Below are 288,358 nucleotides of genomic sequence, written 5' to 3'. Positions count from 1 at the left end.
TTTTATATTTAGACAGATCAGCATTTTTCTGTACTTCCTAATTGTATTATGAACAAGTGGAATTGTAAATTTAACCAAAATCTGCAGCACTGACCGATCTGAAGTTCTTTAAATTACAACTTAGTTGCAGTAAAGATTTGAGCCTCATTCTTGCCATATGATAGATCATAGAGATAATTCTGGTCCACAGTACGTATGTTGGTGCTCCCAAGAATGACAGAACAGATAGAGGAAAAAGGGGTTGCAGAGTTGCCATCATTTGACAGGCACTTTTGTGCCTCTCTAAAAAGGACTTCAGAATATTGCTTATTCGTGTTTAAGGTTTCTATCTCACCTTTGAGAAAAAAAACTCAAACTTGCAAAAAGTGATTTACAAGCAACAGAAGCACATGAAATACAATGATTTTTTTTAAAAGTAATTGCACACACAAACTAGGAAGAGCAAAAACCATCTAGTACGCAAAAAGATTACAGACTAATTTTTTAAAACAACTATGCAACAGTCCTCCTCGCATGATTCCTCCCTGTTTCTTATGGATTGAGAACATTTCCCATTTTCTTATGGACTGAGAACATTTCCGGCTATGTCTTTCCTTCAGGTGTCTCACCCTGCCCTAAAACCAAATTCTAGATTTCCAGAATATTCAGATGAAAATACCTGGAGTATTGTGTCCAGTTCTGGTCGCTGCGTCTCAAAAAAGACATAGTGGAAATGCCCCTGAATTTCCACCTAAGTAATACATTTGGTCAACAAACAAAGTATCTGACCTTCTTGGAGTGCCCCTTCGCAAGGAGGGCTTTTACATTAGCTCTCTGCAATGTGTTGCCTTCTAAAGACCTACTTGGCAGGTTTAGAAATGCCCCGAAGGAAGAACGAGTCTGTAACTGTGGCCTTAGAGAGGCAGACTCTCTTTTACACATTGTTCTGCACTGTGTTAGCAATCAAGTGCCCAGAGACCAGTACCTTCTCCCATTATTAAGAACTAAAAAAGGTCTTCCTGAGAATGTTTGCCTACAATTTTTGTTGGCGGGAGATTCTGAACTCGTGACCCTTCCAGTTGCGAAATTTTTACACCTGAGTAACTTGAAGAGGGCTAATCTGTTGGTCCTAAGCAACCTGGAGTTACTGCGCAAGTAAATTGTTGTGTTTTAACCTTTATCTTTATTCGCTTTTTAACATATATTTATATATTGGATTGTTTAGAGATATTATGTGTTAATTTTTTATGCCTAATAAAGGTTTGATTGATTGATTGACATAGTGGAAATGGAAAAGGTGCAAAAGAGAGTGACTAAGATGATCACTGGGTTGGGGCACCTTCCTTATGAGGAAAGGCTACGGCGTTTGGGCCTCTTCAGCCTAGAAAAGAGGCGCCTCAGGGGGGACATGATTGAGACATACAAGGTTATGCAGGGAATGGACAAAGTGGATAGAGAGATGCTCTTTACACTCTCACATAACACCAGAACCAGGGGACATCCACTAAAATTGAGTGTTGGGCGGGTTAGGACAGACAAAAGAAAATATTCCTTTACTCAGCGTGTGGTCGGTCTGTGGAACTCCTTGCCATAGGATGCAGTGATGGCATCTGGCCTGGACGCCTTTAAAAGGGGATTGGACAAGTTTCTGGAAGAAAAATCCATTATGGGTTACAAGCCTTGATATGTATGTTGAACCTCCTGATTTTAGAAATGGGCTATGTCAGAATGCCAGATGCAAGGGAGGGCACCAGGATGCAGGTCTCTTGTTATGTGGTGCTCTCCCTGGGGCATTTGGTGGGCCGCTGTGAGATACAGGAAGCTGGACTAGATGGGCCTATGGCCTGATCAAGTGGGGCTGTTCTTATGTTATGTTCTTATGAAAATAAATAGCATTAGCTTTATTAGGGACTGGAATGATGAATCACAGTACAAGAAAGCAGCTCTTTCAATAATTAACAAAAGTAGATCAAAAGATCAATACCACAAATACAATTATGCTGATCAACCTTCATTGTGATTCCCTATATAAGTTTCCCTTAAACAAAAAACACACATGCAACAAATTGCTTACAAGTAGTCAGAAAGCTGGAGAATAAGACTACAAAAATTCTATAATGTTTGCTCAAAGGAAAGGGAGCATGCAGGGATATCCCCACTTCAGCCAAACCACTCATGTGGTGGAATGACACAATCTTCTCAACATGGTAGAGGTGATAGCTATGGTGTGATGCTCCTTCTAATTGCGAAATCTGCTGTGGTTTCATCACAAAGTACACTGAGACAATCCGGGCTAGGCTCTTTGTGCTGTCAGAGATTTTTTCCCCCCCAAGGAGAGTCTAGGTCTGATCCAGAAACTGCCAGAGCAGCTCTTGGTCTTTGGTCACAAGGCAGCATCATATTTGTGCTTGTGATGGACATGCTGGCAACCTTCAGTCTCGAAAGACTATGGTATCGCGCTCTGAAAGGTGGTTCTGGAACAGCGTCTAGTGTGGCTGAAAAGGCCAATTCGAGAGTGACAATCCCTTCCACACTGGGAGCAAGTGCAGTCTGTCCCTGGTCTGTCTCCCTGGCTATGGGCCTTCCTTCTTTGCCTCAGTCTGTTGACCAAGTGTCTCTTCAAACTGGGAAAGGCCATGCTGCACAGCCTGCCTCCAAGCGGGCCGCTCAGAGGCCAGGGTTTCCCACTTGTTGAGGTCCACTCCTAAGGCCTTCAGATCCCTCTTGCAGATGTCCTTGTATCGCAGCTGTGGTCTACCTGTAGGGCGCTTTCCTTGCACGAGTTCTCCATAGAGGAGATTCTTTGGGATCCGGCCATCATCCATTCTCATGACATGTCCGAGCCAATGCAGGCGTCTCTTTTTCAGCAGTGCATACATGCTAGGGATTCCAGCACGTTCCAGGACTGTGTTGTTTGGAACTTTGTCCTGCCAGGTGATGCCGAGAATGCGTCAGAGGCAGCACAAGTGGAAAGCGTTCAGTTTCCTCTCCTGTTCTGAGTGAAGAATCCATGACTCGCTGCAGTACAGAAGTGTACTTAGGACTCAAGCTCTGTAGACCTGGATCTTGGTATGTTCCGTCAGCTTCTTGTTGGACCATACTCTCTTTGTGAGTCTGGAAAACATGGTAGCTGCTTTACAGTATGCCCTGCGTAAGTGGGATCAATTATATTCTGCAATTATTTCTCATAACCATAAGGCCTTCTGGTCTTCAGTTTCCAGATCAACCCGCTCAATCTCAAATCTGTTTCCATCTATTTCTGCAGCTACTTGGGTTAATTTTTTTTTTTTTTAATTTTCATCTCTGACTCCAATTTATTCCTCTAATAATGTTCCACAGGATCTTTTGGAATGGCCTCCAGTTTCCCCTGATGAAATACATGAGTTAATTCTTTCTTTAAAACCCGGTAAAGCTCCTGGGCCCGATAACATTTTGAATGAGACTTTGACTAATAATCCCAAATGGTGGGCTGAACCACTTGCATCTTTTTTTACTTTGGTTAATTCCACCGGTCGTTTTCCCGATGCCTGGTTGTCATCCATTCTTATTCCAGTTTATAAAAAAGGTGACCCTTCATTACCTTCAAATTTTCGCCCAATAAGTTTGTTAACTAATATTGGGAAATTGTATTCAAAGTACCTTTTAGCAAAACTCTCTTCCTGGGCAATCTCTAAAAACCTCCCTGGAAAGGAACAGATTGGTTTTCTGGCAGGAGCTTCTACCCTTGATCATCTTTTTACATTGACTCATTTAGCTGAGAAGTATTTCATTTATAATAAAGCTAACCTTTTTGTTGCCTTTGTTGATCTCCAAGGTGCTTTTGATTCCGTGAACAGAGACCTTTTATGGTCCAAACTACTCAAATGGGGAATAGATCTGCGCTTATTATTTTTGTTACGCCAATTACATTCCCAGAATTTTTGTCAGGTTCGAATTCCAAATTCTAATACTCTCACTGACAGATTCCCTATTCACAATGGTGTTCACCAGGGTTGTATTCTTGCTCCTTTATTATTTAATTTATTTTTATCCGATTTACCTTCTTTTCTTTCTTCTTCTATTCATTCTACTCCGGTTTTAAACGGGGTCCCTGTCTTTACTCTTTTATATGCAGATGATGCAGTACTATTATCCTTAACTAAATCGAGACTTCGCTGCATCTTGGCTACATTTCAGAAGTACTGTAAACTAAATGACCTAACAATTCGAACAAAACTCAAATTATGGTGTTTTCCCGTTCTTGGTCCCCTATAACATGGACAATAGGTCCAAACATATATAAACAAGTCCAGTCGTATAAATATTTAGGTCTTAATTTTCATTACAAACTTTCTTGGTCTCTTCATAAGAAAGCTATCATTTCGTTTCTTTCCCCTCAACTTAAAGCAATATTAAATTTTTTTTACAATGAAGGTAATCAATATGTTCCTGCTGCTATCCAGATCTTTCAAGTCCAAAATTCTCTCTCATTTGTTTTATGGTGTTCCAATTTGGATTAAAGCAATTAATAAGGATATTGACCAAATTGCAACATCTTTTTTTCGCAGAATTCTAGGGATCCCAAATTTAATTCATGTATCCACAATTATCCTAGAATTAGGTATTCATTTACCAACAACTACAGCCTGGTTACTCACCTTTAAATATTGGCTTAAATTGTTTTTAAACTCTCATTCAGGTTCCTTTTTATATGATTTGTTAAGTGATTCTTATTCTTCTCCTTGGTTTCTGTTGATAGAAAATAAACTTGTTTCTCTTGATCTCTCTTTAGAATCCTTGGCAGATTTGAGTCTTACAAGGACATATTCATTGATAAAAGACAAGCTCTTAGCATTTGAATTTAATTATTTAAGTATTAATCTTAACCCTATTTGTTCCCCTCTTTCTTTTGGCTTGGCCCCATCTTTTAATCATGTATCAAATTTTTATACATTAATCAACCCGTTACATAGGCGAGCCTTTATGTTAGCTCGTTTTAACATTTTCCCCTCAGCAGTTCATTCTGGCCGTTTTTTTAACATTCCAAGGGAGAAAAGGCTCTGTCTCTTTTGTCATGAGTCGCCTGATTTTTTGTTTCATATACTCTTTTTTTGTCCAGTTCACCCTGACATTCGTAATCATTATTTAAATTCTTGGATTTCTCCTGACCTAACCCCTTCTGATATTACCCTCTCTAGGTTCATGAGTGATGTTTGTGACTCTTTAACTGCAGCTGTTGCTGGTTATTTATACGAGATTCTTAAAATAACGTCAGAATTTAAATAATTCTGGTATTTTGTTTTAAATTGTTGGGTCGGTATGCAAGTTGTTGCGACAATTGTAAAGTCTAAGTCTTAATTATGTTGTGTTGATATGCCAATAAAGGTTTCAGACAGAACAGAGTGTCGGAGATCGTTGAGCCAAGGTACACAAAGTCATGGACAACCTCCAGTTCATGCGCAGAGATTGTAATGCAGGGAGGTGAGTCCACATCCTGAACCATGACCTGTGTTTTCTTCAGGCTGATCGTCAGTCCAAAATCTTGGCAGGCCTTGCTAAAACGATCCATGAGCTGCTGGAGATCTTTGGCAGAGTGGGTAGTGGTAGCTGTATCGTCTGCAAAGAGGAGGTCACGCAGACATTTCAGCTGGGCTTTGGACTTTGCTCTCAGTCTGCTTACAAATCCTCATAAAAGTATATTAAAATGAATGCAATCATAAATAGCTCACAAAGCCCCTCTACTATCATGGGTACTGGTAAAATTAGGATGCAATGTCTAGTAGTTAATTGCTTATGATGAGCATCCAAAAGACATACCCTTTTAAATAAGAATACCCCTTTAAACTGGAGAACCCCAATAGGCCCATTTTGCCCCTTACTTTGTTCTTCAAATTTCACATCCAGCTGTATATTCTTAAGAGCAACTGTATGAATAGAGTTACATCCAGTACACAGCCAGTCTGCCCACTCTAGGTTCTGTAAGAATACTTTTCCAGATGAAGTGAAAGAAAGCAGCATTTGTGTATAATACTTAGCTCCTTTTATTTCTCAAAGTCATTAAAGAAAAAATACCACACAAGATACAGTAACTGAGGAGCGGCAAATGGGAATAGCTGTTCTTGTTTGAGAGTGTGGATGGAAATTGGAGTGGAGTTTGGCTCCTGAACAGAACACTCACTCATCAGAGGTAGTTTACAATGGCCAAAGAAAGAGTAACAATGGGAGGCATGTAGTAAATGAAGAGGTGGTGTTATGACAGCCAACTATTCTGCAGAATGAATTTTAAACAAGGACACATAAACAAAAGAGTATTCCAAACAATTTTCCTACGTATCTAAACTTTGTATAGATACGTATCTACGTATCTATACAACAATTCTACGTATCTATACGTATCAAACAATTTTCCTACGTATCTAAACTAGGTATAGTTAAAAGCACATAGATACTTTTAATATGGAGATTTGGATAAGTTTCTTACCTGTAAATCTCCATTTTCCTTTCAAAGCAAAAATACAACTTGGACCATCACTCCCTCTAAGACAACACGAGGAAGTTGCAAAGCTGATGAGTTTCTCGCTAGGGAGAGTTTCCCTTGAAAGGCCATACTATGGAAAACTCTTCATAGAATCAGTGAAAAAACTTGACATTCACATCAGAACAAACAAAAATGAAGACGAGGGAACTTGCAAGAGGGATAGCAGGAAAAAACAAAACTTACATTAGATAATTCTTACAACATCTGAGAATATTCTACTGTAGTCAATCCACAGCACATATGGCCAGACAAGACAGAGAGATGCTGTCCTTCTGCTTTCTTGAGACATATAAAGTTACAAATAAGATACGAACAAAGTTTTGTGAGGCAGCCCAGGGTGTCCAAGAGGAACTGTAGCTTCATTTATGCCACCTCTTGTAGTTATGGAAATCATGGTGTTGCCCAACACATTAGCCATATACGTGAATGTGGTGCTAGGTGCTTGCCAGACAAGCATGACCCAGGTCAGCCTTGTGGCATTTTGAATTTGACTTATCACAGGGAAGCCTCAGGTCCCACAAGCTTTAGGGACAATGCAAAACTGGATTCATCAGAGAACCACCAACTCCTAAGCTGGTTGACTTAGGGGAAGATCTGACTTCCATTTGCATTTTGGAAAATTCCATAACCACCCACACTTTGCCTTGTCAGCAGATTTCAACCTGTAAGCAAGGCACTTCCTAAGAGCTCTCTAAGATGGCAATAAAAACGAAGTTGTTAGCTACACAAATGAGGTGCCTTCAACCTTAGCTTCCCTCACCATCCTTGACACCCAAATAAGTGTTGGACCACTGAGAAATGAAAGAATCTTCCTTGATTAGTGCACCTTACAAATAGCCTCTGAGCTTCCCTATGGCAATTTTAGATACAGAACTAGGTTCCCAGGCTCTTGTTGCTGACCATCTTTTTCCTGTTCTTGTTGTTCATGAATTGCTCCAAGACTGAATGGGGGTGCATCAAGCACCCCTATTCATTCCACTACCCAAACAATACTGTGTCAGCCACCACCCTGGACAGGGATCAGACTGCCATCTGCTCTTTCCCATCTGTCTCTCTTCCTGCCCGTACCTTTTCAACAACCACTATCCACAAACCATTGCTCCAGTGCCCATTGAGTTGCCTCAAAACTCACCCAGCCCCCAAGAGAGTAATCTGGGCTCCTTTGTTTTGCTTCCATCCCTTCACCAGCCAAAGCTACTGGCTAGCTCACCTGAGTTTGCTTTCCAAATTCTTTTTGGAAAGGAGGTACCATCTTTGTACCAGGAGGTCACTGTGACTTCACACTCTAGCCCCACAACCACTGCAACACTACAAGCTCACCTCACCAGATATGGATAGACAGCCTTGGCCTCTGGCAAACCTGACCATTGGCCCAGAACACTCTATTTTGTCCTGTGTACAATCAAATTGATAATACACTTAGGGCATCTATCTTTCTGTGTGCATGGTTCCCCACCCACCCCCAACAGTTTTGGGTGAGACCTGGAGATGAACACCAGACCTCCAATGAACAATTCCTCTTAAGAAATCCATCACATACTCCAAGAAAATCCATTTGACGATAAATAGAAATAAAATATTGAAATGAATGGGGACTCACCTGAAATTGGCTCACGACCACCTAGTGGGTCCCGACCCAGTTTGAGAAACACTGTCCTAGAGAGTACAACTCCCTGTCAATCCAGACAGTCATTTGGCTCCTGAAGGGAACAGGAGCATCTCATTATCTTTCTTTACTTCGTTTTAAGGATGAGAACCAATTTCAGGGAAATATTTACTATCTTATATCATGATATACAACAGGTGCACTTTAAGTGAGGGAGAATTTACAAAATATACAATTGCTTAAAAAGGCAGTGTTTCAAAAATGCACTGCAATCTGTCTTGAGCAACAAAATCTGAAGTAAAATTATAATATTGTACTGGTCTGTCTTGATGAGGGGTCATCCTGTATACAAGTTTCCTTGTGGGATAAGTAATAAAGCACAAAGCAAGGTGGAAGGCAGAAGCAGAGGCGGAGAAAGGTAAAATGACTTGTTAAGATGAGCAAGCTAATGCCTGCTAGAAGATTACATTCTTGATGACTGATCTCCTAAATGACACAGAAAGTTGAAGGCTGGGCACAAACTAGAATATATTGTTTATGTTTGGGTATTAATTTCTGGGTTCTATGACAGCTGGTATAAGACAGACCTATTTGTTAAAAGCAGTTTCACTGCACTCAATATAAATAACCCAAGCAATAAATTATTCTGCTCACAGCAAGTATCTGCATGACATAGGCCATCATTCATTTGAAGGCTTGACATTATTTTATTCAAAGTGCACATCCAGTTCTACCTCCCTCTAGTCATCGGATCTTAAATAATCTTTCTTGCTGTCCAATTGTCTGACAGTCAATATTTCCACAGGAGAACACATTCTAAAGTTAGCACAAGGTGCCTCCAAAATAATAAATATCAGGATTACTGAAGCAGTGCTCAAGAGAATTCTGAAGAGATCAACTGCAAGCGTTTGTTTTTTTTTAACAACACACACAAACATACAAACATATAACATACATTTAGGAGTGCTAAATACCATATACCATTACTAATTAATCATACTATATCTCCTAATCTACTTATTCATCTATTTCTACCTCTTATTGATTTATCCATTTATTTATATAATATACAATAACTTTTCCCTAACGACCTATACCATATTTTCCAAATATTCACTTTCTACCAAGAGTAACTAACTTCAATTGCTCATTAATATTAAAACAAAATAATCTAATTACCAAAATTATCACCTCAGCTATATCAACTCCAATCTAATTCTCCAATCTAATTACACTTTTTTTTCTTTGACATAACCACATATAAAACAATTCTTCCACACGTTTACATTTCCAGCTATATTTTTAAAATACATTCTAATACATATCTATCAATTTCATACATATTCTTTTTCTTCTTCAAATAAATTTGGGCCATTGTTATTAATGAATAAATCCATTGCTGAATAAATCCTCCAGTTTTCTTTAACCCTCAGATTACCCCTCAGGGTTCTTTTTCTTTCTTACTTTCCATTTTTTCTCCCGTAATATCTTTAATAATTTATCTCTATAACAGAATCTGATAGATCCACACTTTCTTATATAAGGTGTGTTCATTCTTCCAGTTAACGGGGATATATTTTCTCCTTGTTCCAACAAATTTTGTGATTTGTGCACTCCTGTTACTCTGTCCATCTTATCTTTCTTGATCTCCATCAGCGCCTCTTCTTCGTCCTGTTGATCATCCTGCTGATTTTCCTCCTTGTTTGCTTTTTCACTCCCTTGTTTATCTTCTGCTTGTTTCTTCACATCTTCAATTATTCCTTACACACATCTGTTGGGAAAGTCTCCAGACTAGCTTGAATCTGCTAGGACCAACTCAGCTGTTGTCGCTCCATAACAAGCAATCTCACCATATTAATCAAGATTTTCTGTATCCACATTTCTGGAACAGAATCCATTTTGCAATTTCTCTCTAGTCCACTAGATGTCCACAACTATTGTCCACAATTATGTGGACAATTAGAGGTCCACAATTATTCTCCTTACTTCCACCACGTCATTACTACTCTGCCATCCGCATTCCTTACATACCTCTTGCAGATAACAGTCCAGTGCGGTTAACGGAGGGAGAAACAAAGCAAAATAAAACAGTCTAACCGTCTCTGGTGCAGAAAAACAAAGCTCTTTCAAATCTAATGAGAATTATATTTATATCCAATTATGTCCAAAAATAATTCTGGATTTCAGTTCATACCCAAGTTATAGTTGTAATTATAATCCACCACCAATTTATTCCACGACAGAGAAAAAGAGCACTTTCAACCTCCTTAAAAAGTCTCTCGTTAACACCTCCAATATATCCAGTTATTAACTGGGACAATATTAACGCTTATCTTGAATTTCCAGCTTATACTTTACACTTCACACTTTTTTTTTCTCTGCGTACGGCATCTTAGCACAGAGCCAGCAGCTTGATTGCATATCACTGCACCTCCCCCAATACTATCACAAATGGTTAGATTCCTCTGAGAAGAAAGCTCCCCCCCCAAGTCGGGATTTCAGTTTCCCAGATACCTACACCGATGAAGATCTTGAAGATGTCTCCTAACCAAGATCTTCAGGTCCTCTTCAGACCTGAAGTATTTGGGGGAAAACAAACTGTCTCCCAGGAGCTCCTGGGGACATGTCTGTTCATCCACTGTTGGCTCCTCCTCCTCCAACTGCAAGCATATTAAAGGCTGCTATGCGTGAAATAGCAAGATGGCAATTTAAGAAAAGTCAGCAGCTTTAAACAAATATTTTATCTTCTTCCCCCACCCCCCAACAAACAAAAATCCCAGACCCAATCTTGCTTGGGGTCAGACAATGAGTCACAAAAACATTGGAGACAAAGTTACTTTAGGGACAGTTTATTGTTTCCTAAACAATCAATTCAGATAATATTTGCATATTCACATGAATATGCATACATGGACATACCCAAATGGAAGTTATCCTAGGTATCCTAGTTCTTCATAGAAAGAATACACCAAAAGTATTCAAGCTCTTCTCCAGATAAATCTATTTTCTTCCTGTTTGTGGGAATATCCAGCTGTTATACTGGAAGAAACCATTTAGGACATTTTGGCTTTATTCTTATGGACAGAAGTGCAATATTCTTGGAAAGTACAAAAAAGGGTGGATTGCAACAATGGAGTTACAGATTACATTATTCCCGTAATGGCCAAAAGGAGTTTTGCTTCTTATTTGAAAAGTTCATTCACTCTAAAGATTTATTGCTGGTTTCTCAGAATTTGGGACACTGCTACAGTATTGAAATTAAGCAACTATGTCTTTTTTTCCTCTATACAGAAAACTCATAATAAATTTATTGGAGAAAAATGCTCCTTACTGGATACTGAAAAGCACAACTTTAATACTTTTGTGCTCATTAATTTTACTGTACCAAACAGATATGCATGTTAGGAGCAGCAGAAGCAAAAAAAAAAAAAAAAAGAGGCTGGGGACAGGAACATCTTTCACAAACCTTCACGGGTCTTCAGTCTGCAAGCTAGAACAGAATACTACAGTACACCACCAAAACCAGCTCTTACGTAATTTATTGCAGGACCCCTTACTTCCTACTACAAGAGTTTAGCCTTAAGAGGTTAGCAGAATAGCTATGAAACCAAGCGAGGCTGCTCTGAGTGTTGCACATCAAACAAAATCACATTCTTAATATTGAGTAAATTCACTCCTACGCACACACTCCTACAAGCACAGAGGAAAGGAGCACAGTTTCCTTTCAGTGGCAGCTCCCAAATCAGAGGGGAGGTGTGTTTTTCAAGGGAATAGGTGACTTAAAAGCTTAAGGAGCCTTAAAAGCTCCTGTGCATGAGCAGAATTTGCACATGAACGCACACACACTGAACTCTTATGACAAGAGACACAGAAAGAGAGAACTTGGATGGGGTTCTACCATCCATGTAGGAAGCTCTGACAAAGAATGGAATACAAGCAAAAATGAATACTGTCCTAGCATTACTCAACAGATACTTATTCTCTGCATTCTTCTATCCAGATTCTAGACTGACTGCTAAATGTAGGGTAAAACACCAAAAATGTCAAATATTTTCCCCTGAAGTGATTCAACAAAAACTTGTAGCCAAGTCCATTGTTTTGCATATGGCAGCTTCCAGCCAAACTTGCAAACCCTTCTACTCTTGTTGCTGAGTGTTGTTTGATGAATACAAGAGTAATTGTCAAGGAAACACTTTGAGTAGATTGAGTAGAGAAAGGAGAATTCAGAATGGGGAAATGACAGAACATTCCAACTTAAAAAATCATTATAAACATCTTACAACTATAAAATTAAGAATGGGAAAATGGGATCTAATATATTTTAAGATTCTATCTGCAGTGACTGTTCTAAAATAACTAGCTATGCTTTAAGCCAGGGGTGTCAAACATAAGGCTCAGGCTCTCAGCTGCTGAGGTGTTATAGCTGAAATGGCAGCTCACATGAAAATTAGGCTTTTCAAAATCTTGAAATATTCTTGATCAAGATTTGCTTACTTCTGTCATTTGCAGTTAATGAGTTTCTATATGAGAACAGGGTCTGATTTCTGGCCATTAGCTGCTTAATGATGTCACTTTCCGCTTAATGACATCACTTCCAGCCCTCATCCGGAGCCCTGAATGCTAACTTCTTCACTCTGTTTGAAACAAGTTTGATACCCCTGCTTTAAGCCTTAAAGATTAAGGCAGTGATAAACTTTTCCAGCCAGTGGCTCCCTTGACCCCCGTGGCTGTTGGCCAGGACTCCCCATCATGTTCCTGAGGGCTGGAAGTGACATCATTAAACAGGAAGTGGTCAGAAATATTAACTATATTAAATATATTAAATATAATATCATAATATTATATATAATATAATATTAAATATATATTAACTATATTAATATTAATTATATTAATCATATCATTAATTAAATGCAGTTCTTAAAAATATATTATTAATACATAGCAATATAATGATCAGCTGCTGATCACTATTGGAGACAGGATGCTGGAGTAGATAGATTTTGTCTGGTCCAGGAGGACTCTTTTTTGAACTTTGTAAGCATACCAATAGAATTGTTTAATCAAATGAACTTGGTGAACAACCAGTCTGACCAACATTACACACACACACCCCTGTGGACCCCAATCCAACTAGTCATCTCTCCCATTCTCCTTGGATAGGATTGAACCCTTTATTAATTTAATGAAATTAAATTTTTCCAGCAGCTGGTGGGGAAAACAAAAATAGACCATGAAAATATATCAGAGCTGATAAGGGTTTGGTTAAGAAGCTGATTTGTCTCCTATACTAGGAGATGCACAGCTCAAGCCTATGCATGTCTACTCAGAAGCAAGTCCCATTAGAGTCAATGGGGCTTACTCCCAGGAAAGTGTGGATAGGATTGGGCTGGCAATCACTTCATCAATGGCTGATAAGTATTCCCTTCAAATAGCAAGATTCATCACTTTAAAAATACAGCCTCTCCCCTTCAGTCAAACTACAAGATTAATAAATCACTTTAGAAACAGCACCCTTTTCCTGCTTCTGGCCAAGTAAAGTGTGTGCTTGTCTCTCCCCGCCCCCTTTGCCAACTGCATGGAAGCAACTTTAAGAGTCCTGATGACTGGTAAAATAGGAAGCGTTTTATTTTGGGAGGGGGAGGAAAGCGGGAAGGTTTGAAGATCGAAAGAGGGGAGTGGAAGAGGGAGGGGGTTGAAAAGAGCGATTTCACTTTGGTGAGAAGCGATCCCAGGCTGGGAACTAGGAACCAACCAGACAAGGATCAGCGAGGGTTAAGGACTGCAAGCTGAGCATGCTTGGTACTTGCCAGATGGGGGTTGAAGAGCTTTGGAAACAACATGCAGCGAACACAGAAGGTGGCAGCCTCGGAGTGGAGGGAGAAGAGGGTGGGGCGGCAGCAGCCACTCTCGCAGCTGAGCAATTCCCATTTCTTTTCCTTTAAAAAGAAGCACAGACCGGCAGAATATTCTGCCCAGGGGTGTGACTGTATTGCTGCAAGAGGACATCCCGCTCCTCCCCTTTGAGTTCCTGGAGCCTCCCTAAAAAGCCACGCCTCACAGTTTGAATAACACTGGTTTAAGGAGAAAGGTATTACTTTGCCATAAGACATGTCTAATAGTTGCAAACACACTGATTAAAAATGAAAAGTTCAGAGTTAATTTACCTTAGGGCTTGCAGTATAGGCAGGTTAAAGCGGTATGGAGCCTGCTGGCTAAATCTTTTCAGGTAAGCTTATGCTAGTTGTAATCACATGTGACAGAGTTGCAGAAATGCAGGGATGAACTGATGAATAATCCTTTCCTTCATGAATGGTACTGGAGTGCGATCATATTAAAAGATATTTAAAACTATGTGCTGCATAAAAAACGGAATACAGGAATTCGTCACTACTACTTGTTCTTAAATCAAATTTTGACTGCAAAACTGAGAGAGAACTGAAATGCAGGGTACTAATATTTCTTGGAAACCCCCACCACACATTTGAAATCACATAAGCAGTAGACACACTAAACCTTCTAAACAGCGGACACCAATGCTGAGGCTGTATGTGAACTGGTCATCAGGAACATAGAAGATTGTTTATATTTATGCAGTAGCTAATGGGTACTTTACATATCTTAAACAGAATGTGAGCATAGTTCAAATGCTGTGTGTTATGCCAGAAAACTCCAGAAACTACAGTTTTGTGATGCTGTTAAAATATCCATGTTAAGAGACCCTTAGCCTCTTCCTAAGGTTACAGCTGAACAGGTTTTAAACCTGTTTGACTGCAGAATGTAGATATATGCCTAACCTGTACACATTCCACACATTTGCCAGGATTTATTTTCAGAATATCTTATAATACTAGAACACATTTATATAGAAAAAATAAAGTTTATTTTAAAGCACTGACCTTTAGAACAATTTTTAATTGTCCTACGGTTATTCTACTAGTCTTTACTAAAGAAAGTAATTATTTGAATTACTGAATGGTGTGACCCAATCTGTATCTCAGATGTGTGGAATACTGAGTGGCCAATAGTGTAAGCTCACATTAGCCCTTGTCATTTATGTGACAGCTGCAGAATGCACAGGTAACTCTGCTGGTACCAACACAAAACCATCAACTTAGACAGGACCTAGATTCAGTATATCTGATAGCAATGCACCTTTTGAATGAACACCACATTGCTTTCAGTTTTAAATATAGTGCCATTTTCTTCAGAATTAGTTTGATTTTTTAAAAGTATCCACATACAAATATACACACCACCACCCATGAATTTTTTCCTTAACAGTCAAAAACTCAGGCAGCCCAATCCCACACCATACCATACCAGAATAGTCTCTACCGTATCTAGCAGAGAAGGAGCAGCTGCTGGAGGTCTTCCCCAGGAAAGGAAATGTTTGTCCCCTTCCCCTACTGTAAGTCAGTCAACAGTCAACAAAACCTTTATTTGGCATAAACATTTGATAGGTGAGAACTCTGTACAGAAATCGTAGACCCCTACTGTAAATCCCAGCAGCAGCTATAGGACTGCTCCAACTTGTGCCTGCAAAATCACTGGAGCAAACCTCAGAAGTTTGCTTAGAAGCATATGTTAAGATCTGTGTCATCTTCATTCCCAAGGGCTTCCCAAGAGACAGAATGCAGCTCATGTAATATTAAGGTTGCAATCCTATGCAAATTTACCTTAAAGTAAGTTCTACTGGACACATTGTGACTTACACCTGGGTAACCATGAGTAGGTTAGCATCTTATGTGTCTTTTATATTTATCTCAAATATTTTTAAATCCCATTTTTCAATAAATATTTGTTTCAAACCATTGAAATCCACTCCAAGAATGGGGGATAAAATGAGTTAGATCAGCAATTCTCAAAATTCTCAAACTGGGATCCACCAGTGGATTGAGACCCAATTTTTGGTGGTTTGCAAAACTGACAAAGCAGGTAAGGCTATGCACATCAAGCGTTAAAACAAGCTGCTACTTATGGGGGGCACTGCTACCCATTCTCCATTTATAAATTAGGCAGCAGCCTCTAAGGACTCTAAAAAGTTTGAGCACCAGTGCATTAGATATTTAGATGAAGTATAACAAGTTTCAAAGAAAGTTAACTGGTAGGGTAAGAAAACAAGCTGATTTTTGTTGTTGTTGTCTTAGTGGGGCTTGGCTATGGGGTGTGTGTAATGACAAGATCCCTCATTTCAACATTTGCCACTACCCTGCATGTAAATTTGCCACTAAAAAGGCCAAGACTAGCTCCCTGAACTATGTTTAGAAGGCAAAAAGGAAGACAGTGGAGATCTTGGAGCATTGCTCCAGTATACAGACATGTGTCACTTAACCTTCTGCTTAACAACAAACTGCATATACAGTAGTCAAACCACAAGGAACAGGTACTTAATTAGGTAGTCAGGTCTCCCATAGCCTGTAGCAGAGTGTCTATTTACATAACAAAGAGGCTTTAAAGGCAAAGAAGAGGCAATCAGTCTCCAGTAGCAGCCAGTGAGTGTCTGGCAAGGAATATCTGTTTATACAATAAAGGCACTAAATTGGGCTGAATGTTCGCTTAACAACCTAATCCCATAATGGGGATAGAAGAACATATCCAGTCCTTGTCATTAAGTGACGCACACACCTGTACTTTCAGTGAATTCTCTCATGTCAGGAGGGCCACCATATTCTTTACCAACTGACACTTTTGGATAGTTTAAGAAAAATCATTCTTGATATCTTGATAAAGATATGAACAATTATAAACAACCTGATCAAAAAGATAACCTTATTTCTTTTTGTTTTTCTTAATAAGTGACTTAATTTTCTAGCTTAGAAAAACAAACAACATAAATCAAACTCACACACGTGGATTTAACAATTGTCTTTTATTATTTCTGGAGTCACTCCTTCCTCATACAGAAACAGAAATCAAAATTTAGATCCTAATGAGACAGAGTATGATTTGCCAACAAAGTCTAATCTAAAGGCAATGGAAAAGGCAAGACCTTGAATCCCTTAACTCCAATGAATTTTCTACAATGCAGATTCACAATTGTTCACCCTCCAACTTCTTTAGCATACTTCCTGCTGAAGGGCATTCATCATTCTCCATCTACCACCACACACACAAAACCAGGGCCCAGCTATATCTCCACCACATGTTCTCTTCAAGTTCATAAACCATTTGCTCCATTTCCTCCCAAGTTCCACAGCAAGTCTTGTATATCTCTTTAGTTTCTGTGAAGGAAAACACCACCACAAGCAAAAAAAAGTCCCTCCAGGTATAACTTCTGAAACAGACATTTAAATACTACAGTATCAGTGAATGTAAAGTAAGTTCTCATTACAGTATATTCAAATGTAAGTAAAGTTTGCTTGTTGGTTAGGATCTGATTTGGATTGCATCTGACCTGAAATTACATCCATTGTTATTTGTGACTGCAGAAACCAAACAAAGGGGAGTTTAAACAGAGGAGAGAACTAAGTTGAACCTGAAATTAATTGCTGCTGCCATCACGGTATTAGTATTACTCACTTGGCACTAATTCACACACTGACAGTGCAGCTATTGTTAGTCTACAAAATCTGGGCCAGCTCATTTACAATAGGCCAGAAGGTATAAAAATATCAACAAGAAGAAATATTGGTTGTAGCTAAGACTGAAGAAAAAGTGTGAGGAACTACCAATTCCGAAAAGTTACTGGTTTCCAATAGGCAAATAGGGAGAAATCTATAAATAGCTGGAGGAAAAGTGAGCAATATTCAGTAATATAGAAAGATTTTGTGAACTGAAATGCAATGCATAATTTACTGGCATACAAGGCATAATTGAGATTGGACCAAAAAAAGAAAAGTATCTTTATCCACTTGGCAAAGGACAGCTAATGCAATGCTAATGCTTAGCAATATACTCAGGTGTATACTATTATCATTTTTAGGGTTCTATCTGGAGCAACGGAATAAAGGAGTCAGACCTAGGGAGCTATCCTGAGGGTCATATAATCAATTTCTAAGGCAGTGTTTCTCAAACTGTGGGCCAGGACCCACTAGGTGGGTTGTGAACCCATTTCAGGTGGGTCCCCATTTGTTTCAATAGTTTATTTTTAATTTGTTGTACTTGATGTTACCATGGTATGTGACTGCATTTGGGAACATGTTACAGATCTTTACTTTGAACAGGCTACTATGTACCGTAATTTTCGCTCCATAAGACGCACCTGACCATAAGACGCACCTAGTTTTTAGAGGAGGAAAACAAGGAAAAAAATATTCTGAACCAAATAGTGTAATAAAATATTTAATAAACTATAACAGAACAACATTTGAACCATGTAAAGTGAACAGCAGTCAACAGTGGCATTAAGAACCATTATCACTGTCATTAACAAATGGAGAGACTTAAAGGTTTGAGTACTCTAGTTTTCTGGATCCCCAAGAACTCATCATCGCTAGAGTCAGAATTTATGAAGCTCACAAAAGCAGGTGCACACAAATAGGGGATCACATTATCTTTCTGCTACAATGATGTTCTGCCAAATTCCAATCCACTGGGCCTCGTGACCGCTTAAGGCTGATCAGTCCCCCTTGTGCAACTCACCAGTGCAGCAAGCAAAAGTGAGTCCAGTTCCAGTCCACAGATGCCAAGTAAATCAGTCCCATCAATCAGAGTTACCAAATCAGAGTCCAGAGCCAATAAGCCAAATTACAGTCCAAGGTCAGGTTCCAGGTAGGTCAGTCAAATCCATCAGGGTATCCAAGTCCAGTCACAATCCACAGTCAGATTCCAAATTCAATAAACCCAGTCAGTCTCCTCTCCTACCTTCAACCTGCACTACTTCAAAACCCATAAACCCTTTCTGCCTCTGGTACTCCTTATATCCCTGAGGGCCCTATTGCCTTCCAGTGGCTGCAGCTGTGCAGCACACTCTGCTGGATGCCCAGGCCTTACCCTTAAAGGGGCCACTGCTGACACCACAGCCTACCTCCTCACCAGATCTTCCTGGATTCCAATACAAGGTGGGGGGGGGGGAAGCAGATCTCTATACAGACCAGTGCAAAAACAGGGGAAAGGTGTGGGGAAGGGAAGATCTCTGTATAGACATCACAGCAAGACCAGTGCAAAACCCCTTGCACACAGAACCAACAGATGGAAGTGGGGGGGGGCAGAGCTCCATACATACCAGTGCAAAAGCAGGGGAAAGGTGTGGGGGAGGGAAGATCTCTGTATAGACATCACAGCAAGACCAGTGCAAAACCCCTTGCACACAGAACCAACAGATGGAAGTTGAGGGGGGGGGAGATCTCCATACATATCAGTGCAAAAGCAGGGGAAAGGTGTGGGGGAGGAAAGATCTCTGTATAGACATCACAGCAAGACCAGTGCAAAACCCCTTGCACACAGAACCGTCAGGTGCTCACTCCCTGGACTCACTCCCTAGGCTCCCTCCCTGGGCTCACAAGCCTGTCAGGGGCTCACTCCTAGGGATGCTTGGAGGGGAGAGAAGACTGCGATTGACTCATTTCGCCTGGAGATTGACTGGTAGCTCTCAATCGACATAATGAGCACCCCTGCTCTAGGGGCTTGCTCAGCAAGACTGCCACCCCACCCACACTTTCCTGGGAGTGAGCCCCAGTGACTCTGAGACTTACTTCTGAGTAGACAGGAGGGCTTGCTCAGCAAGACTGCCACCCCACCCACACTTTCCTGGGAAGGCGAGCAGAGCAGAGCGGGCAGGGCCGGGGGCGGAGTTTTTTTTTTTTTTTTTTTTTGCAGTATTCGCTCCATAAGACGCACACACTTTTCCCCCCACTTTTTTGGTGGGAAAAAGTGCGTCTTATGGAGCGAAAAATACGGTATATGCTTTTAACAATGATAGTCAACGGGACTTACTCTTGGGTAAGTGCGGGTTGGATTGCAGCCTAGGATTGTTAAAAATTTTTTCTGCTTGATGATGTCACTTCCAGTCATGACATCACTTCTGGTGAGTCCTGACAGATTCTCATTCTAAAAAGTGGGTCCCAGTGCTAAAAGTTTAGAACCACTGCATTAGTATTTACAGACATGCTCTCCAATGGTTGCTTCTGTCCCAGCAAGGAGTATTAAAAATCAGCTTCACCAGACAATCTATTCCATTGTCCAAGCATTCTCATGGTTATAGTGATTTTCCTTGATATATCACTGGATATGAAGCGACAGTATTACTTTTGTCAGTGATACTCCTTAAGTAAGGTAGTACTCCTCAAGGTAGTGTCCTTCCTTGAGGACACTACCCCCAACACAATACATTTACAATTTATGTTTCTTGCCCATTGCAAAATATATTATACACACATGCACACACAGTTGGCCTGCATCTTACGTGCCACATCAAAGTCAGCACATAAAGCCAAAATTATATTAGGGCTTTACAGGTCAGCCCTAATTATCCACAGGTTTGGAACCCGCAGATTTGATTCAAAGTCAGTCCCCGGTCCGTGTCTGGAGGGTTGACCTGTACTTTCTGAATACAACAGGAGGCGCACTCTGGTCATGTTCAGAGGTGCTCTGAGGTACAAGAAGGCTATGTGTGGCCTCCCTGCGCCTCAGGAAGCCTGTAAGAGTTCTCTAAGATGCACTTCCAGTTTTTTTTGAAAAACTGAAACTGTGTCTTAAAGGCCTCCAACAGGCCTTCTGAAGCATGGGGAGGCCACGCGCAGCTTCCCCTGTGCCTCAGAACACCTCCGGACGTGTCCAGAAGTTCTCTATGGGCTGCCCATGGATTCCATTATCCACTGATTTTGACATCCTCAGAGGTTCCTGGAATCCCCGCGAATGCCAAGGACTGACTGTATAGTCAAAATTCCCTTAAATCCAAATACATACTATCTCTTTAAGAACTAAAATGACTGTATGAGACATATGCAAGAACTGAGACAAATGAGAGAACAGCAGTTTCATCCTCTCATTTCAGACTAGTTCTGGGGCATTAAAAGAATAAGTCAAGTGGCAAGCAGAACTGCCTGTCCTATTTAAGCTGTTAGTGAGCACATATACTTGAATTAATACAAGTCAATCCTGTGTAAGTTGTGGGTAACTGTATATATGGATCTTATCAAATCAAGCTCAACTACATGCCATAAAATACAATACAAAAAACCACACCACAACAGAAACAAAAATACAACCTCATGAACCATATGGCACTTTATAAAAGGAAGGAATGGTTTTGCTATGAATCTTACTGTATTTCTTGTTATGTCTCTGGGTTTGTTAAACTATCAGTTGCTCAAGGCAAGCAGGCAAAGAAAAGAAATGCAACACCAGACAGTACTTTTTTCTGTGTGTGCCATCTACTGACTGACAAGTCAAATTAGAGGGTCATATTATGTAGAGAACTACTAGCATTTTAAAAACTACTTTCTTGAAAAAAATGTAATTAGTTCAGCAGTGGGATTAGATGTCTTGCTGTTCTACAACAGAGTTTTGAGGTTTCAACATTAGATAGCATATTTGAAAAATCTCTTTAGGATTTTGTTTCCATAAATTTTGTTTGTTTCAGCAAATCTAAGGTTTGGCTGCATTTCCTCCAACAGAATTACTCCTCTTTTGCAAATTAGTTAGCTTCCTACTTTAAATTTTTAGTCAAATAATGACCACCAAACAATCCATGATCCTGGGATTTCATAACTTTTTATTTTTTCAACTGCTATTTTTATTTTTCAACTGCTTACACATTCAAGATCACCCTAGAGAGTCTTCAGCATCCTGAAGGGAACTGCTGAGTCATCCAGATGCAGCAACCTCCTCCTCTTCCCAATGGAGGTATAACAAAGAAGCAGGCACTGAGCCAGCTCACTGGACCATGAAGTTCACTTGATTCCCAAGAGTAGGAATGTCAAGAGCTCAGGTGACCCAAGCATGCAATCCTACAATAACTCAATTGTAACGCCACAGGTTAGAAAAAGTAGTCTCTCTCTGACACAGATCCCTCCCTACCTTTAGGCATCTACTGTGGTTCACCTGCTTAGATATGGGGAGAAGCAGGGCAAGCCCATCCAGGAGGCTGACTGAGACAGTCACCTCAGACAGCAGATTGGCAGTGGATGCCTACCTCTGTCCACCCATTCACTCTACATTCTATCCCGCTACTCTTCCTTCCTCCACACTTCCTCTTCTGCTTCATTCTCTTCCTTTTACCTGGTGATGTGTTAGTCTCTGCTTCTCCCAATCCCTTGATTGTAAGAGGGGGTAACATTTGGCACAGTGCCTGAGTGCCAGCTTTGGTCTTACTCCTGGGCCAGTCTTGGGTGCAAGGAACAAAATTCTGGGCATTGAAAGTATCTTAACCTCTGTCAATGTTTTGCTTTGACTTCCCTGCCAACATTTTCTTTCCCCAATTTTTTCCACCTTGCTGCCTATGCCACTGCCTCCTTGTTGAATTTGCTTTGTTCCTCCCTTTCCAATTTTTGTACAACCATTGTGTGCAACTTTAATACCTTTTTTCCTGCATTAACTTTTAATTTTTTTTAACAAATTGCTTCTAGACAGTGTTTTTTGACCAATGTGCATCAATTTAAGAATTTAAAATTTAAGAATTTTATAAACTTTAATACCTTTTATGAACTTTTTATTTTACTGTTTACTTGCTTGGTCTCAGTTCACTTGGGAGGGACCTAGTATGCCTTCTCTCTCCAGACCATTTTCACTGTTGTACAGCTTTTAAGGGGATCCTCAGGAATTTGGGGGTTCTCTATTATACTAGAAGGGTTTCCCTCTCCAAGACAGTTTCTTTCTATGGTTGGATAGTGGTAGCAAGAATCATCATTCTAGTTTAAGCGCAATTTCAGGATGAAATGGGCTAGAAGTAGATGCTGGTTGCTGATGCTACACCTGTTAGTGTCTGAACAGGAAGGACCAAGAGTTTGCAGAAGAATTCATTCATCAATTAAAAAAAAAAAAAGCAAACACGAGGAATAAGAGAAGTGTTCCCACTCTGAACAATATGACCAAAATATCTTGGCTGTCTAGCTTTGATTTGGAGATACTGTACACAGATGTAATACTATACACGCATTGAGGAGCAAGACCTATGGATTGCACATTTAGTTACTCCCAGGTAAATGTTCATAAAATTGTGCTGACATTGTAGCAAGAGTTTTGATTCCACAGAAGGGAAATGAACAAGATCTTATATGCAAAGAGAGTAAGCACTACAACAATTTCATTCTAACATCAGAGGATAATTCACCACTTATAGCACTCTACCCTGTCAATGTAATAGAAAGCCCATGTGTATGAAAGGCAGCGATCACCTCTTTTATTGGTAATTTAAGAATATGGTCTAAAATTAATACACACAAAATATGATTTATTTAAAAATGTCTTCCCAGTAACATAAACCAGAGGTCAAATACCTGGGCTTAATCTATTTTCAGATTTAGCCGAGGATTTAAGACCTATAAAAAATACTAACATGTGTGTTAAAGAGTCGAGCCAACTGACCCATAGTAACACTTCCAGGAAAAGTGAGATTGTGATAATCCTATGTAATTTTGGATCATATATAATTATTAGAGGAAAGATTTGACATGTAGTACGAAATTTAGTTAAAACTGCTCTCTAAGGTGGCTTCCAACATATTATCTATATATAATATTTACAACTAAGAATATCAACATTGGCTGCCTTCAAGTAGACCTTGAAAATGTCTTTTAACTGAGTTTTAGTGGTTTTTATCCCAGCTGTTTTATGTCTTAAATTATTGTTAGATTTTTTTATGCTTCTGTCTTTGTTTCTTTTTTATCACTATTTCTTTTTGTGTGCATTTTTATACTGTTCACCACTTTGCACAGGATGTTCCAGAAAATGGCATATAAATATACTGTATTTAATAAACAGTAGCACTTACTTAAATACCTATAATACAGGATCACAACAGCCACTCAGCAACCAGCCTTTCAAAAGAGCATCCTTTCCAGAAAGCTGAAAGACGACAGCAGCTGCTAACCACATTGGAAAGACTATTTCACAGCTTCCAAACAACTGAAGTGAAAGAAGGCCCTGCTCCTTACGGATGGTATTCAAATGTAAGTAGTGGCTGGGTTTGCAAAGGGAAAGTCAATTTCTTTAGTCCAAGCAAGTTAGCAGTTGTGAGACTGTTACTTTGCATTATTTATTTAAAGAATGTATATCCTGCCTTTCTAATGCCAAAGCAAAGGCCCAAAACATTAATTGGACTTTCCAGTTTTCAAAGGAAACCCAAATACAAGTCAAGTTCAACTGTGAAATTAAAATATGGATAACAATGGCCCTCTCTGTTTAGTTGGGGTCAGCTGATCTACTAACCTCAAATGGTAAAGCACTTCATGCCAGTGATGCCTCCGGGGCCCCTGGTGACAAAGATGTCTCTATGAGCACTCGAAGACTGCAAGCTTGATCATCCAGGAAGATTGGCCACCATCTTCCTAAGTCACCTATGAAGTGTTTGTGGTGGAGGGGGTGGCAATGCAATTGCCAAGATCACACCACCACTGAGTGTTTTCCAATAGTGTTTGCTGTGGAGTGTGGCAATGCAGTTGCCATGATCAAACCACCACTGCGGAGGAATACTTAAAAAATTGTCTGGGGGTTGCTATGGCTCTCCTGAGGGTCTAAGGAGCTCACAACCCTCTCTGCAGGCCTCCCCGTTCTTCCAAACAGATGTAAAATGCTAAAAAACCACTTCCAGTTTTCATCACAAAAACTGCCTACATGTCACTGAAGTTTACTGGCCCAGCACATAGGTAACACTTCATTTCAAAACCCCAAATGTAGAGGTTATTTGCATTTGCAACCAACCTGGATTCTTAAGCACAGAATTATTTCTTTCAACACAGATCAGTAACATATCACCTGGCTGCCAATGAACAGCAAGGCAAAAATCTTGCTCTGGTTATCCCCTCTATTTAGACCATGATTTATTTTTACATAAGTAAAAACATGTAGAGGTCATTCAAGGTCAGGAGGGAATCTCCTCCTTCCCAGTAGCACTTCAATATTGCAATGTAAAGATACTTCTGAGCCATTTAAAAGCATTACCAAGGTGCTTAGCGTGCAATATAAATGCACAAGTTGGCAGTGACTTCTAAGCACTTCTCAAGCACACTGTTTTACTAGGATTACCACATGGTTGTACTTCAAAGCAAAACTTGCCCATTAAAGCAGAAGTCTAAAGAACGTAACTCATGGTCCTTTTTCTAACATATCACCTGACTACTCAATGTGGCTCTGTCTTGCAAAGGGTAAGGGAGAACTAACTGCAATCAGGTTACTCTGGAGACTATTCTCCCTTCTAGTTTGTATTTTTTTTTTTGGGGGGGGGGGTCATCTTCACATCATGGAGAAGTTATTTCCTGCAGAGTCAGAACTTCTAGCGATAAGGCAGCAGGATGTACAAATCTGTTTGGATGGATCATACCAAGTGAGGGAGGCATCTAACTGGGGAATGAGACTGAGGTATAATCAGAAAGCCCAGCCAAACTCAGTTCCAAGATAGCAATTCAAGCAGGCATGGTGGTTCAGAGGAGCTGGGAAGATAAACAGGGCTGACCCAAATGAGGAGCAGCAAGGTTCAGCAAGACTAAGGAGTTAGGCAGGAAGAAGGGAAGTATTAAGACTGAGTTATATAGACAAGGCAGGATTCTTCGCCCAGTGGATCTATCTGGACCAGTGAGATCTATGGTTTTTTCCTAGGGAAAAGCGGTGGCTCCGGAAACAAATCTCTACCCCCCCCCAAAGCACTCTTGCTTTTTGACATTTTGGGGGGTGCAAGAGGGTAAAGTTATTTACAGGTGAGAAGAATAAAAGAGGGAATGCATTGCCCACTGCCAACCATCAGCCTGGCCATGCTGTATAACACACTAGTGAGCAGTAAGAGACCAGAACAGAGCAGCAAATCAGGTGTCCCCATCTAGCTAAGGGTATCAGTGTATGACAGAAGACATCCTCACCTCTGCCATTTGCTGAATGAGAAACTGCGGCTTAAACAGGATACAGATGCTGTCTATCATCACAGCATTGCTTTCAATAAGATGCATATTTGGAAGCATATTCGAATATTCATTCTTAGAACATGGATAAGAATGTGCATCCTATTAAAAGCAACACAATGCAAAGGAATTACATCTGCATTCAGCTGCACATGTGCATTCAACTTGAGCCACAGTTCCTCATCCAGTAAGCAATAGCCAAACAGAAGTCACTTTTGTGTACTACTTTCTGTTGTTGGATAGGTACATCTGTCTTGTTATGCTCCACTTACAGTTTAGTAGCCCACTGTACAATGCAACAACTCAAAGAATCAGCCTGGTGAGAAAGGTGCTAATGCATTCCTTTCAATTCAGAGCAATGGATTTCGTGTGCTCTCCCAGACACTTCACTGTGCAGTTTGTTTCCAGTGAGTTTGAACCACAGCCTAATGCAGCCATTTTCAACCACTGTGCCGTGGCACACTGGTGTGCCGTGAATGGTCCCCAGGTGTGCTGCAGGAGTTGGGTGGAGGGCCATTTATTAATTGGACCATTGGGGGATATAAGCCCCCCACCAACAGCACAGTGTGCCTTGTCAAATGTCTTAATTTTAATTTTAATAAAAACTGATGGTGTGCCTTGACAATTTTAGTGCCTTGTCAGTGTGCCACAAGATGAAAAAGGTTGAAAATCACTGGCCTAATGTCTTACTATACACAATGGGCTTACTTCTGAGTAATATAACATCATTTTCAAACACCTCTAGCTATATGGTGTCATGACATCACCACTAGTCGGCCAGTAATTACAGGAGGGGCCTCCAAACTACAACCCACAGTGCACCAGCATAACCATCTCAGGCACAGCATGGCAGTGGCATGCTGTAGCCTTACTGTTCCATACCGCAGCTTCGTGTGGCAGAAGCAGTTGCCCTGTGCATCATCCCAGAAGACTCTGTGCCCCAATTGCTGTGGGGGGGGGGGAAGCAGCTGCCTGGTACGACTCTCTGCAAAGATAGGAGACTGCAGCACAGAATATTACGGCTTCTTCACCTCCACAGATCATGATGCTGCTGCACTGGATCCAGCCTGCAGGCCCGAGATGGGAGGCCCCTGATCTACAGGAAGAGTCACAATTTCCTGGAATGATTGGGGGCATTCTGGAGGTGGAAAAGACAGCCAGCAAAGAGGTAGACAAATATTTTCAAAAGGTCCCCCCAAGGACAAGCATCAGCAATAGGTCCGGCCATAGTTCTAACATTCCAGCAATTGCCCCTGGGTTCCAAGTGCCAACACCAGAACAAATTTCCTGCATCAGAACCTGAGCTGTGGCACCCCCCCCCCAAAAAAAAAATCACTGTGTGACTGAGAGTTCATTTTATTGCCATCCTTTGTGCAACTGTGTCAGGAGCAGGGATTGGAAAACCCAGCGTGGCTTGACTCGAGTTGCTGAGTCACCACTCCCCATGATTAGACTCAAAAGAGCCCTAACAGGGGCACTTTCTCAGTCTCCAAGTCACCCTTTAGTGACTAATGGACTTGAGTTGCAACCCCCCCTCTAAAAAGCCCCCCTTTAAAAAGTGGGACAACGGGGCTGCTGCCAGGGAGTGTGTGCATGCGTTGAAGTTCTCAATGAACACTCCCTGCTGACCCTGCCCATCTGTAAAGAGGGCAGGAGGGGTGGGAGGAACTGAGTGAGAGCCAGGACAGAAGCAGCAAGAGGGAGGAGGGTCATGAGCAGCAGCTGGGAGTCTTACCAGGACAACCCGATCCTTTGCAGCCCTACTCAGAAGTAGTCTCTTTTGCACCGGTCATTCAATGAGGGTTTCCCCTCCCCTGCTTTCCTGCCCTCCCTCAGCCAATGAAAATATTAGAATACCCATCCTCCCACCTCCCCCTCCTGCTCACATTAACCCTTTCCTGCCTCCTGCCTGGAACTCCCTGCTGCTTCCATCAGAATGCTTGCCCCACAAGGTTTTCCACATGACAAAAACAGTTAGCAAGCACCTCCAGACACAGGCAGACACGTGGGGACGAGTGCCAAGTCAAGGCGGCCCTGAATTGAGTCTTCTACGTGTGTGAGTCACGAGTTGCTGAGTCAGCAAAAATCATGCATTTTCACCATTCGAGTCCGAGTCACCTGACTCAAGTTCCCACCTCTAGTCAGGAGCAACACTACTGAATCAGAACATAAATGTTGGAGTGTCTTGAGTGAAAGGAATTTACAAAACTTGGCATTTTTATCCCCCGAGGCCTACAAGAAGGTAAAATTCCTTTGTGAGTGTTAGGCTAGTAATCGAAATGTGAAAATTGCAGTAAGAAGGGCAGCTGAATGAAGAACTGAGTAAAGCTGGTTCAAGAAACTTCAGAGGAAAGAAGCCACTGTTCAGCCCATTCTTTAACTTTATTCTTCAGGCTTGCACCCCTTTTCCATGGCCTGAGCTTTTTTCATTCTCCAAACTATTCTACAGTGGGGAGAGAGTCATTTTGTGCCAAGTAGATTCAAATAAATAGTTGGAACAATGGTCAGTCTTTCAAAGCTTGTATACAAAGTCCTCAAAACTCATTGGCTAATTTGATTCCCCCCCCCCAATTTTGGTTAGAGACCAATTTAACCCCACAGGGGCTATTATAATGTTTTTCTAGTTTTCTAGCTTAGTAGAAGAAATTTGAAGGCTTTTGTTTGGCTTTTGGAACTGATGTCTGGTTTATTTCATTGCATAAGAAAATGAAAGCTTTTCCCAATTACAAATGAAGTCAGAAGTGTGTGTTAGTTGAGGGGTGACATAAAACCATTAAAAAAGAAAACACATACACACACACACCCTGCATAAAGAAAGACTGACCATTAAAAAATGGTCATACGTACACACACTTTTCTAAAATAAATTCCATGTATATTTCTTTTTCACATTTTTATACCACCCTTCCTGCAAGGAACTCAGGGTGGTAAGCATAGTTCTTCCTCTTTGACCTCACAACAACCCTGTGAGGAAGGCAAGGTCAATAGTGACTGGCCCAAGGTCACCCAGGAAGCTTCATGGCTGAACAGGGATTTGAACCTTTATCTTCCAAGTCTTAGTCCAACTTCCAAACCAATACACCATCCTGGATCTCAGTTTCCCAGCTCCACCCATATAGTTTTTACATGCAGATTGAGGCCATATGAACTCACAGCAAAGGACAGCAGGACCCACAAGGCTGTTGTTTAATTGAATTTCTCACTTAAGAAATATGATTTCTACAAACAAATCAAAAGTTAGATATTTCCATTACCTATGAAAGGAAGTAGAATTTTGATATACCTAGGGCATAATCCTAACCCCTTAAGTCAGTGCTTTCCAGCACTGACTTAAGGGCAATGCAGCTCCAAGGTAAGGGAACAAACATTCCCTTACTTTAAGGAGGCCTCCCTGAATGACACCCAACTGCAGTGTGCAGCACACATCTCACTGGCACCTCTATGCCAGTGCTGGAAAGCACTGACATAAGGGATTAGGATTGTGCCCTTAGTGTGAATACAGCAAATAGTATGCTTGCTTGCAGGTAGCTGAACTCTGTATTTTTTAACACAGTGATGATAACTGAAGCAAGTGTCCTGGCAGTGGCCGGAGTCAAGTGGAACCACTCACTGTCAGTCAACATCTGTTTCTTATAAACTCACTTGAACAGGTTGCCAACTAACAGGTGTTCTTAATCTTGCATTACAAAACCACAGTGACAGCTGTCAATAATGAAGTTTTCTTCTTGCTTGTGGAAGAAAAGACAGATGTTAGACTATAAGGAAGATATGTTTCTATTAAGCCATGTCAATTTAAATGTGGTCAAAAAGTATTTTTTAAGCAAATTTTATTGGCTGAAGTCTGCAAAAATATTGGTAACAAGCATACCATCCACTATTATTTACTATGAAATCATCCTAGCATGAAGGGCTTGAATAAATAGGCTGCTAATGATTAAACAAAGACAACTTAATTCTTTTCATCTGCTTCAAGTACTCCTTGTAATTGCTATTTATAGAACTAACTAGTAATGAAACAAGGAATTAGCTGACAACAGGTCTTTCATCTTAAACAGAGCATTGCTGAATAATCAGTTTTAAGAGGTTGCCTTTGGGGCCAGTGCCTTTGGCCTAAATTCCACCACACAATTGTGTACACAAGGACATGAGTGCATTTCTTTAGCAACATAAAATAGGTCTTCCAAAGTTATTTAGCTTATGTTGAGCAAGTAAAATACCCCCTTGTTTCAGTTCTGCATTCAGATATATGAACTGATACAAATATAAAAGCAGGTCTTTACAACAGTCCAAGTGCACAAAGAACTGGGCTAACCATTAAGCATTATCTGGGTAGCTGATTAGGAGCAGCATTTTGCAAAGAGTGACATCGGCAAGTGAAGGTAAAAAGAACAGAAGAACATATCAGGGGCCAAAGCTATTAGCAGACTAAAGTAAAGAGGTGCCAGTAGAAGGAAGTAAGCCTAAGTGAGACTGTTCTAGAACAGTTTGGCTAGAACTCTCAAATTACTAAAATGCAACCTTTCCCATTGACACAGAGAGTTGAACTATGGATTACAAGGCAAACCATGGGATCCCAAATCCCATGTTTACCTCACATAACTTAATGAATCAGGAACGAAACATTTGCAAGGGGAAAATCAAATAGAAGATATATAATCCTTCCCCGGTTTGCCAATTCCCCCTCCCCCTAAGAAAAGGTCTTTCTGGCTGTTTAGAAACTGCTTTACCCTCCCCACCTACAATACTGAACGTAAGCCCACACAGCTTACATCTCTCTTGCAAAGGAGCACTGGAGGTATGGAAGAGAGCAGGAACTTGCCTTTCTTGCTCATTTTCCTCTGCAAAAAGATCCCCACCTTTGAAAATGCAAGTTTGGCAATACTCAACTTTTGCTGTTAATTGTCCTCCCTCTTATTACAATTTCAGTGTTTGGCACTGACAATCACCAATATTGTTCAGGAGGTTTAGAATTCCACATGGATGACCTCCTGTAGTCAAACTGGACTTTGCTTATCTATTCTTTTCACTGTTCTGAAAAGCTGGATCATACAGTAGACTCTTTTTGCCTTGTAATCCTATCACAACGAGCAAGATTAGCTGAGTGCCATCGCCAGGGTACATCTGTCATCCACACCATGTACAAAGAAAGGTCATGATGTTATATAATATTTCAAAATCTAGAGTCCCATCAGATCTACTACCCAAGTACAGGAACCAGTCAATTTTTAAAAGGGTTTTTAGCAAGCTGCATAGTCATCCACATTGCATTCCCAGTGGTTCCAAAAATGTTGACTTTACAACACATCGTTGATTGTTGTGTTGGTCAGGGAGAGCTAGGCTGTGAATAAATAGAACATGCACAGATGTAGAGTATCTTTTAAACTGACTAATGGACTGTTGCTTTGTTGCACTCAAGAGAACATAAATTCAAACACAGTACTCAATTTCCCCTTTATATTTCAGATATTATGATTACCCTTTTAAAGTTCAAGGACCTACTTCTATTCTAAATGCTCACAGAAGAATAAAATCTAGCTCAATATGGAAACTTTCCTTGTCTCATTTCCCTGCCCTCCCCCCAATTAAGCTTTGCACAGAATTTGGGTATTTTGTAAGCCACTACACAGTGCTTAGAAGAGGGACAAATTACCATCTCACTGAACTTGTTAGTTTAAGTCCTGTGGAAATTTGTCCACATTGTATTCATGCCTTAGAAAATGGCCCATACCAATTAGCTTGGTACGTGCTATTGACACCACCACCAAGGCAGTGGGCATTAGCAGCAGCTACATTAGCCCTACCCCTCTTCTCCCCCCCACCCCGATTTTTAAAATCCCAAGAAAAACCCTGTGACCTTTTGCAAGCTGTCATTTCCAATCATATGAAAGTGCAATACAATCATATGGAAGTGCAATTTATTGCTTTTTAAGCATATTAATATTAAAAAACTACTGATGTGGCAACTTTAGCTTTTATATCTTTTAATCTGAACCATGCTTTGGTGGTTGGGGCTATGGTGCTGGTGGGTTTACACGCACTTTCCCCGTTTGATTTCATTTTATTATATGTTTTGCTGTACTGTAAGCTACTTCACAATTGGGTGAACCAGAAATCTATACACATACAAATGCTAAATCCCTCATAATATATGTGTCATAATATACTTAAAATTCACCTATACCACATGCATTTCACATGCAATAAACATGACAAAAACATAATTTCATATACAATTATATTCTCATTTCTATAAATTATAACTGCCAGGGGGGAAGAGCCTCCCGCAAGAAGGCAGGCTGATAAGGGGAGAGTAATGTCATGATTATTGCACATGCACTCATTCCTGCCCCTTCCCTGGCCTGGTAGCTGAACAGGGAAGACAATTTGGTAGTTTACATCTGCTGCCAACATCTTGGGCTAGATTCCAGACAGCATGTCATAATGTCCCATGTGGAGAAAAATGAGAGCACTGAACCCCTGTAGTTTTTATTTAAAAAAATAAATTAAACCCACAGAAGCATCTACAGTACAGAGAAGACAGGAAATCCACTGAATTACCCATGAACATGGACTAGATAAAAAAGGATCAAAACGTTAACTAGTTTATTAAAAGTCTAAACAAAAAAGGAATTAAACAATATGGAGAAAGATAGGTGGATAGAAAGAAGCTGAAGGAAGTTGCCCAAGTTTGGCTGGAAACCATCAAGTTTTTCCTAAACTGATGCAATAACCACTACTGCCCAGCAGATGAAGTTGCTACACAAAACACTCAACCCATAAGTCCCTGACAAGGAGTCCTTGCCATAAACCCAGGGAGGTTTGTACACTGGCTGGAGTCACTTAGCAGACAGAGCAACAAAAGACCGCTGATGTCAATCCGGCTAAACCAGGGGTGTTAAACAAAAGGTTCGCAAGTTGGATGCGGCCCATGGAAGCCATTTCACCAGCCCCCATAATAATTGGGGTCTCATTGAAATTATGAACAAGATTTGCACATTTTCTCTTCTGTCACTTGCAGCTAATGAGTTTCTACGTGAGAACAACACTTACTTCTGGTCATCAACTGCTTAATGATGTCACTTCTGGACCTCAGCATGCACTATGAATACTATTCTGCTCATTAGATAAAATGACTTTGACACCCCTGAGCGAGACGGTCCCTAACTTAAGCTATTTCTGCCCAACGTTGCATATACACAACAGGGACCAAATGTGTACATCTGTGGGCTGGGCAAAAATGGGTTAAACTTTTTACATTGCTCAAGGAATCCCCAGTCACTGGTCAGTTAGTGCTCTTCTCTGAGCTCCCCAATGAATGAGTCACTCAAGTCTGGTAGAGAACAACCTCCAGTTCCTTTGGGCTGGTAAATATATACCATATTTTTCGCTCCATAAGACGCACCTGACCATAAGACGCACATAGTTTTTAGAGGAGGAAAACAGGAAAAAAAATATTCTGAACCAAATAGTATAATAAAATATTTAATAAACTATAACAGAATAACATTTGAACCATGTAAAGTGAATAGCAGTCAACAGTGGCATTAAGAACCATTATCACTGTCATTAACAAATGGAGAGACTTAAAGGTTTGAGTACTCTAGTTTATGGATCCCCAAGAACTCATCATCCTAGAGTCAGAATTTATGAAGCTCACAAAAGCAGGTGCACGCAAATAGGAGATCACATTATCTTTCTGCTACAATGATGTTCTGCCAAATTCCAATCCACTGGGCCTCGTGCCCGCTTAAGGCTGATCAGTCCCCCTTGTGTAACTCACCAGTGCAGCAAGCAAAAGTTAGAGTCCACTTCCAGTCCACAGATGCCAAGTAAATCAGTCCCATCAATCAGAGTTACCAAATCAGAGTCCAGAGCCAATAAGCCAAATTACAGTCCAAGGTCAGGTTCCAGGTAGGTCAGTCAAATCCATCAGGGTATCCAAGTCCAGTCACAATCCACAGTCAGATTCCAAATTCAATAAAGTCAGTCAGTCAGTCTCCTCTCCTACCTGCACTCCTTCAAGACCCACAAATCCTTTCTGCCTCAGGTACTCCTTATATCCCTGAGGGCCCTATTGCCTTCCAGTGGCTGCAGCTGTGCAGCACACTCTGCTGGATGCCCAGGCCTTACTCTTAAAGGGGCCACTGCTGACACCACATCTACCTCCTCGCCAGTTCTTCCGTGATTCCAATACAAATGAACAAGTGGAAAGTCCAACCACAACTTGAATTCTCAAGACACAACAAACCTCTGGATTTATGGTGAGAATCGAGCCTTACCTGGGGCTTGTGCAATAAGCAAACACTGGCATTCTGACCAAGGAGACAGTTTTTTCTTTGTGATGGCAGGTTGGGGGGGGTTTGCATTCAGATGCTGGATGAGGTGAGTGAAGGCGCCCCTCCCCTGCTGTGTGAGTGTGTGTGTGGGGGGGGTAGAGCATCTGTGTGTGTAAGAGAGGGGGAAAAGTGTGTGTTGCAGAGAAGTTGTGATGCTCTAGGCTTGGGGGGGGAGCAAGAGTCTGTGATGCTTCAGGCTTGGGGGGGAAAGAGAGGCTGTGATGCTCCAGGCTTGGGGGTGGGAAGAGTCTGTGATGCTCCAGGCTTGGGGGGGGGAGCAAGAGTCTGTGATGCTCCAGGCTTGGGGGGGAGCAAGAGTCTGTGATGCTCCAGGCTTGGGGGGGAGCAAGAGTCTGTGATGCTCCAGGCTTGGGGGGGAGCAAGAGTCTGTGATGCTCCAGGCTTGGGGGGGAGCAAGAGTCTGTGATGCTCCAGGCTTGGGGGGGAGCAAGAGTCTGTGATGCTCCAGGCTTGGGGGGGGGAGAGAGAGTCTGTGATGCTCCAGGCTTGGGGGGGGAGCAAGAGTCTGTGATGCTCCAGGCTTGGGGGGGGGGTAGAGTCTGTGATGCTCCAGGCTTGGGGGGGGGTAGAGTCTGTGATGCTCCAGGCTTGGGGGGGGGGAGAGAGAGTCTGTGATGCTCCAGGCTTGGGGAGGGGAGAGAGAGTCTGTGATGCTCCAGGCTTGGGGGGGGAGAGAGAGGCTGTGATGCTCCAGGCTTGGGGGGGAGAGAGAGAGGCTGTGATGCTCCAGGCTTGGGGGGGAGAGAGAGAGGCTGTGATGCTCCAGGCTTGGGGGGGAGAGAGAGAGGCTGTGATGCTCCAGGCTTGGGGGAGAGAGGATGTGATGCTCCAAGCTTGGGGTGGGGGGGAAAGAGAGGCTTTCCTGGGAGTAAGCCCCCTGACTCTAATGGGACTTACTTCAGAGTAGGCATGCACAGGATTGGGCAGCGAGACTGCCACCCCACCCACGCTTTCCTGGGAGTGAGCCCCACTGACTCTGAGACACAGTCCGCGCGGGTGCTGAAGGAAGGCAGGAGCCCCCCAGCCAGCTCAGCCTCTGACTGCCCAGGGAAGCCGTGGAGAGCAGAGCAAGAGGGCAGGGGGTAGGGCAGGGGGCGGAGAAGGGGCGGCTGGGCCGTTTCCAACCTACAGTTTTCACTCCATAAGATGCACACACTTCCCCCCCCCACTTTTTTTGGGGGGGAAAGTGCGTCTTATGGAGCGAAAAATACGGTAACTATGCTTTGATGTCATCAAGGAGCAGTGGGAATCCACCTGGTCACTCTATCCCTCCTGCTTGACCTAGACCAGTGGTTCTTAAATTGTGGGCCCATGGTCCACCAATAGGTCATGACCCAATTTTTGGTTGACTGCAGAACTGACATGGCAAATTAGTCCATGTGCATCAAGGGTTAAACAACCAGCTATGGGGGGAGCACTGCTGCCCAATCACCATTATAGCCACAGAGGCTTGTGCAGCTGGTAAAGTGAATCTTTTAAGCTGGGTCGCAATGCTAAAAGTTTCAGATCCACTGACCTACATGGACATGTTTGGCTTCCCACCGTCCAATCCTATCTATCACTGGTGGCTCTGCTGAGTGTAGCAGTACTAAAATGGCTACCGTTGCATCCAAAGGCCCCACTGTTGCTGCCAGAGGCCTCCTTGGAGGAAGGGGACTTTCATCCTCTTCCCCCGAGTAAGGGCGCAGAGGCCACATTAGGGCTCCTCTGTACTGGCTATTTTGCTGGCGAGGACTGCAGGAGCTCCATGTTTCAGTCCACCACAGAGCATAGGATCCAGTGGAGCAGGGCATGCTGCCATGGGGGACAGCCATGGAGACTTCCTCAAGGTAAGGGAACATTTGTTCACTTACCTCAATGATGCATTGTGGATGTATTGGTGCTACAAAGTTGGATATGCCTTAGGCTGTAACCCAATCTTACTCACTGGAAACACACACATCTCGTTTTAATGCAGTGGTTCCCAACCTGTGGTCCGGGGACCACAGGTGCTCGAGCCCTTCAGAAGTGGTCCACGAAGTCTCAGGAAAAAAAGATGATCACCCTTGATCACTTACAGTGTCTCGCCAAGTGAGCGCTCCCTCATGGACCACTGAAGTGTTGGCTGTGGCTATACAGTCCATTCTCTGCCCTCACTGGTGGTCCAATGCTTTAAGTGCCAGCAGTGGGAAGTGCCAGCAGTGGGAAGGTCCATTCCCCACTCTCTCCAGTAGTCTGCAGAGGAGCCCTCACTTGCCAACATGCTTCCCCAGAGAGCACCAGTGGGAGAGAGAATGGCAGAGAGTGGACCCCCTGCAGCTGGCATTTCCAGTATCTCACCGAGCCTTCCCCCATGGGCTACCAAACTGAATTGTGTTTTTTGTCTAGTGGGGATGCAGGGGGTTGCATGTGGTCCATGACAATTCCAATGTTTGTCTCAGTAGTCCGTGGGCTCCTAAAGGTTGGGAACCACTGTTTTTATGCATATGTGGCACTACATGTCCCAATTTTGTTTTTTTAAATACAAAGTTGTAGCAGGTGTAAGTGGGGTCCCAACCTTATTTTTAACTTCCACTGAAGTGCTCTCTCTTTTTGCTCTTGGTGCAGCAGATAGTTCTGCTGCCCTTATCTGTGATATAGTTACTCTGTTCTAACCTGGACACTTCCATTTTGTTCTTACAAATTCTCTCCTCTTGTCCCAACTCCTGATCTCTCATCTGCGGAAAATGCAACTGAAAGGCCGAAACTTTACCGTGCAGATAATTTAACAATAGGGAAGGGGAAATCAAAACAAAGCAAAGCAATCTGAAAGCAGTTACTATAGAGTGGAGAAAGTAAAGAGAAGAATGTTACATAATATTTTATTTCTGTTTAAAGTATGCAGGAGACATGCATTTATACGCAAGTACTTGTTGCTAGGTGCCAGGCCAGTAGCATGGCTGGTGAAGAGCAAAGGGCCAGGCCAGTAACATGGCTCTTTTCAGGACTGCTGGAAAGAGGCCACAAATCCATAAACCAAGAAACCCACACTTTTCACTGATCTATGTAATCAAATCAAACTGAACTATGTAATCCCCAATGACCCATCAAATCCCAATGCTTTTCTTGTCTTTATCTCATGTGAAGTCACATCGACTGCATTCCTGGCGTTTATTACCTTCCTTCCCCAGATATCCTAAGCATTTCTGTGACTGGTTTGAAAATGAGAATGGTACTAGTACAAACAAGACCACAAAGTCCATAAATTTATATACATTTTATGCAAACTGTATGAGAATTACTAAAATGTTATCTGCAATCATATGACTTAAGATGCTTCTAATGTGGTCCATGGTGCTGAATATATTCTTCCACAGCAGAAACAAAATCTGTTGCTTAGCTAAATCTGGGATACACCTTATATTTAAGCAACTAAAGTACCATTACATTTAACAGAGCTTACATCCAAGTAGACAGTGTATTACATTACACTGTGAATAATATTTGCATGAGGCAGCCAGATAATAGGTCTAATTCTGACATATTTATCCATATGCCACAGTGAAAGGCATAGGCACCCAATTTAACAGCAGCCAGGTTACACATGACAAGGAAGGCCAGTCTTCTATAGGAAAACATAAGCAGCTCAGAGAAACTAATTAGAATTCAGCTTTTGGCAGACAAGTTTATGCATAGTTTTAAAAAAATTCTGTTTGGTCCTCTGTATGAGTTTCAACTCCATCAACTCTAAACTGATTGGGCCTGGGCCAGCCCTACATACTACATTCCAAAACAAGGATGCTTACTAAAGACTAATGGTACCCCTGGAATGCAGCAATGCCTTGGAAACTCTATTATCAAAAGGCTATGTTTTAAATGAACCACCTGTATGAATGAAGTCTCTCTCTCTCTCTCCCTCCCTACCTCCCCTCTTTCTAATTTGGGAAAAGCAATGGAGTTGCATTAAGCACACTTATCTCTAGCTAAATGGAATTGCTTGTATACTGATGTTAAGAGAAAAGCATTCACAACTGTAACGGATTGTGTTATAAAAAGCAAGAAAGATGTTCCACTACCAACTTAGAGAATATTTGATTGGCTATTAAAATAAAAGGGAGGACAGAACTAGGAAAAAGAGTGCCTAGAACATAAGAATTAAAAAATGACAATGGGTAGGGGGGCAGGGTCAGAGGCAACTGAATGGCTATGCTTTTCTGAGCTCTTGAAAGCTCTTGGGAAAGCATGCTATTTTCTTCCCAAAAAACCGTGAGTCTGAGGAGGGTCTGCTTTTAACATCAAGGCGCAGAATTTTAACTGCTGACTCATAGCGCACCTGTGTAGTGCTGTGGCACTGGAAGAATATGAAAGGGAATGCATAACACTGAAATGCATGCCATTGAGAGACTGATGGCCCAATCCTAACAGGCCTTATGTTGCTGGAACTAGCATTTCAACAACGCATGTCTTTATGGTTATTACAAAAACGTGACGTGCTGTTTTGCTTAGCTGGGTCACCGCCGCCGCAAGTGGTTTGCCCATGTCTTTTGGTGCTGGTGTGTCAGAGTGGGGAGCATGGGGGCAGGATGGAGATGGGGGGTGGGTGGAACAGGTAGGGAGTGTTCAAAATGGCTAAGAACAGGGTGTAACTGAGGGGGATTCAGGGGGAACCCAGCTTTGGGACTTCTACAGCAGGAGCTGTGATGTCATCACAGACACATTCAGGTGCTGCCTTTCATGCTTTTTCCAGAGGATCTGAGCTGGAAAGAAGCATTTGGCTCAGGGGGGCATGGCCAGAGGCAAATGAATGGCTGTGCTTTTCTGAGCTCTTGAAAGCTCTTGGAAAGCATGCTATTTCCTCCCAAGAAAACCGTGGGTCTCAGGAGATCCAAGGATCTGTGATCAGGAGAGATTTGATCCTACAGATAGTGTACAGTTTTGGAGAGCAAGGGTTCAGCCAGAGGCTGTTTTTTCTCCAAAGGAACCCAGTCATCAGTGGTGTTGGTGAGGTTTCATGCTGAAACCAAGCTGAAGGCCCCATGAAGGGAAGGAGTTGGAAGAACTAAGTGAGTGTTCTGTTGTGTGTGTCTGGCATTGATTGATTAATTGACTGCATGATTAAGCTTTTGCCTGAGGGAAGAAGGAGGGGCAGGTTTCCCCCCCTCTGGGAAGAGGAGGGAGATTCTCACTCATTAGTTTGCTTGTGTGAGAAGAAGCTTTGGAGGAGACCTGCCGAGCTTGTTATGGAAATATGAGAGCATAACTCTAACTTTACAAATCTAAAACTTGTTGGATTACAAATTAATCATTTTGGAATATAAACCTTGCTTTGAAATACTCAGTTTCGTTTTCCTGTGGAGATCTTGGAGAGGGCTGGAGATCTGCATTTCTTTGTTTTGCAAAAGTGGCTTATTGTTTTGAATTCCTCTCACTATTGACTGGAATAGAATGCGGTTGATATAGCAACAGACATAAGCAATAGAATCAAGGTAACAGAATAAGAAAAATAGAACATCTAGTGGATTTAAAAAGACATTGCAAGGATAAGAACAGGACTTGACAAGTGAAGTAAGGAGGATGATACGCTGAGGACACCTAGTAGCGTAAAAAAATATTGCAAGGCACAGGTTTATTTGACTTAAAATTTCCATGTGTTGGTTTTTATGGGATGAATAGTTGATTTTAAGATGATGTGATGTGAGGGTAACTGATAGTGATATATGTGATAACAGATATTTGAGTTTTACAGGAAATAAGATATAAGAAGGAAGAAAACGGATGACAGGAATGGAGCGAAAGTTAAGGGCTCTCCCGCCCCAGAGTCAAACTTGGGAAAACTAACACAAGAGGAACTGAAAGGGAAAGATTGGAAGCAGACAATACAAGATAATATAGAAAAATTAGTGGTGATGGGACAGCAGCACACAACTCAATTTCTGCAGGTTCAAGCTAGTCTGGATGTTTTAACTACACAACTAAATGATCTTAGTGTGCAACTGAAAGCTGTTAAAGGCCAAGCAGATGAGAATACACAAAATATTAGAAAATTAGAAAAAAAAACAAAAGATCAATCTAGAATACTGGAGATAGAACAAAACCAATATGATGGAGAGGCAACTTTAATGGAAATTCAGATGGAAAGTGCAGCTCGAGTGGTGAGAATACAAAATGTACCAGAACAGAAAGGGGAAGATACACGACGTCTGATTGGTGATTTAATATCAGAGTGGATCAACACACCAACAGAGGAGATATTCACGGATCTGGATTCAGCGAGAAGAGTGAGCACTTTTTATCTAAGAAAACATGAACTACCAAGAGAAATCCATGTGAAATTCATCAGAACTTTTTACAGAGATAAAATATTGAAGATCTCACAGGAAAAGAAATGGATGGTGGAAGGTAGCAAAGTGAAAATTCTGAGACATGTTTCATGGAGAGTGAGAAAGAAGAAGAGAATATGAATAGCTAGCAAAATTTTTAAGAGGAAAGCAAATACCATATAGATGGCTTCTCCCGGAAGATATGTTTTTTTTTCAATTCCAGTCACAGAGATATAATATAAATTCAACAATGAAAGCAGAAAACTTCTTGAGTACAGTGATGAAAGGTGAGACGAGAAATGAGGAAAGTGTGGAAATGGAACTGGAAGAAGAATCAGATGATTCAGACACAACTGAGGAATCAGAGAAGGAAGAAACTAGAGGGGCAAGGAGGCATTCACTGATAGCATTTAGTAGAGACAACAAAAATGCTTAGATATGAAAGTTTACTGAAGAAAGATGGGCAATTAAAGACAAAAGGAGAACTGTTAAGACAGGGTGTGGCGATGGACTGGTGGACTCGCTTACAACTTGATTCAAAATTTGGGAAAGATAAACAAGAAGGATTCTATTCAGAACAGATGCCATTTGATAGTGTTATGCAGGATTGAAAGAGACCACTGACACCACACTAAGTTTAAGGATTTTATTAGGAGGAATGGAACCTGAACCAAACAAAACAAAATGACCTTGTTCCAAATTCCCCCAACTGAGAGAGGAGCTGATGCAGGCAGGCACTAGGCAGGCAGGATGCAGCAGGACTTGAGGCAGGCCAAGGGCTGGAGACTTAATGGAAGTTCCCCTCTGGTTCTCAGCTCCGGCAAAGGGCACTCTCTCCCAGGGCTCCTTCCAGCAGCTCTCTCAGCTCTCCTGCAGAGCTCAGGGTTCAGCTCCTCTCTGCAGCTCTATCCCTGGTGGTCTCTCCAGCTTGCTCTTCTACCTCCTCTTCTGAGCTTCCCTGGTGGTCCCCCCAGCTCTTTGCTGGTGCAGCCCCTTTTACAGCCTCGGTTCCTCTGCACACAGCAGCCTCTACCTTTCCTCCACTGGTACTACAGCCTTCTCTCCTGTAGCAGTTTTCCATTTGGTCTTCCTCAGACAAACTCAGACTGACTGTCTATTGGCTCACGAAAGGCACAGGCTACGATCCCCTCAGGCCAATTTACAGCAGTCAACTGAGCCCAAGTTCTGCACATATCAATAGAATACTCTTAGAGACAAAGGAAAATTATATCAAAAGAATGTATATGTTCCTATTGAATTTTGAGATGCATGAAGAAACAATGAAAGAATGTATGACAAAATTGGCGCAAAATATAGGCCATAACATTAAGAACATAAGAACAGCCCCACTGGATCAGGCCACAGCTTAAAAAGTGAAAGCACAGGGCACTTCTGGTTTTGTGGAAGTGCAGCGTGATCACTCCACCTCCACTTTTTAAGCTGCGGGGAGTTCTGCATACACTTGCACAGAGCTCTCTGCACCCCTGGCGGGCTGCTGCAGGGACTGGTAAGTGAATCCCAGTGCCTGCAGCCCCCTTAGCAACACAATCCTGGGGATTGCATCACTGCCTCCCCCCACCCCTGCAAGAACTTACTGCGGTTCAAACTCTCCCCAAGAGTTTGAAAATCACTTCTGTAAGGTAAAGCACAAGCATGATGTTGTTCAGGTTATTGTGAGTATAAAATGGCAATGAAGAAACATGAGCCCTGCTCTGAACTCCTTGAATGAAAGCAGAGGTGGTTCTGGGCTTTTCCCCGCCCAGGGCCACCTTTGTCTTTGCCGTCCCTTTTGGAAAAAGAGGAAGAAAGAAGGCAGCCCAGGCTCTGATGGAGCCTTTTCGCACCACCTCTAAGCAGTACGGAAGGCTCCATATAAGCATTTTGGTGCTGTGCCCAGAAAGCGTGTGCTGCCAGCCCCCTGGAAGTGGCACTTGTCTCCGAGTTGAGCACCACTTCCTTCAGTGTTAAACTGCTCCAATGGAGACTTTTGACGTTGTTTAGAAGCAGCGCAAAAAAGCTTCATTGGGAGCCACGCTGATACTGGCTGCGAGAGTGCAACCACTGACAGTACAGTTGCTCAAAAGCCAGTGGTGGCAGGGGGCAAGTTGCAATGCCATGCTCTCCGGTGCCTAAATTCCTGCTGTCTGGGGCATTTGCATCCCCTGCCCCCCTAGGTCCTCCACTGAAAAAAAAAAGTGTAATATTCATGTCATCACTATAGCCGCTGCTAACTGAGCTAAGGAGCAACTTTTTAAAAGTGGTGTTCTCCTTACAATTAATAGGGGGAGAGCAACCATTCCTATTCATTCCGACATGGTGCCTTTTCCAGCTCTCTCTCTTCTGTCTCTTCTTTAGGCTGTGAGCCACTCTGGGAAAGCACATCATTTTTTCCCTATTTTGCTATGTATACCATTTTGTGAACCTTGTTGGAAAGTAGTACATATGCATTTTGATTAATTATTAATATTGAAAGTGGGAGAGGCTGCATAAAGATAGAAATTGCTTGCTTAAGTACACTGAATGAGTTCAAAGACTTGAACTAGAAACTTTCCAATTCAAAGGAGTCATTCACCATTCAACAGCCGCTTGTTCGCGCTCTCACTCACACTCCATGTGAAACAGAACTTAGGTCCATCCTGGATATTTGCCCAATCTGTTTCACTGAATGGCACCTGGTTCTAGTGCTGTAAGGGAGAAAAAACTATCCTCTGTTTAGAACTGGGGAAGCCATCTAAATGGTTGAATTGTTCTGCGTCCAAATTTTTAAAACCTTAAATTGCATCTGATAGCCAAGCACACATTGAAAATGACTGACTTCTAATACCATGCAACTGAATGTTCTGTTCAACAATTTTGCTCCAGAAGACTCTAGTGAAAAAACTACATACATACAAGCTACTGCAATGTACTCCAAGGATTTGGGATGAAATGCACTAGATCTTTAAATGAAGTGCATTACAATAAGTTTCAAAGTAGAAATAAGTGGCAGAAGGAAAAAAATTTCCAATGAAGAAATTTAAATAATATCAGTAGTAGTTGTGGATCCTTGTCTGGTTGGTTCCTAGTTCCCAGCCTGGAATCGTTTCTCATCAAAGTGAAATCTCTCTTTTCAACCCCCTCCCTCTTCCACTCCCCCCTTTCAATCTCCAAACCTTCCTGCTTTCCTCCCCCTCCCCTTAAAGTTGTTTCCATGCAGTTGGCAAAGGGGGAGGGGGAGACATGCACACACTTTACTTGGCCAGGAGCAGGAAAAGGGTACTGTTTTGAAAGTGATTTATTAATCTTGTTGTTTGACTGAAGAGGAGAGGCTGTATTTTTAAAGTGATGAATCTTGCTATTTGAAGGGAGTACTTATCAGCCATTGATGAAGTGATTGCCTGCCCAACCCTATCCACACTTTCCTGGGAGTAAGCCCCATTGACTCTAATGGGACTTCTGAGTAGACATGCACAGGCTTGAGCTGTGCATCCCCTAGTATAGAAGACAAATCAGCTTCCTAACCAAACCTTTATCAGCTCTGATATATTTTCATTGTCTATTTTTGTTTTCCTCACCAGCTGCTGGAAACATTTAATTTCATTAAATTAATAAAGGGAGATTTATATAAATCAATCCTATCCAAGGAGAATGGGAGAAATGACTAGTTGGATTGGGGTTCACAGGGGTATGTGTGTGTAATGTTGGTCAGACTGGTTGTTCACCAAGTTCATTTGATAAAACAATTCTATTGGTATGCTTACAAAGTTTAAAAAAATGAGTCCTCCTGGACCAGACAAAATCTACCTACTCCAGCATCCTGTCTCCAACAGTGATCAGCAGCTGATCATTTATAAAGCATGTATATTGCTGTGTATTTATATTTTTAAGATCTGCATTTAATTAATGATATGATTAATATAATTGATATTAATATTATATTTATTATAATACAATATTAAATATTAAATATATTATATTATATTTAATATAGTTAATATTTCTGGCCACTTCCTGTTTAATGATGTCACTTCCAGCCCTCAGGATCATGATGGGGAGTCCTGGCCAACAGCCACGGGGGTCAAGGGAGCCACTGGCCAGAAAAGTTTGAGTACCGCTGCACTACAACCTTGTCCAGAAATGACTAGATTAGAGATGATGACCATTTTTTGGAAACATGCAATTGTTAATTACAGAATATGTACATACATTTTTAAATCTTGGGAAAATATGAATGCTACAAGCTACTGCTAGAAAAAACTGTGTTACATTTGTGCGTACAAATGGCCACCCTATATGGAATCAGGCTATTGGTTCATGACTTCCATATTGTTTATTCCAGAAAACTTCAATGAGTCAGGACCCAGAAGCAGTTTGTAATCCAGTGGTTCCAATACTGTGAGCTGTTGCTCCCGAGGAAATCACAGAAATCAGCCAGGGAAGACATGGAATCCTCACAAAAAGCCTGTCTCCCTGTACAATGTATAGGATTGTTGCCCTAATGGGGAGCTGCAGCCAATGCCCCAGTAAGTCAAGGGAGCCAACAGTTGAAAAAGTTTGGGAACCACTGGGGTTGGTCATGGCAGTGCTGTTATTGCCGTTTCGTTTTCAGATCCTCTTAGACCTTGGTCAAGCCAGCCCCTCCCCCCATGAATCTTCAGTGGGTTCTTCTTCCACCCACCTGCCTGTTCTCCCTTACTGCAGCACACCCTATGCACTGTGCCTTGCATTACTTCACTTCCTCTTTTTTTTACCTCCCCATTCACAATTAAGGTTATACTGTTGCCATACCACTCTGAGCCCCATCTTCTTCCAAGTGGCCTGGAAAAGAGGACAGAACACTACAACAGCAGCATATGCCAATGGGTTGTATTTGGGTAGGAGAAGGGGGATCATGGCCACTCACTTGCCCATTCCTGATATCCACTGGGCTTGAGGAAAGTGGATCTCATGTTGAAGATCACTTGTCTGTTCCCAACTAACAGTAGCTTTTTAAGGTATCAGACAGGGCTCTTTCCCAGTCTGACCTGGAGATGCCAGGGCTTGTGCCTGGGACCCTCTTATGCAAAGTATGTGCTCTACCACTAGGTTATGGCTCTTCTCCTATCTCTAATCCAGGGTTTTCCAAAGTGTGGGTCATGAGCCCATGCCAGGTATGTCACGACCTGAGCCCTCCCAAATGCCCTTGCCTCCGCTTGACTCCAAAGTTCCCTGAAAACTTATTTTGTGAAAAGCAAATACTGTATACTAAAACACAAAACAAGTATCAGGTTTTCCTGGACTAACAAGACAACCTTTGGAAGCCAGTCACTTTTAATTATCATACAGCCACCTTTCTATTTGCCTTGTCCCTCCTTATATGCCAGTGCTATTGCTTTTAAGGTACACAGAATTATACATCATTGCTAGATAATGCTGCTATTCAAATAGTAATGCAGCATATTATTGTTCTCATTACAAAGATCCTGTAATTTACAGGGGAGCAACTTAAGCCTTGCTGAGGCAGATACCAACTTGGAAACATTAGTCATTTTTGAATGGAACAGCACAGTAAGAAATTGTGAGCAATAAGCAACTAATAAAACTCTTATTCTTGGCCTGCACCTGCCAATTCATTGTAAATAATAATTTATAGTAGCATATGGTTTCCAACACAAAAATACAAAGTAGATTAATTTCAATAATTAACACCAGCCTTCTCAAAAAAAATCAGCAACAACTAATTGGTAATGGTGAAGTTAACATTTCACTGTTTCCAAACAAGGGTCTATGAAGACACAGAACACACCAGTTCTCCACCTGGAAATCTCTAAATGATTAGATCACAAAGCCCTAAAAATGATCACAAGGGACTATTTTGAATGCAGATCTGTTTCCAACTCCCACTGACTTGGTTTTCATGGTTAAACAGCAGGATCAGGTTTATCGAATTACACCACTGATATTTGAATCCCAGGAGGGAAGAGAAAAGTGGTCAATAAAGCTTCCAAAAGCTGCAAAGCAAAACCAGAACTTTTGAAAAGAAAAACTGAATTAAGAGCAGATTGTTCAGAGAATTCAGCAGTGGGAAATCATGTAGTCATTAGGGCTCCTTTCCTGGTTTCCCAGGAGAAATAAACTATTCTAGACTGGGCAGTTAAGGACGACACTGAAGTTCAGTGAGCACTGGAGACAAGAACATAAGATCAGATCAGAAACCTTTGTCATCACAGACAACAAACAAAAACAAGCAGAAAACAGCTAACAAAACAGCCTAAAAAAAATCACACACCTTCCAATTCACAGAGCTGCCCAAGACACACACAGTTCCCCCTACAGTTCTCATGTTCTCAATGAGAACATGAACCCTGCTAGATCAGGCCAAAGGCCCATCTAGTCCAGCTTCCTGTATCTCACAAGCAAAATGTTCATCCACTACATTATATTCCTATTTGTATATACATATATTACATTAAAAAAATCTGTAGCCCCACTCATAAACATAAAGCTTATGGCTCACCTAGCCCAATGTGCTGTCTGTCACTACCATGTTTATAAACAAATCCTGCTGTTTCTCCAAGGCGCTCAGAACTGCATATGTTTCACTCACTCCTCATTTTAGCCTCTTCATTATTTATCCTTTAATAAAATCTTTAACTACCTTTGCTCCATACCAAGCAAGTAATCTCCTGCTAAACAATACACCCCAAAGCACCCAGACTGCTCTGTTTCCTTCTATTCATTCCAATAGTGTAGAAAGCAAGGGGGCGATCCTTCCTGGCTGACACACCTGGGGGTGTGACAGGTATGCCACCTGAGCCCCCACAAAGCAGGGGCCCATGCCGCATTTGGCAGTGGATTGGCCCGCCCGCCCTGTCAAGTTCCAAACAGCCAGAAATGGCCACCCCCCCCCCACCGCCGAACCATTTCCATGCATCACATATCACTTTCAGTGAGTATGGAATGTTGCACAGCACAGGGGGGTGACACCCACCCCAGATAGCACCCGTACTGGCGACACCACCCGATTTACTCACACTTCTTAATTTGAGATATCAAAGCACCAAGTTACATTAAATTATGCATTAAAATTGATAGAAATCATACCTACACTATTAGCTAATGAATCATTAAGATTAAGCAATTGAAAAACCTTTCATTGTTCATTAAAAAGCTACCCCAATTAAAACCCATTTCTACTCAGCCCATAGGTATACACATTTGATCCCCGTTGTGTATATGCAACGTTAGGCAGAAATGACTTAATGAGGCACCAGGTTTATCTCTCTTTTTTTTTTTAAAAGGTTTATTTTAATATCAGAACTTACAAAACCTGTGAGCGCTAGGCACAATAACTGAAAAGGCATTCTCTCACACATACAAAGGAATGATTATTCCAAAAGGCCAAACATCACAATACATTAACATACTTGGCCCCGATGTTTTAAATGTGTCTTTACTATATAACTGCAGCAGGGCGTCCCAATCCAGAAGGAGCACAGCATGTGGTGGCAGACGGACTTTAACCTTTAATTCCTACCATGGTCCCTATTCAAACTGGGGCCCAGGGCAGCCTTCTCTCTGGAATAGCCTCCTAGTGATCAAGGTCTAAGATACTCCTTTCCCTTTCCCATGTCATGTTCTCAATCCAGATTTCCCTCCACTGAATAAAGAAAAAACTAAGCACATCAAGGTATTTTCCTTCAAATCCCTATAAAAACAGAAAATTAAACCAATGCTCCAAGACATTCACAAGACTAAGGAAAAGCAAACCTAACAGCCCTTTGTTTTTTCAGATTCACTTATTTTAACAGACAGCATTTGGAAACATTTTAAATATTCTACATACATATCCTCAAAAAGTCTTAAAAGAGCACATCAAGGTAGGACAGTGTATGTGTCCCTTCCCCATACTCAGATGGGTCTGAAACGGAATTTATTCATTGACGTGAGATTTGAATTAGAGACTTCCTAGCTCACACTATTAGCCATACCAGTACTCTTTAGCAAAATCTCTAGCAGGTTTACACTTTCCTTTGAGGTCTCCTCAACCATGGCAATGTTGTCACATGTTTGCATCTGTGTGGTCTTTGCTAGATACATTTGTCAAACAGACAAGTTAAATAATGGGTCAACTTTTCTCACCTGGCACTAGACACTGCAAGCCTATTGTGCAATATCTTTTGCAGTGCCATGCTAGGAATAAGAATTGTAGATCCTGCGTTTACTAGAATAGTAGTGGGAGGGGAACAGCAGACACATCAATTGAAGGTACTCCATCTGTCTCTGTCAAGAATCCAACATCTGCTCCAAGTTTAAAATGTTAAAATAGCAAATGACCCATCACCCTATGATTGGCTGATGGATTTTCTCGTCAGGCAGCACCATGGTTCAGTTCCATTCCACCCTCAACAAATACTGGAAAGGAATGCACATCAATATTCATTTACAGGGCTATTGACAGTACTCTATCACCCCCAAACGTTCTTAATATGTATTTCCTTGGGGACCTGTCTAGATAGTCTCCATCTGTGACTTGCTCTCCATTACTTCAGCCTCCAAGGTCCAAATATAAACGCCATATGTTCCTCCTGGACCAACAGTTCCTCTGCGATTCATCATATCTGTCATACTAAACTTTGCTTCAAGTATGAAGGATCAATAACAGCTCTTTCAACTGCCACATGTGTGATAGGCATTCACAAGGTTGACCTCATTCTTGGAACCAAACACACAGCACCCATTTTGTATGAAGATTTCAAAAATCTGAACTGTTCTGTTAAGTAATTGAGCAGCTCCCCTTTCACCTACCTTAAAGGCTTGTTTACATGGTCAGTAACCCTGAGACACCAGAACTTCTACACTTTTGACCAGCCAGTCAAAAAGGCTCCAAAGAAGCCAAGAGTCTTCTTGCATGAACTGCTCAGAAAACAGCTTCCCAAAGCATCACAAACAAAAGCAAAAGCCCCATGGTCAAGATCAATTTTTTTTTTTTAAGAAGCATAAATTGTCATTCAGAATGGACCAACATGCTGGATTTTCCTCCTGTACGATGCTTCAAGGAGACATGTTGCCCCAGATTTCTTTTCAGATACCTTTCTAGCAACTGGTGAAGTCTTCAACATCCTCCATGCCAGAAAGCACTTTCCCATCTAGATCAGGGGTGTCAAACTCATTTCAAATAGAGGGCCGAATTGCATTCATGATGCCTGAGAGGGCCAAAAGTGATGTCATTAGGCAGGAAGTGATGTCATTAAACAGCTCATGACCAAAAATAAGCACTTTTTCACTTAGGAACTCATTGGCTTCAATTGATAGAAGAGAAAATATACATATCTTGATCATATTCAAGATATGGGAGAGCTCAATTTTCAAGTGGGCTGCCCCTTCAGCAGTAACACCTTAACATGACTCAGTAGCCGAGAGCCTGAGGGACGGATAAAAAGCTTCCACGGGCCACATCCGGCCCCTGGGCCTTATGTTTGACACCCCTGATCTAGCTAATCATGCCATGTACTTCCATTTCCTTCTCAGTGAGAGATATGAGAAGGCTGGATGGAAAAAGTTTGAATAGTGCATATAAATATAAGTTTCAGATGTTTAAAAGATTTTCAAGTTGCTTAAACCCTACAGGCAGCACCTATATGTTGTGTATGTAAACCAACAAGCAGATGGGTTTTAATTGAACTAGCATTGAACAGGAGACACACAAAAAGCACCAAGGAAAAGAGGTTCTCTCAAACAAGCAGAAGTTTTCATACTGTACTCCAAAACAGTAGTTCCCTGGTATCTGTGGTAGATGCCATCAGATACTGAGATCTCAGTTTAAATGTCCTTAAAAAACACAACAAAAGAAAGAAGTACAAAAATCAGAGTTTCTACGTTGTCCCTGCCAAATCATGCCATTTCCAAGGCTAAGGAGGTTTTTTTAAAGTGCTTGAAGACTAAGTTCTGGGCTGTACAGAGGTTCTTTGCTCCTTCCAGGTTTGCCCCAGCAGGGCCTAGGAGAGGGGGGTAAAGGGGGTAATTTGTACCCGGGCCCAGGTCAGAAAGGGGGCCCAGGAGACAAAAGAGGGGGTCCAGAAATTTCCTGGGATCTCACATTTTCCAAACTTACCCAGACTTACTGTCCGTGCAGGAAGCTGGGGGAATTATCAAGGGCACACGGAGATGACTACTGCCATAAGCCATACACAGCAGGCCCAGGAATGCATACATTCCTTAACAGTCTCACATCTGGGAGGAAAGTGACTTGCTACAATAGCTCTTTGGCTTGTGGATTTGCTTACCATGAAGGAGTGTATAGGAGCTCAGCAACATAGCTGCGGGACCGCAAGTGCTGCAGAAGTCAGTTTTGGTGTACACAGGACACTTTCCATTCTAGTGTGAGCCTAAATACAATGATACTAATCTCCTGCAATTTTCTATTATTGAAATATTTTAGAGAGACTTAGGAGTATGTTTTCTGTATTACTGTGTCTAGCTGCCAACACCAGGCAGATAGGTAGACCTGAGCTCTGCATTGGGAAGACTTGAGCTCCAAAGACTATTCTGGCTGTTGCCACTTTCCCCTATTCTGTCCACCTCCACTGCCACCTCCCTCTCTGTTTCACCCCTTCCCTCTTTGGGAAGGGACCCAAAATAAACTTTGTAACCCCTGATAAAATTCCTCTCAAAGGCCCTGTGCCGCAGTACGCACTGTGAAGTGGTTCGTTCAGCGCTAAAAAGAGTCTTGGAAATGGTGCCGTTTGGTAGGGACAGGGTAGAAACCCCAATTTTTGTGCTGTTTTTCAGGACATACCCCAGTATCCGTAGATTCCGGTACCCACAGGGGTTTTTATTCTGGAACCCCCAGAGGTAATAAGGTCTCATCTGTATGTACACTCTACCCATAGATGTGCATTCCTACCAATATATAGACCACACAAACAAAACCTACATACATATCTTCGTTCTCAAGTATGGTTTGTAAAACCATTCCATCCTATACTCTTTACTGGCAGATGTACTGGAGGACAGAGCATACTTGACATATGTAGGCATCCCATCACATAATGCATTCTACTTGTGGAAGGAAGAGGGCACAAATGAGCTAAAATTCAGTTCCACGTTCTGCAGTATAGCAAACTACTATGTGAACTAACCCATGGAAGAAGAGAAAAGGCCAGCAGGAAAACAAAATGAGTAAGTACTTCATTTACATGAGACTGTGTTCCAATATATTATATATAATGCTTTATAAGATCATGTTTAGAAAAGGTAATGGGAGTTGCTAGTAAGAATACAGAAGAATAGTATCCTTCCTGAAATAGCGTTAGCTACAGACAACCCAAAGTCTATTTTACAAATCCACACATCAATATTTTATCTATTTGAGATTAAAGCTTAAAATAATTTGATAATTTATGTATGGGCAAAGTTTTAAGTGGCAGACAAGACCAGTAAATAACTTTTCAGATGATGAATACTAACATATCAGCCCCTCTCAAAGACTGGTTGCTCATTAATGAAGCTTCACCAAATTATCATCATCAGATGAAGTTGCTACCAAAGTAATCACCACAGCACAAGATAAAAGAACAGAAGACTGCAAAGTAGTGGAGGAGATGCTTCTGTGACTGGTTTATTTAATAACATCAGCTAGCCCAAGTCCGCCATCTGCTCTCTCCCTAGATTATCATAAACAGCCCTACCTAGTATTTTGTACATTTTTATTATAATGTAAATTTTGGGAACCTATACTAGCTGAAGAGTGAAGTATGAATAAGTAGTGCCTCCCAATGGAACACTTGAAGGTCTATACCTGTTGCATGATGCCATCATATTCGTTATAGCCAAACAACCAATGATATTAAAGGCTGCAGAAAGGTCTCTTCAGTCATTCCATTTATTTTCATCGAGGATCTCTCAAACAATAGTGGGGACCGGTTTTTAAGGGTTGACAAACACTTTCCTTGTTCAGTCTGAGACCCTTGATAGGGTCGCTGCCTTTTTATCTGGGGTAATTGCCAGGCAGAGCTCTGGAACTCTGGGCAGTATGTGAGGAAAAGACTGATGTCTATGTTGTGGTGTCTTTGTATATTTTTGTTTTGTTTTGTTCTTTCTCTGTATTTTATGCCAATAAAGGTCTACTGAACTGAACTGAACTGAACTTGTTCAGTTTTGCAGATCTTGTCACCACTACTTAGTGCAGTCTGTATTAAACTACTTCAGGAGGTCATATGAAAGCATGGCATTTAGTGCCTTCAGCATTAAAGCTTTCATTTATCCAACTACAGCCCTGAAGTCGCTACTTACTTAGTGTCTATAACAGGGGTGCCCAAACCCTGGCCCTGGGGCCACATGCGGCCCTCAAGGCCTCTCAATGCGGCCCTCAGGGAGCTCCCAGTCTCCAATGAGCCTCTGACCCTCTGGAGATTTGCTCTGCACTGACCTGATGCAACTGCTCTCAGCATGAGGGAGACCTCACTGTTTGACCTTTTGCGTGAGCTGTGGGATGAGGGCTTCCTCCACTGCTTGCTGTTTCATGTCTGTGATGCAGTAGCGGCAACAAAGGAAAGGCCAGCCTTACTTTGTGCAAGGCCTTTTATAGGCCTTGAGCTATTGCAAGACCTTCATTCATTCATATAAGTTCACTTGAATATATTCATTTATGTATACTTATGTAAGTGTATTCACATTTTAAAAGTAAATTAATTCTTTTTTTTCCCCTGGCCCCCGACACAGTGTCAGAGAGATAATGTGGCCCTCCTGCCAAAAACTATGGACACCCCTGGTCTAGAACAAACTACTTTCAGCACAATCCAAATCCGATGCATGTCTACTCAGAAGTAAGTCCCATTGTGTTCAGTGGGGCTTACTAACAGGACAGTATATCTAGGAGTGCAGCCTTAGTTTCACAAATAGAGATAGTTATTTGTATAAGCGCAAATGCACACACATGTCTTTGTCAGACTTGAATTGACCATGCAATGCTAAACTCAGAAATACTGAGGTTGAGAAAAAAAAACCCAATACCCTCCACCTACCTTGCACACAGAAAACTATTCCACCAATAGAAGGCTGCATACATATTTGGGTCAAAATAGAGATATTCTTCATGATCAGGTAGCATGACCCAGCTGTGCACCACCTGTTCCTTCACCATCTGACACAGCCTGGAACTAGACTGGATCTCACCCATCCTTTCTGAAAAGTTGTTCAAAACTCTATGCATGCCCTAAAACACTAAAAATTTGCTATCTTCACAGAGAGGGCTACAAGTTTTTGGAGTGGTTCAAATGACACTGAACAGCACTCCTAATAATAAGGCAAAGGAATACAAGCCTTTCCCCTCTATCTAGGGTATCACTGCCCCCACAGGATCATGCTGGGAACATGACCACGAAGCATGTAGGGAACATGATAATCTGAAACACCCCTCTATGCATACAGAGGGATAAGCCAGGATGGTGCAGTGATTTGCAAGTTGGACTTTGACCTGAAAATCCAGGTTCAAATCCCCATGCAGCCATGACGCTTCATGGGTGACCTTGGGCCTGTCACTATCTCACCACCTCACAGGGTTGTTGTGAGGACAAAAGGAAGGCAAGAACTACATACACCACCCTAAACTCCTTGGAGGAAGGATGCTATAAAAATGTGAAAAATTAAAATAAAATACATACAGGTGGGCACACTCACACACATGCGCAGATTAAATACTAAATAGGCAGATGGGGAAGAAAAAAAAATCTTACTTCCAGAAGAGCACTAAGAGTGTGAAGTTCCATCCTCACTGATCAAAGTTTGCCTCCGCCCACACACCAAACTAGAGTTGTCATGGTCTGTACATTAGCATGCTCACAGGCTAGCAAGAGCACTTGTAGTAAATACTTTAGAGAAAAAAAATGAACTAACATTTTGATGATGCAGTTAGCAACCAGGCAATGTGGATCATTTTACTATCTTTACACATCTATTCCTTAAGATGTGGCATGCTGCCCATTTCCCATGCAATCTAACAATATTCTTAAGCAGTATACATTTACCCTTAGTTTAAAAACATAGTCAGGCCTGATCTTTTTGATAGAGCTTTTAAAGGCTCTTCAAACCAGCTCCAAAACTGCAGAATAAATAATGGTAACCAGGAGGAGCAGATTCTCACACTAGCTTTACTTGCAGTTTTAAGAAAACAGCATTAAAGTAAATTAAATTCTTGTTTGTCCCATTGCATCTGCAGGATATTCTATCGTTCCTTCCCCCAAAGCTAAACTATGATCAATTTCGCTAAAACAACATCTGGGCATGGAGATTCCATGACTAAGCAAAGGGAACTACCTTGTAGAGAATACTAAAATGACATCAAGTAGGTGTAAATTATACTCATGGGAAACACACTGACACAACCCAGCTCAACATTCTGCTTTCAAGAAATGAAAAACTCATTTGAAAACAAAACAGGAGACTACAGGACTACTTGATACCTTGGAAAATATTTCTTCCCCCCCAAGAGGATAACTATGAACCTCAGTCCATAATATTTACTGCAATCTGTAGTTTATAATAAATACCATGCAACATTTCCTTCCCTGGGGTTATAAAACTAACTTCATTTGGATGTCCAGTGTGTTTTACTGGGAAAGTTAACAATACATCCCAACAGCCCCTATTTGGAATCACAATTCCCTTCCAGCTTGAAAACCAGAGCATCCAGAGCCTATAGAAAGAACAGAGAGAATTTCTGAGACCTATCTGCCGAGGACAGACTAGTCAGCCAGCTAAGGTAGTCTTACTGTGTATCCTTGTTGTGCATTCCTCTCCCCTACTAAGCAAGGCTGTTTTGGCAGGCTGAAATCAATTTCGATATTCTCTTCCCTTCTTCAAAAGCCAACTGATGAGGGAAAGGTGGGAAAAGTCATGATCCAGCAGGCAGAAGCTCCTGTGAGAGAAGGGGATACACCTCCCTTTCCTGCAAGAAACAGGGGAAGGACTAGCAAAACCAAGAGATTGTTGTTAGGACTCTGGTGAGGGAATGTAAAATTTATTCCTCACCCATTATAACAGGTGTTCTAGCAACAGCCCTTCTTGTGTTTTGGCAGAGAAGGAAAGGAGGTAGTCATCACAACTAGAGGCCAACTTGAACAGAAAAATCACAGACGTGAGAACATTACACATGCAGCACATCAGCAGAAATGAACCAACCTTATGAAGCAAGCTAAGAAAAGTCCTGCTACATCAGGCCAAATGACCATTTAGTTATCCACAGCAGCCCACCAGCTACATCTAGGAACACAGCAAGCAAGAGAAAAAGTCATGTTCTGCCATTGCTCCCCTGTAACTGGTATTCATAGCAGAGCTGGCCCATCCATTAGGTGGCGTAATGCAAGTCGCATCAGCAGAAGAATGCAAGAGGGAGAGGGCAGTGGATACAGGATGCCCTTCACCTAAGGCTGCTGCTGCTGATTCCATCCAACCTACCACAGGTACGCCTCTCATTGATCTGTTCTCTACCCACAAAAAGCGAGGAGGAAAGTGGATCATTCACATCCTTAGCCTGAACACACAAGTGCAGCACTTCTGATTCACTCAGACTGCACAAAAAGAGCTCCTTCATTCAATGGTCCCAGTAAACCAATTGTCCTGCATTTCCACAGTTCAGGAACAAAGGGACTTGTGTGCAAGTGTGAGTGTACCGTGACTGAACCTGGAAGTAGCACATAGGCTGAAATTTGTTTAATTCCCATTTAAAGTCATCCAAACTACTGACCATCAGCACATTGTATGGCAACGAATTCCACATAGTAATTATGCATTGTATAAAGTACTTCTTTTTGTCCACTCTAACAGCCCGATCCTTCGCCCAGGCAGCGCCACTTGCTCATGCACTGCCCAGGCAACAGCTGTCACAACATGCTGTAAGGTACATTGCAGCATCCAGGAGAGGAGAGCAGGGAACACTTGGCATCGAGCCTCACCATCACTGCTACACTGGCCTCCACACTGGCCGCATGAGCAGCTGGAGCCATGAACAGTAAGCACCCCACTAGGAACCAGGGAGGCATTTCCAGGTGGGGGAAGGTGGAGGGAAGGTGGGGAGGAGGCAAAACTGGGCAGGGTGAAGGAGGAACGAGAGACAGATTGGGTCTGGGAGGGGACTCGGGATGGTGGTAAAGGCTGCTGCCAGATCCTACCCCTCCTCCCGAACCTTGGAGCCCAACATGAGTCTCCTTGGTTCTGCACCAGTGATTGAGCTGGCACAGATACTAGTATACCCACTGGGGCTGCAGGGGTGCTACATGGGTAAGGGAACCACCCTGAGAACTCCAGCTGCTTCTCCTGCCCTGCAAGATACAGGGGTGGCCATTTCTGAGCGGCTGTACTGCAGGGCAGGTGAGCAGCATTGGTCTGGGCCCTGTTCAGTTTGTCACCCCCAAATGTGGTGGTGGCCACTAGCTCCACAAACTTCTCTCTACCATGCACAATATTATAAGTGTTAATCATGTTTCTTCCTTAATTGCCTTTCTCCAAGGAAAGATGTCCCAAATATTGTAGCCTTTCCCCCATACAAAAGGTGACGCAATCTTCTGATCATTTTGGTTGTCCTCTTTTGCACCTTTTCCAGCTCTACAATACCCGTCTTGAGGTATAGTGAACAGAACTGTACACAAACATGATGACACCACAGACTTGCACATGGGCATATATAAAGTTCTGTTTTCTAGCCCTTTCCCAATATATTAGCAATTACATGTCCATCAGTGCCTTTGATAACCCAGATTTCCACAACTTTTCTCTATTTCAAAGCAAAGACCAGGTATGTTTAAACTGATATGGCAGAAAGTTGCGTTTATGTTGGTTTATGTTCTTTCTAAAAACACATTTTAAAAGGAACACATGCAATAAAGAACACCATCACTCCATTCATCTTGTCCATCTTCATTAGCCTGTATACATTACAGCTGTGGTTCCCAAACTCTCCTGGAGTTTGGGAGTCGCTGTAAGTCATTACAGAGGAGGGGGGAATGCAGTGACACAATCTCCATGAACATGCCTCTGCCAGGGGCTTTTATTTACTTACAGCAGGGGTGCCCAAACCCTGGCCCTGGCCCTGGCCCTGGGGCCACTTGTGGCCCTCGAGGCCTCTCAATGCGGCCCTCAGGGAGCCCCCAGTCTCCAATGAGCCTCTGACCCTCTGGAGATTTGTTAGAGCCCACACTGGCCTGATGCAACTGCTCTCAGCATGAGGGCGATTGTTTGACCTCTTGCGTGAGCTGTGGGATGAGGTCTTTCTCCACCCCTTGCTGTTTCGCATCTCTGATGCAGTAGCAGCAACAAAGGAAAGGCCAGCCTTGCTTTGTGCAAGGCCTTTTATAGGCCTTAAGCTATTTCAAGACTTTCATGCATTCATATAAATTCATCTTTATTACATTCATTTATGCAAATGTACGTAAATTTATTCAAATTTAAAACATAAATTAATTCTTTTTTTCCCTACCCCCGACACAGTGTCAAAGAGATGATGTGGCCCTCTTGCCAAAAACTTTGGACACCCCTGACTTTCAGGAAGGAGCAGCAGCCTCCCCAGGGTGCAGGGAGCCCCACGGAAGCCTCCACAGGGCTCCCCAAGCCTCAGAGAATGTCATAGTAATGATCACAACCCACTTTCAGTTTGCAATCACAAACTCTGTTTGGTTCCATTCCTTCCAAAAACAAATGCACACCCCTGATAACACTAAATGCATTTTCAACAGCAGAAGCGGTTCCTATCTATCTGACAGTGATATCTAGCCACACTGACTCTCCATTGATTTTCTACTCAAGGTCCCAGTTATTTCTCAAAGCCCAGTACCACAGGAAGCATTTTCCCCCTTACATAAGCCTGTCTGATCTCAAAACATTTCTCAGGAGATTCTGCTCAAGGATTACAGTTATGCAAGATTATATAGTGCCAATGGACCCAAAGATCTATGTCAAAGTTACAAAGTGCCACAACAGAGAAAGTTGTCCTCTAACTGTAGAATTCACTCTTTAAAAGAGACTGCCAGGATGCAACACCTTACAACTATCAAGTACAATCTTTTGCATGTTTACTTGGTAGTAAATCCCACTGTGCTCAATAGGACTTACTTCCAAATATGCATATTGTACATAAAATGGCAATACAGACAGACAGCTGGGCCCAAAATTAAGACAGAATCCTTCTAGAGGTAGAAGCCTACTGTCATAACATGAACAGTTCAAACTTTAATTCAGCAAGCGAATAATTTCGCTAGCTACACAAGATGACACTCTTGTTAAACATAATATTAACCCTGCCAACTCCCTTTACCTTTACTTCTACTACCAACCTATATACCATCATAGTACACTGTTAAGTGTGAGCAATGCATCATTTGCTAGTATGCCTGGTCCCAGTACAAGAAGTATCAGCCAAAGGTACAAAACAATATTCTTTAGGTAACATAACAGATTCAGCAGTGCCTTGGTGTAGTCCTAGCAAGAGGATGTGATCTATATTTAAAACAATGGACAAAAATAGAATCTGGCAGGATACACATTATGGACTTTATTCTGGCACTCTATGGACCAGAATATGCCAAATTTATGGCTCTTGTGGTACAGGCAGAGAATCTCCATTTACACAGTGGCATTTGCAGGGAATGTATTTCAAACTCTGGATGCTGGCACAATTCACACAAGAGATATGGATTATTTTGGCACTTTGAATAATAAATGAATTCAAAAACATTGATGGGGATTGAAATCTAAGTGGATATACTTTCTTAAATCTATTGTTCAGAAGAAAACCAACCAACTTTGGCAACCATGTTTTCCAAGCCAGTTTTGAGTTTTAGTGTCAGACATTCCTTAAGTATTTCTTACAAAAAGTATACTGTTTCCTCCTTCCAATTCCTTGCCCTCAGTCTTCAAGCCTGTGGTACTCCAGCAGCTTTTGCAGACACACACACAGGCAGAAAAGGCAAAAGGCAAGTTACCTGCTTCTGCAGGTGATACAGGGACCCAACTATCTCAGAAGCAACTTGCTAGCAATACTTTGCAAGTCTCTGCCCCAGCACCCACAAGTCTGCAGAGTTCTGGTTCTTCTTACAGAACATGACCTTTCCTATGTTCAGGTACTGAAACATGTAGCCCAAGTTGTTTGTTTGCTCCCCTCCTCCCCACTGCAGGACTGCCTCTTATATACATACAGGAATCAAGCTGGAGGAACTGAACTTGTTCTCCCATAGCTTCTCCAAGCATCTGAAAGAGAGACAGACACTGCACAGCATGGCAGAAATTAACCCCTGATTAGCATCCCTGCAAGAAACCAGACAGCCTACAATCCACTCCGCCCTAAAGTTGCAAAATAGTAATTTTTTTAAGAACTTACACAAGAGATGGCACTTTTCAAGTTTGTGACTGCCATACTAAAAAGTCAGTTCCCTTCCATGCCCCGGAACAGATCAACTTTGAAAAACTCCTCCTAAAGCAAGTGACACCTGCCAGCTTGGGGCCAGCACACACAGCAAAGCCTGCAGCTCTGAAGGAACCAGAAGGAGCAGGTCACTTTGCAAACCCCGGTTAACCCCATCCTCCAGGTTCCCATAACACCCTGCTGTCAAGTCTGCCACCATCACCACATTGCATCACATGGAACCAATTGGATGCCCCCTACCCACCTTCAAAAGAGGGGGGGCATCTGAGTAGGTCAGGAAGCACACAGAAGCAGAATTTAAAAGCCACATTTCTTTTTCCACACACATCCTGATACACCTCAGAGAAAAGGAGATGTTGTAGGGGGGCCCTGAGGAGGTGTCTACCTGCTCCTTGCCCAACAGGGGGCTCACTCACCCCCGAGGCTGTGAGGGAAGGAGGAGAAAAGGGGGGCGTCGCTTCTCTTACCTGGGGAGCTGAGTAAAGGAGCCACAAGGTGACTGAGAAGAGAAGGGCAACAGCCCTGCTGAAGTGCCCCACTGGCGCAGCCATGGTCCTGGCCCTGCTTCTCAGCTCCAAGGGCGGGAACAGAGGGAGGCGCGCTAGTTCTGCCCTGGCCCCCCACCAAAGACACCTCCTGCTTTAATTAATCCCTCCTGAAGCAGCTGCTGCGCTCGCAGTCGCTGGTTGCGGGAAACTCCCCTCTTGATGAGTGCAGCTGAGCGTCGCAGAGGAGAGCAGCGTCCTTATGGGCAAGGCTGGCGCTGCAGGGCGGATGGGCACGCGCTGCCTTGAGTGGTACATGGGGGGGAGCGAGCTTCTGCTGAGCTCGGGTGTTGCTGCTGCTGCTGCTCCTCCTTCCTTTCCCCCCCCCTTCCCCTCTTCGGTGTCAGGCGTTAGTTAGGAGAAGGCGGAGAGCAACCAGCACCAAGTCGCTGCAGGGCTGTTTTCTCCTCCGGCTTTCCTGGTGTGAATTTCAGGAGCTGGGCGTGCAAGCTGCAGGGATGCTAAATTTGTAAGGCGGCTGAGTGGGAGAGTCCTCGCCCAAAGAGAGGCGCTTCTCCCCCCCCCCGTGTGTGTGTGTGTGTGAGAGAGGGGGGGCACCAGCGCTCCTGCAAAGGGCTGTGGGTCTCACACTCGTTCCCACGCGCGCAGCGGTTCAGGTGCGTCGCCCGTGCCCTCCAACCACTGAGCACCGTCAGGGCAGGGATAAGATCCACTGGTGACCGAGAGCCCAATCCTGTGCGTGTCCGCTTGCACATTGTAGCCAGTGGGGATTTACTCCCAGGTGCAAGGACTTACTTGCCAGATGATCAGCTGACAAGGAACTTGGAGCCCAAGCCCATCCCTGTCTACTCAGAAGTAAGTCCCATATTAGTCAATGGATCTTACTTCCAAATAAGTGTGGATAGGATTGCAGCCTCAGAACCCAAGGCAGTGCATGTCTACTCAGAAGTAAGTCCCATTAGAGTCAGTGGAACTTACACCCAGGAAAGTGTGGCTAGGATGGCAGCCTTACTTGCCAGATGTAAGGAAGGGCACCAGGATGCACTTCTCTTGTTGTCCTGTGTGCTCCCTGGGGCATTTGGTGGGCCACTGTGAGATGCAGGAAGCTGGACTAGTTGAGCCTTTGGTGTGAAACAGCAGAGCTCTTCTTATGTTCTGTAAGCGTGGATAGGATTGTTGCAGCCTGAGGAACTTAAGTTACTTCTGTGTAAACTACACAGGATCAGAATGTACCTTGACTGCATTTACCTGTCTGTCACCTGTGCCTTGGTCAAGTCTACACCTAAAGCTGCAACCCCATGCAATGGACGCTTACTTGGGAGAAACCCCAGTGAAACTCAAGCATGTATTGGACTGTGAACCCAATCCTGTGCATGCCTACTCAGAAGTAAGTCCCATTATAGTCAATGGGGCTTACTCCCAAGTAAGTGCGGATAGGATTGCAGCCTGTGGTGCATGATGCTTGTGCTCACTTAGAAGACATAGCACTTGACCTATAGGTCACTTTGCAAAGAACTGGAGCCTGAACTGGCTGCAGCTCCATGTTGCACAGTTGTTTTGCACCCACTAGTGCAGGAGTGTTCCATGACAAACTCGTTAGTGTGCCCCCTTGCCAAACCACACCTTACTTGACCATGACCCTCCCTGTCCAAAGAGTGTCCCCTGACATTGTCTGAAATCCTGGCCATCACATATAGGCTAATGGGTTCTGAGCTGTCTGTGACAGATCAGGAGAGAGATCTTGGGTGGTGGTGGACAGGTTGATGAAAGTGTCGACCCAATGTGCGGCAGCAGTGAAGAAGGCCAATTCTATGCTTGGGATCATTAGAAAAGGTATTGAGAACAAAACAGCTAATATTATAATGCCGTTGTACAAATCTATGGTAAGGCCACACCTGGAGTATTGTGTCCAGTTCTGCTTACCACATCTCAAAAAGGACACAGTGGAAATGGAAAAGGTGCAAAAGAGAGCGACTAAGATGATTACTCGGCTGGGGCACCTTCCTTATGAGGAAAGGCTACAGCGTTTAGGGCCTCTTCAGCCTAGAAAAGAGATGCCTGAGAGGGGACATGATTAAGACATACAGAATTATGCATGGGAAGGATAAAGTGGATAGAGAAATGCTCTTTACACTCTCACATAACATCAGAACCAGGGGACATCCACTAAAATTGAGTGTTGGGAGGGTTAGGACAAACAAAAGAAAATATTACTTTACTCAGCGTGATGTTGGTCTGTGGAACTCCTTGCCGCAGGATGTGGTGATGGCATCTGGTCTGCATGCCTTTAAAAGGGAATTGGACAAGTTTCTGGAGGAAAAATCCATTATGGGTTACAAGCCATGATATGGATGTGCAACCTCCTGATTTTAGAAATGGGCTGTGTCAGAATGCCAGTGCAAGGGAGGGCACCAGGATGAGGTCTCTTGTTATCTGATGTGCTCCCTGGGGCATTTGGTGGGCCGCTGTGAGATGCAGGAAGCTGGATTAGATGGGTCTATGGCCTGATCCAGTGGGGCTGTTCTTATGTTCTTAAGCATAAATTTACAAAAAAAAAAAAAAAAGTATTTAGGGGCAGAATGCTACCCAGACAATTGCCGGGGGGGGGGGGGGGGGTCTTGGATTTGCCTGGGGTGAGATGAAGAGCATAATATGCATTTCATTTTAATTTTCAAATAAAAAGAAGGGGGAGGAGAAAGCATTTTGACATAAGAGGCTTGGGCTGAACAGAATAATGTGCATTTCATTTTAACCTCTCAGGTTCACCCTGGTCCCAAAATGTTATATGAGTTTTGGAGGGAGAAAAGTCCCAATTGTTACCACATTCTCAGGATGCTAATTTAAAAGCCCTTTCTGCCCAGTGTTGCATATAGGCAACAGGGATCAAATGTGTACACCCATGGGCTGGGCAGAAATGGGTTAAATCAGGACAATCTAAACTCAGGGTGCAATCCTAACCCCTTATGTCAGTGCTTTCCAGCACTGGCATAGCGGGGCCAATGGGACATGTGCTGCATCCTGCAGTTGGGCGTCACTCACGGAGGCCTCCTCAAAGTAAGGGAATGTTTGTTCCCTTATCTTGGAGCTTCATTGCCCTTATGTCAGTGCTAGGCTAGGCAGTGCAGTGCTAGGCTATGTCAGTGCTAGGCTAGGTATGTCAGAGGCTAGGATTGCACCCTCATTGTTTTTAGTAAGGGCAGGAAAGATCAAGTTGGGGGAAATCTCAACCTGCGTGCAAATGGGAACACCCTCTGCCACTGGCTCCTTTGTGTGTGTGTGTGTGGAGGGGGACCACTATTGAATGGGCCCAGCATTTCATGCCAGTTTTGGGCTGCAATTGCTTCTCCTTCAGTGGCTGGGCAGCTCAGTTGCTCATGCTCCCTTGTGCTGTGCTCTGAGCAGCAAAGTTCAAGCAACAAGTGTGAAACAGCCCTGATTTTGAAGTATCTGTGATCATATTTTGACACGTAATTAATTTCTACCTTAACATGCACCAGCCTCCTCCCCTCTATCAGGAACTACATTCCAAAGTAGATACCAGAAATTGGAACAGGTTTGACTCACATCCTAAGTCCAGGTACGTTTGCTCAGATGTAACAGGATGTGGTCTGAGGGTACATGCTACAGCCACCTGGCCGAAGCTAATCAGGGCTATTTCTAGTACTGGCGTTGCTAGGGGGTGCAGGCTGCACCGGGTGACGTGCCGGGGGGTGACGCACCCTGGGGAGGACGCACTAACTTCGCAGCTTTCAGAGATACCCCGTTGTGCCATACACCGTTGGATGCGGAATGTCCAGCGGAACACAATGCAAAAAAACAGAATGGAAATAGCTCCTTTCGTTCAAAAGTTATGGCCAAAAAACCGGAAGGAAAAAAATGCATGGATCCCTATGGAAAGTGAAAGTGAGCTGTATTGCATGTTTACGTGTGAGTAGGCGTACTTGCCATAGTCCGTTGGAAAGGGCAGGCTGAGAGGAATCCAAGGACATGAGAATGGTCCTGATCCAATGAATGCAGCCCCCAAAACACCTGAGAAGGAAGTCCCTCCCTCCCTCCTGCAGTCTGTTGAGCTCTATGGAAAGCAAACTCAGCCACATAGTCGCTTTTACTTGAAAGTATTCTCCAGAAGGCAGCCTCCCCCCCCCCCCACTAAAAAGGACAAAAAAAGAGGCTTCAACTGGTAGGGGAAAGTTTTCTATTTTGCACTTGCAAAGCCAGGTGGGTCTTTATATTGATATGCCTGAAATAGAAGAACTTCAAACTGGGCACTGGGGAGGGCTGGAAATCTCACTGATTCTTTTTGGGGGGTTGTTATTGCAGGCAGACTACAGAGTAAGCTCCATTGACCACTATGGGACTTACTTCTGAGTAGACATGCATAGGTTTGAGCTCACAGGCTGCAATTCTACCCACACTTTCCTAAGCCCCATTGACCACTATGGGACTTACTTCAGAGTAGACATGCATAGGATTGGGCTCACAGGCTGCAATACTACCCACACTTTCCTGAGAGTAAGCCCCATTGACCACTATGGGACTTACTTCAGAGTAGACATGCATAGGATTGGGCTCACAGGCTGCAATACTACCCACACTTTCCTGAGAGTAAGCCCCATTGACCACTATGGGACTTACTTCAGAGTAGACATGCATAGGATTGGGCTCACAGCCTGCAATCCTACCCACACTTTCCTGAGAGTAAGCCCCATTGACCACAATAGGACTTACTTCAGAGTAGGTTCACTTGGTGGGACAGGACTGGCTCCCCCTTATTTAATTATTTATTTTATTTTAATTTGCTTGATGATGTCACTTCCGGCCATGACATCACTTCTAATGGGTCCTGGACAGATTGTCATTTTAAAAACTGGGTCCCGGTGCTAAAAGTTGAGAACTGCTGCAATAAGGTGTTAGTAAGTTGACACGGGGTGTGTGTGTATGACTACAAGTTTTCACAATCACTAAAATCAGAGTTTCTAGAAATAATCCCATCATGTTAAATATCAATCAATGCGTAATTTCATGCAGAATGCAATGAAACAAACCACATTGAAATATCTGTGTTGTATCAAAAGGTACAGCCAAAAAACCAGTGGGGGCGGGGCGATGGTACATCACCACGCCCACCACCTGGGGCGTTTCCCTGCCCACTGCATGGGGTGACATGCAGGCCTCCCGCACCAGATAACAGGAATCCTAGTGACGCCACTGATTTCTAGTCAGTGCCTGGATATTCCATATAAGCTGCCTTGAGCTCCATCATGGAAGAAAGGCAGGATACAAATATAGTAAATAAATAATTCCCACTTATTCAGTGGCGCAATCTCTGAATTCTCATTCTCATTGCAATATTCTCATGCAATCTTAGGAGTACAGTCTTGTAACCTGAGTTATACCTATGTTTATTCAGATATAAACCCCACTGTTTTAAATGGGACTTTCTCCCAGATGCATACAGTATCTCTATGCGACAGTGTTCGTACCAGGTTGCCAAGGACAAAGTTCTTTACTTCCCCCCCCCCCACACACACAGATGAATACTACCACTACCATCAGTACAGTACTAAGAATTCAGGGGTCAGGCTAACCAGATGTCATTCTGATGATTCAGAGCCCACAGCCATGACCTAAGTGATGCATAACACCATCCCTGCTCAACCAAGAAAGCATCACTGATAAATTTCTGTCTGGCTGCTGTGAAATGGCATAGCAGTAGAAAGTGTTGTGTGTGTGTTCTTTTTAAATGGTGGAAACGTTAGTATTAACACTGTGCTGCTTTTGGTAAATGATATTTTCCAGAAAATATTTTGCATGAAAGAGGTGAACTCTTCCTCCAAGTTGTCAGGATCCTTGCAATGTACAGACCCACCCTCATAATGATGTACAGTAGTACATATGCAGGAAAATATATAGGCCAGAGTGGTTATATTGTATTAAATTCTACAAGCACTTATAATTTTCAGCAGGTGTTACAAGCACTGAAGTAAAGTGAGGTCTCATTTAGCTGACATTTCTTTTGGAGTGTTGATATTTTATAGCAGTGGTTTTCAAACTGGGGCGTTGCGATGCCCCAGCCTGAAGGCCCTGGCCTCTGCCCCCTTAAGGGGTGGGGGCAGGAAGGAGGGCTAATGGGGCTGCAGGGACTGGGATGCACTCACCAGTCCCTGCAGCAGCGTCCAGGGGGTGTGGGGAGCCATACGCAAGCGTCTGCAGTGAAAGTGAAAGTGGAGTGATCTTGCTCCATGCAAAACTGGAAGTGGAGCGTGATCGCTCCACTTTCACTTTTGATGACCTGGGGAGCCCTGCAGATGCTCGCGGAGGGCTCCCAGCACCCCCAGGACACTGCTGCACCCTGAGAATTTGAAAACCACTGCTTTATAGTAATCAGGAATTCAGAGAACAGAGAAACATACCACAAATTAAGGTTATTAGATTTTTTTCAGATATGAACAGTAGGATTTGTCATAGCTGTCATAGCTCTGTATTTGGTATCAGACACCAGATACTGTGTTTGGTATCAGGCGGGACAGGGTGGGACTGGCGGAGCTCTGCTGTGCTGGATCCAAAACCCCTCTGTTGGGCTCCTGGCCTGACGCAGGGCCTCTCAACTATGCACCAGCAGTCAGCACAGACTTGAGTTGCCCCACTGTGGGTCCTGCTCCCTTACCCTTACGAACGTCCCCTTTCTCTGAGGAGCTGCCGGCAGCTGCCTGGTGTGCTCAGGATGCAGCGGTCACCATTTTGGCACCAGGCAGCTCAGGATTGGGCTGTTATTCCACAATACGTAAACTAAATAGGGGCTAATTTTTTATTTATAAAATGCATGTGATTATTATATTCACACCCAAGTCACAATATATATTGCACAATCCTGTTTAGATATTACACTGACAACTCGTGTTGGGTTAAAGACATCCAGATTTATCAGCTGGATTGCCCATTATCTCCTGGATACCGATACCAGCCAGCTCAAACTTCATCAAGTGATCCATGCTAGGCACTCAGTTTGGTCAATCTTACTGTCTCTCACCATTTCTCCAACCATTCATGGCCTTATAGAATTAAACATTTTAATATCAAGAGTACAATTCTAAGAACATTTCCTTGGAAGTAAGTCTCATTGCTCTCATACGGACTTACTTCTGAGTAATCATGCAGAGAAACAGGCTGCACAGGTGCTGATTATCCACAAAATGCTAGAGTTCCCAATTTTTTTTACTGCTTCGCTCCTCTGCCTTTAACAACTCAGAATTAAACTCTTAGAACTCTTCTTTGCCTAGAGGTGGGAAATGTTTCACCTGCTTAAATTGTGTGTGAGGACCAGTTGAAAAAAAAAGCTGGTAACTCTACAAAGCTTGTGGAACTCAAGCTGTAAAAATTGAAGATGCTGGAAAATCTGGACACCCCTTATTTAGGAACAAGATCATCTAAAAAAACGTTCTGTTCCCAGCTTTGAAAACTTTGGCACGCATGTAAGGCCAGACATCTGTTAATGAGAAAGTTGCAAGACGCATTTCTAACAATCAAAAAGGAATATCAACCTGGACACGTTTGTGTTGGCAACCTGTGAAAGTTTCGGCTGGATTCCCTAAAGTCTCTTTCAAAACCACAAGAAAATGTATTATTATTATTACTACACACATTCTCAGCTCCCATCATGAGTATATATGAACACTCCCTTTGCATCTGGGCATATAGTATTTACATACTTGGATTATCCGTGGAAAATACACACCTCACTGAGGAGCCAAATACATCATATGGGAACCCTAAATAAAACTGTATGGTGATTAAGCAGCATGTATACAGGTTGAAGACAACCACAGCTCTCTTCATCTTTCGTGCATTATGTAACTATTACGGAGACATTTTTGTCGTCGTCGTCCCCCCACAGAGAGCGTAAGGTGGTTTCTAATGTTTAAATTCCAACATAAACTTCTAGAAGCTATCCAGGAGTAGGGAGGGGGTTTATGGAATTTGTACCCCATTTAATCTAATAAATCTTCAACTTCTGTTGCGCATATGATTATATTATTTTTTTTAAATAGCAAGTGCATTCTGATACACCCACCAGCTATGTGTTCAGCCAATACATTGCTACACCCACCACACTCCGCCCCCCCAAGCAAACAAACTGGCTGACTGCAGCTATAAACATTCTGCCTTACGGTTCCCAACTTTTTTTTCACTTACGGTTCCCAACTTTTTTTTTCATTCTACAGCTGAAAATGGCTATAGCCACGGAATTATGCATTTTGGAATGCCATTGAAATATCAGGAGAGGAGGCTTTTGCCCCGTGCAATGTCCCATTTGGCAACAACAAACGTGTTAATCAATCAAAACAGCATGTAGTGTTGTCATCTACTGCCTAGATGTACAACAGTTCAAGGCACACACAAGCTGGATATGTGCAGTCTTAAGTCCTAAGTCAAACTAAGGATGCTTATGCCAAGTAAGCATGTTATAGGATTGCTGAATTCCTAGTACACAATTCCCTGTTGATTCTGTGTAGCGCTGCAAATTAGGCTGGCACTTGATCTTATGCATGAGTAAGTCCCACTGTATTCCACAGGGAAAGTGTATTTCTATATGTTTGCATTCTTAGGTCGCAGCACCCCGATCTACAGGAGGACTGTTTGCCAAAGTGCCTTAGTGGGCCCACCCCCTCCTCACCATGCCCATTCAATCACCCTCTTCCTCCCACTTACAGTCTTAGACACAATTATGTAAATGCATTAGAACTCAGTGGGACATATTCATGATAAGTAAACAGCAACATGTTTTTGCTGGTACCACTGCAGTTTCTAAGCATTCTTACCTGTAACAAGTCCCACTGAACTCAGTAAATATATTTAAGATCTGAGTAAATATATTTATGAAGGACCCAATCCTAAGCCAGGGAAGCATGGGGAAAGCTGTCCTGTTACACCACTGTGCACCGGGCTGATATGGAAAGGGAAGACTGGAAAAAAAATAACCCAGTGAATGATACTGCTTTTGGGTAGTGAACTGAACTACATGACTTTTCATCTCTTGCACTTCTTATTCTATAACAAGGGTGCCCAAACCCTGGCCCTGGGGCCACTTGCAGCCCTCAAGGACTCCAATTCAGCCTTCAGGAAGCCCCCAGTCTCCAATGAGCCTCTCGCCCTCTGGAGACTTGCTGGAGCCCGCACTGGCCTGATGCAACTGCTCTCAGTGTGACAGCCAAATGTTTGACTTCTCGCGTGGGCTGTGGGATGACGGCTCCCTCCACTTCTTGCTGTTTCACATCTGGGATGCGACAGTGGCAGCAAAGGAAAGGCTGGCCTTGCTTTGTGCAAGGCCTTTTATAGGACTTGAGCTATTGCAAGACCTTCTTTAATTCATATGCCCCATCTCTAATATAATCATTTATGTAAATTTATTCAGATTTGAAGTTGTTTACATACCTTTACGGAGCTGATACACAGCTGATACACAGTCAACAGTACCACATGGCACACCATCCATGTATGCCTTGCATTGGTGAGTAAGCAATGCACAAGTGTCTTTGATCCTCTTTAAAGAAGATAGATGACAGTGCAGTACTTTGAAAACCAGTAGATGAGGGTAAAATTGCAAATATTTTAAAGCAGGGGTCTCCAATCATTTTGGCCAGAGGGCCACATGAGAGAGGCTTGCTGTGGGCCGCATCTGGCCCCCGGGCCAGGGTTTGGAGACCCCTGTTTTAAAGTAAATTTCAAATATTTATTTAATTAAAAGATTTTTACCCTGCCTTTCCTCTGCTGGAGCAGATGCCCAAGGCGGCTTACAATTTCCAGCTAAAACATACAATATATAAAAACAATACATAAAATCACAAAAAATAAGTAAAACCACTTCAGAGGAGGGCAAACTATTTATAACCAAGGTACTGCTACAGAGGCACAGGAGGCAGACAACCCATCACCCAAATGCCTGATGGAACAAAAATGTTTTGAGCCCTCGTTGAAATGCCATGAGAGAGGGGTTAGGTCTTAGTTCCCCCTGTTGGGAGTTCCATAATTGTGGAATTCCATATTCCACAATTACATATAGCTCTTGAAGTCAATGGGCTGGGTTTCAATGTATTTAACCCTCAAAACTCAACACACATGTTTACAAGTAAGACTGCCCCCTTAATCCTACTTACCAGGGACTAAGGGCCCAATCCTATCCAATTTTCCCATGCCAATGCAGCTATGCCAATGGGACATGCGCTACATCTTGTGGCAAAGAGACAGTCACAGAGGCCTCCTCAAGGTATGGGAACATTTGTTCCCTTACCTTGGGTCTGCATTGCGGCTGCACCAGCGCTGAAAAGTTAGATAAGATTGAGCCCAAAGTCCTAGTGAAGTTGGACTTGCTTCCAAATAAATACATCTAGAAACAGGGTGTTAAGCTGAGGCGTAAGCATTCCTTTATCACTGCAGGACATGTTGAGTTTAATACAGCTGATGCCAGCAAAGCAATTTGCAGATCAGCTCTTACCCATGCTTCTTCTTTTACCAGAGTCGTTATAATGTTCTGGCCAGAATGTTAAGTATCATTGGGACTTGCAAATATACATGTCCAAGTTATGATGAGTAGTTTCATGTTATCCAACTTGTGCCAGGAATTCATAACCCTTCCAGAGCCTCCAATACAATTGATTATATAATGTTCTTTAGGAATAAATCTGTAGCACTTGAAAGCTGTCCCTACTTTTTCCCCCTCAATTAGTCATATATTTGAAGAGAAAAAACTCTTGTTTGTTACATGGAGTTTCTTAATTACTCATTCTTCTTCTGCGTTTGCCATGTACAAAGCTTTCGACTAAGACTGTGTCTGCCCCATGTGTGGCAGAGGGGCTTGGCTAGGACCCACTGCTCAGGTTGCCAGTTGCTCAATAGGTGTGAGATTCTGAGTCAGGTCCTCTTCATGAGGCTTGTGTCCTAAAGGCTTCAGACACATGGGGGGGGAGGAGGTTAATACACCCCTGGCCTTGGTTCTTTAGACAGGTTAGTGACAGCTACCCTGCTCAGACCAGTGTCTACCCAGGACTGAGCCTCCTCATCAGCCAGCATGCATTTACAGGCATCCCTCTTACATGTCCTGCCCCTTCCTTCCTCTTCCCCAGCCCAAATGGTACCCTGCCCTGGCTTCCCGAACCATCTCCCTCTTCCCTGTCCTTGCCATTGGCCCCAGTTCTGTCCAACCCAAGGGGGAGGTTCCATGAAGTACAAGATGCTGCCTTTTGACTTTGAAAACCATAAGTGACTTGGGACTGGAGTACTTGACAGACTACCTTCCCCTGTATGAAACTATATTTCCCTTGAGATCAACAGAAAGGGTCTTCTTACATATCCCACTATTGGAATTGCATTTAGCACACACATGTGAAAGGGCCTTCTCTGTAGTGGCACCCAGGCTGTATAAACCCTTCCCCTAGATGTAAGGCAGGCTCCATTACTTTCAGTGCTCTGAATGTGACTGAAAATGTTTCCATTCTGTTTAGCCTTTGGGAACAAACATATGCATACTTACTGGGGAGTAAATTCCATTGGACTCAGTGGGATTACTTCTGACATGAATAGATATGCACTGTACATTTATGGTAATCTGCTATATATCCTTTTAGTTATCTAAACTAACATATAGCTCAACAGTAAGTGTGTCTATTCAGACGTCCCACTGTGTCCAGGAAAGTGTGTATAAGATTGTAGCCTTACAGTCCAATCCTAATGTAGTGCTGCAATGCTGCTAGCATCACAAATGTGTTGTAATGCACATTTGCAGCAACTTATAAGTAGGCAGTGCCAGGGGGACGGTCTGTGCCAGACCACTGGTGCCAAGTTCACATCAACGGCCATGGCACTGATAAGTCCAGCACCAAAGGGCACAGGGGTGGGGGGAGGGCAGAATGGAGGTAAAGAGGGGATCTTTTGTGGCAGGGAGGGAGATTCAAGCCCTGGAGGGAGCAGAATCGGCAGAGGAGGCCTCCAGCATATTCTAATCACCACCCTGGGCCTGAAAGCCCTACACGGGCCTTTTCTAACTTGCACCAACTATTTTGCTGGTGCAGATCTGACTAGCCCCATTGGGCAGGCTGGGACTCAACACAGGATAAGGGGACAAATGTTCCCTTACCACAGAGAGAGCCCTGATCTGCTCAAATTCAGCCCTCGATATGGCACCAGCTCTTAATAGAATTGGGCTGCCTTATCTAAACTTTCAGCTATCAGTTTTCTGGTGTTATAGACTATTTAATGTGTTTTTGTTATTGCTTGAATGTATTTTTTTAGCATATTTTATACTTTTAATATGCTGTGAGATGCCCAAACGTCTCCCTTGCAAGAGGGCAAAAACAGAACACAAACACTGTAATGAAATAAATAAATGATCAGGCACAACATAAAATTATTTAAAGGTTTGTTTCATGGTGTTAGCAGATTACTAAGCCTGAGGAAGTGTACTTATTTGAAGTGAATGTGGCAGTTTTGCTCCTGATTTCTCTTATGTTAATCAGAGTCAGATCACCTATCTGCCATCTGACTGGTCCATTTGTCTTTGTTAGCTGGTTTTCTAAAAATAGGGTTTAGAATCTCATTTGGGGCATTTTTAAAATTTTTGAAATACCAGACCTTAGGATCTTGAAAGAGATTTATCCCTTTGTAACTTCTTTCATGAAACTGAAAAAAAAAATCCTTTAACAGACACTCCACAATCCTAATTCAATACCTCAAATATCCTCACAGTTCTTTTAACTAAATCCAGATGAAACTTGGAGCAAAACATAATATTATTTTGCATGACTTCTTGGTTATTACTGCTATTGGTTACCTGTTTCCAGGTAGAGAATAGCAGTTCTCTATTTTCTGCCTTTACTATTTACTATCCTGTACTGCCTTTACTATTTCCTAATTCTAACTGATCTTGCCTTTACCATATACTACCAGTAGAAAACAATACTTCCAACTATGAAGTGGAATCCTATACATGTTTACTCAGAAGTAAGTGCAACTTAAGTAACGGGCAGCCCAATCCTAAGCTGCGGTGACTTAGCCAGACCACAGGGTCTGGCTGGAGGTCTCCTCAGGATAAGAGGATATATTTTCCCTTACCCCAAGTAAAGCCTCAGCCACTTCTATCCGCATCAGCTATATAGCTAGCACAAATCTGGAAGCCTGTGTACGTCCACCTGACCCAGGAGCAGGGGTAAAGGATATAGAGGAAGTGTCCACCATTCTCATCCCTCTCCCAGGCCTGATCCACTCCCCATTCTGCCCTCCCCAGCCCAAATATGCCACCTCTCCACCTCCAAACCACCCTCCCGCAACATTCCCCACACCCCTATGCTGCCCAGCATGAACGTTCCTGTGCCAGCTGGAGCAGGGTCGGGATCCAGTGTTGTCGGGCCATTGTGGGCCTTTGCACCAGCCCAACTGGCTCCTGAGTAGCTACAAACATGCCTTATGGCATATTTGCAATACTGAGCAGACTGGGGGATGGCCACACTGGCTCAGCTCTGGGTTACAATAGCACTGTTAAGTGTGCAGTCTTGCAGACACAGATTCAGCTAAATGGCTTCAGGATTTGGATTTGAATTTTGCATTTTGTGGTACTGTGTGTTTTGCTGTCCAGTCTTGCATTTTTCAAGATCTAGGACATTCCAGATCATGAGTATTCCAAGGCTGAAGGAGTTATAACCTTTAGAATTACGAGCCAGTAAATCTGAAGAAACAAAGCAGGATGTTTACATCTTCACCCAACCAGCTATTTATTGGCTGTACTCACATCCCCTGGGAATATGTGGATATGCATGCATTTTCAAATGTTCATTTGCTATTTTCCCCTTATAGCCACCAAACACCAATTGAAATGAAATTGGACTCTTTCCATTTGTTTCAGTGGGCGTTGGATCAAATCTCTTGTTAGTAATGAAATATGCAGGATTTGTAGATGAAATGGCACAAAAGTAGCTGAAAATAGCAGCTGGAAATTTGTATTTGGCTTACATGTAAAATATATTTTGTTTCCACAAGGAAAAGGAAAATCAGCCCACTGAAATAACACATTTAAAGGGTTATTTCTCTGTTTGCAAACTTGAAGCTTTTTTGGTGACTTTTACATGAAGGTTCATGACAGAGAAATATGTTAAAATGAATAAAATGAATAACTGGTATTCACAAATAATTAGACAAAATGTCAGCATGTATCTGGATCATACACACTTTTACTCTACAAATGGCTTGCCAAAATCTCAAGACTGAAAATGTGACAATTTTTTTCCCCATAACACATGATAATGACTTCACACTCTTTTAAGAGTTTAAACAATACAGTATACCACAGATTTGGAGTTTTAAAAGAGTAAATCCTTATTTGCTCTTTTATAGATGACCTAAGCAAAGAAAGTAGATCTAAAACATTTAATATTCCAAAAAGTACTGTAACAACGTCTATAAACTGCTTTTGGGTGAGGCTTTCTGGGAGAGATTCAACTACCCACAGAACTTTTAATATACTGTAGTAAATACTAAGCAGTTGAAATTGCCACAACCCTCTGTTTGTAAAACATAGTCTTGGAGCATGAAATACAGTGAATGCATATGGTATGTAAGGTATTAAGGGATGGAGATTTTTCAGAAATAGAAGCACATTATTTTATATTGATGAAATATAAAGTATTTCACTAATATTTTATGAGTATTTCGGAGGACTATTTCAAATGAATATTTTCCAGACAATGGGAAAGGGTAAGGTAAATTATGTTTTAAGGAATATATACTACATTCAGCATGACCAGATGCAATGATGGACACAGTGCCTATACCTTTAACCATTATATAGAAGAGGGGAATTTTGGCAGGTGCAGCTTTCTAAACCCTTCCATGCTAAGCTGCACCTGCCGAAATTCCCTTCTCTATACAATGGTTAAAGGTATAAGCACTCTGTCCTCCATTGTATCTGGTCACCCTGACTACATTCTACTACACCTAGGCTGCCAGGCAACAACTCAAAGATCTGCCCTTCACCTTTAGATCCCTCAGAGCACCACAAAGAAAGTTCCACCCACATCCCACCCACTTCTCCTCTAGTCCTATCAGCTACTCTTCTCCACTACCTACTGTATGAAATGCTTCAAGGCCTGCTCATAATAGCAAGTGGGATGCAAGTGCAATGGACCAAAGAGGAATAAAGAGGCAGTTTCATCTATTGATGCATCAAGGGAATTTAAAGATACTGAACAGATTTTTGGGCTGTAACCTGGCACAGCTCTGCACCCTGGGTTCTCAAAGTGTGGATGGGCCTTTCTGAGTGCACATCCAAGTCCACAGACATTGTGAAGAATCTATGCAAGAAAACAAGCAAGTGACTTGTTTTCCCTTCCCCACACTTGAATAATGAAGTAAACGTGGGGGGGGGGGTTTCTTAATTCCACAATTTTGAATTCTATAATTAAGTCTCCAGTCTGACTTCCCCCAAATCATGCCCTTTGTGCAGCCTTCTAAGAACAGTAGCTAAAGGGCTTTTACAAAAGGTAAGGGAGCCAGGCACTCCTCTGTCCACCTACAATTCAAGTACTGTCATTCTCTCTCCAGCCTGTCTCTCTTAGAGCCCGATCCTGTGGTCTGCGAAGCGGCTCCGTGCCGCGGACCACAGTCACAAACGTTCCATAAGGCACGTTTGCGGGGCTTACTGCCGGGCTCCTGCCAGAGCTAGCTCAGCACCAGCTCAATCTCCCAGACTGCTGGGCTATGGAACGGTAGGTGGGGGCATGGCCGGGGGCGTGGGGGAGGCGTGCCGGGGCAGGGGAGAGGCAGATCCACAGAGCCAAGCTCCGCAGGATCCAAGGCGTTCAGGCAGGGCTGCTTGCCCTACACAAGCACCTTTACTTTAGCAGCGACCTTTTGGTTGCCGCTAAAGTGAGTAGCCCCATTGCGAGGCTGCTTCCCTTACTTGGGGGAAGGGGACGAACATCCCCTTCTCCCGAGGAGCCTCCCACAGTAGCGTGGGAGGCGCAGGATCTGGCAGGAGGCTGCCATGGAGTCGCTGGACCTGGGTGCCACGGGCAGCTCAGGATTAGGCTGTTTGTTATGCAACTAAAACATTTTGCAGAAAAACAATGAAAAAACTGAAGTGTTTCATCAAAAGGTTAAAGTAGAAGTCAAAAGAGAAATACAATCACACAGTGGCTTCCCATACAAATGACAAAGAAATGAAAACTAGCAGAAATTGTGGCTACCCTAACAATCTCTCCTACATCATCAATTAGTCCTATAGTAACTGAAAGAATAAATAGTGCACTGTGATTTGAGCATTCTCAGTCTAACATTTAATAGTCTGGAGGATATATGAGTGGAATAGGAGAGTTCTTTTACATTTGTGTCCCAAAACAATCAAAGTAATCATAGCACCCCAGTTCTGTAGAATTCAAGAGGACATAATTGTATGAATTATATAAAATATTCATATGCAATAACATGTCTCTATATTCATATTATATTATATATCTCTATATTGTATTCATATAATAACAAGACTCTTCCCCAAATTGCTTACAAGCTACATTTAGAAGGGGAGCAAAGACTATCAGGGATGCTTTAATAATTATTAATACAGTGCATGGATAAAGTCAGTTCATAGTTAGGTGTGTCCTATTCTCACCATGGCCAGAGGGCACAGAGTGCTGCAACCTCATTCTTTAAAGACAAAAACAGCCTCTGGGTTTCTGATTTTGCAACTCTGTTCAGAACACAGCATTTCCTTTCCCTAGTCTTCGGCTTTTTACCAAACGTTTTATTTTCATTCATCATTCTCATTTAGCCCTGAAAGCATAATCAACTTCCTTCCTTTTCAGTAGATTATCAAATGTAGTTTCCTCTTGCTGAACGAAAATTAAAATTTGCTGTTTTGGCTCTTCCTAAAATAATATCCAGTTGTCTGTGGCATGTAATCTTAAACTGATTGTAAGTCAGTAAACATAGCTTGATCAGAAACAGAAACAGATTTTTTAAAAAACACAATTTACATGCAATTCATATTTGAGAAAAGAATTGAACTGTTACTTAGCCTTAGAAAAATTTGTTTTTCTCCCTGAAATACCCACGGAAAAGACTCTTCCTTAGCCAAGCAATATATGATTGAGGGCCCAATCCTATCCAACTTTCCAGTGCTGGTGCTGCAGCAATGCAACCCCAAAGAAAGGGAATAAGTATTCCCTTACCTGGAGGAGGCCCTCCAGTAATTGCCCTCCTATCACAGGATGCAGTGCATGCCCCATTGGCATGGCTGCACCAGCACTGGAAAGATGGATAGGATTTGGCCCTTAATTCACAAACACTACCTAGATCAGGGGTCGGGAACCTTAAACACTCAAAGAGCCATTTGGACCCATTTTCTGGAAAAAAGAAAACCTCGGGAGCCACAAAACCCTTTTGACATCTAAAATGAAGATAACACTGCATATATAGTTTGCGCTCCCCTCTTATAGGTCCCAGTTATATAATACACTCCCCTCTTTTAGGTCCCACTAAAAATCAGGTCCAGACCCACAGTTGGAGAACTGTTTTAGATTGTGCACAAGTGAACTGCTTGTGAAGGATACTGTCATTTACTTCTGTACTTCTGTAAATGCCTTTCCACACAATACTACCTCTGAACAAGACCACTTAGTACTACTTAACACTGTTCACAAAGGTGCTCCTGAACAAACAAGCTAAGAGTTCAAAACTGCATAAAATAAAAGGCATACTAACAGTGATTACTTCCCAACCATGAAATGTGCTTTGGTGCTACATATACAGTATGTTACACATACAGTATACAAACATAAACAGAATACCATCTGGTGCAGGGGTCTCCAAACCCCTTTCAAGTTTCCAAGTGAAGGAAATGGGGCAGTGAGAGTGTGAGTGAGTGACGGGGGGGGGATGCTGAGTGGGGAGCTTGAAGGCTGTAATCCTGTGCACACTTTCCTGGGAGTAAGCACAATGGGACTTACTTCTGAGGAGACATGCACAGGATTGTGCTCTAAGCTTGGGAGGAGGATAGAGCAGCTGCACTCAATTGCTTGCTTTTGCCTTGATCATGGGGGGGGGGAACAAGTGAAGGAAATGGGGCAGTGGGAGGGTGATTGAGCAATGGGGGGAATGCTGAATGGGGAGCTTGAAGGCTGTAATCCTGTACACACTTTCCTGGGAGTAAGAACAATGGGACTTACTTCTGAGGAGACATGCACAGGATTGTGCTCTAAGCTTGGGAGGAGGACAGAGCAGCTGCACTCAATGGCTTGCTTTTGCCTTGGCTCCATAGGGTCAGGGCTGCTTGTGGGAAGGGGGGGTCATCAGGGTGTTCAAACCCCTTCGTCTACGCGCCCTCCCCTACACGGGCAGGCAGCTGGCGCTGCGGCTCGGGTGGGAGGGAATGTGCGGCTGCAGCGGTGGTGCGGGCTTTTTGGGCAGAAGCTGCTCCTGATCCCTCCTCTTCCTCCTGCCCACGCCATCCCTCTCTGATCTGGCCTTACCTTTGTTGGCTGGAAGCTCAGCACTTGAAGTGTGGGGTGGGCAGCTGGGCTACTTCTCAGCACAGCTGCATGTGCGGGCGCGCCAGCCCTCTCCTATGGGGCGCAGCCGCAGGAGGTGTGGGAGCTGCGCGCGTGCTCTCGGGCTGGTGAGCAGCAGCTGCCCCCCCCGGGATGGGTGAGCCCCTCCCCCCGGAACGGGTTGGCCCCGCAGGGAGCCGCAGCAGGCGGCTGAAAGAGCTGCTTGCGGCTCCAAAGTGGCAGGTTGCCGACCCCAGACCTAGATAATGTATGTGCCAATCCTAGCCATATTTACTCATAGTTAATTCCTGTACATTTCAACCAGATTTGCTTCAAAGTAAGTATGGTCATAATTGTACAGTCCTATTTATCAGACAATACAGTACTTCATATTCAGTGGATGTCAGCGCTGGTTAACCTGTACTGTACATGAACAGGCTTAAGAAAAAGTTTTGCTTTTTCAAGTGACTGTAACGTAGGATAAATAATATCAGTCTAGCTAGTTGCATGTACATTGAAATGTACCCATGTACAAGAGGTACCTCTTGATTTATGCTAAAGAAAATATAAAGGTGTGTATTTGTGACCTCCCCAGAATGCACTTAGTGCTATGAGTGCTATAACTGTATTTGCTATAACTATGTGTGTGTGTGTGTGTGTGTGTGTGTGTGTGAGAGAGAGAGAGAGAGAGAGAGAGAGAGAGAAAAGGCTGGACAAAATGTGCATATGGACTTAAGTAAATAGATAGTCCTGTGAAAAATAGCCCGGGAGAAACAGCATCTGGGGAGTCCAAGCTAGACTTGGACTACAGCATAGCAAGGAAAAGAGTTAAAACCCCTACCTCCATGCCAAGGCCCCATCATATTGCACTCCTTCCCTTGCAACTTACAGGGCAAAAACAAATCACAAAGGAGCGAATCGTGCTTCTGATTCCCAGGCTGCAATTCGCTGGTATCTTGCTGATATGCTTGATATGTTTTGGTGCATGCATACTTAAAATCCAGTGTTAAGAAAAATACGTTTCACCTTCCTGTTCCTGCCCCATGAGCAATTAACAGGTGGTACTAACACGCTGCTATGAAGAGTTTCACCTGCTGATTTCTACACATCAAAACTCAAGGAATAGGTCAGGCTGTGCGTTTTTCTGATTAGCAATCCTAACTACTCCCAAGTAATCATGCATGGGATTTTAGCCTTCATCTAACCCTGTTGGGATCAATGTGTAGCTCCTAGTTCATTAATTACTTCATTTGCTCACTAATATATGAATAATAATTGGCTGAAAGACTCACACCCTAAAACCCTTTGAGTTTGTTCTTGCTGATTTGTATATGAACATTTGCAAACACAAGAGCTAGAATACTCCATGTTAAAGTTGTTAAGCAGAGACCCAACGTGATTTTCAAAAAGCCCTGTATGTCCAAAACCATTGTATAAATAGTTATATACATATTAATTGCTTCTTTGCGAAGGAAATGCCATAATCACATTCTTTGAATTTGCTCCGAACTTTCTTCTGTGTGCTCTGCAGAAAACGACAAAAGAGATCGACTAAGATGATTACTGGCCTTTGGGCCTCTTCAGCCTAGAAAAGAGACGCCTGAGGGGGGACATGATTGAGACATACAAAATTATGCATGGGAAGGATAAAGTGGATAGAGAGATGCTCTTTACTCTCTCGCATAACACCAGAACCAGGGGACATCCACTAAAATTGAGTGTTGGGAGGGTTAGGATAGACAAAAGAAAATATTTCTTTACTCGGCATGTGGTTGGTCTGTGGAACTCCTTGTCACAGGATGTGGTGATGGCATCTGGCCTGGATGCCTTTAAAGGGAGATTGGACAAATTTCTAGAGGAAAAATTCATTACAGGTTACAAGCCGTGATGTGTATGTGCAACCTCCTGATTTTAGAAATGGGCTATGTCAGATGCAAGGGAGGGCACCAGGATGCAGGTCTCTTGTTATCTGGTGTGCTCCCTGGGGCATTTGGTGGGCCGCTGTGAGATACAGGAAGCTGAACTAGAAGGGCCTATGGCCTGATCCAGTGGGGCTGTTCTTATGTTCTTATGACAAGCATTTAAACTGTAATCAACTGTTTCAATAAAATACTTCAGGCAATATACAGCCACTGATAACTCTGCATATACTTTACTGTCCCAGTGCCTATTTTATGTAATTGGCACCTGATTCTGAAACACATTTATTGAAAGTTTGTCCCACCATTTTCAGTGGAATTTACTTCCAAATAAGTGTGCTTAGGATCCCAGCCAAAGTGGAAGAAATCCTTGTTTGTAACTGTAATTCATTATAGATGACACTTTACCAACCCCAATGCCAAATTTCTTATTTAATTCTTTCTGCATTAGACAGTGGTCTTTTCTGTATGGTGCTGGAATTTTAGACATAAGCAATATTTTTCCCCTTTGGTGAATATACTTTTGTGCTATAAAAAGAACAGTACTAGACAACACCTCTATTGATGTTTCTGTTGTTTAGGTTAGGGACAACACAGATGTGATGCAAGAGATCTGATCTTAGTTGAGTTTTTTATATTTTAAAGAAGCTGTGAGAGCCAGTAGCATAGCTAGAGCAGGACAAAATGGTAAATACCACAGGCACCACAACACCATGCTCTCAAAGCCATTGTAGGCAACGACGGAAACATGTAGATGCTTGCTGAACCAAATGGCGTCTCTTGCACATTGTCGCAGGTGCCTGGAATGGTTCTGACAGCGAGTGGAAGGGGCCGCTTACACTGCGCATTGCAGCACCTGCAGTACTTACCACTTTGCACTCCTCTAGCTATGCAACTGGTGAGGGACTCTGACTTTATTCAGAATGACTGTATGGGCTGTTTAACTTGTCTTCCCCCCCAAAAAAACTTGTTTTCCTGAGCTAAATTGCCTAACCCTGAAGTTGCTTCTAGACTCACAGGAGGAAAAACCCTGTATCATGCATGTCCTTTTCCTCAAAGGACCAACAGTAAACACCTAGCGTCAGCACAGTGGCCACCAGTGATAGAGCTACAGTGCGTTACAAGTGCTCCTGAGCAGCACAGCTGAGGGTGTGGTGGCAGACCCAGCAATGCTGTTCCTTGGGCTGTCTGCACCTGCTGTCTCCCAGTTCAGAGGCACTCTGAGGGTCAGAGAGGCCATGCTTGGAAGACTTTTGAAGGCCCCTGGAGGGTCTTAAAATGTCATTTCCAGTTTTTCAAAGAAAACCGAATGTGACATTTTAAGCCCTCTGGAGACCTTAGAAGGGCCGGGCGCAGCACTTCCATGCTTACCTCGGGCGGCAGAGTGGCCAGAAATGCCACTGGCAGCCATTGCGCCAGTGCTCCATGCACATAGGATTGGGCCATTAGTTGCTGGCATACATAATAAGAGAAGGAACTGTCCAAGCCACTTTCACTGTTCGTCCATCAGAAATAGGTCTTGGGCAGCCCAATCCTGATCTCCTGTGGCATGTTGCTGCGATGGCACAGAAAACGGCTGCCACCGCATCCTGCACACCAAAGGCAGCCACAAGCGGCACCTCAGGAGAAGGGGACTTTTGTTCCCTTCTCCCAGGTAAGGTAACTCGAGTCACCGCTGACCAAAAGGTCAGCAGTGAAGCAAGGGTGTTCATGTCGGGCGCCAAGCCCCAACAAACACTCTGGATCTGGTGAAGCTCTACTCCACCGGACCCACCTCCCTCCCTCCCCACTCCCTCCCCCCACCATGCCTCCCTCCCACCCTCACCCCACCTCCAGTCTCCCCATCACGCCTCCTCCCCACGCCCCCACTTTCCTCTCTGTGGCTCAGCGGTCCGTGCGACCACTGAGTGGTGGAGGTCGGACGCCCGCCCAGCGCTAGCCCAGTGCCGGCCAGCGCTGGGCTAGCACAGGTGCTCAGCCAGTGGTAAGTCGGCGCGTCAAGCCCAGGATTGGGCTCTGAACCTTTTGTCTGTGTCTAAGTGTGGCAGACGCACATAATGGTGGGGTGATCCTTGGGGGGATCAGGAGGCTATCAGGAATCCTTGGGGGCATTCGTCTGGCAAGGAGCCAGATGAAAATCTTTTAGGAAGGGGTGCAATATGGTCCTCAAGCAGATTTCGTGTTATTTATGAATTTCTTTAATTTACCTCTGATTTTTTTTTTCTCATAAGTGATCGTATGAGATCATTCTTGGATATATTTCCAAAGCTTTAAAAAGACTCTTATCACAGGTTTCACCACTACATTGGTACTACCAGTCCTTTAAAGTGTTTTTGTATTACATATAGGCCTAGAATTAGTGATAGAGGGTCTTTACAAATATGTTCATCTGTACAGCATTCCACTCTCCTTCTTTGTAGCAAGCCTGCATATGGTGTGAGAAGTACAGAGCTCCCTTATGAAGTAATCCCTTCAGGCCTACGTCCAAATCAGTACTCAAGACTGAGTGAATAACAAAAGACATGTTTAATTATATTGCCAGGCAATATTAATTTCAAAATTCGTTTAAATGACTGCACTCCATCAATCTAAATGAAGACAACATTAATAAGGTTCAATTGTCCTTTTCTTTATAGACTTAACTGCTTACAGTGTAATTTTTGCATGCCAGAAACAATTACATTATTAGGTCAATGGAACAAAAAAAAAGGGGGGGGGCTTTTAACTCTGTAATTCTGTAATGGTTTGAAACACAAGGAGATTTACAGGTATATTCCTGTATTTTTCTGAGATATTCTTCTGTTGTGTCCTGCTTTATAAAAAAAAAGAGTGATAGTTGCCAACTAATTTCTGAAAACCCCATCTTAGAATACAATCCTATACACATTTGCCCACTGTTGTCAATAGGGCTTACTCCCTAGTGATTGAGTTTAGGATATTAGCCTTAGGGCCCAATCCTATGCAACTTTCCAGTGCTGATGCAGTCACAATGCAGTCTTGAGGTAAGGGAACAAACATTTCCTTACCTTGAGGAGACCTCCGTGACTGCCCTCCCACGACAGGATGCAGCACATGCCCATTGGCACAGCTGAATCTGGACTGGAAAGTTGCATAGGATTGGGCCCTTAGAGAAATTTCCCCCTCAACTAGTCAGGAGCCTGTATCACAAAAATTACAAGGATATTTTACATTGCAGTCATGTTGAGATATTTGTTTCTAGGCTAAAAAATTTTCAGCGATTTGAAAGGATATGAAGGAGCATTGCTGCCATGGTATACGCACTCATATCACTGTCTCTCTGTTTGACTAGAGGTTAAAAAACATGTGCACGCCATGTCAATGCTCTAAAAAATATTGTCTATTTTAGACCTTAATAACCTATTGCAGTGTAAGGTCATCCATGGTCTTTGAAGTAGAAACTGAATTGCTCCAGAATACATATATGAATTTCAGGTTTAATCCTTTAAAATAATATATTGATTCTGGATCACATAAAAGTGTAATAGGCTTAATGGTTATTGGACAGATGTTTTAAGACAACTAAGGCCAAACTAGGTAGGCACCTAAACGTGCAAAATGATTTAACGTTTATAAGCAGAATGGAGGAGGCACAAAACATGGCAAAATCACAATGCGGGGTAGAGGGTTTTAGTTCTTTGCCTCCACTATGAGTTTGATCTTAGTCCTGCCCCCCCCTTGCATACTATTATTAGTTTTTAAAAATCTTGCATTGAAAACCATTTCTTTCCAACTAGGGGGTTGCACTCAGGATCAAAATCATAATGGGGGCAAAGTACCAAACCCTGCTATCCTTTCATGGTGGGTCCTCCTCATAGTAGCTCCAGCACATTTCACTGCCTGCCCCCAACAAGCAATCTATAAAAATACCCCCACCCCCCAGTTGGGTTATGTTGTACATTGACACACACATCTCATTTGGCTCTCAGTGTCCATACTCTGGACTGGATGAATTTCAAAGATGAGTCGAAGAATGAGTCAAAAAACAAGCTGGATCCAGGAGGGCAGATTACATTGCTAATCCAATTAAAAGGAATCACATACTGTGGGAATCTTTCCTACCTACATTTTATTTTTAGGGCACAATCCTATGCATGTCTACTCAGAAGTAAGCACTATTGTGTTCAATGAGGCTTACTCCCAGGAAAGTGTGAATAGGATTGTAACCTTAGGACCCGATCCTATCATGGGCCAGCAACTGTGCTGGGTGTTGTAAACATGCCGTAAAGCACATTTACCGCACCCTCTGCTGCAGTAGGGACTGCTGGTGCTGGCCCAGCGCCAGTCAGCAGAGAGCCCAGTGCCAGACGGATGCCACTCAGAGCATGGTAAGAGCTCCAGGTGACGGTGAGGGCCTTGGGGGTGGGAGGAGGTGTTCTGGGGCAGTGGAGGAACTGGCCTGGGAGGGGGGTGGGCCTGATGAAGCCCTGCTTTGCCATTCCTTTCTACTGTGTCAGGCTGCAAAGTCTGCCATGGAGGTTCTCAAGTCTGCACTGGCAAATAGCCAGTGGACACCATTTGGATTTGGTGTTTTCCCAAACACCATTGTGGATTTGGTGTTTTCCCTGGTGGAAGGGGACGAAAGTCTCCTTCCCCTGAAGAGACCTCCAGCAGCCCTGGCGGTGCTGCTGGATGCAGCAATAGCTATTTTAGCACTACTCCACTCAGCAGCATCGCTGGAGATAGGGTTCGGCTGCCCATCTTTTTCAGCCTGACCTTCTTCCAAGCAGCTCAGGATGGAGAACATTGTCTCTCCATTTCACAGCAACCCTATGAAGTAGGCTAGACTGAGACAGTTCAACTGTTGATAGGACATGTAGTCCCAACAAGTTAATGGCTGACTGGGAATCAGAAGCGGAACTGGAGGGGCGGGCAGCATGGTAAGTATGGCACACTTCACAATGCGCCATGTAAGTGGCCCCTCCCCCGTGGCATTGGAGCCATTTGGGGCAGCAACAGCAATGTACCATTGCTGCCCTGAATGGCTCCGACACCGAGGGGGAGGGCTGCTTAAACAGCATTTTGCGGAGCCTGCTGTCCTTCCAGTGCTGCCCCTCCCAGTTCTGCTTCTGCTGGGAATTTGAACTCTGATCTAAATGCAACAACTACATAACATTGCAACCACATGTATAAGAATTAATGGTTTTTTCTCTGCACAGCTTTTCATGCATGCTCACCCAAATTCATCCTTTGATTATACTGCTCTAAGGGCCAATTCTCATGAGATACTAGGCATGTAATAAATCTTTGCCCATGCAACATTCCACATGGCTTCTCAGCTTCTGTACATTCACTGTTAAATGTACCAGTACGGTACCTGTCAGTCTCATGGATTTCTGACATTTTAAGCCATTTTTGCCCAACATTATTATTATTATTATTATTATTATTATTATTATTATTATTATTATTATTATTATTATTATTAACAGTATTTATATACCGCTTTTCAACTCAAAGTTCACAAAGCGGTTTACAGAGAAAAATCAAATAACTAAATGGCTCCCTGTCCCAAAAGGGCTCACAATCTAAAAAGACGCAAAGGAATACCAGCAGACAGCCACCAGAACAGACACTGCTGGGGTGAGATGGGCCAGTTACTCTCCCCCTGCTAAAAAAAGGAGCACCCACTTGAAAAAGTGCAACAGGTACCCAATGTGTGCACCTGTGGACTGGGCAAAAATGGGTTAATGTTATATGCATAGGCAAGACACAGCTGTGTGGAATGCCACATGGGCATGTTCTTCTAATGTGCACCCCTGGCATCTTGTTGAACTTAAAAGACGAGGAAAAACTCAAATGAAAATGTGACGCAAGAGAAGTCAGATGTATCCTTGTGATAGATGGTGCTGATAACTTTATAGGAGACAAACTTTATGTAAGATATAAAATTCATGTACATCAAGCAGTCCACTGGGATAGAACTGAGCTGAGCGCAGACAGAAATCTAACATTAAACCAACTCTGTCTATAATTAATTGATTCTATTATTGACAAATTTATAGCCATTTGGGGGCACTATGACAAACTTACAGTTTTTTATAAATGACATTTTATCAGATAAGACCATCAACCTTCAGGATATTAAATTGTCTGTGAGGAATAAAAGGTGTTTTGGTAAACAAATATTTTCATGCTCAACTCTCCTGTGGCAGAATTATAATGTTATGGTTTGCTGCTGTGCTTTTCACAGCCCACCGAAAACTCATTTGTTCTCTTCCTCTGTCAGTGTCATCCTAACAGTGTGTTTTTGGAAGCTACTCCCATTTAATTCAATTTCCATCCAATCTCTCCATTTTGTTCCAAATAGACCTACGATTGAAAGATAGTATGCCCAAATAAGGACTCACAAAGGTGTAAGGCTCCAGGCAGCTCAAGATGTATTCTGCCACTCCCCTGTAAGACTGGGTGATTCTGTTCCATTTTTGTTTTGAGAATGAGCAAATGATCCCAATGAGACTGAATGCTACCAATACAACTGAACACAAGGCAGAATTACCCATAAATACTCTCTGCGGAGAGAGGCATATGGATAGAGGTCATTCATTATAAACTTCAGCTTTAAAAAAAGCTTTTTCCAGGCAGCCCAATCACAGCAGCAGATGTCCTGATCTGCCACCATAAGTGCCAGTGTGGCACCACAAATGGTTCCTTGGCACCTTGCACCACGGGATTGATAGTGCACATGGCTAGAGGCCTTGTGCCAACAGCCCACCCAGGCCATGCCAGAGCAGATAAAGTGGTGGCGAGGGAGGATTGTAGCCAGTTGGGGAAGAATCAGGCAGGGGGGAGGGCTGGGCAGGGGCAGGAGAGGGTAGATCTCAGCTACAGCAACTCATACCAGGATCCTATCCCTTTTTCCTAATGCAGACCTAGTGTAGTAGGATGTAGTGTTAACTCCATTGGCACCGATGCACCATGTAAACTGGTGGGGGATAGGATTAGGGTCAAAGTTCCTTACAAAAGAGTAAATTTAGCAGTTATGGAATAAGAGGACAGGTCTTTTTATGGACTGGAAGCTGGTTAATAAACAAGAAACTAAGGCTGCAATCCTATCCACACTTTCCTGAGAGTAAGCCCCATCAAACACATGCAGTGCAATCCTAACTTGCGCTGGAACAGGCAGGCCAGTGGGCCTGCACTGTATCCAGTGCAAGGTTTGGGCACTTAGTGGCTCAGCCCACAGCAAGAGGAATCGCTTCCCCTTACCCTGGGGAGACCCACTGCAGCCCCACTCGGAACTGTGCCATTGAAATAGGTGGCACAAATCCAAGCAACAGGGTTAGAATCTGGCATAACTGCTGTATCCCAGCCCCACTGCTCCCCACCCGCCTACCACAGGGATGCTTGCCGCCCACCCTCCTCCCCACTCCCTCCTCCCTGCCCTCCCCAGACCAGCCGAAGACGTAAACTCATCTTCCTTGGGGCCTGCAATGGCACAGGAAGGCTGGCACCAGCCGAACTGCCTCCAGAATGGCGCGAAAGTGCTTTATGGCACTTTTGCAACACTCCTGGGCCGGCGCAAGGGACCTGACTGCCAGTTTGGGTTGCGCCCTAAAGGACTTACTTCTGAGTCGACCTGCTTGGATGGCTTTAAGAGGGGATTGGACAAATTCATGGAGAACTGGTCTGTAAAGGGTTACCAGTCCAGATGGCTATGCACTACTTCCAAATTCAGGGCAGCGTGCCTCTGCATACCACTTGCAGAGGAACAGTGGCAGAAAAGAAGTATGCCTTTCTCTCCTACTCATGGGCTTCCTAGAAGTAGACTGTGGGCAGTCCCCTGTCCTTATGTAGGTATCTGATTGGAGTAAGACTTGACTAGAGCAGTGAGTGAGCCTCTTCTGTGAGTGGGGACTTTGGGCCTACAGAAGTTTTGGAATCAGGTGTAATGTTGCGGCGAAAACTCTGAGCTACAGATCCGAAGTTTTCTGGTTTAAATCAGAGTTCCGTCATGAGCTCACTGGGTGGCCTTAGGCAAGTCCTCTCAGCCACAGCTGCAAATGTGGAGATAATGATACTCACATTGTAGTCGGAATTACAGCAAGATAATATCTATGAAGTAATTTGCACATTCGAAAGCGCTACATAAATTCTAAGCTATTATTCAGTTTATTTTTCATGACACACTAGCAATTGTTTCTTGGTAAGTTTGCAGGCGCCTGCATGACATTTGGGAATTAACTACTCTAACAACTTTGTGACTATGCCAGACCAGAGCGGTTAAAGCATAACTAAATTAAGGGATCTGGAATATGAGTCTTTGATCTTTTGGGGCATTAGCTGGATGAGTTATTCTGGATTAACTCTGGATAAATTATTCCCCAAAACAGAGGGGTGTGTGTGTGTGTGTGTGTGTGTGTGTGTGTGTGTGTGTGTGTGCGCGCATTTAATTCAATACTGATCTCACAGATAGATACAACAACCTTTTTAAAAATACTATTTCTCACTGAAACAGCTCTGAAGTGGTTGGCAATGTCAACCATAGTCCTTTCCCATTTACTTAACTTTATAAACATTTGAGAAGATTTAAGCTATTTCCTGTGCTTCATGGTATGGCCTCCCACACCCGAAGTACTTTACATCATCCAGCTAGAATGCACCAAAGGGAATAGTCAATGCTATTCAGCAAGGAACAGCTTTATTTAAACACAACTGCATGGTTTTTAGGGAGGCTTTCCCCTGCATTCATTCCGCCGAGAGACAGAAGCAGCTTACTTTTGACAGAAATCACTTGCCAGTGCATTTATGTGAAGGTGCTCAAAGGGTCAAAAACATTGTTCCCCAATTATTACAATGGAAGTGGGAATGGTGCACCATCTCTGGGGGTCAAAACCACTAATCCATTTACAAACATTTGGCATTCTACGTTAATTTTATTACAACTCCAGCAGTTCAGGAATTAAGTGCAATGTGTACAGTTCAGAACATGAGGCTAATAACAGACTAGTTCAAGTGTTCTGTTCCCGCTTCCTGCCTCTACCTGAAGTCACCACATGCATTTCTGTGTGGTGGTAGATCTTTGCATAGGCTGCAAAGTTCATAAGCTGCTTAGCATTGAGATGTCTAATAACACATACCCCTTGAACAGACTCACACAACAGAGGTGTTTGGGGTAAGGGTGTCACAAATCAAAAGTATCAACAGAACAGAAAAGGCAGGCTCATCAGTGATCTGAAGCCAAGAATTCACATTCAGTGTGAGAATCATAAGAGAGAGCCAGAGTTTCTCTCCAAGCTTAAAAAAAAAATCTCTTTTTTTGGAAGTAGCAATTTTGAAGTACCACCTATTGTAAGTACCACCACTGCCACCAGAGATGGTGTGGGCTTTGGTGTGGGCTGCTTGCCCAACAGTGGGGGCTACAGTTGGCATCCTCCTTCCCCAAACATGCCTCTTTTGAAGGTCCTGGCAGCTGCAACCATGTCTTGCACACTGGTGCACCACTACTCCAGACATCTCAACTTCCAAATGGATTGGGCCAGGTGGAGCAGTGCCCTATAGTCATCAAGAATGGGTTCAAGAATCATTTGCCATATAGTGAAATATCACAAGCTGGAAAGCACTGCCCTAATAAGCCACTTGTTAATTGTTTATACTATGTCCTACTGCAGGTATCAATATTTATTATTTATATGGTGAATAATAATTAAACAGAATTACAATCGAGAGGATTAGAGTTGAAGGTGTTGACATGGAAAACATGGCAACACAAGATGGACAGCCCTATCCTATGGTTTCTGGTGCCCATGGCTCCAGCAGCGCCAAAAGGGCAACCACCAGATCCTTTGGGGGCTGAGATACCGCCAGAGGTCTCCTTGAGGGAAGGGAGCAATTGTTCTCTTACCCCGGGTAGATAGCAGCTGACTGCAATGGGTCTGCTTGACTCTGTACTCATATTTGAGCAGGTGCAGAGCCAAGCAGACCTGTGTCTGGCTGTATGGGCTGGAGGGGGAGGGGAGGATAGAATATGGTGGCAGAGTCTGCCGCCCACTTCGCCACCCTCCTGGGCCCAGTCCTCCCTCTGCCTCATTCCACCCCCTGCCCCCAAAATACTCACCACTGGCTGGTGCTGCAGGAGTACTGGCCAGTTATCCACATGGCATTAAGGCTCAGCACTAACTGGTACTGGCCCAGTGCCAAGGCTCCCTCCCCCATGCCATAAGCATGACTTACAGCATGTTTACGACACCTAGTGCCAATGCCGAAGGACCATAGGATTGGCCCCTGAGAAGTAGAAATTCGAGGTCAAAAGCTCAGAAGAGAGATGTTTTCAAGCATGTTTAATACTTGCAAGGAGGTGAGCAATGTGGATAGCGGGAGGCAGTAAGCTGCAGAGAAAGGAGACAGCAAGAGAAAAGTATTGGCTGACTGGAGGTGATGAGAAGGCAACTAAAGAGAAAGAAGGCGCCAAAAACGGAAGAGATTTAAAAGCAAAAAGCAGTAACTTCAAATGCATTCGATAAGGAAATGGAAGCCAGGGAAGCGTAATAAAGGAGAAACAGGAAACAATGAATTATAAAAATAAAAAAAATGAGTAGCAAAATTAAAAACAGAAGTGTAAGGATAAAGTTGAGAATGCAGCCCAGAAGTAAGAGAATTAAACTAATCAAATGAGGAAAGAATGAGAAAGAGAGAGAGAGAACAAACTGATGTCTTTGCAGCAGAGGCAGAATTTTTAACCAATATTTAAATGTTAGAAATGGCAAATTTGAGGTAGTTTAAATAAAAAGAAGGAAAAAGTCAAAGAGGACTCTAATAGCCCAATCCTACTGATGAGTAGCGCTAGCGCAGTGGCCACTGCACAGGCACTGGGTGTCCTAAAAGTCCGGTAAAGCACTTTTCAACACCTGGAAAGTAAGCAGTGCTGGCAGGAAGGTCCTGTGCCATCCCATGGGTGCCATATCCAGCCTGATGGCCGCTAGAGCAGATAAGTGCTGTATTAGGCAGTGGAGGGACAGGGAGAGAGTGAAAAAGAGTCGAGGAGGGGGTGTTTCGGGATGGGGGAGGGCAGGAAGGGTGGTTCAGGCCTGGGAAGGAGACAGGGGCAACAGAGGAGGCCTCTGCCATATGCTAACCCCCATCTTGGGCCTGAAAGCTCTTACATAGGACCACTTGGTTCTGACTCAGTGCTTCAGCTGGCACAGATCCGAATAGCCCCATTGAGCAGGCTGGGACTGTACATGGGGTAAGGGCAGAAATGTTCCTTACCCCAAGGAGACCTCCAGCCTGCTCAGTTTCAGCACTGGATACAATGTGGTCCCAGCAACCCAGCTGTGCCAGCACTGAATAGAATTGGTCTTCCCAATTCTGTACTGGGGAGAACGTAAGATTACCCAATGCCAGGAAAGAGGAGGCCAGCTGCTCATTTTTAGATAACTTAAGCTTAAACTAGTGAGGAGGCATCCAATCATAAACAGAAACAAGAAGAGCTATGGTATCTGAGGGAGGAGGTAAAGCAGAAGAAAAGTAGAACTGCAGTTCATTGGCATAGAAGCCAGTGATAATAAAAGACAGGAGAAAAAGGTGAAAAACGACAAATTAGATTGGTAACCAACTTCAACTCAAAGAGGAAAATAGGGTGAATTACTATACAGGTTGAGTCTCATTATTCACAAGGGTTCCGTTCCCAGAACTCACGTGAATGGCAAAATCGAATTAAAGCAAATCCATTTAAAAAACAATGTCCTTTTGCTAGGTGATATAAAAACAGCCTTGCTGAACTTTATGATGTAAGATGAGTCATTAAGAAGACAATCCATCAATCAGTCTCTCTCCAGGAGCTTAGAAAGGCATCACTCCCTTCACCCGGAGCAAAGTGATTCTTTCACTGTTCAGAGCGAATGGAGGGGTCCCTTGCCTAAGTGCCTGGAGAGAGAATGACTGATGGATTGTCAGCTGGCTGCCCTCTCTCGCATTAACTATTGTTAAATGACTTTAATTTGGCACTTCTCATCATATTGAGGTAGAAAAATCTGTGGAATCTGTGGATAATGAGGTTATACCTGTAATCACTTGCACGACTGTCTCTTTACAATAGTAAGAAATGCAGTTTTTTAAACTGTGATTTTTAAGGAATGCATTTTTCCCCTTCTCCAGGGATCAGCACATTCCTTCTCATTTGCAGTGGCCATTTGTGTTGAGTCAAAACCATGTATAAAAAGTCCATGTATAACAAGGTTGGACCTATATTAATTCAGAATATAGAAAAAGAACAGATACAGATATCTAAAAAAGAATATGCAGAAAGATAACAAAACCAGGAAATCACATGTCCATCAAAACTGAACAAATATAATGCAGAGAGATGAGGGTGATTCATGATATAAAAATCTGGAAATGTGACATAAATGAACAGAACATTGACCATGTGATTAGAATCAGCAAAATGGCAAGACTAGATTGAAAGGAACTAGAATCTAATAATCAACCAGCAAGGCAAAAACTGAGATATGGGGTAATGATAACAAGTTCAATAAGTTTTGAAGGGAAAGTTAATTATTAGTCAAACTATTAATTTGTGCATGGAAAGACGATCAGAAAGAAAATTATATTGAGCAGTGAAAAATAAACAAAAGAAAGAGCAGTGGCGGATCTGCTATTAAATCACAGGGGCAAATGCCCCAGATGCAGAGCCTTGTGTACCTCTAGTCTAGGACCACGTGGAAGCCTCTCCAAGGCTCCTGACGCAGTTGGAAACTGTGCTTCCGGTTTGCCAGAAGCACAGTTTAAAGCATCGGGGAAGCTCCAGGAGGCTTCCCAGACATGTCCTGGAATTGCGTGAAGCTCTGTGCACTCCAAGTAAGTGGGGGCAGGCAGTGGGCAGCCCTGGGAGCAAGTGGGTGGAGAGCGGGAAGGGTACCTGAGGAGGGGACACAAGTTTGAAAAGACCCATGGGGGCCAGTGTGCTTTACCCAGAGGTAAGGGGAGAAGTTTCCCCTTGCCTCTGGCTGAGCTGCCTTGGGCCCCTATCTTGCACTGGATACAGCGCAAGCCTCATGGCTTGCCTGTTCCAGTGCAGGGTAGGATTGTGCTCTTAGATGTTGGAATTGTGTGATTTGGACTCCCACATTTTTTTCTGTTAGAAAAAAAAATCTGCAGGGGATCTGGGGCTGGATCAAGCTAACCCTCTGCAGCATTCTGCTACTGAAAATCTCCCCTGAAACCTGAATGGCAAAACCGCACCTCTCTCACAAATCCTCTATTCCTTCCAAGTGCACATAAGATTATCGCATGCCAAGCAACTTACATTTGGTTTGGCTTGTGAAGCATATGTTTGGTGGTCCTTTGCTCAACCACACATACTTCTTTGTGGTGATAATGCACATCTCACAGTGACATATATCCATTAAATGTGAGGAGGATGATCTGCAAGTATGGCAGACAAGCACAACTCCTGCCAACAGGATGTGGAAAGTAACGCAGTCACCATAGACATAACCTGGGCACAGATGCAAAGGCAAGGCAAAGCGTAGACATGGGATGAGCCAGACAGAAATGTAAATAGTTTGCTTATAGTTTAACAGTAGAGTAAAAGTCGAGAGGGATGTGAGCAATGGCACACTGCACAGCAGAGCAGCCCTCAGTTTAAACTATTTGCGTTAGCGCTGGAAGGCGACTCTCAAGACGGATTCGCCATTATGCTCACACTGCAAGAGATAAAGGAAGAGACAGCTCCTCTATATTATATCATCTCAGCGGCTTTGTTTATTTAAGTCTAATTCTTCATAGTTTTCTGCTGTCCCTCATTGTCCTATACAAATCTCGCCACAGCAGATGTTATTGTACAACCTGTCTGCAACCAAAATTTATCTTGCCTGTGAGAACAATTTGGCTCCTCTCCTGCAAATTTCTTTTCAAGAGAAGCAATGCAGCCCAGAATTCACACCCATTGCATACGTTCTGGAACGCATATCCCAATGACTGCATTACTAAACTTTGTGGCGAAGCAGTTAAAATTGCTGCAACATATGTAGAACATACTCAATGTGCAAACTAAGGAAGAACAAATACCAGTAATGAAACCTTGCCTGCCCACTCTTCGTCTGTTTATTGGTACGGCACTCACACTGGGCAAGATCCACTGAGAGCTTCTTTGCAGTGGGAATGATCCACATGGCAAAATACTCAGAGCCACCACATGGGACAGTTGTGTGGAGCAGCTCAGTGTCCTCCATGTGACAAGAGTAAAATATAGACTAGACCTTAATACAGGGAAATATATTTGTTCCAAGCAGAAAAGAAGATAAATCACAAAAGAGAGTTAATTACATTAGGAGTAGTTAGCACTGTTAGAATAGGAATCAAGTAAAATTAATCTGGGCCCATGGAAGAAGGATATGAGCAAATATAATCAAATACACCCACCCCTACCAGTACTCAAATGCATTTTCCACCCTTCAAAGTCAGGCAATGAGAGAAAATAAGACAACTTAGTTTGATGGCAGATATAAGGAGGTGGCAGTGCATGGTAAGAAACAGGAACGGAAGAACTGGGAGAGGCCATCTTGAATGACTAGAGCTGAAGCAGAGCACCAACAACTAATGGCCTAAACCTATTGGTCCACTGTGCCACTGGAACTCAAGTTCTGGCTGTGCAGCATCCTTTATGGCTTTTGCAAAATGTGACATGCCAATCAATGCTACCAGGTCACAGCCATGCACCAGCAGCCCACCAACAACCCCAGTGAATGGGGGTGGACAGGGAGGTGGAAGAATGGGGCGGAGACTGGGGTGGATGGCAGATCAAGACTGAGAAGGGGGAAGTATTGGCAGCAGTAATGCCTCTGATATTGTATCCCCCTTCCCGGCCTTTCTCCACCTTCCTGGGTTCCTTCGGACTTGTGCCAGCAAAAGTGCTGGTGCAGATCCAAGTAGGTCCAGTGGGGCAATGAGGGCTTACTCAAAGGCAAGGGAACATAGGAGACCTCCAGCATTGTTGTTGTTGTGTCCCCCATACACACACACACATAAGATGCAATGCAAAATCCAGTGGTGTGGCTGCATCAGCAGGGGGGATTAGGTAGGATTGGGCTGTCCAAAGAGTGAGCCATAAGACAAATTATTGCTACATTCAGTCTGAGTCTTGAGTTGTACCCAGTAGCCAGGATGAGAATCATGGCAGCGAACTGTACTCTGAGAGAGACCAAAATAAACTGGCAGACTCTGGGCCAACTGGGAGAGGCAAAGCCATTTTTATGGGTTAGTATTTGCCCATCCTTGCATCTTTGTGGTGCTGCTTGTGCCCTTTCCCCTCCAAAGGTTCAACATACATTCCATATTGTGACTCGATTAGGGATACTGCTGCAGCACTTCCATCAACCACAGCCAACAGTGTGGAGCCAGAGCAGGGAAACATTTGATGTTCTTTTTCACCTCTGCCAAAGAAAGAATGAATGTGTCTAAACATTCTGGGGACAGGGGAAAGAAGCAGGCCCACACTAAGCATGATATCTACTTTTTCTCCTTAAAAAAAATTCTGAAAATAGATAAAGAGAGGCACATAAAATAAATGTCAAAAGATACCCCAAACAACTAGGAGAAGCAACCCTAGCCCCTGAGGAGTTTTTTTTTTTTAAACATATGTCTGAAATAGAGTTTCTCAAGTTTTCATTCATTATGAACATATAATAACTTTCACTCAGTAATCAGGTAGAACAGTTTTTTTCAACCAGTGGTACTCATAACACCAGTAGTACTTGAGGTGGTACATATGGGACCCCCAGACCGCAGCAGCCTGGCAGTGAGACCAGAAACACAATGTGACAAAGCAGCAATAGGAGGCTTGGCTTGGTGGGCAGAGCTCCAACACTTGCTTTTCTCACGCTTGGAAAAGTCCTCCCATCTGCCCTGAGCCTCTTACTGGTGTTTGTCGCTTCACGTCTGGCCTCCCAGTCTTGAAGTAACTGGCAATGATGTGATCATCAATTACTTCCGGTGGTAATAGGTGGAACACGTGAAGTAGTACAGCAGGGGACAAACACTGAGGAAGAACATTCTTAGGACATTCTTAACTGGAGCTCTCTCCATAGTGAAAAACGACAACCTTCCTAAAACTATATTTTCCTTTATATGTGTGTGTTTTACTATTTCCTTCCCAGGTTCCCCCCTCCCCCCCATTCATTAAAAGAATTAATAGATTCATAAATAATTTGGAATGGCCTCTGTCTTGTACCTCATTCATGCAGCAGTATATGATGCATGGAAGCAAGTGAAGATTAAATTGCTTGGCTGTACACCTGGTCCTTTTGCCTTTGATCTGGCACAGGACAGAAAGAAAAGGGGCCTGCACCTGTTCTGCATTCAAGAGAAAATGAGCTAGAACACAGTTTCAGTCCGTACAGGGACACTAGATTGTGCCCACATTTTGGGCTTGGATCTGAAAAACTCAGGTTTAAATTCTCCCTGCTCAGTTTAAGTAACCAAATGGCCTTTCTAATCCACTGTCTCCCACCTTAAATTGTCTCAGAAGGATGTTCACAGGCTCTTCTAAAGGAGAAGAAAAGGATTTTCCACAGAGGAAGATGCAGATATAAAAACTAAGGTTTTAAAAGGTCACAATTTTATTCTATAACATTGAAAGCAATTCTGGCAATGAGCTCAGTGCATTGAGGAGTCCTTATCTGTCTACTGGGTTTCCTGATGTGGAGCCCATCTTTCACTCTCCATGAGGCCAGTTGAGATCCCAGGAAATTTCTAGACCCCATCCTTTGGATTCCGGGCTCACTTTTTGACCCTAGATGTGGGTACAATTTACCCCTCGCATTCCCCTGGGTAGGAGTCTTCTGAGGAAGAGAACTTTGAGTTCCATAAAGGACAAACTAGCCATACTTGACATGCTCCCAGTTGAAGACATGGGGTGGGAGATGGGTGATAATAGGTACCCATGTGGCTTTAGCTCTGTGTTACATAGTGTGCATTAGATGTGTCACCTTTTCCATTGTCATGAGATCTTGCAAGATCCTGGACCTCTCTACACCACATGTGATAAGTGTGACACTTTCAATCCAGCAGTTTCTCAGATAGGTCCCAGGGCATAGTCTGAAAGCACAGCCACCTTGCTGAATCTATGCAAGTCTAGGTCCTCTTGGTGCCTGGATGGGTGATGCAAAAGAGGAGACCAATTCATTGGTCTGGTTGCAGTTATGCATTCAAGTAATAGTTTGGGCTTTCTATCCAGCTACATGGGGTGACCATGCATGCATTTTGACCATGCATGCAAGCTTTGGGGTGTGACTGATATAACTCGGGAACAATTCTTACTGCCACTTATCCTGTCCATGTTGTGGTCTTTTGCATATTGTATGCAAGAAGGAAGAAGAGAAAGAGAAAACATATTTTTCTCCTTAGGTTCATATCAGTACAAAGGCAGCCAACATATAATCCACAGTAATTATATTGCTTCCCAATTCCCTATTCTCAGTTATAACACTCTATAGGGGACCAAAAAACCATGTAGTAGATGTACTAACCACTATGCCAGAGGCACCAAAATAACTATATCTATTGTTGTGGGGAAACAGAAGAGGGACGGAGGGAGGGAGGGATGGAGGGAGTAAAGACCTGCATCCCTGATGTGGAAGAAAAGCCTGTTTGTGCTTAATACATTGGAGGAATTGTTCAAGAACAGTTCATCCATGTGAAAAATATGACTGCTGTCTTCCTGCCAAGTTTAGTAAGGCCTAGTATGATCAGTTGTGTTAAGTGCCAATTCTGAAAGTTAAAGCTGCCTGGAGGCGGTTTCAAGTTATGCACCCAATTTTTCAGAACTGAGAGAGAAAGAAGTTTTGCTTTTTTGGGTCAGGTATGCCACGCTTCTGTTAGTTCTACATGCGTATCTGGCAATTTCTACAGCATCGGTTCTAGGGATTCCAAGAACTGCAGCAATGAGATTGCACAATGTAATAGCTCCAAAGAGCATATACAAACACATGTGAATAATCTTTTCATTCATATTAAGCTGAGCTCCTGTTTACCCAAATTTTCCTGTCCTCTCATTTTGAGTTTTGTTTTTGAAACAACCCATTAAAATTAAAGACAATGCAGGAATATATCAGGGTCCCACCATCAGCAGTGCAAGGCAGTTGCATCATTTGCTGGAAAGTATACCTCTCTATCTGTTTTTCACAGTTGTCTCCCACTGTTCCTCCAAGAAGCTCTGAGCAGCTTAATAGGGTTATTCCAGTTTATCCTTACGGTAAACCTGTGAGGAGTTTAGACTGACATTAATTTCCCCATGGTCACCCCGTCTCAAGAACAGGGCCTGGCTGCCCATGAGACAGGCTGAAATGCCTGCTTCACATGGTGAGTTGGGGGAAGAAGTGAACCAGGGGGGGGGGGGATGCTCACCATATGTCCACCTGCTGCCTGCCTAGCCTCCTACCTGCCTGCCTGGTGTGGCCCTAAACTTTCCTTGCTTGGTCTCCTTGTAGAGTGAGCAATAAGAGGATAGGAGGCAGCTTACCTTGTCCTCCAGTGCCTCTGCCACAGAACATGGAAGAAATATTGCTGGCAAATATGGACCTATGAAGCAAATTGGCCTAAAAGGGGGCTAGGATTCAGCAAGTGTTACCACCCCCAAATCCACCCTCTTTCTGAGCCTGATCTGCCCTTCTCCCTGCCCCCGTCATTACCCCCCTTCCACATACCCCTGGCCTCTCCCATGCCTTGCACACTATTACCAAATGCCGGAAATCATGCTTTTCCTCCAGAACACATACTCTATAGCAGTGATTTTCAACCACTGTGCCGTGGCACACTGGTGTGCTGTGGATGATCTGCAGGTGTACCATGGGAGTTTGGGGAGGGTCATTGATTAGTAGGGCAATTGGGGGGCGTGAGCCCACTACCAGCAGCATGGTGTGCCTTGACAATGGTAAAAAAACCGACGGTGTGCCTTGACCGTTTTAGTGCCTTGTCAGCGTGCCATGAGATGGAAAAAATTGACAATCGCTGCTCTACAGGATTGGGCTTTAAAATGGGCTGTTTAAGAGCCCAATCCTGTGGTCCGCGCCGTGGCTCTGCGGCATGGACCACAGTCGCAAACGTGCCATAAGGCACGTTTGCAGGGCTTACTGCTGGGCTCCCGCTGGAGCTAGCCCAGCTCCGGCTGACACTGAGCCAGCACATGGCGGGCGCCTGGGTTCCGCAGCTCGGCATTCTTCCGGACTGCCAGGCTGCGGAATGGGAGATGGGGTGTGGCTGGGGGCATGGGGGAGGTGTTCCAGGGAGGGAGAGGTGTGGCCAGGGGTGTGGGAGAGGCATGTCGGGCGAGGGGAAGAGGCGGGTCCACAGAGTCGAGCTCCACAGGATCCAAGGCGCTTGGGTAGGGCTGCTCGCCCTACCTGAGCACCTTGACTTTAGCGGCAACCAAAAGGTCGCCGCTAAAGTGAGTAGCCCCATTGCAGGGCTGCTTCCCTTACTCGGGGGAAGGGGACGAACGTTCCCTTCTCCCGAGGAGCCTCCCATGGTAGCGTGGGAGGTGCAGAATCCGGCAGGAGCCCTCCATGGAGCCGCCGGGTCCTGGAGCTCCGGGCAGCTCAGGATTGGGCTGTAAGTCAACAACAAAAGATGAAAAACATGGTGGTTTTCAGTGACAGAACAGCATGCAGATATACATGGATTGGGCTGGTTTTTGATGCCAGTTTACAGATACATGCCCCAACCCATTGCTTTTGCTGTTCCAGCAACAAGTGAAGGCTGTGTTTTTTCAGAGGGCTTTTGGGACCCTCTGTAGAGGGAATTTTATTCTCTGCTGGTTATATTTTTATTTTTATCTTTTTTTTAATGTGCTAACCACCTTGAAGTGCATCACTGCAAAAGTGGGTGGGCTACTTTTGCACTGATGCTGGACTAGCTGAGCCTTTGGTCCGCTCTAGCAGGGATTTTCTTATGTTCATATATAGGTATTATATAATATTTAAAAAAAAAATAAAGCAACCAACTGCATAGTCACCTAAGAAGAGCTTGTTGTTCTTCAGTTCTATCCTATTTATATTCCACACTTCAGGAATACATACATGCATTGGGTACAGTTTTATTCTCACAACAAGCCTGGTTAGAAAGGTTAAGTTGAGAGATGGTGGCTGGTCCAAGGCCACCCAATGTGTTTCAAGGCACAGCAAACATTTGAGCCCAGGTTGGCTTGGCTTGTGGCACTATCCAGCACCCCAATACTCAACCTGTATACCAATACTCAACCTGGCTATGAACGAGAAGAAACTTGGCTACGTACTGGTACAAGGATGCCAATCAATCTTTCAAAACCTCTTATCTATCAGTCATAAACCTTGAATTCTATTCTGTTTTTGTAAATTGGCCATGAAGCAACCAGGGGTTTAACACAATTCTTGCAATTTCTTTTATAAATATTTCTGTTACAGAGATCAATACCTCTCATTAAGTACAGGGCAAATGAAAACAGTTTTTTGAATACCCTGAGATGTAGATCCAGTCTAAGCCTGGCCTGGTGCTCTATATAACATCAGGGGTCTATAAAACAAAGAAGTCAGAATTCTGTGGTTTGGCTGAGAAACCCCACCAGATTTCAGCAGTTCTGTTGAGTGTAATTCTAGTGCCAAACATAAAGCTACACAGAGACAGTGTGGACAGAACTTTGCTTTGTCAACATCCCCTCTCTGGGATATTGGAGCTCCTCCTCCTGGCCCTCCCGCCCTTACACATGGAAAGCGACACATGTAATGATGTTGGCTAAAACAAATACATAAAGAATCACACACCCAAAAATTACTGCTTGATGATAATTGCCTTTCCGCAGTATGGATGAGAATCCACAGTTGCTCTGAATTCACTGGTCTTAGCTTTACACGTGCATCCCACTTTTGGCTCCCAATTATTGCCAGCCACCTGTTCTGTATTTCTGCTGGAAAAGAACATGTTTGCAAGGTCAGAGAGCTACAGCTTCTCCCACAAAAGGAGTCGTTTTTCCAATTCTCAATCACTCTCATCCTAACAGGAAGAAATTCCACACCACACTGCTTTCCTGAGTCTAGAACAATTACTTACACATTTATGTGCTATTGTAATGCAACTGTATTTATTATTTAAATTCAATATGCTGACACAGAAACACACACCCATCAGTTCTGGCTTGCAGGCTCTCTTTGGGGGTTTAGTTTTATTTAAACATGCAAAAAACCCAAGGATTTGTTATAAGGGTAAGAAGAAAAATCAAGGATGTGTCTCCCATAACTCTGCCCACTTTACAAATTTGACAGTGCATCAGTATTTGTTAGTGGCCAGTGGTGTCACTAGGGTTCGCGTCACCCGGTGCGGGAGACCAGCGCATCACCCCCATGCAGTGGGCGGGGCAACACTCCAGGTGTTGGGCCTGGTGATCTACCATTGCCCCGTCCCACTGGTTTTTTGGCTGTACCTTTTGATAAAATAAAGATATTTCAACGCAGTTTGTTTCATTGCATTCTGCATGAAATTACACATTGATTGATATATAACATGATGGTGTTATTTTTACAAACAGTGATTTTAGTAATTTTGGTCACTAGTGGTGTTCAATGGGGCTTACTCTCAGGAAAGTGTGGTTAGGATTGCAGCCTTAAGTTCTTATATTTCAAGCATATCACTATCAGGACCCACCTGCCTTTACAAGTCTGAGAGCCCAAGCCTATGCCTGTCTACTCAGAAGTAAGCCCTATTATTGTCAGTGGGGCTTACTCCCAGGAAAGTGTGGATAGGATTGCAGCCTAAAACAGAAAAAAATTCACCTTACCCTGTCAAGCCTCTGTTTCATTCTTTTCATGGGGGTGGCTGCTTTCTGGAGCATTTGTTGAGCTCCAGTTGCACCAAATCAGGACCATTCTGGTTGCCTCACATTTCCCTTTTCCTGTCCTGCTCAGGAGCCAAGGCACATTTGCTTACTCATGAGTAAACATGACCAGGTGGCTTAGTTTTGCTTTCCATAGGGCTCAATACATTCACCAGCTTAGAGGGAGGGACCTCCTTCTCAGGTGTTTTTTGGGGGCTACATTCATTGGATCAGGACAATTCTAGTGTTGTTGGATTCCTCTCAGCCTGCCCTTTCTGGAGGATTAAGGCAAGTTTGCCTATTCATGACTAAACGCGCTAAACGGCTTGGTTTCCATTTCTGTTGGGCTCCATGCATTTTTTGTTTTCTTTTTTTTTGCCAATAACTTTTGATAGAAAGGAGATATTTCACTCCAGATTTTTCATAGCCATCTGCTGGAAATTCCACATCCAACGGTATATAACATGATGGGGTTAATCCTAACCGCTGCGATTTTAGCATGTGACCCCAGTGTGCGTCACCCCCCCTTGCGTGTCACCTGGTGCAGTCTGCAGCCCCCATACCCCCCAGCGACACCACTGTTAGTGGCAGATCTCTCTTAGCCAGGATAGTGTCATGGTTCTGGAGTTTGATCTGGAAGATCCAGGTTCAAATCCCTACGAAACTACAAAGCTTCTTGGGTGAACTTGTGCCACACTCAGCCTGACCTACCTCACAGAGTTGTTGTGAGGCCAAAAGAAGGAGAGGAACTATGTACACCACCCTGAGCTCCTTGGAGAAAGGGTGGTATAAAAATGTGAAATAAATAACTAACTACATGCAAGTAACAAATTAGATGAGAAGATTGGTGATAGTTTTGTCTGCTCCAAATACAGTAGACAACAGGTACCCCACACACTACTGCAAATGTTATACTTTTCTGAGACATGAAGTACAGCCGTACATGAAAAGTCATGAAAATTGTCTATAGATCACCATGTAAGAAGATTATGTGCTTCTGTTTTGTTGGGTGTACCTGTAAAGTTATGCATTTCCAAGTCCCATTGACTTAAATGTGAAAGATTTAAGCTTGTGCCTAAAATTGAAGGTAGGTACGTTCAGCTCAAGGACCTTTCTGGGGCCCACATTATGAAAGCTCCAACATGCTGAGATGGTGGTGATATCTCCACCTTTTCATCACAGAGGCATTATAGCATCTGCCAAGTGTCATACTGAACCTAAAGTCCTCTTTTGAGAAGAAGCAGAGTGAAAGTTACCCCCTACTACCCTCAGCTCACCTCTTTTCACAGCTAGCAGCAGCAGCATTCCTCTGAGTGGCTAAGAACAACTGTTTTAATTTCCTACAATTCACATGGAAACAAGATTACCACATTTGCTCCTGTCTTTTTGCCCAATTTCACACCCCCTCCCAAACTCACAAAAATGTCCCTCTTTTTATCACATGTAAAGGGAATAGCAAAATTGTGTTGTAAAGGGGTTGTTTCAGGACAGCCTAGACTTCTCCACATATGTCCTTTCTGCACATGCGTGGACTGTGGAATCCAGAGAATGGGAGATGAGATCATAACTCAGTGGTACAGCAGATGCTTTTAGGCAGAATGTTGCAGGTTTACCCCCAGTATGTCTGGGTGGAATGGGTAAAGACTCTTGTCTGAAACCCTGGAAAGCTGCTACCAATCAATCAATCAATCAATCAATCAATGGTATGACTCAGTGCAGGTACTTTGTACACTCTGTATTCTATTCCGAATGCTGCCGTCCACTCCAGCATTTTGGAGAATCAGAAAGGATTAACGGCAACATCCTTCAGAGGTTTCCATGCCAGAATTAAATGGTTCCACTCACCCTTCCTTGTGTTTAGTACATGTACCATATGCATATTTATGCTTTTAAACTATAAATTGTTGCATATTGTTTCATAGAAGCAGAAGACTGGGCTAAATGTAGGACAAGTGGAGAGTGATAGTCAGCAACAGCTAAATTATTGCTGTTTATATTAGAAGTAAGAGATTTTGCCCCAATGGTTGGCAACCTTCAGTCTCGAAAGACTATGGTATAAGCCTACAGCACCTGGTATTCCCAGGTGGTCTCCCATCCAAGTACTAACCAGGCCTGACCCTGCTTAGCTTCTGAGATCAGACGAGATCAGGCATGTGCAGGGTAACAGTTGCTGCAAATCCTTCCAGAAATTCTTGTGAATCTTGACTAAGCACCCAGAATGCCACAATATTAATAGCACTCTAGGAAGTGTGGGTACGAGAAAGCAGCATGTGTTCTGTTGAAACAGACTTAAAGAGACTAAGCCTAACCCTCCCAGCGACGATGCAGTTATACCAAAGAGGCAAATGCTGCATCTTTTGGGAAGGGCAGACACAGAGGCCTCCTCAAGGTAAGGGAACCTTCATTCTCGGGTTAAGCCTCCACTTCCCCAATGGGTCTCCTTGGATCTACACCAGCTAGGAGGAAAATAAAGGAGAGGGAAGGAGAGAGGGAATGGGGACAGGATCCTAGCACAAGTTGCTGGATTCCTCTCTCCCCTGTTCTGCTTCCCACCCTCCCCCTTCACCACAAGAAATTCTCCCATTCCTCCCTCTCCCTGCCCTGTTCCTCCCACTGCCTGCCCCCGTGCCAGCTTCCCCGCACTCCTATACCACCATTTGTGGTGGTGGTTGCAAAATGTTTGGCAGTGGCGAACTGCGCACACCACCATATAGCCATTAGAACAGTGGAACTCTGTTCTATTGCTGTAAGGCAGCAGTTAGGATTGGGCTGCATGTTACTTAACTCAGGGCACAATCCTAACCAGGTCTACTCAGAAGTAAGTCCTATTTTGTTCAATGGGGAAAGTGTGGAAAATGGAAAGTGTCCACTCTTTCTTTCCAAAGAGTTTCCACTCTTTGGAAAGTTTGGTTAGGATTGCAGCCTCAGTCATTATTATTATTATTATTATTATTATTATTATTATTATTATTATTATAACAGTATTTACATACCACTTTTCAACTAAAAGTTCACAAAGCGGTTTACAGAGAAAAATCAAATAACGAATGGCTCCCTGTCCCAAAAGGGCTCACAATCTAAAAAGATGCAAAAGACCAGCAGGCAGCCACTAGAAAAGACACTGCTGGGGTGAGGTGGGCCAGTCATAGTTGGTTGCGGTTTGGCAGATGTGTTCTTTCTACCAGGCACTTTTACATCATCACTGGTGTACCAGAACAAAAAGATTGGATTGTCTCTGAATCAGGCTGAAGAACTGAGCAAAGGACGTGCTTGTTCAAGGCAAAATAGTTTGCTATGCAGAACAGCAAGAAACAAGAGTGAAATGTAGCTACTTTCATCATGATTACACAGTAACAGGATAACGTATGTAGTCTTCTATAGTGGAGACTGCCACTATAGCCTTTTAAATGATCCAGGGCACAATGAAACACCAAGCAAAACATAGAGTTATTGTTCTGTGGGTTAAATTGCCTTGGGTCGTGTTTTTCCCCAGATCAATGATGCTCTATGAATGATGTGGGAACCAGAACAAAAATAAATGCGTAGGACAGTGGCGTCACTAGGATTTGCGTCAACCGGAGCGGGAGGTCTGCGCATCACCCCATGCAGTGGGCAGGGCAACACCCCAGATGGTGGGAATGGTGATGTGCCATTGCCCAGCCCCCACTGGGTTTTTGGCTGTACCTTTTGTTAGAACACAGATATTTCAATGTGTTTTGTTTCATTGAATTCTGCATGAAATTACGCATTGATTGATATATAAAATGATGGGATTATTCCTCCAAACTCTGATTTTAGTGATTTTGAAAACTTGTAGAGTCTCTCTCACACACACACACACACACACCCCAGTGTCAACTTACTAACACCTTATTGAGGCAGTTCTCAAACTTTTAGCACCGGGACCCACTTTTTAGAATGACAATCTGTCCAGGACCCACTGGAAGTGATGTCATGGCCAGAAGTGACATCATCAAGTAAATCAAAATAAATAATTATAAATAATTAAATTAAAATAAAATAAATAATTAAATAAGGGGAAGCCAGTCCTGTTCCACAAAGTGAATCTACTCTGAAGTAAGTCCTATTGTGGTCAATGGGGCTTACTCTCAGGAAAGTGTGGGTAGGATTGTAGCCTGTGAGCCCAATCCTAGGCATGTCTACTCAGAAGTAAGTCCCATAGTGGTCAATGGAGCTTACTCTGTAGTCTGCCTGCAATAACAACCCCTCAAAAAGAATCAGTGAGATTTCCAGCCCTCCCCAGTGCCCAATTTGAATTTCTTCTATTTCATGTATATCAATACAAAGACCCACCTGGCTTTGCAAGTGCAAAATAGAAAATATTCCCCTTACCAGTTCAAGCCTCTTTTTTTTGTCCTTTTTAGTGGGGGGGGGGGGGAAGGCTGCCTTCTGGAGCATTTGTTGCACTCCAGCTCCATTGGATTGGGACCATTCTGGTGTCCTCACATTCCCCTTTGCCTGGCCTGATCACCAGCCAAGGCACGCCTGCCTGCTCGCAAGTAAATGCAACTGTGAGGCTGCTTGCTTTCCATAGGGCTCAATAGACTCGTAGCTGGGAGGAAGGGACCTCCTTCTTGGGTGTTTTTTGGGGCTGCATTCATTGGATCAGGCCATTCTGACATCCTTGGAGTCCTCTCAGCCTGCCCTTTCCAATGGACTATGGCAACAAGTACACCTACTCGCAAGTAAACATGTGATACGGCTCACTTTCACTTTCCATAGGGATCCATTCATTTTTATTTCCGGTTTTTTGGCCATAACTTTTGAAGGAGCTATTTCAATTCTGTTTTTTGCATTGTATTCTGCTGGACATTCTGCATCCAACAGTGTATGGCACGATGGGGTAGCTCCTAATGCCGCGATTTTAGTGTGTCATCCCCCAGGGCACGTCATCCCCCCCACGCATGTGACCCGGTGCAGCCCACACCCCCCTAGCAACACCACTGGCCTAGGACCAAATTATGTAACACACAGTCACATGTAACTTTTCCCAACAGAATCATCAGTAGAGTGGTGCATGTTTAAAAAGAGAAAAGGAAGGGAAGGCTGCTTTTACCTCTCTTTATCTTTTTCTCCTCAGGCTCTCTCTCTCTCTCTCAGAAAAACAATGCAACACTCACTTTCCCTTTCCCCATCCTCTGGTCTTCATCAATAGTATCTTAGTATTTAAAAGCTGAATATATGCCACTTAATGGGATGGCAAGCACAAAGTTTAAGAGAGTGGCAGGAATGGATTGTGTCCATGAATGCCATAGGTAGGATAGATGCTTGTATGGATAAGACAAAGAAATCTCAATCCAGTGCTGAGTGGAAAGAATCTATGGCATAAGAATTATTGTAGCAGATGGGAATATTAATTGACACACTCTGAAGTTTTCTATATGCTTATTTCATAGATCAACACGGACTGCACCTTCAACTTGAAAAGGCAGCTCCTAGATCAGGGGTGCTCAAACTTTCAACTTTAGGGATGCTGGACCTTTAACAAGTGAATAGAAGAGAGAATTTCAGCAGGTGCAGCTTGTCATCTGATAACAGATAATGATGATAACAGAGGCTTGCTCAAAATGTAGTGAAGGAACAAATGCTTCATGTAATGTAATAATGTTACATGATGCCCAACAGTACTCAGGAAAGTACTCGAATTGTCACTACTGAAGCAGTGGAGTTTAATCTGGCACTGCAATAATTCATATTCTGTCCGTATAAAAGCAAGTATGCACACGTTCAAAAAATTATTGATTTCGGTTTTCATTTCGTTGCTTCATTTGGTGTTCTACTTTGTTTCATTGGCTTGTTTCCAAAATCTGCTTTGCTTTGTGCCCCCTTCAGATGGTTGGTTCTTCAATTTTGATTCATTTTTAAAATAGTTTCCTATTTATTTCAGCGAACAAAATTTAATTCACTGCAACTGTTTTATTACTTTTCAGAACTGGATGAAATTAGCAGAGATGGAAGTCCTCCACACACCCTAGATAGGCCTTCCAAAGCCAACTGAATTTAATTTAGATAGGTGCTGGGGCTTTCAGTCTAGGTGCAGCTTGCACTCAATCATTTTGAAAGGTTTCTCTGCTGGACATGCCATGTGTTTTTGTGGTCAATTTGCATGCAACTCACAGGTAATGTTGAGATGCCCCTAGGTAAGATCCCTGCTAAATTTCAGAAAAGTAAATGCAGTTTCAGGAGAAACATTACACAGGCCAAGACACAATTTGCTTCCTTAAATGTTACATCAATTCCTGGGTATATTTGGAGTGCTGATTCCAAAAATGGCATCCGTTTTGGCCTATCACGTCTAGTTTTGGATACACAGCATAGCCTCTTTAGTGAATAGTTCAAACAGCTTTCTCATGAGGAAGCCTACACCATGGCTTCCTCATGAGGAAGCTGCTTGAACCATTCACTAATGAGGCTATACTATATCTCAAAAACTAGGTGTGATAGGGCAAAACAGATGACATTTTTTGAATCAGCACCCCAAATTCATATCAAAGCACCATAAAGTTTGAGGAAAAACTTTTCTGACCTCAATTTTGTAGGCCTGTGTTATTAGAGATTGTGATGATTGACCCCATTTTCTTCCTTATACCCAGTCTCAACATAAGGTTGAACAGGATAAAGCCTCTCCTGTGACATTTTGAAATTAGCATAAGTGCAGAAAGACCATATTGCTAAGCAGACGGGCAGTTTGTGGACTGCTTATCTGCATCATGCGAGGCCACCAAGAGCAAGAACCCCTAGCTAGCCCACCTGCTGGGATTGGCACACACCAGCTAACTGCACTGTGAAGCCCAGTTGGTCAGGTCAGTGGGAAGGTAGGTGCCTGTAAATAATTGAACTGGATAGACCTGTTACATCACTGGACCTAGGTTACTTATGATCAAGCCAAGGATGCTCATGTACATTCTGAATCCATGCATGGCCTGTTTTATCTGCCTCACTAAGGATCAGAGGGATGTAATGGCTTTCAGAAAGCTAAGATCCTGAGGAAGTACAAATAAGGACCAGTGAACTAAGAAGCATTAAGGAATTATTTCGCTTTTATGTTTCCCTTTAATCATCTGCTTGTATTCTTGCTAAGACCTGCATCTGGAAACTGGCAACACCCAAACCACTTCCCAAGCCTACTTGCTCTATTCTTTCTTCCTTTGTGTTATTCATACCCTCCCTTTTTATGTTTTAATAAACTCCTTTTATGTTTTATCACTGCACCTGCCTGTTGTTGTTTTGCATAAGTCATCCTGGATCTATAGGTACCTGCTACAGTCTAGGTTTTTTTTTGGGGGGGGGGGGAATTCTCCATGTCCCCAGGAGGGACACTTCTAAGGATGGCCACTCTCTCTATCTGGCTTTGTCTTCATGGTAAGTGTGGGACCAGGGTTAGGATCTGGCACAAGTACCAGATCCTGGCCCCACCCCCATTTACCTGCAGCCCGCCCAAGGGCCTGCCCACAGCCCGCCCTCCCCCTGCCCTAAAATGCCTCCTTCCCATGCAGTCCCCAGACCCCCACACAGGTCTGACTCGGCTGGCATGGGCTTACCTCCATGCCAGCCCAATGGGGCTTCATTCCTGGCCTCATTCCTGGCCTCATTCCTCCAGAGTCATCACAGTTTACGATACTTGTTGGTTGGCACAAGGGAACTGCACCAGTCAAGGACGCCTTCTAGATTGCGCCCACAGACAAATAGGCTGGGATGGATGTACTGAACTAGCTATTAGGAGAATGGATCAAGGTCCTGGGAACAAACTAACAAAGAAAAGGAGTCACACACACATAAGAAGCAAGCTAATTTTGATGAGCCATAATGGATTATTTAGGAACAATGGAATGGAAAAAAATGTATTGATTTAAAGAACACACCAAAAGTTTCTGAAAACATTAACTCCAAGAGAGAAGTCACATAGGGTAGAGAAAACAGTAAGCCTAGGCTAAGGCTTCTATTTTTTTTTCACTTTTTCATAGTTGTCTCCTAAGAATTATACTGACCGGAAAAGGAAGAAATAGAAGCATCAATAAGCAGCTTTCATTTAGCTACTATGTGCTTCACTGACAGCTCAGATTTGTCAATCACGTTGTCCCTTGCCTGACCTCCCACTCCACCCCCTGGCTGGCTACTTGGAAGTCACCTTACTGTAATGGATTTTCTTCTGTGGAAGAAAAGATCTCAGGCAGTTTGAGACAGACACAGGACAGAAGGGGAAGAAAAACTCAAGTCATCAGTTCAAAGTTTTGCTTCATTTTCGAGTGCAGTATTTAGAAGAATCTTCATTTAAAGCTCTTTTCAGAGCAGCAACAAAGCAGTGTGATTCTTTCCAAATCAAATGCATACCCCTCCTAATATACATTCCATGTGTGTGTCCCCCAAAGGTTTTCATCAAATAATGAAATAATAGCAGTCTTGCTGGATCACACAAGTTATCTTGTCCAATATTCTGCTTCCCACAGTAACCAGCCAAATGCTTCCAGGAAACCCACAAGCAGAACATGAAAGTAACAGCCATTCTCCCACTTTGCCCCCTAGCAAATGGTGCTTAATTGTGCCTCTGAACAGGGCCTCTGAGAGGAATTTTACCAGGGGGTACGAAGTTTCAATGGGGCCCGTTGGCAAAGGGGGAGGGGTGAAACAGAGCAGGGAAGGCTGGTGATGGACGAGCAGAACGGGGGCAGGGTGGGGGGAGGAAGGAGGCAGCTGGAGAAGTCTTTGGAGCCTGCTCTGCCCACCCACGTGGCATCACAGCTGGGGACAGTAATACGGAAAAGTAAACACTCCTTAGACCCAAATCCTAACCCACTTTCCAGCACTGGCATCGCTGTGCCAGTGGGGTATGTGCTACATCTTGCAGTTGGGGGGACACTCATGGAGGCCTCCTTAAAGTAAGGGAATGTTTATTCCCTTACCTCAAAGCTGCATTGTCCTTACCTAGGTTCTGGGAAGTGGGTTAGGATGGCACCCAAATCTCTCTAAAATCTTTTAAATATAGAAAATCATGCAGAAAATGAGCATCGTCATATTTAGGCTCACACTAGGATAGAAAGTGTCCTGTGCATACCAAAACTTGCTTCTGCAGCAACTGTAACCCCACTGCTGTGTCCCTGAGCTCCTCTACACGCCTTTCTGGTAAGCAGATCCACAAGCCAAGGAGCTACTGGAGCAGGTCAGTTTCCTCCCAGATTTGACACTGAGTTAAGGAGTGTCATGTATGCATTCCTCAGCCCAGCATATCTGGTTTGTCAGTAGCTGCAGCCACACGCTCGTGGTAGTGTCCCCAGCATCCCGTGCGGGCAACAAGTCTGAGTAGACAGGAGAATGTCAGATCCCAGGAACTTTCTGGGCCCCCTTCTTTGGCTCCTGGGTCCCCTTTTTGACCCTGGGCTCAGGTACAAATTACCCCTTTTACCCCCCTCTCCTAGGCCCTGCCTCTGAACACGGAGGTTCTATGTAGTTTCCCTGGTCAATAGCACTTGGTTAACCCAGTGGTTCTCACACATTTAGCACTGGGACCCACTTTTTAGAATGAGAATCTGTCAGAACCCACTGGAAGTGATGTCATGACTGGAAGTGACATCGTCAAGCAGGAAAATTTTTAACAATCCTAGGCTGCAATCCTACACACAATCACCCAGGAGTAAGTCCCATTAAAAAAATAATACACATAGTAGCCTGCTAAAAGTACAAGTCTGTAACATTTCCTCAAATGCAGTCACGTACCATTGTAGCAACAAGTCTAATATATTAAAAATAAAATATTGAAATGATTGGGGACCCACCTGAAATTTGCTCACGACTCACCTAGTGGGTCCCAACCCACAGTTTGAGAAACACTGGGTTAACCTATTCTCTATGGATCTGAGCTGTCCTCCTTTTAAAAACCATCAAAGCTAGAAGTCATCAAAACAACTTGCGGAAGTGAATACCGTTACAGACTTACAAATGTCTCCATTATGAACAGTTGTTGCAGTGCTTTTGTGCAGGTACACTGCAACCATTGTGATGCTTTTGCACAGGCATGATAGCATTAGGCTGGGAAGAGCTGGCTGTTTCAAGATACAGGTGTGCTCCACTCTCTGCTGAGGTCCATTCCGAACTGCCCCATGGATACCAGAAACCGCGGATACTGGGGATGCCTTTAAGAAGACAGGGGAAAGTTTGGTAAAAGAAGAGGTGTCCCACCTTTCAAAGAGGTGTCCTAAGTATCCACGGTACCCATGGATAACTGAAATCGTGGATGCCAAATCCATGGATACTGGGGCATGCCTGCATGTATATTCTGACTTCCAAACAGAGCTCTGGAACAAAACCAGTATGTATGTTGGGGACTTAGAGACCAATCCTATGCCTGTCTACTCAGAAGTAAGTCCATTATAGTCAATGGATCTTACTCTCAGAAAAGTGTGGATAGGATTGCAACTTAGTGTAATTATTTTGCTTTGTGCCCAATTTGCACCTGGGTCACAGAAAAGGCAGAGCTGAGCAAGGAAAGTTCCCTGAACAGTTTCATCAATGCCAGAAGTCATCAAAACAACCTGTGCAACCTGTGCAAGTGAATACAATTAATTTATATGTTTAAAATTTATATGTTTCACATCCGTTTGTGGAGCTCCCCACATACCCCAGAGGCTGGCACAGGGGGAGGTAAGTTGAAAACCACCCTGCCCATGGCAGCAGTGTGATCCTGGGGATCTCATCGCTGCCTTCTCTCCCTTCCACCCCTTAAGGGGCCAGTAACAACTGCACAATTGCACAGCTTTCTCTGCCATGGTGCCAGCACTGGACAAACTCATTTAGGGCACAATCCTAACCAACTTTCCACCACTGACATAGCTGTGCCAACGTGGTGTGCACTGCATCGTGCAGTGGGGAGGTAGTCAAGGGGGCCCCCTCAAGCTAAGGGCATGTTTGTTACCTTACATTGTGGCTAAGTCAGTGCTGAAAAGTTTGTTAGGATTGCGCCCTTAGTTATTTCTCTTGTCAATTCAAATTAAGAACAAGCAGTCTTATCAAACTTGTTGTAGCTTCCCTTGAACTTCCTACATAGATTTTGTTTAAGAAAGACACTCCAAATTCATATCAGGTAAAGTTTGGTATGAATTCTACTGTGTACAAAGCTTCAATTTGTTCTCATCTGCTCCACCTCACTGCTTTTGTTAAAATCTCCTATTCTGGACAGCAGCCCCAGTCTGCATCAGCCCCCCTGGGTTATGCTATTTACAGAGGAGTGGGAGCAACCCCATGTACACTGGGACAAATGCCATGGTTAAAGTTGATCTAGTTTGGCCCCAAGTTTCTAACCTAGAAAAATACCAGTTTGCTAATGTGTTCCTTCATTCCCTGTCATTCAGTTACTGTAGTGAGGCTATTTGGGCTTGCAGTAAGAATGCATACTAGTAAGAGCTTGGAATTACTGCTTTGGGAAGAACTGTGGCCAGCTGCCAGCGCACTGCCTTTGGAATGTGGAAGTTCCACCTTGGGAAACTGTGGTTGTTGCCTCTCCAACAGCAGCTGCCTCAACAGTTCACAGCTTGTGACACTTGGGCTTCTGCCTTTCTTCATAGTTTCTTAGAGTCGTCCTGCCCAATCCAGACTGATCAAAGAATATGTTGCTGTTGGGCCAGAGAATGGGGAATCCACTGAAGAGACCCTCACTTATTGAGAGATAAGAAAACTGACTGTGCCAACAATTCCCTCTCTCTTTAAAGATGAGAAGCTGAGCGATTGATAGAGCAGACTTGCACAATTTGTGACCCACTGAGCCAAAAAAAAAATAGTCCACCACCAGACATCTACAGTATTGCATCTTACCAGCTCATTGCCAACCCACAATTAGTCTCTGGAAGGCAGGACAATCATGTTTCAGCCATCACACATGGCCAGTATGCTGCATTTGGCTTGGTGGGCAGAAGCTGAACAGACCTGGACTACAGTGACCTCTTTTTTTGTTGAGAGAGGAGCTTCAGTGCTTGCTGTTCACAGACAAAGACCCTCTTGTAGCTGTCAATGACAAAAAGGTAATGTAACTATACTTCCTCCAGTGAACTTTCCTCCTAGGTAATCAGGCAAAGTTTGCTTTATAACCTATCTGCAGTGCAAGTTCAGGACACCAAGAGGACCTTAGAAATGGGCTATGTCAGAATGCCAGATGCAAGGGAGGGCACCAGAATGAGGTCTCTTGTTATCTGGTGTGCTCCCTGGGGCATTTGGTGGGCTGCTGTGAGATACAGGAAGCTGGACTAGACGGGCCTATGGCCTGATCCAGTGGGGCTGTTCTTATGTTCTTAGACATGGCATTTTCAACTTTATACAACACATACAAACTACTTATAGCTGCTACTTTTGGATAAAGTCTGATTACCACATGCCATATATGTGGTACCCCTTTGAGTTGAAGGCAGTGGTTCTCAAACTCTCTGGGAGAGTTTGAGCCACAATAAGTCCTAGTGAGGCCAGGGGGGGAGGCAGCGACGTGATCCCCAGGATTACATCGCTAAAGGGGCTGCAGGAACAGGCATGCACTTACCAGTTCCTGCAGCAGCCTCCCAGGGGTGTGGGGAGCCCTGTGCGACCCTCCGCAGGGCTGCTCAAAGCTTAAAAAGTGAAAGCGGAGGGATCGCGGCCCGCCTCCACAAAACAGGAAGGAGTGCAATCACTCTGCTTTCAATTTCTGAAGGCTGGGGAGCCCTTGAGAGGGTCGCGCAGGGCTCCGTGCACCCCTAGGAGGCTGCAGCAGGGACTGGTAAGTAAATGCCAGTCCCTGCAGCCCCCCTAGCGATGTAATCCTGGGGATTGTGCCACTGCTTCCCCCTGCCCCCACCTCTTAAGTGGGCAGACTCCAAGGCCCACAGGCTGGGCATCATTACACCCTAGTTTGAGAAGTCCTGGCTTAAGGAAAAGAAACATAATCTTAAACTAAAAACCCAAACTTATTTATGTGCATTTCTTATATTGTCCACCTCTCATATCAAAACAACACGACAACATATTGCACCTGATGTAAGAGATTTCATGTTACAAGTAAAAGAGCTGGTCTAATACAGATGCCAAGAGACTGAGCCACACATCAGGACATCCCCAGTTTGAAGGGTGCCATGAATTCCCATGAGGTGACTTTAAACAAGCCACTCCCTTTTAGCCTCAGCTCCTTCTTCTGCAGTATGGGAATAATAATACCTTCTTACAGGTATGTGAGGATTGCATCAAGATAACCTGTGTGAAGCACACTGTGCACTCAGAAAGTGCTGTACAAACGCCAGGTACTGCATTTTCAAAACTTACAAGTTCAGATTTTAAAGTTACCTGGGTAGCCCAATCCTATTAAGGCTACAGCCCCACAGTACAGTGGCGTCGAAACAGCTGCTGCTGAATCCCACAGGGCCAAGGAGGCAGCCAGACTAAGGGAACACTGGTTTCCTTACTCCATGTCGGGCCCAGGCAGCCCATATGGGTCTACTCAGATCTGTGCCAGTTCAATATTCAATTGGCACATATTGCCATCTGAGCCCTTGTAGGGTTTTCAGGTGTGAGAGGGGGATAGAATACGGTGGCAGCCTCTACTGCAGTCCCTGCTCCCTGGCCACCTTCCCCCTGGCCAAAAAACAACCCCTCCCCTCCCCTGTTCCACTGCCCCCCTGTCTCCCAGTGGTTCACTTACCCTGGTTGGTGAGTGATGCTCTAGAACTGGCACAGGCCTCACTGGTGACAGCACTGGTCTCTGCACAATGTACTTTATGGCACATTTGCAATTGCATGCATATGCATTCTGCTGAGGGTAGCAGGCATAGGATCAGGCTCATAGTCTTTAAAATAAATAAGAACCTATAACATTTGAGAGGGTTTAGATTAGCTATGCAAAACCACCTCTGTTGGCTGATGGCAGGATCAGACACTAACTACAGATAGAAAGCGTATCTTTTAAATGCACTTATATTCACACCCAGGTTTTCAACCAGGGTTGTGGGGGGGGGGGTTGGTTTGCGTTTGGTGATGCAGTTCAGGTTCTAGGCTGTTTCTTCTAAAAGCAGAGGGCAGAAAGACCTGAAAGTAGATTTCTGGGCAGGATAGTAAAGGTGCCAACTTGTGGAACCAACCCTTCCATTTAGTTTAGATGAAATATACAACTAAAATATTCTCTCCCTGGCCACTAGTAACACTTCACACTTATAAAAACACATTTCAAGTGCTCAAGAAGATTCATATACATTATTTTAATAATCCTTACAAGGCCCCAGTAAGGCAGACCAGTATTATTAGATCCACACTGCAATGAGAAGGTGGGGAAGAGACAGGTAGCAGTAGCTCGCTTAAGATCATGGAGTAAATTGATGGACAAGGTTAGATTTTACCCACAGATTTCCCCAATCAAAACTTTCACATAGCCTTTATGCTGCACCAGCTCACAAATAACCTAGTGTAAACATTTAAAACATCTTACGTCATTCTTGGGTGGGGCTGAACATTTTATTGCATCACTCTCAGGCGACTTTGTGTTGGCACATTAAAATGTCAACCCGTATTTGGGGAAAAAAAAATGTGTCAGCACTTGGGTGTGTGATGAAGCAATCTCACAATCACTTCCCCATGTGCCCAAGCCCAGCCCTGCAACCCAGATTTCAGGGTGCTTCAGGGACAGTGTGAATTTCCCAGTACACCCATAAATGTCCACTTCTTTGATCAAAGAAAGGAGTCCACTGTTGTTCTCTTTTGCAGAGAAAATTGTATCCAAAAGCTACCTGTTTGTTAAGGGGTACATTAAAGAAGAAAATAAGTGCCAAACAATGATGCGATCTGCCATAGCCACCCTCCTCCCCAAGCCAACTGCTTTTAATGGCCCAGCATTTCAAATGCAGTTCTGTTTGACCTCTGGATAAAGGCATCCACTGCTAGGCAACCAGGATTTTTTTGCTGGTCTCTTGGGTGGCCACTTGAGACTGGTTTCTCTGAATTTATATGCAAAAACCAACTTCAGTTGGCCCATCATATTCTATATTCCCTTTGCTATTTATTATCTGACATATTTTTGCTTGGATAATAACTTATTGCCTGACAGCTGTAATCCTGTATTTGTGACAGTCCATTTTGTTGCTATAGAAATGAACACAGTGTCACAAATTCAGTGTTATTACAACTTGACTGTAGTTGGAATAAGCTATGGGCTCAAAAGCAGGAAAGCTCTTAAATAGCAGCAGTAGTTGAACACTAGAACACTAAATACAGTAGAAAGATATGACAGGTCAGCCACTTTTGAGTGAATTTGTGGCTGAAATGCTGAATAGCCTTGTACAGTTCTTCTGTTACATCTTCCAGAGCCCGGCTTTGGCCCTGGGATGACCTGTCACTGATTTCTAAGTTATGAATTCTGCACTACTGCACTTCAAGTATGTTGATTTTTAAAAATAAAAATAGCATCTCGGTGTGTGTGAAGCAGAGCAGAACTATGGCAAAGGGGGATTGGAAGCTTTAGGACTTTGGGCCCACCATGATTCTACTCCTGATCAGTCCCCATGAGTGCTGCTTTAAACAGAAAAAAAGCTTCAGTTGAAAGCCAACTAACATTTCAGGTATTGTACTGTGTGATTTTGTTATGGGACCAGACTCAACCATAGGCAGCAGATAGGGTTAGGCTATTAAGGAATCTTTTGACAGTGCTTGAAGCCTTTCTTGATAAAGCCTAGGAGGTTTTCTTTATCATGTAAAATTTCAGCCTAATTGAATAAATAGTGAAGCATTGCAGAGGTGGATATATTTCTTGTCTGAATGAAGGCAGGGAGAGTCCATGTAAATTGCCTGTGAATAATAGGAATTATTTTTGGAATGCTCAAAATCAAGTAGTGCCAGTTTCAAATAACCTCTTTGCTGCTTTAAACAGAAACTATTTTCAGTGACAAAAAAAATTGCTTCATTATTGATATCATCTGTTGCAAACAAGCTGTTTCAGCACCACCTTCTGCTGAACTGAAGAGCCAATTGATGTTGGAAACAGGATGGTGAACTTAACTAGAAAGATGAGGGGTCAAGTCCCTGCTCTGCCACTTGGACCAGATACTGTCTCTCTATCTAGCCTATCTCACAAGATTGTTGTGCAGATAAAGTTGGGGGAGATAAGGGGCAGGTGATCTTGTAGGCTGCCCTGAGCTTCTTTGGAAGAAGGGAGAGAAACAAATGTGCTTAACAGATCTGGCAATCATTCTGTCTTCCTTCTGTGTACATACACTTTTCTTTGTAAGCTCTTCCAGATGGTTCAACATCTGATATTTAGGACTGGACTGTGGTTCTGTGTGGACAAGACACAAAGCTAAGCAAGAGACCAGAGGAACAAATGACTTTCTCAAGGGGCCTGTGACTGAATAAAGTTACACCCAAGTTTTGTGTCACACCTACTACATTAAAAAGGTAGAATGTAAAAGACATTTGCCATCCTGTTAGAAAGTGTGGATTCAGAGTACCTACATGTTACTTCATACTTTGCAGTTATATCCATTACAAGCAGTCTAAACAGGCATTAAACTTTACCAGCTGGCAGTCTCCTGACATACAGTGCTGGGTGTGTCACAAAGGTATTTGGACAGTAATGAGCGAGGATTCTAATGGGTCATGATTTTAACCAGGAAACGGTCTGCTGCATGTTCAAGTGCCAGAATCAGAGGGAGGGGATAGATGTGTTAAAGTGCGATTTAGCTAAAAGCCCCAGAAGATAATAGAATGTTTTCACTCACGAGACTTACAGCTTTGTTGCCAAGATCACTTTGTAATTTGGGCATAACACCTATATTGGACAGAAAGCTCATTCACGTTACAAAGTACTCTCTTTTGTTTTCTATCATGCATTAAGGAAAAAATCTAATCATATATTTGTTTAAATAACACAGGAGAAACTCAAAGTTCATTTACAGGCATGCATATAAATACTCAGTGACAAGCTTAGATAGGTCTCACACTGCTTCTCTGTTGGGCAACTCTACATCTACTTCTTGTAATTTCTGTGGGTGGTTTTGTGTTTCATTGTGGATTTTGTTTGCCTTACTATGTTTGCCTACTGGAAAATTTTCTGAGCAGTCTTGGGTTCCCTATGGCAAGAAAAGTGATATAGACTTTTAAAAAATCAATATGCAATTCAGAGTGCATGCAAGCAAACAGTGGACCAACACAATTTGTTGTGGCTACACAGTTGTTTCCTACCCAACAGGCATCTCAGATAATTGAACAGGAAAGAAGCATAGGTCAACTTCACCTATACAGTGATGATATTCACAGACACACAACTGTGTTGGTGTGTATAGATGCATACGCGCAAGTAGGGGCCTCTGTGTATCTTTTAAATTCTATTCCAAAGGTTCTGGGAAGTTTACAGCATATTTAAAAACTAAAAGTTATCATAAAATATAAGATAAAAAGACAACAATGTTAAACTCACCAACTTCCAAAAATTAAGATGTATCATTTCCAGCTCACTATTATTCTCAGGGATGTGCTAAAGTCACTGCACCCAAGTTGCTAGCAGAGTCACAAGTCGCCAACCCCCTGACTCAGTTCATAAGCCATAGGATGTGGCCATTGCGACTCACCCTGAGCCACTTACAGACTCATTTTGACTCAAGTTGCAAGTCATTTCAAGAAAACAAGTTGCTGAGCGAGTCCGGCACAACTCCACAGAAAAAACAGAGATGCTGGTGGGGTGTTTGTGCTGGAGTTCTCAGTTAACACTCCCCTGATGTTCCCATCCCATCTGCAGTCAGCAATGTGTTGAAGTCCTTCACTTCAATGACCATATTCATTTTATTTATGTAAATAAAAGCTATGCTGTTATTCAAGAGAGTGTAGTAGTCCCCCATTCATTGGGCTCCTCTTTCTCCCCTCCTTTGTCCAGAAAAAAAATATCAGGCCATCCATCATTCATCTAATCACCAGTTCCTAGATGGCCAAAAGTCCCCTCTCCCGTGTCCTGGCTTCCCTGCCTTCCTCTGGTTCCTTCCCCCAGTATTGTGCAGCCAGCCCCCCCCCCAAAAAAAAACTTAAGCCTCTCACTTCCAAACCAACCTAGCCTCCTCCCACCACGTCTGCTGCAGCCACCGGTCTGAATGCTGGTTTCCCAATTATCCCATGAGGTCTTTGGAGCAAAGCAGAAACAGTGAAAAAAGTAAACAAGCACGAACACACACAAAACTGAGTCACAAGCACACACAAAAAGTGAGTTGTCATTCTAATAAATTCGAGTCATGACTCACTTCCAAGTCACTACACCTGAGATGTGAGCTGCATCTGTGTCAGCGACGTCCATGACTTGAGTTGACACAAGTCATGGAAAACGTGTCTTCATGAGTCGAATCGAGTCATCATGAGTCAAGCACTCTTCTCCAATTATTGTACATTATGATTGTGTTATATTCAAAATTCTTACATAAATTTATAAAATTGGGGTGGGGTACTTTTCAGTATGAGGCAAAGAAAACCTCATAAAATGTGGCAGAATCCTTTCAGAGCCTTCAAAAGAATCAATAAGAACAAAACATTAACTAAAAATGACACCCATTCCATTCTAAAGTCCATGCCAAAACTTCTCAGCCAGCTTTATCTCCTGAACAATGAAACAAACTCTTATCTCCAGGCTCATCATTCAACTTCCACAAATTTGTGTCAAATTCAAGAGCTTTCTCTACGGACTTCATGCTGTGTACAAGTCAGTAGGCAGAGAGGTCAAAATAAGTCCCACTATGTTACCTATAAGAAAAAAAACTACCAGTTCAAAGTCTCTAAGAACATTCGTTACCTAATTTACCTTATAAAGGCAGATGGCTAAGATTCTGATCTGATTCTGATCCAATTTGTGTGGTAGTTTAAAGGCACCAACTTGGGAAGTTGCAGATTATAATTTATCAAGTGATAACTTACCATGGTATGTACACAATCACATGGATCCAATGGTGTAATTGTACATTTTGAAATAAAGGAGATTATCATGACGCCCCGTTCATACTATAATCAAAATTTGTAAAAAAAATAAAATAAAATGTCTCCATTAAGAGTGTTTCCTTCTCCTACCACTTATTCTACTTTGAAATTTATTGTACTTCATTTCAACATCTAGCTCATTTCATACCAAATTCCTACAGTGGGCTGGAATCATTTATAGAAAATGTATCAAATGTATAAACATTGAAAATGAGATTATTACAAATATCCCAAGCAAATATAAAAGGTACATTAGAGCGCTCACCTACCAGGCCGGCCTTAGGGCAACGTGGCCTATGTTGTGACACTGGGCCCTGCTCGCTGGGGGCCCCCACACTGGGGCAGCAGGTGGATCTCCCACTGCTGCTGCCAGCATCTGGCAGCCTGGGAGGGCACCACGCAGAGTGGAGTGTGGGCTTGCTTGCCTTCCCCTAAGACTGTTTGGCTTGAAATAGGCCTCCCAGAAGAAGTTGGAGGTGATATTATGTCACTGCCAACTATTTCCAGGTGCCATGCTTTGTATGCAGCACCACAAGCGTCTGGCTCACTGTGGCTGCATTTGCCGCAGCTGCCTGGTGAGTAGGGGACCCCATGTGAGTGCCCCGCATTGGGTCCCACTAGTCCTGGGGCCAGCCCTGCTCACCCATGCATGTTTACTCAGAAATGTGTCACTGTTTTACTCCAAGATTACTCAGGCTCTCTCAGGCAGTCCTTGAGAAAGCCTAGAGCCAGTGGTTTCCAAACTCTCCGCAGCCATGGCACCCTTTGCACTCACAGGGGCATTGCGCGGCCTCATCTTTTTGGTGCGTCCCTTTCATGTGCACTGCTAATACTAAGTAACATTAGCAGCACATGTAGAGGGACAGTTTGGTTAACTGCCCCTTTTAAATAAACTGGCCTCACATGATGGGAGGGGCCACACAACGACATGAGTATGGAGCACACACATCCTAAATATATGGGGCTAATCAGGACATTAAATATCATCCACATTGACCAGAGAGATCTACACAGCCCAAGCCCAAGTTTTTTCTTTCTTCCTTCCTTGGTGTGGAAAGAAGGCCAAGTCCCCAAACCTAGTGAGCTTTCCCTCTTTTCCTCCTCAAGCCATTGCTCATTCTTTTGACAGTTGCTGCCACTGCTTCATGGCAGTAGCAATTACTGCTACTCTACCTCCTTCCTTCGTCTTCAGCAGCACTGGCAGATCCTCTGGCACCGCACAGCTCATCCTCTCTCCTGTTCCCACTCCCTAGCTTCCACTTTTTGTTTTGTTTCCCCGGGGCATTTGGTGGACCACTGTGAGATACAGAAAGCTGGACTAGATGGGCCTTTGGCCTGATCCAGCAGGGCTCTTCTTATGTTCTTATGTGCACTCTCAGCTCCTTTTGAAAGGGCAGAAAGGAAGAACAGGAACAAAAACAATGGAGTAGTGGAAACATGGTTGGGTTGAGTGGCCATTCTTCTCCCACATTAGCCACATCCTTAGTCCTGCCTTTTGCCTTTTCAGTGGAGTGGGCAGCAATGGGATGGGGGGCAGCCACCTGGTGGCAGCAACTTTTGCCACCACTGGACTAGTGTGGGATGACTGGTGGAAGTGCTGAATGGTTCAGGGTGCCACTTCCATCAATCTGCCTTCACAGCCATAGGGCTCAACCAGGGCTTATTAGCAGGTTAACCCTGTCTAGCAGAATGAGGTATTTGTACCATTTCAATCTAGTCTGACTCTAGGGGGCCAGCTGTTATATTTTAATGTACTCCACATGAAAGAAAAGGGGGGGGAACCCATTGCAGTGGAAAATTTGTATAACAGGGAGAGGACTGGGTGAAAGTGCTGTCTCTGGTGTGCTAGTTTTTGGTTTTAATTTGCTGTTAAACACACAAGCAAGTGCACACACGAACATGCACACATACAGAGCATTAAAAAAATGCATCACCCATTTGCAACCCAAGGTGACACACACACACACACACACACACACACCTTTTCCGCCTCATTGTGCTGCACGTTATAGGAGCTGAGACAGGAGATGAGAATCATTTTATAAGATGGTGCTACATCTTACAATGACATCATCTAGTTATGCTAGATGTCTTCTTCCAAAATCAGTTTTTACCACCCAGAAACTACATAACTGCCCTTTCCACATGTTGATTGTTTTTAAATCCTCATTAACACAGCCCAAAGAGCATTCCCAGCCCTGAATGTGAAGTTGCTTTTGCGATCTATGACGGTACTAGGCACATGTGAGACCTGCTGAACAGAATTATTCATTATGTTTGCACAACTAAAACAATGGAAGCCTTAGACCGTGTGGGAGGCCCCACTACAAACACATTACACAGCATTCGCATCAAATATTAACATCAAAAAACCCCTTGGTTTTTCAGCGACTCCAAAAGGTGTGCCCAAAGAATAAAGGTGGACAAAACAGTACAGCATTTCTCAGCTATTCTAACTTTCCTGCTTCATAACTGAGATTCTTCAGAGACAGTTTGTCTGAATGGCATGTGAGTTTACCATGCAACTGCAGGTACCTGCGCCTGTCTGTCTCTCTCCTCCTCACCAGATCCGGCACCCGCAAGTCATGGCTGTCAAAAAGCCAGGGAGATGGCAAGTCAGATTCTATAAACACACAGATTGTTTTACCCCAAAGAATCACATCACATATTTACTGTTTCTTCCTCGTATCATGTTTCTTTTATAATTTTTATGTCAATAAAATACTGTATATTTTCCCATTTTAGATTTCAAAATGTGAACTATATGTACACTTTTATTTACTCCTGTCTCTCCTTCGGGAGATTGGGGGGTGGTGGTGGTGGTATCCCCCATGCCCTTTTTGAAACAACACTAACGCCAGGACAAAGGAGCTTCTTTTGTAAAAGGAAAAGTATGCAAAGAATTTAGAAAGTTTGCTATTGCTCCTTGAACTATGAATGCTTTCTATTAAAAAAAAAAATAGATGGAGTGCATGCATGCAAGCCCAGCAGAAACACAAAGGCGACAACATCAGAGCTGTTCCTGTCTGGGTGCAGCCTATCAAGGCATTTCAATGAGGCTCTGAACTCACTGCCTTGGGTGAAAGATAAAATTGGGTCTTAGGAAAAACCTGCCTCAGTTTTTTCTCCCTGTCTCACAACAGCAGAACCAGGGGTCATCTAATGAAACTGATTGGTGGGCAATTGAGGATGGACAAAAGGAGGTAGTTCTTCACACAGCTTACAACTGTAACTTGTAACTACTAACTTAGATGGCTTTAAAAAGGGATTAGATTAGACAAATTCATAGAGGACGAGTCCATCAGCTTCTAATGGGGTGATGCACTTCCCCCAAGGTGAGCGGCAGTATGAATGCGATTTGCAGGGGAGTAATGGAGGGAGAAAAGCATGCCTTTCTCTTCTGCTTGTGAGCATCCCAGAGCCTGCTGTTGGACCACTGTGGGAAACCAGATGCTGGACTAAACTAGGTAAACCAGCAGTGCTCTTCTTCTTAACAATGAGGAATAACAATTTATGAAGTGCGCTGTAGTTCAGTGTTTCTCAACCAGTGGTATGGGTACCACCAGTGGTACTTGAGGTGGTGTCTGGTAGTACTCACAGGACCCCTGGAACCTGCCCCCTGGCAGCATGAACAAAAACACAACACAACAAACACTGGTAGGAAGCTCCAAAGCATACTTTTCTGCACTGGAAAAAGTCCTATTCACCCCAACCCTCTTACTGGTGTTTGTCGTCATGATGCATCTGGCCTCCCAACCCAGAAGTAACTAGCGATTATTTCACTACCAGTTACTTTCAGCGGTACATCAAATAAGAACATAAGAACATAAGAACAGCCCCACTGGATCAGGCCATAGGCCCATCTAGTCCAGCTTCCTGTATCTCACAGCGGCCCACCAAATGCCCCAGGGAGGATAACAAGAGACCTCATCCTGGTGCCCTCCCTTGTATCTGGCCTTCTGACATAGCCCATTTCTAAAACCAGGAGGTTGCGCATACACATCATGGCTTGTACCCCATAATGGATTTTTCCTCCAGAAACTTGTCCAATCCCCTTTTAAAGGCGTCTAGGCTAGACACCAGCACCACATCCTGTGGCAAGGAGTTCCACAGACCGACCACACGCTGAGTAAAGAAATATTTTCTTTTGTCTGTCCTAACCCTCCCAACACTCAATTTTAGCGGATGTCCCCTGGTTCTGGTGTTATGTGAGAGTGTAAAAAGCATCTCCCTATCCACTCTGTCCATCCCCTGCATAATTTGTTTAGTCTCCAAGACTAAACATGGTCCATAAATAGCTGGACCATGTGAAGTGGTACAGCAGAGAACAAACGTTGAGAAATACGGCTGTATTCTATAAATCCTGATGCTACAATACGTTTGCTTGTCTATAATGTGCCACAAGACTTTGTTTTTGCAGCAACAGACAAGGCTACCCCATGACCAAACTTCAGATAAAGGAAGCACACTTTTTTCTCAATTAAAATTGGAGTATGTCTCACTCTTACACCTAAGGGCTAGGCATGATGTAGCAGTGCCACAACTGGAATTCTTAAAGTCTTTCTTTTTCAAAAGCCAGCCATGGAAGGGATTTAGATTAGGGCCCCTGTATGGGGGGAAAGGAGGTCTGGCTTTTTCACAAAAGGTTTCACAAAAAAGATTTTGAGAAGGAAATGAGGAAGGTGGCATCATGACCTGGAGAGAAAGGGCAGAGACATTTTAGGTAGCAGTCCAACTATGGACAGCTAAGGGTGATTTAGATCAGCCATTCTCAAAGGAAGCCACATAGTCCCCTGGGGCATCCTGGCACATTTGAAGTGAACTAAAAACCAAAAATAATAAACGATTTTATGCTTATCTGTTCGTGTTGTATCCTTGTTTGATGGGCAGCTGCATCCTGAGAAGAGCTTCTAGGGGAGCAAAAAAAAAAGTTGAGAATGGTTGGTTTAGATGGAAACACAAAGATCACAGACAGGGTAATGTGAGGACACGTCAGTGGAGATGGGAGTGGGGGCAAGGCCAGTTCAGGCTTTCCAAGTAAGGACAAGAAGCTTATGCAGGATCCAGTAGCATGCAGTGAACAAGTCATGTGACAATCATCAGGTGAAGCATAATGTTTTCAATTAAGCCAATTCATCCCTTCAGCTGCAAGCCAATAGGTAATGATTCGTGAGAGATCAAATGGTGTGCCTGCAAACATGAATTGGCCCTCTGTGTAAACTGTATAGCAGTTGAAGAGCATTAAGCGGAAGTTTATGTTACGTGTACGGACATGACCAGTATGCGGATAAGATTCTGTAAAAGGCCCCCTGTCTGTGTGCCTTTTATAGATCGTGGGGATAAATGACAAAAGTGCACTTCCTGAACCAAAATCAGTTCATGACTCTAACCTTCATCTAGAGCCAGGGAGTTTAAAAAACACCTGGTAGATTAAAGGCTGCAAAAATAATGCAGTAGGAACAAATTATTCACATAATATCAAGTACTTTTCCCAGCATACAAAGTTGTGCAGTGCCTCAAAAGTTCAGGTGTACTGAAATCGGGAGTTAAAAATTTGTCAAAGAACAGCCTGCACTGAGACAACTCCCAGGCTGATGTTGGCAAATGCTACAGAAAAAAAACGCTTTCTTTTTTTTCCCTGAGGCAGGAAGACACACCCTAACTTCCAGCCAGAGTCACTTCCTGAGCTTTTGGGTCCATCCCCTATGAAGGAGCCACACCTTTGGGGAGCTGTCTGTTTCTGTGCCAGCAAATATCAGTCAGCCACTGCTGTTAACTGTGTCAGTGGATTTAATTCAGTTATTTCCTCCGTTATTTCTCTGAAACCTGACAGTTCTGAAAGAGAAAACTTTCCAGAGAGGATTGCTTCTCAGACCAAGCTACTGCTGAATTTCTGTGGCGTTCATTTTGAAAGCTTTCTTTTACACGTGACAAAAGCTCTGAAAATTTAGCCATTTCTGCCCCACGTTGCACATACGCAACAGGGACCAAATGGGCTGGGCAAAAATGGTTTAAGTGTACCAGCTATTTTACATGACGTAACTTCATATGGGTGGCAAAAGATATCTGACACACCTTATGATGTAGTGGAGCCAACTGGCTACAGATGTTGTCCGCTACAAGTGTGCATCTCTAGCGAACGGAGATGAAAGCTATTTTTAATATTAACTGCACAATCCTATACATGTTTACTCAGAAGTAAATCCTATCACATTAAATGGGGCTTACTGCTAGGTAAGTAAGAGTGTAAGAAGAGCCCCACTGGATCAGGTCAAAAGCCCATCTAGCCCTGCTTCCTGAATCTCACAATGGCCCACCAGATGCCTCAGGGAGCACACAAGACAACAAGAGACCTGCATCCTGGTGCCCTCCCCTGCATCTGGCAAGTTTGCACAGATTGCTGTCTTCAACCAGCCAACCAACCACCATTTCAACAGTTCGGACAAACCATTTAACAGGGGCTGTGCCGGGGTGAGAAAGGTCAAGCACCTGCTGAGGCCAATATGCAGCAGAGACCTTACTGCTAAGAGGGGCACTCCAGGTCCTTCTGTTCCTTCTTGTCCTTGTGACCCGCTCATCAGCTCATCCCATTCCTTTGGCCCAAAGCTTTCGCTTTAGTACCAAATACAGCCCAGTCCTAACCACCTTTCCATCACTGATGCAGCCACAGTGCAGCCTCAAGATAAGGGAACAAATGTTCCCTTACTTTGAGGAGGCCTCTGTAACTGCCCCCCAATGCAGCACATGGCCTGTTGGCATGGCCGAATTGGCACTGGAAAGTTGGTTAGGATTGGGCTGTAAATTCCTTTGTCATTCTAGTACTTGGGCCCATTCCATTGTTTGGTCTGAGGAATAGTGGTGGGACAATTGAAGCTGAAGCAGTTGCAAGCTGTGTGTAATCTTGGTGAGGGGAGAAACCCAATCTCTTGGGCTGTTCCTGTTAACCCTTAAGCTAACTCTCCTCTGCCAGCCTGTGGCAAAGTCTCTGGTTATTAAGTACAACACATGCATACACAAAGTACTTGAAGCTCCTGCCCCAGCACAGAGGGGATGGGGTGTGGTGGTGATGATGGTGGTGAGTTTGTATTTATAAAGAATCCTAATTCTAGTTTTGTATTAATATGAGTCTCACATGTACATTTTCTTTATGGCAAATGGTGTTTATGTCTCCAATCTTATGCTTAATTGGGAGTCTATTCAGTGAAACTTACTCCTGAGTACCTAGGCATAGATGTTGGCTGCATGTTGGACAAACTTACGACTTTGCTTAAAGAGAAATCAATAGAAAATTTTAAGAACTGGAAATCAATTATTGACTTTCTGCATGAGAGAGTGAATAATGGGTTAATAAGTTGTGGATTTAAAGAATAGATTGTAAGGAACAGAAAATAACAATCTGAAATAATAATCTGAAATGGAATACTTATAATTTGCAGATAAGAGGAACAGTTGGAGATAACACGTAATATGGGTGGAAATATATATTATTAAGATATAAAGCTATAAGTAATTAGAACATTCGACTTTACTCATGTTACATTATTAAAAGTATTATTTGTATTTTTTACATATATATATATATATATATATATATATATATATATATATATATATATATATATATATATATATATATATATATATATATATATACTAGGTGTATATACTAGGTGTATACTCTTTTTTTCTCTCTTCTGTGTTTTCTTTATCCTTTGTTATTACAAATAAATTAAATTTTAAAAAGAAGTTGGCTGCACATCACCTTAAATTTGCAACTTCACATAAACATTGCTCTTTAAAAAGATGTTTATGTGCACATTTAGAAAATAAACCTTAGTAAACCTTCAGTTGATATCAGTTGATATCAGTGAACTATCTAATTGTGTATGATTGACCAAGTTGCGCTGACGGTCCTGGGTAGACCAGGGAGGGCAAAAGCCCTGGTGTGCCACACCTGTGGGGGCAGCATTGCCATGCCCACTTTGCTACTGCCTGCCCTTCAGAGCCTTTCTGAGGTCCAGGTCCCTTGGCTCTTCAAAATCCTTCTGAGGCCTCTGGAGGGCCATTAAACAGTACTTCCAGTTTTTGTCAGAAAACTGGAAGTACTGTTTAACGGCCTTCCAGGGGCCGCATAAGGCTTTTGGAGGGCTAGAGGATGTCACACAAGGTTCTATACTGCAAATGACAAGTTGCCTTGTGTCCCCACAGAGATTCATATCACAAGTATGTGCCATAAAACTTAGCATTTTGGCAGTGCTCAAGAGCTTTCAAACTGCCTTATTTCAAAGTGCCTTGAATGCATTATTGCTATAATATGTAGGGTACATCAATATTATTAGCCCCATATTGTGCATGGGGATGGGGGGCAGCTAAGGTTGAGAGATTAGGGTTTGCTTGAGGTCACTTCCACAGCTGAGGTCGCTCAGGGCCCAATTCTAGCCAACATTCCAGCACTGATACAGCTGTGCCAACAGGGTGTGCGCTTCATCCTGTGGTGGTAGAGGGGCAGTGATGGAGACTTCCTCACGGTAAGGGAATGTTTGTTTTACCTTGAGGCTGTATTGCAGCTGCATCAGTGCTGGAAAGTTAGATAGGATTGGGCCCACAGTCTCTTTAGCTCTTATGCTGTTTCAGGAGCTCTGCCACCGAGCTTCTAGTCTACATATTAGTTCTGCACACAGAATGGTTCTTCCCACTGAAATCTAATATCCATATCAAGCCTTAGAGATAAGTGATGCAGCCATACTGCTGTCCAGATTTAAACTGGAAAATTTCAAGGTGATTACAATTGTAGTGAAGTCCAGAACTGACACTGATCTGAGCCATTCAGCTCTCATTAACAGGCTTGCAGGATATTATGACCCTTGGAAAATTCTTTCCTGTCACTGAGTCCCTCTCAGCTTGACTGCAGGAGGGTTCCATTCCTACCTTATTCTCTTCAAATTACAAAAATATTCCCCAGAGGGCATCTGAGATCATTACACATACCAGTTAATGAAAATGAAGCCCATCAAGTTGCCACTGAATAATTTGGTCAAGAGCTCATAGAAAAGGCAGATTCTGAAGTAGTGATCAGTTACAGCTATTGCTCTTTTGGAATTTATTATTATTTATTTAAAGAATGTACATACCTCTCCTCTGGTACTCAAAGCATAAAAGTTAAACATACAAAAGATAAAAACATTTAGGGTCCAATCCTACCTAACTTTCCAGTGCCAATGCAGCAGTAGTGCAGCCCTGAGGTAAGAGAATGTTTGTTCCCTTACCTTGAGGAGGCCTCCATGATCATCCCTCCACTGCAGAATGCAGTGCAGACCCTGTTGGCATGGCTGCACCAATGCTGGGTAGGATTTGGGCCCTGAATAAAAATACTAGAATAAAACCATTAAAACAGTTATAAACGATCAAAAATATCAAATATCAAAATATGAGGTCGGCTAAAATAACTATCAAAATATAAAACACAGATATTATTATTAAGAATATTTATATACTGCTTTTCCAAAAAAAAAAAAGTTTATGTCCCAAAATAAATGGTTCCCTATCCCCAAAGGGCTCACAGGGGTGTAGAAAATACACTAGCAACAGCCACTGGAAAAGATACTGTGCTGGGATTAAGAGAGCCGGTAGCTCTTCCCCTTCTAAATATAAGTGGACACCACTTTAAAAGATGCTTCTACAACTGTGTTCACTGGCCCTCCTTATCCACAAGTTTGGAATCTGTGGACTTGAATATTTATGGATGCCGAGCCTGTGGATGGAGGACCTCAGAGGGTCTCCCAGACGCGACTCGTTTGCAGAAAAACTGGCATTATCTTCCAGTCACAACCAGAAGGCCTTCTGATGCCTCCTTGTGCCTCAGCAAGCCTCCTAGATGCAACTGGAAGGCACTTTCAGTTTGCTGGTGTGGGCCAACTGCAGATTTCATTATCCATTAAGTTTGGCATCTGTGGGGGGTCCTGGAATGGATCCCCCGTGGATACCAAGGGCCCACTGTATGTATGAGAATGCAATTTCCTTGCTGGTAATGCTGACTGAAATACAGACCTAGAAAAATTAATAAAATTCATTTAATCTAGGGCAGTGGTTCTCATACATTTAGCACCGGGACTCACTTTTTAGAATGAGAATCTGTCAGGACCCACCAGAAGTGATGTCATGACCGGAAGTGACGTCATCAAGCAGAACAATTTTTAACATTCCTAGACTGCAATCCTACCCACACTCATCCAGGAGTAAGTTCCATTTACTATCATTCTTAAAATAATATAAATAGTAGCTTGTTAAAAGTACAGGTCTGTAACATTTCCCCAAATGCAGTTACATACCATGGTGGCATCAAGTCTAATGAATTAAAAATAAAATACGGAATTGAATGTGGACCCATGAGAAATTGGCTCACGACCCACCTAGTGGGTCCCAACCCACAGTTTGAGAAACATAGCTCTAGGGCAGGAGTCTGCAAACTTTTTGGCCAGAGGGCCACATCAAATATCTGGCATGGTGTGGAGGACCAGAAAAACAATTTATAAAATTTAAATAAATGAATTAGAGATAGAACTTAGATGAGTGAATAATGAATGAATGGGCTCATTCATTCAACCTCTCTGTCCCTCAGAACACCCTCCATTCCCAATCAGAGCACAGTTCTGGTCATGTTCAGTTGAGTGGGCCAGAGGCTTTCAGGAGACAAGAGGTTGGCTGCGGGCCGGAAAGAGATTTGCTGCGGGCCGCATCTGGCCCCCGGGCTGGGGTTTGGAGTCCCCTACTCTAGGGAACAAGCATCAATCAGACAGATTGTTCTCTTCAGATAGGCCAGTTGTGTGCACAGGGGAAAAAATGATCAACATACATATTTACTCCATCAAGGGTGCAATCCTAACCAGCACATAGCCCGGCATAAGTCCCCCAGGAGGGTCGCAAACGTGCCGTAAAGCATGTTTGCGCCTTCGTGGGAGGAAGCCACTTTGGCACATCCAGATGTGCCGATGTGAGGAGGCTGGCAGAAGCCTCCACAGCGGCTTCCTCGCTGCCACTTGTGTCAGCGCACCTGCGCTGACACAAGCAGCAATGGTAGGCATGGGGGGGCAGGAAGGAGTGGGAGGGGGCATTTCTGGGTGGGGGGAAGGCGGGCGATGGGCGGCCCTGAGGGCGGGGCACCAGATCCCAATCCCCATCCCTGCAGAGAATGGAGTGGCTTCAAGTCGCTCCACTCTCCTTGGACTCTCTGAGAAGACCCATTGGGGCAAGCAGCCCTTACCCAGGGGTAAGGGGAAGAGCTTCCCTTTGCCTCCGGCTGAGCCACTGCAGCCAACGAACCTGCGTTGGATGCAGCGCAAACTACTTGGCTTGCCTGCTCCAGCACAGGTTTGGATTGCGCCCTAAGTTCATTATAGGAGGACATTCCTGTTCAATATAATTCACATAAGTTTTAGTACATTTGTATCCCTGCCTTTCCCCCAGAGGCTCAGGGTGGTACATGGGGGTTATCCTCAAAATAACACTGTGAGGTCAGCTAAACTCTTCAATGTCACTAGCACCTATTTAACCAGATGGTGGTTTGTAGCCTTAGTTAGCAGCAATCAACCTAATTTAAATTATATATATAATTTCATATGTTATATGCATGAACTTGCCAAGAAAAACACTTTTTTCATTTTGCTTATTCTGCAGATTACATAAGGATGACTTTCATAAATGTTCTTCTAAGCGAGGATCACTCTTTATGTATATGACAACTTGACATTTTGCCTGGAAAAGTTTCTACCATAAGAAATGTGTTTGTCTTTAAGGTGCTATAGGACTCTGTTCTTTCTCCACAAAGAAGTTCTTTCTTCATTTTATGAGCTCACAATAATTGTTCACTTTTTACCTTCACCCTGTTCTGCCCATCTTTGCCTCCCTCCTACCCCTTACACGGAATTATTGGGGCCAGTGGACATCTGGAGTCCACTGCTGGGTGGAGCCAGTCACTTGTTTGCGATGGCAGCCAGGCTATGTGCTCCGTGCTCCAGTGTGTCACTTTTTGCAACAGCAGAAAGTGCTTAGTGCTGCCAGAACATTTGTTCTGGTGGCACTAGGCACCTTTAGGACTTTACGCGTAATGTGATTGCTATACTATACTCCCTACTGTTGATCGATTTGGCAGTTCCAATGTCATTTTTCTGAAAACAACTTGACATTCTGTAACAGGAACTTGTGGGCATGATACAGTAGTACCAGTGTGGTGTAGTAGTGGTTTTCATGTCAGAGTAAAACCAGGGAGACTTGGTTCACATTCCTATTCAGCCATGAAACTCGGAGGGTGACTTCAGCTTAGTCACTTATCTCTCAGATTAACCTATCACATCAGGTTGTTGTAAAGATAAGAAAGGGAGGGGAGAAGGACCATATACAACATCCTCATAAATATAGGGCAAAGAGAAAGCTAATGTCCTGAGGGTCTGAGGAGGTTGATTCAGTATCGTAGAGAAGGAGGAGGAACTGCTTAATGCAATGCTTGTAACTACAGAAGTAGCCCCTTAGTTGAGGTTTGAGCTAGATGGGGTACCCACTTAGCAGCTTTTAGGCCAACCATTTTGCTATCACAGACATTTTCTACCCAGATTTTGTCAACATGAGAAACCTGTTTGAAAACACAGGAGTTCAGAATTCCCAAATTCTTGGTTCCAGATATTCAATCAATAATACAGGTTTGCAAACTTGGGGTGAACTGGGAGGATCAGATCCAGAACTGGGAAATCAACACTACCAAAAAAATGAATTGCTTTAAATTATTTTCAAAATGCTTAATGCTTTTTAAATCTTCACCTTCCTGTGACTCATTTACCTACGTGCACTGAATAAAGATAATTCCCTTTCAAAGCTACATCTAATGTTTGTTAATGTTGGAAGGCCTTCAGATTAAAAGGTATGTAAATCTGGTTAACCTGCAATGAAAGGTAAACTGTAGGTATGCCAAGTATTGTTAGTGCATTTTTTCTACAGGTATTTATAGAGAAGGCAAAACACGTCTCTTTATGGCCAGGGGCAAGCAGTTGCTTTTTTTTTTTTTTTTAATGATGAATAGTTTGAGCTTCATTGAACAGTTTCAGAAGACATTCCATTTTTTTAATCTCTTCGGAAGATGAGCATCTGCCTTTCTATTATCACAAGAAAGGGGGAGAAAACTAAGTATGTGCATTCCTGACTATAATCATGAAACTACTACATTATCAATGGGCTGAGTTAACCAACCATCAGACCTCATCAAAACAGGAGCCTCTACTGTGAGGTAATGGACACAACATACTATAGTTCCTCATTTATAAATCATTCCACACATCTAGTCCACAATGCTTTACAGACCAATCCTACCTAAACTTCCTTGTGCCGATGCAGCAGCATTGACATGGGCTATGCTGCATCCCACAGGCAGAAAGTCTCTTCAAGGTAAGGGCACATTCATCCACTCCCCCCGGAAGCACTCCCCCCCCCGGCTGCGCAGCCATCTACTCCCCCCCCCGGCAGTACCTCCCTGCAGCACTCAGTTGCCCCCCCAAAGGCATTCTGAACACTATGGAAGCTGTGTGCAGCCTTCCCAGGAGGCTGAAAATGGTCACTTTCAGTGTGTTGACTCCCCGCCCCCCAGAATGCCTGGGGGGGGCAGGCAGTCCACACAGGGGCGGCACTCCCAGGTGGGGGGTGGCACTCCTGGGGGTGTACCTTGAGTGGAGCAGTGGCAAGAAATGCCACTGGGCCTTCCTGCAGGCATGCCTAAGTGGTGCACTATTGCAACATGCTTTACAGCAGTCTTGCAACAGTCTGCACCAGTGGAGCACGTGCTCCGCTGTCACAGAGGTCAGATCGGATTAGGCCATTAATCCAGCATTACTTTAACAGTTACATCAATTTATATGCTTGTTTCTGTGCAACAAAATGGCCTCATATGTGAATTTGGAAGCTATGATGCTACCCACTTCTCTAACGTATTACTCCCTTAATCAGCCATTTTCAACTTTTTTCAACTCACAGCACACTGATAAGACACTAAAATTGTCAAGGCACACTACTAGTTTTTAATTACATTATTATGTTACAATTAATGTAATTAATATTTAATTACATTAAATTAAGCATGACAAGTACAAGCAAGACAGTTCCATGCCCTCGGAAAGGGCAGGCTGAGTGGAATTCAAGGACACCAGAATGGTCCCTATCCAATGAATGCAGCCCCCCAAGAACACCCATGAAGGAAGTCCATCCCTCTCAACTGCAAGTGTATTGAGCCCTATGGAAAGCGAAACTAAGCCACACAGTCACGTTTACTTGTGAATAGGCAGACATGCCTTGGCTTGTGATCAGGCCAGGCAAAGGGGAATGTGAGGACACCAGAATGGGCCCGATGGAACTGGATGGGCCTGATGGATCTGGAGTGCAACAAATGCTCCAGAAGGCAGCCTCTTCCCCCCCCCCAACAAAAAAGGACAAAAAAACAAACAAAAAAAAGAGGCTTCAACTGGTAGGGGGAATGTTTTCTATTTTGCACTTGTAAAACCAGGTGGGTCTTTATCTTGATATGCTTGAAATAGAAGAACTTTAAACTGGGCACTGGGGAGGGCTGGAAATCGCACTGATTCTTTTTGGGGGGTGTGCTATAGCAGGCAGAAACAGAGAAAATTCACTTGGTGGAACAGGGCTGGCTCCCCCTTATTTAATTATTTATAATTATTTATTTTAATTTGCTTGATGATGTCATTTCTGGCCATGACATCACTTCCAATGGGTCCTGGACAGATTGTCATTCTAAAAAGTGGGTCCCGGTGCTAAAAGTTTGAGAACTGCTGCAATAAGGTGTTAGTAAGTTGACATGGGGTATGTGTGTATGTGACTCTACAAGTTTTCAAAATCACTAAAATCAGAATTTGGAGGAATACCACCATCATGTTATATATCAATCAATGCGTAATTTCATGCAGAATGCAATGAAACAAACCACATTGAAATATCTGTGTTCTATCAAAAGGCACAGCCAAAAAACCAGTGGGAGCGGGGCGATGGTACATCACCACACCCACAACGTTGGGTGTTGCCCCGCCCACAGCATGGGGTGACTCACAGGCCTCCCGCAAAGGGGGACGCGAATCCTAGTGACACCACTGTGTATGGGATTGCATGAGGGCACATGGTGATTTCAGATGATAGGTTGTTTTGAACAATGAAGGTTGAAATTGCATGCTCTGTTGAACATGATGCTTACTTCTGAGTATTATAGACACAACAAAATCATCACACAATAAACAGGGGAGAGCAAGTTTGCACACTCAGATAATGTAATGCTCATCCTAATCATACCTTTTGTCAGCAAACTATTAGAATGTCCAACCCAAAAGGAGCATAAAACACCACAAACCAATTATTTAGTGCTACAATTAAAATTTACTGCCTTCAGCATTAATAACCAACATAAGAACATAAGAACAGCCCCATTGGATCAGGCCATAGGCCCATCTAGTCCAGCTTCCTGTATCTCACAGCAGCCCACCAAATGCCCCAGGGAGCAGACCAGATAACAAGAGACCTGCATCCTGGTGCCCTTCCTTGCATCTGGCATTCTGACATAGCCCATTTCTAAAATCAGGAGGTTGCACATACACATCATGGCTTGTAACCTGTAATGGATTTTTCCTCCAGAAACTCGTCCAATCCTCTTTTAAAGGCATCCAGGCCAGATGCCGTCACCACATCCTGTGGCAAGGAGTTCCACAGACCAGCCACATGCTGAGTAAAGAAATATTTTCTTTTGTCTGTCCTAACTCTCCCAACACTCAATTTTAGTGGATGTCCCCTGGTTCTGGTGTTATGTGAGAGTGTAAAGAGCATCTCTCTATCCACTCTATCCTTCCCGTGCATGTTTTTATATGTCTCAATTATGTCCCCCATCAGGTGCCTCTTTTCTAGGCTGAAGAGGCCCAAAAGCCATAACCTTTCCTCATAATGAAGGTGCCCCAGCCCAGCAATCATCTTAGGGCGCAATCCTAACTAACTTTCTAGCACTGGCATAGCTGTGCCAGTGGGGCGTGTGCTGCATCCTGCAGTTGGGAGGCAGTCATAGAGGCCTCCTCAAGGTAAGGCAAAGTTTGTTCCCTTACCTTGGAGTTGCATTGTCCTTATGTCAGTGCTGGAAAGTTGGTTAGGATTGCGGCCTTAGTCGCTCTCTATTGCACCTTTTCCATTTCCACTATGTCCTTCCAACATTAGCTGGAACATCTGCTTCAACCACTTGTTTCAGTAGGCACCACACTACAGATCAGTAACGTGTAGCTGCTGAAAAAATATGTTGAGTGGGCCTTTATGCATCACAAAATACAATCCAATAAGCAATAAACAGTAGCACTGCATACTTCCTAGTCACCTCTGTGAGTTCAGTGCTTAAAGCCCAGCTGACAAAATGCAAGGAGCAGTTTCAGTTCACTTTTGATACTATACAGTAGACTGGAGCAGGAAGATCAGCACAATCCTGTTCTTTTATCAGCAATTGACTATGTGTGAAATTGCCAAAAGATAAGTGCATTCTCTGTGGAGGGAGTTCACTATCTTAAAATGCCAGAGTGCCCTCTACTGGCCACAAGCAGCATACTCACCTCATAATTCTCTTGCAGTGGAGAATCTGCTGAGTATGGCCATGCTAAGAATGGTTAAAAACACCTTTTCATCCCCCTCCTCCACTGGCCCAAGACATATGCTAAGATTGCATCTTTACAAGAGTTTAATTTTTAGTTGAAATCCTTCCTGACAATGTCAGTGATTTAATACTGAAGTCTGAAACAAAGCAGTCACCACTTCATGTTGCTTTGGAAACAATGGCCTTTGTTTCAGCTGATTTCAAAACAACTCTTCCTTGGATGGTGGCCACTGATTAAAAAGCCTTTTGCCCTTTAACCATCCAATTGTACATGTTTATCATCTTGTGGCACTGCTCTAATGCAACTCCAATTCTTGTTTCAAGAAGCAAGAGAGATTTACGGCCCATTCTTAACCACCTCCCCTTGTAACTAATGTTGTGCTGGCGGAGGCTGCTTTATACCTTCCGCCAACATGCTCTGCAGGCCTGCTGGTGGGGAGGCCACAGCAGCCTCCTGCATACCAATGGGCCTATGGGATTGGAGGAAGGCAGGGAGGGGTTAAATGGGGCATGAGGATCACAGAATGGGGAGTGTGTGTGTGTGGAATGGGGTGGTGATAGGGGCAGAGAGGAAACAGATCAGTCAGGTCCAGGGGGATGGAATTGGTAGCAGTGGTGGACTGCCAAATCTTTAGCCCCTTCCTGGGCCTGATCTGCCATCACAGAGCAATGTGGATTTGTGCCAGTGATTGAGCCGGCACAGGTCCAAGTTGCCCCACAGCAGCTGCTGGGACTTACCCTGGGTCAAAGGGACAAATGTTCCCAAGGCAAGGGAACATTTAATGAATACTTTAAGGGTACTGTTGAGCAAGGGGACAAACCTTGGAGAGATCTGCAGCAGCCAAAAATCCCCCACAGGTTGTAGCAGAAGCTGCACTGGTGCTGCTGCATCACCTCATGAGTCCACCTCATGAGGACTTGAGTAGGATTGGGCTGCCCATTTGAGACAGGGAGGAGCAGCTGCCACTATCACTTCAGTGACCACCTCTTCCTTAAGCAGGACTGCCAGTCTGCTGTTCTCTCCCCCTTATCACCAATGCCAGCCTTTCCCATGGTTCAACACAGCATTCTGATATGGTTGATGTTCACATTTTAATTCCTACAAGTTACAGAACAAAGAGAAATATTCTTTTTGACCCCAGATATGGCAACCAGACCAAGAACCAAGAAATACAAGCCAAGAAATAATGCCATATTGGCATTGCCATATTGAATCATGACTCTAGAACAGGGGTCTCCAAACTTTTTGGCCAGTGGGCCACATCAAATATCTGGCACAATGTTGGGGGCCAGAAAAAAATGTAAATATAAAATTTATATAAATAAATTAGAGATGGAACTTAGATGAGTGAATAAATGAATGAATGGGCTCATTCATTCAATCTCTCTGGCCCTTAGAACACCCTGCAGATGCAACCAGAGCATTGTTCCAGTCTTGTTTGGCCAAATGGGCCGGAGGCTTTCAGGGGACAAGAGGCTGGCCACGTGTCAAATAGAGGCTTGCTGCGGGTCACATTTGGCCCCCGGGTCGGGGTTTTGAGACCCCTGCTCTAGAAGAGTGTGCCTTTGGGTTGGCTCTGTCATCTGGAGCGAAGTTTTCATTAATTTGCACCTATAGTGCCCATCCCCTGCTTGATTGCTCATTGAAACTGCAAGACTCCAGTCATGTGTTCTGGTGGGGAGTCTTGCCTGCAACCGCACACCATGAAGTAAAGCAGGAAGCAACATTTTTTTCTGGGCATCTTGGAGTTTTAAAGAAAACAAATGCCATAACCTGACTGACAGCTGTCAAACCCATCTGGACCTATTTGCTCTCCGATGCCTTTCTGCTGTGCAGATGCTTTCACAACACTTTTAAACATTTCCTCTCTGCGTCTTTTGTAATTTATGCTAGACTGTCAGCCCCAAGTACAGACAACTCTACCAGGATACAGCTGCAAATTGTTTTACATGGACTGTGACCATTTTTTACATTGTTTTACATTGTTTTACATTCATTTCTCTGTGAACCAGAAAGCAGCACTCAGTTCTGGCCAGGAGAAAAGGTAATCAGCAGCCATATCTCCCCCTTGACTCCAAAATCAGCACACACTGGAACTAGACATCTAAGTAGCCCTGCCAACTGTTAAATCAGCCACTGCAGCTGTGCTTCTGACAGAAGTTTACAGTGCGGAAATTAGCAGGTGATAATGCATAGGTATTCCATGCCCTGACATTTCACCTATAGAATGCTGCAGATCAAACTGCTGTTAAAGGGATAAGAACAGACCAGGCCCTCTTTTTCCAGATCCGTTGGCATCTCTACATTTAAGAGCTTGTTTCAGCATATACTCTTGACTACTGTCTCTGCTTAATAATATTTCTGTGAGACTCAGACATGCATGTGTTAAAGCTACTGGCTCAGTCAATGGATTGCATTATCTCACCAATTCTGCATCTGTGCAACATAAACTATTATTGTTTTTAGACACTAGAGGGCAATCTATTTTCCTTTATAAGTTGTATTGTCAAGAGTTCCTGTAGACACTGGTATATAGACATTGGATGAATTTTAAATCTGTTGCATTAATGAATGCAAATGTCCATATCCTCATGTGCAGTCAGTTTGCACACGCAAGCAATGCCAAGAGAGACTCCTGGAGTAATCCCTATCTGATCTCATGTTGATTTTTTTTAAGCTTAGCATAAGAACATAAGAACAGCCCCACTGGATCAGGCCATAGGCCCATCTAGTCCAGCTTCCTGTATCTCACAGCGGCCCATCAGATGCCCCAGGGAGCACACCAGATAACAAGAGACCTGCATCCTGGTGCCCTCCCTTGCATCTGACATAGCCCATTTCTAAAATTAGGAAGTTGCACATACGCATCATGGCTTGTAACCCGTAATGGATTTTTCCTCCAGAAACTTGTCCAATCCCCTTTTAAAAGCATCTAGGCCAGATGCCATCACCACATCCTGTGGCAAGGAGTTCCACAGACCGACCACACGCTGAGTAAATAAATATTTTCTTTTGTCTGTCCTAACTCTCCCAGCACTCAATTTTAGTGGATGTGCCCTGGTTCTGGTGTTATGTGAGAGTGTAAAGAGCATCTCCCTATTCACTCTGTCCATCCCCTGCATAATTTTGTATGTCTCAATCATGTCCCCCCTCAGTCGCCTCTTTTCTAGGCTGAAGCATAAGAATGTTCACTAATTTAATTCTTCCCACAGTGTAGCTACCACTTTTGTTTCCAAACTGTGCTTCCTCTCTTGACCTTTGACCTGTCATTATACAGCCCAACATTTGTTAAGGGGAAAAAGAAAACAGATGAGCCAGTGGCCTGTCTTACAGGCTTGGTTTACAACTCCTGCACAGATACATCAATGTTAACAGAGTTCTGGCAGTGTTGTGTTGAAAATATTGCCAAAGTTTCCAACTTTCAGAACTATGGTGAAGTACCTGAAGTATCAGAAGCAGCAGTGTTGGTGGTCAGTTGCTATTACTGCCACGGATGCTGAGCAGTGTCTCAGAGCCCAAGCCTAGGCATGTCTACTCAGAAGTAGGTCCCATTATAGTCAATGGGGTTTACTCCCAGGTAAGTGCGGATAGGATTGGAACCTAAGAGCCCGATCCTGAGCTTGCTCCGCCAGCAGTGAGTGTTGCAAATGTGCCGTAAAGCATGTTTGCGGCCCTCAGCACCGATACTAGCTCAGCGCTGTCTGGTGCTGGGCTAGCGCTGATGGATCACTGGTGCTCTGCTCCTCGGTGGTCGCACGGATCGCTGGGCGGCAGAGAGGTAGTTGGGGTGTGGGGGAGGTGGGGAGGAGGCATTCTGGGGTGGGGGAGACAGAGGGGAGAGGAGGAGCTGGGCCAGGGGAGGGAGTGGGGCAGGAAGGAGGTGGGGCCGGAAGAGCTCTTCTTCTCCATATCCAGAGCCTCCATGTTGGGCCACCAGCCCAACACAGAGCCTCTTCATTCTGCGCCAGCCCTGATTACTTAGGTCAAATATTCAAACATCATTTGAATCATTTTATGAGTGATGTAGAGATTGCGCTCTCTGGGTGGGCCGTGGTACATCATCCACATGTGGGATTAATATAGATTACGAATAGAGGGAAAGGGACATTGTTACTGTTTTGTACTGATGTTCTCTTATATGGTTATACATTGCACATAAGGCTGTCCCTGAACATTTAATACATGTACAAAGAACCTGTTTGCACCATCTGTGTAACTGATATTTGGCTCTCACACAATTTTCAAAATTGTAACTCTCCAGATTATGAGATCTTAGTTCATTGAAGCCTCAGGATATAAGCATACTTTCCTTCTCTTCAGAAGCTTTTCTCTTGCTTTAACTTCCTCAGTGGAACAAACGTGCTTTCCAGCAACACTAAATCCGGAGAGCTAAAAATGAAACCCGGCAAGCTGCAAAGTTTAAAGCACACGGCAAAGCCAAAGGAAACCCAGCCAGCAAACCAACTGGCCACCTAAACAGCGCTTTATTATTACCGTGTGGAAGTTTGGAGACGTTTCTGCAAATGCCAGACAAGAACACTAAAATAATCTCCTGGACTTTCCCTTGCATATGCACATCCGTTGCCAAGCTTCTGTCAGTCGTATCTCCTTGCTCAAGAGTGAAGTATTGCTGGCTTGCCCACCACTGCAAACAAGGAACAGCTGGATGCACCTTTCATACAAAGTAATGATTTTACAAATTCTAGCCCTTCACAAGGTTGATAGAGAAATGGATAAATGGAGTGCTGGTTTTTCATACACTTTTTAGTTGGCGAGTCTTTTGGGGACAAGGAGCCATTCCACTTATTTGATTTTCTCTGTAGACTGCTTTGTGAACATTTTTGTTGGAAAGCATGAACAGGTCCGTCCTTAATATCTGCGGGCAATATTGCTGGACCCTCCTGCAGACACTGCAACCCATGGATAGTTAAATCCGATGACTGTGGGACAACACGGCCTCCAAACATGACAGGAAAGTCATTCTGGTCACATCCAGAGCAGTTCCGAGGTCCCCAGAAGCATTGGAAGGGCACTTCTGGTTTTCATGAAAGGGGGCCTTTCCGAGACCTGTAGAGGCCACACATTACCTCTGTGGGTGTCAGAAAGTCTCCAGGATGCAACTGAAACAAGGTTTCGGTCACATCTGGGATGTCGTCAGTGGGTCTTTGGCCATGAGTTTGGAACTCACAGTGGGTCAAATCTGCAGGTCCCAAATCTGGACCTACCTGTATAAATATATATTTTTTATTATTAATAATAATAGTACTGCACATGTAGGCAGCTCTCATACCCTTAAAGTCTATTCCCACTACAAAAACTTTTAATAAATACTCAATACCACAAATAAATACCACTGTAGGGAGCATTTCACATTGTAATGTTGCAGAAGTCACCTCCCCATGGTTTCTTCTAAGGGTGTATTCTGACAATGTCTAAAAGGAGGAAGCACTTGTGAGACAAAAGATAGGGTTCTTTTCCACATGAATGTATTTTTTGGGGTGGGGTGGGGTGGTGGGGAGAGCCACTGTTCACATGGGAAGGAACCACAGTTCATCCTGCCTAGGTGATTCCTCTGTCCAGAGTTTACCAGAGCAGCACAGGAATCAGCTGTGCATAAACAGTTTCCACATCTCTGCAGAAATAAATATATTAATCCAGCTAGCATAATGGGTGTTTTGTCAGTACATACAATTTAAGTATAGATGATACAAAGACAATGATAATGACAGATTTTTCCTTTGTAACGTACAAAAATTGTTCACTTGGAATCCATTTTTCAGAGTTACTCACCAACATTGTGCAATGTATATGGTTTCTCTCCCCAGCTAGAGAGATACATCTGCCATCACTGGAGATCCTTTCCTTTCTCCTGTACCTTCAAGGATAAAGGACTATTTCATTACCATTCAAGTCACATTGCTAAGTCAACACTAATTTTATTTGAAACAGAAACAATATAAAACCAAGTCAGTTATTTAAAAAGTATCAGGAGGATAAGGGGGTGCTTCCCAACAAACACTGGAAGTCCTGCTCCTGACAGTTTTATTGGTTCTACATCACCAGAAGTTCCACCCCCTATGTGACTAAAAATGCCACCCCACAGGAAATCATTTCCACCCTCTCCCACCCTATGACACCAATGCTCTCCTGCACTAACACCATGACCGGAAATTATGTGCATAGGGCATCATTTCCACTCCTTCCGATTTACTCCGATTCTGGGGGTTCCTAAGAGATTAAAAGTACCATGTGACCATTTATGAACTCACCCCACTTGGGACCAAGGACATAGCCAACTCTCCACGATTCTGAGCAGGAATCTTTTTCTAGGTCACCTACCTGAGATCCTTTGCCTGGATATGCTCAGGACCGAATGGGGAGACTTTTCCATTTGAAAGCATGTGTTCTACCACTGGCTCCTCCCATTTTGTGAAGGCTAAGTATGTCCACCCTTGACTAAAAGCACATGTATTTTGCACTCAGATGGTTCCCCACACCAAAATCAAGTCAGCCTTTGGTAGTATCATAATTCTAAGTCACTCTGAACAGCTGTTCGTAGTGGACAGAAATCAGCAGTGGTCACTCATTTGAGAGATACGCCAGCTGATATTTTGGTATTAGAAAGATTTTTGCATTTACCTTGTCTGAAAAGGTTCATATGTCAAGTGGCTTCTGGCACTTCTATTACATTTACAGACTGTTTTGGAAGCCGGCATAAACTGGAGGCATCTGAATGATTGAAGGCAACAGAACTTTCCAATGACAGGACAAGGCTGCTGTAAAGGATAATAGATGCCCTGGTGAGCAAACTGTGATGCAGACTCCATAGGAAAAGGAAGTTGCAAAGTATCTGAGATTCAAGATTGCCATTTGGCGGAGCACAGTATAACACTAGTGCAGGATTTCTTTTCTTGTGGCCAGACATAAATACAATGATGAGGTTTACAGTAAGAGTTTCTGTTTTGGAAGAAATCATAAGAAATGTATTCCAAGTTCCTTTTGCAAGCTATTTCCTTGATCATTCCCTACAAGCACAGGACTGACGCCCTGCTTCTGTATGAACACAAGTATCATTCATGCATATCCCCAGCTGCATGAAAACCACTTTCTCATGCTGCCATCTTACACCACTACAGGGAGAGTTTATGCAGATTCTTGTTGTGAGAGGTCCCCTCTCACAACCCAATCCTATTGGGCTTTAATGCTGGTTAATGCTGGTTATTGGGCTTTAACACACATTCTGCCAGTATTAATAGCCTTATGGCAGATGCAAAAAAACACGCTGACAGTACACAAAGGGGCACACTGCCAGAATGCCAGTAGGAAAGTTGGACCCTTCTCCATGCACCAAAAGATCACAGGCCTGCTGACACAGGTAAGGTGGTGGGGGAGGCAGGATGGTGTGGGAGAGGTGGGACGTGGTGGGGGAGGGCAGAACTTGGTGGTGATAGGGGCAGGGAAGGGCAGATTGGCTCCAGGAAGAGGTATGTTCAGCAGCAGCAGTGGCTGCCCAATCTCAAGTGGGTCCCCATTCATTTCAATATTTTATTTTTAATCTATTAGACTTGATGCTACCATGGGATGTGACTGCATTAGGGGAAATGTTACAGACCTGTACTTTTAACAAGCTACTATGTATATTCTTTTAACAATGCTAGTAAATGGGACTTACTCCTGGTAAGTGTGGGTAGGATTGCAGCCTAGCATTGTTAAAAATTTTCCTGCTTGATGATGTAACTTTCAGTCGTGAAATCACTTCCAGTGGGTCCTGATAGATTATCATTCTAGAAAGTGGGTCCCAGTGCTAAATGGGTGAAAACCACTGCTTATACAATTGGTCCATCTTCCTCAGTACTCATGGGCAGTGGTACTCGTGAAGATGCCAGGATCCATGTCAGGCTCCTGGAAGCTCCTGCATGTAAAGTATATGCTCTTCCATTAAACTATGGCCTTAGCTACAACTTCCATGGGAAACTTTTTATTATCCAAATGATCTTCACTTGAAAATCTTCCAGATAGTCAGTATATGAGGGCAAGGGGCGGGGGGAGGGATGGAGGAGGTGGGCCCCAGCGGCACCAGGATCCTATTCCCTCTTTTTTAACCCATCTACTCCTTTTCTCTTCTTGGACTTATGCCAGCAAAATAAGGAGGCCATAGGTGATGAGGTGGCCTACGGAGGTTATAAGCAAAAATATTTTTAAGTAAATATTTTTACTTACCTCCTGTTGGCTGTTCAATTGCACTCCCCACAATAGCATGCAACGAGCACCTTCTTGGTGTAGCTGCATGCTATAGCAAGGTGGAGGATATTAGTCCCATATTGAGTTGTAAACAACAACAATAACTCAGCAACACTGAAATCAATAAGACAAGTGATTCATGACTAACTTTCTTTGGATGTAACTACTTGATTTCACTGACTGGCAATTGTACAGAAGAGGTTTTCCTAGCCCTTCCTGGAGATGCCAGGGATTGAATCTGGGACCAGTGGCATCACTAGAGGGGCATGGGCCATGTGGGCTGCACCAGGTAATGCAAACGGGGGGGGGTGACACCACCACTAGTCAAAATTATCACTCAATTGCTAGTTCCAAGGATATCCAGTTCTTCCGTGACACAAGAACAGTCAGGTCACGGCAGCGAGCAGCCAAATCTGACTGGGCTATCAGAGCAGATTGCTGCTAGACAATACTTATGACCCACAGAGTGTGACTGTGTTCCTCTGTGCAACAATGACAAAATCAGCAACCACAAGGTGTTGGTGGTGGGGAAAAGCAAAGCAACTTCATTCTGGCTAGTCAGTCAGCATTTTTATTTGAAATATCAATGCTTTCCATGACATAGTTTATACATTAAAAGCAGGAGGATTGCCTTCATTTCACATGATCCAATACTGAAGTGGCACATCCAAAGCAGTGCAGGAAGAGTCTGTACAGATATATAAGTATATATAGATAGATAAATAGAACTCTGGGTAACTCAAATTAAACAAACTCTTACAGCAGTTGCCAAAAAGAACAGTGAAATCAGCTGGACAAATCACTGTGCACACAAAATGCAGGAAGTGGAATGAAAAGAAGAAAACAGCAACAATGGCTGGAGACTCTTAAAGAGACAAAGAACTCAAAATGTTTTTGCATATATAGCCACATTTTGCTTTAACTGCTCAGCACAAAGATTTATTATAATTATTATTTAGTCCTCATTGAGGGCAGAATATGCACAAATGATGTTCAAAGAACACAAGGTAGATGAAAATAAAAGTATGTGGTATGAGTTGCTTTTCATTATTATTATTTTAAAGTGAACCTGTAGAATAAGGGCTCTTGGTGGTTTTTAAAATTGTAAGCTTTAATTTATTTTTGTGCCCAGACTTCTACACAAAGTGAAAAAAGTTACATTTATTTATTTCTTTAGCATTATCTAGTTGCTGCTGGCTTTACTATGTACGTTCAAAGTTTCTGAGCAGCCTTCGTGGTCCTATGCTTTGTTTCACTGGCCTGTCTTTTGGACGCTTTAAAACAAAAATTTTACCTGGATACCCATTGTTTAAACAGACATGTCTATAAAAGCTGGGTCTATGCCAGCAGCCGTAGACAGAAGAGGGTGGTAGTTTGTTCGTGGAGAAACTGGAGTGTATGCTATGCTTGTTTCTCTCCAAGGAAAGGACTCAGTCATTTCTGAGATGAGAAGACATGAAAAGCTGGTTAGCAATATTAGGCCTGCATAAGCTGCATCCTTTTTGAAGGGAAAGGTGGAATGACCAAGGATTTTTTTCCCCGCCCTCTTGCTATAGAGAACCAAAATTGCAGTAGAGTGGTGATAGGCTTTATCTTCCCTCATAATCCAGCCATTTCCCCCTCTGTATGACTCACCAGCACCAGCACCAGCACCAGCACCTTCCCTTTCCATTACTGTGCAAACAACATCCCTGCGTGGCAACCATGTGTATAGTGTGAAAATCCCAGTTGCCTGGCTGTGCCACCTTGGGAAGATACCACGCATCACCACTACGCAGCACAACAACACAAAAACGAAGGATTGTCTGTGGGGCCTGACGACTTCTTGAACCACTGCAGCCTGTACTTGTGATGTGGAGTAAGCAGCCATTTTTTTTTCCATTTCACTATTTTTAATAAGCAGTGGTATCAACACATGGACTGGTTTGTTTGGGTTTTTGAGGGGGCTCTAGACATGGTGATTCCGCCATCCTAATGAGGCAAAGGAACAAGAATTTCCACATAATTGATGGGGAAGAAGCCTGACTGGCCATGAAGCATCCCTTCATACCAGTTTTCATCAATCTGGTTAGTGAGGGTAATTATGTCACCCTCTTTAAAACCTAGCTCCCCTTCATTTTCTGGATCAAAGTCATACAGAGCTCGACAACACGGCTGGTCCATAGCAGCACCTACGGAGAAAGGAGAAAAGAGAAACAAAAAGTCTGAGGAGATGCAATGCTGGCATCATTCTTACAGGCTTATATAATCTGATGGCACTATCAATGGTCAGAAGACCACCAGAAGCCCAACAGAGACCTCATGATCGCAAGCAACCCACTTCTGGTGGCAGGGTCTCTGAGAGGAATTTTATCAGGGGGTACAAAGTCTCTTTTGGGCCCCTTTGCAAAGGGGGAGGGGTGAAACAAAGTGGGGGAAGGTGGTGACGGGCAAGCAGAATAGGGGCATGGAGGGATGAAGCAGGGTGAGGGAAGGGTAGAGACAGCGGGAAAAGTTTTTGGAGCCCGGGTCTACCCATCCATGAGGCATCAGTAGTGTCCCCAGTCATGGTAGTATCCCCAGCAGATAGGAAAATGTCAGATCCCAGGAAATTTCTGGGCCCCCTCCTTTGGCTCCAGGGCCCCCCTTCTGACCCTGGGCCTGGGTACAAATTACCCCCTTTACCCCCCTCTCCTAGGCCCTGTCTGGTGGCAAACGGAGCATTGCTTTTATACTTGATCCTGCTTACCGCAGGTAGCAGTGAGTTTCACTTTACCAGTCGTTCAAGCCTCTGTGGCTATTATGATGATTGGGTAGCAGTGCACCCCCAAGTAGCAGGTTGTTTAACCCTTGATGCACACAGCCTAATCTATCCTGTCAGTTTTGTGAACCACCAAAAACTGGTTGGGCCACGGACCCACTGTTTGAGAACCACTGTAAAAAGAATGCTACCTCTTGTCCGGGTTGCTTTGTGAAGCTCACTTTCCACATTCATCATTTCAAAACCATCTGTATTTTTTCAGCATTGGCATAATAATTCATGTACCATGCAGCTGACTTTTATAAGTAAGCATGCTGTTGGAATTCTATCTTCCTGGAATCATTCCATTCATTCATGTCAGTCTCTAAGGCAGGCTTGCACCACTTTTACCCACCCAAAGGAGTGTAACTCACAAGCCTCACAAGAGGCTCACCAGAGTTTCAACAAACCTCACTGAAGGACAAATGTCCACAATGTTATCTAGTTTCAGCAGCAATTATCCTTTGCAGCCATTGCCCTTCATCTTGGCACCTTTGCTGCCAAGACATATGTTCCTGCTATACATAGATATAGGATTCTACACATTATGTTGGGCAACATGAAATAACTCCAGCTATGCTAGCCTGAGCTCCCTGAAAGAAGGATGGGAAAATGTGGGAGAAAAAGACATGAATTAATCTAAAGAAGAAAAAGCATCTGCATGTGGGACTGTTGCCTCTGTTTTCATGTTTTTGGCATCATGCTCAAAGAAGAACATATTGCATGCTGATCACAGCAGAGATCCATGAATTCATCCTTTGGATATTATGCCAGAAATGTGAGCAGTTGATGCATGACGGATTCATGCAGCTGCTTGTTCTGACTCAGCATCATACAAAATTTTGTATTCAATATCCTTCCTCCTCACCTTTTTGCCTCCTCTTACCTGAGGGCTTAGGGGTGGTAGCTTGAGAGATTCCTCCATTGTGCTGAGTATTGTCAGTAAAGTCCAAACTCATACGAGGCTTAGGCTGATATTCTCTTCTGGGTTGAACTGATGCTTCTTTTATCCTGCCAAAACATGAATAAAGTTCATCAGAATTTGACTTAGCTTTTTATCAACAAATCATCCGCATCAAGACTATATAAAGACAAAAACTTTCCCCTGCATTCATATGGACTGGAGGAAATTGGTCAACATACGGAGGTGGTCAACATACGGAAAAATGGCATTTAAATATTATCATGTTTAGCTCCCAGGACAACAAAGTCAAGGCCAAGTTATTATGTAGATTGGATTTTTAAAAGGTTTTATTGCAAATATCAATGAGAATTGATCCTCTTGTGATGCTTACTATTTATATCATCTATATCTATATCAAGAGACAGAAAATAAACAGCCCACAATCAGTGTTTAAAAAAACCCCTGAAAATTCATAAGCTTAAAAAAAAAAAAAGTAAGTTAAAAAAAAATACTTGGTTTCATAGCAGACAGGCAGACCAATGCTATCCCTTGCCAGCCCATAGTTTGTAGCATGTTACATAGCCCCAACAGCTAAAAAACAACAACACTTTTTTACTTAGGCAGCCTGGCGTCCACTGGGTCTCCTCAGATTGACTAAATGCCAGAAAGTGTTTGATATGGTCCCTCACTAAAAGCTGTTGAGAAAACTCCACAGTCAGGGAATAGGAGGACAGGTCCCCTCATGGATTGGGAACTGGTTGAGGACCAGGAAACAGAGAGTGGGTGTCAATGGGCAATTGACAAAAAAAGTGGAGTGAGGTGGAAAGTGGAGTGCCTCAAGGATCTGTCCTGGGACTGGTGCTTTTCAACATCTTCATAAATGACCTGGAAACAGGGATAAGTAGGGAGGTGGACAAGTTTGTGGATGACACTAAACTTCTCTGAGTGGTGAAGACCAGAAGGGACTGTGAAGTGCTCCAGAAGGATCTCTCCAAACTGGGAGAACAGGCAGCAAAATAGCAGTTGTATTTCAATATAAGTGTAAAGTAATACACTGGTGATGGGAACCAAAGTGAAAGGACAGTGGCTTTACTATGCACAAGCAACCTCATGTCCCTCACAACTTGGTACATGTCCAGGTACAATCAGCAGCTGGCACAGGTCTGTCAGCTATGTGCAGTGTGCCCACCTATAAAAACCCTTTCGCACAAGCACTAGCAGGCGTAGGGGAGGGATTGTCGCATGGTTTCTTGCTTTTCCAAGATGGGACAAACCAGACAAAACACAGGCCCACAGTATCGCGTTCAGTGGGCAACTAATGGAGGGTAAATTAATACTCTGTGCAATGGTCGAAGTGGTCAAGATACAACTTATGGAGGTGGTCAATATAGAGAGATTGGTCTCCCATAGTGTATATGCAGTGTCTGTCCATACTGTGAAAATTAGGTCAACTTAATGAGGTGGTCAACTTCGGAGGTTCTACATCTCACTGTCTGAAGAAAGAGAACTCCTAACTTGGCTGCTATTTTGTTTTTGTTTTTCTACTGCAGATGGTGCGGGCAGGGAAGGACATACCACCAATCATAGATGAGCTAAAGTCCCTGAATTCATGTAGTTTCCACAAAGACATACAAAATTTACAGATAGGAACTCATTCACACAAGGCTGTGGCATATAGGTTGTTTTTGCAGTGTGATACAGCACTAAGATTCAAACTCACATACAGGTGTGCCCCCTTATTCACAGGGGTTCCATTCTGGAACCCCCCATGGATACCTGAAACCGTGGATATGGGCAAACACCCATCCCCACTGTCCTAAGGTTATACTCCCTCTGGAGGTGAGGGGACCAAAGCTCCAGAGGGGTCTCTGAGCTCAGCAGAGGCCAGGGACATCTGTCCCCGGACTCTGCCAAGCTCAGACTCCAGGGCTTACCTGGGCCTCCCAATGCCTTAAAAGGCATTAAAACGTCATTTCCGGCTTCTCTGTGAAATTGGAAGTAGCATTTTTTCAGCTGCTGAGCTCAGGCGCTCTTCTGGAGGTTAGGGGAGCAGAGCTTCCTTTGCCTCTGGAGGGGGTGCACACACTGGGGGCCCCACCCAATCCATGGGTAAATGAATCTGCAGATATGGGATCCATGGATATGGAGGCCCCTCTGTGTTGTACCTTCTTCCATCTCATGACCAACCCTGAACATGAACTGTGGGTTGCTTCGTGGAAGAGCACATGCTCTGAAGTCACTGTCCAATTGCATCCCCTGCTGTGTTACAGCATGCAGCAACACCAACAAAGCATGCATTGCATGCTATGGTGGGCAGGGGAGATGAGTGCTCCGACAGCTTTCAGGAGATAAATAAAAATAATCCAAGGTAGGTTACCTGATTACCTATAGATGTCCTTGGACGCACACCAGTCATTTTTCTGTTGTATGTCCAAGGAGAGAAAAAGAAAGGGAAGGCTTCAAAAAGAAGGGATAATATCTGGCACATGCTCCACTCCCAAGTTCCACTCCATGTTCTCCCACCAAACCTTCCCAAAACTCCTCCTCCCCTAAGACATGCCCTCACTGCCAACTTGCTATCACTGATGGAGGCCTCTGGAAATGCAGTTGTGCACAATGCATCGCTGTACATTTGTGGCAGCCTAGAAATGTGCAACGGTGGCCCAGCTTTCACATTTCATACTTCAAAATACATGGAGCAATTGCACCTGTGATCAGGACATCAGTTTTTTCAAACTGTCTGGGAAGTTCAGAAAGTAAAGTGTTTGGGACACTCTGTCATAGAGCCCCTGCTACTACACCTTACAGTTTGATTTCTAAGTCTGTGGGCATTTACTTTTTTGCATGTTCTCCTGTGCAAGCATGATTGCTAGGGACTTGCTGTTCTTTAAAAGGAAAACTGCATTTTTGCTGAGCAATCAAACCCTGTATTAGAAGTAGCATTTGACAAGCGGAGCTAGGACTATATAGATTCCCAGGCTCACTGCACTCTTTGTTGATAGGATGGACTTGTCCAAGGTGCTTAATGTCAACTGCATCTTACTCTGACAACAGAAGAACTTAAGTAAAGGTACAAGTGCTACAAGAAAAGTACAAGACAGTGTACACATATCCTAAATAATTTTTAACACAAAAACCAGCCAACTACATATTATACTCAATGATAGTTAAACTAAGGTACAGCCCAGAATAGATTCATATGGCTTCAGGGTGAACAAGGGAATTATAAACCCAATCATCTATGCCTATACCTATGCCCCAGATAATAAAAGTGAGAAAACTTTTCTTGGTAATTGTTTCAAACATATGATGTCATTATACTTGCCATTGCTTTGGGGAATCATGCTCAAGAAATATGAAGGAAGCCAGAATAACTTTGCCACGATTAGCAAAATTCCTTGTAGATTTTACTTAAAAGATGTATGAAAAAATATTTATAGATCCTATAAATATCTTGGGCTGGCTCATACGTGCAGAGGTCCAGGTAAAACCTCTATTGCATGCTATGGTCTCGCAGGGGATCAAGCAGAGATGCAGAGGTAAGAAAAAAATATTTTTACTTACCTTTCAGTCACATTTTGGGCTTACTCTGATCTGTACCAGTTCTTCGGCTGGTATAAATCCAAGAGGGTCCAAGGGGCATGTTGAGGCCAGACTGGGCCCACAGGATATCAGCAGATCTGCTCCCACTGGTATCTGCCCCTAGTTTTTCCTCAACATGCCTACGGCTGGCCCTGATCCCTGCCCCGATCCTTCCCTGGCTTTGGCCTTGTGCTGACAGAATGCAAGTTTTGTCTGCGCAAGACCCAGATTGGATTCTGCCATTTCTAATTTCTAATTTTCAATATGGAACTGGCAACAGGGAAACTAAGGGCCAAACTAAACATGGGTAACATTGCATTAGAAAAAGGCATACTTATTACTGGAAGTATTTCTTTGAAAAAAAAAAATGGAGAGGGGAGTGCCCTAAGTTGCATGTGATGTATATCTATGTATTTTATTCACTGATGAGTATAACCAGCAAGAATTGGGTCTAAATTTACTCCTGATTTTAAAGGGAACACTGTTAAGATTAAATCACAACACGTCACATCACAGAAGTTATTTTCTGCAGAAGCGCGTGGCCTCTGGGGAACCCAGTGCCTCGGGAACAAACTGCCAGGTAAGGCACCTCGAGTTTAGCATCTGGGCGAGTTCAGCAGCAGGGCAAGGAAGCCAGGGCCCCAGACACTGCCCTTAACTGCCCTTGAGAACAGGGCAGCAAACCAGTGTGGGGTTTTTTAAGTACCCCTAAATAAAAACAAACAAATAAAAAGCTATGCAGTCAGACAGCCAGCAGCAGGGCAGGGGCTATCCAGTGTTCTGCATCAAGTGTAACATGTATGACTATATGCCTCTGGGGCATAAGTCATGGGTGTGTCCTCGGTGCAACGAGCTCCAGGGTCTCAGGGAACGTGTCCGTTCCATTGAAGCCTTGGTGGCCGACCTGGAGAAGCAGAGGCAGGCAGAGAAGGACCATGAGGAGACTTCTGGGGACAATCAGATTTGGCCCAACCTCAGACATGCAGCTCCTCAGCTGCCCGGGTGGGAAGTCTCAGGGTTGGAGGATGTCATCCTGGAGAGGAGGGAAACAATCCCCTAGGGGGGACCCCTTCTCCAGGGGATGGGCCCGTATCCGAATGCACTCAGGATAATCCTCGGCAGGAGGTGGGTTGGGGGCTTCTTGTAGTGGGGGATTCGATTATCAGAAACATAGAGAGGGGTTTTGCGATGGATGTGAGGACCGCATGGCGACTTGCCTGCCTGGTGCGAAGGTTGCGGACATCACTTCTCGTCTAGACAGGCTGGTAGACAGTGCTGGGGAGGAGGTATCAGTTGTGGTGCATGTCGGCACCAACGACATGGGCAACTGTAGCCGGGAGGTCCTGGAGGCCAAATTTAGGCTATTAGGAAGGAAGCTGAAAGCCAGGACCTCAAAGGTAGCATTCTCGGAAGGGCTGCTGTTCCACGCGCAGGGCCAGCTAGGCAGGCAGAGATCAGGGGTCTAAATGCATGGATGAGACGGTGGTATAGGGAGGAGGGGTTTAGATTCGTTAGGCACTGGGGAACGTTTTGGGATAAGCGGGGCCTGTACAAGAGGGACGGGCTTCACTTGAACCAGAATGGAACCAGACTGCTGGCACATAACATTAAAAAGGTGGCAGCGCAGCTTTTAAACTGATCCCTGGGGGAAGGCTGACAGGTGCCAAGGATCATTCGGTTCGGGACTCCTCATCCCTATGGGACGAGGATGGGGAGGTTAGAGAACAACAAGACAAAGACAGAATAGGAGAAGAAATTGGGAATGGTAGCATGATGGGATGTGACAGACAGTTTGGCACAATGAGAGGATGCGGAGACAAAGGAGTGACTAAGCAGCCCATCCTGGGGCATTCCATGTACAAATGCTTTTATGCGAATGCCCGAAATCTCCAAGCAAAGATGGGAGAACTGGAATGTCTGGTGACTAGGGAAAACATTGACATAGTGGGCATAACGGAAACCTGGTGGAATGTGGAAAATCAGTGGGATACCGCAATCCCGGGCTATAAACTCTACAGAAGGGACAGGGAGGGGCGTGTTGGAGGTGGGATGGCCGTTTATGTTAAGGAAGGGATAGAATCCAGCAAAGTAAAGATTGAAGGCGGGTCCAACTCCACCATAGAATCTCTGTGGGTTAAATTACCAGGCCTGAGGAGTGATGTAATACTGGGGGTGTCCTACCGTCCTCCAGACCAGAAATCAGAAGGGGACCTTGAAATGAGGAAACAGATCAGGGAGGTGACAAGGAGGGACAGGGTTGTAATCATGGGGGACTTCAATTATCCTCATATTGACTGGGTCAATTTGTGTTCTGGTCACGAAAAGGAGACCAGATTCCTTGACATGCTAGATGACTATACCTTAGAGCAGCTAGTCATGGAGCCCACCAGAGGACAGGTAACACTGGATTTAATATTGTGCAGTACTCAGAACCTGGTTAGAGATGTCAATGAACGGCCCCTCCTAACCAAGGAATTAAGGCAGACAGAGGTTAAAAGAGATGTTTCAGACCTCATTGATAAATTAAAGATCATTAAGTCACCAGGCCCTGATGGCATCCACCCAAGAGTTATTAAGGAATTGAAGAATGGAGTTGCTGATCTCTTGACTAAAATATGCAACTTGTCCCTCAAAAAGGCCATGGTGCCAGAAGATTGGAGGATAGCAAGTGTCACACCGATCTTTAGAAAGGGAAAGGGGGGACCAGCCTAACATCTATAGGCCGGTCAGCCTAACATCTGTACTGGGTAAGATGGTGGAATGCCTCATCAAAGATAGAATCTCAAAACACATAGATGAACAGGCCTTGCTGAGGGAGAATCAGCATGGCTTGTGTAAGGGTAAGTCTTGCCTCACGAAACTTATAGAATTCTTTGAAAAGGTCAACAGGCATGTGAATGCGGGAGAACCCATGGACATTATATATCTGGACTTTCAGAAGGCGTTTGACACAGTCCCTCACCAAAAGCTACTAAAAAAACTCCACAGTCAGGGAATTAGAGGACAGGTCCTCTCATGGATTGAGAACTGGTTGAAGACCAGGAAACAGAGAGTGGGTGTCAATCGGCAATTTTCACAATGGAGAGAGGTGAAAAGCGGTGTGCCCCAGGGATCTGTCCTGGGCCTGGTGCTTTACAACCTCTTCATAAATGACCTGGAGATAGCGGTGAGCAGTGAGGTGGTTAAGTTTGCAGACGACACCAAACTTTTCTGAGTGGTGAAGACCAGAAGTGATTGTGAGGAGCTTTAGAAGGATCTCTCCAGACTGGCAGAATGGGCAGCAAAATGGCAGATGCGCTTCAATGTCAGTAAGTGTAAGGTCATGCACATTGGGGCAAAAAATCAAAACTTTAGATATAGGCTGATGGGTTCTGAGCTGTCTGTGACAGATCAGGAGAGAGATCTTGGGGTGGTGGTGGACAGGTCGATGAAAGTGTCGACCCAATGTGCGGCAGCAGTGAAGAAGGCCAATTCTATGCTTGGGATTATTAGGAAGGGTATTGAGAACAAAACGGCTAATATTATAATGCCGTTGTACAAATCAATGGTAAGGCCACACCGGGAGTATTGCGTCCAGTTCTGGACACTGCATCTCAAAAAAGACATAGTGGAAATGGAAAAGGTGCAAAAGAGAGCAACTAAGATGATTAATGGGCTGGGGCACCTTCCTTACGAGGAAAGGCTACGGCGTTTGGGCCTCTTCAGCCTAGAAAAGAGGCGCCTGAGGGGGGACATGATTGAGACATACAAAATTATGCAGGGGATGGCCAGAGTAGATAGAGAGATGCTCTTTACACTCTCACATAACACCAGAACCAGGGGACATCCACTAAAATTGAGTGTTGGGAGAGTTAGAACAGACAAAAGAAAATATTTCTTTACTCAGCATGTGATTGGTCTGTGGAATTCCTTGCCACAGGATGTGGTGATGGCATCTGGCCTGGACACCTTTAAAAGGGGATTGTATAAGTTTCTGGATGAAACAATAATAATACAGGAAATACCTGTATTATTAAATACCTGTATTATTATTAAAAATCCATTGTGGGTTACAAGCCATGATATGTATGTGCAACCTCCTGATTTTAGAAATGGGCTATTTCAGAATGCCAGATGCAAGGGAGGCCACCAGGATGAGGTCTCTTGTTATCTGGTGTGCTCACTGGGCCATTTGGTGGGCTGCTGTGAGATACAGGAAGCTGGACTAGATGGGCCTATGGCCTGATCCAGCGGGGCTGTTCTTATGTTCTTATGGTGCAACACCACACAATGTATGAGCATGAATTTCTATAATAAGCATTTATTACCTCTGTTCCAGCTTTGTACTAACTTGTTGTAGGATCTGTGTGGCTTGCTTGTGGTACTCCAGCTGGGCTTGTACAAGTGCAGAAAGCTGGCTCACTTGTTCAATCTGAAGAAAGAAATGAAAAAAGACACTTTATTTCAATGTTACTGTGCAGTTAATAAAATGTTTTTCTTAGGGCACCAACCTAAGGATACTGTCTTTACAGTGCAATCCTATGCATGTTTACTCAGAAGTATGTCCCTTTGATTTAATTGAGATTTACTTCCAGAGCAGTGTGTTTAGGATTATAGCCTTAGAATACTAAAGAGAAATTTACCAAGGTAGTTAGATTGGACCAGAAATCAGAATTGAATATAAATCAATACAGAGTTGCACTGAAGACACTCTACACCAAGGGTGTGCAGAAGGTAAACTGCAATCTGCTGAGTGACTGCTGGTCATTTTCAAGAGGACCACATAGCTCCTGCCAGCTTGTGGAACTGCACTTGGGCCCCAATCCTATGGAGACTTGTGCTGCCAGAACTAGCAGTCTGTCAGAGCAAGGTCCTTTACTGCAGCGCAAAAGCCAGGCTGCTGTCATGCACTGCCAGACTGCTGCTGCAAATTGTGACAGGCAAGACATGCATGGCAGCAGTTCCTGGGGGGCCTGAAGGTGACAGGTAAGTTGATGGGGGAGTAGAGGGATCAGGGTTGTTCTGAGGCAGGGAGAGGGAAAAGTAGAGAAGGGGGAGGAGGTAGGAGAGGTAGGATCTTGTTGGCAAACACACACACCAGAATCTATCTCCCATTTTTCAGCTTGCCCTGCCCCCATCCTCTTCTTGGACTTATGCCCGCTATATATGTGGGCACCTGCGATACAAGGACATCTGCAAGAGGGATCTGAAGGCCTTAGGGATGGACCTCAACAAGTGGGAAACCCTGGCCTCTGAGCGGCCCGCTTGGAGGCAGGCTGTGCAGCATGGCCTTTCCCAGTTTGAAGAGACACGTTGCCAACAGTCTGAGGCTAAGAGGCAAAGAAGGAAGGCCCATAGCCAGGGAGACAGACCAGGGACAGACTGCACTTGCTCCCGGTGTGGAAGGGATTGTCACTCCCGGATTGGCCTTTTCAGCCACACTAGACGCTGTGCCAGAACCACCTTTCAGAGCGCGATACCATAGTCTTTCGAGACTGAAGGTTGCCAATACATATGTGGGCACCATCACCATGACTGCATCGGCACCAATGGTGGGAAACAGGATCAGGCAGGTGGTCTAATCCAGCAACATACTTCTTAATCAAGAAGTTACTTGGAACCCTCTCAAGTTACTTGGAACCTAATCAAGAATGCAGAAACAAGATCACAGAATAGTTATGCCTAAACGGTGAAAAGAGCCTATAGCTGCAATCCTATCCATACGTACCTAGGAATATAGCCATTAACTATAAAGGGACTTACTTCTGAGCAGATATGCATAGGATTTGTCTCTGTGTATGCCCTCTTTCTTTGAAAATTCAAAAACATAAATGAAAGACTGAGAGCCCAATCCTGTGCTCGGCGGCATGCCTCTGTGCCGCTGAGCACTGTCGCAAATGTGCCGTAAGACACATTTGCGAGGCTCACCACTGGGTTATCACCCTTGCTAGCCCAGTGCCAGCCGGTGCTGGGCTAGCGCGTGGCAGTCGCCCAGCTTCCGCGGTTCGGCAGTCTCCCAGATTGCCGAGCCGTGGCATGGTAAGCGGGGGTGGGGGGCAGGGGGAGGTGTTCAGGGGAGGGGGGAGGCCAGAGGGGGGTGGAGAGAGGGTGGGGGAGGTGTGCCAGGGGGGAGGGAGGAAGGCGGGTCCGCGGAGCTCCGTTCCGCAGGATCCAAGGCACTCATGTAGGGCTCTGTGCTACATGAGTAAAGTGATTAGCCCCATTGTTGCTTACCTTACTCTGGGGAAGGGGACAAATGTCCCTTTCTCCAGAGGCACCTCCTGCGGTAGCCCAGGAGGTACAGGATGTGGCGGCAGCCCTTCTCGGTGCCGCCGAGCCTGGGCGCCCCGGACAGCTCAGGATTGGGCTGTGAGTTGCTAGTTTAAAATAAATCATGCAAGGTTGTTATCAATGAATTATTGGATTGTATTCTAAGTTTAGTTAGTTATGACTAAGGAAGTTAGTCATGACTATGTGCCTTTGAAATAAAGAGCAAAAGAACAGCAGAGGAACACTCTGGGCAAGGAGGAACTGTTTGTCCTTCCTTGTCCCTGAAAGAAGGTGCCACTCCATACAGGACTGGACATAGCCTTATGTCAGTTATTCCAGGTGCTAACCTAAAACAGAGTAGCTGGACTCTAAGCATCTACTTGATGATTTATTAAACATTATCTTGGTATGTTCATATTCTTATGTAATTTCAGTTTAGTTTAAACAGAATTGACAACAAACCCTATCTTGAAGGTTTCGAGCAAGTAACTATAATTCCTTGTCTCATTTATCCTGAATAACCTTTTGAAGCAGGTCACCATTATTCCCTTTGTATTCCAACTGACATGCCAATGCTATGGAAGCCATCCATAGCTGAAGTCATATTGTAATCTAGATCTCCCACCTTCAAGTCCAGTACTTTGTCCAAGAGATTACTAGACAAATTTTCTCCAGGACCCCTACTGCATATAATTTGATAGAAAAAAAGTAGAATTTACTGATTGAGGCCAATAAGCCAAAACATTCAGCAAAGTATTGGCCTTGAGAATCCAGCAGCGCAACTCACTTTTCAAGTATGAAGCTCAAATTTCATCTCTTACATAAGAACTAACCTTGGAAAGCTAGATCTGCATACTCATGGAACAGAGTCTAGGAAATATGAAAACAGAGTTCTTTTGGCTTTGCTAATCATTAAAAAGATAATTAAACTGCCAACAAAAACGCCAATATCACAACCAATTCAAAAGACATAAGAAGGACTTGCTCACATCCATCTCTAGCAGATTAAACATGCTCAATTCAGCAACTTCCTTAGACTCGTCAAATTTTTCCAGAGCTTGACGGAGTTCTTCATCGGGGATCTTGCCTGATCTTTTCTTCTTATAGTCAAAATCCAAGCGCCTGCCCTCTAATTTTTTAAGGTGGTGCTGAAAAAAGGGGTGGAGATTATTTTCACACTTCCATGCCTCTGTTCTATAAATACAACAGACTAAATAAACACTGCACATGCAAATGAATATGGGATACTGCAGGGCTTTTCAAACTGGGAAGTCGTGACGCCCCAGCCTGGGGGCCCTGGCCTCTGTCCCCTTAAGAGGCGGGGCAGCCAGAAGGCAGGGAGGAGGCAGCAGCGCGATCCCCAGGATTGCACAGCTCAGCAGGCTGCAGGGGCTTGGGTGCACTTACCAGAGCCTCCTGCAGCCTCCAGGGGGTGCAGGGAGCCCTGCGTGAGAGTCTGTAGGGCTCCCCAATGCTTTAGAAGTGAAAGTGGAACGATTGCGCTCCACTTCCACTAAACCGGAAGTGGAGCATGATTGCTCCACTTTCACTTTTGCAGCTTCGGGGAGCCCTACAGACAGTCACACAGGGCTCCCCACACCCCCAGGAGGCTGCAGGAGGCTCTGGTAAGTGCACCCAAGCCCCTGAAGCCCCCTGAGCAGCGCAATCCTGGGGATCGTGCTGCCACCTCTCCCCCCATCCCCACTGTCTCTCCCCCCACACCTGCAGGGACTTACAGAGGTTTTCAAACTCCCTGAGAGCTTGAAAACCACTGGGATACTGAAATAAAAATCCCAAATTTTCCACTGCAGAATGAAGAGCACATGATGATTGTATTGTAGATACAGAAGAGATAGTTGGTCATTGCAGATAACTCTTTATTCTGAATGTGAAGTGGGCATTGCAACATTCAGATACACAGAAATATATCTCGACTAACGTGTCTATGAGCTCGAAGACTGCAGTTGTGAAAGCACATATACTGTACTGATTCTTCTTTTTGTGAAACATTGTTGTTGAGTTTTTAAGTGGTTAGAAATAAAAAGAGACTGATTTGATTTTTACTATTAAGTCAGAACACTATCAAGCCTCTTATGCTTTTTATAAAAATTGTAAACTTGGAAGAAACCTTAACAGCCGGCTGGACTTTGAGGCCTTAATTAGATATTATGAGATATGTAAAACTGTTGTTCTGTATCTCTTCCACTTTCCCCTTATAATGGTCTATAGAGGGCTATAGTGATGTTGCATTATGTGTGATCCCCTCTCCACTTCACATCATTGACTGTTGGCCATGGGGGCAGGGTGGTACACACAGCAAAATGCTGTCTAAATCCCCACATAGCAAAGCAGCGGCACCAGTGCGGCTATGCTGATTCCCATAGGGAATTTTTGGCTGCTGAAGATCTTCTTGGAGTAAGGGGACATTTCCTTGCCCCAGGATAAGTTCAAGTAGCTGCTATGGGTTAACTTGGACCTGTACCAGCTGGAAAGACAGATCAGACCTGGGAAGGGGGCTGGGATTTGGCATGCACCACTGCCAATCTCGCCCACCAATCCGTCCTCCACCCTGCTCTGTCCTGCAAGCCCCTTCCCCCATTCTGTCCAGTCCACCTCATCCAACCCCCTTCCCTTCTCCCTTCAACCCCGTGTGGGCTTATCTGCTCCACAGTGTATCCATGGGTCTGCTGGCACACAGGAGGCCGCTCTAGCCTCCCACTGTGTGGACGTTTGCGACTGCTGCAAAGCAGCTTCCACAAGCACAACATTAGTCATGCTGGCAGGGAAGGAGAAAAGGATTGGGCTCATAATGTCATGTGTTGTGTTTTCTTTGGCATCAAGAGGAGGCAAAGAGATAACAGTACTGGCAGCTCCCTGTCTCTTGCAAAGTCAAGCTAATCCTTTAGTGAAATTTCATTCATGACAATACCTGTATTTCCCTCAGATCTTTGTCATGGAGATTTTGAAGGGGATCAATAAAATTCTGTTTCACATCAATGTCCAAAGAATCTTTCACCTCAGAAAGCTCCTTCATTGCTTCCCCAACATCGCCTAGAGCTGGACCTGAAACATAAGAACAGGATTATCTTCACCTTGGATGTAAATGTGAAAAGGATATACTTTCACATTGATACGGAGTAGGACAAGGTTTAGAAAATTCACAAAGAATTGAAATTCTATACTTTGGTTTAATAACTTCTCAGGAAACAAAAACATTAAGAGGCTAGTTCAGACAATATTCTCTGACCAGCCCATAGAATCATATGGGGAAGCCTATGCACAAGCCCATCTCCTCACTGTCCTAATTGCATGGGGAGGGTCATCCAAATTGCCCCTCACCAATGCAATTTAAACACACACTGTTATGTAGTGGTTCAAGGTTAGTCAGGTATATTGTCAAAACTGACCTAAAGTGTTTTAGGTGGTAGCAAATCTCTATTTGCAGACCTGGCCACGGTGATCCATGCCACAGTGACATCGAGGTTAGATTATTGTAATGTGCTCTATGTGGGGCTGCCCTTGAAGACAGTTTGGAAACTGCAACTAGTGCAGAATGCGGTGGCCCGTGTGGTTACTGGAGGTAGGCGGTTTGACTCTGTCAGTCTGCTTCTCCAGCGGCTGCATTGGCTGCCCATTCATTTCTGGGCCCAATTCAAGGTGCTGGTTTTGACCTTTAAAGCCCTATATTGCTCTGGGCCAGGGTATCTTAGAGATCGCCTACTCCTGTACAATCTGGCTCATCCTCTTAGATCATCAGAGAAGGCCTTTTTACAAGTGCCGCTGCCTAGGGAGGTACGTGGGGCAGCGGCAAGAAATAGGGCCTTCTCAGTAGTGGCACCAACGCTATGGAATTCCCTTCCCCTTGACTTAAGAACGGCTCCCTCTCTTGAGACTTTTCAGCGAGGCCTAAAGACCCTTCGGTTTAAACAAGCCTTCTGAGTTCTCGGCCTTTTTAACATCTTTTCAACATCTTTTAATATTTTCAAATACTTGGTCACAGGCCTGATTCTTTTATGATTTGCTGCTCTATGCTCTTTCTACCTGACTACTTTTTATCTGACTACTGTTTTTATGATATGTGTTAATGCTTTTATCTGTTTTTAAATTATGTTTTTAATCTGTTTTAACTTGTTGTAAGCCGCCTTGAGTCCCTTCGGCGAGAAAGGCGGGGTAAAAATAAAGTTGTTGTTGTTGTTGTTATTTTTATTATTATTTAAAGCCAGTGTATTCACGCATGTGCACAAACACACACAACCACTGAAGACATACAAGCTTGAATGCTAAGTGCAAGTCAGAGCCAGAGTAGGATACAAGTTAAAAATGTGGCAGGACATGGAAACAAAGTGTTATGTGAACTGAGGCAATGGCATAGTGAAGCTGGAGCTGGATGGGGGTTCCATTGCCCCTCTGTGGTAGAGTGGCAGATTTCTGCCATCACAGCTGGGGGGGGGGTGACAAGGTCTACCTTTCAGCATACAGGAATGCTGAATGGTTCTCGTACCTGCACTGGTTTCTGTACCACTCCAAATGGAGCCATTTCTGGGGCCAGGGCCGTGCATGTGTGGAGGAGGGTGTCATCTGACCCCAGGTTTCCACTCCCCCCAGCTACACTACCAAACTGAGGTCTACCTACCTAAACTCTTATGCAAGTTGACACCATTATTAGCCCCTCTACACCCCTTTCCACAGTGGCACACAAATAGAGTCTGCTCATGTAAGCATTCACGCCTGAGGGCCTTGAGTTACACTGAAGGAAGTGGGAGTGTTAGAAAATGACACAGGAGCTCGCTTCTGCACCTCACAGCATTTACAGCTTGAACAATGAGATCACGCGTGAACCAGCCCTAAGCATCAAAGAATCATTATTTTTATTTCTATAAAAAATAAATGCTGCTTTATCCTATAATACAGAGGCACTAAAACCAATTAATACAAAGCAAATAACAAACAATGAAACAATCAATCAACAAAAAGCAATTTCAGTCAATTTCAGGTTAGGAGACAGACTGTCTTTAATGTACAGACTGCCTGTAAGCTGTTAAGGGCTGTAAAAGAAATAAGCACCTTGAAATGAATCGATCATTCCCTTGTGTCATGATCTGACAATTGTATACCTAGTAGAAAGATGCGCTGGTGGATTTGATTCAGTATTTGGTGCTTGTATTTAAACTATTCTCCAAAAAGTCAAGTTGTGAGTGCTAAATTTGTAAGAGTGCCAAGAACAGAAATTGCTCAAAAGCAATTTGCAAGACAGACAAAGAAACAATTACTTTTCTTTTGTAAAAGGTTTTCTGCACTTTTGAGAGGTGAGCTTTTGTACAGCCTGACTTCCTGGCAGTTGTATGGGAGAGAAAAAACAGTCTCAAAGCCAAATCCTATGCATGTCTACTCAGAAGTAAGTGCCATTAAAATAAAAGGTGTTGACTCCCAGGCAATTGTGGCTCAGACTGCAGCTTTAGTGAGTGTATGAAATGCAAAATTCAGGTCATGTTTCTCTCCTAAGGCCCAGTACTGGCATGGTTCAGCTCAAGGCAAAGAGCACCCACTGCATTTTGCAGAATTAAATGTAAAGGAAGCAAATTACCAAAGTTGCATTCATCCCCAAGTTCTCTTCCAAACTTCAACATTGCTTCTGCTAGCAAAGCTTCAGCTTGAGGGTAACCTGGTCCTTTCTCCTGGCCTCTGATCTTGGACATAGTGTTGAGCATGCTGAGTTTAGCCCTGGAAGCTGCAAACAGACAGACAAGCTAATCAAGCAAACTGGGAAGACAAAGACAAAGAAGGTAGCGTATTATGGATGAAGATAGATGTAATCACAAAACAAGATTCTGAGTAGTTCTCGTCAAAGCACAAACCTGGTTTCCTCCTAGCTTTACAGGTGGAGTTAGAGACATGCACACCAGGCAATCAAAACCTGGTTCAGCTATCACTCTTGCCTCTTTCTCCATGTTCCAGGGCAACTGCTTGCACATTACTGCTGCCTCCACCGCTACTGAAAAGAGAAATTTGACAAGCACCCCACAGCCATAGAAACAATTCTCTCATTTTGCATGCATGTCTCAGATACAAGGCCTCATCTAAGCTCAGGTGCTGCATGGGCTGATTCAGGAGCACAAATGCTTCCTCTCTGCCCTCTTTTGCATGTATATGCCACTGCCTCATAACCCTCCTTCTTGCCCATCCAGTGGGTGAGGGAAGAGGAGGGGAGCTACATGCAAGGGGGCAGGATTACTGCGCTCCTCTTCTCCTTCCTCACCTGACTGTTTTTGTAAGCAGCTGGGTAGGCAGGAAGAGTGAGGAGATGCCTGTGGCAGAAGCACCAGAGGGGAAAGGGGGCTGCTGCTGACCCACCAAGCTCTCAGCAGACAATTAGAGCACCAATTGGTGCAGTTCCACCAACGGTGGGCTGGAGAGGGCTGTGGACAGATCAGGAGGCTAGTCAATTTGCCATGCACTCCAACACACCATGCAGCGTTAGCCTTTCAGCCAGCATCATGGATGGGCAGACCCCCCCCCAGACGGCTTAAATTGCTTGTTGTCTTTTCTTTTGTTATTCCTTTTTTTCTTTTCAAGCCCTGAATTCAACAAGAGGACTGCTTGTAGTCTTGCAGTGGTGTCACTAGGGGAGTGCAGGGGGTGCGTGCTGCACTGGGTGATGTGCACGGGTGGGGGGGTTACCACAACTGCTGGCCAAAATTTTAAAAATCTTGATATTTTTGAATAATAATATCATTTTATATATCATTTGGTGTGTATTAACATGCAGAATGCAGTAGAACAAAACATGTTGAAATATCTCTATTCTATCAAATGCTATAGTAAAAAAAACCAGCAGGGGCGGGGCATTGCAACATCACCAATCCCACTACCCAGAGCATTGCCCCACCCACAGCATGGGAGGAGGTCCATCATGGGAGAGATGCGCTGGCCTCGTGCACTGGGTGACGCAAACCCTAATGAAGTCACTACGCTCTTGATCCCCACAGCAAGCAGCAGCCTTAAAGGTGGGAAGTCATAACAAGCTTGGTCCTCCCACTTTTCAAAAAGAAACTGTGGTTTTGTTAAGAGTCATTTTGTGGGCACAAACTACAGGTGCCCATTCCTATCCTTTCCCCTGCTGATGCAGCTGCACCACAGGAGCTCATGCTGCATCCTGTGTGTGTGTGTGGGGGGGGGGAATTCCAGGGTTTCTCTCACCTGGAGGGGTAAGACTCTGGCACCAGAATGGACCTGTGCCAGCAATTATTTGGACCTGCACCAGCAATTTTGCTGGCACAACTCCAAATGGACCTGGGAAAGTAGATCGAGGCCTGGAAGTGGGACAGGATATTGGTGGCATTGCAGCTGCTGCTGATAGCCCCCTTCCAAGTCTTGTTCCACCCCCCACCCCACCCCACCCTGGTCTCCTCCCTATTCCTCTCCCTGCATGCTCCATTCCACCCCTCCTCCCTCCTGTCCCCTAAGTTGACTTACTGGCACTGCGGGATGTGAAGAATCCACTGGTGTGGACTCATGGCTGCTCACGAGCTGTGGTGGTGGCCCAGCTCACAATATAGTATGTTGCCTTCTGTTACAGCCATAAATTAGCTGTAAAGGACCTTATACTGCCCGAATGCTAGTTCTGGCAGTGTAAGACCCACATAGGATTGGGCCAAAAAGGTGCATGCATGTTGAAATCATGAGTTTTCTCCTAAAATATATACATATAGTAACCATGAATGTTTCAGGTTCCACTCATGTGTGTTTTAAAGGAAAATGAGGTGACTCATATCCACATATGTATGCTTCACTTCTGGTGCAAGATGTATATATCTTGTGGCTGGATATTTGCCCTGGAGTACAAATCAACTTGTAAGAAGCAGGCCTCATTATGTCTATGACTCATCAATTAAAAATGTATTTTGGCTGCATGGCAAATAATGACTGAATAATAGAAAATTTATCCTAACGCAATGCGGAAAGGAAATATAAGAATTATGTAGGTTCAGAAACAGAACAATAACGCTATGGTGGGTTACAGGAAGGAAAGCAGTAGTTACAGTGGCACAGAAGCATAGTAACTTCATAGTAAACTCATTTTGCCACTGTAAATGCTTTCCAGGGGCACCAGAGCCAATAAACCCCATTCACCTCTGTGTCCCTTCCAGCCTTCTTGAAGTCTTGGGCCAGGGAACAAAAGAGTCAGGTGAGTGCTGTTGCATAACAGCCTTGTGGTCCTCAGTGAAGGATTGAGCTGGAAGTGATACCCATTGTTCTAGAAAAATATCTGCTCAATGCCCAAGTTTACCCCAAAGGGACAAACACTTCAGCACCTTCAGACCTGAGAATTGTTGCAAGGTTCCACTTCTGTCCAGATTTACCAAGCTCTCTAAGAGGGAAACAGCTCATGTAGAAGTCAGCACTGTACAACAGAGATTTTAATTCTACACACAGCAGTATTGGAATCAATACTAGGATGTGAGCAGACAACCATTGCTTAAAGCTTTCGTCTGTGGTTTGAATGGAGAGATTTCAGCTGGACATCACGAATCCTAGCCTCACTCAGGAGCAGGCATCTTGGGGAGAGCTGGAGTACAAATCAAGGGCACTGACCGGAATAAATGCTGGTGCATTCAGGGGCCTGGATACATTATGTAGTTGTTCCGTCTGTGATCGTTAGGGTACTCTCCCTACCATTACGCACTAAATGATCACAGAAGTCCTGCCACAGTCCCCACCAACCATACATTTTCAAACTAGTATGAAGACCATCCTGTATTTAAGAAAACTCTCATCTATTTTCCAAGAACTATTTCATAAGCTTTTTGCAAGCACATAATGCACACATGCAACAAATGTTCCTGCTTTCAAATTGCTCATGACAGGTGTAATCCGGGTACACATACACCAGAGAACCAGAATTAACAACAGCTTCCTATTGCAGCTACTTGTGAAGAACAGGCATAGATAACCATGGCAGGGGCTTACAGTTCAGTGGGGGAATGTTTTGCATTCATAAAATTCAGATCTTTGCACTTTTGCTTCATGAGATGATAGAACGCTGTTGCTACAGTCAATAGACAGGAAACAACTTTTCCCCAGATAGACCAAAGATCTGTCTTGGCAGAAGGCAGCTACATATGTCCCCAACATGCGCTTTTCATTGTGGAACAGTATAAAGCAGCACTGAATGGTGAGGTACCGATAAGGATGAGAAAGTGAGGCTTTTCTGCAGAATGCAGAATGGTTTGATAATATACATCTCTTTTAATAACCCAGCCCAAACCCTTGTAATGAAAAATCTTTGAAAAGTATGCTGACAAGGTTAGGTTAATTTAGCTGATCTCTTTTCTAATGCTTTAGAGCAGGGGTGTCCAAACATTTTGGCAGGAGGGCCACATCATCTCTCTGACACTGTGTCGGGGGCCAGAATAAAAAAGAATTAATTTACCATTTAAAATTTGAATAAATTTACATAAATGAATATATTAGAGATGGAACTTATATGAATGAATGACGGTCTTGCAGTAGCTCAAGGCATATAAAAAGCCTGGTTAGTACTTGGATGGGAGACCACCTGGGAATACCGGGTGCTGTAGGCCTATACCATAGTCTTTCAAGACTGAAGGTTGCCAACCATAAAAAGCCTTGCACAAAGCAAGGCCAGCCTTTCATTCGCTGCCACAGAGAAGCTCTTAAGGAACAGAAACAAAACAAAACTATAGAGTGGGATAGAGGGGTGAAAAGAAAAAGAAAACAGAAAAAAATAGATGATTTTACACTTTAATAAAGGAGAAGATAACCTCAGTCTCAGTCAGTGTGGAATGAAAGTACCATAAACAGGCAGACCCTAACAAAAAAATTTTTCCCAGGGGAGTCTTCTCTAGAACTATTTATTGTATGCTAGTTGTGAGGTGGGGAAGACTATTTCTTCTTACCCGTTAAAAGAAATCTACATGAAGTGTCCTTCAGATGGAGTCAACAATTCAAATATGCCTTTACCTGGATTAGGCTGAAGGTATTCTATTGTTTTGGTCATTATTTCCATCACAGCCCTGCTGGTGACATCAACTTTCTGCAATTACAAAATGAAAAACAAAAGTGAGTGAGTGAGTGTGTGTGTGTGTGTGTGTGTGTGTGTGTGTGTGTGTGTGTGTGTGAGAGAGAGAGAGAGAGAGAGAGAGAGAGAGAGAGAGAGAGAGAGATTAAGTGAAGATAAAGAATCAAATCCAGTAATTTTGTTGCTTTTTGTACTTTTTTCTCCATGGTTCTTTGTTGGGTATGGTAAACGACACAAAAATAGTAGATGTGCCAATAGGAAAGACAAATTAACACAGAAGAATCTCCTACCTACTATGATGGAAGATATATAATTCTATAGACTTGTCTCACACATTAACCTCTCCATGGGGCAATACCACATGGACAGAAGCCATCAACAGCCTAGAGTAGCCACTGGTTGAGATAACCATTTGTCACTGGTAAGCCCACTTCCAGACCTCACCTGGCCCTGGATTCTGGAGAGCACTATGACCACCACTGCTTCCTTCTCATTCTCTGGTAGCTCCTTGCTTTTTCTTGCAGAAAACATCAAGGAAGTCACTCCCTGACAGCCTTCCTTATTCTCCCATGGTGGCACCATGTGTGGCCTCTCTACATTTCAGAAGGCCTCCCGGAAGATACCAGGTTCGGTATCCACAGGGTGTGGGGTTGGGAATGGATCCCTTGTGGATGCTGAGGACCAACCTATATTTGCAGCAAAACACCTCTTCTAGGGATGATTTCTTGGTGGGGAACACCAAGAGTTAGGCCCCTGCCCCTTGCCCTTTGCCCTGTGGTACTTAGTTAAATCATATAGCTGCTATTAATCAAAAAGGAACACTTCCAGTACTAAGTCTGTTGATGAAAGCCTTACAATAATGTATTGTTTCCATCTTAATCAAGGATCAGTGTAAATGTTAGACCCATAACTACAGGGATCCCTGAACATCCCTCTCCCAGTACTACGGCTGACATGCTGGTACAACAGACAGGATGCATATTGAGAAGAGAAAGAGCAGGGGAGGATCGCTGTTTTAGAAGAGGTTGTTGTGTGTTACTTACAGATGAGTCTACAGTAACCCCTTTCCTGGCACCTGGTAATTAGTTCTGCTACCAAGAAACCATTCAAAGAGATCAGGTGCTCATCTTCTCCATCTTCTAGGGGAGCAGTAGGAAGAATACAGGATCTGGTTTCTCATCTCTTTTGCGCTCACAGTGCTGGTTTATTGTTTCCTATGACAAACAGCTTCTTGATATCTTGTTCCATTTCTACCTACTGTGCTCAGAATCCCACACACACACATACACAAAACACAGCTGCTACTTCAGCTCCTTCTTCTAATCTTGGAGCTTAAACCCAGCAGAATGTAGTCAACTTACACACTGCTTAGTGTGTAACCTGAAAATAAAGCTAATGCACTTGCTTCACTATCTCTGCCCTGTTCTTTACAAGCTTACCCCCACCGTTATGTATACACACATATTTGCTTGTATTACTCTGTTACTAATCTCTTCTCCAAGCCATTTTATTTGTTCACTCACCTGCTCCATTGTCTGGTGACAGTAAGCTCTTTGGGGGCTGGGGAGTAATTAACGTTTATTATATGTCATTACAACGCTTAGCGCAGTAAAGAACTGACCTAATTGAGTCTCCAAACGCCAACATAAAATTGAAAGGCAAGAACAGCCTAAGAATAGTGAAAGAAGAATTACAACTAGGCAACCTTCTAAAAATACTGAACTATAAGTTCTTCAGTCGCGTTTTGCTCAGCCGCCAGATTCAGGTAAAGACTGTCATAAAGACAGTGTTCAAGGTGGGGGCGGGGGAATTGTCCTTGCAAAGACTGAAGAAACACCAAGAGGTAATCTTTGCCTGTGCACATACACTAGGTCAGGGGCAGCACAATGTGATCATCTACCCTGTGCTGCCCCTGAACAGTAACTGCTGCTACTGCACATATGCCCCCCTTCCAAACCCAGGCAAAATAATCTAGCATTTTACCTCTCTTCTTCTCACATGATCCTTTTCCACAAAGCAAGAAGTGTGGAACTGCATGTCCTGTTTTAATTAAAGGGCCACTGTGAGGAAGGAGCAAGGTGACCGGGAAGGGAAGCAGTTGATCCACATCCTGATCACTTTTAGCGAGCGGGAAGCAGATCATTGTCACTTCATCCTCAGCGGATGAGAGGCAGCAGCAAACTCAGAGGGAACCTGCTTGGCACCCACTCGACACATGCCTCATTGTTTGCATCAAAGACCACCCAGTTGTGCTCTAGGTTAAATCAGGGGAGGATTAAACATCAGAGAAAGAATGTCTTTACCTGTCCCATTCTGACACACCAGGATGATCACGTGTTTCTCCACTATCGGCTGTGTTGCTTAACTATCCCTTCCTTTTGCACCTCTTTTGCTGGCATCTGTGCGCCACCAGTGCTGCATCCCAACAGGATTTGGTCACAAGACTCTGGTCTACAGTTTGGGATAATGCACAACATTTTGCCAACATTTCCTGAACAGAACAAGCTAGGTGACTCAATATTCCATGAACTTCCCCTCCAGCACAAATTATACTGAAGCCCTAACAGCAGGTCTCCAAGATCAGCATTGCCAATTTAGAGAAGGAACCTGCCCTCCACAGATCACTACAAACAAACCTTTTATTCAGAACAATCCTTTTATCCTGTGTTTTTTACTAGAATGATGAGAATGTCACACCATACAGCACTCTGTGCACCTGGCCTTTTTGTTCCTCTGCAACAGAAAGTGGTTTTTAAGCCCCTTTCTCCTGGTCCCCCTGTTCTCCTGGCGCACCTGTACATCAGAGACCATTTATCCAATTAATCATGTTCTTTCACTACTGGAACACTTGACAACCCACCAATTTTTAAAATTATATATATATAAGGTATCCTAACAAAAACAGGAGAAGCAGCAAGAATGAGACAGCTCATTTCTGAATACTCTCTCAGTGCGTCTTCACATTTTAAGCTATAAATAAAGTTAGGGGAAGGACTGTGGCTCGGTGAAACACCAAAATTCCTGTCAGAAACTCTGGAAAGCCACTGCCCCCCTCTGATACTACTGAGCTAGATGGACCAATGGTATGAATAAGACAACTTCCTATAATTCAGTTTTGATTCTCTGTTGTTATCAGTTTCCCAAATTTTAACAGATTTTTTTTTAAAAATCAGCAAATGTGTGTCATGGAGTTTAATAAATAATGGGCAGCCCAACCTAAAGCCAGCAACTTTTCCGGGTACAGCAGTGCCAAAACAGCTACTGTTGCATCCAGTGGCACCACTGAAGCCACCTGAGGTCTCTTCGGGGGAAGCGCCAAGCCCCACAAAACTGCACCAGATATTTTCAGGATACAGTGGAGCGGAGCTCCACTGGTTCCACTCCCTTCCTGCCCTGGTTCTTTCTCCCACCTTGCCCTCCCCCTCCCCTGGATTGCCTTCCCCCACCCCGAGGTTCTCACCACCACCCAGAGCTCTTATCTAGCTCTGGGCAGCATCTGGCTGGTGCTGGTCTCAGCACCGACTGATGCTGGGCCAACACTCCTACTGACTGTGCAGGGTGTTGAGGACGTGACTTATGGCACATTCGTGAAACCCAGCACTGGTGCTGGAACTCAGCACCAGCATTGCGCATCTTTAGGATCAGGCCCTAATACTGCTGAAATTCTGCTACTACTGTCAGTACTTCTCAAGGTCTCAGAGGGATAGGGATCATTTCCAGACCTGCCTAGAAATGCAAAGGACTGAACCCAGGACTGACTACATGCAAAGATCATGTGCTCCACCACTGAACTATGACCCCTTCCATTCCTTTATACTCTGAAGCCCTGATTTCCCTCCTTTCAGCTCAATGTAGCATCTCCTCTCATATAAACTGCATTTCATGCTGTAAGACAAGTTGTGGATTAAAAGTTTGGCCTAAGAGTCAAAGAGATGGCAAGCAATAACTCTTCAAAGACAGCATCAAAACCATGTGGGTAGGTGCTGTTGCTAATAGCAAGTTTGCAAAAAATTCTCTTACATCTTTTAATGTCATAGTGACAGAGCTTGTCAGTAAAGTCTTTGGGGGGGAGAAGCGCTATGTCGATTAAATTAATATTTGACGCCTACTTGCTTTTCATACAAAAGTCAAAATAAAAGTAACAAGGCAATGTGATAAAAAGGATATTATAGTTCTTGTTTTCAGTCTTACCCTTTCCATTTCTTTGAAATCCTCATCGAGCTTGGTTCCTTCTGCTCCACCAACCTTCTCACTCACTTTCTGTAGAAGATAAAAACAAAAAAATCCAGCTGAAACTGAGAGGCGAGGAGTTTTTTTCCCCCTAAGCCCCCAAGTTCTGAACAGTCTTTTGTGGAAGAAGTCTGCGTCTAAGTGATGGACACGACTTCTTTACTTGACTTTGGAGCCTGGAGTCCACTTCCTGCAACTGTTCCTGCCCCCTGCCTGGTCTGTACCAGCATTCTGGAGCTCCCTGAGATTTCATGCATGTGCTTGTGGGGCTCCCTGAGACTCCTTCTTAGGAAGCTCCAGAGACCAAAACGTCTGAGAACCACTGCTCTACTGTAACCAAGTTTAAGTGCACAAAACTGAAACTACTGCATATGCTCCTCCCCTTTTACCACTGTCTACTCTTCCCTTCCCTTCCCTGGATCTATATGTAGACTGCCTCCATCAGGCAGGGAGCTGTCTTTTCTCTTTGTCTGCACCATTATATACATTTAAAATAACAACAACAAATCAAGAGCAACTTTGACTAGTGGGGATAGGTAAGGAAGGGCATGTGGGTAATCATGAAACAAATTTTATAAATAGGGAAGAGTCACAGAGACCTTCTTTTAAGATTGCTTATGGAAAGGAAGAAAAAGGACGAAAAGGCATGTTAGATGGCAGTTCTCATAGGTCCAGAACAAAGCATAGTAGACAGATGACAATATAAAGTTGCCATTATACTATCTTTTTCTTATGGAAAATTGAGTCAGTTCTTCCACCAAACCTTCAGTACCGTGGCCTTCTTTCCAAAGAGACCCTATGGGAGGAGCTCATGTTGTGGCTCCTCGCCCATGCCAACGTGAACCCATGAAACCCATGGTAGACTTTGGGAGCCTTGGATCCAGATCATAATATGGTTCAAGTCACTGTTATAGCTTCCAGGTTGAAACAAAATGACACTTCAACAAAATACACTATTTATTTGACATACAGTATACTTAGCAATGGCAATACTCTAGGGACTGCACACAAAACTGCTACTATATGTGTGTTCATCTGGTAGCATTTCTGTTAAAATTAAGGAATAAAATCATTTCAGGCAGTTTAATTACTCTTTTTCCTCACTGTTGAACTTTCTTCAGTTTCTTCTCTGTTGGGCAGCTGCTGAAGTATCAACAAGGACAAGATTCAATGCAGGACTACACCCTGCAGAATTATTTCACATTGCTCTAAATCCCCATGGAAGATAATTAAAAACATGAAGTATCAAAGCTTAAAGCATTTAAAAAGAGGAGCTAAACATGCACTGAGAGATCATTCTCTCTCTCTCTCTCATGCATGGTTAGCAACTCTAAAATGCTCCAGTAAAATCAACATGATTTAAAAGGGTTTACCTTTGACTGGTTTAAGCCAGAATTTAGAAACAGAGAATCTTTCATACTAGAGCAGAAAGATTAAATAGCCATATTCATTGTGTAGTAACTAACTACCAAGTTGAGTACTCAAAATTATAGTATTCCATTTATAATGCAGCCTCAAGATAACATAGGACAGTGTTTCTCACACTGGGTGTTGGGACTATTTCAGGTGGGATGCACAAAGCCTAGTTCAGCCACCACTGAAAATATAGAGCTGATAATACAGGGGACAGAACTGCTGGGCAGTGCAGGCTCCCAGTGGGAGAGAAGCAAGGTGCTGTGCCCTGAAGAGATGGGAAGATGGGATGTTGGAAAGGGAGGGGGGCTGTGTGGTTGGCAGTGTTGGGAACTCGAGTCAGGTGACTCGGACTCAAGTCACAAAAATGCATTATCTTGGGTGACTCAGTGACTCATGAGTCACGCATGTGGAAGACTCTGAAAAAGATCCGAGTCAGGCCCCCCCTGACTCGACACTTGTCCCCAAGCATGCTGAATTAAGTCTGCCTGTGTCTGGGTGTGCTTGCTTACTGTGTGGAAAACCTCGTGGGGCAAGCATTCCAAAGGGTGAGCAGCAGGAAAGTTCCAGCCAGGAGGCAGGAAAGGGTTAATGTGAGCAGGGGCGGGGAGGTGGGACTCGGCTCCCTTTTCCTGTCTCTGACAGGAAGTAAGGAACAGATGATCATTGGACAAAGGATCGGCATTCTCATATTTCCATTGGCTGGAGGGCATGAGGAGGGGCAGGGCAACCCTCATTGAATGACTGGCTACAGTGGGACTATTTCTGAGTAGGGATGCAAAGGATTGGGTCGTCCTGGTAAGCCAGCCAGCTGCTGCTCATGATTCTCCTCCCTCTTGCTGCTTCTGTCCCCACTCTCTCACAGTCCCTCCCACTACCTTTACAGATGGAAGGAGGCAGTAGGGGAGTGAATAAAGAGAATTCCCACACACACACAGAGTCCAGTAGCAGCCCCATTTTTCCCACGGCTGGCTTTTTAAAGGGGGTGACTCAGTCCAGGGAGAGAGAGGAGGCAGGGGAACAATCACACTTTGCACAGCATGGTTCATTACTTGGGAGGGAGGGAGGGAGGGAAGGAGGGGGACCCTCATTGAATGACTGGCTACAGTGGAACTACTTCTCTCTGCTATTAGTCAATCTGTCCAGCTATCATCATACCTGACTGTCACTCACACTCAGCATTTCAGTCTATTTGGCAATGAACAGAGCCAAGTACATCTACTCAAAAGTAAGGCCCACTAATGCAGCTTACTTTCGGGTACATGTATGTAGTATTGCTTCCTGACTGATATCAAAAGCAATCACAGAGTTGTTTGGAAAGCAACATGGGGAATTCTTTATTTCTCAAATGTTCGCTATAATATTGAAATGGGAAAGTTGGAGAGGCAGCAATCAGATAATAAAAGTTATGCTTGGAATGTGTAATAAATTAAGGCGTTTTGAAAATGGGTTATTACAGTCATGCTTGACTGGATGTTAAGAGAAGGCACATCAGTGGCAGGAGACATACTGAGGGGGTGGGGGAGAAAACTGCAATGTCACAGAGAAGAATCCAAAAGCTGAATGGAATGAATCAAACTCGGAACGCAGCCAAGATAACCAAAGCATGATCCAATCAGCCCTGAAGCAGCATTCTTGACAGCTCCATAGATTCCTATGCTCTTTTACTTACAGGTTGGAAAAAAACAGAAGCCTGATCCTCCACATACACTAGATCAGTGATTTTCAGCTGCTGCGCCACTGTGGATCGTCTGCAGGTGTGCCATGGGAAGGTAATTTGTTAGTAGGGCCATTGGGGGATGCAAGCCCCCTGCCGGCACCATAGTGTGCCTTGTCAATTGTCAAAAAACTGATGATGTGCTCTGACAATTTTAGCAATTTATCAGTGTGCTGTGAATTAAAAAGGTTGACTATCACTACCCTAAATGAAGTTTAGAGCAGGGGTCTCCAAACCCCTGCCCTGGGGGCCAGATGCGGCCCATAGTGAGCCTCTATCCGGCCCGTGACCAGCCTCTTGTCCCCTGAAAGCCCCTGGCCCACTTTGCCGAACATGACTAGAACTATGCTCTGGTTGCATCTGGAGGATGTTCTAAGGGCCAGAGAGGTTGAATGAATGAACCCATTCATTCATTTATTCATTCATCTAAGTTCCATGTCTAATTTATTTATATAAATTTTATATTTAAATTTTTTTTCCGGCCCTCAAAACCGTGCCAGACATTTGATGCGGCCCTCTGGCCAAAACGTTTGGAGACCCCTGGTTTAGAGGGAAAAAAATTGACATTATATTCTGCTGTAAGCATAAGCAGAATATAGTTCTTGCCTGAAGGAAGGTTACAATCCAAATGTAATCATGTTGGGTTCCATTCATAGTCAGAGTCTGTGTGCACAGGAGGGCAATGCAGCCCCAAGGTAAGGCAACAAACATACCCTTACCTTGAGGAGGCCTCCTTGACTGCTTCCCCACTGCAGGATGCAGTGCACATTGGCACAGCTATGTCAGTGCTGGAAAGTTGGTTAGGATTGCACACTTTGTAGTTTATCACACCTCATATGGCAAAAGGCAAGATCAAATGGACTAAGGCTTCAGTATCACCTTCTCATCTACTGTACTTAGATGACCAATCCTCAGAGAGTTTAAGTAAACATTTGTTCCTTTTTTTAAAGAATTACAAGTTGCTTTTAAAAATTTTGTCTAAGTGGTGTAAAGTCTGTTGTTGAATGTGCTCTCTTGAACGACACAAGGATTATCAACCATGCTCAGAGAAATTATTAAAAAAATAAAAGGAGCTGCAAAGAAGAAAGATTTGGTAAATACACTGGGCACTACTTTAATAGTACAATATGTGGGTCATTAACTACATGGTGAAAACTATCTCATATTAGAACTAAGGAATCAGAAAGACATAGTACAGGTCCAGTCAATTTATACGTGGATTTAACTCACGTATGTTAAATTTGCGGGGGAATGGCCCCCGCAAATGAGAAGGAATGTGCTGATCCCTGGAGAAAGCAAAAAATGCACCCCTTCAAAATCAGTGTAAAAAACTGAACAGTCCTTTAACAATAGCCTCCTTAATGAGAGAGAGAGAGAGAGAGGGCAGCTGGCTGACAATCCAACAATCCTTCTCTCTCCAGCAGACCCCTCCCTTCCCCCTGAGCATGTGAAAGAAAGGTGATCACTTTGCATTGGTGAAGGGAGGGGCTGAGTGAAGTGCCTTTCCGAGCCTGGAGGAGGACTGATTGATTGTCGTCTTAATGACTCTTATCTTACATCACAAAGGTCAGCAAAACTGTTTTTAAATCACGGGAGCAAGGGGAGTTTGTTTTTTAAATTGATTTGCTATAGTGGTTTCTTGCCATCCAAAAAAGTGCTTGGGACAGAATCCACTTGAATAATGAGAATAATGAAGCTCAACCTGTAAAATATATTTTTTAAGATGTTGTTGTAAAGCAGAATGATGGAGTTATTTACAAGAATCAACTTTATCATCCAGTGTAGGCCTCTTAAAAAGAAAAGACACTTGGCTGAAAGCAAATGTATTAGACTACAGTCCTAGACATACTATCCTGGAAGTAAGCCCCACTGAACACAGTGGGGATTATTGTTGAGTAGACATGCATATGATTGCACTGTTAATAGACTTTCAGATCAATTCTATCCCCTGCCACTAGGACGGATGGTCAATTTGCCCACTTTTTGTTTCATAAGAAGCACTTTTTAAGCACATCCCCTTAAAATGTGCTTAGTTGGATGTCTAGTTTGGCCCTTAGAAGGAGAGGTATGCTCTCCTTGGTTTCTGGTGACTGAAAAGCAGCAATAGCTCAGGTTTGTTGTTTTTAGTTGCGGTAGTAGAAGGACTGTACTGGGGATTCTAACAGTGGAAAATAATTCCTCCTTTTCAGAATTCTGAAGGATGAATAAATGCAGGAAGAGAGGATAGCTGATGGGTGTGGATTTTCCTATTGGGGATTGATCTTTAAAAACCCTTCTTTAATGACCCATTAAAGAATGATCTTTAATTACCCTTCTGCTACAATAATCATTATAATGACAATTTCACTGCCAGCTATGTAAAAGCAACAGTGGAGTACTGTACTTTCTATTCTTTCGATCTATGGCAGTAATTGAGAAACACATGCAGTGAGACATATAAAAGCAATGAAGTTTATGTGAACTGAGCACACCAGTTCACAGAGGGCAATGTCTCTGTTGGGGACTAATTTTGGTACACCTCTGCACTGGGTGCAATAATTAATCTCATACCAATGACTCTGCCTCAGTTAGACTCATCAAAATGATCTACCTGCACTGGAGACTGCCTGTTGTATCTCTTCCATAACTCAGTGATCTGGGCGCATCTCCTTCCAGTCAGAAGACACATTCAGAATAATGACCAGTGTAGAAGAATAGGGGTGTCCTCCTCCAACGACAGGTCCTGAATGCCTGAATGTCAGAATGCCAGATGCAAGGGAGGGCACCAGGATGAGGTCTCTTGTTATCTGGTGTACTCCCTGGGGCATTTGGTGGGCCGCTGTGAGATACAGGAAGCTGGACTAGATGGGCCTATGGCCTGATCCAGTGGGGCTGTTCTTATGTTCTTATGTCCTTTGTACTTGTCATGCCCTCTGGCCACAGTCACCACCCACAACCACCAGGCCAGGGCAGGTAGCACAGGTGTGACATGCAAGTAAACCCCCCTCAGGGTGAGGAGTAGGTATGGGCACCTCGAGGTGGCCTCAGACAGTTCTCCAAGGGGGGGGGTTAAGTCATCCTGATCCCCTGCCTTGGTCCTGAGGCACCTTAAGGGCTCCCAGGCAGACAGCCTTCCCTCATGCTGCCTGCCTCACCACTCCTCAGGCTGCCTGTCATCACGGTCTCCCGGGCTTTATGGAGCTCCTCAGCTCCACCCAGCTCCTCCCCCTTCCTGCTTGTTGCCCTTCAAGGGATAGTGGTTCCTGCTCTCCAATACATTCCCTGGTGCCTAGGAGAGTGGCAGGCAGCTGCCTGCCAGGTTGGGTGCATCTTAGCCCCTCCGTCCTGTCTATTCTGCAGGATAGAACGCCCTCTCCCCTGATGGGGAGCGTGGCAGTTTCACCAATGGGGTGGGACCTGCTGTGGGCATCTCCAGCCGGTGATGTCCTCACCCATTGCCCTAAGGGGAAGCCGCCTGGCTTCCCTGAATAGTAGGGACTGTGGTCGGGGAGCAAGAGAGGCTCCTCCTCCTCCCCTCGCCTGCCCTGGTTGAGGGCATGCGGTAGCTGCAGCTTCTGCCCTGGTCGGGATCTGTTGCCTCCTGCTGCCCCCTCTGGAGCAGTGTAGTAGTAGTAGTAAACCTTTAATGGCATAAATACATCAGTAACAAATTCTACATGGAGCAGTGAAAGTGCTGTGGGTCCTCTTGGACGACCACTTGGGGTCGATCACTGCCAATCCACCCCCCTCAGGTAAGTTAGGATTCAATAGATGGTACAAATAAAACATTTTCCTTGTTACAACCCATTTTGCCAAATAAGTTTTTTGCAACTTTGAGAACACTCTCTTGCTAGCTTCTGGAATTGATTCTTGCTGATGGCTGGTCATTGCACCGAGCCCAAAAGATTCCTTGTTTCACTGGTTGCTCCAACATGGAAGGTCAGAACTGGAGAGGGCAGGAGGTCTGGTCTAGAGGGTTGAGCCTCCATTTGCCTGAAGATAACATGCACAGGTCACCAGAGGCCACTGGCACCGTGCGACCTTGAAGCAGCTGACAAGCTGAGCCGAGTTTTTCCATCTGCTCTGAGCGTGGGAGGATGGAGGCCAGAATGTGCGAACAGATCAAGAAAGAAACTTCTGAACGTTGTGGTTTCTTGAAAGCTAGAAACCTTCTTTCAAATTGTAAAAATCCCTACGGGAATTTAATTTGCCTGCCTATGTAAACCGCCTTGAATAAAGTCTAAGGAGAAATCTGAGGACCAAGAAAGGCGGTATAGAAATACCTGTATATTATTATTATTATTATTATTATTATTATTATTATTATTATTATTATTATTATTATTACTCCCACCCTCCTGAAGCCAATGCTGCATTCTTTAATCAATTTCCCCAAAGTAAACAACTGGAACACTAGCAGTAACTGTTCACGTCTGTGTGACTGGAAGCATGTATGTTCCAGTGAGCAATACCTGAGCAGAGGAGCTCAGCCATAGCTGATGCTTGGTTCACAGCAATTACAGCAGTTGCTGCTGCTGCTACATATTCTTCCATCTTGCCAGCCCATCTCTGCGGAGTCTCTGCTGCAGTGCTATTGCATTACATGTTGAGCTGGATATCCATCAGGGAACAAAAGGCAATATATGCGTGGGAGGACAGCAGGAGCATTGGTGTGGAAGTGCCCTACAGTACCACAGATCTGCTTCTCCCAAGGTCAGCACGGGAGGATGACAGCAGTGACACATGGCATCTCCTAAGAGCAAATCAATATTGCTAATTTCAGCAAAGGCCATTTGCATAGCATAATGCTGACCCAGCAAAGTGCAAATGATAACTAAAGGGGGAACATTTAAACTGCCAGTGCTGCTCAGTTTTCATTGTGGGTACTATTGTGTTTTGTTTTTCTTTCAAGGATCTTGGGAGCAGCACTGTCTCTTTGCCAAGCTCACGTGCTCAGCCAGTCAGCTTCAGTTTCTTGATCCTCTGACTGGCAACAGTACAGGTCAAACTTGCTCACCGGCTGGTAGCAGCCATCCTTACAGCTGAACTTAATAAGGACCAAGTATGATGCAAATACTCCCTCACTATTACCACCACCCCACATGCAAACACACTCTCCACAGCAGGGCTGCTGAGAGCAGGTTCAGACCCTGGTGAAAAAAAAAAAAAGTCTGACCCTTCAGCAAGGGCAGACCAGCTAAAAAATTTTTCATCAGACAAAAACATCTGCAATGTAGTCAGGCCCTGGGCCCCTTCCTCTGGGCCTAGTCTCTCATAGTCTGCTATGATGTCCCAGTAATTTGTACGGGCTTCTTTCCCCCTCATCAGCCCTGATCCCCAGACATAAGTTGCTATGGAAGTTTGCCAAATCAGCTGAGATAGTGAATAAGAGAGAGGAGGGGTACAAAGATTTTTTCTCCATCTGTTATTGCACTTGGTTCCATTTGTTTTTAAAAACCATTTCTCCACTTATTAAAATCACATTCATTCCATGTGCATTTCAGTGATTTTCATTATTCCTATTTATTTGCATTTTCAATTGCATTCAATGGGAGACCTAGGGCACAATCCTAAGCACCCAAAGTCCCTTGCACTGGCTGAAGAGTGTTGCAAAAGTGCTGTAAAGCACTTTCGCGCCACTCTTCAGGGAGATAGGCTGGAGCACAGATGTGCACCGGCTTTCCCCGCAGATGCGAGTCCCAGCAGTGTGTGAGTTTGCATCAACCAAGCTCAGCCAGCACAGGGGTCTGAGGGGGCATGGGGAGGGTGGGGATGAGGTGTTTTGGGGCAGGGGGAGGGTGGGCAGCGGGCATGCCTGGGGATGGGCAGGAAGCAGGAGGCAGGGCTAGGATCCAGCACTTATGTCGGATCCTAGCCCCGTTCCTGGGTGGCCCAAGGCAATCCCAGGTTGCTCGAATTTTTGCCACCGATTTTGGTGGCACAGATCCAGGTAGCCCCACTGGGGCTGTTGCAGCTCTCCCTGGGCTAAGGGGAAAAGTTTCCTCTTCCTTTGGGCCGAGCCTCAAACAGCTTGATACTTGCGCTGGATACAGCGCAGGCCTGCTGGCCTGCCTGTTCCAGCGCAAGTTAGGATTGCGCTGCTAGTTGCTCTCCTGATGCCTCAAACAGCCATTGTTATCTGATATGATGTTTTTAGGCATTCAGGATCTCCTACTGATTCCGGTGGCATGACCTGGCTCCATTCATTTCAGTGAGAAATCATAAAACCTTTCATGAGTCAAAAATGCATTATGGAAGGCAAACAGCAAGCCAGTTCTAATGAGTTCTGAATATAATGTCTGCAAGACATCTAAAACTCATTTGGAACTCCCAGGCATTTGTTCTGTGTGAACATTAACCAATAAAAGGAATGAGCCCCATTTGTTTCAGTGCAAATACACACACGAACAGAGAGAGTAGGAATGGTTTCTCAGTTCAAGAATCCTAACTGCAATAGAAGAACAACACTGGCCTACCTTACAGGACTAGAGTGACAGTTTTGTTGCTTTTGACATGAAGTATTTTGTGAAGGCTTTTTTTTTTTTAAAAGGTAAGTAAGATTTTGAATGCACAGAACTTTTGAATTATTGTTACTTGTATTAATGAGGACATAAGCTTCATCTTCAAGACTTCAAGGACAGGAAGAAGAGTCAACATCGACCTCTTTTGACATTCCAGATGTTGGTTGATGATAACTACTTTGTCGCACCAGGGGTGATGATATGGATGAAGCCATGTAATCAGGCTGAGCACAGGGCTGGCTACAAAAATGCAGCACACCTGACTGAGTTGCTATAATCAACACGGCCTCATTTCAACCTCACTGCAAGAAAGCAATTGTCTTGATCTGCCTTTTCAAACAAAAGTGTTGCCTATGACAACTTATTCAGGATATAATCAGATGTTTAAGAAGGGAGTCTTTCTTTGAGACATGAAGTACACCAGGCTACAGTATACCATAGGCCAGAGTCAGACCCTATAGCCAGACTATGCTGTGTGCTGCTCTGAGCAACACAGAGAGAAGTAGAAATGAAATATGATCAGTCAGTTCAAAATAACCTTAACAACAGAATTGAGCAGGTGGGATCCATGCAAATGAAAGCAGTCACCACTGCAGAACAGCTGGTTTTAGTCAGGAATAATCAAACTTGCTCACAGCTATGTGTTCTGGTAGGTAGTTGGAACATATTGGTAAGTTAAATACTGGTATATAAAGCAATGTGGCATAGTGGTTGGGTGAGAACCAGGGAAACCCAGGTTCAGTTCCCTATGAAACAATGAATCTTACTAGTGATCCTGGACCAGTCACCATCTCTCATCCTAATCTATCTCACAGGGTTGTTTTGAAGTCAAGACAGGGATGGGGGAGGGAGAGAAGAATCTTCTATGCTAGCCTGAGCTCCTTGATGGTACAGAAAGGTACCTTATAATAATATGCATTTTTCATTCCTAGTGCAACATTAAGGTTCATGCTGCAGCCCAATCATATGTCTGTTTACTCTTATGTAAATTTCACTATGTTCAATGGGGCTTCTTCCTAAGAAAGTCTGCGCAGACCTGTAGACATTACAAAGGCAAAAGGCCAGCAAAACAGACTCCAGGTTAAACTTTCTGCTGTCTGATGCAAGTTAATTGCAGTGAAAATAATGTTGGCAACCTTCAGTCTCGAAAGACTATGGTATCGCGCTCTGAAAGGTGGTTCTGGAACAGCATCTAGTGTGGCTGAAAAGGCCGATTCGGGAGTGACAATCCCTTCCACACTGGGAGCAAGTGCAGTCTGTCCCTGGTCTATCTCCCTGGCTATGGGCCTTCCTTCTTTGCCTCTTTGCCTCAGACTGTTGGCAAAGTGTCTCTTCAAACTGGGAAAGGCCATGTTGCACAGCCTGCCTCCAAGCGGGCCGCTCAGAGGCCAGGGTTTCCCACTTGTTGAAAATAATATATTTTCCCACTAGTGAAAATAATACCCATAATAATACCCATTAATACCCAATAATACCCAATAATACCCATTAACTATTCAAGGACAATGTTCAGTTAGTTTGAAAGAAGGGTTCTTCCCTCTACTACTTGTGACCTGCATTTGCTGTACTGCTGCAGAAATCACCTGCAAGGCTGACCCCATAGAGGAGGCCAAGAAAAATTTCAGAACAATACTGACCGTGTGTCCTCTAGATGTACCTTTTGCCTCTGCCCAATCCAGCCAAGAACATAGAGATATGAGAGTGAATGCAAATAGCCCAACCAAAACTCCTTTTCATACATTTATCTACACTGAAGTGTTATTCATTTATCTCCTAAATCAATCAAAACAGAACGCCAATAAAACACTTACACTCTCAGCACAGTGAGCTCTCAGCATTATGCATGGCACAAACTGTATTCCAGCCTTGGGTCAGAACATGAGTCATTCAAGCTTGGCATGTATTAAAATGTTGCCGTTTCAACACTTATGTGACAGCTCACCCTCTCCAGCAGAACTGCTAAGAAACCTTCGCATTACCTACTTCAGTGGACAGGATGGATTTGTCTGCTGTGGCTGACACTTATTTGCTGATATTTATCATTCTGGCAAGGGACATCCTGAAAGGAGAGACTGCCTATAGGAGGGTTTCTCAAACTGCGGGTTGTGACCCACTTGGTGGGTTGCCACCTGATGTCTGGTGAGTACTGGGTTGGAACCTCTCACCCACCCTTGCATCCAGTTGGTTCCAAATTGGAGCCCTCGGGATGCAATTGGAGAGCACACTGGGACTCTACAGGCCTCAGAAAGCCTCTGCGGGCCTCCAGAAGCTGCCAGAAAATCACTTCTGGTTGCTCAGAGATCCTGTACCGAAGAAGGGGGTGGGTTGTAGCACCCTTCACTGCAGAACAGGTGGATCATGGTGGCGGGAAGCTTGACAACCCCTAGGCTATAGCAAGGAAGTTGGGGGATTGCAGCATCTGCATGTCTTGCCCAGAGCCCTGCAGCAGACAGAGGATTCACAGAATATTCCTTGGGCTCCACCTATACAGGGAGCAGTATCATCTGTTGGGAAAGGGAAGCTAAGGTTCCCCTTCCCTCTGCCTCATAGATATTCTTGCCATTGTCTTATTGCTAGCTTCTTTTGCTTGTTTTCAACTTGCAGTTTCAAAAGCAAATGAAAGAGCAAACTAGTTGCTGCCTGGATGAGATCCAAGGGCTGAAAACTCCAAGACGACCATGACCACTACCACCTTCTTTTTCTGTTTATCATCATCATCATCAACAACAACAGTATTTATATACCACTTCTCAACAAAAAGTTCACAAAGTAGTTTACAGAGAAAATCAAATAACTAAATGGTTTGGGGCCCAATCCTATCCAACGTTCTAGTGTTGATACAGCCATGCTAATGGGTGTGTGCTGTTTCCTCAGTAAGGGGGAACTCATGGAGACCCAGCACTGTTGATATGATTTACAGGTCCCAGAAGAGATGCAAGTGGCCTCTGGCCTCCAGAGAGTCATATTAGAACTAGATATCAGGGACAGAGAACAGAGTGCCTAAAGGGCATTTGTCACAAGTGTATAATGAATATGAACACAAGTCATATTGTCACGTCTCACTATATAAATACAAATGAGGCAGATGAAACAAAGGGACCTCAACAAGTTAAAGGATACCACTCAATCATCTGACTTGACAAAACAAATAAGGTTTTCTGGGGGTAGGAGAAAAAAGAAAGAGGGACAGTGCTACAAGGTTGTAGTGCGCCCAGAAAAATGATGCTTGGACACCAATCATGGGGAAGGAACGGTGTTGGGTTTTAGGGTTTTAGGGCTAGCTTCACAATATTATTCATTCACATGCATTATTTTTCAGATTATTTAGCTTCATTAATGGAGTTTAAACTGGTGACACAATCTTGGTGTCAAGGTTGGTAGTTCAGTGAAAATACTGACCCAGAGTAAAATAGCAAATTCCATGCTGGGATTGGTAGGAAAGAAATTGAAAATAAAATGGCTGTTATCATAATGTATCGATACAAACCTATGGTGTTTCCAAGCTTGAAACCTGTACAGTTCTGGGTTGTGCATCTGAAAAATGGAATCTCAGCAATATTTGGAGAGTTTTAGTCAAGAAAAAAGGCAGCTGGAGGGTGGAGGACCTGGTAGAGGTTTTTGAAGTTAGGCGTCATGTGGAGAAAATGGGTACGGAGCATTCTTATGTCACTAAAACTTGTGGTCAACCAAGGACACTGATCGTCAGGAGAGAGAAAAGAAAACACATTCTTGCACCATGCATAACTAGTTAATGGCATTTAGTGCTGCAGGATGTGATGACGACCACTGGCTTGTAGATGACTTCAAGGGGGAATTAGACAACTTCATGGAAGTGTCTGACAGTGTTGGCTAAAGAGAAGGTCTAGGTGCAGTGAGAGCATGTCCCTAATTCTGTTGGGAACTAAGCTGCACCATTCCTGCCATGCTTGTGGATTTTCCAGAGACACCAGGCTGGCCAGTGTTGGAAACAAGATGCTGGACTAGATGGACTTTGGCTGGATCCAGCAGTGCTAGTTTCTTATATACCATTATTTCTTTGATTGCAATCTGCATGAAGACATAAGGAAGTAATATTTGTTTGGACTGTAAGATGTACGGGGGGGCATATCTGTGGATTCACTTACCTGTGGCTGTGGGGGCCCCCAAATAGGACTTATTGTATTGGATTGAACATAATAGGACTTACCATAGATACTTGCCTATAGTACCTAAGATTTTTTCCAAGTAATCAAGCTCCAATTATCACTTTGCCTTATCTCCAGGTCAATCAGAGGGCAGAGCCTTTCAACTGTGAACAGTTTCCTTTCTTGCTCAAGTGTCATTAGAAGCAATGCAGAGATTAGTTTCCATAGTAACTTTTCTGGGAAATTCCAGCCAAAGTTAACCTTTTATTCTCCTCTGTTCCATTTTGCAAATGCTGTTGCAGCCTGGTTCTGTTTTGCATTTAGCAGAGATCTGTTTTTTCCAACTCCAAGATGGGATCCTCCTTTCCATCTGAAGCAAAGTCCCAGGCTACAATTCAATGCACCATTACTTAGGAATAACACCCATGGAAAGCTGTGCGTCTACTTCTGAGTAAAAAGGGTTGCAAATATATGCGGCTTCATCTCTCTGCTGTGAAATGAATTGCACACTCTCAGTTACGTGTTATGGGTTGTATGCTGTATGTAGAGCTTCTGGCTTAACACACCAGGCACCTTAAAGGTGGATTTGATTCATGGTTCTCCTGCAGCGGTTCCCAACCTTTTTCACTTGCAGCACATTTTCATAAATTGCACCCTTCCTATTAGCAAAATGTTTGTAGTTAATAATACAAGCCCTCCTCTATATGAAAGCCCAGACTTCATGAATTTATCAGTGTTTTCTCTTTTTATCTGTTTGAGGAACAGAAGACTCTGCCTTTGCACTGTTTTGCACCAGAAGTGTGCTGAGAAATTCTGGGTGATTGATCACTTTCCATATTATGTTTCAGCTTTTTTACTGTGCTGGTTTTCAATCACTGGTTCATACATGAATTGATGACCAAAAACTAGCTATTGGTGGGGCTTTCGCAGCCAACTAGCTGCCTTCTTTCCTGCCTTGCTGGCCCTGCAAAGCATTCTGGAGCACGACCTGCCTTTTTCTGCCATTATGCCATTCTTTTTCAAGTACCCCTAAAGGTCCTGTTGAGTGTCCCTGGGACTACATGAATCCCAGGTTGGGAACCACTGTTCTACTGGCATGTTGTTTACAGTGCACGGATAGTGTTTACCAAAAGGTGGTGAAGACCAGAATTTTAAAAGAATAAAAATGTATCTTATGATCTTTTACTATGTTTTTAATAGAGAGTATACAGTTCTTAGGTAACAATTAGTGGTAAGTTATTTTTCAGGATCTGGCCTCGGGTAAAATCAGTCAAAACTATAGTCAGACACCCCCCCTAACCCCCAACTTATCCGAGGGTCATAGAAAATTCCATAATTTTTTGCTCAAAACCTGCCTTCGACTTATCTGTGAGATCAACTTATATGCGGGCATCTGCTGTGCTTTCAAGTAAACATGTATAGAATTGCACTCTAGATCACCCAGGGCTGTGGTTCCCAAACTATCCTGGAGTTTGGAAGCTGCAGTAAGTCCTTGCAGGAAAAGGGGGAATGCAGCGACATGATCCCCAGGATTGCATCGCTGCCAGAGGTGCCAGGAACTTTCTTTTACTTACCAGAAGAAGCAAAAGCCTCCTGGGGGAGCCAGGAGCCCCGTGGAAATTGTACATATTTTCAGCCAAAGTCATTGTTGTTACCAATTTGCTTCTTAATAAATTAAAAAGATACAACATTAAACTGCAGGTTGAAGCTGGTTGCAAGTCCAACTGCAACAGTATGAGAGAGAACTGATAAGTTCTGATAAGCAAAAAGAATGGTCATGAATTTTTGAGATACAGAAACCTGGCAAAATCTTATTTGGTTATCTCAAGAAAGCTTTCTTTACTGTCTTCCCTTAAAAGAAGACGGCAAACTTTTAAAGACTTCTTTGGGTTCTAAATTGCTTTTGCGATAGCGATGGCCTTTGTGATGGGCCTTTGTGATGATACTCCATTTGGATGATCCAATAAATTTGAAGACAGATTAAAATTGGTTGGCATCCCATGGTTCATTTAATTATATTTTAATAAAAACTCTGTGTGATACCTCCTTGCTAATAAGCTACAGCTTTGCAAATTAAAGGTTTCATTTTCTCTTGAGCAAGCTAGCTGTTTTAATAGCAGCACCCCTCACTACAAAAGTTGACAGCTGGCAAAACAGCCTGTAGGTTGGTACATTCGATCTGTGAAAGTGTTGAGAATCAATGCTTCTTCCGGCGATTCCTCCAAGGTAAATCAGTTTGGGTAGAATGCTAATGACAGCAGGTTTGAAAGAAAAGTGTTTACATCTATGTACCCAGTGTTTAGATGTAAATACTTTACTTTCCAACATCTATTCAGCCCAAACCTGCACAGCATCTGCTGCATCCAGCATGCTGCTCAGGGACCAGGCTGGTTGGCAGAGGTAAAAAATGAACAAATTTACTTACCTTCCTGTTTACAGCATGGCTCCCAGTGGGATTTCTCAGATCTATGCCAGCTCTTTTGCTGGCATAGCTCTGAGAAGCTTTTCGAGGGCATGCCCAGGCCAGGCCAGGGTTTTGGGATATAGCGGACACTGGTGCAACCTGTCTCTAATCCACCCTAATTTGCCCCCATCCTGGCCCAAGTCTCATGCCTATGCCGGCAGTATTTCACTGGTGGTGGGTATGTGCCACTCTGTCCGTGGTGCAAGGCATTCTCACTGCCTTGCTGGTGGCAGTACCACAAAAACTGGCAGAGAGGCTGCCATGCTGGTGGACTTTGTATACACCAGTGTACTACCAGAACATTATTGAGTCATTAGGCACCCAGTGTCTGAGTTCATTGGTAAAGCAAATGCTTTGTGCAGAAGGTCCCAATCCCTTGCATCTCCAGGTTGGGCTGGAAAAAACACCTGGGCTAGGTAGACTGAATGGTCTGATTCAACGTAAAGCAGCTGCATATGCTCACCTAGTGGAGTGTGACATGCAATAGAGTTCACTAAGCTTAAGCTCAACAGTATGAGGCCCACATCATATTTCATTTTAGCTTTGCATTGTGTATTCTGCACCCTAGCAACACTTGCTTGAGATCACACACATATAGGATTGCCCACCCACAGCAAACCAAAGAACTAGACTCTGATATTGACAATGTGAGATTGTGAAGTTGCTCTACCTCCTCGCCATTTCTTTCCCAGTTTTTCTGCTCATACATCTGATCCAAAGCCTCGTTATGGAGAGGTAGTAGCAGAGCACACCTGCAGTAGCTCTTCCACCTCCCTGTACCGGATCAGCACAACCAACAGGCACTGATGTTGCATCATATGCAAAAGTACAGAGGCAAAGTATAAGCTCAGCACACAGGTTTTTTTTTTTTTTTAAGGTTTAGGTTCTGAATGGAGTCTGTATCTTTTTGCACAAGATACAGGCTAGAAGGGCAAGACAGTTGCTTTCATGCCCTGAGAGCCTCCTACAGGCATTTGTCTTGCTACTGTTGGGAAACAGAATGCCAGATTAAATGGACCTTTGGGTTGATCCCGGAGGGCACTTTTCATGTTCTGCTGCCTTGTCGTTTCTAGAACTGGTCCCAAAGTAACAGGGACTGAAATGTCACTGTACACTCAAGGCCCTGGCACTCACTGCCGAGGTGACTGCAGGCTGCTGATGTACTGTGATTCACCGAGATCTCAGCAGTGTTACTTATCATACTGCCAGGCACTTGCATTGCATATAAACAGAATCCTCCATACAACTAGAAGGGACTATATATGGTTTATACAGAGATTCTGGAAAAGTTCCTACACAGAAGACTTTGGAACTGCAAAGCGTTCTGAAGTCCACCAGATCCTCATCCCTTTGCTACAAGGGTTTTATTTTTAAATGCTACCATTTCTATAAGAAGTTTGCTAAGAAATACTGTACTTCCACAAGGGGGCCATAACCACTTGAAAACAACCTGCCCCGCCACTCGAGCTTGGTCACATGAAAGCTTTAATGCAAAGTGTCTCCTGTGCAGGTGCTAGTTTGGAATATTTCACATGGTTAGTAACAACCATGTGAAAAATACTGTTTACAGATCGTACATGAAGAAGTACTTCATGTAGACTCATTTTTATGTCACATTTGCACAGGAGTCCAACTACCTCAAATAGCTTGTTTTAATACTTTATGGGCGAGTTCTGGCATGTAAACGTAAGAATCACAGCAAAATAAACACTTCTATGATCTGGGCACATGTCAGCATACATGGGTGTTTACTTTCTACTCTCTGCAAAGTGTGTGTGTGTGTGTGTGTGTGTGTGTGTGTGAGAGAGAGAGAGAGAGGGAGGGAGGGAGGGAGGGAGGGACAACACAAAATTAGTTGAGAGCCGAATGTATCAATTGTGTTGCAGACAAGTTTCACTTATCTTCTTATGTGTTTGATAAAGCTCCTACTTTAAACCTTTTCCATCATGGTTTCTGATAAGTTTTTCAATTTACTTTTATCCTAAGGTAGTTTAGAACACAAATGCACAGAGTATAAAATGATAAGCACCATCTGGCCTAATATTCTGCTCCCAAGAGCAGCCAGGCACATGCCTCTGGGTGCTCACAAGCAGGGCATGAGGGTGAAGGCCCTTCCTTATATGCCAAGCATCTAGCTTTCAGAGGTATATGGTCTCTGTACCTAAGGGTTCCTATTAACTATCATGGTTAAATATTCACTGCCCAGGGGTGGCCCATTTATTAGAAAAGGTTACATGGGTTGCATCAGCAGTAGATTGTGGGGGGGGGGGGAGAGAGCAGCAGATTGGGGGTGCCCTTCACCTGGAGTCTGCCACTGTTACCACTTCCCTCCAGTCTTCCCTGGATGAAACCCACAACGATCTGTGTTCCACCTGCTAAAAGCGAGCAGAAAGCAGACCACCCACCTCCTTCCCATACTCTAGGTATGGTTTCTTCGCACAGAGACATGCAAGACTTCCAGTTTGATTTACACTAATCCAGCAAATGAAGGTGCTCCTCCATTTGCATAGTTCCTTTGAATAAAATCAGAAGTCCTGAACTTCTGCAATTGAAGAAACTACATGAGGAGAACAGTAAATGGCTGCTTGTGGGGGGGGAGGGTTTACAGTTCAGAGGTGGCAAACCCAGGGCAGTATCAGGCAGGGCTCTAGGTCAAGCCACTGCTGTCATCACCCATGCATTTGTCCAGTTCAATAAGGACAGCAGGGTCACCAAGAACAATATCAGAACAAAACAGTCTACAGCAGTGGTTTTCAAACTGGTGGATCAAAACTCACCAGTTTGTGTAATGCTTCCCCTGTCCCTTTAAAGGGGGGGGGGGAATGGGGGGGAGGTAGTGACGCAATCCCCAGGATCACATCGCTAAGGGGGGTGAGAGGGGATGATTTTACTTACTGTGTGTTATGGAAAGCAGGAGGAGATGCAGGGAGCCCCACAGAGCCTCCGCAGGACTCCCCCAGGCTTGGAATCTTCAGAAATAGCAAGCGCAAGCCACTTCCGGTTTGCAAACGCAGGCAGGGGGTTGTTTGCGCTTGCTATTTCTGAAGATTCCAAGCCTTGGAGAGACCAGTGGAGGGCTGCACGGGGCTCCCCGTGCCTCCTGTTGCCTGCCCTAACACACAGTGAGTAAAAGCACCCCCTTTGCCCCCATAGCAATGTAATCCTGAGGATCGCATCACTGCCCTCGCCCCTCCCCCGCAAAGACTTACTTTGGGAGTAAAGCTCCCAAAATGTTTGAGAACCACTGGTCTACAGCATTTTCTTATATTCAGTATTTCATAATACGTATCTGCTAGAGAAACAATAGAATCTTTGGATCATCCAAATTTTAGTTTTTATTTGTCTTATGGTTTTAAGGTCTTCCAGTGTTTATTAGATATGATACGATTTTTGTTGATTAGGATTTCATTGTATCCATAAACATTGTAGCCTGTGTGGACTTCTTTTAAATCAAAAGATAGTAAATACTAGGTTTTCAGTATATAGCTGGTTTCGTTGACAAATTTATCAATACGTTAGCAACGTTAGCAATATGTTTAGCAAATGGCTAAATCATAAATCATTTTCAGCTTTAAAGTATTTGATCAAAAAAGGACTGATGATAGTAAGTATTATAGTAAGTATTTGAAATAGTATTTGATCAAAAAAGTACTTTTTTTGTTCTGTTTATGCAATAAAATGAAATTTTTAAAAAAGCGCAGATGAGGTACATGGAAATCAGTACTGAAGAGAAGCTGAAAAAAAAAGTTCAATACCATCATGGTGTGCCAGCATTTCAAGAACTTTATGTTCAACAACACCAGCCCAGATTCAGGTTACAATTGTGAATCTAAAAGAACTATTTTTCATATCACAAGCAAAAGTGACATCAAAACTATAAGCTGCTTGAATACTGGCAAGGAGAACTTCAGTAACTGGAAATCAAAGATACAGTTAATCTTTTACCCCCAAAACCAACATGAAGTCACATGTCTATAGGTCTTGTTGACCCAAGTGCATGCAGTCAACAAGATTGGTTGGTTCAATATTTCATTTGAAGTCATAGGACTTCCGACAATTGCAGTGAATTCTATAATGAAGTTGATGGAGTGGAAATGGAAGGGTGGTTACCACAGCATCACTGATTCTATTTAGGGCTTTTGGGGGGAGGCTTATTTTATTTTTTGCTAGTAAGCTATCTGGGATTGCTAATAATAAGGATGTTATTTAGGAATACCAGATGTCCTGTATTCTAATGCAACTTGATTTATTTTTAAGGATTTATTTCAGATTATCAGATCATATAACTTCACAGTGTCAGAGTATTAGAGAATAACACAGGTGCTTCTTTTCAGGAACTACAGCTGAACAACAGCCTTTATGATTAATAAGAGAGAGAAAAGAAAATATCCTACAGTAAAATTTCACGATCCCTTATACACAGAAATTGTCTAATGTTATATTTTATTTAAACCAGGTAAGTGACTGAGGGCACAATCCTAACCAGGTCTACTCAGAAGTAAGTCCTAATTTGTTCAATGGGACTTACTCTCAGGAAAGCGTGGTTAGGATTGCAGCCTGAATTCTTCAGGATAAGCCTTCTTACAGGCACACTAGACAGTTGTTGGGGGTGGCACAATTCCAAGCACACTTTGTATGCTCATTCGGTAACCCTCCCAGGAGCCAGCCCCCACCCACCCATGAGATTAGAGATATGCCTATTAGATTAGGGTGGAGTGAGAGTGTAACAGGGTGGAGAGGGGAAGGAACTGGGGACAGGGAGAAGATGGGAGGGCTGAATACGGCAGCAACAGTGCACACCAGATCCTATCCCCTTCATTCCAAATCTCCTCACCCCTTTCCTCTCCTGGTGACGTATCTCCAAGGAGGCTGATTGGTAGCACCAGGGCTTATAGGGAGGTAAGTATAAATGTTTTATGCTTATCTCCCGTTTGCCTTCAGGTTCCCACCATCAACACCACTGGGTGAGAACTTAGACTGTAGCTACTAGAGCAGTATTTCTCAAACTGTGGGTGGCTCATGAGACAATTTCAGGTGGGTTCCCATTCATTTCAGTATTTTATTTTTAATATATTAGACTTGATGCTATCATGGTATGTGACTGTATTTGGGGAAATGTTACAAATCTGTACTTCGAACAGGTTACTAGGTATGCTTTTAACAATGATAGTCAATGGGACTTACTCCTGGGGAAGTGTGGGTAGGATTGCAGCCAAGGATTGTTAAAAATTTTCCTGCTTGATGATGTCACTTCCAGTCATGACATCACTTCTGTTGGGTTTTTGACAGATTCTCATTCCAAAAAGTAGGTCCCAGTGCTAAATGTGTGAGAACCACAGTACTAGAGGAATGCTACAGGGGGCAATAGTGAGAACACTAACAGGAGGTCATTTAGCAACTATGAGTCTAGGTTCTGGCTGTCTGTTTCTTGTTCCAAAGAGAAATGAAGATAAATTTCCCTTTTGCAAAGAAGAATGGAGAGTTATGAGCAAAATGGGGGAGGGGGAGGAATTTGAGTAGGCTTCACTGCTATCTGCTGTTTCAGAAGTCTGCAATAGCAGCAGGAATCTATCCCCTACAGGTACCAGGGGGATGCCTGTACTTCTTACAAACATAAATAGTGCATGCCCTGTTGTTGAACTTCTAATGGCAGGCATGCGGCAAGAGAGTGTATGAATCCATTCTGTCCCACCCTCCCCTCTCCTGTAAGCCTTATGGCTTCCATCAGCTCTGTGACAGCAGAGCTGTGAGCTGCCCTCAGACTCATTAATCTGACCTCCTTATTAAGCCAGTTCTAAATTGGAATTTCACTGGTAGGCAGCTCCTAAATTAGCTCAGATTAAATATGCAGAGAACAGAGGCTGTTAAGCAACTATGACATAATACCAGTAGCCTGCTAGACAGCACTACACTAAAAAAAATCATTCGGAAGTGTGTGATTAAGGAAACAGAGGTGAATTCCCTGTGCCTCCAGTTCTGAATAAGGAAGTCTGCTGAGATTTGAGTCTTCTGATCAAGGTAGAACAAAGGGCCTAATAGGTCCCCACCTGTCAGCCTTTTTCCTCTCATTTATATCCCATCTTTCCACCCTGCTTACGGGCCCTTGAGGCAGTTTACAAAATAATATTTCAATACAATAAAAACAATACTAAAAACATTAATATAAAACAATTAAGACAATAAGACACAATTGGATCACAGTTAAAAGATGTTTCATAAAAGCGCCAGCCTCCCAATGTTAGTGTTTAAAAGCTTTCCTAAATATAAAAGTCTTGGGACCCTGCCAAAAGGACTCCAAAGACTCCCAAATTGACAATCCCAAATGGCACTAGCCACTTGCTACAGCTTTCAAATGCTGCGCCTTAGATGACAAGAAAAACAAACACTTCACTGCAGCATTTCTCAACCAGTGGTACTCATACCACTGGTGGTACTTGAGGTAGCGTCCAGTGGTATGCACAGGACCCCCAGAGAGACCAGCAAAACAACACAACACAACAAGCAACAGGTGCCTCAGCAGGCAGAGCTCCAGTGTGCAATTTTCATGCACTTGAAAAAGCCTTCCCGTCTGCCCTGAGGCGTTTGTGACGCAGCTTCTGGCCTCCCAATTGCCAGTTACTCTTCATCACCAGTTATTTCCGGTGCTACTTCCAATAGGTGGGCCACGCAAAGTGGTACAGCAGGGTACAAATGCTGAGAAATGTTGCCTTATACATTTACCTGCCAAATTACAGTCTACCCCAGTGCCAAGAATGCTCAAGCTGTAATCCTAAGCAAACTTCTGATGAGCATAAGTGGCATTCTGGGGGCCACGGGTGGTAGGTTTTTTCCTCCCAGAGTACCATTCATACACCAACTATATGCACGCATATAGAAGACACGCAAGGAGGAGCAGGATCACAGGAGCAAGTGAATACAAACATGCAGACTGCCAGTACGATCCCTGTACGAGCACAAGATCTACACATGGGGTCGGGGACAGTACAAGATGGTTGTGCCATAAGTAGCACGTTTCTTAATTTCTTTTAATTTTCTTAATTATTAATTGGTCTTCTTCAGGTCAAAAGCTGCAAGCATACACTTGCACATGAGGTCAAATCCCAGAACTTACAAGCAGGGTAACTCTCTTGCAAACGTACATGGCTATTTGTGCAGTACTTTTCCTACTAGGTTTAGGAGACGTTTTAATTAACCTTCCATTCTCTCACTGAAAAGTAAGGAAATGACAAAACTAGAATCAATGTTTAACTGGAAGTGAATTTATGAACTTCCACCAATCGCCTCCTCCAGTGTCACAAATCTGTCAAAGCCCACGTCAAGCCTATTGACTCTAATTTAGACAAGCCTACCAGTTTCTTTTCTACCCATTTCTCATACTGCTATGAACTCATCTTGCAACATTTCATTAGGTCCCAGGATCATAAATACTACCAACTCTCTGACTGTATCTTTTTTGCATTGCAGTTAATGTGATCATTATCTCCCTGCAAATTGTTAATTCCGCAAGAGGGTAGTGGAACAGAAAAGGAATGTAAAATTAGACCAACTATTTGAACAAGCTTCAAAATACTGCTTGGTCCACATTTTATAGATCGCAAAGCATGGAATTAGAGCAGGGGTGGCCAAACCACATGCAGATCTTTGACATATAATGTGCAGCTCACAGAACTATTGTGGCTGAACTCCTTTTTGCGTCACAATTAATATAAAAGGTAAATAAAAATTTGTTCAGGCTTTATAATTATTTCCTGGGTATAAACTAAGAGTCCACTGAACTAAAGTGCAAGTTTAATGTTCATTGTGAATAAATATATTTAAGAATTTAAATACTTCTTAAATATTGTGGTTCTCAAATCTCTCTCTTGCAACTCTCAAACATCTGAAGTTTATTACTTGAGCAAGTTTGACCACCCCTGAACTAGAGATGCAAAGTGTTGTCACTGAACAAAAGCAGTTCCTACAAATTTATGTGTATGGATGTGAGCTCTTAGTGCAATGGGTGGACTTCTGGATACACAGATACCCGTCTCATCCCAGTGGTCAAAACCAAAGGTTGGAATTGAGCTGCTTTTTGCCAGCATTTAAACCTTACCTGCTCATTACTGTGACTGGGATTTCTAAATAGATGCAATATTTGCAGATAGATAGATGCAGATATTACCTTTGGTTTTTTTTCCCCAGTTTGAAAGGTTCAATCTACAAGCGTCACTTATAGCAAACACACACACAGCTGAATTGCAGCCCAACGCACTGAAGCCTACTAAATGCATTTGCAGTTACACATATACCTGTGATTTGCAGTTCCATAAAAGACATACAAACACTTTTGTTTTGGTTAATTGTCTACCATTCTGGGATTTGAGTTCTGAGCATTATTTCACGCTGTGTAATGAATCTTTTAATCAAGCATGCAAACATAAGAAACCAGATGTTACAAGGGCCAAATACTTAATTGGAAAGCTTGCCTAAGGCTGCAGGCCTCTGCAACTCATAACTGAGAGGACCACTGAATTGAGGGCCCGATCTTAAACATTTCACGCCAGCTTGCTGCTGGCGCGCAGTGTCACAAACATGCTGTGAGGCATGCCAGCAAACTTACTCCCCGGCCAGCGCAGGTGCTGGCTCATATTGAGTTCACACTGAGCCAGCACCAGGTGGAGAACAGGCAACTGCCACCAGGAGCTCCAGGCGAGCACTGGGCGGTGAAGAGGTGAATGAGGGCGTGGGGGAAGGCATTCTAGGGTGGGGGTAGGGTGTTGGGGGAGGGAGGCATGCAGGGGGAGGGGGAGGTGCAGGGAGGGTCACGGCTGACAGACCTCAGCTCCACTGGATCCAGAGCCCTGTGTTGGGCCTCCTAGTCTGACATGGGGCTGCTTTACACTGCGCTGGCTAAATAGCCGGCGCAGAGTTGAGTAACCCCATTGCGGGGCCACTTTTCTTAGGGGAAAGGGACAAATGTCCCCTGCCACCAAGGAGGTGACAAGAGCCACCCACAGCTGCCCGACGTCTATAGGATGCAGTGGCAGCCATTTCAGCGCCGTTGCAGCCTTGGGTGCCAGGCAGCTCAGGATTGGGTTGACAGTGGGGTTAACTTCGAAGGAAAGAGAACTGTGCTGCACGGCCAGCTGACAAAAGAACATCAGAAGAAGAGTATCCTCTGAGTATCATCAAAAGAAGAGTAAAGGACAATTATTCTCTGCTGTTGTAGCACTGAGTAGCATAAGCAGGTGGCCTGATTCTGGATTGGAGGCTCTGAGATGGAAGTAAAATATAAACAAAACTTAACAAATCAAGCACTCTCCTTTCAATCTTTTTTCACTAGAATGTGTTCTGCTTTCGCCCCTACAGACCAATTATACTACACAAGCACGAACAGAAAGGAATATCTATGACTCACACACAGGGAGTCCTACTGACATCAGAGGCTACATTCACAAAGCTGAAAAGGGGCCTGAAGAAAAGTTGAGTCTCCAGGATGAGTCAGTCACTCCTGCTTCAACTACTGTGGTCAGCTTCCTGTTGTATTCACATTTTGGAACATCGTCTCAAGATCATCAGAAGTAAGTCCCTCTGTGTTCAAAGAGATTTGCTCTCAGGGAAGTGTGCATAGGGCAGTAGCCCTAATGATGCTTGTGACTCACCTAAAATAAAGGCAACACAATTTCCCTGGAAATTGCATATGCACCAGCAATTGCACATGAATAGGAACTCATATTTGTACGTCTCACAGTCACTGGAAGGGAGGACCAATTGCTGTCCAAGGCCAGAAAGAAAATTCCAAATCTGACTAGCAGTTGCATTGCTGCTGGTGCTTTTTCCAGGGTTGGTAACTTGAGTCAGTGACTTAGACTCAAGTCATGAAAATGGGTGATTATGGGTGACTCAGTGACTCGTGAGTCACACATGTGGAAGACTCTGAAAAAAGACTCGAGTCAGGGTCCCCGACTCAACACTCATCCCCACACATGCTTGCTCGAGTCTGCCTGTGTCTGGGGGTGCTTGCTTACTGTTTTTGCAGTGTGAAAAACCTCGTGGGGCCAGCATTCCGACGGGGTGAGTAGCAGGGAGGTTCCAGCCAGGAGGCAGGAAAGGGTTAATGTTGCAATGAATGGGGGGAGGCAGAACTGGGCTCTCTTTTCCAGTCTCAGATAGGAAGGAAAGAAGGGATGATAATTGAACAAAGGATGGTCATTCTGATACTTTCATTGGCTGAGGGAGAGCAGGAGGAACAGCCGGGGGGGGGATTTCTTGCCTTACAATTGGCTGCAGAAGCCCAGGTTAGGGGAGTAGGCAGGGATGGGGAGAGGGAGTTCATTGCAATCATGCTTTCCACCATTGAATGACCAGCTGCAGTGGGACTACTTCTGAGTATGGCTGCAAAGGATCGAGTTGTCCTGGTAAACCTCCTAGCTGCTGCACGTGACCCTCCTCCCTCTTGTCTCTTCTCTCTGACTTTCTCACACTCCCTACCACCCCCTCCCGCCCTGTTTATAGATGGGCAGGGACATCAGGGGAGTGTTCAAAGAAAACTCCAACATACACACAGAGCCTGGCAGCAGGCCCGTTTTTTCCACAGCTGGCTTTTTAAAGGGGGGGATTCACCTCAAGTCTTTTTGAGTCACTATTGTGTGATTCGGTGACTTGGAAAATGCCCCCATTTGACTTGTTTTTGAGTCGCGGGGAGGACGACTCAACTTGAGTGAAGCCATGCTGGGTTTTCTCATGCCTGGCCTTTTTCATGCATTATGCAAGATCAATGGCAAAATATTAACACAATTTACTCTCGCACCCTCAATGCAGTCACCAGACTGCAGTTTGAGCTTTACTTGGGCCACCTTATTAAACACAAGTGACCAACTTTTAAAACAAGAAACCTACTGAACGCACTGTCCCTCTCTTGCTAGTCTGGGGTAGCCAAAAAACCTGTCATCCACAACCAATTCAGAAGACAGAAAAAAAGCTATTTTCTTCCCCAGCCCAACAAGTTCAAACTAGTGTTGATCATTTCACACAGTACACAGAAGAAACCATGTTGGGCACACTCATCACAGGGATCTACAGCTAGTCATGGGTCCCTGTTGAGGATACCTGCATGGTACACATGATGGTTGCATTCACATATTATCTTGGAGTAATAGCCTATAGGATAATGAAGTCTTTTTTTTAAACCTTGAAATAGTTATGGCTTCATCACAGCTCAGTATAGTGGAACTTACATAATGCAGTCTGGATTCTTAAAATAAATGACAGTTTGGTTTTTTTTTAGAATTTCAGCCGAGCTCAGACATGTCCCTACTGCATTTGGTTTAATTGACAGCTTCAGAAAAACACTCCAAACACCCAATTATGAGCAATTAAAGTTTAATCAGCCCATAAGGTTTTTTAAGGAACTGGTTGGCTGCGGCATGTTGTTGACACTTTGTGTGGGCTGTGTTTTCCCTCATGGAGATGACAGCATTGTCCCTTACAATGGTGTATGGATGCTTCACCAGCCACAGTGTCATAAGAAAGTGTATTTTTGTAGGAAGGACCTGAATATTAGGATACATTTAAAAAAATGCATTGGTTAAAATATAGTCAGGGAAAACTAGTCACGTGTAACAACCAGTGACCCCAAAGATGGCTGCACATCTTCCTTTGCACTGGTTTACATCTAGCCAGTTCAGTAGACTATGGATCCTTACAAATTCTCATGCATATGTATGTATGATGTATATCCACATTAGCAATGTAAATGCATCTCAACATGCATCTCTTGCTAGATGAAGATGATTCCATGTAGAAAGATTAAAGAGCGGGTATAAAGATACATTGTAAAGTGGTTCTGTAGACAAGTTAGTTTTGAAAGCTTTCTAATGGAAATGCAAAGAGAGGCGATAGGACTTTTGTTTTGTACTTAACAGAGTAGACGCTATTGAAGTAGATGGGTCAATTGGTAGAAAGCAGCTTCATGAATGTAACAAGAAACTTTTGTATGAAATCTGTACAACTTTCACATAACAGAATATGACTACTATCCTGGGTTCCTTTGCAGAAATTCCCAAGTTTTGTGTTTCTTTGTACACAACAAATTGAACACTTTGGTTCCTGTACTAGGCCACTATCACACGAGTTGGCACAAAGGTTTCCTGTGAAGATGTGTACTGACCATGTAGCCTACTGGTCTTCAGAGCATACTCTCTAGGTTCTTCTATCACTCTAGAGTAGGGGTGCCCAAACCCCAGCCCTGGGGCCACTTGCTGCCCTCGAGGCCTCTCAATGCAGCCCTCAGGGAGCCCCCAATCTCCAATGAGCCTCTGGCCCTCAAGAGATTTGTTGGAGCCCGCACTGGCCCAATCCAACTGCTCTCAGCGTGAGGGCGACCATTTGACCTCTCATGTGAGCTGTGGGATGAGAGCTTCCTCCACTGCTTGCTGTTTCATGTCTGTGACACAGTAGCGGCAGCAAAGGAAAGGCCAGCGTTGCTTTGTGCAAGGCCTTTTATAGGCCTTGAGATATTGCAAGACCTTCATTCATTCATATAAGTTCATCTTTAATATATACATTTATGTAAATTTATGTAAATTTATTCAAATTTTAAATGTAAATGAATTCTTTTTTCCCCTGGCCCCCGACACAGTGTCAGAGAGCTCATTATAGAGCCTACTCCGTGGCGGTGGTAGCAGTGAAGAGATCGTTCTTCTCTGCTACCATTGCGTCTGCTGATAGCCGTCCGGCAGAGCTGTTCCGTGTGGTGCGGGGCCTCCTCCATCAGGCCCCGCCAGTGGACCAGGAGGAATACACGGTCAGCCGCTGTGACGTGCTTGCCCAACACTTTGCAGATAAAATTGATCGTATTCGTCGCGACTTGGATGCCACATTGACAATGTCTGTTGATGTCCCCTTGGCAACTGCTTGTCCAGTATTGTGGGATTCTTTTCAGCTTGTGCAGCCTGAGGATGTGGACAGACTCCTTTGGAGTGTGAGGCCGTCTGCCTGCCTGCTTGACCCTTGCCCAGCTTGGCTGATTAGAGCGGCCCGGGGGGGACTGGCTGAGTGGACGGGGAGGGTGGTCAACTCTTCTTTGATGGAGGGGACATTGCCGCTCGCCTTGAAGCAGGCAGTGGTTCGCCCCCTCCTGAAGAAGCCCTCCCTGGATTCCACTGTGTTGAATAACTATCGGCCAGTCTCCAACATCCCGTTTCTGGGCAAGGTAATTGAGCGGGTAGTGGCGTCCCAACTCCAGAGGGTCTTGGATGAAGCGGATTATCTGGATCCTTTTCAATCTGGTTTCAGACCGGGCTTTGGGACGGAAACTGCCTTGGTTGCCTTGGTGGATGACCTACGCCGGGGACTGGACAGGGGGAGTGCGTCCCTGTTGGTCCTGCTGGACCTCTCGGCGGCTTTCGATACCATCGACCATGGTATCCTTCTGGGCCGATTGGCCGAGTTGGGAGTTGGAGGCACTGTTTTGCGGTGGTTCCGCTCCTACTTGGAGGGTCGGTCCCAGATGGTGGTGCTGGGGGATGCCTGTTCGACACCCTGGCCCTTGAGGTGCGGGGTGCCGCAGGGTTCAATTCTGTCCCCCATGCTATTTAATATCTACATGAAACCGCTGGGAGAGGTCATCCGGGGGTTTGGAGTGAGGTGTCATCAATATGCTGATGACACCCAGCTCTATCTCTCCTTTCCTCCAGACTCCAAGGTGGCGGTTGAGGGCCTGGAGCGCTGTCTGGAAGCAGTGAGGATCTGGATGGGGGCTAACAAGCTGAAATTAAATCCGGATAAGACAGAGGCTCTCCTGGTTCGGAAATCCTCGATGCAGGTGCTGGATTATCGACTTGCTCTGAATGGGGTTGCACTCCCTCTGAAGGAGCAGGTTCGCAGCTTGGGGGTCCTCCTGGATTCGCAGCTGCTCCTGGATTCCCAGGTGGCGGCTGTGGCTAGGGGGGCCTTTGCTCAGCTTCGGCTGGTGCGCCAGCTGCGACCGTACTTGGATCGTGCAGACCTGGCCACGGTGATCCATGCCACGGTGACATCGAGGTTAGATTACTGTAACGCGCTCTATGTGGGGCTGCCCCTGAAGACGGTTCGGAAACTACAATTAGTACAGAATGCGGCGGCCCGTGTGGTCACCGGAGCCAGGCGGTTTGACTCTGTCAGCCCGCTTCTCCGGGGGCTACATTGGCTGCCCATTCGTTTCCGGGCCCAATTCAAGGTGCTGGTTTTGACCTTTAAAGCCCTATACTGCTCTGGGCCAGGATATCTTAGAGACCACCTACTCCCGTACAATCCGGCTCGCCATCTCAGGTCATCAGAGAAGGCCTTTTTGCAAGTGCCGCCACCCAAGGAGGTCCGGGGGGTGGCTGCAAGAAATAGGGCCTTCTCGGTAGTGGCACCAACATTATGGAACTCCCTTCCCCTTGACTTGAGAATGGCTCCCTCTCTTGAGAGCTTTCGGCGAGGCCTGAAAACACTGTTGTTTAAACAAGCCTTCTGATTTCTGGCCTTCTTAACTTTTTATACATCTTTTAGTTTTACAGGCTTGATTCCTCGGTGATCTGCTCTTTTACTCTTTTAATCTGACTACTGTTTTTATGGCCCTGTAGTGTGTTTTTAAATGTTTTTATCTGTTTGTATTAATGTTTTTTAAATTCTATTGTTTTTTAATATGTTGTTAGCCGCCCTGGGTCCCGTTAGGGAGAAGGGCGGGATAAAAATAAAGTTTTATTATTATTATTATTATGATTCAGAGAGAAGATGTGGCCCCCCTACCAAAAACTTTGGACACCCCTGCTCTAGAGCACCATTTCTCAACATTTATCCCCTGCTGTACCACTTCACATGGTCAACCTATTGAAAGTACCATCAGAAGTAACTGGTAATGAGGTCATCACCAGTTACTTCCAGATTGGGAGGCCAGATGCAATAAGAGGCCAGTAAGAGGCTCAGGATGGCTTTTTCAAGGGCATGAAAACCGCATGCTGGACCTTTGCCTGTCGAGCCAAGCCTCCTACTGCTGCTTGTCATGTTGCATTGCTAGTCTTGTTGCCAGGCAGTGGGGGGCTTGGGGTTCCACATGTATCACTGGACACCAGCTCGAGTACCACCAGTGATATGAGTACCACTTGTTGGGAAACACTGCTCTAGAAGTCACGTGTTCGAATCCTGTTCCCTTCTCCATCCCCATATGGTGTTTCCATTATCAATAGCCAAGAGGGATTAGCTATTTGGTTGTTGGCATGCACATTTGCCTGGTTCCTTCTTCCCCATCTGGATGAATTTATCAATAGGCAAAAGAGGTGTCAGAAGAAGCAGAAATATATCTCATTCTTAAACGGAATTGTGATAGTTGGTAGTATTTAACCTGATTCCTTAAGGAAAAAAAATCCATTGTGGGAAAAAATTCACCCAGATTAGATGACCAGAAAGATCAGGCAGTGTAAGATACCAAATCTGCCAACATGCAGAAGATCTAGTTTGCAAGTGACTTGGTAGGTATGATGACTTTCCTGGCCCTATGGCTGCACAGTCTAGTCATATGTTGAACCTAAAATAAAAATCCAGCCCGAAAAAGCATTAAGCCATGACTGCAGTGACATAATGCTTAATTTATTGATGATGCTATTAAGTATTACCTATAGCCATGAATTCCTGTCCAAAGCCATTTCAGTTGTTCTAACTTGACGTTTTCCATTTCAGTTACTCTAGGTTGCTTTCTACTAATCTCAGTTTGGCAATCGCCAATGCTTATATTTGCAGTGTAACATTTATGGATACCTCATAGCGTGTATCTGGGAAGCACCGAGCCAAAACTGGACATGCATTTCATGAATATTCCCTCCCTCCGCTGAAACGTACCCTTGTTTTCCATGTTTTTTCCTATCCCTTTGAGAAAGAATCGCATTCACTCCTGTGTACTTGAGAGTGTACTGCAACTGTGTACTGCATGTTGTGTTGAGAGGACCGGACAGGATTGGGATTCTGTTGGTGTACCGTCCGCCCTGCTGCCCAACAGTCTCCCTGCCTGAGCTGACTGGGGTGATCTCGGGGGTGGCATTGGAGGCCCCCCGCCTATTAGTGCTGGGGGACTTCAATGTGCATGCCGAGGCACCTGCGTCAGGTGCAGCTCAGGATTTCATGGCCGCCATGACAACCATGGGCCTGTCCCAGAAGATCTTGGCCCCAACACATACTGCAGGACACGTGCTGGACCTGGTGTTTACAGCTGGGCATGGGGGCAGTGATCTGGACGTAGAGGAGATCAAGATCACTCCGTTGTCATGGACAGATCACTTCCTGGTAAGGTTTAGGCTTGTTGCGACTTCCTACCTCCGCAGGGGCAGGGGACCGTTTTCTATGGTCCGCCCCCGGAGGCTAATGGATCCTGAAGGTTTCCTGAGGGCTCTGGGGGATTTCCCCACTGCCAAGACTGGCGTCTCATCTGAGGCCCTGGTTGACCTCTGGAATGGGGAAATGACCAGGGCAGTGGATGAGATTGCTCCGGAGCGACCTCTGCCACGTCGCAGACTCGGAGCGGCTCCTTGGTTCACTGAGGAGCTGCGAAGGATGAAGCGGCAGGGCAGGCGTCTAGAGCGACGGTGGCAGAAAACTCGGGATGAATCCGACCGGACACGGAGTAGAGCCCATTACAGAGCCTATTCCGTGGCGGTGGTAGCAGCGAAGAGATCGTTCTTCTCTGCTACCATTGCGTCTGCTGACAACCGTCCGGCAGAGCTGTTCCGTGTGGTGCGGGGCCTCCTCCATCAGGCCCCCCCAGTAGACCAGGAGGAATACACGGTCAGCCGCTGTGACGTGTTTGCGCAACATTTTGCAGATAAAATCGATCGTATTCGTCACAACTTGGATGCCACATTGACAGTGTCTGACGATGTCCCCGTGGCAACTGCTTGTCCTGTGTTGTGGGATTCTTTTCAGCTTGTACAGCCTGAGGATGTGGACAGACTCCTTTGGAGTGTGAGGCCATCTGCCTGCCTGCTCGACCCTTGCCCAGCTTGGTTGATAAGAGCTGCCCGGGGTGGGCTGGCTGAGTGGACAGGGAGGGTGGTCAACTCTTCCTTGATGGAGGGGACGTTACCACTCGCTTTGAAACGGGCGGTGGTTCGCCCCCTCCTGAAGAAGCCCTCCCTGGATTCCACTGTGTTGGATAACTACCGGCCAGTCTCCAACATCCCGTTTCTGGGCAAGGTAATTGAGCGGGTGGTGGCATCCCAACTCCAGAGGGTCTTGGATGAAGCGGATTATCTGGATCCTTTTCAATCTGGCTTCAGGCCGGGCTTTGGGACGGAAACCGCCTTGGTCGCCTTGGTGGATGACCTACGCCGGGGACTGGACAGGGGGAGTGCGTCCCTGTTGGTCCTGCTGGACCTCTCAGCGGCTTTCGATACCATCGACCATGGTATCCTTCTGGGCCGATTGGCCGAGTTGGGAGCTGGAGGCACTGTTTTGCGGTGGTTCCGCTCCTACTTGGAGGGTCGATCCCAGATGGTGGTGCTGGGGGATGCCTGTTCGACACCCTGGCCCTTGAGATGCGGGGTGCCACAGGGCTCAATTCTGTCCCCCATGCTATTTAACATCTACATGAAACCGCTGGGAGAGGTCATCCGGGGGTTTGGAGTGGGGTGCCATCAATATGCTGATGACACCCAACTCTATCTCTCCTTTCCTCCAGACTCCAGGGTGGCGGTTGAGGACCTGGAGCGCTGTCTGGAGGCAGTGAGGATCTGGATGGGGGCTAACAAGCTGAAATTAAATCCGGATAAGACAGAGGCTCTCCTGGTTAGGAAATCCTCGATGCAGGTGCTGGACTATCGGCTTGCCCTGAATGGGGTTGCACTCCCTCTGAAGGAGCAGGTCCGCAGCTTGGGGGTCCACCTGGACTCGCAGCTGCTCCTGGATTCCCAGGTGGCGGCTGTGGCTAGGGGGGCCTTCGCTCAGCTTCGGCTGGTGCGCCAGCTGCGGCCGTACTTGGATCGTGCAGACCTGGCCACGGTGATCCATGCCTCAGTGACATCGAGATTAGATTACTGTAACGCACTCTATGTGGGGCTGCCCTTGAAGACGGTTCGGAAATTGCAACTAGTGCAGAATGCGGCGGCCCGTGTGGTTACTGGAGGTAGGCGGTTCGACCCTGTCAGTCCGCTTCTCCAGCGGCTGCACTGGCTGCCCATTCGTTTCCGGGCCCAATTCAAGTTGCTGGTATTGACCTTTAAAGCCCTATACTGCTCTGGACCAGGGTATCTTAGAGATCGCCTGCTCCCGTACAATCCGGCTCGCCCTCTCAGGTCATCAGAGAAGGCCTTTTTACAAGTGCCGCCGCCTAGGGAGGTACGTGGGGCGGCTGCAAGAAATAGGGCCTTCTCAGTAGTGGCACCAACGCTATGGAACTCCCTTCCCCTTGACTTAAGAATGGCTCCCTCTCTTGAGACCTTTCGGCAAGGCCTGAAGACCCTTCTGTTTAAACAGGCCTTCTGAGTTCTTGGCCTTTTAACATTTTTTAACATCTTTTAATATTTTTTTTACAGGCCTGATTCTTTTATGACTTGCTGCTGCTCTATGCTCTTTTTACCTATTTTTACTCTGACTGCTGTTTTTAGTATGTGTTAATATGTTTTTATTTGCTTTTAAATTGTTTTTAATATGTTGTAAGCCGCCTTGAGTCCCTTCGGGGAGAAAGGCGGGGTAGAAATAAAGTTATTATTATTATTATTTATTATTACTTCTAAAAAGGACTGTGAGAATGATGACCTCAAACATGCACAAAGCAAAAGAGACTGCAGAAGGTGAGGATTCTCCCCCCCAATTTACTCATACACACACCCAAAAATGGCAATGTTCACAGCAATAATTAGTTTCACAATAATTTGTCACAGCACTGGTACGTAGCCACTTTCAGAAGTCATTGTTTGCCTCGTTCGTCATTTTGCACTGATACTCTTAAAAGTGAAGAGCAGGATGGGGAACAGCCTAGGACACTTTTAATGAACTGAGGCCCAATATGAAATGGTCTGCCAAAAATCAGTCTAGGGAAAAGACAGCGCAGGTTTTTGCACAAACATCCATAAAATAATAACTTCCCATAATCAGGATTTGTTCCTGATCCTTCGCATCCAAAACGACAAACTTAACATTCAAGATGGAAATTATTTACAAGCCAAGCAACATACTGCAAGTTACTTGACTGAATCAGTCGCTACGTGTGTACTGATGGGATCGGCCACGATCTTTCCCAGTGACTCAGACTTAAATCTTGCAGTCACAAAACAACAGATGCTGGCTTGGCTTTTTCCAATGGTGCTACTATGTGGTGCAAAGTATGTCTGATCAGAATTGTTGTGGCATGCAGGCAGGCAGGCACATACACACAAGTGGCTGCTTTGGCCTCTTCACCAGCACTCCTGCAGTGTGGTAGTTCATGTGCTGCCACAGCACCTTTTATGACTGCTGTTAAGGCAATCACTGCCGGTGATTGTGTGTTCCATTGGCAGCTGAACTGGATGGAACTGGGCTGTTAAACATGTAAAGGGTAAAATTAGGAAAGATAGACAATCCTCTTTTCATCAGTACAGGGTACTGGGCTAAGTAAGCCAGGGTCATCTCCGCCATGAGTGCTCCTCAGTCTTAGGGTCAGTGACAGTAGGTTTTACAGAACATTAGGCAGTTTTTTTCATATTGCTTTTTAAACTCTTCAACACGGCTTACAGTAGCAGCAGAGAGCTTAGTGACTGACATCTTGGTTTCCCAACAGTGCTTCAAATGCAGCATCATTCTGGCAAGTTTACCATAGGCAGTGGTAAAAAGTTATGAGAAGTTGACTCGGCACTAAGAGGAGCACTAAAAGGGGGGAGCTGCACAAGGATCAGTGGCAGGCTCTGTTGGGGCTCTGGCACCTGCTAAAGAGACTGCTTCCCATGGCAGTTGTGTCCATCTAGCAATAAGCTAAGATTTTCATTCACAACATGTCTTATTAAATCTCTCTCTATAAACCATATGTCTTCTTCTAAAAAAAAAAAAAAGAATGTGTGGCAGCACAGGAAAAATTGTCCAACCCATTTCTTACACAATATTCAAAATGTGTGGATGTTGCAAATCCCATTAAAAAGTAAATATATACATAAAGACTTGGAACATATTTTCTTCAATGTTGTGTCCACTCCACAGCACCTCAGTAGCACAGAAGTCTTCTTCAATGGGTAGACTGCGACCTGACCTCAGGTGGGCCACAGCAATGCTGCTGTAGCCAGTTTGTTTTAGGGCTCAGGCCTTCATTTGAACAGTAGCCAGAGTTTAGGTATCCCAAATGACAGAATCCAATCCCACCAGATATTTCCGTTTTGCAGGGGGACCCCCAATCTTTGTCTCCCACTCAACCACCTGCTGTATCACTTCCTCTGCTCTACTTTGCCTTGTTTCCTCTTTCTCTCCTTCCACCTTTTGAGACCAAGAGTACAGTGTTCCCGTACTGGTATCTGCCCTCCTCTCCTTACAACTGGTCTCAAAAGAAAGAAAGGACAGAATGACTGGCCACCACTGGGCAGGGAATGGAGGAGGAAGAGGAACCACTCCCTCATTCATTCCTCTGATGCACGGGCTCCTGGTCTGGCCTACTGGTGACACAGCCTGAAGGGCTCGTATCGAGTTTGTGAAATGTGATGTGCCCCAACCCCACATTTTCCTGCTGCTTCCTCCAGCGTGCTGCTGAGAGAGGTGCTCTAGTTTGCACCCTGATCTTCCTCCTGCTTGATGAAAGTGAGTGGGAAGAGGAGCTTGGCAGTGACAGCTGCTCTCTTCCTCTCTGAATGACACAGCTTCTCAGATTAGGAGACCAGGAACGACAAAGCTGTTGCTAATCGGAATCAACAATATATGCTAAATGTACCAATGGTCTGACACAGCATAAAGGCAATTTCATACATTATTTTGTCTACAGTTGAGCTGCAGTTTCCTTTAAAAAATGGGACAGTTCTATTCTCTCTGAAATGAGGCCAAACACCTCACAAAAAAGGGTGTTCCCCAAAGATCCATTCCTGCAGATTTTTCCCCCCACGTTCAGAAGCCTTCATTGCATTTTAATGATCCATCTGAAAACTCATCTCGATGGAAAACAAAATAGGGCAGGGTTCTGTCCTAGAAGCTAATCTACCTAATTCTGTACTGCACTTCTCACAATTCATCACAAAAGGACACAATCCAATGGGCACTCTCTTGTGAAAGTTCCACTTCAAAATTGGATCAGCACAAAAGCAGGTTATCGGAGGCATAAATGGATTTTTGAGTCTGACTCAAGTCTATCTTGAGTCCATCTGACTGATGTTGAGATAGTCCAATGGATGCTTCTAACATTATTCTTTAAATTCAATGGAGCATTCTTGGGCATTTTGCCTGAGAATGTAAGCTGGAGGAGATATTACTGAGAATCAGAACATGCCAGGCTACAACTGAATGGCTCTAGCACTCACTGAACCTGTATGTATTTTATTTCTTGAATTTGTACCCAGCCTTTTCCCATGAGCAGCCTCAAGGCCATATAACAACAATACAATAAATTACCTTACAACCCAACAAAACAAGATAGTAGAGTCTGCAAATAAAAGTCAGGAAGAAAGATAAAAACATTGCTGGTAACAGTCTATTAAATGGATCTCCAATATACATTTTATGTGATACAAGTGTACATTCTGTTTCTCAAAGTACATTTACTCCATGCTGGTATCCTATCATGTCATTTGCAGCCACCCTAAGGAATATGTATGTTGGTCCATCCGGAGGTGAGGACACAGGAGGTTTTTAATTTTGGCGATACAAGGAGAGAAAAATGTCATCAAGAACCTGGCATACTATCATACATGGTTGATGGGCTGGCCTTGGCAGGTCAACATTTATCAAGGCCTGATTTACACTCCACTCCAGGCACTCCACACTCCAGGCCACTCTTCCCAAATCCTAACCAACCAAATCCAGCACTGGCATAGCTGTGTCAATGTGATGTGTGCTGCATCCTGCAGTTGGGTGGTACTCATGTAGGCCTCCTCAAAGTAAGGGAATGTTTGTTCCCTCACCTCAGAGCTGCATTGCCCTTATATCAGTGCTGGAAAGTGGGTTAGGATTGCGCCCTAAGATGCACAACAGCTGACAACAAGGATCTCATTCATGGAAACTCAGCCAGTCCCCTCACTGCAAGCATAGTCAGACTACTTTTAGGTAAAATTTATGGCTTGAAGTTTTACTAAACAAAAACCAACAATAATATTTGAAAGCGGGTAAGAGCACACCTCTAGTCAGTCACACAATACTGCACAGTATTCAGGAGAAAAAAGAATGACTGCCAGTGGATTTCTTTGCAAAGAGCTACCAACTTTGGAGCCAGCTGGTGATATTAGTTGAGTAGAGATATGTACAGAAAGGCAGAAAGACAATGAGTGCCATCCACTAAATGCTATTCTCAGGCAGTCTGGCATCTACCTACAATAAGACAAGGTGTTTCAAAATGCATATTTTTGTGCTGGAAACTCAATGAGCCAACATTATTTCCACACTGTCAGTCAGCCAGCCTTAGCTCATCTCTAAAGATGGATGTTCATCCTACAGTAGTGGTTTTCAGACTGAGGTGTCACGACACCCCAGCCTGAGGGCCCTGGTCTCTTTCCCTTTAAGGGGCAGGGAGGAGACAGCGACATGATCCCCAGGATCACACCGCTCAAGAGGGCTGCAGGGACTGGATTGCACTCACCAGTCCCTGCAGCAGCCTGTCTGAGGTATGGGGAGCCTTGCGCGAGTATCTGCATGACTCCCCAGGTCAACAGAAGTGAAAGTGGAGTAATCGCACTCCACTTCCACAAAACCGGAAGTGGAGCACGATCGCTCCACTTTCACTTCTACTAACTGGGGAGCCCTGCAGATGCTCGCGCAAGGCTCCCCACACCCCCGACAGGCTGCTTCAGGGACTGGTGAGTGCAATCCAGTCCCTGCAGCCCTCCTGAGTGGCGCGATCCTGTGGATCACATCGCTGCCTTCCCCCCAACCCCGCTGCCTCACCCCTGCCCCTGCAAGGACTTACAGCGGTGCAAACTCTCCTACAGAGTTTGAAAACCGCTGCCCAACAGCTTCTTCTCATGCACAAGTATCCAAACATTTTTCAAAACAAAGCACTTATTTCAATTGTTTAAAACTGAAACAAATCTCGAAGAACAGTTTTTTTCTGGCAAATCTTGCTTTGTTAAAAAGAGCATCTGACATTATGCCACAGACAGTTTCCTTGGGTTAAGGGGGGGGGGGGAGAGAAGGAATGACATAGAAAGAATCAAGCTAAACAGCAGTTGGTATTCACTGTCATGAGTAGCAAAGGCAAGGTTGCCTAGCAACAAACAAAGAGACGGGTGAGCAGCCTAAAAATTAAATGGTGGAATCTCTTTCACAAAGTCCAGCTACTTTTCACATTTGTCCAGTGTGGACTGAAGACAGCTACTGCAATTGGGGGGGGGGGGAACACAGGATTATAAGAACTATCTTGCTGAATCAAAAGGTTCATTTAGCTCAGTAGTCTGTTCCCAACAGTGGCCAATCAGGTGCTTCTAGATCAGGGATACCCAACCCATGGCATGCTTGCCACTAGTGGCACGGACACATTCAAAGTGGCACTCACAAAGTCAACTATCACACTTGACACAGGGCTCCATGGCCATGAGTGCACAGTGCTCCTCCCAACCCAAAGCCCAGAAAGAGAGCAACAAGGGCCAGGGCAGGGCTAAGATAGCAGAGTGGAGGCTCGGCAGGTCACGCGGGCCAGCGAAACCACCCGAGAAGATCCAGAGAGAGCTGTAATAAGGTGGAGTGGCACATTCAAGTTTATGTACGTTAAAAGTGGCGCATGGCGTATTCAGAGTTCACATACAGAACACTATTCAGAGTTCACATATAAGTCTGTATATGACGGGATCTCTGTTTAATTATTAAAGCTACCTTCAATTTGGCGACATCCACAAACATATCTAGCCCTAGTGCATGGCAATCAGTTTATGCTTTGATGCCATGGTACAAACAGATGCCCTCTTTGTGTAGGTAGTATTTAACAAAGGTTGGCCAGTCTTTCCATGTTAGGACTTCTAGATATTTCACTATCATATGCAAAGATGCACCTACACAACTAACACAGGCCTACAAAACTGAGGGTCAGAAAAGTTCTCCCTAAACTTTATGGTGGTTTGACATGAATTTGGAGTGCCGATTCCAAAAATGGCATCCGTTCTGCCCTATCATGTCTAGTTTTGAAGATATAGTACAGCCTCATTAGTAAATGGTTCAAGCAGCTTCCTCATGAGGAAACCATGGTGTAGGCTATGCTGTGTCTCCAAAAGTAGACATGATAGGGCAAAACAGATGCCATTTTTGGAATCAGCACCCCATAAGAACATAAGAACAGCCCCACTGGGTCAGGCCATAGGCCCATCTAGTCCAGCTTCCTGTATCTCACAGCGGCCCACCAAATGCCCCAGGGAGCACACCAGATAACAAGAGACCTCATCCTGGTGACCTCCCTTGCATCTGGCATTCTGACATAACCCATTTCTAAAATCAGGAGGTTGTGCACACACATCATGGCTTGTACCCCGTAATGGATTTTTCCTCCAGAAACTTGTCCAATCCCCTTTTAAAGGTGTCTAGGCTAGATGCCTAGACACCTAGGCTAGGGCCCAGACGCCCCAAATATAGACGCCTAGACGCCTAGACACCCCAAATATACCCAGGAATTGGTGTAACGTTTAAGGAAGCAAAATGTGTACTGGCCTATGTAATTAAAGGTTCAGACACACTAATATTATTAGCTACCCCCAGTATGACAGCTGAAAGACTGGTTTCAAGAAAAAAAATTTTCTATACACATTTTACTTTAGCTGGGAAATGAAAAGACAGAACTTATTTTATCAAGAATATTCTGGTGTTGACTGTATTATACATTATTATATATAATATTAGTCAACACCTCCAAGTCTTCATGATAAGATTAGTATTACTCACTATGCATAATATTATACATTAAGCTGGAAGTTCAAGCATTCATAGTCTGTAAAAAAACAGTCATAGGTTTCTGAAGGAATCTCAGCTTTACAGTACATGAAACAGCACTTGTAAAGATTCAGAAGTGTCACTGCCACTCTGAATGGAATAACTTTTCATTCCAAAGCAACAATGAAGGGCTTTTGAGCATAAAAGCAGCCCTTCCTGGATCAGGCTAGAGGTCCATCAGGCCAAGCATTCTCTTCCCCACAGTGGTCAGCTGAAACTTCTTGAGAGTTTACCAAGCAGGGAATGAAGATCACAGCCCTCCCCAACACCTTCAAAGATCAGTTACATAAGAACATAAGAACAGGCCCACTGGATCAGGCAATAGGCCCATCTAGTCCAGCTTCCTGCATTTCACAGCGGCCCCACCAAATGCCCCAGTTGTGAAAGAACTTATAGGAGTAAAATAGTGATAATTTTCAAATGACACAGGAGACTGTAAACGTGTCCATTTTATTCCACCCTGCTGATCACCTTCTCAAATATGTGAACACAATTTGATTACGGTAGTGCTGCTTTTTTTAAAAACAATTCTATAACCTGTTCTTTCATGGGGCTCCCAATGAACTCCCATTCAGCAGGTTGACCAGTGGTTAGTTTCAGAAATGCTGCAGCTTCAGATGCTTCCAGATCATTCACTGGCTCCCGCTCTTTGTTGCGTTTGATCTGTGGTGGCTCAATCACATGTGCAAATCATCAGCTGCTGCTACACAGCTAGTGCTACAGTTGCCAATTAGCGAACAGGCATGAACAAACTGGTCTTAATAATCTAACTCAGTGATGCCAAACTTTTTTAGCATCAGGACCCACCTAAACAAAATTTCAATTTACCAGCTGCTCAAGCCTCTGTGGCTATAATAGTGACTGGGCAACAGTGTTCCCCCCAAGCAGCAGGTTGTTTAACCTTGAAGCACAAAATTTGATCTGCCTTGGAAGTTTCACAAACCACCAAAAATTGAATCATGACCCACTAGAGCAGGGGTGCAAAACTCATTTCATACAGCGGGCCGAATAACATTCATAATGTCTGCTGAGGGCTGCAAGTGATGTCATTAGGCAGGAAGTGATGTCATTAAACAGGTCATGACCAAAAATAAGCACTGTTTCTCACTTGGGAACTCATTAGCTGCAAATGATAGAAGAGAAAATATACATATCTTGATCATATTCAAGATATGGGAGAGCCCAATTTTCATGTGGTCTGCACTTTCAGCAGTAACACCTCAGCATGGCTCAGCAGCTGAGAGCCTGAGGGCTAAAAAGCTGAGAGCCTGAGGGATAAAAAGCTTCCACGGGCCGCATCTGGCCCCCAGGCCTTATGTTTGATACCCCTGCACTAGAGGGTCCCAGACCCACAGACTGAGAACTGCTGTTCCAACTAGTGAACTGCAGTAAACAAAGCTACAGTGAAAGCATCTGCCATTTATTTGTTGCACAATCACCACAATTAATGTTTTAAATTAAAATACAAGCTAAAGTTCTAGCCCCTCACCTATGATGATTTTTACACCTTCAGTGTTATGCAGCCTAATTTGTTTGGCAGTAATATTTTCACACTTGTCTTAGAGACAGGGATGCAGTTGAGGGAAAGCAGAAAAAGCAGAACTTCTCCTACTTCAGAAGGAGAGGTGATGTCATCAGGTACTGCCTGTGAAACTGGGTAAAGTCCTTCTGAAAAGATCTTAGTCCCTTGGTTCTCAAACTCCTTAGGAGTTTGGGATCTGAGGTGTGTGCTGGGGAGGAGCTAAGGGCCCATTCTATCTAACTTTCTAACATCGGTGCAGCTGAAATGCAGTCCCAAGGCAAGGAAACAAATGTTCCCTTGCCTTAAGAACATAAGAAGAGCCCCGCTGGATCAGACCAAAAGGCCCATCTAGTCCAGCTTCCTGTATCTCACAGTGGCCCACCAAATGCCCCAGGGAGCACACAAGACAACAGGCACAACCTGTGTCCAAGTGCCCGCCCCTGCATCTAGCAATCAGAGGCAGCCTGCCTCTAAAACCAAGAGCTTGCACATACCTACTATGACTTGTAACCCATAATGAACTTTTCCTCCAGAAATTTGTCCAATTCCCTCTTAAAGGCATCCAGGCAAGATGCCATCACTACCTCCTGTGGCAAAGTTCCACCAACTAATTACACTAATCTGTACCTTCTGAAGGCCTCCCTAACTACCCTCCCACCACAGGATACAGCACACACTCCATTGGCACGGCCACACCAGGACTGGAAAGTTGGGTAGGATATGGTCCTAAGGCAGCAGCATGATCCCCTGGAAGTGCCCTTTTTGGTAATTTTTAGATGATTGGGGGGGCAGGGAACCCTGAGGAGGGCCTTCTAGACACCCCAGAACTCTGGAGCTGGCTACAGGTAAGTAAAGAAAAACCCTCCTGTCCCTGACAGCAGCATGAACTTGGGGATCACATAACTTCCTTCCCCCTTCCCCCATCCCTTAAGGGGCCATGGGCAGGACTTTTCAGACTGGGGCATTGCAACACCCCCGTTTGAGAACTTCTGCCTTAGCCAGAAGGAGCATCAGGCTCAGTAGGAGGAAGCAAACACAAATTTCCCAGGGGTCATACATTAATATCTAAGCCATAATAATTCCCTAAAGGTTCCTGAGAGATAGTATAGGTCATGAGCTACATACTGTAGCTGCTTGGGAATGAGGCTTAAAGCTACAGCCCTAAACAAATCTACCTGGAAGTAAGTTCTACTGAACCCAGTTGGAGTTCCTTCTAAGTAAACATGTCTAGAATAGCACTGTAATGGTTTAGACAGGTCCAACCTTGTTATACACGGATTTCACTCAACACGAACAGCCACTGCAAATGAGAAGGAATGTGCTGATCCCTGGAGAAGGGGAAAAATGCATCCCTTTAAAAATCACAGTTTTAAAAACTGCTTTTCTTACTGTTGTAGAGAGAGTCATGCAAGTGATCATTCCATTCTTCAGCTGAGCCAGGCAAAGGCAAGGGGTCCTTTGCATTTCTAATTGCTGACTGCCTCTCTACAACAATAAGAAAAGCTGTTTTTAAACCACAATTGTAAAGGGACACACTTTTTAATTTTTTTAAAAATCACTTTCATTTAACACAGTTTATGGTATCAGCAGGGTGTTCCAGAATCAAACCTCTGTAAATGTCAAGACATGACCTTATTAGGAGCAATGGAGGAGCAAGAAACCTGGAAGTGGGTCTTTAAATCTATTTTTCCACTGTTTTTTTTTTTATCCACAGATTTTTTTTTTATCCACTAGGGGTTCTGGAACAGAACCCTACTGTGTTTACCCGAAAATAAGAAACTGTCGTATATTTTTTTTTGTTCAAAAAAAACACACTAGGTCTTATTTTCGGGGTAGGTCTTATTTTCGGGGAAACACAGTAGTTAATGGGACTTACGCCCTGGAAGGTGTGGAAAGGGTGTCCCCTAAGCACCCAGGAGGATGCCTGCCTGTCTACTCAGAAGTCAGTCCCTTTATAGTTAATGGGACTTACTCCCTGGAAAGTGTGGAGAGCCTCAGAGCCTGGTAGGCAGGGTTGCCTCGCTTGCTGCTTCCCACCTCAGCTCCTCTTCAGCGTCCTCTGCCCACGCAGAGCACTTCCTAGGTGGCAGGCATGGAAGTGCAGCGTTCCCAGTCACGTTGTCCACCCGCCCCCGCCCAAGGACCCCTTCCGCTCCCCCCCCCCGGCCCTGATCACAACTAGGTCTTATTTTCGGGGTGTATTGTACTGGCAACCTTCAGTCTCGAAAGACTATGGTATTGCGCTCTGAAAGGTGGTTCTGGCACAGCGTCTAGTGTGGCTGAAAAGGCCAATCCGGGAGTGACAATCCCTTCCACACCGGGAGCAAGTGCAGTCTGTCCCTGGTCTGTCTCCCTGGCTATGGGCCTTCCTTCTTTGCCTCTTAGCCTCAGACTGTTGGCAAAGTGTCTCTTCAAACTGGGAAAGGCCATGCTGCACAGCCTGCCTCCAAGCGGGCCGCTCAGAGGCCAGGGTTTCCCACTTGTTGAGGTCCATCCCTAAGGCCTTCAGATCCCTCTTGCAGATGTCCTTGTATCGCAGCTGTGGTCTACCTGTAGGGCGCTTTCCTTGCACAAGTTCTCCATAGAGGAGATCCTTTGGGATCCGGCCATCATCCATTCTCACGACATGACCGAGCCAACGCAGGCGTCTCTGTTTCAGCAGTGAATACATGCTAGGGATTCCAGCACGTTCCAGGACTGTGTTGTTTGGAACTTTGTCCTGCCAGGTGATGCCGAGGGTGTGTCGGAGGCAGCGCATGTGGAAAGCGCTCAGTTTCCTCTCCTGTTGTGAGCAAAGAGTCCATGACTCGCTGCAGTACAGAAGTGTACTCAGGACGCAAGCTCTGTAGACCTGGATCTTGGTATGTTCCGTCAGCTTCTTGTTGGACCAGACTCTCTTTGTGAGTCTGGAAAACGTGGTAGCTGCTTTACCGATGCACTTGTTTAGCTCGGTATCGAGAGAAAGAGTGTCGGAGATCGTTGAGCCAAGGTACACAAAGTCATGGACAACCTCCAGTTCATGCGCAGAGATTGTAATGCAGAGAGGTGAGTCCACATCCTGAACCATGACCTGTGTTTTCTTCAGGCTGATTGTCAGTCCAAAATCTTGGCAGGCCTTGCTAAAACGATCCATGAGCTGCTGGAGATCTTTGGCAGAGTGGGTAGTGACAGCTGCATCGTCGGCAAAGAGGAAGTCACGCAGACATTTCAGCTGGACTTTGGATTTTGCTCTCAGTCTGGAGAGGTTGAAGAGCTTTCCGTCTGATCTGGTCCGGAGATAGATGCCTTCTGTTGCAGTTCCAAAGGCATGCTTCAGCAGGACAGCGAAGAAAATCCCAAACAAGGTTGGCGCAAGAACACAGCCCTGCTTCACGCCGCTTCGGATGTCAAAAGGGTCTGATGTGGAGCCATCGAAGACAACAGTGCCCTTCATGTCCTTGTGGAAGGATCTGATGATGCTGAGGAGCCTGGGTGGACATCCGATCTTGGGGAGAATCTTTTCGGGGTAGGTCTTATATTTCAGCAATTCTCAAAAAACACACTAGGTCTTATTTTTGGGGTAGGTCTTATTTTCAGGGAAACAGCATCGTGGACAACAAGACATGACCTGTATTTATTTGGGATTTTTAACACCATGTTTCAATTTTTATGTGTTTGTTTTGAACTATTATAACCAACTCTGAGATGAAACAATCTAGATCTTGAAAATGAAGTTTCAAGGTAAGAGTAAGTGGCAGGAGGAGAAAACTTTCTAACAAAGTATAAAGATGGTTTTTTTGGCAGGGGGTGGTACAGTGTTAGCAGGGCATGGCTTGGCCTTGTATGTCACATGACAAGGTTATGCACTTCAAAACTTACTGTCATATCACTAGTTAGGGAGCCTAGGAGAGCAAACTAAATAGGAATTAGCCCAGATAGCAGCTCTTTCTACATGGCTATTTCAACTAGGTGAGGGGGCCGCGGCGCTGATGCTGTTTGAGAATAGTGGCTGCAGTGCCACCCACACTCATCTGGCTGTCTGTCTGAAGTAGCAGTAAAAAACCTGGAATATGTTGCATGATCATTACTGACAATCTCTAGCAGACAGCTGAGCTAAACAACCTCTTCACTGAAGAGATGATAGGATTTAACAAGTGATGTTGTATGTGGATGCCAAGAATTCTCTTGGCAAAGTAAGTCACCACATTGTGGTTTATACTTCTTCAGGCTCCCAAGGTGAAAGGTCGTGGTAACATATTTTGGAACAATGCCACCCTGGGTTCAACTGGGTTTATCATACCCTTAGAAGGTATAAGCATGCCACAGAATGACTTGATCTTGACTCAGGCAACAGAGTTGGAGAAATCAGAGGCAGGTGCTGGTTTTATGTGGAACTACATTGCCCCATGTATCACCTGATGGCTACTAAGCTAATAGTCACATTACCACCCCCTTGGCCAGGGTTTCCAAAACTGTGGGTCATAACCCACTGCTGGGTTGTGACCTGATTTTGGTGGGTAACAGGCCCACCACGACTGGAAGCCAGTTCCGTGACCCACATCAATGGCCGTGTTGTACCACGTTGCACCCCAGAATGTCTTGCAGAAGACATTGCAACTTGGCTAATGACGCGGCTCGCAGTCCAGCGTAACATGGAAGTGGCTTCCAATTCACACCCTGTATTACTTCACAGCTTCCTGATCACAGCAGGCCCAGGACCTACACTGAAGTGGGTCATAAAGGGAAGCAGAGGTTTGGGAATCACTGCTCAAGACTATAGCACTGGGGATGCCCAAAGCAGCACAAGTGTGCCTGCAGCTACCACTTTTTGCTAATAGCTGGAGTGCTCCTTTCAGGACCCTCTGATGTCTTGTCTTATGTGAGAAGGTAGCCCAGCTCTACTATGTATGTATTTGGAAGAAGAAAGTGCTTCTGCATGTGCATAGGAGAGGAGGGGAGATATTTCTTTTTCCCAGCAACAGTAGTTTCTCACTTCATGAGTTGCTACACTACTGGGTCCTCCAGCTTAGAGTGCATTTTAAGGGATTGTGACTGAAAGGGAAAGCAAAGCCCCTGTGGATTAGCAAAACCCCATGCCCAATGTTTTGAACCCCAGTCAAAATCTTCTGACAGTGCTATGTAAACAACAAAACTCCTTTACATCTGACCATGCAAGAATGTCCCAGGCTTGCCCATTGATTATCCAGAAAATCATTCAAGGATAGAAATTTGCATTCTTAAGAGACTCTTTAAAGCACACGCTAAATGACATTTAGCTAATTCTGTCTATGCTGTATGGATATTTAAACACATAAACGACCCAAAGTTAAGCTGCCTTGGCTTACTCCATTATTAATTTTTTGTACCCTTTCAAAAGTAGCAGAGATTGTCATATTAATGCAATCCTTATTAATAAACGTGAGCCATAATGCCTGTTTATTAAATTGAGAACTTATTTCTGATACAAACTTACGATGCCTTTTTTTTAAAGTTACTCTCTAGATAGATTTATAAACAGCCTTTTTTGCCTTCAAGATGCAAGAAGATCACACCTACCCTGTCTTCTTTCCACACACTCCTGCAAATAGATTTTATTACAACAGAATTCTTTAAATAAAATCACTGCTAGAATAGTCTCACTTAGTGCTAACCAACACCGCTTCAACAAGGCACAGAAAAGGGTGCATGGGGTGGGGTCAATGCTGCTCTTGTGCTGCGGCAGTGGGCCAAGACTGCACATCACAGCAACCAGATGTCCTTCACTTCTCCTGCTAAGCTTGCAGATTTTCAGATACCAGTTATTTGCTCAAAAAGGGAAGGAGGGGCTGGAAAGCTGGGCTCACAGTGTTGTACTGTATTCAATCATTTTGATCCAAGCATTGATATTCTGCCTTTTCACATCTGAAGAGGCCCCCAAGGTGGCTTAAAACGTTTTAAAATACAATTAAAAAGTGTACATATAAATCAATCCCAAACTAACCCAAACTGAGGACCCAATCATATAAAGTGCATGCTGGCTTACCGCCGGCATGCACTGTCGCAAATGTGCCATAAGGTACGTCTGCAGCTCTCAGCACTGGCGCTAGCACAGAACCGCTGCTGCTCTGCCGCTCCGCGGTCATGTGGAACACTGGGCGACGGAGAGGTAGGTGGGAGCATGGGTGGGAGAAGGGGAGGAGGCTTTCTGGGGTGGGGAAGAGGTGGAGGGAGGGCAGAGAAAGGGCAGGGAGGAGGCATGCTGGGAAAAGGGAGTGGGGTGGGAGGGAGGCGGGTCTGGTTGAGCTTCGCTCCACTGGATCTTTAGCGTCCATTTGGGGCCACTGGCCTGACACAGAGGCTCTGCCCAGGTTGTGCTCAGGATGCAGTGGCAGCCATTTTTGGTGCTGCTGCAACCCTGGGCACCTGGCAGCTCAGGATTGGGCTGTGAATTTTTTTAAAAATCCGATAATTAAGAGCAGGGAAACGCAAGTTACAGGTAGAGTGAGAAAATTAACACAATGTCTGCCTGAACAAAAAAATTGTTTACCAGCTGATGAAGCCATCAGCCAAGGAGTCAAATAGGCCTCCAAGGAAAATGAGTTTCTTTGGAGCCTGGTGAGGAGGGGCAAGACCAAAAACACCAAGTTGCAAGTACCCCAGTTCTTGAAAAATGGGGAAAGCAATGAGCTTGACAGTCATCTCGCATCCATTTGTCCTTACCTGCCACCAATTTCCAAAACTTATGTTGGAAGGGTGGCTTTCAGCTGCTTTTTGCTAAGTGGTCATTGTGGAGGCAGGGATGGAGAGGCTAATCCACACTGTTCCGCTCCATCCTTCTTGCCCAAGTGGCACAGCCTTCTGAACCATCCTGCAGGCTGCAGGAATTTCACCCAGAAGTCTGAACCAAGTGACCCATTTGCACACTAATCCCAGAAGTGTGATGTATAGCATGGCTCATTTCAGTAGGAAACACTAAGGATTTGATGGAATTATCACCAGGACTGCAATGTTTAGTCAATTAAATTGATTAAAAACCACTTGGTCAATTTTTTAAGTCTCCAAAATTCTACATACCATCCTCTCTCCTTTCACACACACACTCCACTCGCTCAGGATGGTAACTTGTGTGCATACATGTTCATGCCATCTAAAAATAAAGTTAGTATGTTGTCTTCTATGGGACCAATGTTTTAATTTTATGCAAAGATTACGAAGATTTAATCGATTGATTACAATTCATGTGATATGGTAGTAACCCTATATGTACTTTCCTGGGAGTAAGCTTCACTGAACACAACAGGATTTGCCTCTGAGTAGACATGCAAAGGATTACATTATAAAATGATTAAGATTTCTTTAACTGGGTGACAGACCACCTTGCCGACAAATTCAATGTTGAACCACCATAGCTCTGAATAAATAGGGCTTGCTTTTTTTCTAGCAAAGAGAAAAAAGGGTGCTCTCCCAAACATTAATAACACATGCCAGCTCTATTTGCTTGGCAACCTTCTGTTCTATAACAAGATGTTGAATCTGATGTAAATGTTAACTGTGATGCAGATCATGCTCCCTTTTTGTTTTGATTGTCAGTTCTAGACTTGTTCAGAGGCAGCAGTGTAATTGACAAGACTTTTTTTTCTTGGAAGTCAGTTCTCCGCCTACAAAATTCAAGCACAAAGCTAAATCTGTGGTGCTTGACGGTGATCACTTCAACCTCAGTTGACCTTCTGCCCCCAAAGTTAGGCACAAAACAATTAGAAAAAAAAACAAAACAGCAGTACTTGGAGCCAAACACAACAAAGAGTCAAGTCAACTAAAAGCTTGCTGGAACAATGTTTAAAAAAAAATAAATCCTGCAAAGCTCTGATGTGGGAACAGTCCTAATCTCATGGAAGGAAGTTCTGTTGGCCAGCTGCCACAATCAATAAGATCTTGTCATTAGTTATTACCATTCCCATTTCCAATGGTGACATCACAGCATGGTTTCCTTAGATGACCTTAGGGTGTAGGTGAACTCATGGAGGCAGAGATGGTTTCTTAACTAACCAGGTCCTTAAGATTCTTAGGGCTTTATAGCTAATGATCATCTCTTTGAATTGTGCCCAAAAACTTACAGGCAGGTGAACATCTGGTTGTCACTGCTGTTTTCAGAAAAAGGAGGAAAGCCTCAAATCCTAAGGGAACTCAGATCCTGGACCCACAGTAGCAGCATCTCAAAGCAAAAAGTAAGAGACATTTAGCTTGGTTGAAAAACAAAACAAAAAAATAAGCAAAGCTCAGTGCTCCTGCAAACTGATCAGAGAACAATCCCCCTTGAGTGAGTGCTTGCCTGGTATTTAAGCAAGTGATGTTGGATGCTGTCCCTGAGCAGCTGGTGCTGATCTGATCAGGCGGCACAACAGAAAAACTCCATCTTCTGCGTGACTGATGACTCCATTTGTGCCACGTTCCAGAGCCAAGCGACTACCGTTGCTGTGTAACTGGCCAGAACAGAGTGAAACGATGCGATTTCTTTTGCATTAAAGTGGCCCATTATTGAACAGATTGATGTTATGAAACATTTCATTTGGCACTCCGCAAAATAGCGTTTGTACTTGGAAACTAATGCTTGCCATGTACAAATCACACAAGAATACACTCTATGCAATGATTCTAGTTGCTTTGTCCAATATTGCAGACTGCTTAACATCAGGAGCAGATATACTGACTTTACTAAGCTGAAAAATCATCAGGGGAGCCAAGAGCTATTTCAGTTGCAGCCCCTTCTCTGGTGACACCATCTCCCAACACTTCCACTTGCATAATCAGCAACTGGGATCACACAGGTGCCGCAGTGTGAGTCATCTGGCCTGCAGGGCCTTTATTACTAGAGGATAATGCTTGAAAAGAAATGAGCCCAGCTTGATGTAACGAAGGCTGGCTGGTTTCCACTAAATAATTTGTAGCTCACAGAGTAGCAGCAACTGCATGTAGAACTCAAGGGTCTTGAATGGCATGGCAGATATCTCAGCTCACACAGTGTCCTTGCAGTACTGGCAGGCAAGTGCGAAAGCATGTGGATGCAGGTCCATAGAAGAAGCAGAAACAAGTTAGGGCTTCCTAGTCCTTCTAATCAAGTCACAGCAACAGCATGAAATTGCAGCTTTACACAACCTGGTCATTCAATATGCACTAGCTAGCTCGCAAGAAAGCATAGAGGTACCTTGATCATTGCTATTGCTGAAGAACCAGAAGGCACTGCACACTCCTTAAGGACTTAAAAAGATCATCAGAGAGAAACAACTCAATCCTATCTGCCTCCTCTGCCGCATGACAAGTGTTGCGCCAACAGAGGCTGCTCTACAGCAATCCCAAAGCAGCCTCCACTGATGTGCACAATGGGTTTGCTGGCGAGGAGGCCAAAGTGGCCTTCCACGTGCTGGCAGAGCCATTGTGACCCATCTGAGCAGTTATGTCTGCACAGGGGGTTGGAGGGAGGCTGACAGGGGGTTCAAGGGGCAGGTGGAATGGGGCAATAATGGGGTGGGGAAGAGGGCAGATTAGGCCCGGATGGGAGTGCGGGACTGGTGGCAGCACATGCCGAATTCTAACCACCTTTCTGGACCTGATCCACCTTTCCGGGTCAGCGTGGACTTGTACCAGTGATTGAGTTGGAACAGGCCCAAGCTGACCCATAGCAGCTACTGGGGCTTACCCTAGGGCAAGGGAACAAGCGTCCCTTTACCCTGAGCAGATCATCAGCAGCTGAAAACCCCCACAGGATGCAGTGGTAGCCATGCCGACACTGCTGTATTGCTGTGCAAGGATTTAAATGGGATTGGGCTGTTAAGAGAGAATACTGGAGAAATTTCCCTCAATTTATCTGTATGCCTCCCTAAAACTTCATTCAAATCCTGGCCAATAGAAGGATGTGTGCAGAAGTAAACAAATAACAGAAGTAAGGCTTTACAAAAGCCTCTCAGTGGTGAACTTTTAGGTCAAGATTACGGGTTTGGAGGGGAGAGCAGAGAGAACTGGGGAAAACAAACATTGATGATAGGTTCAGGGGGACATATGCATGGATGGCGGTTGTCTAATGTTATTAGTCTCTTTTTTCCCTGCAATCTCTTCCAAGGTGATGGGGCTGCTTTCTGTGGCCTCTGGCAAACAACCACCATTTTTCTCCCTGCCCCCAAATGATGCTACATTATGACAAATTGTCATAAAATGGCAGCCATCAGTAGGGTGGGAGGTTCCAGTTTTCCCCCCTCAGAATGTCTCCTGGAACAATATTACATCATGATTCAACATCACTTAGTAGGGCATTCTGGAAGAAAAAATGGTGGCTACCAACTGCCAGGAATTTACTGCTGCTAGGAATCTGTTCATTCCCTATCCCTGAAATTCACACATTTATGACCCCAAAGCTGCAAAATGCCCCTCAGGCATTTGTAGGCTGCAAACAAGCAATTAGTGTGGGGGTATTTGGGCCCAGTTTGAAGACTCCTGAAAACTTTGCAGTCCCCCCAGGTAGCCCATAGGGCACAGCTCAAGAAAGCTCCTGAGTCTTGAAATCAAGGGAATTGGGCAATGCCTGAACAGGTTTGGGGAAGGTCCTAATCCAACCGAACTCAAGCTTAGTTAAAGTTCTAGTGTTGGCCCTCGTGACTGGCATCCCATGGGGTTGGGGTGGGGGCTTATACAGAGTATTTAAAGAGATTTTGCCTGAGCTCTGAGCAACCTACAGCGGAATCCTATCTTGCACTGGAACAGGCAGGCCTGCGGAATATCCAGCGCAAAATAGGGGGCCAAAGTGGCTTAGCCAAAGGCAAGGGAAAACTCTTTCCCTTACTTCCAGTAAGCCATCACAGCCCCAATAGCTCTCCATGGACTTGTGCCACCTCTGGAGATTGCATAAGTCCAAAGAGAGTGGAGCAGCTTGGGGTACGGAGTTGGGATCCTTCATAAAAGCTGGGTCCCAGTTCCGCCTTCCACTCCCCGCCCCTGGGACCGCTCTCTGCCCACCCTAAAACGCCTCCCTCCCACCTTCTCCCTGCCCACCCCAGTCCCTTGTGTCGGCTGACCCTTGCCCAACGCAACCCTCTCCATCAGAGTCGGCATGGATTCAGCCTCCACAAACCAGCACGCATCCCTGCACCAGCCCAGCCAGCTCTAGAGGAGATGCAAATGTGTTTTACGGCATGTTTGCGAACCTCCTGGGCAAGTGCAAGGGACTTGTGCTGGCCCAAGGCACACTTAGGATTATGCCCTTAGGCAGTTTTCCTCAGCATGGGAAGGCAAGCTCAAGAATTGCTTTGGTCCCTTATTCTGTAGGAGTCAAAGATCGTACAATTCCGGCTCAGGAGTGGAATTTGCTTAGCTCCTGTGAAGCTGAGATTCATGCAGAGGACTTCAACTCAACTTCTGATATATGTATATTGTTTTAGCAGTTCAGTAAAACCTTCTTCCTTTTCAAATGCGCAGGTTTTGACTTGGCTCTCACACACATCAGTTTAAGATTTTCCCCAGCAGCAGAGAAATCAGGATTAATAGTTAAGCAGTGAGACCGAAGGGAGTCATAAAAATCCTGAATCAATGCATATATAGCCACTGTATCCAATCAGAATGGCAAAGAGAATTCTAAAGCTATAAAATAGTTCAAAAAAAATTGTGCTTTACTGTGGACACAGATGACCAGGAGCTTCACTATTCCTTTATACCTTGAATTTGAGGGGAATTGTTCTCCAACAATGCAAAGATTAATGGGACACAGAGAATATTGTGTGAGAAGTGTGGAGCTGTCTGGTATAAAGCTTTAATTGAATGAAGACACTGCTGATTAAGCTTGTTTGAGTGTATATAAGGCAGCAGCACTGGCTCTTAAATATCTCTAGATTATTGTCTCATTTATAAGACACGAAAACAAGATCGGAATCACACTCTGGTTCAAAAGACAGCAGGAGAGAGTCATAACCTCTTGAGTCTGCAACTGATTTATCAGTTGTTATGCCAAGTTGGATACCAATGAAAAAGGCAAGCATATTTAATCAAGCAAGATTCACTGATATGGAATTGAAATAAGGCTTTTATGCAGATGACTGTATTGAAAGGACATGGAAAAAAATTAAATGTAATGAAAATGATACCGTTCCTATAATGATATAGTTCCTAAGATATAGACCATTGGGTAACAATAGAAACTAACTTCTAAGAATCCACAGGACTTTTTGATCAGTGAAAGTAATTGTTTCAGTTATCTTTAGACAATTAACACAGGGATTTTGAAACTGATTAAAATTAGTCCTTGACAAAAATAGCCTTCCACTGGGTGTTTCTCTGTGAGTTTGGGTGTATTCTGTTTTGCTATTTATGTGCATAATGGATTTGCAGGGCAATCCTATGCACGTCTGCTCAGATGCAAGTCCCCTTATAGTCAATAGGGCTTACTCCCAGCTAAGTGTGGATAGGATTGCAGCCTTCATTATTACAGCTTGTATTTTATGGCCACTGTATGTTCAAGCTTGATCATTTTGAATAGGCATGTATGCTTTAATGCACGAACAGATATACATTTTCCCCTTTTAGTAATTTCATTCATGAGCTGGGTGAGTGCATGTGTGTTCACGCATGCCTGTGAATACATATATATACACATGCATAGTGTTTGAGTCACACAGTGGCATCCAGAGTAACCGTTTCTGGAAATGGAAATGCACAGCATGAATGCAAGCTTTGCCTGAGAATGGAAGGAGTGTTCTGCTTGCCCAAAGAGCCCCTACCACTTGCACAAGGACCTTTTGCAGGAGTGGAATGCTTCTCCGGTTCTTGGAGGAGCTTGAATTCACAGACTGTTCATAAAAGCATTACACAGGAGGACACTCAGAGTCTGCAATACTTCTGCTCATCTGTTCCGGGAAATGAAACTGAGTGGGGCTAAATCCAGTTGCCAGTACCCCATTTTCACCCCAGAACAAAAGTATTGTGGGATTGTCAAGATCCAGGGCCCATGAGAGGGGGACGCAGGCAGTAAATTGTACCCAGGTCCAGGGTCAAAAAGGGAACCCAGGAGACAAAGGAGGAGACCCTAAAATGTCCTGGGATCTTAAAATTTCCTATCTCACCAGGGCCAATAAGAGGGGGGTGCAGGGGGTACACTGAACCTGGGTCATAAAGGGGCTTAGGAGCCAAAGAAGGGGAACTGGAAATTACCTGGGATCTCAGAAAATGTTTGCATATATAGTGCGAAGACTAGCATTCCTATGATTGTATGAAATTACAGTGGCATCGCTAAGGGGGTGCAGCAGGCCACACCAGTTGACACGCACAACGGGGGTGACACCACTACTGGACAAAAATTTTTAAATCCTGGTATTTTCAAATAATGCCATCATGTTATATATCATTTGATGTACAATTTCATGCAGAATTCAATGAAACAAACCATGTTAAAATATCTCAATTCTAACAGACGTTATAGCATAACACCCAGTGGGAGAGGGGCGATGATGTATTGCCATGCCCACTGTCTGGGGCATTGCTCCATCCACTGCATGGGAGGAGCTCCATCATGGGGGTGATGCGCTGTCGTCCCACACCAGGTGATGCAAACCATAGTGATATCACTGTGAAATTATAATTCAGTGAAGAAGGGAAGGAGCCCAAAAGAAATTTAGTACCCCCAAAAGGAGCCCAAAAGAAACTTTGTACCCCTTGATAATATTCCTCTCAGAGGCCCTGCTGAGATTGAACATATGAAGCTGACCTATATCACGTTGGACCATTGGTCCATTTACGCTGGATTAGTCCTACACTTACCTGGGAATAGGTCCCATTGAACTCAATAGGATTTGCTTTTGAATAGACAAGCATAGGATTGGGCTGTTAAAACAGCACTCACTACTCTGACAGTAGCTCTTTCAAGGTCCATCCCAACCCAGCTTCACAACTTCTTTCCAACTGAAAATGCCATGGATTGCACACTTTCCATGCAAAGATCTACCCAGCATGCAGCTTGAGGAAAGCAGTACTTGTTAGGGTACACTTTTTCTCAGACTGAACTGGGCATAGAATATTAGGGCTGCAATCCTAACCACACTTTCCTGAGAGGACTTAATAGGACTGACATCTGAGTAGACCTGGTTAGGATTGTGCTCTAGGTCTGTGTGAATAACTCCAAGGAGAAATTGAAAATTAAGGCATCACAACAAATTCACATCTGAACTTACCTTAAGAGTCAGCTGGGGAGGATTATTGCCTTAGGAATGTTTACAGATGTGCCAGAGATACCCTTCTGATACTTCTCCCAATAGGAAGCCTACAACCTGCAGTCTGTGTCAGTGGCAGGGAAAGGAGAGACTGACCACAAAACTCTTCAGCTGGAAGATTCATATTAAGCTGCTCGCCTGATTCTCAGATCAGCTGCAGTATAATGGATCCTGGTGGTTCACCACCCTCTGAACACATATAAGCCAGGGTACATGCTAATACCCAGGACTATCAGTTCAATAGCTAAGCTTGACAAAATATTTAATGTGCCATACTCAGATGTACTGGTAAAAGTAATGAAGAAATGTAGACTGAAAAATCAAAGTCATCTTGCTGACAGTGATATACATACTAATTGCTCCAAGGGACACAGTAGAAGTGCCATTTCTAATACAGGAGTCTACAGCAGGGATGTCCAAACAGGGAGGGCCACAAAATCTCTCTGACACTGTATCAGGGGACCGGGAAAAAATTAATTTACATTTAAAATTTGAATAAATTTATATACATGCATATATTAGAGATAGAACTTATATGAATGAATAAAGGTCTCGCAATAGTTCAAGGCCTACGCCAGGGGGCGACCTCCCCCGGGGGCCCTGACTTACCGGTAGAGGGGAGCAGCCCCCAATCACAGATCCCCCTTTCCTCCCGGGATGGGTGGAGATCCCATTCCGCCCTCTGCAGCGCTGGCCCCACCACCCAGGAAGAGGTAGGATCGGGCAAGCCTGCACCTGGCTTGACCAGCAGACGGGATGCAGGCGACCCTCTGCTCGGGCCAGCAGGCAGGCGGGCCACCACCCCTCCCGAACCAACCGCAGTGGAGGAGTGTCCCCACAGTGACAACCAGACAGCCGGCTGCGGAGGACAGCCCACAGGACTGCCTGGCGAACCCAGGCTTCCCAGCCTGATGACGTCAGTGGGCGACGAAGCTCGCTGCTGGCCCCAGATACCCAAAGGGGCAGGAGGGGGAGCCTGGCAGGGGGTGCAGGCCACCCGCGGAGGAGAGTCCTTCAGGGGGATTGATCCCCCTGCGGGCACCGGGAAACCCCTTTCCAGAACCCAAGCCTGGGGCTGGACACTGGCCCTTTTAGACCTGCCAAGCCAGGAAGAGGCGGGGTTAGGAGGAGCCACCCTGGGGCGCCAGTCCATGATGAGAGTCAGTCTGGAGAGAGCAGGCTGAGGGGAGGTAGGAGGCTGGAGCTCCAACCTTCCTACCAGTGACCCAAGAAGTCTGCCTCAAGCCTGAGCAGGGGACCAGGGTGTGGTCAACCCCCCCATGGCAGTCTGAGGCCAACCCAACCAAGACCGCTGGACACTCTAGAGAGAGAGAGAGAGAGAAGCTGGACTGGCAGCTGGGCCTTCTGGCCCAGGGATCCTCGCTGGATGCCCTATGCCCTAGTCGCACCAGGCACCAGGATCCCCACAGGCTATAAAAAGCCTTGCACAAAGGCAGGCCGGTCTTTCCTTCACTCCCGCTGCTGCTTCACAGATATGAAACAGCAAACAGTGGAGGGAGCCCTCGGCTTGCAGCACACGCAAAAGGTCAAGCAGTCACCCTCACGCTGTTGCATTGGGCCAGCACCATCTCCAGCAAGTCCCTGGAGGGCCAAAGGCTCACTGAAGACTGGGGGCTCCCTGCAGGCTGGATTGGGGGTCCCCGAGAGCTGCAGATGACCCCTGTGCCGGGGTTTGGGCACCCCTAGTCTAGAGTAACATTTGCAGGGGATTATATCAGATCACCTTTCATGTCTCTTATACCCAACAATTCCATTAACAATGACTGGTTAGATATTTTATTCCACAGAGCACTCCCCCCTGGGGGTGTGTGTGAAGTGAGCTGTAAGCAAGCTTCTATCACCAAGTTCAACAGGGCTTACTTCCTCATTGGTGTGTATAGGATGGCATCCATGCAATGCATTCAATGACACAACCCTATGCATGCCTACTCAGAAGTCCCATTGTGTTCAATGGGGCCTATTCTCAGGAAAGCGTGTGTAAGAGCAACTCAGTGTGACAGAGATTGCCGCGGTCCTAATCAGATTCTCTTCTTACTAACCTCTTAGCTGTTCTGAAGGGAATGGATGGAGGCTTCTTCCTCTCTTCCCTCCCCCCCATTCCAACAAGATTCAGAAAGCAAGAGAGAGACGGCACCCTTTTCTCCCTGGGCAGGGCAAGGTCCCTTGTCTGACACAATCCTATGTAAATCTACTCAGGAATAAGTCCCATTGTGTTCAAGGGGTTTACTCCCAGGAAAGTAGGGGATAATTACGTTTGGAACTGAAAACTCTTTGTCTGCTTTTCTGAGTGTGGATGTGAAGAGCGGCTATTTGGATGACCAGCCCTTCATGCCTTCTCTGGGGCATGATCCCTTATGTGCCTGCTTGGAATCCCCAAGGAGCAGTTGGCATGAATACATGAGCATTCCATGCACGTGGGCGCAGAAAACCAACAGCACATGGATCTTGCTTTCACTAGTAAGAGTAGGATGTTTTCTGTCCTCAGAAGGGCTAACCATCGGGGGAATCTTCCAACCCATTTGGTGAGCAAGGGCTGCTGGGATACATGCAGACACAGGAAGCATGCCAAAGGATGACTGTCAGCACCAGAGGAGAGACTAGTGTGGCTTTTGCCACAAAATAATCCATGCATTATTTGGACTGAATGTGTACTTGCAAATCCCACATGGGTTGAAACTCACAGCATGACTCACAAATGCATTTTCCCATGAAATAACTGTACGTGAGGAACTCGGAATGTCAAGGCAGCTGTGTATGGAATAAAAATGATCTGATTTAAGGTATGTCAGTGCTCTCGGCAATCCCTGGGACAAATGCAGAACCCATTAAACATTTATATTTGCCAGGCACTACCAGAGGCATCTTAATGAGCAGGCATTTCCTTGCCTTCCTATCTTGAATGCAAGTTTATTTTTTGTTTGTAGTGACCCCTGTGATTCCATGGACACAGATGGTCTCCAGCAGTGAGTTTAAATAGCAATAAGAAGTTGAGATGCCGGGGTTTTAAAAGATAATAATACATGGTTTAAAAATACAGTTCATGAGGTACCCCAACAATGATGGCAGAGCAAAATTCTCCTAGGTATAAAATTAATTGAAGAGATTCTGGAACACAGCAATCCCAACAAAAAGATGTGTAAGTTACAATCATGCAAATATAACATAAAACATGATAACTCTGCAAGTCATCTAAGCCGGCAATTAAACAAAGCTTTCAGTCAAACAAAAAAGTACTTTAAGCCACATGTAGGGATGCCAAGTTGAAAGGCAAAGCAATTATCTGGTGCCCAGCCAATCAGCTGATGCTGCCAGAAAGCCAGAAGATTTTGGTAGAGGTGAGGCCTGACCTGAATGCCCCGCCTTGAAATCCACCAGAACAGATGTGGGGGGTCCTTCCTCTTTGGCCCTCCGCAGCGGCAGCCACCAAGCACCAGTCCTGCCCTAAGGCTGTCACACAGGCATTATAGTCAATTGTTTTCCATTTTTAAAGCATCAGATGATTTAAAAGCATAAATCAATTGAATGCTTCGCCTGTCTGGCAGCCTTTTCCATAATGACGCATTATTAGACAGTAAATCTATCTTAAATGATGTGACTGAGAAGGGCAGGGCAGTTTTACAAGGGCTAATAAACCATGATATCTCTAATCAGCACAGAGAGAGAGAGAGAGAGAGAGAGAGAGAGAGAGAGAGAGAGAGAGAGAGAGAATATGAATTTATATAGAAGCCAAAACACCCCATGGAAACACTGAAAAAGGAATTCCAACCTGCAGCAAAAGATTGAACTATGCATTCCAATCTGGATCAAACCCTCAATTTCTTCATCTGCCTGCCCTCGCATCTCCTTGCCGACAACAGTATAGTTTCCCAATTGCATGAGATGTCCCCCCCCCCATTTCAATGAACTTCCTGCTTGTGGTGCTCATCCTTCACCTCTGTGTTTTTCAACCCACTGTCTACTCTGTTCCCTGTCTTCATCTACACTGCCTCTAGGGCTCTCTTAGCAACCAACTACTCATACTTCAACTTCTCTGTATGCTCAAACCCCTCTTTCAGCAGCAAACACCCATGCTTGTCCCTAGACTTTGCATAAGACTATCCTCCAGCCAGAATGACCTCTCTCTTCATTCCCAGAAAAGGCCCTCTTTGTCATCACCACAAGACTGGCACCAAGTCAAAGGTCAGTGGTAGACTGCCTATTGTGTATGCACAGAGTTTCAGGTTCAGTCCCTGGCAACTGCAGGTAGGGCTGGACCATCGCCTGAAAACCTGGAGAGCGACTGCCAGTCAGAGGAGACAATGCAGATATCCAGCTCAGGATAAGACAGCTTCATTTGTTCACATGTGTCTCAGTTGGAATGTCTGTGGACTTATTCTGATTTCACAGCAATTCCTCCAATAGCCAGAGATAGAGAGAGAACAGACCAGCCTATTTTTTATGCTATTGTAAATACAGTAACAAAAATTAAAAATAAAGCAGTTGAGTAGTTGTAGCCAATATTTATAGAATGTGGATAAGAATATGAAAAAACCACACATACAACACTAACAAGGTGGCAAATGTCAGAGGTGAATTCAAACAGCAGCTAACTAGCTGAAGATCTGTTAGGACTCTTCCTTCCCCCACAGCACCTAATTTGAGTGAAAACAGCCTGTCATATTTCAGTGATTATGTGACCCATTTTCCTGTGTGTCCAACAGATCACACACACAATGTCACTGTTTTATTTATATCCTTTGGAAGGTTGGCTTACCTTAATTATTTATACTAGGAAAAGCAGAGAGATTCACTTATGTGTTCTATTCTGTTCCTTCCCTTTTCAGCCAGCAAAACACCACAAGTCAAATTGTATCTTTAACACAAGAAATGATTTATTTTTTCTCCTCTATATCATTACAAACCAAGCTGAATCAGCTCAGTTTGTCTCACTGAAAAGGCAAGTTTGCCTCTACTAGCCTTTCCTTTCCATTTAAAAAATCATCTTAAATTATAAAATGAGGAAAGGTTTAAGGAACAACCTTCTCATTCATGAGGAATCTTGTCACCAATACTTTGATGAGTCTAGAGTGATTCTATAGGGGAAGAGATGGTGGCAGAGGCCATAGTGGGTGCAGCTCTGAGAATACCCATTGGCACCAGTGGAGCTCTACCCAGGGTACGGGAAGAAATGTTCCCTTCCCCCGAGGGGACTATAACAGATGCTCTGGCCCCATGGGATACAGGTACCTAAGAGGGTGAATGAATATGAGAAGGTGGATGAATGTGAAGAGAACAGAAACTGCTCCATGAGCTTCAGGGTGGTTCTTTAAGCAATGACAGAATATAGAGGCAGGGGGATTTATAGCTCGATGCCCCAATGTTCTGCTCCCCCAAATAAGCTTTGATCACCCTGCCTGTACTGCTCCATCAGCAAGAAACAATGGCCAGATCTGAAGGACTTACAGAAGCTCTGTGGGAGTCTCCATAGATGCATGAGAGCCTATATGTGGTTGGCAACCTTCAGTCTTGAAAGACTATGGTATAAGCCTACAGCACCCAGTATTTCCAGGTGGTCTCCCATCCAAGTAATAACCAGGCCTGATGCTGCTTAACTTTTAAGATCAGACAAGATCATGAAGATGTATCCAAGAGAGCCTATATAAGGCTGCTTCCATTCATCATCCCTACACCCAAGAGAGGCAGGGTTGGCATTAGCATGATTTTGCCCAATTAGGTCCCGTGCCAAGGGAGCCGCACTGTGGTGGGGAACGGGCCACGCAAAGCTGCAGCCAATACCTTGCATGGAGAAATTATGAATGTATTCCAATTTTTAACAGGAAGACACCATTTAAGGTGTACAAATCTGTACTGAATTCGTTTACTCCACATTTTGAGCATACAGGTATGCTATGTATTCATCACTTGTCCAGATGCCTCCACAAATATTTCAAGACATATTCCCCAGAATGGCACAGCTGAGCATCTTGTGCTTAGCTCCATGCGCTCCATACTTTAATTGTGCCTGCCACTCCAGCATAAAAAAAAGAAAGAATGTGGCATCTGATTAACTGAATGGGATAAGAAAATAAAAGGTGGAGTTCACTTAAACAATCTGCCTTAACCAAGAAAGCCAGTGCAATGTAATGGCTTAAGTACAGGGCGGTGAAGAGAAGCAGCCAACTTCAAATCCCAATTCAGCCATGAAGCTCACTGTGGCTAGAGCACAATCCTATGCGTGTTTGCTTAGACACAAGTTCCACTGTGTTCAGGAAAGTGTGTATAAGATTGCAGCCCTAACCTACCTAGGCTTGTTTCAAAAGAATCATGTGCTCCTCAGAGAAAGGATGAAATATAAATGTAGCAAACCCCACCTAGAAGAGGGAGCTAATTAGAGCCACGGCTAAAAGGAGGACAAATGTAGGAAAATAAAAGAAAGCCATAGAAACAAGACACCACTGTATACATGGCTTTGACAAGCCAAAGCACAAAAGGTTTTATTCTTGCTGAAAACAGGCATTTGGCTGAAAGAATAGAACAAGGCATTGATGTCTCAATGCCATTTATCTCAAATTAGCTAAGCAAGGAAAGGTTAGGAATTGGATCCAAGCTGGTTTTTTAATGCTCAGATTGATGCAACTTTGGAATAGTCTAAACAAATTTAGATTTCACAGTGACCTTGCAGCAAGATAAGTAACTGGCACCACTAAAGCAAAACAGCACCAGTATAACCTCACTATTAAGTTTCCCCTCTTCACTAGAGCATCCTAGTTTGCTTGCAAAATTTTGTAGAAGGAATTTTTTTCTGGTCAAAAAGCAGGCATTGTTTGATAGGTCTGAATATTTATATTTGAATATTTATCTCTGCAGATACATGGGTTGAAAGGGCATGGCATACAAGTGGTTTTCCAATGCACATGCAGGATTTTAGAAAGCAGGGCAGAAAACAGAAAAAAGAGACCACTTCTGGCATCATTGCACACATCCCAAACATTAGATAAAGTACACACTTTCCCCCACTTCAAATGCCATGAGTATTATGAAGCAGTCCTACATCACATCTTTCAAACCCACCTAGGGAAGAGCACATTTGTCCATTTCATCACTAACAGACTTTTGCATATTTCAAGCGAAAATGAACGTAACAATCAGTGTAACCCAGACGTTTATGGACATGGCCGTATGCAGCTTCAAATGCTTTCTCCAAATGGAGAAAGCCCTATGTTTTGTGCTGAGCCACACTCTTCTGAGGTTAGGCTGGCCATGCAGCAGGAACTCCACTGCAGATTTAAATGGATGGGAGGTTTATCCAGGAGAGAAGGCATCCCTCTCATAAGCAATGCCAAGGTGCTTAGAGCTTTACAAAGGAATGCTTGAACCTTGAGCTGGGCTCAGAGACAACTGCAGATCTTTCAGCAGAGGAGCAACAGGAACTGACTACTCCAGGTAATAGTAGGACAGTTACCTTTTCTGCCAGCTGACATTTTCAAATCATCTGGATCTGCACCGCAACACAGCACTACTATAATTCCTGAGGTACGCAGGATGAAGAATGGTTGGACTGTGCCATAGCTTTGGGGCAGAGCACACTGCTTTGCATACAGAATATCCTGGGTTCAGTCTCTGGCCTCTCTCATTAAAAGGATCTCAGGTGGCAGACAGGTGTCAAACCCTGGCAGCCACTGGCAATTGAGGTTGATAATACCAAGCTAGAAAGACCAACGGTTTGAGCTGGCAGCTCCATATAGTCAACTCTACAAGCAGTTGATGCAGGGGGGAAAAAAAACCAGTGACCATCAATTCTGCCAACTGCTTTTCCTTAGCTTTCACCCTCAACCACAGTCACATGGAGGCAGCAATAATTGAAGTTATAATCTGTGAGGCTGAAATTAAAGGATGCCTGGGGATTTGAGGTTAGACTGAGGGAGAGAAGAGGCAGGAAACTAGCTGGAGACTGGAATGATGAAAAGTACAAAGCCTACTGGCAGGATAGCTCAGTGATGTGTGGTGACAGGACAGGAAGAAAGAATCACCAGGGTTCATGAGAGGGAGAACAAGGGGGCAGGATGTGGCTCAAGCACATAAAGGGCAGCCCAATCCTAACATGCGCTAGAATGGGCAAGCCACCTAGTCTGCCCTGTATCCAGCAGTGGGTTGGGGCTGCCTGCAGCTCAAACGGGGGCAAGGGAAGTCATTCCCCTTACCCCGGGTAATGCAGCATCAGCCCAAAGGGGTCTACTTGATCTATCCAAGCAGCCCAGTGCTGCGCTGAGTTGCCCAGGTGTGGGGTCAGAATGCAGCCTAAGTGTCAGATACTTGCCCCACCCTCCTGCTTAGCCCTATTCCATTCATGGCCCTGCCTGCCGTTCACCCTCCCCTGCCCCAGAACAGCCTCATTCTGCCCACCCCTGCCCTCCCCAAGCCCCCACGCTGACATAACTGGCCAGTGCGAACGTACCCAGGCACCAGCTCTGCAGAGCCCGTGTCAGCCTCTGGAGGCCGACGCATAGACGTGCACTGGCCTCTCTTCGCTCCCGGTGGTGTGAAAGTGCTTTATGGCAGTTTTGGAACACCTCTGGGCCAGCCCAAGGGATTGTGCCAACCCAAGGGCCTTTATGGACTGTAATCATGGCAGGAACTTCTGGTCTACTGAACTGGGAATTTTCTTCAAGTTATTCAAGTAAGTTTACTCAATTTCTGAGCTAAATAATTTATTTTTGTGATAAACATAATGACTTGGTCTAAAAAGAGAAGGCAGGATAACAAAGTTTTGCTGCTGAGGAGAGAAGGCAAATGACTTATCTAAAAACTTGGGTTTTGACCACTTCATTGACTTGTCTTTGAAAGTGGGTACACTTAATTTGAGCAAGAAATGCACATTGTGTTACGTTACCAAATTTAAACAATGCAGCTGTTCCTCACTGCTTTAGGCCGTGTCGCTAACTTGCCGATACTCACTCCTAACCCAACATGCTCCCACTGGATGAAATTAGCTTTAAAAGAAAGCCAGAAAAGAGTGATGATGACAGAAGTCTCTCAAGACACCTGAACAACTGGGTTTTGACTAACGGTGAAAGTACTTGCAACTGCAGCAACACAATGCAAGTAGTTCATCCTAATTCATTTACCTAAGTTCTTCTCTACTGAGCGCATTATTTATTTCCCACTTATCTCCCAAGTGAGCATTCAAAGTGGCTTACAACAGACAATACAAACATTACCCTGGATACTTGCTCATAAGGCGATCTCACAGATAAGTCAACGGCAAGTTTTCACCCCAAAATCATGGAATGTTCCATGACCCTCCAATCTGGGGTTAAACTTGGGGAATGGTGTTTGTGAGGAGGAGCTGCAGCTGGGCCTGGAGCCTGATTGAAAGGGAGGAAAGAATCTGAAGACACTGTTTTTGAAGACATTAACAAGGTGCTTGTATAGCACTGTGTGCCACCCGCCCTCCTTTAAAGCAACAGAACCGAACACTTCATTGAACTGCTTTAAAAATAATCCAGGTTTGAAACTTCAGAAAAGCATTTGCAATTTTAAAAATCTTCCAAAACCAATGCAGCACCAATATAAAGTAACATAAGCAGCTTATGTCAGCACAACACTCCGCTTCAACTCCAGCCAGAAAACTTTTTATACTGTTCGCTGTCATTTTAAGAGGCACTTCTGAGTTTGGAGTTAAAGAACACACTCAGAAGATTCTACAACTGAGCCTCAGACAAGCATAAATAAAGCTTTGTGTTCAGAAACTGTCTGAAAACACTCAAAATGCTCTTCAGACACTTCACAGACCCTCCACAGGCACTATTAAAGCTCCTCTCCGCTTTTCCTGGCTGCCCACCACGCCTGAGCAGCCCTGACCCAAGTGACCCGCAGGTAAGACGAGGAGATACACTTGACTGATTGGTAGAAATTTATCCTGTTATAGAGAAATGTCTATGGTGATAACAATATAAACATTAAAATTCCCTGACACCAGTGTGCACCCGAAAAATCTCATTAAAAGCCAGCAGCAAAATAAAAGAACACAGCCCATAAAATCTTAAATATCCATATTAAAAGTTACACACTCAGAAGGCGAATATAAAAAGAAATGTCTTTAGAAAGCCACCAAAGAAAAGTGGGAGTGGTTTGTAAACTAAGAGGGAGCAAATTCCACAGAGTAGGTACCACCACAGTGAAGGCCCTACACTTTGCCGCCACCTCTCCCATTTCTGTTGGCGGCAACACCTATAAAAGGGCCTGCTCTGATGACTAGAGAGGACAAATTGGATAATATGGACTTGGATGATCTATTATTATCAACAACTACTAACAGAGATACAAAGGCACTCAGTTGTACATATGGATACATCACACAACATACACACACACACACACACACACACAGGTCACTGCTCTTTATGTCCAAGAAACAGAGACTACTGTTCTTTATTAGCTTCTCCTTCATGTTCAAGGATGCATATCTGAATTCAAAGGGATGTTTTGGCATCCCTACATCACTATGCTGGAGCACAGGGTTAAAAAGCAGGTAAAAAATATTTGATGTACCTAGGATCATGGGCAGCCCAATCCTATCATGGGCAAATGTGAACAAATCTCATGATCCATCAGTGTAAGCCATGTTCCAGGAGCAAAAAAGCTGTGTTGGTGTCATGTGCTTTGGAGACACCAGCAAAAAAAGCCGGGGGCTCTACGCTTCCACCTGTGGCTCCTGGATGTTGTGCCAGGGCAGGTAAGGTGAGGGCAGGGGTGGTTCAGGGCAGGAAGAAAAGAACTTGGAGACAGCAGTGCACGTCAGGATCCTGTCCCAGCCCCCAGCCCCAAATGGTCACTGGGGTTCCTGGAACTTATCCCAGCTAAATAACTTGTGTAGGTTCAAGGAGGCAGCCTATAAGGAGGTAAGTAAAAAAAAAAATTATACTTATCTTGGTCATCTGGTCACCCCCTACCATAGCAAACAGCAAGAGCTTCATCACTGGCCTTGCATACTCTGGGCTGTCAGGGGGATAGGATTGGACCATGTACCCCTCAGTAGAACCCTAACCATATAGCAGACCCTCTGAGCTTCCCCTACATGGAATCTGCCATTATAGACCCTCTTGGTTTCAAGGAAATATTTATCTGAGAACTTCTGCACAATAACATCAATCAGTGCAAACAGATTACATTTGTGCTCATTTCAAGCTCTAAACTTCTGGAAATGATTAGCTTTTATTTCTCCTCTTCAGGAAAAGGATAGGCTTTATTCACCTTCTTCAGGACATTCCCCTCCCACCCCCAAAAAAAAACAGGACATAGTGATTACAAGATGATATATGCATTTGTCACGAACCTAGAAGAAAGGGCAGTGACAGCAATGAAGTTTATACAGAGATTTATATAACTAAGCGATGAGCATTAAGCATAAGAAATGGGAACTGAAAAATTGTGCTAGGCTATAGACTAGAGGTAAGAAGCACTTGAGCACAAAATACAATGTACTGGTTATGTTCACGTAACAGATATTTATTAGGTACAACTCAATTAAAGTAGAGCATTTAAATTATTTGAAACTGAAGTACATGGAACCAGAATATGTACTTAACTTTTCCACTTAAATCAGTGGGACTTAAAAGTGTTAAACTCTTGTGGAAATGCCCCATTATGTTTTCACTGGGACATTTTTGAAAAAAACTAAATAAACAAACTTTATGCTGGTCATTGACCTCATCAAGTCTCTGGCAGGAAGTCAGTATAGTCTACAGGACTTTGCATATCTGTACCATTACAGATCTGCCATGAACATAACCTAAACAAGTCATCTAGAAATCTCTCTAAGCCCATGTGGCTGTTGCCTCTAATTTCATAACTGCCACATTAATGAATTAGGATTGCTAAAATGTCATTTTCAATTTTATAGCTAACAACAGAGATACACATCCTCAAGTTATCACACATATTATCTGATGAGATACTTTCCCCAACTTCAAGCTTGAGGGCTAGTCTCACACAAATTTCCCTGAAAACAGTACATATCACTACTCTGCAGAAAAGGCAGAAGAGGTAGTAGAAGCAATTCAGAAGTAAAACCATTCAAGGAAACTTAATTGCCATCAGCAACTCAAACACAGAGACACTGGAAAAAGTAACAACATCCAAGCATCTGAAAAAAACAAGCAGTTATTTAAACTGTGCAAGGAACTGTCTGTGGTAAATGACTAATCAATAGTTCCCTACACATATGAAAAACTTAGTTACCCTTGGTTGATAGCATAGGTCATAAGCAAGAGAGCCACTATACAATAGAGCTCTCCATTCGAAAACAAAGTGCCTCTGGATAAAATCAGAGGACATAGGAACATCCACAAGGATACGGGTGCAATTTCATGTTTTGGGGTGGGAGAGAGGCATGGTACGAAGTAAGATTTAAAGATCCATTCATGGATATATTCAAAATTCAAGTGTGATACAAAAGACTTTTTAAAGAGCATTTCTTTCTACACCTCAGAACAGCACCAATGCCATCAACCCAGGGAACATGCTTCCCTTTGTTTCAATGAAAGGATTGAGCTTTGGTGCATACACTTGGCACACAGGCTCACATATCTATCTATGAGCTGGAAAGATACTCAGAGCCCAATCCTGGGTTCTGCGCACCGGCTCACTGCCGGCGCACACTGTCGCAAACATGCCATAAGGCACGTTTGTGAACCCTACCACTGGAGGAATGCTGGTGGTAGCCCTACAGTGGCTGATGCTGGGCTACCGCCAGGCAGGCACCCAACCTCCATGGCTTGGCGGTCGTGTGGACCACCGAGCAGCAGAGAGGTAAGTGGGGGCGTGGGCGGGAGGTGAGGCATTCCGGGGAGGGGAAAAGGTGAGCAGAGGGCGGGAAGGAGGCATGTCGGAGAGGCAGGGAGAGGGGAGGGAGAGGCGTGTCAGGGGAGGGAGTGAGAAAGAAGGGAGGCGGGACCAGTGGAGCTCTGGTCCACCGGATCCAAAGCCTCCGTGTTGGCTCACCACCCTACATGAAGGCACTTGATTCACCGCCTTTGGGTTGGCGATGAATCAAATAGCCCCATTGTGGGACTACTGTGCTTACCCAGGGGAAGGGGAAGAAAGTCCCCCTCCCCCGTGGTGCCCCCAGCAGCTACCTTGGGTGCGTAGGATGTAGTAGCAGCCATTTTCAGCGCCGTCGCAGCCGTGTGCCCCGGGCAGCTCAGGATTGGGTTGCCCGGCGCTCCTGAGGAAATATCACTGGTTGCCTAAAACAATGGAGTGAGAGGGTGAGCGAATGTCTGTCTTTGCCTCCTTGACCTCTTAAAGGGGATATAACTGAACAATGCATATTCCCTGTGACCCCTACTGTTCTTACCCCCACCAAGAAAAGAATGGGAAAAACCTGAAGTATGCATTTTTCAAGACAGACAATTATGTCTGAGCTCCACTTTTTAGTGGAGTGAAATAGCGTAACTGTGTATGAAGTCTATGGAGCACATTAAAATTGTTGCTTATTGGTGGTACACCTGCAACATCGTACTTATATCTCTGCTCATATAGGTCAATTCAAGACTACAAACAGCTACTTTTTTGTTCTATACATCCAGCAGAGGAATTTTTACTACTATATTTCAGGGGGGGGGGGAAACCAATTCAGGATGTATTCTAGAATTCAATTTATGGGCAGGAGAAGCAACCCAGGAGAAGCAATTCAAGAGCAGTCCCGCCATTCAAAAACTCAAAAAAGTGTACACTGACAGACAGTGGCCCATGCACAAGGCATATTTTATGTGTAATGTAAGGAGGCTATTCCAACACAATACTTTGTATCCACCAGACAAATATCACCTTGTGATCTATCTCCAGTGGAAGTATATATGCGAAAATGGTTTCATTTTCATATATTCTGGGGGTTGCATCACTGTCTTCCTCCTGCCACCACTGCCTCCCAACCCTGCAAGAACTTAGAGCAGTTTTCAAACTCCCGGAGAGTTTGAAAACCACTGGTTAACATGGTTCATCTACAGTTTGCTAGTAGTGAATCCTGTATCTCAACCTTTCAGTTGGAGGGCCACTTCATATTTTAAATACATTACATATATTATTACATATTTTTGTGGGCTGAAAAAAAATCAGTTTTATATAGCATGGAGGTGAGTGACACAAGGCACACTCTGATCCATTGTGAAACTCAGTTATGATTTGTTTACACAGGTGCGCAAATGACAGTATTTCCTCACTGCTATAGTTTTACAGCTTTGTTGAAAAGTCAACCTGTGGAAACCAAATTTGTATTATTTGCAGAGGCAAGGTTAACGTTGAATAATTATGGTCTGAGGGTCTTAAAGCATATGGCCCAGGTGGCTGAAAATGAGGGCTAGCCAGGCTGACACCACTCTGGCCATATGGAAAGGCATGTGGTGAACAGAACACCACGTGCTAACTGTCCAACTATGTGGTTGGGGGAAAAAATATTTTAAGTTGCTGAAGGCTGGATAAAATCTTGTGGCATGCTAGATGTATAGCCATAGTTTGGAGAACCCTGCTCTAGGTGGGGGAAAAAAATTCCATCAGAACTGCACCCAATAAAACTGCGCTTCTGTTAGACTGTCTTTTGGCAAGATTATGGATTCTGCAAAATACCACAATGGTATTGTAGCCTCTCTTGCAGCAGGAGATAAGGAAGCTGGTATGAAGAAATGAGTGTGTCATCATAAAAAGGGTACGAAGTGCCATGCCCTAGGCATACCCTTAAGAGAGAATCAAGACACCATCTTATGCCAGGGCAACCAAAGTTTGAACAATCCAAAAGATAGTTCGAAAGCCAAAAGTTAATTTTTCTTTAGCAGCTGGAAATACACATTTCATGTCTCATAAAGTGTCAACTAATGTGTGAAACACATTAAATCAGCACTCCAAAAGGCATGACAGACTTTCTCAATACTCAGTAGAGGCTTTGATTAAAATCATTTAAAGAAAAAAACACCTGCAAACATTGGTTCTTATTCCTAGCAGCACCACACTCCATGCCCACAGATCTACTTCATGGCCAAAATCCCGAAAACCGCAAAAGATGATATCCCTCTTCTCTTTGAGGAATCTGCCTAGGACGTGGCTCTCATGGTCAATGACACATTCATTTCTCCATACCAAAATCTCACTGACATTTTGCATATGCATCAATAGCATAGCAAAGAAGCTTAGTTCCAGGACTGACAAGAACTCCTGCTTCCCATTTGTTTTGCCAGATTCTTGATCCAAGTTTCACTTAGAGAACTTTTGCTCACTCTAAGCTAATAGTTCCCCTTCGTTCCCCAACAAGGGCCCCAGTTCTCTGCTGCAGCACTGCTGGACCCCACCACTAGAGTAGCTTGCCTGTTCAACCTACAGAGGTCCACCTTTCTCTGCTCTCCTGCCAGCAGCTTCTCCAGCCTCTACAGCAACAACTTGGTCCTCAGCAGATCTTGAGCATGGCAGCCACACACCAATCTCCAGTGTTTCCAGCAGTCTTTGAAGTCCATTCACCCATCTGTCCTTTAGTCAGTTAGTCCATCAGCAGTTCTAGTAGTCCATCAGCCAATAGTTCCTCAGTCCATTAATCCAACAATTCAGTTCAGTTCCTTCCTTCTAAGCTTTCCTCCTACTACCACCCACACCACGTTACCTTCCTGCAGGTGCTGCTTTTACCCCTGAGGGCCCTATTGTCTTCAAGGGGCTGTAGCTGTGCAGCCCACCCACTGCTCAAAGCCTAGGTTTTAACCCCATGCTTGCCTGCCAGAGCAAGGGGCCACTGTTGACACCACACCCTATCTCCTCAAGGGATCTTGCACATTTCCATTACAACACCTCCCCTTAGCCAAATTTCAATCAAATTTGTGATAGTGTACGATGTTTAGAAAGGGAACTGTATCAAACTCTCAACCTCTCAAAACTCTCATCCTCAACAACTTTAGGTAGTGTTTCTATGATGAATACATTACTAGCACATTATCCTTTGTGCTGTGCAGGCCCTGATGTTTCCCACAGCAGCTGTAACATGTAGTGCTCCCATTCATTTCAAGACTCAGTGTAATTATTCATTCAGGACACAACATCATAGATATAATCAGACATTGCTCTGTATCCTTGAGTGGTGATTGCATAATGAAATTAAAGCAATGGCTGTAATAAGCAACATTTTGGGCAATTGGTGTAGCTTTCTACAACCACTTGGTTCTGACAAAGATCAGGATTTCTGCTCCTGCTTTGTAAATCCATTTTTAATGCTGTTTCTCCAAAATAGAAAGAGTCAATAAAAGATTGTTCGGAACGCTGTCCATGGTACTGATTCACCTAAGCCGTCACTGTGTGTATTATAAACACACACACACACACACACACACACACACACACACAGAGCATATATAATTTTCAGCAGCAAACATCCATGGCTCTCAGTCTGCTTCAATGCCTGCCATTTGACAGGAACAGGTCAGGCAAAACATTCATGTCAAAACTGATGTATTGTGTAAATCTAGGATTTACACACTCCTCTCTCTAGAGAAGAGAGCATAAATCCTATCAGACATTCAGTTAGAGAGAAGTCTAGTGAGAAGAGTAATGACTCCTCAAATACAACCTTAGTTGAATCAGATACAGCATGTGACACCAAGTCCCATTTTGCTAACCACTTCCCTCCACATTTAGTGGTGCAAGGGGTGACTTGCACAAGATCGCAGCACATGAAACAGATTTCTACTGCATGCACATGTTAACACAGCTCTAGAAAACACTGGGTAACAGCATGTGTAATAACAACATCATCCTTTATCATACAGTCACAAAGTGATGAACAGGACTGTGTAAACTATTTGACCTAGGCTAGTTGGCAGAGGGGCCTCTGAGGAAAGTATACCAGATATGTCATCAATCTAGAACAGAGGTCTCCAAACGTTTTGGCCAGAGGGCCACATCAAATATCTGGCGTGGTGTGAAGGGCCAGAAAAAAAACTTAAATATAAAATTTAAATAAATAAATTAGAGATGGAACTTAGATGAGTGAATAAATGAATGAATGGGCTCATTCATTCAACCCTTCTGGCCCTCAGAACACCTTCCAGACACAACTAGAGCACAGTTTTGGTCATGTACAGTTGAGTGGGCCAGAGGCGTTCAGGGACAAGAGGCTGGCTGCAGGACGGATAGAGGCTAGTTGCAGGTTGCACCTGGCCCCCGGCAGGGGTTTGGAGACCCTTGATCTAGAGTATACACCATAGATTCCACTACATCTGTGTTTTGCCAGATTCCAAGGCCAAGCTCTGCCTAGGGAATTATGCCCACTTTCAGCTAATTAGCTCCCCTTCTTTCCCCCAAAATAACCCTAGTTCTGCCTTGCAGCACTGCTGGACCCCACCACCAGGGTAGCTCACCTGTTTAACCTGCAGAGGTCCTCCTTCCTCCCCTCTCCTGCCAGCAGCTCCTCCGGCCACTATAGCAGCACTTTGGTCCTCAGCAGGTCTCGGGCATAGCAGCCAAACACCAATCTCAGTGTCTCCAACAGTCTGTTTCAGCAATCTCCAAAGTCCATTCACTAATCAGTCCATTAGCCATTAATCCAGGCTCCCTTCCTCAAGCTTTTCTCCTTCTGCTACCCACACCAAACTCTCCCTTCATCAGGTGCTTTAATGCCTGAGGGTCCTATTGCCTTCAAGTGGCTGCAGCTGTGCAGCACACTCTCTGCTGAATGCCCGGGCCTTAACCCTGAAAGGGGCCACTGCTGGCACCACATCTACCTCCTCGCCAGATTTTCCACAATTCCAATACAACCTGCGTACACATCATGTTGCTATGATGTCTGCAAGCCCACCCTATAAACATATATAATGCTAGGACATCTCTACACAGCTTTATGTTTGCAATGGACAACTACAGGTCTATCATGCTGTCTCCTTTGTCTGAGAATAATGCATTCATCTTACTGACTGGAAACACTTAATAAATAATCATACTCCGAGCTGAGGGAACCAAATGTGTACTGTAGTCATTCCACTGCTTGTTTCACATTCCCTGTTTTCCTTTGTTACTTGCCCTTAGTGTGAGGCCTGCAGGCCTGCTGGTAGGTCTTAACTGGATTCCAAAATTCAAAGCCTGTATCCATTCACAAGCAGAAAGAGAGGTCGCCCTGCATGGCAGAGAAAATAGCAAACAAACACACTACAGCTTACTGATGGAAAAAAAAATTCCAAAGCTGTAATAGTTCAGACACTGAGTTAATTCAAGGGAACTGTAGGTAATAATAATAATAATAACTTTATTTTTACCCCGCCTTTCTCCCCGAAGGGACTCAAGGCGGCTTACAAAACATTTAAAACATAATTTAAAAACAAATAAAAACATATTAACACATCATAAAAAACAGCAGTCAGAGTAAAAAAAAATAGGTAAAAAGAGCATAGAGCAGCAGCAAGTCATAAAAGAATCAGGCCTGTAAAAAATATTAAAAGATGTTAAAAAGATGTTAAAAGGCCGAGAACTCAGAAGGCCTGTTTAAACAGAAGGGTCTTCAGGCCTTGCCGAAAGGTCTCAAGAGATAACCACACTGGATTGGGATAACCATAACTTTCAGCCTCGCCGAAAGGTCTCAAGAGATAACCACACTAGGTAGGGATAACCACACTGGATTGGAAAACAGGCATTATAATGCAAAGCTCAAAGATGAGTAAGGAATAATTATATGTCTTTCAGGCATATAGTCTCACAAGGAATTGTGAAACAGCAATTCCCAGGCACAACTTCTGCTTGGAAAGATGAAAGCTGCCGAGACAACTAAAAATACCCTTCAAGTGCCAAAAGGCCGATTCTTCAGCAAAGCCACTTGGTGCTACATGGCAGTGAAATCCAATTTCATAGCCAGCTTAACCTTCTTCAGGTAGTACTGTCATAATGCATAAAGATGCCTAGACAGGATCACATGAGCCAGCAAGGGTCATATGCATCCATGCCAGCTCTCCTACTTGTAGTTCTGGGAGAAGGGGGCCAGGAGAGAGTTATACCAAGTCACCTTTTACATCTGCACAGTTTTCAGTACCACCCTCCTTTGTGCAGGCTGCATTCACAAGAATAACGTACAGAAGTTGCACTTACTAGAACTATACATTTCTGTAACACGGCAGGCACAGAACAGAAGCCTAAGCTACTTTCAGACTAGGGCAGAAGTTCCCAAATTGGGTATTGCAACATGTCTCCAGGGGCACAGTAGGAGGTATGCCAGCTAAGTCCCTTGGCAGCAGCATCACAATACAACAGATAGCAGAGCAGGGACTCCATGTGCTGCACACTGTATCACCTGGTTTTGGGGGCCCTGCTGTTTGCCCTTACCTGTTTAACACCGATTTCAGGGTTGTCCTGGGTTGCAGAACCAGGAAATTAGTGCCAATGACATAATCACATCATGTGTCATTGGCACTTTCAGGTTCCCTGACAGGCACGAGCAGGGAGTTGCAGGTACATTTGGAAAGTGCTAGACTAGGGGAAAGGCATGAGGGGGAGCCTTAGACCCACCTTGGGTAACAGTTCATCCCCCCCCCCCATGGTCAGGCTGGGACAACAGACATGACCTGTTGCTGGCATATGCATCAGCCTCTCCTTAAGGATCCTGAAAGTGCATGAGCTACATGGTGCATGGGGTGTGCATCTGTTTTCCCATGAACACACAGTACTTAAGGGTCAGATCACCATCTCAGCACTCTATAAACAAAGCATGGCAATAGGATGTTAAGGCAGAGACTTTTTAACATCTAGCCAAAAGACAATTAGCTGCCATCTTAGCTGTTCATAAACAAGCTTTAAACACTTGCATGATATACACACCTCAGTTTGCGCTGTAGAGTCCTTAAATGTATGGGCTTGCTCTTGTATTTCCATGCTGTCCTCTCCAATGACTTACTAGTCATAAGTGATCATAGATAGGCCTTATATTATAGGTAGCAAATTCCATTATGTGCTTGTCAACCCCAGGTCAGTTATTTTCAACCACTGTGCCGTGGCACACTGGTGTGCTGTGAATGGTCCCCAGGTGTGCCGCGTGAATTTGGGAGAGGGTCATTTATCAATAGGACCATTGGGGGATGTGAGCCCCCATTGACAGCACAGTGTGCCTTGTCAATTGTCAAAAAGCTGATGGTGTGCCTTGACCATTTAAGTGTCTTGCCAGTGTGCCGCGAGATGAAAAAGGTTGAAAATCACTGCCCTAGGTTGTGCCTAAATATCCTCAGATAAGCAATCTACATGCATATTACAGAGGAAGCTTCCATAAGTATTGAGTGGGTGTGGAAATTCCTGCTTAAAGACACTTACAGTGGGACTTTTGTGAGCATCCTTATCCATAATGAATTCACACCATCTTAGGGTTCATGCATATCACTCAATTACTGTATGTGAAATCAAGCTGAGACTGTTGAATAGCTTCGGTATTTAACAGGGTGTGCTTCAAAGTAGCATAGTTTATCCCATTTCCCCAAGCAGCGGGATGTTTCAGAAGCTCTTTCTCTGCATGGTGGCTGTGTTGGTCAACTTAGGAGAGGCTTTTAATGAGCCCATACAGTATTCTATTTGCTGAAATAACTCTTGGAGCACAAGATCTCAAGGTTTCCCAAATTAGTATGGTATACAGATGCAGGAAACCATTCTATGACAAGTTCAAATACCAGCTCAACTCCCACACCCTTGTGCAGAGGTAAAAGGAAAACACAGAGAACACAATGTAATACAGGTGGGGACTCTTTATCTGCACATTTGCCTCACTGAGGATGCCAAACTTCCAGATCACCCCCCTGAAGACCTCCCAGGTGTGACTAGAACCTTGTTCCGGTTGTACCTGGGACCTAGGTTTTCTGAGCCTCGGAGAGGCCATGTGGCTCCAAAGCTCAGAATGTCGCCTGTAACGTTTTTTGACAAGTTCCAGTTTTCACCAATGTAGTCGTCAAAAAATGCTCTAATTGGCATTCTGAGCCACAGAAAGGTCATGCAGAGCAAAGGTGGGCTCCAAAAACCACGCATTTTGTTATCCATGGTTTTTTGTAACTGCGGGGGGGGGTGTCCCCAGGAATGGAATCCTCATAGATAAAGATGTTCCATCTGTATTCTACTTTTCAAGGGAGGGATCAGAATGAAAGTTGGTGACCACATTTAGAAAAAAAATTGCACCTTTCAGGTATTCACCCCTGCTCAACCCCGTACCCTTCTTCATAAGAATACAAAATAGATAGTAATGCAACATCCAAGATGAGCCCTACACTACTCTTTACTAGCAATATCTGTATGTTTACAAGCAGAGAAGTAGACTATATTAGAAGCAAACAGAGAGTACAACCACCAATTCAATATCACATTCCCCAAGAGCAATTACCGCAGACACTTGCCCACAAGTCGATCTCACAAATGCGGCAAAACCTAAGTGGGAGAGGTAGTGCATATTGGTCAATGCTCATGAAATCCTTCCTTCTCTCCACTTTCTGGTTTTCTGGGTCAACGGCTGAAGTGGCAGGAACTGGTAGTTCTATCTGCTGCCACCATCCCAGGCTAAAGACAGAGGAGGCCATTTGGGAAAACCTCCTACCCAGGAGAGCACAGAATCCCAGGGGTTCTTATTTAAAACCAAGTCACATTAGTACATGCAAGCAATCAGATGTGACAACCCACTGAATTAACCGTGAACTTGAACTAGGCAGGCAAGTAGATTGCAGCCTGGCTTGAAGAGAACAGAGCAAAGAAAACAAAATTATCTGAATGCATCTAGCTAGAACTACAGTCCCTATTTGTCCCAGTCCAGTTTGTCCCAGAAGTCAAACTCGTACTGAAGACTGGTAACAAACCACTCCTTTTTCTTTCCAACTTTTTCCCCTTCTTCCTTGCTTCCCTTCCCTGACAACAGTGAAAAGCTACTGGGCCAACGTGGCTTGGGCAGCCATCCTCTGTGGGCTGCCTTGCAATGGCAGCCCCAGCACAGAAGCTATGGCTGTTTCACCCCACTTCCATACCATAGAACAGCTAAGACTACAGCCTAGCTCTAGGGCTTGTTTCAAAGCCCTTTCCACATTTTTATGTGCTGCTTTGGAACAGGAGTATTGCTTAATCTCAGCAGACTAGTGACTTCTGCAACATGCGCACACCAAACAGCAGAAATTGACTGATAACCTTGGTCCTTGGCACATCCTTGTCATCAATCCATAAAACCTCTCTATTTTTCCTATCTCATGTGCAGTCAAATTGATTACATGCTTAGTACATCCATATTTTCCTCCTCTGCCTAAATGTGTAGATTTCTACTTTTAAGAATTGCTTTTGTTTCAGTTCCCCTTCTCTGCACTTGTAAAATTATATCTGCAATAGAACTTGCACCCTTATCCTCACTTCCCTCTTGCTTCCCCACCCAACCACCAAGCTGTAACACTAGTCTCTGCATAAGGTTCCCGCACTCAAAGTAGATTTTCCTTGTATGCACCTGTTAATGTGTGCCTGAAAAATACACCTGGTAACAGAAGTAGGAGGGAAACAGGCTTATAGATTTCAAGTACATTTTGGAAAAGCATCCAGACCCCAAAATGGTTTCAGATTAGCCAATTCAATTTGGCAGGCTGTTTGCTCAGCATTAAATCTGAAGCATTTGGTGATATTCAATCACTGAGAGAGAAACAGACAGAGCAACAGAGAATGGAGCAATTAATAAAAACAAGAACGAATCACATTTATTATGGAAGGCACATTATTCATTTTTAAGGAGTTCTTTGTTACAGAAAAACATGCAAAGCTACTGTCCCAATTTATTATTGCAACAGGTGGTTGCAATAATTTTTTTTACTTATTTAGCACACTTGCACAATTATGAATGTGGCCATATGCTTCTGGTGCCACATGGCAGTTCAGTCCTAGGCTGTGTCCTGGCAAGACTCCAGTTTCAATCTGACCGTAGCCTTGAGGGCACAGGAAGCCTTAAACAAATATTATGTTCACTCTAATTTCATCTGTAATAAGGTGAAAATCCTCCTGACCAACCTTACAGGGTTGTTGTATGGAATTCTGAAGATTATGGGAGAGTACCTTGGACAATTCTAAAAGTGTCTTGCTATTTTCTTTTATGCATGCTCAGGAGTCAATGGTGGTCATTGTCATCTCACACAAACGTGAATCTTTAGACTTAGGACCCAATCCTATCTTACCTCAGTGCTAGCACTGAGCTCCAGCACCAACGCTGGATGTCACAACACCCAGAGAGGAGTAAGCGCTGGTGCCAACCCAGCACCAGTTGGCGCTGGGCCCGCCACCAGACAGACACCACCTGGAGCAAGGGACAAGCTCTAGAGGCAGTAAGCACTGTTGGGGTCGAGGGAGATGTTCTGAGGTGGGGGGAGGAACCGGAGCAGGAGGGGGATGGGACCAGTGGAGTCCTGCTCCGCCATATCCTATCTTCTGTATCGGGCTGCAAAGCCCAACACAGAGGTTCTCAAGTCTGTGTCAGCAAAATAGCCAGTGCAGACTTGAGAAACCCTACTGTGAGGCTTGGGGCTTCCCCCTGCCCCTGGGGAGAACTTCTGAAGCCCAAGCAGTGCCACTGCATGCAGCAGTAGCCATTTTGGCGGAGCTGCACCTAGTGCCACCACCAGAGATAGGACTGGGCTGTCAATGAGCAATCCTACACCTGACCACTCAAAAGTAATCCCCACTGAGGTCCAATGGGATTTACTCCCAGGTACACGTGTATAGGTTTTAGCGACAGTCACTTTTTAAAGGTGACATCAATATCGTAAAGACAAAGGCTGCAATCCTATCCACACTTACCAAGGAGTGTGTCCTATTGATTATAATGAGACTTTCTTCTGAGGAGACATGCATAAAATTGGACTAACTCACCAGGTATTTGGTTCATGCCGTTTGCATTACTGTGTAGGGGTTAGGAAAATGACTATCAAATCCTTCAGGCAAAGTTTCAATGTGCTGGGAAGGAGGCTTTTTTCTACACAATAAAATATTTATGATAACTGAGTTGCTGTTCCCCAATATGAACATGGCATGTTGCCAGTAAACGGGTGAAGCATGTACACGCAGCTAAATAGATGCTGAAGTGTTTGTCAGATGTGATGACTCCCATCTATTTCTTTTCCTTTCGTTCCAGCGTGCAAGCCAAGATGGCACACACAGAATTCCCAAGTGATCTCCCATTCAGATCAAACATGGATTGCTTTAGTGAGGCTGTTACGTCAGATCATATCCAGGGAGCAAGGGTTTCTCTAGCCCTATCCTTTGGCTACTGTCTGCCTCTGTAGATAGAACTGCCAGCACTGGGTTTCTCACAGGGCCAGAGAACTAGGAACTAGGGAGGAATTTGTGGTTTTCTGAACTATTCAGATCTCAACATAGCAGCTGCTGGATGGGAGACTTTACTGATCAGACCAGAAAGATTCTGGGTGGTTGGGATTTATCTTTACCCAGTACTCATAACTGGCTGTCTACATTGAGTAATTGTCTCAAAACCCTTCAGGGGAATCTCAGTCACAACATCATCAAGTTGTTCTGAAGCCACTGTACAGCTGGACACTGTACAATAATAAGAGCAGACTTTAAAAGCAGGATAGCACATCAAAAGGTAGAACATGCACCCTCACTTCCATCAATTCTGAAGTAAAAAATACTAGATCATTAAATTAAAGTTGGTTGTCCATTCCAAATCTTTCCTCTGGCCCTCCAACTGGTTACACCCCATGACTTTCTTCTCGCATAGAGCAGCATGTGATCTTAACTCTGTGTGAATGCTGCAATGGCAGCCCTTTGATGTGAACCAATTATTTTTCTCCCATGTTAAATATTTAAGTAAACTGCACATCTGCAGGGGGCAAAAACAAAGCACTCATTAATCTGGTTACCAGGTGCCATTTGATTACAGTGAACTAGAAAAATTAAGGTCACCAACATGGTCTTTATTGCAGCACCCTACAAGCTTCTGATATGCACACCCTCCAATTTCTTCATCTCATACCATCTAAAACAGGGGTGTCCAAACTTTTTGGCAGAAGGGCCACATCATCTCTCTGACTCTGTGTCGGGGGCTGGGGGAAAAAATAAATAATTTACATATCAAATTTGAATAAATTTACATAAATGAATACATTAGAGATGGAACTTATATGAATAAATGAAGATCTTGCAATAGCTCAAGGCCTATAAAAGGACTTGCACAAAGCAAGGCTGGCCTTTCCTTCTCTGCCCCTGCTGCATCACATACATAAACAGCAAGCAGTGGAGGGAGCTCTCGTCCCACAGCTCACACAAGAGGTTGGTCGTCGTTGTGCTGAGAACAGTTGTGTAGGGCCAGAGTGGGCTCCAGCAAGTCTCTGGAGGGCCAGTGTCATTGGAAACTAGGGGCCCCCTGCGGGCCAGATTGGGAGTCCTTGAGGGCCGCAAGTGGCCCCAGGGCCAGGGTTTGGGCACCCCTGATCTAAAGCATTTGTAACATGCAGTCAAAACTATTCAATTTCACTTAGCATTGGCTAGGTTCCTGAGCCATCTGCCATAGTTTCAGCTTCAGAAAGACAAGTAGCATTTTGCATTCAAAGTTTAAATTCATGATTGGCAGAGCAATGAAAGGTTAAGTAACAGTGTTTGTGCTAACTGGGCAAGTGGTGCTCCTCTTATATTTAGCAGGGAGGAAGCAAATGCCCCTTATCGCCCCAGCACAGCATCTTTTCTAGAGGCTATTGCTGGAGTTCTGCATCTTTCTAGATTGTAAGCCATTTTGGCACAGAGACCAATTTCGTTATCTGTTTTTTTTCAGCAAACCACTTTGTGAACTTTTTGTTGAAAAGTGGTATATAATACTCTTATTATTAATAAATCTGAATTATTTATCCCTTGTTTCCCATGGCAGTAGAGAACACCATTATGAGAACTCAAATTCAGATTCGTTTCAGTTTGGCTAATAATAATAATAATAATAATAATAAACTTTATTTTTATCCCGCCCTTCTCCCCAAAGGGACCCACATCAGGGAAAGTAGCTGGAGAGGCTAGGCTGAGGGGAGCATAACATAGTGGTTAGTGCACCTGATTCCCTTTGTGCTTTCCATTTTACTGTGTTAGCAGCTGGACAGAAGGGGAACTGGTAGTTCTAATCTGCGGCCACCATCCCTGGCTAAGGAGATCAGGCAGAGAAGGGCTGCCTAGGAAAAACCACCATCCCAGCCTCAATCTGCCCTCCTCCCTGCCCCAATCTCCATCCCATTCCTTCCCCTCCCCACCTCCCTCCTGTTCCTTTGGCTGACTTACTGGCACTGGGGGATGTGGACAGCCTGCTGGCACATGGCACTTACAGTGGTGGCCAGGCAGCGCTGAATAGCACGTTGTGCTTTGCAACAGCAATAAAGGCCCTTACACTGCCAGAACACTAGCTCCTACAGTGCAAGCCTTATTAGGATTGGGCAGTTAATCTGCTCTTTATTGAGTCATGAAGCATTTTACTGCAGATCAGTCTGGTTTGCTGCTCTAATGGTTCTTCATTGTGTCTTGGTGCAAATGAGCCAAGCCAGTTGTTTGAAACATCTGGAGCTGTGCATTTTATCATGCCCTTTGCATGCCATTACTCATCTGTATGAGGCACACCGGAATCTAGATTTTGAGGGGATTAGATAGTAGTAGTATTGCTGGGGGTGTGTGCTGCACAGGGTGATGCATACAGGGGGGTGACACCACTACTGGCCAACATTTTTAAAACCATGGTATTGTTGAATAATACAATCATATTATGTATAATTTGATGTGTAATTTCATGCAGAATCAAAGGAAACAAACCACGCTGAAATATCTCTATTCTACCAAACGTTATAGCCAGAAAACCAGCAGGGGTGGGGCAATGTTGCATCATGCCCACTGTGTGGAGCACTGCCCCACCCACAACATGGGAGTAGATCTGTCATGGGGGTGACACGCTGGCCTCCCGTACCGGGTGTTATTAACACTACACAGGAGGTTTTACTTCATCTTTGGAGCCCCATCATTTTCCTTGTAGGACTATATCATTTCTCCCAAGTTTTCATAAGAACAGCCCCACTGTATCAGGCCATAGGCCCATCTAGTTCAGCTTCCTGTATCTCACAGCGGCCCTCCAAATGCCCCAGGGAGCACACCAGATAACAAGAGACCTCATCCTGGTGCCCTCACTTGCATCTGGCATTCTGACATAGCCCATTTCTAAAATCAGGAGGTTGCGCATACACATCATGGCTTGTAACCCATAATGGATTTTTCCTCCAGAAACTTGTCCAATCCCCTTGGACAAGGTGGCTGAGTAAAGAAATATTTTCTTTTGTTTGTCCTAACCCTTCCAACATTCAATTTTAGTGGATGTCCCCTGGTTCTGGCGATGTGAGAGTGTAAAGAGCATCTCCCTATCCACTCTGTCCATCCCCTGCATAATTTTGTATGTCTCAATCATGTCCCCCCTCAGGCGCCTCTTTTCTAGGCTGAAGAGGCCCAAATGCCATAGCCTTTCCTCATAAGGAAGGTGCCCCAGCCCAGTAATCATCTTAGTCGCTCTCTTTTGCACCTTTTCCATTTCCACTACGTCATTTTTGAGATGTGGCAACCAGGACACAATACTCCAGGTGTGGCCTTACCATTGATTTGTACAATGGCATTATAATATTGGCCATTTTGTTCTCAATACCTTTTCTAATGATCCCAAGCATAAAATTGGCCTTCTTCACTGCTGCCATACATTGAGTTGACACCATGACAAACCAGCAAAAGCTATTCTAGAACTCCATTCAACTTTGAGCTCTACAAGGCTGCCAAGTGTCAAATACCTTTTCCCAATTGTAAGTTCCACACTTGCCAAATGGGTCCATGACATTTAAGTTTCACTCATTAAGAAAGCTATTAACACCATTCCCAGTGGAGACTTTTTAAGCCTTTCTCAAATACACACTTGTGCATGACTGACCCACAGTAGCCTCTGGCCTACTTCCTTGCCTATGCAGAACTGCAGAAAGTGGCAAAACAGAGAGGCAGGACAGGTCACTAATGACTCTCACCCCCTTTATAAAATAGCTACATCCATATACAGCTGAGTTCATACTTCCATTATCCATGCAAATATGTAGCCAGGGACAGGGAGGGTGGAACATATTTCTGAACACATTCCAGCTCTGTGTAAACTAGCCCTTTAGGGAAGTGAAGCAAGCAGGGAAACTAATAAATGAAATCAATTGGTAACAATAGATATAGCCAATAGATTGTTGTTGGCAACCTTCAGTCTCGAAGGACTATGGTATCGTGCTCTGAAAGGTGGTTCTGGAACAGCGTCTAGCGTGGCTGAAAAGGCCAATCCGGGAGTGACAATCCCTTCCACACTGGGAGCAAGTGCAGTCTGACCCTGGTCTGTCTCCCTGGCTATGGGCCTTCCTTCTTTGCCTCTTTGACTCAGACTGTTGGCCAAGTGTCTCTTCAAACTGGGAAAGGCCATGCTGCACAGCCTGCCTCCAAGCGGGCCGCTCAGAGGCCAGGGTTTCCCACCTGTTGAAGTCCACTCCTAAGGCCTTCAGATCCCTCTTGCAGATGTCCTTGTATCGCAGCTGTGGTCTACCTGTAGAGCGCTTTCCTTGCACGAGTTCTCCATAGAGGAGATCCTTTGGGATCCGGCCATCATCCATTCTCATGACATGACCAAGCCAACGCAGGCGTCTCTGTTTCAGCAGTGCATACATGCTAGGGATTCCAGCATGTTCCAGGATTGTGTTGTTTGGAACTTTGTCCTGCCAGGTGATGCCAAAAATGCGTCAAGATGCCAAGAACGCTTAGCCAATAGATACATCTGCAATATCTCCTTACTCATTCTCTGGCCTGCTTTTAGTGTAGGATATCTTGCTGTTACATGGTGGCAGTCTAGGGTTTGCTGTCAACTGGCAGCCACAAGCAATCCTGGTTCCCTGACATACAGGGCTGCATAACACATAGTGATGACACATTTATAGGTATGCTTAGAGAATGTGAGGTGTGCGAAGTCACCCTTAGAGGCAAGGTGTCAGAGCCTTGTGCCACTTCTTTGGAACTAAATAAGAGTCCCACTACTGTGTCAAAGACAAGTGCCACAGGCATTCCTACGAGGCTAAAAATGTTAGCATTTCAGTTTAAGAAGGTGGTAGAACAGCAGTCCCTACAAGTGGCTAACCTTTTCCTAACATGAATCTCAGTCTCTAGCCTATTATCTTCCATAACTGTGTCAGAACCAAATCCTTAGCTGCCTGGTGAAGTCCCAGTGCTGGACAAGCAAAGGGACCAAGTGCCATTTCACACATTTTCCACCAAGTGAAGATTCCCTGCAATTAATTCCAGTTCTCCTACAAATGTAGCTGTTTTGCACACACAAAACACATTGTCATTACTGTTTGCTGTAAGAATGGGATCTGGTGTTGCACAGGTAAGGAAAGGGTGTCCACATATTCTGGGATATTCAGGCTATACTGGGCAGCAGTGCTCCCCCTTAAATAGCAGCTTGTTTAACCCTTGATGTACACAGTCTAATCTGCCCTGTCAGCTTTGTAAATCAACAAAAATTGAGTCATGATCCACTGGTGGGTCCCAGACCAACAATTTGAGAACCACTGGTGTATAGTATCTGGAGGGGAGGATTAGGGTTAGAACCTAGTTTCCCCACCACATCTTGATCCAGGACATGATGAGAGTTAAGGACTTTCTTTGGCCAAAGATCTTTTCAAAGGTAAAGATGACTGGGGTGGGGGGTAATTAGGACTGGAGAAAAATAATGGCCCCAGACTATTTCAGTTAGGAAGCAGGCAGACACTGCCTCCCCCAGTTCCCACAGTACCCTGGAATGGGCAGCATGCAATCTCTGACATCAATTTTTTTCCCATACAATGTAGGAGTGATGAAGTAAAGATATTCCCCTCCTCACACCGTACTCATTTTGAGAGCCAGAGGAAGACCTTGTTGATCACCTTTCCCCAAACCTCAGCATTAGGAAATGGCTGGCCTATAGAATCAGACTGCCAGCATTCAGGATTAGGTGAGCCTCATGTAGTCTCCAAGTTCAACAGCCTCATGGGCAACAGAAGATTCCCAGTTGCTTTATTTCTTCACCCCTGCAATTCCACATAGGCCCCCAAAGTGTGTTTTCAGGCACCCATTTGTTGCTTACACGATGTATGTTTTAAAGCATACAACTAAAAATATAATATGCGATGCCGCATAGAGGAGCAGGACACCCTGTCTGCCTGTCTGATTTAATTCAAAGATTCACAGGGAACGTGAAAGTGTGCACAGCCTCTTTTACCTTATGCAGGAGAAGGATAAACGGGATTTGTGTAAGTTAGTCTTGTAAAGATTATACAAATTGGGAGGTAAAATAGGTTGAAGAGGTGAGCAGAGGATAAGGAGTCACATTTCCTAAATCTCATAATAGCAGGGAGCCATCCATTAGGCAATGTGATGCTAGCTGCATCAGTGGCAGATTGCAAGGAAGACAAGGTGATAGACTGGGGAGCCCTTCACCCTGAGACTGCTGCTGTCACTGCTTTCCTCCAGCCTTCCCCAGAGGCAACCCACATTGATCCACTTTCTGACCACTGAAAGCGAGTGGAAAGTGGATCACCTGCCTCCTTACCTTTGCTTCTCAGGCAGTTTCTTCAAGCACAGAAGTGCAGAAATTCCATTTGATTTACAGGGACTGCATTAACCAATGAGCTCCTTAATTCATGTGGGTTCCCTTAAATTGAACATGGAATTCCTGCACTTCCACAACTGAACAAACTATGTGCAGTAAGCAGCTGCTTTTTCTTTTTACACTGTGCAGAGGTGGTATGAGGGGCATTCCAGGATCATTGCACCATCATTTCACAGAGACCCAATTTGTTGCAGTGCAAATCTCTGGGAAAGCACATTGACATTAAGAATAGTGTTGTTTTTTCTAGAGATCGTTGCTATTTAATACGAGTAAGCAGGAAGCCATGCCCCCCCGAACATTCATTCTCACCCATTAAGTTTAAATCCACATTAATCATTCATTCTCATCTATTAAGTTTAAATCAACGTTAGATTTATATCCCACCCTTCTTTCAAGAAACTGACAGCTGCACACATAGTTCTGAATTTTATCCTTACGCTAACCCTGTGAGGTAGGACCAGAGAGTGGCCAACAGGTCCAAGGTCACCCAGCAAATTTCACAGAAAGGGATGTGCATCCAAGACTGAGGGGCCTGAAGATCTGGGTCTAGTCCAATGACAACACTCTACACTAAGCTGACTTTTACACTATTAAATATGGATGTTTCATAACTACTGAATATACTTATTCCCAACACCTACAGACAAGCAGGATACAGCAAGCTTGGGGGTGAGGTGGGGAATCTACTACTGTCCTAGATACCATCCAAACTTGTTAAAGTGACAGGAGTTTTCAATTAATGATCACAGGATACAAAGTCTTTCTGTTAACATTTTTGTTCAAAATCAGTAATTAGTGCAACAATGCAACAATCTCAGAATGCCAGATACAAGGGAGTTGCACTAAGATGCAGATCTTGTGTGCTCCCTGAGGCATTTGGTGGGCCACTGTAAGATACAGGAAGCTGAACTAGATGGGCCTATGGCCTGATCCAGCAGGGCTATTCTTATGGCCCAAATCCTAACCTAACCAACATTCCAGCACTGACACAGATGTGTCAATGGGGCATGTGCTGCATCCTGTGTAGAGCAAGGGGCTGTCACGGAGGCCTCCTCAAGATAAGGGAATGTTTGTTCCCTTACCTCAGAGCTGCACTGTCCTTACCTCAGTGCAGCAAAGTTAGTTAGAATTGCGCACTATGTCACTTCATGTAATCAGGCTATTGTTCCAGCATTTTCAACTAAATTCTAGTGAATACCAATACTATCCAAAATTGTTCATGTTAACCGCAGAATTCTCTTCACCTTGGGTTTTTTGTTTTCATGTTTTTTAAATCATGACTGTACCAGACCAGTGAGAATGTCAAAACTGAGCTTCTCTTCCTCCTCTTCCAACCATATTTAACTGTGTGTGCTTTTGATGTGACTGAAGAGTGACAGGAAAGGAATGATAAACTAGAAGAGAGAGACAACTACACGATGGATGATGAATTGTCTGTCCTGACTGTGATTGACCATGTTGGTATCAGACAATTGTTGTAATACAACATCCCATTTCTAGAGAAAACCATTTGCACAAACCAACCTTGTTTACAGTAGTTAAAAATGGCCATAATGGAATTTAATTATGGTAAAAGTGACAGAATAATCCATAATAATTTTTTTTTAGATTTTTAAAATGTTTATTGTACACATTTACAAAAGTATGCAAATAGCACATGCCAACAGCACTCTTTTGGTAGATCAGTACGGAAGCTTCACATTTCTAAGACGCTGCAGTAATACAAAGTCTTGAAAGGCACCAAATCACACTGCAGCCTATAAGCAGATTTGCTAGGGTGATATTTGATAGCCTCTTGAAGATACTTCACAGGAAACATTACATAACATGCGGCCTTCATTATGTATAAAACAGGAGTGGGAGCATCATCCTGATCCTACAGATGTCAACAGGGGATTCATTTGCCTCACTGTCCCAGGTTTATACCGGTATAAACTGAATCAGAATCCAGCCTTGGATTGAAATGCAATGCATCACTACAACTTTCAAGTAATGCCATCCTTCACTCTCCAAATGAGTGCATTTCCACATAGGAGCATCCAATTCCTCACCAGGCACACCACGATAGCAATTTGAACACGAAACTGCAAAAACCCAGCAGACAATGGCTTGCCAGTGAATATTTTTGAGGAGCATCCCTTGGCATTGAGGGAGCAGGATCCTCCCTGATAAACAGATTAATGCTTGCCATGTACAGGAAATAAGAAACCAGAACCTTAAAGGATTCACCAGCGCACTCCCCCAAAGCAGAAAAGAATCGCCTCCTCTTACTCAGGCTTTTAGCGAAGTAACCATGCTCCTAAAGTAGAGTGGACTCCACATTGGGATTTAAAAATCCAGAATTGGCACACCCTTCAAATAAGTTTCATATAGTTCTGTTAGGGATCCCCTACTGTCCAAGGATTCCAATAGACCTTCTGGAGGGGAGATTTTGCATTTGAAAGGCAGGAAGGGGGGGAGTGTGCGCAAATTTCGGGAGACTGTTCATGTGATGAGCAGCTTGGGAGATCAAAGCCCAGAAGCTCCATCCGGGCAAGGTCACGGGAGGGAGGGAGGGAGGGGGGTTTACATAATCCGAGTTGCAGCCGGACACCCGGCAGGGAGGGTATGGAAACAGTGCAATTGACCAGCCCTCCCTCCTGCACACTCCGGCACGTTGCAGTCTCAGAGCCCAAGCCTATGCATACCTACTCAGAAGTAAGTCCCATTATAGTCAATGGGGCTTACTCCCAGGAAAGTGGGGATAGGATTGTAGCCTCAGGCAGGCTGCTGGACACCGTGCTTCCCCTTCTCCCCCCCCCCCCCCCATCCGAGGGATGCTGCAGCAGCGGGGGATAAACAGCCACAAATCCTCCCCGGGCTCTGCAGTAGCTAAACTGCTCCGATGCAGGGAGGGCAGGGGGGAGATCCGCGGTGCTCCTGATCCTCCGCGGCGCCAGGGCGATTGGAAACATGAAACCCCCCAGAGACGGAGGGGATCCGCGCCTGCCATCGCCTAGTCCCTGGAGAGGACCACGCAGCGCCCACTGCTGCAGCCCTGTCCGGTCCAGCGCTCACCCAGGACCGTTTGCCAGGGGGGTCGCATTTTGGCAGTGCCAACGCCGGCGGTCTGCAAGACGGGACGCGGCGCCTCTGAGATGGGGCAGAGCGCGGGGGGATCGCCCTCCCCCCTCCAAGTGGCAGCATCTCGACCAGCCACCCCAAAGGACCCCCGCCACCCGTGCAATCAACTTGCAGCGCCCTCCTTTTGCAGTGGACCCCCAAGCGCAGCGCCCCCTGGAGGCCCCCTGCAGCAGGAAGCAGCAGCAGCATCTCCACCACCAGGCGCTCTTCCCATCCGGCCAGGGTCGACGGGCACCTGCTGGTGCGTCCCCGGCTGCAGGCAGAGCTCCCCACCCCCAGGCGCGCCTCGCTGACCTGAGTAGCTTTGTGGAACTGCTTCTTCAAGCCCGCCACGGACATGGCTGCTGATGCTGGAGGAAGCCCGAACTCCAAGGATGCAGAGCAGCCGCTGGCCGGGGGGAAAGCGCCCTGCGTCCCTCTCCTGCAGCCGCTGGCTCGCTGGCTCTCTCGCCTCTTCTTTTCCCCCTCCTGCCTGAGCAGGTTATCAGATGCTGGGCTCTGGTGCAGAAACACCCTGACGTCAACTGGAGGCAACCCAGCCTCTTAAAGGGAACGTGCTCAAGTCCTTTCCCTGTCCTGCGATGCTGCTTCCCCCTCCCCTTGTTATCTCCCCCCCCCCACACTCTTTTGTTTGCCAGGGCTAGTGAACCACACCGCGAAAGACAGTCCATCAACCACCCACCCCCCCAACTAGGCATGTTTGCTCAGCAAGTAGGTCCCAGGGGTGCCCTGAACCCTGCAACTCCATTCCCTGCATTGTATGCTCAGATGTGTCCCAGCATGCTCAAGGGGGCTTCCTCCCAAAGAACAGCATATGAGAGGTCAGCCAGGACCCCATGCGTGGGTTCGGATCTCAGGGCAGGTGGATGTTCATGGAGCAATCCTCTTGGGAAGACCAGGGATGCAATCCTACACATCAGTGGCGTAGCTAATGATAGTGTAACTCAAAATGTGCCAAGCTCAAAATGTTGCCCTGGAAGTGATGTCACACCCAGAAGTGCCATCACGCCCAGGCTTTTTAAAAAGAGAAAATCGGGAGGAACCCACCTCCTCCAGCCAGCAGCTCACCACCCACTTGCTTTGCTGCCTGCCCCCAGTCAATGGCATAGCTAAGGCATCTATCTGCTACCCGGGGTTAAAGAAGATTTTGGAGCCCCCCCCCCCGCATGATAAAATCAAATTTAATTAAGGAAATAAATAAAAAGTTATTGGTTCCATACTGTATCATAACAACATCTCATTGGCACTCAGAACAGTCTGATAGGTCACTTTGGAGTTAAGCAAATCCACTTTTTGTTCCATAAGGCAGCTGTGTTTTCATTTTCTGGTTAATTGGCCATAACGTTTGATAGAATACAGATATTCCAGTGCAGTTTGTTTCATTGCACTCTGCATTAAATTACCTTTCCAATGATATATAACATGATGGTATTATTCATACATACCAAGTTTTTCATAATTTTGGTCACTAGTGTCAAGCTTAGCTTGTTGCCCCCCTAAAGCTTGATGCCCGGTGCAACTGCTACCCCCTGCACCCCCTTAGCTATGCCACTGCTACACATGCATTGTGATTGACTCATTGCATGCATGTGTGCACAGACACAGACACACACACCCCTATTTGTATATTTCATAGTAGCATACAAATAGATAACAGTGTGTGTGTTGTGACTAGCGGCAACAAAGGAAACACACCATAGCATGGTTCACTGGAGTATAAGCTCCACTGAACATAATGGGACATACTTCAGAATACACACATTGAAGTTTGGGCTATATACTGTAGACCAGTGATTTTCAACCTCTCTCATCTCACAGCATACTGAGAAGGTGCTAAAATTGTCAAGGCACACCATGAGTCTTTTGACAATTGACATGGCACACTTTGCTGCCGGATGGAGTCTCACATCCCCCAATGGCCCTACTAATATATAACCCTCTCCCAAAGTCCCGTGACACGCCTATGGACCATTCATAGCATACCACTGAAAATTGCTCTTGAACAATGCAGGCATTGTGAACTACTGACCAAGGCTTTGTATAAGCTGCCCTAGGTAGAGTCTGATTCACTGGCCCATCTTCTAAATATTGTCTACTGTACACACACTAGCAGCGGCTGTCTAGTAGAGAGGTGTCTTTTTCAGTCCTCCTGAATATACCAGGGAATTGAAACTTGGACTTTTGGTATGCTCTGCACTAATGGATACCACTTGTCAATACTTCTCACTCGAATAATGTTTTGGTCATATTTCTTATCTTCTTGGCATTAAATATATTCATGCTACTATTATTAAGAATATTTATATGCCACTTTTCAACAAAAAGTAGTTCCCAAAGCAGTTTACACAGTAAAATAAATCAATAAATAGTGCCTATCCCCAAAGGGTTCACAGTCTAAGAAGAAGTGCAGAAAAGACCCCAACAACAGCCACTTACTATGAACGTTTTGAAAGATTTGGACTGCCTAGCAATGAAGTGTTGAACCTAAATGCAATACTTAGTACTTCAGTGTCATAAGGAGTCCTGAAAATACAACCATACCAGCTTGCAAAGAATTCAATTGGTAAGACAGTGATTTTCAACCATTTTCATCTCGTGGCACATTGACAAGGTACTAAAATTGTCAAGGTACACCATCCAATTTTTGTCAATTGACAAGGCACACCATGCTGTTAGGGGAGGGACTCACATCTCCCAATGGCCCTACTAATAAATGACCCTCCCCCAAACTCCTGCAGCACACCTGCAGACCATTCACAAGCATACCAGTGTGCCACAGCACAGTGGTTGAAAATGGCTCGGCTAAGGCCACGGACCAAAACCAGAAATTCTCTCCCACTCCCTTAATAGCCACATTTTTTCCTTCATTGTTCTCCAATACCCAATTATTGATCCAGTTCTACTCAAGTTGTATTAAATAAACAGAAACTCCAACTCCAAACAGGTCAGATAAACAGTATCAGAGATTACAACATCCTTGTAAGGTAGGCAGGCCTTATTATTCCCATATTGCAGATATGGCAGTGGCTTACCTAAGAACTAAAGAGTTAATAATGGAGATCTTTATGGAGAGGGGCCACAGATAGTGGTAACACATAGGGTAGAGCTAGTAAAACACCCACATCTGAAACCCTGGAAAGCTGCTACAAGTCAATGTAGACAATACTGAGCTAAAGGGATTGGCAATCTGATGATGTAAGGGAGCTTTCAACATTCCTAACCAGATGTTTTCTGATTCACAATTTACAAAATAAGGCAACTTTCAGTTTACTCTTAAAATCAGTTTCAAGGTGACTGAAAAACACAGAAGTCAGTTGCTTCCTGACTGTATGTTGCAAGTTCTTTCTCATTATGGATATCACTAATAGCCCACTCCTATACATATTAACTCCAAAGCAAGTCCACTTTAAAGAAAGTGTGCACAGAATTACCACATGAAGAAAAATTGAAGTAATGCATCTTTTTTACACACATACAGAGAGAGAGAGAGAGAGAGAGAGAGAGAGAGAGAGAGAGAGAGATGCACATAGTTATCCTATGGATATTTATTATCCATAGAATATTAACCAAGAAAAGGTTTCTTCCAGCTATAAAAAAAGTTGATCTCTAAATAAATCAGGATAGTAGCATTTCAGAAATTTAAAAAAAATCTCCTTGAGTTTCTCTGAAGTTACTGAGCATATTAAAATCAAGTTTCAGTGTTGAAATTTGATTGTTTCCAAAAATAATGTTATATAGATTTCAAAAAGTTTCTGAACAAAAATCAATTTTATATTATTCAAGTAAAGCATCTGAATGTTAACCTTCAAAAAAGTGGCCTGTGATTCCATTTATTTATAGCTTTAATCTTCATTCTTAGTGAGCGGTTGCTGGCTGAAAAATCCAAAAGGTCTTCTCTTTATAGAAGCTAACACAAAACATAATTGGAAACCTTTTAGGTAGAGATACCACAGATTGAAGATACAGCAGATGCAGCGCTTGTGTGAATGAAGGCTGACAGTGTTTCCCCCAGTCCTCCTATGAAGGGAATGCAAGTGTAAATTCTCAATATCTTTTAATGTGAGATTTGAAAATATTGGAAATGTATCTTTTTTGTCTGTGCCCTTTTCCTTCTCTTTTTCTTATTCGCTTCTCATTTCATTTTTCTAAGTGCTACATTTACTGCCCAATACTATCCTAGGATTTACTGCACTGTCCTGCTGTTGTAAATTGGTTGCTGACAATGCGCAGGGCAAAACAGAAGCATTGGAGGCCCACTGCTAAGACTGGCAGCCTGCACTATTGCAGGTAAGCTGTGTGGGGGGGGGGAGAGGTTTCTTGGGTGGGGAGAGGGAGGAGTAATGGGGCATGCTGGGGATGGAAGGGTGAATCCGGCAGCAGTAACGCATGTTGGATCTTGTCCCCTCTTTTTAAAACCTCCCCACCACTTGTGTCTCTTTGGACATAAGCCACCAAAATGTCTGATGTATATTCAAAGAAACCCATCGGCCATTGGGCAGCCTAACTGAAGGGAAGTGAAAAATATTTTTACTTACCTCCTGCAGGTTTTCCAATTGCCTCTCCCATAGAATGCACTGCAGCCTCCATTGGTGCGGCTGCATGCTATAAAGTGGCAGGAGACAGGATTGGGGCTTTTTTCTCTCCTTGTGTTTCTATTCTGAAAGTGAGTACCACTTGGCTGTCTAAAAAAAAAAAAAAGACTTAAGGAAAACAATTGAATACTGCTCAGAAGTTAAATACCATGACCACACTACTTCTCCATGCAACCTCCATCTGAACTGAAGCAATTGTCATGTTGTGGGACAAGCTTCTTTATCCCCTCCACCAGGGAGCTCAGCCAACTGGTAACCCATTCTGCAGGTCCCTGTGTGTGTGTGCACACTGTCATGCAGAAGAAGCAGTCCCATGGGGCATTCCTCTTTTTTTGATCCGAATCGATCTCCTACTTCCCAGGTTGTCCTTTAAGGCCCTTCCTTTAAAGTCCCAGAACACAGTGGCCATTAGCTTCTTGTTGGAGAAAGTTTGTTTAAACTGTGGTTGCCTTAAGGAGGTTACTGCTCAAGCAGCCCAAACAGCACACTCACCAAACAAACTTTGCTTGTCTGTTTGGCCACTGTGTTCTGGGCCGGGGGGGGGGGGCATGTAGGAGGCGGGGCTGGGACCTGGCAGTTATGCCAGAGCAGCATAACCCGTTCCCTGAGCAGCATGGAGGGGCTTGAAACCGATGTTCTCCTTGGACTTGTGCCACCTCCTGAGGTGGCACAAGTCCAAGGAGACCTATTGGGGCTGTGATGGCTTACCTGGGTGTAAGGCAGTGGTATTCAAACTGGGGCGTCGTGACACCCCAGCCTGTCGGTCCTGGCCTCTGCCCCCTTAAGGGTTGGGGGCAGCCAGGAGAGAGAGGGAAGGCAGCAGGGGCTTGGGTGCACTTGCCCAAGCCTCCTGCAGCCTCCCAGGGGTGCAGGGAGACCTGCGTAACCTTCGGCAGAGCTCCCAGGTCAGGAAAAGTGAAAGCGGAGCAATCGCGCCCTGCTACGCAAAACCAGAAGCAGAGCACAATCACTCCACTTTCCCTTCTGACGGGGCTGCAGGGACGTGTGCACCCTCCAGTCCCTGCAACTGCCGTCCCTGTGTGCGGGGAGCCCTGCGCAAGCGCCTGCAGGGCACCCCAGGTCAGGGAAAGGGAGAGTGGGGCGATCGCGCTCTACTTCCGCTTTTGTGGAACTCCTAGAGAGTTTAAAAACCGCAGGTGTAAGGGGAAGAGTTTCCCCTTGCCTCCAGCTGAGCCACTTCTGGCTCCAGTCTTGCACTGGATACAGCACAAGCCTCCTGGCCTGCCTGTTCCAGCGCAAGATAGGATTGCACTATCAGTGGTATAACTGAAACAGCTAATAAAGCACTACAATAATGGTCTTCAACCTTTCTCATGCCACAACCCCTTTAAATAAATAAATAATAAGACTGAGGTCCTACCACAGATCCTGCCCCCCTGCTAGGACTCAATCCGCCCCATTTTCCCCCACCTCTTATGTCTTCACAAAAACCCTGTCAGGTAGCAGCCAGAGCAGGGCTGGCCTTAGGAGGTGTGGGGCCAGACAGCAGGAAGCAATTGTGCAGGATTATATCAAGAACTCAGTTCTGAGAAGGCAGTACCATTATTGGATTGGATCCAAGCCCTCACTTGTACAGGCTTATGAAAGGTTGCTTTGACGCTCCAAATGAGGCTTCACAACCCCATTGGGTCAGGACTCAGGTTGAAGAACACTGCACTACTGCATAGAAAATCACAGCCTCAGTTTTGCTTCTCAAATAAAGCATTTCTATCTTGTAGTTGTTAAAGTTGGAAAATATTGACAATGGTGAGTACTGTCAAAAGTTTCTTGCTTCCTGAGATCTTTCTGTACATGTGTGTCTCCACGTGCACTGGATTATGTTGTAGCCTGAACTGGTTGAAGGAATGCACTTTTGGCTTGGAAGTTACAGCTGGTGTAGAAAGCTCTCCAACAGAGTGCCAGAGACCCCTTTAAGAACATGAGAACTGCCTGGCTAGCTCAGATTAAAGGATCAGTTAGTCCAGCATTCTGTTTGTGACAACCTTCTGTTTGTGGCACCTCCTGGAAGTTCACAAGCAGACCAAGTTTCTCAGCTAGAAAGCTCCACGCCAAAATTAGCATATAGCCAAGTGACGCAGCCTCCGGCAGGACCACTTTTCTCCTCACCCACATTCCCCAGCCATTTCCCCCTTGCTGTTCCTTCTCTCACTCTCAGCTGTGGTTTATCCCTTCCTTCTACCATTCTTCTTCTGCCAAGGATACCCATAAGCTCTGATGTGGATGCAGTGTGATGGTTGGTTGTGACAAGTGGGCGGCAGAAGATTACTCTCATAATTTCATATGTCTCTGTCCTAATTTTGAGAAACATTCCAGGGCTGAATGATATCATGGATATCAGTGGTTAATTGACCTGGACAGTAAAATTGAACCTCCAGGAACAGAGGTAGTATACCTTGCACATCATATGCTGAAAATGAATACCTGTCACAATTATGTCCTGCATATGTGCTTCCCAAGGCATGAGACTGGTCGTGTCTTGAACCAGAATGGTCAGATCCTGCAAAGTCATTCTGAGGTTCTTAAATGCATGCTGGAACTCCATTGCTTTCCTTTGCTGCTCAGAGAACCTGAAAGCAAAGCCTAGGAGAGGGGGGGAAAGGGGGTAATTTGTACCTGGGCCCAGGGTCAGAAAGGGGGCCCAGGAGCCAAAGGAGGGGGCCCAGAAAGTTCCTGGGATCTTACATTTTGCAATCTGACCCAGACTCACCACCCATGCGGGATGCTGCAGGCATCCCGATGGGCACATGGCAGCGACTACTGCCACAAGCCATACATACCAAGCCCAGGAACGCACACATTCCTTAACAGTGTCACAACTGGGAGGAAACTGACCTGCCATAGTAGCTCTTTGGCTTGGGGATCCACTAACCATGAAGGAGTGTGGAGGAGCTCAGGGACACAGCTGTAGGATTGCAGCTACTACAAAGGTCGGTTTTGGTGTACACAGGCCACCTTCCATTCTAGTGGGAACCTAAATACAATGATTAATCTCCTGCAATGATTTTCTTTATCTGAAAGATTTTAGAGAGTCTGACAGTACAAGCCTATGTGTGTCTACTCAGAAGTAAATTCAATTGTGTTCAACGGGGCTGACTCCCAGGAAAGTGTGCATAGGATTGCAGCCTTAGGAGTGTGTTGGATTTTCCATATCCAGCTGCCGACACCAGGCAGATGTGAGCTCTGCATTGGGAAAAGTGGTAGACGGGCTCCAAAGTGGCTGTTGCCATTTCCCCCCTGCCTATTTTGCTCCCATTCTGCCCACCCCCATTGCCCCCCATTCTATATTTTACCCTCTTCCTCTTTGGAAAGGGGCCCAAAAGAAACTTGGTACCCCCTGATAAAATTCCTCTCAGATGCCCTGCCTGAAAGACTCAGGGTGCAATCCTAACCCACTTTCTAGCACCGACATAAGGGTAATGCAACTTCAAGATAAGGGAACAAACATTGTAATACCTTGAGGAGGCCTCCGTGACTGCCCCCCAACTGCAGGATGCAGCACATGCCCCACTGCCACAGCTATGCCAGTGCTGGAAAGTGGGTTAGGATTGCGCCCTCAGTCTTTGTTGTCTCGTATCACCAGGAAGCAACACCTGGGTTGTCCAGAGAAGCTGTGCTGCTGCCACCTTTATCATACTACTACTGTATTTTATGCTGTTCCCCCAGACCTCTCTCCTGTTGCTGGGACTTTTCTCTGTTTACTTTGTGTAGCAAAAGCATTAAAAACTAGAGAAGAGTCAGAAAAAATCTCCATAGGATGGCACAACACAAATTCTGTGCTCTAAGACATGAAGTCAATGCCAGTCTTCCCTAAAGATAATTACACAAACCAAGGTAATCTGCCATACATTTGAGCACAGTTCTGGCGTCCTCATCACTAGTCTCTTGTAAATTCACTCCCACACTTTCTAATTATTTCAAGCACACTCCACATTCAATTTCCACTCAAAGACTGATATATCTTCCTATGGAACTAATTAGCTTCTTAATGATTTCAGTTTTTCAGATCTTTTCTTCTGCCAGTAATAAATTCAGAACTCTGTCTGAGTGACTATAGCTGCTCTCTAAACATGAAGCATGGCCCCTTTGCTTGCACACATGATGCAGCTGCATAGCTCCAGGAGCCTTCAAACATGTCATGGCTATTTACAGTGGCATCAGCAACTAAGGGAGTGGGTCACAGGGGTAGGAAGGAGGAAAGCTGGCACTGTACCTCACTTTCGGATCACAGAGGACTTCAGAGAAGATGGAGACTTTTTAATTTTTAAAGATGATTTCTATTTCCTAATTTCTTTTTCCATTATAACCTCCAACAGTTGAACAGATGAGGGAGAGAGGTTCCTATTGGAGTCCCAACATAAAAGCACAGGGACAGAAATTAACTTAGGGTGCAATCCTAACCAACTTTTCAGCACTGGCATAGCTGTGCCAGTGGGGCACATGTTGCATCCTGACTACTGTTACACATGTTGGGGGGCAGTCACAGAGGCCTCCTCAAGGTAAGGAAATGTTTGTTCCCTTACCTTGCAGTTTCATTGCCCTACCTTGGTGTTGGAAATTTGGTTAGGATTGTGCCCTTAATCCACATCTATGGTATAAACACTGAAGGCCAAACATATGGTATAAACACACTGAAGGCCTGATCATATGATCAGGGCACTTTCTTGCTGGCCTCCCCTGGACATAATTATTTGGAGTTGGGCCAAGAAAACTGGTGTAGCAGCTAAAAGACAGAATAATGAATCAGGACTTCAGCGGTTCAGATCTTGCCTTGGCCATGCATGCTCACTAGGTGGACTTTGGCAAACCCCATCTCAGCCTCAGCTCTCCAATATGGAGATAGCTTGCTCCAAAGGATCAGGACCCTTTGGAATCAATTCTGTTGCTTCAGCCTCCATGCAAGCCCTGGATAGTAGAGTCCCTGCTTCAGTCAGCTGCAAAGATAGTGCAAGTGATCGCTGGCAACTGACAATAAGGGATAACGATCATATAAGTCAGGGGTGCCCAAACCCTGGCCCTGGGGCCACCTGAAGACTCTGGGGCCCTTGAAGACTCCCAATGCGGCCCTCAGGGAGCCCCTAGTCTCCACTGATCCTCTGGCCCTCCAGAATTTGCTAGAGCCCATGCTGGCCCAACGCAACTGCTCTCAGTTGGAGGGCGACTGTTTTAACTCTTGCATGAGCTGTGGGATGAGCGCTTCCTCCACTGCTTGCTGTTTCACATCTGTGATGCAGTAGCGGCAGCAAAGGAAAGGCCAGCCTTACTTTGTGCAAGGCCTTTTATAGGCCTTGAGCTATTGCAAGACCTTCATTCATTCATAGAAGTTCAATATATACATTAATGTAAACGTATGTAAGTTTATTCAAATTTTAAATGTAAATTAATCCTTTTTTCCCTAGCCCCCGACACAGTGTCAGAGAGATGATGCGGCCCTCCTTCCAAAAACTTTGGACACCCCTGATATAAGTCAAGCTGAATACAGCAATGTGGAGGAATACAGTACGTGGAATTGGCTGGGTTGTAACATTTCAATTAACTTTCAGATTTAAAATGCTTTGGACATGATTGTTTCTGTGCCTCATGGCAATTTTTGCCTCATGGGCAATACTAACCAGGAAAGTGCCACTCCTCAAGCTTTCTGGGTACCAGCCAGGGCAGGCCCATCCATGAGGCCAGTTGAAGTGGGTGCCTCAGGGAACAGATTGATAGGAAGCTCCCTCCTCTGACCACCTACTTTACTCCTCCTTTTCTTTCCACTCCCTGAGCTGGAAAAGGAAGCAGGGCAAATGGAGAGGAGAGTCCTGAGCAAGAACATGGGAGAGGGGAAGCAGCAGAGGCTGGCACCTCATTGAGTAAGGAAGCAGCATTTGGCACGCTCTCTCTTGTGTCAGGAGGTCTCAAACTGGCCCTGGTACAGCACCATCTCACCTCCAACTTAGCCCCCTGTCTAATTTTCAGATTTGAAGAAAGTCAGCTATGGACTCTGTGGTGAAGAAAAGGTGCACTTCCTCTGTTACTGGGTGCTCCCCAACTTAATAGTTTTACACATTCCTGTGCTGAGTCCTGCTGTTGAAGACAGACTCCAGTTTGGAAGCTGACTCAAGTGAGACTGTTCATCAGATAAGCAGAAGCCTCAGGTCTAACAAGAGGCGCCTTGAAATCCACGTTGTTCTGTTTAGTCAAGCAACTTCCCATTGGATTAATATTTGGCCTTGAGGTTTTTGGTGCAAACATGAATAACTTCTGGAAGGCTCATCTGGGCAGAGAAATAGCCTTTTAGTTTGCTCTGCTCTGAAGCAGTGACTTACATCCCTTCAGGGCCTTTCTGTTTTTAGGAGAAAAGCCAGAAAAGCTTGTTTGCTTTTGTTGTTGTGCCTGTGTGCGTCTCTGTGTCCGTGAGGCATCATGCTATTTCAAGGAGAAGACCAGTTCTTCATGTGCCAGATATAGCAATGCTGTTAGAAGCTTGACTTTGTACCCCAGATGATTTCACTGTTTTCTGTCTTATCTCACTAGGCTCAGTAATGCAATTTGAATGTTCTGTCAGCCTTGGTTTAGCCACAGATATGAGGCAGACTGACCATCTGCTCTTGCATTTTGATGGGATGCCAAATTCACGGGCTGGCAAATTATTCCTTTGGTGAAGTAGAGAGACCTGCTTATTGCTTTCTCATCTAGCAACACCTGAGACCTTCGGCAATGCACAGTTACCAGGCCTGAAGGATCTCAACCAAGGCATGCTTAAGATCAGTAGACATCCATCCCCCCCCAACCCTCAAACCTCCCTCCCAGTTCAGTTAGAAACCTGGATCATCAAGGGTTCTCCCTCAAGGAACAGAGATTCACGAACCCTGCCCAATATGAATGGTTCCCTTTTCAAGGTATGTTGGGGGAAGCCTTCCACCGCTTCCCTCACTCCCATAAGGGGAGTGTTCCCCTGAGCTTACCCATTGGCTTGGCTGCTGTTCAGGCTTCTCAGGTCTTCCGGCTCTCTTCTGCCAGTTTTTGGCTTATTTAGAATTTTCTCAAACTTTTTAACCTTTGCTATTACTTTTATAATCAGAGAAATTTCAAATACTAACTACTGGGAATTGATAAAAGTCTCCTTTCAAGATTACATTATGATTCACTTTCTCAGATTCACTTTCTCAGTATTTGCAGTGACTCCATACTAAAGCAGTTCTGGGATAGGGCTGAACTCTCAATCATGAACAGCTTGGCAGCACTTTTGCATTCCTAAAGCCTACTGCATCCACGCCTGAGAGCTGAAGTTGAAACACAGTATTGCTCAAAGCAGTACAATGAGCCGAGGGGATGATAACTCATCAGTGTTGCTTTGCCAGGGTGGGATGGTAACATGACCCTTGTCACATGGAAACCTCCATGCAGAACTTCTCCTCTAGCAGGAGCGCATAGGTGCTGTCTTTGAAATTTTTTTCAAAAACCTTCACTGAGAAGCATCAGTTCAAGAGGAAGCAAACTCAGAAATTTACCTAGGGGCACATTAATAATGCCTAGGTCCTCATCTTTCCCAAGAGCTATGAGTTGAGATAGTATATAGTTCATGTTACTTCAAGGTACATTTGAACAGGATTGTAGTTTAATGTAAGTCCTATGAAGATTGTGGGACTTACTTCTGAGTAAACATGCATAGTCAAGCATTATAAGGGCACAATCCTAACCCCTTATGTCAGTGCTTTCCAGCACTGGCATAGCAGTACCAATGGGACATGTGCTGCATCCTGCAGTTGGGTGTCACTCACTGAATCCTCCTCAAGGTAAAGGAATGTTTGTTCCCTTACCTCAGAGCTGTATTGCCCTTATGTCGGTGCTGGAAAGCACTGACATAAGGGGTTAGGATTGCGCCCCAACATAACTTTAAAATTTATCTGGAATTTTTTTTTATTCTACATTTCAAATTTTTAAACATATTAATGCAACTCACTCCAAGAGTTTGGGATTAGAGGACAAAATCATTTAATGAAATATAAATATAAAAGTTGGAATGAGTGGCAGGGCAGGGAAAAATCACTCTAATGAAGAAATATAAAAATTGTTGTTTTGGATGGGCACAGCTCTCTGCCATGATCAGTCCCTGCACCTCAGAAATTACCACTGCACCCCTGATAAGCCATCCAAAAAGCAATGTACTGAGAAGAGGAATATGAATGCTTACACCAAACAAACACATAAGTAATAAGACAATGGCTATTGTTGCCACAACACTTTTAAGCCTTTGCAGCTTGCTGGAAAAGCAGTGTCCTTGGGGTCCATTCCATGAGAGCTTTGCCCTTCTTTGCATTTGGCTGCCCTACAGAATGCAGCATCCTACATGGTGGATTCCAGGTGGAACTGCATTGATTGTAGAGCAGCCAAATGCCTGTTTTATGGTGTTTCTAATTAGTAATGCATTATGGTTAACTTATGTATTCATCCATTTATATGCAGCTTCTCCAAAGGCACAAGGCAGTAGCTTACATGATCAAAATGATTAAAAACCTACAATAACTGATGTAACTTTTAATATTCTCAAATAAAACCATCCCCATGGATTTGTGTTTTCATGGTAAATCCAAATTTAATAATGAAAAAACCTCTCATTTAAAAGTCCTTTTTGGAAAGCATCTTAAGCACAAGGGAAAGTGCTGCGCATTTCATTTCACCAATAGGGAAGAAGGGATATCAGCAAGTTGCTTGCTTCTATGTGAATACCAGCTTTACGATCCTGGCCAGTCACTTGCATTCATTGGCTTCATTTCCTGTACTTTGGCACCATCATGTGTTGGACAGAGAAATAATTTTTGGCAGAAAGCCCTGTCATTACTAAACTGTTATACAGTAAATTCTGTGCTAACAAAGTGATTTCTGTGAACAACCATTTAACAAAGATTTGCTATTAACAGGTCCAGACCATGTCAATCTGACACCTGAAGCAGTGCCAAATTCCACTACCAGTGCATGCATACAGCCAGCCCCCCCCCCCCACTGCATCCAGCTGAGATAGCTACCTCTTGCTCCAGCTCTGCTAATCTTGGACAGTGCCACAAATCTCCTTTGTGTGAAGGCTTTTTTAAGGCAGTACTTGTAGAAACTTCCCCTGGGGGCTGGGGATAAGAATAGGCCCTCAGTTTGGCTGTACTTGTTGTAAGAGGCGACTAAACAGCCACCAGGTAGATGGGACTCGTCAGCCTGGGAAGGCAGCTCATCTGAGAGAAGGAAAACTCTGATCCCAAACCTCCACTGCCTTGTGGCTACATCCAGTTATGGAAAAGGCTTCAGGAGTCAACCTCGAGGCGACATCCGGAGCCAGAGTCCTTGAGGCAGTTCATGGCTGAACACAGTCACGTTCTGGCAACTCCTGCGACGCCGCTGGAACCAACCGTTTTGGCCTCTGCCATTCCATTGGACCATTTCAGCGACATGGAGAGGGGGGATTTGCTGCATGGGTAACAGCCTATCCTCCATACCTACTTTACCCAGGCTTCGCGCACTGGAGAGGACGCTCTGTTCCAGAACCACCATTCAGAGCGTGGCACCATAGTCTTCCGAGACTGAAGGATGCCAAACTGACTTGTAGAAACCCACACAAGTTCAAAGACAGGAGATGAGAACTGAGTGTGTGTCCCCCGTCCGTCCGTCCCCAGATATAAGTTGTTGAGCTATTAATGGGGGAGGGGAGGTTGGATCACTTCCATTTGGTATTCAGAGATAGACTGCTTGTGAACATGGGGCTTCAATCCCTAACTTAAATTGCTATTTACAATCCTAGAACTACCTCAATGAAGGAAAAACATGGCCCATCTCTTTCTCCCATCCCACTTTTGTCTTTTAGGAGTGACAAACACCAGTCGGGGAGCAATCTGTGCTCCTGCTTATCTCTGACTGCAGAAAAAAATTCTTGTGACTCCACAATTTATTGCCATATAAACAACCATAGGGTACCTTGGAAATTGCTGTTGCTCTTCATGGAGACAAGAAACCAAAATGATTCCCAAACTCTGCTTGTGATGCAGCAAAAGAGGCAGGTTTCTCTGGGCATTTACAAAGTCCATCTCCTTCACAAACAAGAAATGCTTTTTTTTATCTCAGGCTCACAAGAGGACCCACTAGGTGTGTCATGAGCCAATTTCAGGTGGGTCCCCATTCATTTCAATATTTTGTTTTTAATATATTAGGCTTGATGCTGCCATGGTATATGACTGCTTATGGGAAAATGTTACCAACCTGTACTTTTAACAAGCTACTATGTATAATATAGTAACAATGATAGTAAATGGGACTTACACCTGGGTAAGTGTGGGTAGGATTGCAGCCAAGGATTGTTAAAAATTTTCCTGCTTGATGACATCACTTGCAGTCATGACATTCACTTCCTGTGAGTCCTGAGAGATTCCCATTCTAAAAAGTGGGTCCCGGTGCTAAATGTGTGAGAACCACTGATTTAGAATATCAGAAGAGCCTTGCTGGATCAGATCCAGAACAGCATGGAGATACAAGGAAGACTTCCCTTTTGGGGGGAACCTGCCATTTCTGAAGCCAAAATTAACAGGTATATATCTACAGGTGATTTTATTTCCAGAAACTTTCCACCCTTCTTTCAAGGAGATCAGGGGAGTGTACAAGGTTCTGCACACTCCCATTTTATCTTCACAACAACCCTGTGAGGTAGCTTAAGTTGAAAAATCATGACTGACACAATGTCACCCATGAGCTTCCTGCCCTGAATGAAATTTGAACTGACCCTCCTCCAATATTGTAATCTTTACACCACACCATCCTGACTAAGCCCCTTCCTTAAGGAATTCTTCATTTGAACTGAAAACAAGGATGTTCTTAGCAGGGATGGGCAAATCAGTTGTGGCTTAACTTGAATCTTGTCCTGAGTCTCCACCCCCCCAACTGTTGAAAACAAATCCTAATGGAGCAACTTTCACCCAGAGAGTCATGAGTCCCTTTAAAAAGACAGCCCTGTCTCCAAGGAATAAAACACGGCTGCTACCGGGGTGGGTGGGGTGGGGTGGGGTGGGGTGTGTGTGTTTCAGAGTTCTCTTTAAACACTCCCCTGATGTCTCTCTCCCATTTATAAACAAGGTGAGAGGGGGTAGGATGGACTGTGTGAGAGTGGGGACAGAAGGAGTTAGAGGGAGGAGGGTGACTTGAAGCAGCTAGGAGACTTACCAGTATGACCCAATCCTTAGCAGCTCTACTCAGAAGTAGTTCCATTTGTGCCAGTTGTTCAATGAGGCTTCCTCCTCCCAAGTAACGGAGCCCACAAGAGCCATGTGGTTGGAAAGCATGACCACTACAAACTGCCTCCCCCTCCCAGGGCTTCTCCAGCCAATTCTAAGGCAAGAACCCTCTTGGGTTCTTCCTTCTACCCTCCCTCATTTAAAGAAACAAACCAGACCACCAATTCATCCAATTATCATCAGTTCCTTCAGAGATGGGCAAAAGATCCCACTACCACCTCCTGCTCAATACAAAAGCAAAACATTAACATTTCCCTGCCTCCTAGCTGGAACTTCCCTACTGCTTGCCTAGTCTGAATACTGGCCCCGCCAGGGTCTTTCACATGCTAATAAAAGCAAGCACACCTAACCAACTGCTACTAACTGCTAAATGCATCCCTACTAACTTGATAAGAGGCACTTTTTCAAGTGGGTGCTTGCCTTTTAAGCAGGGGGAGAGTAACTGGCCCATGTTCTGCCAGATGCCCAATCCAAGCCTCTTAGAGAACTTATGTCCACTTTAAGCAAATTAGCTCCCCTTTCATTCCCCAGCAATGGCCCCAGTTCTCTACAGCAGTACTGCTAGACTCTACCACCAGAGTAGCTTGCCTGTTTAAACTGCAGGAACCCAGTTCCTAAGGCAGCAGTCCTTCCAGGTATAGCAGCACACCTCAGCTCTCCAGCACTCCGCAGCCTGTTCAAATAGTCCGTTAGTCAGTGAGCCAGATAATCAATCCAAAAGCCCAGTAAGTTGTTAGCCAGTCCATTGGTTGATCAGCAGAGTCATGGGTCAGTCTGTGAGTCAATAGCCAGTCAGTTAGCCAGAAGGTCAGTTCACAAGGCAGAGCCATAAGTCAACAGTCCAGTAGGTCTGTTAGCCACAAAGTCAGCCAACCAGTAAGTTTCCTCTCCCTCCACCACTCTCACTCTCACTCTGCTAAAACCCACAAACCCTTCCTGCCTCAGGTGCTCCTTACCTCACTAGGGTCCTCATTGCCTCTAGTGCCTGCAGCTGTGCAGCACACCTTTGCTGAAAGGCCAGGCCTTAACTCTTAAAGGGGCCACTGCAGACACCACAGCCTATCTCCTCGACAGATCTTCTGCGATTCCAATACAGCCCGCCTCACCCCAGCAGTGTCTTTTCTAATGGCTGTTTGCTGGTGTTCTTTTGCATCTTTTAGAATGTGAGCCTTTTTGGGACAGGGAGCCATTTGTTATTTGATTTTTCTTTGTAAACTGCTTTGTGAACTTTCTGTTGAAAAGTGGTATATAAATACTGTTGTTAATAATAATAATAATAATAATAATAATAATAGACACAGACTTGAGTCTGCATTTGTGGGGACTGAGCACCAAGTCAGTGGCTTCAGCCTTAAGTCAATGCCTGAGTTATTGACATGGGTAACTCAAGTGTAAATGAGTCAGCAAAAAACACATTTTTTGCTACTTGGACTCAAGTCACTGGACTGAGTTCCCATCCCTGGTTCCTAGTTCTAAAAAGATCCAGGGCTGAACCACTTAATCTTTTCTAAGGGGCTATGGGTGGCACACATGCCTGGTTCTCCACCCCATTATTCTCACAACAACCCTATGATGTAGATTATTGTATACTGAGAATTGGTGGCAGAGCCAAAGGCTCCCAGAATGTTTTGTGGCTGAGTATGGGTATCAGCCCCACATCTCCCATCTCAATTCTGTAACTACTGTACCACATTACCTTTTGTCTTCACAACTACCTGCAAGAATGGCAACACTAAAAATTTGGATCTGGCCCAATATCACTGGGTGAGTTCCATGGTTGAGTGGGGATTCAGGAGGATTTGCCTTTTCCTCAGGCCCATTCATTCTACTGTAGATTATAAACAAGGTGATTTAATGTGTGTTCAGTTGTCCAAATGCACAGTGGAGTTTCAAGGTTTATTAGACTGCAATCCTGATCTCTTACAGAGTCAGTTGAACTTAGTTCTGAATAGACACACTTAGGATTTCACAATCATTCACCAAATGCAGGATGTCTGTAATAAACCAGCCACCAACTCCAACTCAGAGTTATCTTGGATAATCCAGTACTGTAGTGATACAGGGGGGCCCCATATCTGTGGATCCTATATCCATGGCTCCATTTATTCACGGATACAGGCAGCTCCCCTCTGCACCGCCTCACCTTGCAGAGGTAAGGAAAGAGGTAACCCCTCACCTCCAGAGGGGTTTCTGAACCCTGCAGATGTTCACCCATGGCCTCGGTGGGCCTCAGAATGGTCATTTTCAGTTGAAAAGCATCACCATCCTAAAGACTTTATGGGCATTAAAACATTACTTCTGGTTTTTGACTGAAAACCCAAAGTGATGTTTTTTGCCTGAAAATGGCCGTTCTGAGGCCTGCCAAGGCTGCGAGCAGACGTCTGTGGTCTCTGAGGGGCTCAGAAGCCCCTCTGGAGGGGTGGAGAGCCAGGCTCCCCTCGCCTCCAGAGGGTCCAGGTTGTGGGAAGGGTGTTTGCCCATATTCATGGTTTCAGCTATTCACAGGGGGTTCTGAAACAGAACCCCTGCAGATAAGGGGGCACACTTACATAACATTAATGAAAATAATTACAATAGATGGATTCATGGTAAGAATTCACATTGCAGTTCATTATTAAGCTCTCAAATGTATACTCTGAATATTGAACTGGATGAACAGAGATTGTAGGCATTGCTGGCCCAGCCATGAGGTAACCTGATGCAGCTTGTGTTAGCAGCAGGTGATGGCAGGGTAGGGGATTTAGCATGCTCTACACTCTGCTGCTGCTACCACCTCCTGCTGATGTGAACTGCTTTGATCCACTTCCCACTCAATCACGCGGGAAATGGATCATCTGCCTGCCGACTCTGATCCTTGCGCAGTTTTGCAAACCCAAGAGGTGTGGGATTTCCAGTTTTATTTATGAATAAAGGAATGAAGAAGCTTCTTTGCTCATGCAGTTCCTTTAAATAAAACTAGAAGTTACGCACTCTTGATGCCACAGGAGGAACACGACTCCCTCCCCCTGCATACCATGGCAGAGGCGGTGGTGGCAGCATCAGGCAGTACCCTGGGTCATGCTGCCCCTGCTTGTAGGACAAAGCAAGTTTTTTTTATGCACTGGCATTCCTGGAGGGGGGGGGCAAAACACTAGGTTTCTTCAGGTGCCTGGCTGCTGCTGTAAAATGGCCCCCCCTCACCTTCAGAGCCAGTCACATCAGCAAAAGGCAGTGTTATCTTGTGCCTCCCACAGCTCTCATTAAGATCAACAACAAGATACTTTAAGGCAGGGGTCAACAATCTTTTTCTCAAAGGGACCAAATGTTCAGCAATGACATCATAACCAGTTGGTGAGCTCCTGGAAGCAGCAGCACAGAGCTCAGCTTGGGAGACAAAGTCTCCTGCCCGATCTGCCATGCACCAGACAGCGAATGGCAGAGCCACTTGCCAAGGCTTGCAGCAGCACAGGGACTCCACAAGCCTGGGCAGGTGATTCTGCTGTTCCCTGTCCAGCATGTGGCAAACTGGGACAAATTTGCATGGGATGGATAACCTTGGGTGGTGGGACAGATCTGGTGCGCAGGTTGTAAATTGCCGGCCCCTTTTTTAAGGGGATGTAAACCACTATCGTATTCATGATTGCTCCACTGACATTTGATAGCAGCACAGGCTTAGTGCAACATTACACATATAAAGTCAGCCATTCTTCACCTGTTGCACCTCTACACATGTAAGGGTCACATGTCAAAATGGTCATTGATAGCAGAAGGCTTTAAAGGGGCAGGTCACTAAATAGTGACTTCAGGAAAAGCAGGATGCATCTGTTGCTATGCAAGATGTTCTGTTGTATTTTGTAGCCATTTAAAAATATCACCATTACAATTTGAATATTTTACTCAATCAGGAAGTATAGTGCCTGGCTTAGAGCGGATAAGAACACTACATCTTGTACAAGAAAAATGAGCACCTGTTCATAAGGAATAATATTAAAAAGTCACGTGTTAGCACTACTGGACCATCACCCCAATCCAGTTTTTTTTATGGACCTGAAAGAGCTGTCCATTTCTGTCAGAGGATAAATAATTTTGCATGAGTAGCCTCGTTCTCATTGCAATAAATAGTGAATGCACATCAAAAATACAAGTCACAATCTTAACCAGGTCTATTCGGAAGTAAGTTCTATTTTGTTCAATGGGGCTTATTCTCAGGAAAGTGTGGCTAGGATTGCAGCCATATATGGGCGCAATCCTAACCCGTGCTGGAGCAGGCAAGCCAAGAGGCTTGTGCTGCATCTAATGCGGGATTGCAGCGAGCAGCGGCTCAGCCATGGGCAAGGGGAAGCTGTTCCCCTTACCCGTGGGTAAGGGCTGTGCGCCCCTATGGATCTCCTCAGACCTGCGTCACCTCCGGAGATAGCACAAGTCCAAGGAGAGCGGAGTGACTTGAAGCCGCTCTGCTCGCCCTAGCGACGGGGGTTGGGATCTGGCATAACCGCTGGGTCCCAGCCCCGCCCCAGGCTGCCCGCACACCTGCCCCCGGGCCTGCCCTCATCCGCCCAGTAACGCCCCCTCCCCATGCCCCCCACGCCTACCTTTGCCACTTATGTCGGCACACTCACGCCGACACAAGCGTCAGCGTGGGAGCTGTGGCGGAGGCTTCTGCCTCCGCCCATGCGTCATTGCATCTGAATGTGCCAACACAGCTCCCGCCTAAGGAGGCGCAAACATGCTTTACGGCATGTTTGCGACCCTCCAGGGCCACCTATACTGGCATAACTGCCGGTTAGGATTGCGGCCTATGACTACAGCTATGGGTCTTTGCAGTAGGCTAACTAGATTTTGCATGCTTTATATACATTTAGCACAACTGAAGTGGATTTAAATGTACTGCCTTTGTCATCAATTGCTCCAGAGTCTGCAAGTTATGGCCACATTTGCACATGTCCTGGCCTCAACCAAGTTGGATAATTACAGTACTCACTTCATGGCATTGCCTTTGAAAAAAGCGTTCAGCACCTTTAGCTGTACAAAATGTACAGTGAGTGTTGTGATTCCGGAACCTATTCCTGGAGCATGCAACTTCTTCTGCTATTGTACAGTCTCCAATGGCTTCTACTCTGTTTCTAGGCCCAGTTCAAATTGCTGATCAGAGCCAACCTGCTTTTGAGCCCTTTGACCCATAGCAGCACTTGGCAGGAGCTGGTTGTCGATACCTACTCATCAGTGGTGACAAAGGGCCCAATCCTAACCAACATTCCTGTGCCGGTGCAGCTGCAATGCAGCTCCAAGGAAAGGGAACAAATATTCCCTTACCTGAAGGAAGTTCCTATGGTTGCTCCCCCTGCCACAGGTTGCAGCACATGCCCCATTAGCACAGCTGCACCAGCACTGGAAAGTTGGATAGGATTTGGCCCAAAGGCCTGCTCTCCCCACTATCTCTAGGCCTCCTTCCCACATAGCTGATGTTGGCGGCTTTTAGATGTAGGCTACCTCAGAATGCCAGATACAAGGGAGGGGCACCAGGATGCAGGTCTCTTGCAGTATTGTGTGCTCCCTGCAGCTGGTGGGCATGTGAGATACTGGAAGTGGGACTAGATGGGTCTTTGGCTTGATCCAGCTGGGCTCATGGTAGCAAAAGCAGCTGCTGTCAGGTCCTGCCTCCTGTCCTCCTTCAGCTGCCTGCTGTGACATCAGGGATCAAAAGGAGTACAGTGGTCACTCGAGCCTCTACCCCTCTCTCTTGCCCTCAGACCACGGTCCAGTCTTTTCACCTATACTAAAGGCCGGGCCTTTTCAGCAGGCCTTGAATTAATTGCCTTGCTGCCTCCTTTACTTGCAATAGGGTTATTTCCTGCTGTATTATATGTTTGTTTTGTTATTTGATTTGTTGGTTGTTGCTTTAATCCTGCTTACAAGCTACCCTGATCCCCTTATGATTTATGAATTTTCTAAAATAAATAGTTAATAAATAAACATTTAGAAGTCCACCTTCTCTCATAAAAGAAGCCTATTCATGGCTGTGCTGAAGACTCTGCTCCGTGGTCCATCACCAGCAGTGGAAGGGCTGGTGGGTGTGCAGGCTGGTAGTGTAGGCTGGACTATGGAGTTCCCTTCCCCAGAGGTTTGCTTGCCTACCCCCCACACTTGCCTGGATGCTTGTTTCAAAACTATCTTGTTCTGCATGCATACAAACTCCTTCAAATGTAAGTAGGAAACTCCAGTCAATCATCCAGTTAGAAAATAGATTACCCTGATGAATCAATCAGGCAAGCTGAGAGGCTAAACTGCTGTAGTGTTTAGTGTTTAGTAACTGCTATGTGAATTGTTCATATTGGGAGGGATCATTTAAGTTTCTCCCTTTATTTTTCTCATAAATCTGCAAAGTTTTTAAAAGGGGAGCTACTAGGGAAAATTGTTAAAAGCTATCCTCAAAAATATACCATAACTGTTGACTTTTAAAAAAGACTGTGCAATTGAAAAAAAGGCATGGAAAAAAATTAAATAGTTTATCTAACACAGCTGGAAACTTTCCTACCACTAGGTGGTGCTTAAGGAACACCAAATGGGAGAATAAAAAAGATTGTCAGAGGGAAGCCCCCTTTGTCCACACCTGCCAATCCTGTCTGAATCCTTCTATGGTGTTTTTGCTATTGTTAGGGAACATGGCTTATAACATGCATTTTAAACTCTTAAATAGTAACACAGGATTGCACGTCATGCCTCTGATGAAGTAGGCTGTAATCCATGAAAGCTTATGTTGCATGTGACACCTCTCTCTTGCTGCTTCTCTCTCCACTCTCATGCAGTCCATCCCACCCCTCTCACCTTGTTTATAGATGAGTTGGGGACATCATGGGAGTGTTTTAAGGGAACTCAAACACACACACACACACACACACACCCCAGCTGGTAGCAGCCCCATTTTTTTCCACAGAGCCGTGACTAGATTTTTAAAGGGAAAGACTCCTGTCTTTTCAAGTCATGAAACCACTCTGGGTGACTTGGAAAGTCTGCCCTTTATGACTTGTTTTTGACTTGAGTTACAGGGCAGAGACTCGTGACTCAAGTCTGTATATCGCTACAGGTAGAATGAACTGCAGACAAAAACAAAGACTGTGCTTTCATTTCCACATGCCAAAAATTCCCATACAGGATTGCGATGGTTGGTGATTGAGCTCAGTGTCTTACATAAGAACATACAA

The 288,358-nt window shown here is 44.4% G+C and overlaps 1 protein-coding gene and 1 pseudogene across 1 annotated transcript; both read right to left on the bottom strand.

The window, feature by feature from the left end:
• Positions 1 to 104,911: 104,911 nt before the first annotated feature.
• LOC136642871 (5S ribosomal RNA) lies at positions 104,912 to 105,031 on the bottom strand (annotated as a pseudogene).
• A 43,282-nt stretch (positions 105,032 to 148,313) lies between these two features.
• SH3GL2 (SH3 domain containing GRB2 like 2, endophilin A1) lies at positions 148,314 to 265,674 on the bottom strand. Its single transcript, XM_066615003.1, has 9 exons — positions 265,613 to 265,674; positions 174,466 to 174,534; positions 170,217 to 170,289; positions 165,820 to 165,963; positions 163,165 to 163,298; positions 161,225 to 161,383; positions 158,294 to 158,397; positions 150,387 to 150,511; positions 148,314 to 148,892 (listed from the first exon to the last, which is right to left on the bottom strand). The coding sequence occupies exons 1-9, from the start codon at positions 265,655 to 265,657 to the stop codon at positions 148,693 to 148,695; spliced, it is 1,053 nt and encodes a 350-aa protein (XP_066471100.1). The 5' UTR covers positions 265,658 to 265,674; the 3' UTR covers positions 148,314 to 148,692.
• Positions 265,675 to 288,358: the final 22,684 nt, after the last annotated feature.

Source organism: Tiliqua scincoides, chromosome 2, assembly GCF_035046505.1.
Source record: "Tiliqua scincoides isolate rTilSci1 chromosome 2, rTilSci1.hap2, whole genome shotgun sequence".
Classification (NCBI taxonomy): Eukaryota; Metazoa; Chordata; class Lepidosauria; order Squamata; family Scincidae; genus Tiliqua; species Tiliqua scincoides.
Note: the sequence above shows the minus strand (reverse complement) of the source record. Positions and strands in the feature narration are given on the sequence as shown.

Coding starts and splice junctions, on each gene's coding strand:
- SH3GL2 (XM_066615003.1), bottom strand. CDS start 265,657: ATGTCCGTGGCGGGCTTGAAGAAGCAGTTCCACAAAGCTACTCAG. Junction 161,384..163,164: donor AAGATCTGAGGGAAATACAG/GTATTGTCATGA, acceptor CCCTTTTTTCAG/CACCACCTTAAAAAATTAGA. Junction 158,398..161,224: donor TTAATCTGCTAGAGATGGAT/GTGAGCAAGTCC, acceptor TTCTTTCTTCAG/ATTGAACAAGTGAGCCAGCT.